The sequence below is a fragment of the Pseudorca crassidens genome, chromosome 16 (assembly GCF_039906515.1).
Source record: "Pseudorca crassidens isolate mPseCra1 chromosome 16, mPseCra1.hap1, whole genome shotgun sequence".
NCBI classification, from domain to species: domain Eukaryota; kingdom Metazoa; phylum Chordata; class Mammalia; order Artiodactyla; family Delphinidae; genus Pseudorca; species Pseudorca crassidens.
The window spans coordinates 19,180,776-19,436,826 of record NC_090311.1 but is presented as its reverse complement, the minus strand read 5'-3'; the positions used below and the strand labels follow the sequence as shown (position 1 = coordinate 19,436,826).

General features: G+C 44.9%; 1 protein-coding gene and 1 long non-coding RNA gene across 7 annotated transcripts; one reads left to right on the top strand and one right to left on the bottom strand.

Moving 5' to 3' along the window:
• Positions 1-22,146: 22,146 nt before the first annotated feature.
• LOC137208775 (uncharacterized) lies at positions 22,147-32,368 on the bottom strand. Of its 3 annotated transcripts, XR_010935759.1 has the most exons (5): positions 32,313-32,368; positions 31,121-31,685; positions 24,964-25,057; positions 24,603-24,759; positions 22,147-22,501 (listed from the first exon to the last, which is right to left on the bottom strand). It is a non-coding gene; the product is annotated as an uncharacterized lncRNA (long non-coding RNA). The 3 variants fall into 3 exon arrangements; XR_010935757.1 differs by lacking the exon at positions 32,313-32,368 and having other exon boundaries at positions 31,121-32,063; XR_010935758.1 differs by lacking the exons at positions 24,603-24,759; positions 32,313-32,368 and having other exon boundaries at positions 31,121-32,063.
• RBM20 (RNA binding motif protein 20) lies at positions 32,273-249,196 on the top strand. 4 transcript variants are annotated; one of them, XM_067709437.1, is made up of 14 exons: positions 32,273-32,706; positions 185,510-186,239; positions 187,995-188,056; positions 189,923-190,014; positions 190,822-190,919; positions 202,589-202,723; positions 207,472-207,603; positions 216,308-216,387; positions 218,445-219,093; positions 225,715-225,819; positions 227,204-227,864; positions 229,406-229,540; positions 242,126-242,247; positions 246,189-249,196. In XM_067709437.1, the coding sequence occupies exons 1-14, from the start codon at positions 32,549-32,551 to the stop codon at positions 246,297-246,299; spliced, it is 3,270 nt and encodes a 1,089-aa protein (XP_067565538.1). In that variant the 5' UTR covers positions 32,273-32,548; the 3' UTR covers positions 246,300-249,196. The 4 variants fall into 4 exon arrangements, with proteins under 4 accessions (XP_067565538.1, XP_067565535.1, XP_067565536.1 ...); XM_067709434.1 differs by having other exon boundaries at positions 185,510-186,596; XM_067709435.1 differs by lacking the exon at positions 32,273-32,706 and adding an exon at positions 106,009-106,212 and having other exon boundaries at positions 185,510-186,596.
• Positions 249,197-256,051: the final 6,855 nt, after the last annotated feature.

The window sequence follows — 256,051 nt, the reverse complement described above, 5'->3', positions numbered from 1 at the left end:
TGGCATGTGGGATCTTCCCAGACCAGGGCACAAACCCGTGTCCCCTGCATTGGCAGGCAGACTCTCAACCACTGTGCCACCAGGGAAGCCCCTAAAAGATTTTTAAAACACAGTTTAATATTCTGTTGAATTACAGCAGTGATTCCCAATCCTGGCTGCATTTTTAAATCCATAAGTGAGCTTTTAAAAATGTAACATTGCTGGGCTTCCCTGGTGGCGCAGTGGTTGAGAATCTGCCTGCCACTGCAGGGGACATGGGTTCGAGCCGTGGTCTGGGAAGATCCCACATGCCACAGAGCAACTAGGCCCATGAGCCACAACTACTGAGCCTGCGCATCTGGAGCGTGTGCTCCACAACAAGAGAGGCCGCAACGGTGAGAGGCCCGCACACTGCGATGAAGGGGCCCCCACTCGCTGCAACTAGAGAAAGCCCTCGCACAGAAACGAAGACCCAACACAGCCAATAATAAATTAATTAATTAAAAAAAAATGTAACATTGCTGAAATCTTTCCCTAGACCACTTGAATCGAAATCTTTAAGGCATAGGGTCTTGTTCATTGTTAATTCTAAAGTTCTGCAAGGTGATTCTGACCCTCAGTGAGGGTTAGAACCCCTGCTTTAACTCAATGTAACAGTCCTTTAAAAAGTATTTTTAATTTAAAACGGCAGTGTGTTTAATAGAAGTTGGGGAGAGTATCCAAGAAATTGAGCTATAAAATTTCCTTGTTTTTCTGGATAAGTAGTTTGGAAAACCTTGTTATTGAAACATTGGTCTTTTCCCAGATTAGAGCTTTGCTGCTTATTGTGTTTTAAAATTGCTTTATTGAGGTAATTCATACCGTAACATTCACCCATTAAAATGGTGCAATTCAGTGCTTTTTAGTTTATTCACAGAATTGTGCAACTACCTCTACAATCTAATTTTAGAACATTTCAGTTACCCCAAAAGTAACACTGTACCCATTAGCAGTCACTCTACATCTCCCTCTCCCCTTATCATTTCTCTGGCGACCACAAATCTACTTTGTCTCATACTATGGATTTGCCTGTTCTGGACATTTCATATAAATGGAATCATACAGTATGGGACCTTTTGTGACTGACTTCCTTTATTTAGCATGTTTTCAAGGTTCATTTATGTTGTAGCACATACCGGGACTTGATTCCTTTTTATTGCTGAATAATATCCCATTGTATGAATATACAATTTGACCCTTGAACAACATGGGTTTGAACTGCTCAGGTTCACTTATACTTGGGTTTTTTTCAGTATAGCACCTGTATTGTCATTTTATTGATCTTTAAGTATGAGGATAAAGATTGTGTTCATAATATGAGGAATCAAAAGATCTAGGGTTTGAGGCCTTATTCTATCCAAACTGTTTTAGCTTCCTGCCCTTGGGTGAGTAATTTATCAATTCCTTTGTTTTTGAGGCAGAGATAACAGTACATGAATTTTCAACCCCAAAGGGGAGTCAGCACCACTAACCTATATGTTGTTCAAGGGTCAACTGTATACCATGGTTTGTTTATCCATTCATTAGTTGGACATTTGGGTTGTTTCTACCTTTTGGCTATTATAAATAATGCTATTTATGAACAAGTTTTTTTTGTGTGAATATGTTTTCATTTTTCTTGGGTATTTACCCTGGATTGGAATTGTTGGGTCATATGGTATGTTTAACATTTTGAGGAACTGCCAGACTTTTCCAAAGGCTGCACCATTTTACATTTCCACCAGTAATATATGAGGGCTATGTTTTTTTCCACATCCTCACCAATACTTATTTTTCTGTCTTTTTAGTATAGCCATTCTTATGTGAAGTAGTACCTCATTGTGGTTTAAATTTGCATTTTCCTAATGACTAATGATGGTAAGCATCTTTTTATGTGCTTACTGGTCATTTATATATTTTCTTCAGCGAGATGTCTGATACATATATGGGCAAAATATATGGGCATATATATGGGCAAAATATATGGGCATATATTTTGCCCATATTTAAATTCTGTTACTCGTGTTTTTATTATAGAATCATAGTTTGCATTATTATAGAATACTAATAACAGAAGTTAGAGTTCTTTATTCTGGATGCAAAAGACCCTTGTCAGGTGTGTGACTTGTAAATACCCCAGCCCTTGGATTGTCTTTTTACTTTCTTAATGGTATCTTTTGAAGCATAACATTTAAAAGAAATAAGCTCGTTTGTCCAGATTTCCTCCTAAGGACACCAGTCAGATTGGATTAGGGCCCACTCTCTCCAGCCTTATTGTAACTTGATCACCTCTTTAAAAGGTCCTGTCTCCAAAACAGCAGTGATATTTGGAGGTAGTGGGTTTGGGACTTAAACATGTACATTTGGAGGGGGGATACAATTCAGCCCATAACAGTTACCGTGGTACATTTTTCCCCAAACCTGGGTACATTTAGTTTTTCAACTATAGATTTTGCCAGTTTTTCCACTAATGCCTTTTTTTCTCAGATCCCACAGAGGATACATTACTTTTACTTGTCATGTCTCCTCTGGTCTGTGACAGTTTCTTAGTCTGTTTTTCATCCTTGACAGTTTTGAGGACTGCTTTTCAGATGTTTTGTAGAATGTCCCTCAATTTGCCCTTGTCTGCTATTTTTCTCATGGTTAAACTGGAGTTAAATATATAATACTATAGAGGTGAAATGTCCTCATCACATCACAGCAGCAGTGCCTGTTATTAACATGCTTTATCACTGGTGATGTTTACCTCGATCACCTGCCCAAGATTGTTTGTCAGGTTTCTTCACTATAGTTACTTTTTTCCCCCTTTGACACTCCTTTGGAAGCAAGTCACCAGTACAGCCTATACTGGGTTAAATACTCTTGTGTCCTTGGAAATCTCCCTTATTCTACTAGGTCTTTTTTGTAGATTCTTTGAGATTTTCTACATAATCATATCATATGCAAATAGAGACAGTTTTATTTCTTCCTTTTTAATATATATACCATTTATTTCTTGCTGACTTTTTTTACCCTCAGTTTATAGTTGTTATCTACAAGAGGTTTGGTTTGTTAGGAGTCTCCATTGGTGGGAGCCAGAAATCCCTAAAGAGGCACTTCTAAAATGAGGAAAAAGTATTGTGACTTTAAAATGTACATTCACTTTGAGTTTTCATTTTGACCAGCTGAATCTCTGTAGAGTTTAAACGTTCAGTATATTGTTTATAGTTTTGCCATAATATAACTGATCTTCCCTAACAGAGAATTTAGTATAAGAAATACTCTAAGACCCCATTCAAAGGGTTATGTAAGCACAGTATCTTTCTGATATTCCTAAAATGTTTCTTAAGCATCTCCCCAAGAATAATCATTATGAGTCACTACCTGTGGAGATTGAAATGGTATATAGTTTATGATCTATAACTTTGCCCTGATATGACCCACCCTCTATAATAAAGAATTTGGCAAGGGATGTTACCTGCATGCCATCATTCTAGAACTTCCTAATAATCTTAAGCATCTCCCCAAGAATATCAGTATAAATGAGACTCCAGTGGATTTGTAACAATAAGCACCTAGATAATGAAACATAGAATATAAATATAAAACCCATATTCCTTGTTATATCTCAGTCATAAATTTATTGTTTTATTTTTATTTTTGAGCCGCACTGCACAGCTTGTGAGATCTTAGCTCCCCGACCAGGGATTGAACCTGGGCCCCCGGCAGTGGATGTGCAGAGTCCTAAGCACTGGACTGCCAGGAAATTCCCTATAAATTATTAATTCTTAATGAAAATGAATAGAAAAATGTGACAATCCTGGACATACTTGGCTAACCCAGAAACTTAGAGGAAGGAAAGAAATTCACCAAAGGAATTAGCCAGTGATTCATAAATCTAAAAAGTGCTTCTCTGTGGCTGGATAGTCCTGTCCTGATTTTTCCACTTTGAGATTTTGTTAATATTGTTACCAAGTATTAGTAGATTTGAAGTGTGTATATAATTTTATATCCTGAATTTTCACTTAGTAATACAATATAAAATATTCCTCTGTTTAACCTCTTCAGAAACAAAATTTTAACGGCCACAAAATTCTGTCAAATAGAAGTAGCCTAATTTACTTAAAATACCTCCTCCTGTTGGGTGCTTAGATTGTTTCCTTTTGGCTACAATGCCAAAAACAAACCCCCTTAAACTGAGCATTTTTACACAGAACTGTGGAAATTTAGGATTATTTTCCCAAGATAGAAAGTTGTTTGTATAATTTTTGCACCTTTTTAAAGAATGTAAAATATGGAATGGTTAGCTCTTTGTTCTCCCTGGTTAACTATGGAAGTAAGAGATATTCTGTACCATAATTGTACAGTGTTGATTGGTCCTCCTCGTTACACCCAGTAACAGATTTTAAGGGCGAGTTACCACCATCTTTAGTTTTCTTTACCTTTTCCCTCCCCACCCTTCTCCCCTTTTCTTTAGCCCTTTACCTATTTAGGTACACTCTGATCACTTGTGTCCCTGAATGTCCTAGGGGGATTGGGTTACTCCCGGTTGCCAGACTTCTGCATGAAAGATGTTAGTGTTGCTCCATAAATCTGCCACCATGTGGCACCGAGTCTCCCCTTCCTAGAGACAGAGAGTCTCCTGGGTGTAAGAGCCCTTGTGGCAGCCAGTAACTGCACAGGGATATGAGGCAGCATAGAGATTAGGTTTTCAAGGAGAATGTGGATATATTTACTCTCTCAAGTCATCACATTGGTTGGTATAAGTCTATTGCAAAGAGGACATTAACATTTGAATGTCACCTTTTATGTATTCTCTGTGCTTCAGACCAGTGCATGGCATGTTGATTATATAATACACAAGCAGTCAGGTGTGCAGTGGTGCCAAGTCCTGCTTTAGCCTCATAAGTTAAGTCTGAAATTTTTCCTTCATTAAAGATGATAGTTATAAAGACTGGTAACATAAAAGTACATATAGGTGAGAGAGAGAGAAAAACAAACAGTAGGAAGTTGAATTTGACGGACATGGATGTGAGACCAAATCATTTGGAACCAAGGTCACAGAGGCAGTTAATGTGTAACATAGTAAAAGGGTCGTGCCACTTCTAAGGCAGAAGCCTTTGCTAGGAGAGGTTTTTCAAACAGGAATCTATCATACGCCCTCAGAATTAGAAACGATGACTGCAAAGGTTTGCTTCAGCTTTGTCTATGCAGCTATTTTTTTCTCCTGATATTCTAAATTTCAAGTTACTTTGTTTATTTCCAGAACCGCTAGAGGGGGACCTTGACGCATGCCAACCCCTCCATTTTTCCAGTCTAGTTTTCAAACTAGTTTCCTCTTTAGTTCCTCATTAGTAGAGTTCCAGGAGCAACGAGAAGGTCAAGGTGTGATATTCTTGAGATTGCCCTGTTGCTGGAGTTTATGAGCTAAGTGCTCATAAAGTGGATGCTTTCAGCCAAGGTACCTAGTGCTCGCAACAGGTTGTATTGCTATTTAGAAAGATACACAGCAGCTGTTTAATAGGATCTCGTTAACAAAATGGCAACACTTTCTTCCAACAGCCCTACTTGTTTCTCAGAGCAGCATTTTTTTCTGCTGGTGCCTTCTGAATCCTTCTGTAGACCCACAAGAGATTGTCTTCGTTTTCCCTGTTTCCTATTTCTGACTCACACCTTGCATCCCTTAATGGAAACACCTTCACCTATTACGTTGCTTTTCAGTTTACCATTTCAGCATCATCTCCCCAACACTACTGAGTCAGAATTAGGATCTCTTACATTCTCTCACAGAGTGATGACAATACTTAATGATTTGTTTTCTTGTTAGAAACTTAGTTAGCACCCCTGTAGCCTTGGAGAAAGCACTATTATCCTCTTTAGGATTTTCCCAGAAGTCCAGTTTCTGTACTGCTGGAGAATAAAGTGTTCATCCTCTCGGTGAGCAGGTGTGAAGGAGCATGTGTGCCTGCCTGTGCACATGCACGGCCCTGCCTCTGTGCCTCAGCTGGCGTCACACAGTGGCCTAAATCTTGTCCTCCCTAACACTCCATCCATCCATGCCCCTGATGCAAATACTGGCACCAAGCGTGGCCTTATGATGCACTGGAGTTTAAGGCACAAGTAGAGAAATAAGCAACATGGTGTTTCACTTCTGAGGTGAGAGTGTCTGTCTTTCATCTCAGTTGTGAGATTAAAGCTCTGGAACCTTCAAGAAAGAGAAATTACTGAAGCTGCATGCCAAAGAGGTCCTTCCAGTGACTCTTTGCTTTCTTTTTCTTGTGGACACGCTCCTGGGGTGTCTGTCTGTCTAACCTCTGCCCTTGGCTGGGTATTAAAACGAAACGTTTGGGGACTTCCCTGGCAGTCCAGTGGTTAGGACTCTGCACTCCCAGTGCCCAGGCACTGGGTTCGATCTCTGGTCAGGGAACTAAGATCCTGCAAGACACGCAGTGCAGCAAAAAAAAGGTGGTCGACTTGTAAGTGGTCCCCGAAAAGGAACTGCAAATCCAAAACCAGGAGCCCCCTTCCCCCCCCCCCCCACTCTGTATCACACAAGCATCTTTGCAGAGGAGGATGCTGGCTGAGTGCTTTTGATTCTGGAATTCTCTAGCAGTTAACCATCAACTCCTCTTAAGTCCCCCAACCCTATTCTCTGCTCCCAATTTGAAAAAGGCAAAGGTTGCACATTGAGCACTGCCACCACTGCCACTCTTCCCTAGCCTCTTAGAGCTCAGTTTTCCCTGAGGAGAGCCTGGGTTCAGTCCTCATCCATCTTATCTTCCAGTTCTGAAGAGCAGGACTGTGATCTGTGCCCCTTCCCATACCATCCCTTTTCTCTTTTGGTTCTCAAATCCATTTAATTAGTCTTCACTTTGTAGTTTGCAGGTATAGGAAGGTTTTAAAGCAGTAACTTGAGACATTTGAGGTAGAGGCAGACTTGGGATAGAACTAAGAATAGTTGCAGGTGACCAAGACTTTAGACACACTAGTGCAGGGGCAGGGCACGGGGGGGGGGGTAAAAATTTTATTTGTTCTTCAAGGCTGAAAAGGTTCTCTGGTCTCAGGAAGTCAGGCCCCCTTTCTGGGACCTCCACAATCTATTCTTGCTCCAACAGATTGAATCTGAAAGCAGGAGCGAGGGCAGAACTCTCATCTGAATCAAACCTGTGCTTTTCCCCAAAGTTCTTTTCCTCTGTCACGTTAAAAACAAAAACCTTTTATTTGCCTTACTTTAGAGCAAAATCCCTTTAAAACCCTGTACCCTGTAAGCACTATGAGGACTGGGACCATGTCTAAGTTTCTGTTTTGCTGTTTGTTTTTGCCGTTTTTATGCAGAGAGTGTTTGTAGAACGAACAATTGATAATAGCAGCTGGGACTTACTGAACGCTTACTATGTGCCAGGCTCTGTGCTCAGTGACTTATGTTCTTTATGGCAGACAAACCTCACAACAGCCCTGAGAGAGGAACTGCTGTCCTCGTTTTCCAAAGAAGAGGCTATTTCCCCACCCCGAACCCCAGTTACGCAGCTCTACGTGGGGGCAGCCGGACCCCAGCCCAGGTCTGTCCTCCTCTGTGGTCCACAGGCACGTGGTGCCTCCCCGTCAGTGAGACTTCCTCCTGCCTGCGGGCCGTGTCCTGGGACACCCCAGGCTGCTTCTCCCCTCCGACTTCTCCCTCAGACTATTTCTATCATCGCCCTGGTTCCCTTTGACAGGGTTCTCCCCATGCGGAAGGGGGCGTGGATGCTCTGCAAAGCTATGCTCTGTGGGGTCCACGCTGCCCCACCCTAGGGGTGAACCTGGTGGCTGGGGAAGAAGCTGGAACAATTTAGTAGATGTTTGACGAGAAGTGTATGAATACCCCATATCCTGGTGGAGTTCTAACAGAAACCTATGTTACCCAGGCCTTGCCTCATCATCAAATTCACCTGGAGTGGTTTTTTTTAATCCCGCCCCCGCCCTTTTTTTCTTTTTCTTTTTCTTTTTCCTTTTTGGCCATGCCGCGCGGCTTGCAGGATCTCAGTTCCCCAACTGAGGATTGAACCTGGGTCACGGCAGTGAAAGCCCCAAATCCTAACCACTAGACGACCAGGGAACTCCCCACCTGGAGTGGTTTTGGAAGATGCAGTTTCTCCCACCTTTTCCCCTGGAGATTCTAAATCAGCAGGTCTGGGGCAGGGCGCAGGAAGCCCTCAGGTCCTGCCTGTTAACTGGGGAAATCTACGGGCCTCAAAGAGTGGGCTCCGGCCTGTTGAAATCCTTGACCTCTGGAACAAAGAATGGCCGGTGACCTGGGAGAAATCCTTTTGAAGACGTCTATGCGAAGGAAAGCAGCAGACTTTTTTGGTTATGCTTTATCCAAAGAGGAAAATGAAACTTTCATCTGAACCGAGGTAAAGAGTGGGTGGAAGCTGGTTGCAGGGGGGCGGGTGGGAGGGAGGCCCCTGCGACTGGCAGACCAGAGCCGCCGCTGTCCCAACCCGCCTCAGGACTGTTCCACCTCCCCCATTGTACTGGGCGCTTTAAACGAATTCCCATCCTGAGGGGAGAGTAGTTTTAAACTTACCAGCTTGACTCACGGGCTTCCTCAATAGAAGGGGCCTGGAGGCTCCCAGCTGAGGGTCCGTGCCTGCTGCCAGCAGTTCTAAGGGTGACACTCGGGGGATAATCACCGCCCTGGTGCTGCAGTGGACGCAGCTAGAGGGCCTGACAGCTGCTCCCTGCTGCCCTGATACCTTCCTTGCACACCTGAGGTTTCTGGGGAGTTCTTGTTGAAAGCCAAGAGCCAGGACCCAAGATGAGTGTGACCAACTCAGGGTGTCCTCTCGCCCAGCCAGGGAGGAAAACCCCCTTTTCTTAATCCCGTTTTTTTTTTTTGGACACATCGCACGGCTTGCAGGATCTCAGTTCCCCAGCCAAGGACTGAACCCGGGTCACAGCAGTGAAAGCCCCAAATCCTAACCACTAGACCACCAGGAAAACCTCCAGTGCCTCTTGCCCAGAGTCCCCACTAGGAGCAGTCCTGACCTCTGATGTGCACCAGGCCCTGCTCTGGTAGAAGCCCCAGGCCTGCCCAGGCTGTCACCGGCCTCACTAGGGCTCCGGTTCCTTCCAGACGGCTTCCCGCCCTCCTGGCTGCCTTCATCCCTGGGCCTGAGGCGAGGTCCTTGCAGCCAGCCATCCTCCATACCTGCCCCACCTCCTCCGAAACCTCTTATATCGCAAAAGCTTCTGGAACCTTCAGCCTCAATCTCAACACCTGAAACCTTCCTTCTACCCCCCCCCCCCCGATGATTTCCTCTGAGGTCTCTCATTGTTGAAGCCCTTTTGATGGAGACCACATTTTCTCACCTGTCTCTTCTCGCAGGCTTAGGGAGAGGGACCCGTGAGCTCCGAGCTCTCTGTTGCCACTATGTTCAGCAGTCGCCCCTCTGTAGTTCCATCTACCCCCCTCCTCCGCACCCCCCTCCACACACACACATCACCACCAGCATCCTAAGCATCACCGCTCTCAGGACACAGGTGCACTTGGCCTTAAGCTTAGCCTTCCTCTCCATCCACAGCCCGTCATCCTCCACAGGGGCTGCATTCTTTCCAATTTCCACCCTGGGGGATCCTCCCACCCCAACCCTGGCCTCTTCCTAGAAACGTGAGATCCGTGTTGAAGCATCATCTTTGAAAAGTTGAAAATACGATTCTCATACACAATATAGTGAGCGTGTGTTAAGAGATTTATCTCATGAATGAGGGAACCAGCAGCATGACAGAAGCTCTATAGGTCAATAAAACTATAATCTTTGGGGTTATTTTTCTAGCCTACAAGGATCATTCCCAACTTCCCAATCCTCTATTTCTTTCTAAGTTAACATCTAACTTTGCAGAGTCTACACCCTAATCAGTGGAAGACAGTGTGTCAAACGAAATGGCCTTCCCTTAGAGAGTCAGAAGGCCCCTAGGGGGCCTGTTGGACACTGCTCTAGTGTGACCTTGAAAGAGCATTCAGTAGGCTTGCGCCTTATTTCCAAGAACTGGGTACCTTTTCTAAACATCCGAAGCCTCTTGGACCCCCCGCTGTAGCCCTCAGAAGTGTGACCCTGAGGAAAGTAGCTCACGGACTTGCAGGGTTGGAAGGGGGAGGCTTAGGAAAGAACACCTCGGCTCAAGCCCAGCTGAGTAGGTGTAGGGATGCTAGGAAGGAAAGAAGTGCAGAAGAGAGAGGGGTCCGGGGCCTGTACCACAGGGAATGGATGGGTCGATGTGGCGGGGAATGGTTTTACTCAACAAGCATTTGGTGAGGACCTGGGATGTAAAAACCTACGAGTTGGGTGCTATGATGAACCCAGTTTACACGTGAGGAAGCAAGCTTAGATTAGGAGCAGGCCCAGAGTCGCCAAATTCATATCTGGTGAAGCCCAGCATTAATTCAGGCCTGGGCCTCCTGTGCGAGGCCACTGGGTGGGAGGTGGAGGGGGCTTCCTCTGTGTGCGCACGTGTCCGCACTCTGGTGCAAGGGAGGAGGCGCCCCTACCACCCGTCTAAACAAAGCCAACTGCAGGATTCCTCACATCCTCACCGCGGGGCCCTCGTTCCTGCCCCTCTTCAGCAGTCGCCGCCTAAGACCCCAGAGAATGAGCTCGGAGGGCGGGGCCCCCAGCGATGACGGCAGCTGGCAGGGCCTCTGATAGCTTCGTCCTCCGCTTGCTTCCGCGTTGTTCGCAGGCAGGATGGGCCTCTGCTTTCCTGTTCACTAGCAGCAGCGGCAGCGGCAGGAAGAGACCAGCGGCTCTGGGGTCTGTAATCGGATCACAGGCTGGGATGGCGACAGCTGTGCCAGGGGCCTGAGGAAGGGGCTTGGGCAGGTGGAGGAAGGCTGGGCCTGGGGTTTGTGCTCGTTCATTATCCTAGAGGCAGCTCTCATGGGGCCCCGGGACCCTCACTCCAGCGTCTGCCCAGAGCTCCTAGTGCCACCAACACAGCCTGTCCAGGTGTGTTGTCTCATACGTGGAAGCACCCGCCATCGAGGGAGGTTCTGGAAAAAAGCAGGGGTTTGAATCCCAGCCCTGGCATTTGCTAGTTGTATGGTCTTAGGCCAGCTTGTTAACCTCTGTTTCCATTTCCTCTCTAGGAAAATGGAGATACCACATGAAACTATCTTAAAAGGTGGTTCCAGAATTAAATGAGAACAGAGTGCTTTGCACGCCTTGGTTGCTCGTAAGAATTAGATTTAATTCTTTTTTATGCCAGTTGGCATCCAAGTTACATTTGTAATATTTGGGGCCAAAATGAGCTCCCCCGGGGAGGGGGCTATCTGTTTAGAAATAAAGTCACAGCAGGAGTCCTTTAGATGGCCAGCTCTCCCCAAGCTCCAGAACAGGAAGGGGATCCCTGAGCCCTCAGAAACGCTGAGGCTAAAGAGCTCCACCTGCTCTGCCAGTTCCTGTGGGGGAGGGACTAAGGATCCACACCCCTGGCTGAGCCACATGTAAGGCGAGAGGCCCAGGCTGTGCATCCCTCCACTCGCTGGTTCCAGATGGATCTCCTTAACCTGGAGAGGTCCCCGGAGCAGGCAAGCAGTGCAGAGTCTCCAAAAAGCCCTGCAGACAACTGGGGTCCCAGCCTCTGCCCCGGACCCCCTCCCTGGACCCTTCAGGACCACTCTGGAGCCCCTGATGCTCTGTGGCTTCCCAGGGCCCTGGGTAGGCATGGACCAGGCCATCTGGGGAGAGAGGAGGGCAGCAGGGCTCTGGCCACCAGCAGAGGAGGTGGGGTAGGGTTGGCAAGTGTTCTGGCCTGGGCCCAGGGCTGTGGGATTTACAGTCATCCTGGGGCCCATACATGCTTGGAGCTGCTTTTTTATTTCGAGGCCATGAGTAATTGAGCCAACTGTGTGCTGCATCCCACAGCCGGCCCTGCCTTTTCTCACGAACACACACGTGTATTTACACCTTTACACACACACACACCGGCACACACATCATTTGGAGAGAGAGAAGTACCTTGTCTAGAGGGTTTGTCCTCTGTGCTAGGCAGGTGCCAGGTGCTTTTCCTACGCTCTCTTACTTACCTCTGAAAACGCTTTAAGCCAGGCCTCATTTATCCCCATTTTGCAGAGAAGTGAACTGGCTGAGCCAAGGTGAGCTAAGGTAGCTTGCCCAAGAATCCACAGCTAAGTGGCAGAGAAAGGATTTGAGCCCCTGTCCCCTCCCCACCAGCTCAGGCCCTTCCCAGGCTCAGTCCAAGGCTGCTATATCCATTTATCTATTGATGGGCACCTAGGTTGCTTCCATATCTTGGCCATTGTAAATAATGCTGCAATGAACACAAGGGTGCATATATCTTTTCTAATTAGTGTTTTTGTTTTCTTTGGAAGAATACTCAAGAGTGGAAGTCTAGATCATATGGTAGCTCTATTTTCAATTGTTTTGAGGAATCCTCGTATTGTCTTCTATAACGGCTGCACCGATTTACATTCCCACCAACCCTACACAAGAGTTCCCTTTTCTTCACATCCCTACCAATACTTGATATTTGTTCTTTTTGATAGCAGCCATTCTGACACGTGTGAGATGATATCTCATTGTGATTTTGATTTGCATTTCCTTTTTTTTTTTGCGGTACGCGGGCCTCTCAATGTTGTGGCCTCTCCCGTTGCGGAGCACAGGCTCCGGACGTGCAGGCCCAGCAGCCATGGCTCACGGGCCCAGCCGCTCCACGGCATGTGGGATCTTCCCAGACTGGGGCACGAACCCGTGTCCCCTGCATCGGCAGGCGGACTCTCAACCACTGCGCCACCAGCGAAGCCCTGCGTTTCCTTTGATTAGTGATTTTGAGCATCTTTTTTTGTGTCTGTTGGTCATCTGTAGGTCTTCTATAGAAAAATGTCTCTTAAGGTCCCCTACCTATTTTTAATCAGGTTGTTTGTTTTTTTGATGTTGAGTTGTATGAGTTCTTTGTATATTTTGGATATTAACCCCTTATCAGATATATCATTAGCAAATATCTTCTCCCATTTAGTAGGTGGCCCTTTCATTTTGCTGATAGTTTCCTTCGTTGTGCAAAAAACTTTTTAGTTTGATACAGTCCCGTTTGTTTATTTTTCCTTTTTATTCTTTTTGATGTGATTGTAAATGGGATTGTTTTCTTATTTTCTCTTTCTGATAGTTCATTGTTAGTGTATAGAAATGTAACAGATTTCTGTACGCTAATTTTGTATCCTGCAACTTTACCAAATTCATTGATGAGTTCTAGTAGTTTTTTTGGTGACATCTTTAGCATTTTCTTTGTATGGTATCGTGTCATCTGCAAACAGTGGTAGTTTTACTTCTTCCTTTCCAACTTGGATTCCTTTTATTTCTTTTTCTTGCCTGACTTCTGTGTCTAGGGCTTCCAAAACTATATTGAATAAAAGTAGCAAGACTGGGCATCCTTATTCCTGATATTAGAGGAAATGCTTTCAGGTTTTCACCATTGAGTATTACATTAGCTGTAGGCTTCTCATATATGGCCTTTGTTATGTTGAGGTATGTTCCCTCTATACCCACTTTGTGGTGAGTTTTTACCATAAATGAATGTTGAATTTAGTCAGATGCTTTTTCTGCATCTATTGAGATGGCTATATAATTTTCATTCTTGTTAAAGATGACTTATCAGATTGTTTGATTTATGGATACTGAACCATCCTTGCATCCCTGGGATAAATTTTATTGATTCTTTCAAAGTAGTAGCTTTTGGTTTAATTGATTTTTATCCATTTGTCCATTTCTTATTTCTTTGGTTTCTGCCCTTGTCTTTATTATTTTCTTCCTTCTATTTATTTACCCTGAATTTAATTTGCTCTTCTTTTGGTAGTTCTTAAGATGGAAGCTTAGATAATTTATTTCAGAGCTTTCCTTTTATTTTTTTCTAATATGAGCATTTAAAGCTATAAATATCCCTCTATGCACCACTTTAACTGCACCCCACAAAATTTGATATGTGGTACTTTTTTATCTCCTCTTTTTTAAAAAATTTATTTATTTATTTATTTTTGGCTGCGTTGAGTCTTCGTTGCTGCGCGTGGGCTTTCTCTAGTTGTGGCGAGTGGGGGCTACTCTTCGTTGTGGTGCGCGGGCTTCTCGTTGCAGTGGCTTCTCTTGTTGCAGAGCACGGGCTCTAGGCATGTGGGCTTCAGTAGTTGTGGCATGCGGGCTTCAGTAGTTGCGGCTCGCAGGCTCTAGAGCGCAGGCTCAGTAGTGTGGCGCACAGGCTTAGTTGCTCCATGGCATGTGGGATCTTCCCTGACCAGGGCTCAAACTCATGTGCCTTGCATTGGCAGGCAGATTCTTAACCACTGTGCCACCAGGGAAGCCCTGATATGTGGTACTTTTATTTTCATTCATTTCCAAATATATTCTAATTTCCCTTTTGATTTCTACTTTGGCCCATGGATTATTTAGTAGTTTGCTGTTTAATTTCCAAATATTCTGTATTCTTTAATATTTTCATATGATATGAATATATTATTCAAAAATTAAATTTGAAATAATTTTAAAATAAGAATAATGACTCACAAGTTAGGAGAATCTACCCACACACTGAACTTTCCATCTTCCCCTGACTACTCTCTCTCTTGTGTGCCATAGTTCATCTCCATCCACCCACCTGCCTAGGCCAGAATACTTTTACACTGTCCTTAGCTTCTTACACTGTCTTAGCTTCAAATAACTACCATGGCTTGTGGCTTTTATTTCCTGAGGTTTATGAAATATGCCCATCTCCTTTGCTGTTATCTCAGTAGAAGACATCATTGACTCTAGTTTGCACATATGCAGCAGCATCCTAATGGCTTCCCCACAAAATTCTTATTAGTTACAAAGGGGAAAAGAGTGACTGTACAGTATAGAAGCCTGGAAGATGTCATCTTAATCAGGTGGTCAAAATGAACATCACTGTTAATGGGACAAATTGAAACCATGCACCTTGTTAAGATGCAATGAGAAAAATGCATCCTAAATCATTTGAAATGTTATTCAGAAAATCCTATTATTTTAATTTAATCTGTATTAAAAATTTCCTTTCTATTATTTGATTTTATTAGCTTTCTTTCTTAGGGTTAGATTTCTTGATGTGCTCAAGATTTTTGGTTTTCAGGTTCATCTTCAGTAGTCCACAGAGGTGTTTATTGTGCTCTGGAGCAAGGATTAATTGTTTTTGATATTATCTATTATTCTTTTGTACTTGAAGCAGCAGTAGTGCCTTAAAATATGAACTTATAGAGCAAATCTTTAAAGTCCAACATTCTGTCTATACTCTGGTGTAGTAGAAAGAGCCAGGCTCTCAGCAGGCCAGAGCCCTACTTTTGAATCCTAGCTCTGCCGTATGATCTTGTTCATGCTTGTGAATTTTGAGACCCAGTTCTCTCATCCAACAAATGGGCATAATAACACCTGCCTTGCAGAGTTTTTTGTGAGGATTAAGTGAAAAGTGCCTGGCCCGGCTTCCCAAATGTTGACTTTGTAGTTGAAACTGTGTTTGACTCTCCCATACAGCATGAATGAAACAGAGCAATCTGATATTCTGCCAACAGAATATTGGCATTGGCCGTGGCATGTGGGATCTTCCTGGACTGGGTCACGAACCCGTGTCCCCTGAATCGGCAGGCGGACTCTCAACCACTGCGCCACCAGGGGAGCCGCCTTTGGCATTTTTAAAATTAAATTCTTGAGTCTTGATAGCATTTTTCTGGAGCACTTCCAAACCCAGGACCCAGCATGGGGGATTTGTCTCCACTTCCCAGATATTCCAAGATTCTTTTTGTGGGCTCCCTCTCCCTTGGAGGTGCCCACCAGATCCCTTCCAGCCTGGCACCTGACTCCTAAAGTCATGGCCAGCCCCACACGGATTTTCACTTGAATTGCTGACTCTCGCTTCTTTTTCAGGGTCTGCCTCATGGCCAGTACATCCTTCGCAAGGACACCAGAGGGGGAAATTAAGGCAAGAGAGAAAGAACTGAAAAAGGTATGTGACTACATTTAAGACACTTTCACATTTGGAAATTCATTTAATTCACTGAAACCTTATAAGGCAAGGAGGACATGATACTTATTTTTACTTTATGAATGAGTTTCAGGGAGCTGGTAATAAACCCTGGTCACTTTTACTTTAATCACAAAATTTTTGAAATTATAGAAAAAATAACCTTATTTTGCTACATTAAAAGAAATGGTTAAAATTTGTTGTTTTATTAGTCAAAATCAGCCTAAAAGAATTATTTTTGTTCTGTTTTTTCTTTCACTTACTACTGAATGTCACTGTAAATGACAACAACAAAATAAATATCATTTATCAAACACATGTTCATAGTAAGTAGGCGCTATGATAAACCTTTTTTGTCTCATTTAATCATCACAACAAACCAGTATAGTAGATGTTAATAGCCCCATTTTCCAGGTGAGGCCAAAAGAAATTTAACTTGTGTATTGCTTAACATTCTCACGTAATTATTTTCCTAAGTTCCCATTTAGTGTTCATGATTGGGGTTGTTAATTGCTACATGCTAGTAATGTTTCCTAACTCACCCACTTCCTTTTCCCTTGTTGGGTATGATGATTAAAAGAGCTGGGGGGGGGAGCATTATTCATTTATTTGTTGCACAAATATTTAGTTAGCTCCTCTGATGCTGTCAGGTGCTGTGTTAGATCCAGGGGATACAACAGCAAGACAAAAACATTCACTTTCACAGAGCAGCCCACAGCTTCCAGGGGATGTAGCCTGCAAGAGGCAAATACAAGGCAGGGTGGGACGAGGGAAGCCCAGGATGCTGTGGGAGCACAGACCAGGGAGCCTAACCCATGCCAGCAAGGGCAGAAGAACAGCTGCCAGTTAAGGGTAAGTCACTCCAGGAAGACCGGAATGGGTTGAATGGTCACAAGTTACCATATGCAAAACCATTACGGCCACCAGACATGAGCCATCCATGACCCTTTGATAGAACTTGGAAATTTAGGGGTCTCAGGGGTTCAGGTACTTTAGGATTTGGAGTCCCAGACTATTTTCATTCCATGGTAATTTCATCAGAGTCTTGTTTGCCATTCCCTAGGCCAAAGGGGCCTAAAACAGCAATGGGCATGCCTCTATTGTCCTTGTGGTGATGACACTGGTGATGACAATGATGGTGGTGCTGGTGCTGGTTCTGACAGCTTTCAATAACTGAGCAGCTACATGCTCACTTTGTGAATGTTATTTCATTGATCTTCACAGCAGTCCTATAGATAGTATTGTTACCCTCATTTCTTTAGGTAAGAAACTAAACCAGAGAGGTTAGGTAACTTGCTCGAGCTCAACTTACTAATAAACAGAAGGAACCAATTCTCGAACCTCAAGAGTTATACCATTCAGACGGTTAAGGGTAGTGAGAGTGTGCTGGTTTTCCCCTAAGGGTACTAGTGGTGGGTTATCGTGTTTAAATTATATATACCCTGCTGCTCTTAATAAAGTGCTTGAGGTAGCTTACGATAAAAGCATTACAATATGGCTTAAAAATAGGTACTACTGAGTGGGAATTAAAGCCAATGTGCTAACTGTTGCTGGGATTGCTCAGATAGGCTCTGAGCTTCGTGGCAGCCATGGTAAAAATGGAGGTATTGTAAGTTGCAAAGCTGTTATTATGGAGAATACAATGCATGTTTTTCCTGGCACTAACTTAGAAAAGCAATTTTTTATGATGGCACTAAATTATGTAAAGCATAATATCCTCAACAATTTTTTTGGAAAAGCAGAAGGTGATTCCCCATGGCTATATTCTTCTATGTAGCGTCTATAGAAACCAAAGGCAGATATTTTCAGTTGGGTTTCCCCAAAAAAAGACTCTAAGACTGATATCTGTGTACAAGAGAAGTGCTCTCAGTAACAAAATCTGTGAGGGATGTGAGAAGCAGGACCGTGCAGAGGGGAAGTTAAACTGCTGTGCAATTGCCACAGAGGTGTCATCCTTCTGAGCCTATAGGAAGCAACTATTTCAGTCCACCCCTCGTATCTCTCAGTTGCACCTGCTTTGTATAACAAACTTATCGCAGCATGGAACAGCTCCTCCAAGACTCTAGTGGTTTCTTTGAGGGGAAAACTTACAAGAGAAATGTTAGTGAGACAAAGTACAGACCCCACTGCTAGAAATGGTCTTAAAGCTGCAACTGACACACTTCATCCATGCTATGCAGAATAACGACCCCACAAAAGATGACTTGCCTGCAAGTTTTTGTTCTCTTTTCAGGGATGGTGCTATATCTGGGACTCAGCTTTGGTCTCAGTTTTGGGCAGATTGGATATTCAGCAATGCATTAGCTAGATCATCCTTAATGATTGGGAGCCCATGCTGTTGAGTTGATAAATGACCTCCATTCCTGGTACTCTAGATATTTCGTTGATGTACTCATTGTGACAGTACCAGGGTGGCTGATGACAGAGGCTGACTGCTATTAACTGGCCAAGTCTTTCTGGGTACTTGGATGTTCCCTGCCTTTTCTATGGTGAATGCTTTCTGGTGAGCACTTAACATATGATACAATGATCTCCACACTTTATGCCCACTTCCATAGCACCACCCATCTGCCTCTACCCTAGACTTCCATGTGCCTAATATTCCAGTCCTTCTCTTTCCAGGACCCTGTCAAATGACCCAGCTCACTCACCACTGCCCATGAGTCTATGCATATTCTTGTCTTGGGCTACTTGTGTGTCCACAGAAAGTGAATGACCAAGTGTACCATTTGAAGCTCTTCCCACTGGGAGGACTTCCTCTCAGTGCTACACCAGAGCGGAGCTACATGGGCAGCAGTTCATTTTTGGCTCCATGTACCAAACAACCCATTTATGAGGACTTTTCCTTCTCTGTCAGCTGGTCATAAAGGACCTTCCCTTGTGAACATAGATGTGAGCTGAGGGAGAGGCACTGGTGCAACAGTGATGGATGACAAGGGGTCTCAGCCACCTGCTGGTGCAGCTTACTTGTGTGCTCAGGTGTTGGTCATGCCCAGACCGGCCATACTACTTCCATCTTTCAATGGATTGCTGGTGGACCTACCTGAGCTTTTGACTTAGTGGGTTTAAGATAATCCAGTTCATGATAGGCAGCTGTGGTAAGGACCATTTCTAAAATGGCCCCCAAATGTCCTATCTTAATCCTCAGAATTTGTGAATATGATGAGCTATGCCTCCTGTAATTCTATTATGCTATCCAGCACATTGAACCTTAAGATAAGATTATCCAGGCGAGGGCTTCCCTGGTGGCGCGGTGGTTGAGAGTCCGCCTGCTGATGCAGGGGACACGGGTTCGTGCCCCGGCCCAGGAGGATCCCACATGCCGCGGAGCGGCTGGGCCCGTGAGCCATGGCTGCTGGGCCTGCACGTCCGGAGCCTGTGCTCTGCAGCGGGAGAGGCCACAGCAGTGAGAGGCCCGCGTACCGCAACAGACAAACAAACAAACAAACAAACAAAAAAGATTATCCAGGTGGGTCTGATCTAATCACATGAGCCTTTCAAAGTGGAGAGCTTTCTTTGGCTGGTAGCAAAAGAGGAAGTCAGAGAGATTTGAAGTGGGAGGGGAATTAGATGTACTCTTGCTGGCTTTAGGATGATGGGGCCACATTAGAAGGAATGTAGAGGCCTTAAGGAGCTGAGAAAAGCCCTCAGTTGGCAGCCAACAAGAACAGTCCTACAACCGCAAGGAACTGAATTTGGCCAACAACCTGGTTGGAAGCAGATTCTTACCTAGAGCCTCCAGATAAGTACTTAGCCTGGTCAACACCTTGATTTTGGCCTTGTGATATGCTAAGCAGAGAACCCATCTGAGCCATTCGGGACTTCTGACCTATACAACTGTAAGCAAATAAATGTGTGTTCCTTTAAGCCATTACATCTGTGGTGATTTGTCACACATCAATAAAAATAGATTACAGCATCTCTGGCCACATAGGCGCTTGTTACTCCATGGTCAGCAAGGTCAGAGATTCTGTCTCTACCAGGGCCCAGCTACTTTTCTTACATAGATAATTCTCTGCTGCACATGTCATGGCTTATTCCAGAACTCAGGTGTATGCATTATGATTGTCCTATTGGGGTTTGTAATGAATTCAACACAGCATCTCCTCCTTACAGAAACCCCTCCAGCACCATAGGGTCTTCTGTGTCATGTGACCCAAGCAGCAGCCTGGACATAACTGCAGAATCCATTCTTAGTCGGTGCCTTGGTCAAAGCTGGCAGCCTTCTGTATCACTTGACAGATGATGGGTCAGAGCAGTATCCCAAGTGTGAAATAAATATGCTGCCTCTAGAACAGAAAGAGGTCAAGCAAGTGTTGTGTTTCCTTTTTGGTGGTGGGTGATGCAAGATGCAGTAATTTGTCTGTTACTTTGGAGGGGATGTCTGGCAGGCCTCAGACCACTGGATCCTTAACAGTTCACTAATGTGGCAGGCCCCTGAATCTTTATAAGGTTCACTATCTCACCATTTGGACTCCAACATATTTCTTGCTCATCTGCTATTATTAATATGATATTATCAAAATAGAGGACTCTTGTGAAATCCTGCAGAATTTCCAGCTTGTCCAAGATCCTTTGGGCTATTGTATGACAGATGACAGGAGAGTTAAAGTTCTGGAGCGAGACCATTGATGTATACTGCTGACTGCCCCACGTGAATGAAAACTACTTTTAATAGTCTACGTAGGCTACAGTGGGCTCAGCCCACCAGGCCAAAAGCGGAACTATTAAAGCAAAAATTAATGAGTTTAAAAAGTAGAAAAACGGCAGAAATAGTAAACATTCCCAAATGCTTGTTCTTTGAAAAATCAACAAAATACTTAAACCTCTAGTTAACCTAATATGAAAAAGGAGCAAGGCAAAATACACAAAAGCAATGACAGGAACATAAATCCCTGTTCCTGGAAACAGGGAACAGGCTATATTTTTCTATGTAGTGTCTATAGAAACCAAAGGCAGATATTTTCCTTGTAGCCACCTATGTAAGTAATTTTGAATCCCTTGTTTATCACAAGTGCAGGTATCAGGAGGGCGGCGTCTAGTCTCAGGAGAGGTGCTATAGCTGCACTTTCTGCCTTGGCTGGTTTTATCCATCTGGCTCCAGGTCTCTTGTGCCTCTGCGCTATGAGACTGGCAGCTGGTGTCAATGTGGTGATTTTCTTGGCTCTGTCCTCTCTTCTGGTATCACTTTTTCTGTAATAAAACTTTTACTTTGATCTGCTGGAGTGTCAAGTGTTTTATTTGCTACCACTAAAATAATCGAAACCTCTCTGAGGAAAACGTTAAAATGCTCCCAAAAGGCATAATAGGAGACTTGAACAAAGCAAGAGACATCCCTTGTTCTCTGACAGGACCATTCAACATCATAAAGCTCTAACTCTCCTGAAGTTAATATATAATTTTAACATGATCCTAATAAAAATACCATATTCTTTTCTAGAGGAGTCAACTCCAGAAATCATGTAGAAAAATAAACATGCAAGAATAGCTATAAAACCCCTCAAAAGGGACTTCCCTGGTGGCACAGTGGTTAAGAATCTGCCTGCCAATGCAGGGGACACGGGTTCAAGCCCTGGTCAGGGAAGAGCCCACATGCCGCGGAGCAACTAAGCCTGTGCGCCACAACTACTGAGCCCGTGTGCCACAACTACTGAAGCCTGTGTGCCCTAGAGCCCATGCGCCACAAGAAGAGAAGCCCCTGCTTGCTGCAACTAGAGAAAGCCCACGTGCAGCAACAAAGACCCAATGCAGCCAAAAACAAAACAAAACAACAACAAAAAAACACCGTCAAAAGAAGAGTTGTGAGAAGAGACTAGGCTTCTCAAATAGTAAATGATATTATAAAAGATCTATGATTAAAACTGGTAAATAAATAGACAGACTATTAGAATAAAATAGCAAGTCCGGGAATAGACCTTAGTGCACATGGGAATTTAGCATATGATAAAGATATTGTCTCTAATCACTGAGGAAAAGCTGGTTCTTTTAATAAGTGGTGTTGGAGCAACTGGATGGCTATTTGGAGACAGATAAGTTGGATCCACGCCTTACACTGTACACCAGAATAAACTCAAAATGAATCAGAGGTCTAAGCATAAAAAATAAAATCATACAGGTACTAGAAGAAAACAGAATCAACTAACAAGCATAGAAGGATTGATTCAATTAGAAAAGGCTTCATTTATAACAGCTTCTGGCAAGGGTCATTAGTGGATGCTAAAACCATTGGGTGAATGACTACTGGTGACCAAGACACTTACATAGTCTCAAAGTGTCAGCGCACAGATGATTTCTTTTTCTTTTTTTTTTTGCGGTACACGGTCCTCTCACTGTTGTGGCCTCTCCCGCTGCGGAGCACAGGCTCCGGACGCGCAGGCTCAGCGGCCATGGCTCACGGGCCCAGCTGCTCCGCGGCATGTGGGATCCTCCCGGACCGGGGCACGAACCCGTGTCCCCTGCGTCGGCAGGCGGACTCTCAACCACTGCACCACCAGGGAAGCCCAGATGATTTCTAATTACAAAGTGAAAGAGATGAGACCTGCTTTAACCAAGCAAAACCACTTAGTATCACTAATAATGGTACAATCTGAAAAAATTGGGCCTTTCATGTGAGGAATGGAAAACATACAACATCACATATGTAGTCTTGCTAAAAAATCTTAACCTGAATCTAGTAATGAGAAAATGATAAGACAAGTTCAGAATATAGAATATGAACTCTACAAATCAATTCACCTGGACTCTTTAAAAATGTCAATGTCATGAATGATGGAAAAAAAATGGTGTGGAGACTGTTCTAGGATAAAGCAGACTAAAGAGAATAACAAATACAATGCAAAAATTTGGTTGAATCTTAGACTGAAACAAAAAAGCAAATATAAAGGACATTATTTAGACGACTGGGAAAATTTGCATATGAAATGAAAATTATATATTATTGTATCAACGTTATATTTCTTGGGTGTCTTAATGATATTGTGGTTGTAGAGGAGAACATCCTTGTTCTTTGGGAATACTTGGTATTTAGGAATGAACTGTCATCGTTTCTACCACTTATTTTTAACTAGTTCAGGAACAACAAAAATATTAGATAATTATCTGAATCCTTGACGCTTAATATGAAACACACATTTAAAAAAATGTTGCTTGGTGTTCCCCGGTGGCCTAGGGGTTAGGATTCCGGGCTTTCCCTGCCATGGCCCAGGTTCAATCCCTGGTCAGGGAACTGAGATCCTGTAAGCCGCGCAGTACAGCCAAGAAAAGAAAAAAACCCAAAAAACCTGTTGCTTTAGTAATGATCTTCATCTTCATGACACACCCTTAGAAATCTGAATTCTAGTTGTTGGAGGTCTGGGGTGAAGGTTGTAGAGACACTCAATTATCATAAAAATCATTCTGGATGAAATAGTTCTTCAGGCAATGAACACCTAGGAATGGAGTGGTTGTAACTTGTCAAAGATTATGGACAGAAAGAAAAGACTAGAATATGAAGAAAGAATGCAGTCTTATTATGTAGCCTTAGACTATGTGAGATTTCTTTTTTTTCTTTTACTTTTTAAGGAACATTTTCACTAAAGTATAACATATGTGTAGAAAGAGACACAAATCATAAATGTATAGCTTGTTGAATTTCCACAAAGTGAATACATCTATGAAACCATCCAGATCCAGACACAGAACATGCAACAGCTCAGAAGCCTCTCTAGGGCTCAGATTGAAAACTCAGCTTGGGGATCACTCAGGGGATGCTTTTTTTCCCCCATTTACTTGGAATATTTATTTAATTTTTTTCAGCAAACATTTTTTAGTACCTTGCTCTGAGTCAGACACCCTGCCATGCATGTTGCATCACACATCATCATGTCCTTCATTCTCAGTACACACCTGCCCTACCAGAGGCTGTTCCTATGCTAACATCCTTTTCGGTTAAAGAATAGATGTTTGTCAGGCTTTCACAGTCCAGCATCCACCTATTCCTGGCACCCTCAGATTTTCCACTAGGGGAATCACAGGCTCTCCAAAGTGCCTGCTTCAGGTGGAGTGGACGTGGCATCTGGCACCAGGGGTGAGCATGAGTCTCTGGCTCAGCCAGTGAGATTATCACATGTTTTGGCTGTAGATTGGTTCACAAATAGGCACAGGACTCAATCAGAGCCAAAGAAGTGCAACAAGGATTTTGTTAGATGACAGGGAGAGGCACACTCACTTGAACCAAGGGGGAGTGTCGATGTGGAAATGCTGAGAGCCATTTGCCTCTTCTGATGGGTCACCCCAGCCTCAGAATTTCCATGGGGTTGGCTGAGGTCTCCCATGAGACTTTCTTATAGCCTGACTTCTCTTTCTGCCCAATCCTGCTTCCTTCTTTTCTCTTCCACATGTATAGATCCCATGAGCAGGCCCTAACAAACCTGCCGTAGCCCATTTCCGTCTCAGAGTCTGCTTCCCAGGGAATTTTGGCAGGCGTGGTGCCAAGCACTTACATATATTGTTCATCCGCAGATGAACTCTGAAGGCATACTATGTGCCAGACACACGGCGCTATGACACTCACAACCTATGAACCTCATTTTAGAGGTGAGGAAACTGAAGCACGCAAAGGTTAGGTAACTTACCGAAGGTCACACAGCTATAAAGTGACAGAGTCAGGATTCAAGCCCAGGTCTGTCTGGTTCTAAAGGCCATGCCCTTAATGATACTGCTACAAACAAGCCAATGGCAGAACTAAAAACCGCTCCAGATTTCCAAGTCTTCATAGCCAACATTCTTGTGCTGAATCAAAGAAACAAATATACATTCTATTGTCGGCAAATCTCCACGTTTGAGGATGAAAGGGCTACTCAGAGAGGCATGCCCAGTCCCTGCAGCCCAGGCATTGCTGATAAAGTCAGGAGAATGAGGCACGACACATGAAAACTTAAACCACAGAACAGTAAAGAAGGATCACATTATCAAATAAAAAATATACACACTTACTGGGAGTACGTGATTAATTGCCAAGTGAGATGTGCAGACAAGCAGTGCGATATGCTCTCCAAGAAGGGAGACATTCCTGGGCTAGAAGGCGCTCCTGGGATGGAAATGGGCTCAGTCAGGCAGGGCACAGAGGGAGAAGGGCACAGAAGAAGAGGTGCAGGGGGGCAAAACGCATAAGGTGTTTTCCAGGGAAAGGATTAGACCAGCCTGGCCAGACTCAAGTGTGAAAGGAGCTGAGCCTGGAGGCTGGACCAGGGGAGGCTGTGAAGGTTTCTGGATGTCAGAGTCCTTCCTTCTTGGACCATGGATCCTTGTTTCCTGGCTCCTCCCCACTTCCTATTCTCACGGGGTGCAAACAACTTGCCTTCCCTGGTGGCCCTGGGATTGGAGTTGAGCTCAAGCCCTCAGGGACTGGGGGATAAGGTGGGGAGCCCCCGAGTCCCCTCTGGTTGTGCGTCCCTTCACCTGGCTTACTGGGCTGTCAGACCAAGGGAACAAAATCCCTCAGCCCCTCCCTCTCCACCAGTCCCTTTCCTCCCTGTGTTACTTTCCTCAGGCTGTTGTAACAGAGCACCACAAACTAGGTGGTTTACCACAAAAGAAATGTATCCTCTCACAGTTCTGGAGGCCAGAAGTCAGAAATCCAGGTGTCAGCAGGGCCATCTGAGCCTCTGGGGAAATCCTTCCTTGCCTCTCCCTAGCTTCTGGTGGTGGCTGCCAGTCTTTGGTGTTCCCAGCCTTGCAGCTGTGTCATGCCAGTCTCTGCCTCTGTCATCACACAGCATTCACCCTGTGTAATCTGTGTCTCAATTGCCCTCTTTTTGTAAGACACCAGTCATATTGGATCAGGGCCCACTTATGATGGGGGCACTATTCTTCCCATTTTTCAGATGGGAACACTGAGGCTCAGAGAGGTAAGGTAGCCTAAAGCCATGCAGCTAACAGGTCATGGGGCTGGGTTTCTCATCCAGCTATTCTGACTCCAGAGTCTATGCTGAGAGGTGGCTGGGCAGGGCATCCTGCTTCGGGTGACCCTGGGATGACCATAGGTGCCACATCGGGGAGTAGCACCAGTCTCCCCACTCCAGGCCAGCTGCATGGGTGCCCACTCAGTGAGGTCAGCATATCACAGGTTCTCACTGTTCCTGGCATCACACTGGCATGCAAAGGCCTCCGGTGTTGCTTTCCATAATGGTCACCTGATCCCCAAGCCAGTAGGCAAACAGCCTGAGATGTTTATTCCCTGCCGACCAACTGGCCTGACAGACAGACAGCCCTGGTGATAAGGGAAGACGGAGGAGGCACCTGGAGGGAGGGGCTGGATAAAGGAATCCCCTGCCTCTGAGAAGTGCTGTTTTGCTTGGCTGGGGCGCGAGTCACACTACCAGCTTCTGAATGACAGTGACATTCCCCAGGGATTAAGCTTGCAGTGTAGAAGCTGGGTCTCCACAGGGGGTGCGGGGCCCCATGGAAGTTAAATCATGCAACTAGCCACCAGCTAACATTTCTGCCACATTCATTTCATACCTCCATCACTTCCCATCCCCCCTCCAAGAAAATTCAGCTGCAACTTGTTTTATAACACCCCTTATTGTACCCTGCTGCTTTGCTTTCTCTTGGTAATAGCAAAAGAGATAAAGCCATTCTCTGGATCCTTCAAAGCACAGCTCAAAATTCTTCTTTTCCTGGAAGCCAGATGCAGGTAACCCTGCCCTACCCGGCTCTGAGCGCCTAGGATTCTAACTCAATCCACTGTTGGTTCATGGCCAGGTACTGAGCAAGCTGTGGAAAGACAGAGGTCAAGCTACCTAGGCTTGGGGCAGTGATGCTTTTAGGGAAGGCAAAGATGTTGATGTCACTCCTGGTTTGGGATGACTGCTTTTCTGTTCAGGAACACTGGATACACCTAGTGGTCCAGAACCCAGATTTTCTGACTCCCAGCCAACTGTTACTTTGATTATAGTACAATACCTGTGCGGCTCATCACAGGGCAAGGGGCCTGGATGATAAATCCACCACCAGAGAGATGGAGGCTAAGCCTGTCCCTACAGCCAATGAGGGATGCTCTCCATGAGTTGTTAGGCAGAAAAGAACCTCTTGGGTCATGTCCTCACTTTTGCTCAGCTAAAGTTCCCTGACTGTCTCCTTCAAATTCAAACGTGCATCCAGATCCATGAGTAACCATATTATTTTTAAACAGCATCCTTCAGCCACTGCCTCTCCTGCGTTTTCAGAGAGGCAATCCTTTATGAAGCTAGCACAGGATTTTATTTTATGATTGTTTTGAGACATCTGCGGGGATTCCATGGAGTTTAAGTAAAAGATTAGGGTGTAGCTCTGAGAGAGAAGCCAGCAAACAGGTAAAGCTCACCTCAGGGGGATAGAAAAGAGAAGCCAGGTCTTGTGGAGAGATAGGAAAATAAAGGATGAGGTACTGGAGACAGCAGAGAGGGTCAAACCAGCCAGCATTTAGCAGAGGAAATGTCTGGTCTCAGAAGCCCCATTATACCAAGAAACATCATGCCACTATGCAGAGCAGTTAAAAGCTCTATCCTAGGGGGAATAGAGACTGGGGTTAGATTTGCACTTCCTCCACTCAGTAGCTGTTGAGTGGCTTAACTTCTTTGAGCCTTAGTTTTCCTATCCTTAAAATGGGCATAAACACAGCCACCTAATAAGGTAATTGTGAGGATTAAATGAGAAATATTATGTGCTCAAGACAGTCTGGCATAGAGTAATACTCAAGAAATGATAACTGTTGTTATTAATACCCAGATAACAGTTAATATGTTATGGCTAATGTTGATAGGTTGCTTAATATTTATCCACAATTATCAAACTAGTAGGTTGTAACTGTATCAAGATGACTGACGGCAACTTAATGAGTTAATTATTCAATTGTCTCTACTTGGGTTGTTAGAATAACAAAAGGCTACTCTGGAAAATACATTGTCCAGTGTGTTTCTCCTTCATTCTTCCAGACGAAGTTTTACCTTAAAAATAAAATCCTATTCATGTGCTAAGTGCTATTAAGAATTATTAGTTGAAGAAAGAAAGGTTTTGTTGTCAGTTAATTAAAAAAACCACATGTTTATAGTAAAAAAATTTCAAACAGTATATATATTGTACTTCGATTAAATTTTATTTCAAATAAAAACGATATAAAAGGTCATAAAAGAAAAAGGTTCCTGCCCCATCCCAATTTCCAGAGGTAATTACTGTTAATAATTAATTACTTGTATAATTTTCCTGGAATGTTTTATACTCTTTGGTTTTATACAAATTTAATCATACTGCAATACTGCTGAGGAACTTGTATTTTCTCCTTAGTAACAGGTCTTGGCAACTTCTTAGCAGTGCATACAGACCTGCCCCCTTCTTTTTGAGAGCTACCTTGTAATCCCTTCCATGTAGGGACCATCCTTTATGTAACCAGTCCCTTTGCTTAGCATTCTGGTTGTCTCTGGTTTGCAATTATGAACAATGCCACAATAAACTTCCTTGAACATGGAACTTTAGTTGTTGCTACAAATAAACCTATAGGATAAATTCCTAAAAGGGTAACTACTGAATCAGTTTCCTTTGTTGTAACTGTAATAGACAGTGCCAACTCACTTCCAAAGAGGTTGCAGCAACTGATAATTTCACCCACAGTATATGAGAATGTTTGTGTCCTGCATTTTCACCAGTTCTGAGTATTATCAAACTTTATAATCTACTAAGTAAATTGTCATTAAAAAATAGTAGTAATATACATATATGGAATAGCAGTACAGATTAAATGATTCCATCCGCAGAGATGAATGCTCACATCACCTTGAACAGAGGGCAGGGAGATGCAGGGAGTCAGACCAGGGTCTGAACTTCAGCTCCACTATTTATTATCCCTGTGACCTCGGACAGGTTCATCAAGCTTCTATGTCTGCAAACTGGTGATATTAAATGAAATAAGGCATAAGAAAGCTCCTAGAACCACTGTCTGGAACCCAGTAAACATTTATTAATATTACAAAACAAACCAGAGCCCCTGGCAAGTTTGAGAGTGACAGAGACCTAGTTTCGATTTCCTGCTCCTTTCTACTACCCACTGCTAGGCTGCTTAATTTCTTTAAATTTCCTTGTTTATAAGGCGTCAATTTGGACCCTGCCTATTAATTTACTGACCCGGATAAATATGAGTGGCAGAGTCGAATCACAATGCAGGGGGCATTTTACATTCACTGGAAGATGTAGGCAGCATCACAGCAAAAGAAGACAGGTGGCATCTTAGGTCTAGGTGTGCCACTGAGGCAGTGGGAGAGGTTTGGGGTCAGACTGACCTAACTGCAGTCCTGCTTCTGCCTCTTAAAAGCCAGGTGACCTGGGGCAAGTTCTTATAGCCCTCTAGCCTCAGCTTCCTCAATTCTAAAACAAGGTAACAACAGTAGCTACGTCATGAGATTATTGGGAGTATGAAGTAAATAATAATCTATGAAAGCACTTAGCAGCTGACTCCTGTGAAATGTTCAATATATTCATAGACAGCAAAAGCCTCACTTCCTGATCACTGTTTACTGGTATGTCAGCAGGGACAGAATGCTTCTGCAGAGTGGAACAGAGATGTTACCAGCCCTCCCCTCCCCATTTGTCAAGTCGGGTGACCACACACACACCCTCCCCAGCCTTTCCCTCACTTCAGTAACTGTAAAGCACATCCTAGTGTGATGGGGGTGGTGATGACACAGGACAGACCCACAAAAGCAAGACTGCTAAAGATTCTTACATGGCTGCAACCCCAGCCAGGGGTCTTTCTCATTTTTCCTGGAAAGGAGTGAAACGACATTAAGTTAATAAATAGTTTTCATTGGAATTGCTTAATACACTTAATGTTTGACTTGCAAAATGGAAAGTCTTGTTCATTATTATCCTGGACAACATTTTGGGGGATCTGAGATAAGACAGGAACTAGCTTTAGGTTTTTGCTGCAGTGTTTCCCTCACCCTTCACATCTGCTTCAATTCAAATTTCAGTTCTTACATAAACTGCAAACATTAAGCTATACTCATGGAAATGGGGCTTCTTAAAAACACCTTGTGAATTATTATTTTTTTCCTTTTTTGTTTTGAAAATTTCAACTTACAGAAAGGATGAAAGAAAAGTCTAATGAATACCCAAGATTTACCCACTGTTATTATTTTGTCACAAAACTAATACATCATTTTTGAGATGTAGAGAGGTGCATTTGTATAATACGAATTTCCTTTCCTCTCTCCCTCCCTTCTTTATTTTCTCCCTCCCTCCCTTCTTTCCTTCCTTTCTTCCTTTGTTTTTTTGTGCCAGTAAAAATGTTATGAGAATGGATTAAGTTATATTAATATTGTGACTTCCAGGCATTCAGCTTCCTGGAGTTTGAGGTCTGTTGTTCTATTTGGCTACAAGTTTGGAATATAAGGAATCATGTTTGTGATACCTGCCAGACTGAATATCTCTTGCACCAAATGTGCAAGATACATTATCGCTAATCCTAACAGTGACTGTGCAAGTCCGGGTCTCATCCCTGCCAGTTTACATATTTGGTAACTGACACTCAGAGACTGAGTCACTCAACCTCTCTGGTAAAAACTGCTGATCTGTCTTTTTTTGACTACAAAGCTTTTTTCACAAAGGTTTTGGGGGATTCTCAGAGTGATATTTTAATGTAAGCATATGGAAAGTTTTAGTTTCTGGGACAGTTGCAATGTTAATTTCAGAAAATTTCCCTCAACCAAGGAGGTAGGGGAGCAGTGGAAGGTGGAGTTTTATGGAAACCATAGTCAGGACTTCAGTGATAGAAACTAAAGATGATGAACTAACCACTCCCAGAGCCCGAGAAGACTCTTTGGGATGGCCTCTTACTAGCCATATATAGTTAGAAAAATCACCCTGACTTGCCTCATTTGTGAAATGAATAAACAATCAGTACCTCTTTACCTGGGTTTTCTGGTGAGATTCAATTTTGCGAATTGTGATTACTTTTATGAATACAAGGAACTGATGTACCATTTTATCTGTAGGTGAAGGAGGGAGAGAGAGAGACAGAAGAAAGGTGAGAGTGGACAGGGCATTTTATGTATAGGAGAGAGAGAGGGAGGGAGCGGGAAAGATATAAGTAGGATGACAGCAATCAAGGGAGGCTTACCTTCCTGAAACTGGCAGGGAAGTTGACAGAAACTCACAGTCTAGGGAGAGAAGAAAGCATCTTTCAGGGAATTCAATTAGTTGCCGGTCCCGGAGAACCCATCTCCAGAATTTTCCTTCACGTGGCTGCGGGAGGAGGATGGGTTGGCTTGAGACCTTCAGCAAACTTCTTTCCAGGCCGTGGGGCACCCTGACGTGCGCTCTGGCTTCCAACGCACCCAAGGGACGCTTTTCGGTGCTGCCCGTGTCAGGATTTAAAAAGCCGTGTGCCCGACGGAGGGTAAGGATCTCCAGAGTAACCACTCTCCGAGGTCTTTGCCCAGCTTCTAGATGTTTCTGCGGCACCAGGTGACTCCCCAGACCTCTACCCGTGCTCCAGGACATCACATTGCACTTTGCGGGGTGACTCCTCCGCGCAGGATGCCTGTGTCCACAACTGTGAACTGGTGTGTGCAGGTGAAGTGGCGCACACTGGCTCCCCAGCAACCAACAGAGCTTCAGAAGCGGTGAACTTGGGGGTGCGATGTCACCGAACTCCTTTTCATCCTTTACATTCCTACTGAGATCTGGGCAATAAATAACAAGAATAAAACATATACGTGGTTTTGTCTTTGCGCTCGCGGGATCGTGGCAGGTCCTTTAGAGAAGTGAGGAAATAAATGAAGAGAAATCACGGCGGCCTCGCCGGCTACTTCTGGGGACCCCTGAAATCAGCAGCTGGAATGGCCAGTTTGGAGAGCCCTCGGGTCCGGTCATCTAAGACCTGGGGTTACCAGTCCCACCGACCTGCGGGAATTCCGGGCTTTTCCCCCGCGGGGTCGGGCCCCTCAGCCACCAGTGGCGCTGGCCCGGCTCCAGTCGCGGGAAGGTGCCAAGCCCCGCGCACTTTGCGCTGGCGAAGAGCGCAGACGCCCGGGGCGCGCTCGGTCCGCCCCGCTTGGCAGGAGCGCGCGAAGCCGCGCGCGCGGTCCCGGGGGATAGCACGGAGGCCGCCCCGCTAGCGGGAGAGGCGAGAACTCGGCGTCCGGCGGCGGACTGGCGTGCGTCTCGCCGCCTCACGCGGTTGCACTGAGCTGCGGGGCGCCGGACCGGGGACCCAGAGGGCGCGCGGCGGCGGGCGGCGGGCAGAGCTCCCCCGACCACCCGGGCGCCCAGGGGCTCCTGCTGGCTGGGAGACGCCCCCTGGCCCCTACCTCTGTTTGGCCCGGCCGGGCGAGCCGGACCGGCGGGAGGAGGAGGAGGAGGTGGGGCCGCCGGGACTGCCTCCTCCCCGCCCCTCGCGTCTCCTCCCCGCGCCACCGGGAAGGACAAGGGGACTGGGCACGGGGACCCCGGCCAGTGAGCGCCCGCGCCCCGGGGTCGCCCCTCGCTCGCGCTCTCCCGCCGCGAGCCCGGGCCGGTCTTGTTTCGCAAGGTGCTGGCCGCAGCCATGAGCCAGGACGCCGAGCCCAGCGGCCCCGAGCAACCGGACAGAGATGCCCGCAGCGTGCCCGGTGCCCCGGCGCCCCCGGCGCCCCCAGGCCCGAGAGGGATGCAGCCGCCGCCACCGCCTCCGCCCCAAGCCGGCCTAACCCAGATCATCCAAAAGTAAGAGGAGGAAAGGGGGAGCGGGGCCCCGGGTGCGCTTGGGGGACAAGCCCCGGGCGCCCCCTTTTGTGGCTTCCTCTCTCCCGTTCCCGCTAAACTTCTCTCGGCCGCCTTGCGTTTGAAGTTTTCTTGCCCGCCCTCTCGGCAGAGTCGGTGTCATTCTGGCCTTTTGTGAGTTTGGGGAGAGGGAAGCCAAGCTATTTGGGGAAAATAATTTTGTTCTTCCTCATCCCCTGTCTCTTCTCTTCGGGGACGTTACCGGGTATTTTGAACTAAATTAACTCAAACTGGGGGGAAATGGCCCAGGGACTATATTTCATCTTTCTAGTCCCAAGAGGCCGCTGGAACGTATGGAGAGCCGTGCGTGTGTGCGCGCGCGTGCTGGAGGGCGTGTAAGTAAAACGCCGCGCCAAGAAACCACCCTTAATGGTGCCCATGAAGTCAAACAGTGATATTGGGTGAAAAGGGTGGTGAGGGTTTGTAGACAACGTATTTTTGCTTTGTCCTGCAAGAAGTGTTTACACTTTCCAAGAAGGCCCTTGCGAAGAGTTTCTAGCCGCGGAACCGTTTTCCATTAAGGTTACCATCTTGTGATTAGGGGGAAACTGTGCGACTTGGGTCGCGAGTTTTCCGGGCCGGCTGTCCCAATGCGTCGAGTAGATTGGGGGTGGTCAGTAGGCTCTGAGAAGCTCTTTCAGCCCATTTGGGAGACATAAAAGTAAAACGGTGAGGCTTCGTTCATTCTTTCGAAATTTTGTTTGACAGTTTAAGGCCTAGAATGTTGGTTTGTTTGAAGGATCTTTATTCTCCGAAAAGTTTCCCTCAGCTTGTAATGAAGTCCTCAAAACTAGTGTAGTTAGTGTTGGAAAGTCTGAATGATGAGCGGGCGAAACTGGAGAAAATTAAAGAAAGACACACAAGCACAGCAAAATCAATCCTATGGAACCGAGCAGGAGTTTTTCGGCACTGCTTTGAGTTACATAAACTTATTAAAATGTAATAAGAGAAATAACCAGTGATGGAGCATAAATGGAAGTAAATATTGTTTTTAAGACTGACTTATGTAATAGAATAGTGAAAATTTAAGTTTGACATCAAAGAACGCTGGTATCGTATTTCAGAACAAAATGGTTCCCTTGTTTTTGACTGGTAGAATATTAAAAGCTCCATTTATGACAACTTTTTGCTTTAGTTTGATTTTATATAACTTTCAACTACTAACAAGTAGCTAACTATTTGAAACTGAAAATATTTTATATTGTTATTCTATTCCCTTTGTTTTGCAAATTTCAGCTAAGATTTACTAAATATGATGGACAGTTTAAGTACATCATTGCTTAAAATTTCTCTTTAGTCCTTAACATAAATATAAACTAACAGAGAAAAAAATGTTTAAAACCTGAGGTTTATTTAGTGAAAGAGAAAAAAAAAATCTAATTGACTGATTATTAACTGGGAAACATCTCATGTGCTTCTTACTGGCCAGTGTCTTGTGGCTTGAAGCTAGGGTGCACATTGAGTTTGCTTTGGTATTGTAGTCACCCTGCATTTTCCTATCATTTACTTTTAATTAGGAAAAAACTAAGAATTTTATGTTCATAGAAAAATCTTTGTAGAGCAGTGACTGATTTTGAAATGTTGCCAGGTTGAAAATAAAGGCCGTTTTTGTGGGAGATGGATCATTTCAAGTGTATTTCAGTTACCTCATGTAATAAGTAATTGACCCTGTAAATTCACCCCCATTTTGAAAATTCCACCCCTGGAATATTTTACTTTAGTTGATAAGCCTGAGCTCTTCAAAGATGGCCCCTTCGGCTAGCAGTCCAGGATAGAGAGACCTCAAAGAGGTGCCTGGCTTGTTTTGCATTGGTGACAGATCAGTGTTCAGGCACCAGGTCCAAGGCTGGTGAATGTGCTCATGGGATTTGATGTTTGTGCACTTATGTTTATTTCTTTTTTTTTATACATCTTTATTGCAGTATAATTGCTTTACATTGTTGTGTTAGTTTCTGCTGTATAACAAAGTGAATCAGCTATACATATACTTGTATCCCCATATCCCCCCCTCTTGTGTCTCCCTCCCACCCTCCCTATCCCACCCTTTTAGGTGGTCACAAAGCACTGTGCTGATCTCCCTGTGCTATGCGGCTGTTTCTTACTAGCTATCTATTTTACATTTGGTAGTATATATATGTCAGTGCCACTCTCTCACTTTGTACCAGTTTACCCTTCCCCCTCCCCATGTCCTTGCACTTATGTTTCAAAGTCTTTATTTATAAGGATGATTTGGGGTTTGCACTCCCCTCAGTATCCACTGAAATTCCATGGGAAGCAGACATAACATGGCAAACGCCTTGCAGGTCCATCTTTAATGGGCTGAAACTTGAGCAGGTTATTTTGAAACTGCATAATTTAGTCAGAGCAACCATTTTTATGTAGTTATGAGGTGCTGTTTGTATCAGCCATCTTTGAGAAAATGTAGCCGGGAGATTGCCCTCAGCTGCAAAATGAGGTGTCCTCCTCTTGATTTGAGAATTGTGTTAGCTAGAGCTTTGGGTGAAATTCTCCTCTAGTGGATGGCATGTTAAATACATTGTATTAGGGAACCTGCACTTTTTCTAGTTATTTGAGTAAGGTTATAATGTAATTCATAAGAGGAGAAGTTTTGTGTTTTTTAAATTAATTAATTTATTTATTATTTTTGACTGCATTGGGTCTTTGTTGCTGCGCATGGCTTTCTCTGGTTGTGGCGACTGGGGGCTACCCTTCGTTACTGGGGGCTTCTCTTGTTGTGGAGCACGGGCTCTAGGCCCACAGGCTTCAGTAGTTGTGGCTCATGGGCTCTAGAGAGCAGGCTCAGTAGTTGTGGTGCACAGACTTAGTTGCTCTGTGGCATGTGGGATCTTCCTGGACCAGTGCTCACACCTGTGTCCCCTGCATTGGCAGCCAGTTCTTTTTTTTTTTTTAATTAATTTATTTATTTTTGGCTGCATTAGGTTTTCATTGCTGCAGGCGGGCTTTCTTTAGTTGCGTCAAGCAGGGGCTACTCTTCGTTGCACTGCATGGGCTTCTTATTGCAGTGGCTTCTCTTATTGAGGAGCAGGGCTCTAGGCACGTGGGCTCAGTAGTTGTGGCCTGCATGCTCTAGAGAACAGGCTCAGTAGTTGTGGCACACGGGCTTAGTTGCTCCATGGCATGTGGGATCTTCCCAGACCAAGGCTCGAGCCCGTGTCCCCTGCATTGGCAGGCGGATTCTTAAACCACTGCGCCACCAGGGAAGCCCTGGCAGGCAATTCTTAACCACTGTGCCACCAGGGAAGCCCAAGCGGAGAAGTTTTGATCGCTTTCAAAATGATGAAGATATCAATATTCTTCATGTTACATAGCATTTAAGGATTACAAGAATTTTTTCACTTTTTTTAAAAATAAATTTATTTATTTATTTATGGCTGCGTTGGGTCTTCATTGCTGCGCGTGGGCTTTCTCTAGTTGTGGCGAGCAGGGGCTACCCTTTCTTATGGTGCGCAGGCTTCTTATTGCAGTGGCTTCTCCTGTTGCAGAGCACAGTCTCTAGGTGGGTGGGCTTCAGTAGTTGTGGCATGTGGGCTTCAGTAGTTGTGGCTTGCGGGCTCTAGAGCGCAGGCTCAATAGTTGTGGCTCACGGGCTCAGTTGCTCCGCGGCATGTGGGATCTTCCCAGACCAGGGCTCGAACCCGTGTCCCCTGCATCGGCAGGAGGATTCTTAACCACTGCGCCACCAGGAAAGTCCCTTTTTCACTTCTTAATGTCTCTATTTACTGATCTTCATTAATCACGGTTTTCATTTTGGGTAAAGTCATGATCATAATAGTCATGATCATAATAAAAACAGAATCCTATTCACCTATGTTATGTTTGGTCTTAAGAGAATGAGGTGTGACAGTGAATAATGTGACTGACTTTGGTGTTTGTCTTATGGAACCCAGTCTCAGTATTGACGAAGATCGTGCCAAAAGTTAACTACTGTGGAGTTCCTTTGGGCTGTTCAGGTATATTTAGTTTTCTCATTGTTGCATTTTTAGCTTCAGTCAAGCATGGTCCATGACCTCTCTGCTCTTGTTAACCTCTGAATCCGGGCCAATATTTGCATTACCTATGAAGATTATCAGCCATGTTAGACACATATAACTAATATCTTGTAAGATATTTGTTTTAAACGTGCATTCTCTAAGATGGCCAATGTGGAGACATTATTGGATAAAATGTGAAGCATTATGTAAGCCATTTGGGCAACAACTAATATAAATAACACCTTAAGAAGAGATTTGGGATGAGTTTAGGAAATCAGAATAACTTGAAAGCTTAAAAAAAATCTTCATATAAGCAGAAGTAAGTGTTGTTGGTGAACATTTTACACGGATTTATCTCCTCAAATATTCACAATATTTTATTTCCAAAAGTATTTTATATTTTAATTTTAATCAAACCTAATTCTTGGTTTATAACAAGTTATTTATTAACTATGATGAACATTAGAAATTACAATTTTAGGTTTTAAGTTCTAAAACTCTCTTCAGAATGAAAACACAGCCATTAGTTCTGTGTGCTGTGTTGAATTCATTTGTCGGATGCAGTTAGAAAGTGTGGTACTAATCATGGTGAAAACCAAACAAGCACACACATCTATGAGGTGAGCACACAGGTGATTTTCCTAAATTATTTGATTTGCCGTGAAATACTCTTGGCTAATGCTTGATATCAGGTTGCATATTTAATTTGCATATAGATGACTTATTTTTTCCTTTACAGATTATTTTGGTATGAAATGAATAAAAATCAATTATGAAAATAGAAAAAGTTTTGGTTTAGCATTTGATAGTTAGCGTCACCTGCATGTGTTTGTGACTTATGAAGATATAAATCCAGCTTTGATTGCTGAAGTTTATAGTCTTCTGCATCGCGTTAGGACACTGGCCAACTGTGTTTTCAGAGCAAAGTGCTCCTTAATTCAGTCTCGAAAATGTTACAAGTAGTCACTCTGATCGCAGATAATTCTACAGACATTTTGCATTTGGAAGGATCTCCATGTAACTCTTAGAGAGTGATACACAGGCAAGTTGTGTGTGATGTCCACCCACTGTGATGGGCATGCTGACAATTACATCCAGAATCGGAGAGGAAATAAGAATTTGCCAAAAAGGGACATTATCTCAACTCATAGTTGGTCCTTTTCTGGAAGAAGGATGGAATTTCTAACATCAGTGCCACTTTCTAACATTAGTTTGAGTCCGTTTTTAGGGGAAACAGGGATACATTTTAGAAGGAATTTTGAAAATTTTAAACACCATCTTAAACTGCACTAAGACAAGCATTCAGCAGGAGAAAACATCTGAGAAGATTAAGCGTTTACCCAAAACAGGGAAGGAGAGAGGGTGGGTTCTTTTCTTAGCATTCTGAAAAGTTTCTTTGCTTCATTAGAAAGCCTATTAAGGGTTTTTGTCTTTTTTTTAAAGAAATTTTGCTTGAGGGTTTGTTGTGATAAGTATTTTTAGATAGTAAGTGTAGCCATCCAGTTATGAGTTTTTCTCAAATTGCCAAAGAGATCAGTATTATGAAATGTAGTACATTATTCCCATTAGTCACAGTAAATGACTATACCTGTGGTGTACGAAGAGCAGTTCTAATGCCATTGCTGCAGGAGAAAAAAATGAAGTCAAATTTTGTTACCCATTTTATTCTTCTATCCACTTATTCTTTTGTTACCGGTTTAGCAGTTTATCAAATTAATAATTTAAAAAGCCCATATCTGTCCGTTGGAATGTGGACTCTGATCTGTTAAGATCTCTTTGCCTATGCATGTAAGTCACCAGGGGGGATAAATAACCCCACCAGGATTGACTCACAGTGAAATGATGCCCCATCATCCAGTTTCTCTCTCTCTGATTTATTTTTCTTGCGGCTGTAGGTTCTTTTTTTTTTTTTTTTTGGCTGCGTTGGGTCTTCGTTGCTGCACACAGGCTTTCTCTAGTTGTGGCGAGCGGGGGCTACCCTTCAATGCGTTGCGCCGGCTTCTCATTGTGGTGGCTTCTCTTTGTTGCAGAGCACGGGCTCTAGGCGCGCGGGCTTCAGTAGTTCTGGCATGCAGGCTCAGTAGTTGTAGCTCGCAGGCTCTAGAGCACAGGCTCAGTAGTTGTGGTGCACGAGCTTAGTTGCTCCGTGGCATGTGGGATCTTCCCGGACCAGGGCTTGAACCCGTGTCCCCTGCATTGGCATTGGCAGGCGGATTCTTTTTTTTTTTTTTTTAGAATTTAGAATTAAGAATTTTAAGATATGTGGATTTTTTAGGAGATGTTGGGGGTAGGAGTTTATTAATTAATTAATTTATTTTTGCTGTGTTGCATCTTCGTTTCTGTGCGAGGGCTTTCTCTAGTTGTGGCAAGCGGGGGCCACTCTTCATCGCGGTGCGCGGGCCTCTCACTATCGCGGCCTCTCTTGTTGCGGAGCACGGGCTCCAGACGCGCAGGCTCAGTAGTTGTGGCTCACGGGCCTAGTTGCTCTGCGGCATGTGGGATCCTCCCAGACCAGGGCTCGAACCCGTGTCCCCTGCATTAGCAGGCAGATTCTCAACCTCTGCGCCACCAGGGAAGTCCCGGCTGTAGGTTCTTGACTCCAACTAAACTAATATTTCTTCCCTGCCCACAACAGCTAGTCCTCAAGTAAACAAACCAATATAGCTCAATTCAAGGCTTTGATAAACAAGAGTCTACAAAATGTTAGGAACTGAGATCTAACCAAGGGATAGAATCAAAACAGACTGAACTAAACTTGGAAAGCAAGAATGGAAGAAGCTTGAGATAGTGGAGTTAAAACCCCAAAGACAAATTCAGAGGTAGGACTCCCCCTCCCTTCATCCTCCTTGGTCCCCCTGTTAGGCAAAAGCTTGAAGGGGTCTCCTGTGCCACAAAAATCCCACTTAATCTGTATTTCCTGCCACAGTAATTATTTTGCTTGGGATGGTCTAGCTGATACAATTTCGTGTATTTTGACAGGGGAGGTTGCTGTAGCTCCACAGCTGCTGTGAGTGACATGGTAGCTGTGTTTAGAATAGCGCGTTGAAAAATTTTGCAGAAAGTAAAGTGGTCCTTATTCCAGAATCGGGGCAAAAGACCGTACTCAGTCGCTTGTAGAAAGGAGCACGTGGCAATTCCCTTTCTGGTTAATGAACCTGGCTGGGTCTTGGTGATGTGTGTGTTGTTATGGAAGCTCATATTTCTTGTTCCCACCAGTGAGAAGACTGGGAAATCCTGACTTTAATTGAGAAGGCACATTTTTCCATCAGGAATGTGAATTTGGTTTCCAGCCGCCACCAAGGGGATATTGGCGGTGGGCTGGTATTTTGCCTGGCTCAACCGTGGTCACTGTTTAAATTCCACCCAACTAAGGTTTCAGTCTTCGACATTTACAAGACAGCAAGTTTGGGGTATTTTGGATTTAATGCGTATGTCCATCTAATAGGATAAAGTCTTTACAGTGGCAGAAGTTACAGCCAAGTTAATTCATCCTCCCCTTTCCTATAATTCCTGCTGGATTTTATAAGATAAATAAGTCCCCTGATGGTTTACAAGGCAACTTTTCCAACTCGCTGACAGCAGCTCCGTCAGGGGGATGGTACATATTGATGTGAATGTACTTTATGAGCAAAAAGGGAGCTGTTAAGCAAGTTGTATGAGGATGTGGTAATAACTTGTAGCTCAGTTTGCCAAATAAATCTTCCCATGTGTTCAGAAACAAAAGGCCTGGGGTCGTGCCTGTGTTTGGGGGTGGTTTTCACCTCATGAAGATAGTTTTCACGCCACTTTTCCCTTCTTTTATGTGGGTATTTGCTTCAGGGATGCACCAGGGCCATTTGCTACTGCCCTTTCTTTGCACCTGCTTTCTCTCCATCACAGTAATGACTCACTAGTTCTCAGTTGCCGCTTCCACTCTGGTCCAAACCTAGAAACCTCCATTCACAGCTGTCTGAACATCTTAAATGCTTTTCAGTTGTGCCGCTTGTCTATAGACGGTCTTCCAGATATGTTTTTGGTTTTTATTGGACCCGCCCTTAAACCTGACCTCCAGTGTCATGATGCTGAAAGAGTAGACTAGGTAATATATATTTTAAAGATGTATTCGTTTCACGAAGTTACTTCTTTTGCTTTATTTTGAATTCATTATTGAATAGCATGGTAGGTAGGATCTTCCCAGTGTTGTCAAGTGTAAAATGAGCGTCTTTGTAAATTAATTATTGGGTTTCTGACAAAGAGGGTCAGAGAGGAAAAGGAAACCCTGGATTGGGAGTAGGTGATCTGGACAAGCCAATTAACCTTCCTAATCCTGCTTCTCCAGGGATTGGAAATGATCGGTGTCAGTTCCTTCCAAGAATAAAATTATGTGAATCCCCAGGAATATCGCTGAGTGATTATCACTGTAGCATGCCTCCCCTTGCCTCCTAGACATCTGATGGAGAATGAGTTATGTTTTAATCAAGGACATAGGTACATGTTTGTGAGACTGATCACTCACAGAAACAACAATAACCACAAAAAGAGAATTAAAAGCTTCCTCCAACACTTGCAAAATATATTTGGATCAGTGACATAATTTTAAGATGGAAAAGTAGCCACTCATGTCAGTGAAAAGGAGGGTGTTTCATACTGTTTTCTAATTATTACAAACTCTAAAAAATAAAAACAATTATTTTGGAATGTTAATTATTCTGGAATCTTAAAGTGAATAGTTGAGTTTGCAAAAAGAGTACTGTTCTCAATTCGGAGACAGATCCAGTAATTTTCACGTGTCTACATCTGATTGTATTAAACACAGGCAGGTGGGAGTCTGTTTGGTGATGTTATTATTTTTAGAGGCATAAAACATAAGCATAGGCTGACAGATGTTTCTAAGAGGCTACCAGCTGCCCCAAGAAGGACTCGGTACACAATGCTGTGTGTTCAGTTACCACAGCGTGGGCTGCACCCAGAGCTCATGGCCAAAAAACACTTTGCAAAGAGATCACGGTTATCCAAAAGCTGGGCCTCAGGTTTCCGTGTGGCCTCCTTGAATTGACGAGACCAAACATTGTTTCCAGAGCCTTCTAAAGACCGGGTCTCCTCGGGACCCTGCGTCCTCCTGGGCTGGCAGGGTTGCTGATAGGCTGGAGTTATGGAGAACCTTTATTTGATACTTGAAAAGAGATTTTTTTACTTTCTATATGAAAAGGGAGAGGGGTTGTGTGATTAAATCTTGATTTAGAGACTTTACATAATGAGGATGAACATAAGATATTTATTGCAGCATTGTCTAGAAGAGCAGAAAATTAGAAACCACCCAGATGTTTCTCACTGAGAAAATAAATCATGTGCATGTATAATATCATGTACCGTTCAGCCATTAGAATGGTGCCATTATTCTATATTTATTAATATGGAATGTAAACCATATAATATTGTTAACTAAAAAAAATTACAAGCAGCATGTGTACAGGGATCTCATGTTTTTTAAAAAACGTGTATGAGCATGTGCCAGTGCCTGCAAGCCTGGAAAAGCATCTGAAGAATAAATATAAAGACAGTAACAGTGGTGCTAACTCTAGGTGGCGTAATTATAGTGGTTTGTCTTTTTTTTCCGTTTTTTTAAAAAAATTAATTAATTAACTTAATTTTTTGGCTGCGTTGGGTCTTTGTTGCTGCACGTGGGCTATTTCTAGTTGGGGTGAGCGGTGGCTACTCTTCGTTGAGGTACGCAGCCTTCTCATTGTGGTAGCTTCTCTTGTTGCAGAGCACGGGCTCTAGGCACGCAGGCTTCAATAGTTGTGGCTTGCGGGCTCAGTAGTTGTGGCTCGTAGGCTCTAGAGCGCAGTCTTAGTAGTCGTGGCTCACAGGCCCAGTTGCTCTGTGGCATGTGGGATCTTCCCAGACCAGGGCTTGAACCTGTGTCCCCCTGCATTGGCAGGCAGATTCTTAACCACTGTGCCACCAGGGAATCCCTTCTTTTTGTACTTTTTTTTTTTTCGTGAGCATGTATTAATTTTCTAATCAGAGAAAAAAAACTACTTGCATTTTTATTTATTTAAAATTTTTTTAATGAACTCTCTATTCTTCTAAAACTGTTTCTTTTTTTATATAAATGTATTTATTTTATTTATTTATTTTTGGCTGCATTGGGTCTTCGTTGCTGCACGCGGGCTTTCTCTATAGTTGCGGTGAGCGGGGGCTACCCTTCGTTGTGGTGTGCGGGCTTCTCATTGCGGTGGCTTCTCTTGTTGCAGAGCACGGGCTTTAGGCACGCGGGCTTCAATAGTCGTGGCTCGTGGGCTCTAGAGCGCAGGCTCAGTAGTTGTGGCGCATGGGCTTAGTTGCTCCGCGGCATGTGGGATCTTCCCAGACCCGGGCTCGAACCCGTGTCCCGTGCATTGGCAGGCGGATTCTTAACCACTGCGCCAACAGGGAAGCCCACTACCTGCATTATTAAAAACAAAAATAGGAATAGACTTTTCACGTTGGCATTGCACATTGTCTTTAAGACTGAATGAGCCATTAGCATCTTAGATTTTAGACCTGGGAGGCATCTGAAAGCTGCTTTAGCCCAGCCCTCCTGTTTTTCTAGGTAAGGCAAGTGAGCATGGGAGAAGTCAAGAGAATTGTTTGAGGTCACACAGCAAGGTAATGGGCAGGCTGGGATAAGCATCCTCATATTTCCGTCTGTTGCGTTTTCTGCTGTTTGCCCTTTTTTCTGCCTGGAAATGGGAGAGAGAGAAATGGAGAACATTCATAAACTGACCTTTTATCTGCCGGCTCTAGTCTGCTCAGCCGCCGAAAGAGAATTTTGAAAAGCATCTTTGGGTATGTTATCTCCTCCCATATCTCCCCCCAAAGGTCTTTCTGCACGTGGGGGTAGACTGGGTCTCTCTGGGGCATCTCATGCTCTGTTCCATCCTTCCAAACAGAAGCAGAGCATCACATATTTTTCTCCTGAGCATTTGAAAGTAAATTGCATCACCATAATTCTGTTATCATATCTAAGAAAATTAGTCTTAGTTAAATGAGTTTTCTAATAAACACTTGATTTTTAACTTTTTCCAGTTGTCAGAAAAATGTCTCATATAGCGATTTTTAAACCCCCCTGGTTCAAGTTCACAGTGCATTTGTTTGTTTATGATGTCTCTTTTTTTTTGTGGTACGCAGGCCTCTGACTGTTGTGGTCTCTCCCGCTGCGGAGCACAGGCTCCAGACACGAAAGCTCAGCGGCTCAGGGGCCCAGCCGCTCCGCGGCATGTGGGATCGTCCCGAACCGGGGCACGAACCCGTGTCCCCTGCATCAGCAGGCGGACTCTCAACCACTGCACCACCAGGGAAGCCCTATGATGTCTCTTTTAATGTAGCAAGTGTACCTGCTCTTTTCTACTCTTCGTGACCAAAGATTCCATGCTAGTTGTCTTGTAGAATGAACCATGATCTGGATGTGTCTGTTGTTTCCTCATGACCAGATTCAGGTGAAGCACTTTGGCAAGGATCCACATACAAAGGGTAATGTGTGTTCCGCTAAGTTTGATCCCTTGGTTAACATGGTCATTGCCAGATCTCTCTGTCACTACGGGACATTTTTCTCTTTGTGATTAGTAAGTTGTCTTTGGGAGTGATACTGTGAGACCTTCTGAATATCCTGTTTCCCAACTAACTTTCAGCTAGTGGTGTTATCTTTTAATTTGACCATATTTAAAAAAAAAACTCCTCAATGAAATATGTGGAACTGGAGCAATAACTACATATCACTTTAGAATGGATTAGTTTGTATATGTAGGTTAAATCAGACAGCCTTGCAAATATGTTTGCCTTGTACCAGCCCGTAGATATGATTTGCATCCTCTGGTTTTTTCTCGTCTTGACTTGATAGGAACTTAATTGATGGGCCTGCCACTTTCCATTTAACCCCTCCAGCAGACATTCTATCCTGGGCTGCAGTACTTTTTAATGTCCATACAAAGTGAATATATAAATCTGTTTTAATGCTGAAGGCAGTGAATGGGCAGTATGTAATTTTTGCTAGCTTGCACAATTTTGGGGGCATCCTCAAAGCTCTGTTGACTCTTTGCAGAAACCTTTTATCCCCCTTTTCAAAATCACTATGGGAAGGCGATTTTAAAAATGACTGATGACTTGCCCTGGAACCTAAACTGGATGAGTCCTTGAGCTGCTCTGTGACTACCAGTTTATTCATGTTTTTCAGATTTAAATTACACAGCTATTTTTGCCTTTTCCAGATTGGTACTCTTATTTTCATGCACAAAATATGTATGGGTGGGGAAAGTAGTATGGAGTAATGAAAAGAATCAGGAGCAGGCATGCTGTATGTTCTACGTTCAGCTTTGCCACCACTAACCCTGAGCCTCAGTGTTCGCATCTGGAAAAGGGAATAGTAATAATAACATGGATAACAACTAACATTCATTGAGTGATTCCTGTGTGTCAGCTACTAGTCTAAGCGCTTTATATATGTATAATCCATTTAATCATTTAATCCAACAATAATCCTGTGAGGCTAGTGCTGTTATTCTCCCCATTTTACAAATGAAGAAATCAAGTCACAAGCTTAAAAGGACTCAACAAAGCTAAGAAAAATAGTATTTATGAAAGAACTGGTGGGGTGGGGCTGGGATGGGAGGATGTTATATAATACAGGTGATCATGTCATCTCTATGTAAATATCTACATCCTCAAAATAATTTATAGAAAACCTATTATTTGCAAAGAAAATATTATGGAAAAAACTGCTGAAATAAATGTGAAACTAGGCCAAATTTAATTTGAGACAAACTAAGCAGTCCAATTAAAAAACGCCTTTTTCCGTTTTTTGTAGCTTTAAGTATTCCTTTTTGGTTTTGAAATCCACATCCCAACTTAACTTCCATGAGCAAATCTGACTCTGGCGTTTGATTCACTGTCTTATTCTGCTTGTTATACATGTCAGGCAAGATCTGAATTTGATGCTTACGGAGAGTATATAAACACTAATCACTCAGCGTGTGCTAAAATGATAACATATGATCGTTTGATTTGCAAAGTGAGCCTCTGCCAGACCATTTTTGAACCAATTCAGAAAACCAGGATTCAGCAATGATTAAAGTGTCCTAGGCTCCTATTAATAGCAAAAAGAATTTCTGACTTGAAACATGGCCACATCAAGCTCGCTTAGTCTCCACCAGACATACTCTTGAATGGTTTTAGCAGACATTGTTACAGGTGTTCTTTTGCTTTAAGAAACTGTTGAATGTAAAAAGCAGACTTAATAGAATCGATAAATCAGGGCAAGACTGTTTGCTTTTGACCTTCAAAAGGGGTTATAGCAAAGATCCTTTAAACAGTGAGTTCCGCAGTATATTTAGAAATTTAATAAGTAAGAATTTAGACGTCCAGTGATAATTTTTAAAACATTTTTTGGTCTTTTTTTTTTCAATTTTACAGAGGTATAATGGAAGTACACTAAGCTGTAAATGTTTAAAGCATCAATCAAACAATAGAGATAGTAAGAGTTTCTTCATGCCTTTTATAATTTATCCTTCTCTCTTTCCCTTAAGCCCCTTCCTCTCAAGCTACTAGTGACCTGCATTTTCTAGAATTTCATACAAATGGAATCACAGTATGTACTCCTTTTGTTGCCTGGCTCTTTCACTCAGCATAATGATTGCTGGGGAAATAGTATTTTTAAAAACTGTGATAAAATACGTGTAACATTAACCATTTTAACTATTTTAAAGTGTAATTTAGTGGTTTTAAGTACATTCACAATGTTGTTTAACAGCTACTACTATTTAGTTCCAGAACATTTGCATCACCCCGAAGGGAAGCCCTGTCTCCATTAAGCAATTATTCCCCATTCCCTCCTCTCCTAGGCCTTTGGTAACCACTAGTCTGCTTTTTACTGTCTCTATGGACTTGCCTATTCTAGACAGTTCATATAAATGGAATCATACAATATGTGGCCTTTTGTATCAGGCTTTCTTTCACTTAGCATAATGTTTTCAAGGTTCATCCATGTTGTAACATGTATCAGTACTTCATTCCTTTTTGTTGCTGAGTAAAATTCCATTTTATGGATAGACAGTGTTTTGTTTTTCCATCCATCAGTTGATGGATTTCAGCTGTTTCCACCTTTTGACTATTGTGAGTAATGCTGCTATGAATTTTGTGTGCAAGTGTTTGCTTGAACATCTGTTTCCAATTCTTTTGGGTATGTATCTTGAAGTGGAGTTGCTGAGTCATATGGTAATTCTGTGTTTAATTTATTGAGGAACTTCCAAACTGTTTTCCAAGTGGCTGCACAATTTTACATTCCCACCAGCAGTGAATGAGGGTTCCAGTTTCTCCACAACCTTGCCAACACTTGTTATTTTCCGTTATTTTTTTTAAATCATGGCCATCCTAGTGGGTATGAAGTAGTATCTCATGGTGGTTTTGATTTGCATTTCCCTAATGACTAATGATGTTGAGCATCTTTTCATGTGCTTGTTGTATTTATATCTTCTTTAGAGAAATGTCGATTCAAGTCCTTTGTCTCTTTTTAAATTGAGATGTTTATCTTTTTGATGTGAAATTGTGTGTCCTTTATAAATTCTGGATACAAGACCCTTATCAGATAGATGATTTGCAAGTACTTTCTCCCATTCTGTGGGTTTTCTTTCTGCATACGATTTTAAGGTTCGTCTGTTCTTTTGCATATATCAAAAGTTTGGTCCTTTTTATTGCTGAGTGGTATTCTATTTTACGGATATGTCATAAATTATTTATCCACTCACCTGTTGATGGACATTTAGGATGTTTCTAATTTTTTGGCTATTACAAATAAAGCGATATGAATATTCCTTTGCAAGTTTTAAAGTGGACATGTCTTTTAGATTTCTTGGGTAAACATCTAGGCCAATGATAATTTAACCTTTTGGGAGCACAGATGTTATACATAAGAATCATTTTTTTTTTGGTTGAAAACACCTTTGAATTTTTATGACTGTGTCTTTGAATGGAACTTATTAATATGAGCCTTCAAGGCTTTTAAAGAACATACACTTTATCATCTAAGTTTTCAGTGTCAGTTACTCATTAGCTTATTTTCCTTCTATTGATGACTCTTCCTTCAATAATTTTTCATTTGACAAATAATTATTACCCTGGAAATTGGGATACAAGATGAATAAGAAAACAAAACTTCAGGCTGAAAGGCACCCTAGAGATCCTCTAATTCAGTGATCTTGTTTTGTAGAAAAGGAAGCCAGGTTCAGAAGGAAGACCAGATTTACCAAAGACCACTCAGCTGCCAGAGAAATTAAGTGAGCAGAGAAAACATACATGCCTGTGAGGGTAACTTTAAGTCTCTCCTAGCGACGAGGGGTCTACAGATGCAACAGTGCAGGGGGTGAGTGGACAGCTCTGCTTTCCTGCCATGCTGTACGGTTCACAAGGCACTGTTAATCCTCCAGCAACCCTGTGAAGTAGGTAGGGATTAAATAAATACTAGTAGCTCAGGGTCTTCAAGCCAGCGACTGGAGAGCCCAGGCTCAGAGCCAGGCCCTCTGACCCATTCCAACTTGCGCTGTCCCCTTCCTTCAGAACACCCTACCCACATTTCGTGCCCACTGCCGCTGCCTCAGGCCTCTCAGTTTCTCCCCTGCCTCCAAGGGAGCCTGTCCTCAGAATGTTCTTTTCTCCATACCAGCGCAGCCTTCGCCTTGTCATCTGCTACTTAAAGCCCTGCGGTGCCTTCTCATTGCCTGTAGCTTGAGATTCGGATGCTGAGAAGCCCCTTCTGGCCCTGCCCCCACTAGCTCTCCAGTCTGGACTTGCTGTTCTGTCTTGGCTGCCCTCCTGCTTCGTCCCTGTCCTCAACTGGAACATGCCTTTGTCTTCATGGATTCTGCTGACTCCCCTCTGCTAGGGAGATTTCCCTGGCCCCAGGCAGGAAGGGGGCGTTGGGTGCCTGTTTCCTATCATGCTCCATGGCCTCCCCGTGCTCACCTCTTGTGGATCTCCTCTAAAGGCCCTGCCACGTCCTTGCAGGCAGGGCCACTGTTGTTCATCTTGGTGTCCTCAGCATCTGGCAGGGTCCCTGACATATAGTTTGTTGAACACCTGAGAGAAGGAGCAAGTTACCTGCAACCTAACTTTTGATCTCACTGACTTTGTGATGAGAAAATCCTCACTCATCACAGGAGGGTCTCATGGCTGAGAATTGATGTGAGACCAAAGCTTGGTTTTCTCCAACTTACGCTTTCTTTGGGTTGCCAGTCTGAAAGGGCTAGAGAGACACAACTAGTCTGCCTTTGTGTTTGGAGAGGTGGGCTAAGTGGTGGTGGTGGTGTGTGTGTGAGCCACAAACTCAGGCAGCAAGAAGCCCAAGCTCTGGTCTGGGCTCCACCTTCAAGGCACACGTGAGCCGAGGTGCAGGGTTTCTGAGAGAGTGTGGGCTTCTTACAGGACACGGGGTTGAGTGTAACAGTCAGCGACATGACACAGGGACAGGAATATAGGAAGGACACGCTGAATACATGTTTGTCATAGCGTAACCTGGCTTTCTGTCTCACTTGGCTATCTCCAGCCAGGGGCGTAATTGTGCCTTTAAAGGTACAGGCAGTTTCCAGGCTGAATTTCTTCTGTGGGATTCAGTTCAAATAGGGGAGATGGTGGACATGACCACCTGGAACACCCCTTAAGCCCCATGGCATCAAAGTTTTCAACAACAGAAATTCTTATGACAAAAAAGGTTTTTAAGCCCTAAGTGAACACTCTACTTATTTCAAGCAATTTCTAGAACAACACAACTCAAGACAACTGCAACATTCGGATACTTTATTATTACCTTGACATTGTGATAACAACTGTTTAATTGTGGCAATGGTAATGACAGTTGACCTGTGGCAGCTGCAAAAAGGAGTTGCCCAGAAAATAAGTTATGTGCCACTGAGATCCACTCTGACCACCCTATTTAAATTGCATCCTGCATCTTCCAGTCCAAACTCCCTTACTTTGTTCTGTTTTTTCCATAGCACTTGTTATCTTCAAACAAACTATCATTTACTTATTTTACTTATTTATTATGTTTTTATTGTCTATTACATTTCCTCCCATCCTGCCTATGCTGGGGAGTTTTATCCAGTGATTTACACCCCCAGCCCCCAAGAACAATACCTGGTTGCTAGAAGCAGTTCACCAAATATTTGTTGAATGACTAGATGAAATGCCAAGCTTAGTCATTGACACATGGTGGCATCTGTTTCCTGTCTGAGCCCACCTAAGATGTGAACTCTGTGGGCTGCAGGATCTGAGTTCTGTGATTCAGGAAACTGAAATGAAGGTGCAAGAAGTTAGAGGATCCTAACCTCCACTCCTGTGTGGTTCTTGGAAGTAAAAGAAGGTGCAGAACGTGGGCTGCTCCCCCTGGACCTGCATCATGACTTGGTGCTCTTATCATGGCTTGGCTCCAGCAGTGGCCAGTCCCATTGGACTCTCTTTGGCAGAGATCAGAGCTGTGCGCTTGGTGGAATCTTGATGTTGGACGAAAAGCAGCAGGACTGGGTCTCACTCAGTCCCTTGAAACAGGGGATGTACTCTATTCCATGTCCAGCAACAGGGGATTAATAAACAAATATGGCTGTATCTTCCCATACTGGGAGGATCATCTCTGTGTGCTGTAACAGAGAAATCCCGAAGATATATCAAGAGAAAAAAGCAGGGTGCAGGAAGTGTGCATAGTTGGCTAGCTTTTGTGTAAGAAAAGGGGAGAATAGGAACATATATAATATTATTACGTAAAATATATGTATATATTATGTATAACATTTATATATTCTTAAATATATAAATATATATTCACATCTTCCTTTGTTGCATAAAAATTACTGGAAGAATAAACAAAAAGAAGACCTGATAAAATGATTACCTCTGAGTGCAGGTGGAGAAGAGGGTTGAGTGGGTAGAGGATGTGAGAGTGAGACTCTGTCGTAGCGGGTGCTGTAGGGGGGGATGGAGGGTGGAGGAGAAGGGTCCAGGAAGGACCAGCCCAGATGTCTGAGGAGGTCATCCTGAGCTGATTCTGAGTCTGTGCCTAAGGGCTTGTCAAGTGGATGGGGGAGGGTGGGGTCTAGATGGAGGTGGGAGAAGAGATGCATTTTTAGAGATAAGAAAAAACGTGGTGAACTGGGAGCCTCAGAGTAATTCCACTTGACTGGAGGTCAGAGTGTGTTTTTAACTAATGGGCACGGATATGGGATGGAGTGGCTGGGAATGGCGAGAGCTGAGGATGTAAAAAAACGGCAGGATGCTGGTGATACAGAACTGTGTTTCTCAAGGTAAGGAGTTTGGATGTTATCTTTTGAGTAGTCATTTGTAAGCAGGGGTCTGATGTAATGCGATTGATGTTCTGGAAAGATTACATGGGTATTGGAGAAGGGAGGATAATTGGCAGAGTTGTGTGCATGTGTGCACGTGTGTGTGTGTGTGTGTGTAGGCGTGCCCCTAGAGATGGGGAATGTCAGTTGGGAGGCCCCTGCACTAGTTGGGCGACAGGTGATGAGGGTCTGAAACATAGAAGCACCGCAGCACAGCCGTTAAAGGTAGGTATTGGAGTTGGAATGCCTGGTGTGCATCCTGGCTCCCTACTTGCTTGCTAGCTGTGTGACCTTGAACAAATTACTTAACCTCTCTGCTCTTTCATTTCTTCAGGTGTGAAATGGGGCTGTTAGGGCATCCACCTCATAGTGTTATTGTGAGGAGTGAATGAGATAAGTGCCTAATCTCAGGTGCTGGGAGGGTACTGTAGGGAAAGGGACGCTCAGGGGAGATGCTCTTCAGCGGTGCGGGTGCGGATAGGAGCCAGCACCTGCCTGTGGTACTGTCGCAATCCTCATCAAATCTGTGATTTGTTAAAAGGAGGAAAGGGGACCAGGAAAGGAAAGAGCACTGAGAAGCCCCCTGCTCGCCACCCCCGAACTTCGAGTTTTCATTTCAGGGAACTACTTGTAGTTCACAAAGACCTAAACTAACCTATGATATTTTCAATCCGAATATTTAATACTGTGCCTAACTTCTCTGACATAGAAAGAATTATGTGTAAACTGCGTATTTAGGTCAGAAAGGCAAGGGGTGAAGGCAGTTCCTTGAGCATGTCATTGCCTTTTCTCAAAAGAAATTTCCTTTGTCCAGAACATGGAGAATTGAATTAGATGGGCTTCATGAAAACCCCTTTCAGGGATTTTTAATTAAGGCCCCTGAGATTTCAGAGATTTTTTAATATTAAAGTCAGCATGTAAAAATTATCAACTCATGGTGGGTATATAAAAATGGTACCACTTCTAAGGAGGGGAATTTGGCAATATTTAGCAAAATTACATGTGCATTTTCTTTTGACCACACAATCCTGTTTATAAGATCTATCCCCAAAATACACAGGCAAAAATAGGAAAAGACATATGCAGAAGCCTTTCTGTGGTGGCATTATTTGTAATAGCAGAAGACTGGAAACAACCCAAATATCCATCAATAGGGAATGGGTTAAGTCAGCTATGGGACATCCATACAGTGGGTTTCTGTAGAGCTATAGAAAGGAAGGAGAATGATCTCTGTATCCAGCTACAGCTGTGGGATGATCTCCTGGGTATATTGTTAAGTGTAAAAAAGCAGGGTGCAGAAATAATAGATAGCCTGTTACCTTTTATCTGAGAAATACATATATATTTGCTTGTAATTAAAAGAAATGAAAGAGTAAACCAATAAAATAGAGGGAGGGAGGAAATGGATGGATGGGTCAGGGATAGAATCTAGACTTTTTAAAATGTATTTTGTTTTATAGATTTGACTTTGGAACCCTATAGATGTTTTCCTTAACTACAAACAAACTTTAATTAAAATAGAAAAAATAACTCCCCCAAATCAAGATTAAAATGAAATAAATTTATGTGTCAAGTTGGTAGCTTAATCACACAAAGAATTATTCCACACAACTTTAAAACGCAGTAATTTGATTATACATCTGGAGTGGAATATATCTTAAAGGCAAAAGAAATTCAAAAGAATCTTAAGCTGTTGTCAGTAGTACTGGTAGTAATAATATTGGTATTACTATTTGGAACCGATCACTTATATGTGTGTGTGTGTGTATGTGTATATATATATATATATATAGTAATTATGTTAAAATCATCAGAAAGCAATATTTTTATCATAATAGAAAAGAGATAGCAATTTTATAATCAAAGATGTTGGGCTCCCCTGGTGGCTCAGTGGTTGAGAGTCTGCCTGCCGATACAGGGGACACGGGTTCGTGCCCCGGTCTGGGAAGATCCCACATACCATGGAGCGGCTGGGCCCGTGAGCCATGGCCGCTGAGCCTGCGAGTCCGGAGCCTGTGCTCCGCAACGGGAGAGGCCACAACAGTGAGAGGCCCACGTACTGAAAAAAAAAAAAAAAAAAGATGTTAAGTAAAAACCCTGTAATCTTAAATTTGAATTGAAAATTTTGGTATGAACTCCTGATGTATTTTTCTCTTTAACAAGTGAAAAAGTATTTCCTAACTTTGTCCAATGAGAAGCCTAGAAATAAGGACCAATTCAGTAACAATGAGCACTTGTGACATCTGGATTGCGGCCTCTAAATACAATTCCCCACTAAAAGGGACTAAGAATCCTGAGAAAAATGGCTGATTCCAGGTCTGGAACAGGAAATGTACAAAATGAGTGGGCATATCTCGCATCAGAAAGCAAAGAAGCAGTCAGAGACCACTTGTGTCATGTCAGAAGGACTTTGGAGATGAGTTGAAGGGCCTCCTGGTGCCCAAATATGGAATAATTTGAGCATTAAAAAGAATAACTATAGTGGATTCACATATATCAAACATGTTCCAAAGTGTAAAATTCATGAGTTAAAAATTCAATGACTTTTCACTGGAGAAGGTTGGGAAACCAACTCATTCTGAACACTGGCCAAGAAAGGGAAAGAATCAGACATTCATTCTGTCCTTTCTTATTGGTTACCTTAGGGTATCCAAACTGCAAATGAGGAAAAGTTTTTTTTGTAGAAGAATTCTATCTAATAAACGCAGAAGGAATTATAGAATTGGAACATCACTATTTTGTAACCCCTAGTGAAATAATGAATTTAGAGAACATGGTTATTAAATGGCTGCTACAACATTAGGTGAAGCTGATGGAAAACTTCGTAATGGATGGATCAGGCTGATGACATTTAAACCTACTGATCAATCTTAATGTCACAAAAAAGAAAGACTTCCAGGCATCATGTGCCTACTGATGCAGCAGGAAGTACACAGCACCATCAAAAATAGAACCTGAATCTACGCCAGGCTTGAGATCTAACTATCTGTTTATAGGAAATACGGAGGACAGAGGAACATGTTAAAACAACACCATGGGGCTTCCCTGGTGGCGCGGTGGTTGGGAGTCCGCCTGCCGATGCAGGGGACACGGGTTCGTGCCCCGGTCTGGGAAGATCCCACATGCCATGGAGCGGCTGGGCCCGTGAGCCATGGCCGCTGAGCCTGCGCGTCCGGAGCCTGTGCTCCGCAACGGGAGAGGCCACAACAGTGAGAGGCCCGTGTACAGCAAGGAAAAAAAAAAACAAAAAACACCATGGAGGTAAAAATCCACCAATTGGAATGTGGACATTCTTTAGGCCAGGAGACCCGTTTTCTTCAACAAATAAATTACAAGAGTAAGAACTGCAGGTGGTTTTATCTATGGGGCCTATAATCTTTGGGTCTTAGCTGTAACAAACCAACTATTAAAAAACAAACTATGCCGCAGGTCTAGAATACCTAACACATAGTAGGTGTTAAATAAATATTTTAAAAATTGCTCTACCAGAGAAACACAAGATCTAAAGGTAAAAATTTTAAAATATCAAAAGCTCCCATGAAAGCTACTGGTTAGGTTTGATTAAATAAAAGCCTTTATTTTTACAGGTTATAGAATTGACTTTGATTTCTACAGTTTTTCATTCTGGCTGGTGCTTGCTGTGGGGTGGAAATTAAGTGTAGTATGCACATATGAATAAAGTAGTATCCAAAGCAGAAATCACTTAGGATGTTTGAACAGACTGGATATTGATGCTAAAGAATTATTGATTTATTTATAGTGGTGATAAATATACTGAAATTATGTTAGAATTGAAATGATATTATATTTTAGAGCTAGATACCAATTTATAGATGAAATGATGTATCTGGAATTGGCTTCAAAATAATAGTGTGGAGGGTGGGAATGGGTAGGGGTACAGAGTAATAAACAAGGCGGACCTAAAGTTAGTAATTGTTGAAGCTGGGTGATGGGTACATGGGACTTCATTATACTGTTTTCTCTACCTTTGTATAGTTAGAAAATTTCCATAATAAAAGTTAAAAAAAAAAAAAAAAGCTACCAGCTCAGTCGTTTGGCCAGTTCTGATTTCAGCTGCTCCTGAATTTAATTTGGGGCTGTGGAGTATATACCCTTGTTGAAGTCACTTGCCTAGCAAGGAGAAGGGCTGGGATGCAAACTCACATCTGTCTGGCCACAAAGCCCAAATCAAGGTCTCTCCATTTTTCCCTGTATGTTATGACTTTCTATGGCTCAGGCTATCGTGGCATTGTTTAGATTGAGGGTTTATAGGATTTTACAAGTGGTCAAAATATAAACGTGGAGAACTGGGGGCGAAAGAAAAATAAGAACAAAAATCAGAACCAAAACATTAGAGCTGTCTTCCTTTGAGGGAGGGAAATTTACCCAAGTGAAAGGCAAGAAGTTGGAAAAAGACGGCATACCTTCCACCTTGACTTTGTTGGGCCTTTCCTGTTGCACTCCCCTGGGTTTTGGATTGAGAGAGACCTGGTTAAAGCATGGCCCATCCCTTATTAACTGTGTGACCTTACTGTTCTGTGCCTCGGTTTCTTCAGCCAATCTCATCTGGTTGTTGGGAGGGTTATGTGAGTTTATGAGCCCTCAAATGTTTACTCAGACAAGAAAGCAGAAGAGCAATTCACTGAGGCCCTAGGAATCCCTAAGCTCGGCTGGGGATTGTGAGTTTGGAAGTGCCTTGTGACCTGGACGCACACACACACCCTAGCCCTAGCACTTTCTCCAGGACCTGGGGCAGCCTTGCCCAAGTTTGGAGTTACCAGTTAGCCTGGGTGAGGAGGCTCAGTGCTCTAGGGGTGGTAATTTTCCCACCTGGCTACATTTTATTTTGTCACGCGACTTGATAGCCAGTGCAGCTGGAGAGGATCCTTCTTCCATGGGTCCATGGAAAGGTCCAGCTGGATAGCCAGAGGCCAGTTTTAACTTCTCCATCTTTGAGATTGGAAGGAAAAGGTGAAATTGCCTGTCCTTTCTGAAGGAAGCCTCACATTTTCTCTGCCTTCTACCCTGTGCACCTCCTACAATCACAACCTGTCCCCCTTGCCTCACTAAATCTCATGACACACCGGGCTCCATCCTGGCAATGAGGATCTTTGCAGGAGCCCTTTAAAAGAGTCCCTGGCGAATGCTCTTGGTTGAGGCACTTGGTCCCCTGTGAAGTGTCCAGGAACCATACCTTGTGGTCTTTGATCGAGTGTGGCCTCTGATCCCTGGGTGTCGGGCTCACTTTCCCCCGCTGCATGTGACCGGCCCCCTTGCTGGGGGCTTGGGTGTGAGGGAGCTGCTGGCCTGGGGAAGCTCAGCCAGAGGGAGCCCTGATTTACGAACTGTCCAGATTTAACTGAGGCTACAGCACTTTTATTAATAGAACATGCTGCATTTCCTTTTTATAAAAACATGAAGATCGCTGCCCTCAGGAAAATGCCTGGTGACTTTCTGTCTTTAGGGCATGTTCATCACCAGGCTAAAATTAAAAGTGAAGTCAGGTCCTCCTTGAGCCTATTTTTAACCAAGTTTAGCATATGAATGTGAACGTGAAGTCTTTCTTTAGATCTCCCTTAACTCAATTACTTACTTATGCCAAGCATCCCGCCTGGAATTTCTGAGCTGTGGCTGGGTCTACCTACAGGGGGAGGCCCAAAGGGAAATTAGGGGCACCTTGCTGATCCCCAGCTATCTGAGTTTGCCTGTCTTTGCCCATCCCAACTCCACAGAAAGTTATTAGGGAAGGTCAAGGTGGAGCTAGTCATTATACTGAAAAAAATAAAACAAAGGGAAAACCCCACCAGCCAACCTATGGTTATTCTGTGATGCTTAGCTATCACGTAGCCCCTAATTGGTACATATTTTTCTACGGGCCCCAATTTAGAAGCAGCCACTTGGGTGGAAGGGGAGACATGGGATTTCAGGGGAGACTTTGTCATTCAAGCAGAAAGTGTGATGGGCCCCAGCATACCAACAGAGACTTGGGACGACAGGTGGAGGGAGGGAGAGGGAAAAAAACTTAACAAGTGTCATTCCTGTCCAGAGAATTCATGATGAGTGATGAGAGTGCTAGGGCAAACTTTCAGAAACCCTCTTAAATTCTCTCTTTGAAATCTTTTTAATGTCTGCTCTTTGAGGACTGTGAAGGGAGGGGAGGGCAGAGGGCAGAGTTGATCCTAACTCTTTTCTTTGGCCTAAAGTTTCACTGGAAGGCAGGGACTGACAAAGGCTCTTTTTTGAACTTCCTGCTAGGGCAGTTCTCTGTGGACATTTTTTGGAAGAGAAGCCTGTTTATCATGATAAATTCTAGACCTTGTTTGGTTTTTTTTTTTTGAAAAGTGATTTTGTTTTCTTTTTTTTGGCCGTGCCGCGAGGTTTGCGGGATCTTAGATCTGGACCAGGGATTGAACCCGTGCCCTCGACAGTGAAAGCGCAGAGTCCTAACCACTGGACCGCCAGGGAATTCACAAAAAGCGATTTTTTAAATGGTGATTTTATGTGAAAAAACATTGACAGTTTGTACAGGTTGTGTCATTTCTCTTTGCACTTTTACACGAATTCAGCTCCTGTTGTCCTGAACCCCTTTTAAGGTGTTGTCATTTTTAAGCAGAAGGAAAACTTTCTTCTATTTTTTTGGTATGGCAGCAAAGCCATCGTTGAGGATAAGCAGAAGATTAATTTAAAATACCAGTTACTTTTGCTAATCCGCTGATGGTGAGGTTGTTTATGGCTAGAGAACTTTGAAAATGTTTCCAGGTGGAGTCTGAGAGGGGAGCATGGGGAAGAGGTGTGTGTGTGGGGGGGGTGTGTGTGTGTGGTCATTTTACTTTGGGGAATAGGAAAGATATTTGACCAATGAGCTCCTTCCATATATTATTTGCATTTTCTGTTAAAAGCAATCAAAATGAAGTATGATGTGTTTATAGACCACTACCATCTGTCAGAAAAAAATCTCTTATGGGTTTTTGCCTGCAGTTCAACAAGCCATTTGCATGCTTTAATGATCTTTGCAATAAAATTTTGGATTAAATTATAACACTTTTAGGCTCAGAAGGCTGTTTTCAATTCTGAAAACTTTGTACCTTCACTTGGTTGCAGTAAATTTTAAGGGACAGGCTCTCCCAGCCGTCCATTTAGTGAAAGAAGGTAGGGGCAGGGGTGGGAAGAGGTACATTGCCTCGGTCTTTAAGTACAGTGACTGAAAGATGCTCTTCTGGTCTGAATAAGGCAGTTGCTTGGGATTTGGTGAACAGACAAACCCCTCATAAACAGACTTCCTGAATTCAAAATAACATCCATTTCTTTTCTTTCTTTCTTTCCTTTTTCTGGCCACACTGTGCAGCTCGTTGTATCTTAGTTCCCAGACCAGGGATTGAACCCGGGTCCTGGCAGAGAAAGCTTGGAGTCCTAACCACTGGACTTCCAGGGAACTCCCTGCCATTTCTTTGAAACCATTCAATTTTACCCTATTCAATTGTTCCAGATATTTCTGTCTTACTTTTGACCTTGTCTTAACATTATTCTTTAGTGAATTTAATGATTCATCCTATGAAACCTTTCAGTGTCACTTTGGTTGTTCTTGTTAAGGAGAGCATTTTTGTCTTGTTTTTTCTTTGCCTCCACTTGACCCCTTAGAGAAGCTAAGGATTTCACATCTTGGAGTTTCAGGGTGGATCCAAGAAATGGTCAGGATCACTCTTATCTCTTTCCCAGGGACTGTTGGGTGGTGCCTGGCAGATAGATCACAGATAGATCAGGAAGTGAAGAATGTGGCACATTCTGAAATTGTCCGAAATTTCTCACTTTAGATCGTGTGCTTGTATGTGAAAAGCCTCTGGCATTAGCCTTTGCTTATTTCACTGTTATCATGATTTGTGGGATTGAGGCTAGGCCTGGAATCCCCACAGTGTTGTCTCAGCTGGAGTTCCCTAGCACAGCTGCTGAGAGCGGTGCTAATTCCAGCTGCCAGCAGGAGCCTCCTCCTTCCCTAGCTAGGGGGAGCCAGGCTCAGGGACCATTTACATACAATAGAACCATCCCTTTGAAGCTTCTGAGGATTCAGTAGTTTCCTTCTGAATGCTCGAGGCTTTTGCAAATCTGGCTTATTCTCATAAATACTTTAAGACATACTTCCCTTTCTCCAGATTTTATTTATAACAGCTCTACTGTAACAATATAAAGGGAAATTTTTGAAAGAAAACAATTACCAGTGACCTCTTTGTCAGTCTCATTTATTTGCCTGTTTTGTCTTCATTCCTTTAATGTTCGGTCATGTGCATATATTTTGAAATAGTACATGCAACTTTAGTTTTTTCTACTTAACAATATATTGTAAAAGTATTTTTTTTTGCAGCTGCATCATCTTCATAATTTAATTTTCCATGACTGCTTGGTATCCCACTGAGCTGATCTACCAAAATTGCATCTAATTATTCACCAACTGATAGAAAATTATGGTTTCACTTTTTCACTCTTAATACTATAGTAATGGATATCTGCATACATGGAGCCTTGGAATATTTCCCAGGAATGGGATTACTAGGTCAGAGGGTATGAGTATCTTCCTTGCTCTTGATATATTTGCCATGTTGCTTTACAATAAAGTTTTACCAGTTTACAAAGTCAGCAGTAACTTATGAGGGTATGAATTGCATAGGAAACTCATGATTTTCATGAGGGGGTAGGAGAACCACTTTGCCTGGGGTTGAATCCCAGCTTTTCTACTTGCCACTTACCAGCTGTGTGTCCTTGGGCAAGTTATTTAACCTCTCTCTGCCTCAGTTACATCTTCTGTATAACCATGTGTGGGGATAACCATAGTACCTACCTCATGGGGCTATTATTAGGAATGAATTAATATTTGTATAGTGCCTAGAAGAGAGTATTCAAAGTATTATGCACTGCTTGTTTGTAAAACACATCTCTCTAGTTCAAGGTTTTAAAAATTAAGAGAAATAATGTTAACACTTTGTTTTTATATTTAAACGTGTTTATTGACAGTATTTCTAAGTAACACCCCCTTTAAAATCCCTTTTTTGGAAAAGGTAGATTTTATAATGTTAATTTACAGAACAGACCCATTCTGGTGGGATTATTCACATTATTTAGGAGTTCTTAATTTTTTTAAAAAATAAATTTATTTATTTATTTATTTTTGGCTGTGTTGGGTCTTCATTGCTGCTGGCGGGCTTTCTCTAGTTGTGGCGAGTGGGGGCTACTCTTTGTTGTGGTGTGCGGGCTTTCTCATTGCGGTGGTTTCTCTTTGTTGCAGAGCACAGGCTCTAAGCGCATGGGCTTCAGTAGTTTTGGCTGGTGGGCTCTAGAGCACAGGCTCAGTAGTTGTGGCACATGGGCTCAGTAGTTGTGGCACGCGGGCTCTAGAGCGCAGGCTCAGTAGTTGCTGAGCATGGGCTTAGTTGCTCCAGGGCATGTGGGATCTTCCTGGACCAGAGCTCAAACCCATATCCCCTGAATTGGCAGGCAGATTCTTAACCTCTGCGTCACCAGGGGAGTCCCAGGAGTCCTTAAACTTTTAAAATAGAGATCCTGTATCCCTTTAGGTTCCGGTCTGAAGGTCAGATGTCAGCTGGGTGGGAAAGGTGCCGAGGCTGAAGGTCAGCCACCCATCTCTGAGGAATTGGAATGCTTAAATGGGACTTCCCCCTCTCCTTCCACCACGCTGGGGGTGGAGTGGGCATTTTTGGGCCTGTATTAGGGAATCTTCTTCCTCTCTTGTTGGATGGATGGCTGTTAATGTAGAATCCAGGTTTGGGTGTCCAAGATTGCTTTTACCTGGGAAAATGCAGGGGACCCTCCTTGCTGCTCCCGCGTTTCTTGGCGCACGTGGAGCGGGTTCTTCCGCGCCAGGTGGCGACGCCCTGGATCCTGCGGGTGCCGGCGGTGGTGGGGTTTCAGCTCGAACTGGGCGGCCAGGGTTGGAGGGTGGGAGAAGTGGCAGCACGTGTCACTTTATGGCTCCATCAGCTTTCCTCTCCTTAATCCTGATTGTTTCTGCTGAGCTCTCCGAATAATTCAATCCTTGTGTGTGTTTAAAAGCTCTAGAAGCCTGAGAAATGTCCGCGAGCCGGTCGAAGGCGAGACTTCCCATGCGCCGTGTGTCATTTGTGCCGGGACTCTGCTTCCTCTCTCCGCCGAGACTGCCTCTACCGGCTGGCGGGCGCCCTCTCTCGGACCCGCGGAGCTTTCGGGGGTCGTCGGTCGAAAGCCCCGGATGGTGGTCTGGGCCCCTGACATGTTCCTGGGAGGGCGCCGGGAGGTGTGCGCGCACGCCCGCACTGTTCGCCATCGCCCCGAAGCTGCTGTATCCGCAGCTTCTGCCCCCTGCTTGGAGACCTTTCCAGGCCTGGACGGGCATAGTGGCCCCAGAGAGATGGTCTTTCCTCCTGGATTGGGAAAACAGCTTCTTGCTTTTGGGGCGCCAATGCCCCCAGCCTGCTGGGACATACCATGGACCTGTACCTTGCCAGTTTTGCAAATAGGGCTTAACAGGTGCTTAATATAGGACAGTAGAAAAGAAGGCAAAAAACCTCTTACCGGTCCACTCTCCAAAATCAGCTGCTGTTTGGGATGGTCCCTTTGCCTGCCTTTTCCATCCGTAGATTAGTTTTTCCTCTTTTCCTGGTTTTAATTGTACTATAATGTTGAATTTTGAAGTCTGCTTTTTTTCACTTAACATTCTCTTACAAACATGCATATTGGCTGTGTAACTGCCATGCCTCTGTTGGATATTTAGATGGTTGGGGTTTTCTTGTTATTTAAAAAAAATAATTCTGTGGTAAACATCTTTTTGCCTAAAGCCTTCTCTGTATTAGGTTGTAGTCTCATTACAGTAATTTTTTGGAGCAAAGTGTGGGGATATTTTTACGCTTTCTGTGTGTGTGTGTGTGTGTGTGTGTGTATTTCAAGTGGCTTTCCAAAAAGTTTGTACCAACTTTCACTTCTGCTAGCTATGCCTGAATGTATGTTCTGTGCCAGCCTCACCAGCCCTGAGTATTATGAGAATCCTCATCAGATACTGAGGCCAAGGCCACAGGCAAAGAGTATTAGGAAGTGCTGACAGTGGAAACCTGCATTCTGTAACCCACTTATTTCCAACTCCCTGCCTTTTGAGGACATCAGCCTATACTGAACCCGAGGAAATGAGGTTTAGTTGTGTGTCAGGGACTGAAGTGGTTCTAGAGGTTTTCTTGGATTGATGTGTCTAAAATAGGGCACCATCTGAAATTGTCATGGCTTGGTAAGGCAGGAGGTTGAGTTACATATAAAGGGAATACCGTTTTCTGTGTGTGACACACCTCTGGGGGCTTGGCTTTCCCTTGGCAGTTTGAGGATGTGTCTTCTTGGGGCAGGGGCTGGATCTGACATTGTTACGTGCGCTCTCCCAACCCTAACCAGCCCCAGAGGTTTATACTGCAGTTGCTTGTTATAACTGTTGCCTGGAGAGAGAGGGTCTCCCTTCAAGGGTGCACGTCAGTCCTTTTGTGTGTCAGGTCGATGGGAAGAAATGCAGAAATCACTTACAGCCATCAGTCTGCAAATATCTTGTAAGTGTTACCAACCAGGGTGCTTAGCCTTCCTTTACCAGTAGAAGTTGATAAGAGGCCAGATGAGAAATTCAGGCAAGGCTTTACTGGGGCTCCTGCTGCAGCAGTGCGGAGCGAAAACAAGTAACAGGTTCCCTTGCTTGTTCTCTGAGTGGGGGGCAAGTTGGTTCTTTATGTGGGGTGAGGGTAGGGGCGGGTCCAGGGGTCCTGCTGGAAGGGTGGCTTAGGTAGTTTGCCCACCCCTCCGGTAGTGGTGTGTGCAGGGGGCATGCGCAGTACCCTGCTTTTGCTCCCAGTACCTCAGAAGTGGCAGTTGGGTTTTTGGGGTTTTTTGTATCTTGTTCATAATTTTCCCCAACTGCCCATGCACGCAGTACTTTTTAGTCCCTTATAGTTTCTTTGTATTTTACTGCTGGAGGAGATGTTTGTCCAGGTGCAAGCCCTGCAGCAAAGGGTCCCAGGTCCCAGGTCCCAGCCTGTCTCAGAAGGGCTGAGTTTAATAACAAGTGAACTGTGTAGGATGGTATTCTTGTTTGAATTGTTCATGGTCAATTCTTATTTTCTGTAAAATCCACTAGAAAACCTGTAACTGTATCAGCAGTTCACATATTCTGTGCCTGGCTCTCACGTTCCTGGGACTTTGCTTGCAACTGTGAGCTCTTCAATCCAAGGCTGCTGTATTTGCCCTACTGCTTTTGAGTTAGAGTTGGGGTTCAATGTTCTGCATTTTAAACAAGTTGCGAGTATCTTCTTAGAGTTATTCTCAATTCCCAGCCCATGTCCAGATGATGGGCAGACTTGAATTATGTAACCTGTAGCTGGATGTCTGTGTCATGACTACACAAGCTCAACAGTGTCTCTCAAGTCTTTGTGGAACACTTAGAAACTCACTGGATTAATGAAGCTTTTTAATCCACATAATTTCAATTGCATAAAGGAAGCTGGCATATTAACAAGGTGATAGTAAGAGCAGGCATTAAGATTGATACTGCTGAAGGCTTCAAGATCAAACATAGTGTCTGGTATTTTTGAGGCTGTCAATGAATGATACTCTTCAGACTCTTTCTTGAGTTCATTCTCTACTCTTGGAAATAATTTAATTATCTCAAATAAGTATGTTAAGTATCTTAAAATAATTTAAGCCAGTAGTTTTAGGATTCCCCCACCAGAGGATATGCCCATTTTATATTGCTGTGTGTGTGTACACTAGCTCTCTGTGTCATTGCTTGTAGAAGATACAGAAGTATCTCACGTACTGTCCTCAAGGAGTTTGCAACCAGGTTGTGGGAATAAGACAAATAAAGCTAAAATATTAAATGAATATTAAAATATTAAATGAATGAGTTTGCAACCAGGTTGTGGGAATAAGACAAATAAAGCTAAAATATTCAAGACAGGATATAATTTTGTATTCATGGGGCATTGCTGATTGATGATGATATCTAAGTGCCAGTGTTAACGGGGTACAAATGGTCTGGAAGGAGAAGACCAGTGGGGCCTCAGTGTTTGGGGAAGACTTCCTGGAGGGGGAGGAATTTTGAGGGGCCTTGAAGGAATGAGCAGGTTTTGGATAGTGGAAGTGAAGTTACTGAAGTTATACCCAGAGGAGACTGTTGTGGAATAAAGGAGATGAGAGCCTGGTTAGGAGAGTAAGGTTTTTGTTAATTTTTGTGGGTGAAAGGTTCGATAGGATGGTAGGTCTAGGTTTGGGAGGAGCCCAAGGTCAGGAAGAGAGGCTGATCCTTGAAACTCCCGTCGCCATCATCATCAACAGCGTAGTGTTAGCAGCTAGCCTTTATTGTGTGCTTACTACATAGTTCTAAGGACTTCACATATGTTATCTTATTTAACCCTCAGACAACCTTATGAAACAATTGCCAATATGTCCACTTTACAGCAGAGGAACGGAGATGTAAAGAAGTTAAGTAACTTCCAGCTGGTATGTGATAGAGTTGGGATTCCAATGGACTGAATCAGGCAGCCTGATTTTAGAGTCTGTGTTTTCACCACAGTGTGTTACTACCTCTTAGTAATAGTTAAGAGCTCTTGATGAGATTAACATGGTCCCTGCTTCTCCTTGGGTTCTGGAGGATCCCAGCCTTTCAAGTCAGACAGACCTGGGCTCATCACATTCTAGCTCTACTACTTAGTAGCTATAACCTTGCAAGTCATTTCCCTGAACCTGGATTTCATCATTTATGAAGGAGGGATAGTAATATTTACTTCAGGGTTGTTGGGAAGATTAAATGAGATAATAAATATATATATCACCTAGCAGAATACCCAGCAGGGAGTAAGCAGGCGGGAAATGATAGATACTATGGGCTTATATTTCTCAGATATACTTGGGCTATAAAGAGGCCTCTGAGAAGGAGGAATGAGGGTAAGACATGATTCAGGTAGAATTTATTTGGTGTCACTTGCAATCATAATTAGCCAACACAGATACCAGGTGCTGGATTCCTTCTGGAGCATTCCAGGAATGGACTATAAATTCCAAAGGTGGAGGGACTTCCGGGAAGATGGCGGAAGAGTAAGACGCGGAGATCACCTTCCTCCCCACAGATACACCAGAAATCATCTACGCGTGGAACAACTCCTACGGAGCACCTACTGAATGCTGGCAGAAGACCTCAGACCTCCCAAAAGGCAAGGAACCCCCCACATACCTGGTTAGGGCAAAAGAAAAAACTAAACAGAGACAAAAGGATAGGGACGGCTCCTGCACCGGCGGGAGAGAGCTGTGAAGGAGGAAAAGTGTCCACACACTAGGAAGCCCCTTCGCGGGCGGAGACTTCGGGTGGCGGAGGGGGGGAGCTTCGGAGGCGGAGACTGCGGGTAGCGGAGTGGGGGAGCTTGCGGAGAGCACAGCAACAGGGGTGCGGAGGGCAAAGCAGAGAGATTCCAGAGCAGAGGATCGGGCCGACCGGCACTCACCAGCCGAGAGGCTTGTCTGCTCGCCCGCGGGGGCGGGCGGGGCTGGGAGCTGAGGCTCCGGCTTCTGTCGGAGCGCCGGGAGAGGACTGGGGTTGGCGGCCTGAACACGGCCTGCGGGGCGTTGGTGCGCCGCGCTAGCCAGGAGGGAGTCCGGGGAGGGGTCTGGACCTGCCGAAGAGGCAGGAGACTTTTTCTTCCCTCTTTGTTTCCTGGTGCGCGAGGAGAGGGGATTGGGAGCGCTGCTTGGGGGAGCTCCAGAGACGGGCGCGGGCCGCGGCTAAGGGTGCGGACCCCAGAGACGGACGTGAGACGCTCGGGCCGCTGCTGCCGCCACCAAGAAGCCTGTGTGCGAACACAGGTCACTATCCACACCCCCTTCCGGGGAGCCTGTGCAGCCCGCCGCTGCCGGGGTCCCGGGATCCAGGGACGGCTCCCCCGGGAGAACGCATGGCACGCCTCAGGCTAGCAGCTTCACGCCGGCCTCTGCCGCCTCAGGCCCGCCCCGCACTCCGCACTCCGTGACCCTCCCTACCCCCGGCCTGAGTGAGCCAGAGCCTCCGAATCGGCGGCCCCTTTAACCCCGTCCTGTCTGAGCAAAGAACAGACGCCCTCCGGCGACCTACACGCACAGGCGGGTCCAAATCCAAAGCTGAGCCCCTGGGAACTGTGAGAACAAAGAAGAGAAAGGGAAATCTCTCCCAGCAGCCTCAGAAGCAGCGGATTAAAGCTCCACAATCAACTTGATGTACCCTGCATCTGTGGAATACATGAATAGACAACGAATCATCCCAAATTAAGGAGCCCTGTGGATGAAAGGCTCTTGGTGCTGCAGCCAGGAGTCAGTGCTGTGCCTCTGAGGTGGGAGAGCCAACTTCAGGACACTGGTCCACAAGAGGCCTCCCAGCTGCACATAATATCAAACAGCGAAAATCTCCCAGAGATCTCCATCTCAGCACCAGCACCCAGCTTCACTCAACGACCAGCAAGCTACAGTGCTGGACATCCTATGTCAAACAACTAGCAAGACAGGAACACAGCCCCACCCATTAGCAGACAGGCTGCCCAAAATCATAATAAGTCTACAGACACCCCAAAACACACCACCAGATGTGGACCTGCCCACCAGAAAGACAAGATCCAGCCTCATCCACCAGAACACAGGCACTAGTACCCTCCACCAGGAAGCCTACACAACCCACTGAACCAACCTTAGCCACTGGGGACAGACACAAAAAACAACAGGAACTACAAACCTGCAGCCTGCAAAAAGGAGACCCCAAACACAGTAAGATAAGCAAAATGAAAAGACAGAAAAACACACAGCAGATGAAGGAGCAAGATAAAAACCCACCAGACCTAACAAATGAAGAGGAAATAGGCAGTCTACCTGAAAAAGAATTCAGAATAATGATAGTAAAGATGATCCAAAATCTTGGAAATAGAATAGACAAAATGCAAGAATCAGTTAACAAGGACCTAGAAGAACTGAAGATGAAACAAACAATGATGAACAACACAATAAATGAAATTAAAAATACTCTAGATGGGATCAATAGCAGAATAACTGAGGCAGAAGAACGGATAAGTGACCTGGAAGATAAAATAGTGGAAATAACTACTGCAGAGCAGAATAAAGAAAAAAGAATGAAAAGAACTGAGGACAGTCTCAGAGACCTCTGGGACAACATTAAACGCACCAACATTCGAATTATAGGGGTTCCAGAAGAAGAAGAGAAAAAGAAAGGGACTGAGAAAATATTTGAAGAGATTATAGTTGAAAACTTCCCTAATATGGGAAAGGAAATAGTTAATCAAGTCCAGGAAGCACAGAGAGTCCCATACAGGATAAATCCAAGGAAAAATACGCCAAGACACATATTAATCAAACTGTCAAAAATTAAATACAAAGAAAAAATATTAAAAGCAGCAAGGGAAAAACAACAAATAACACACAAGGGAATCCCCATAAGGTTAACAGCTGATCTTTCAGCAGAAACTCTGCAAGCCAGAAGGGAGTGGCAGGACATATTGAAAGTGTTGAAGGAGAAAAACCTGCAACCAAGATTACTCTACCCAGCAAGGATCTCATTCAGATTTGATGGAGAAATTAAAACCTTTACAAACAAGCAAAAGCTGAGAGAGTTCAGCACCACCAAACCAGCTCTACAACAACTGCTAAAGGAACTTCTCTAGGCAAGAAACACAAAAGAAGGAAAAGACCTACAATAACGAACCCAAAACAATTAAGAAAATGGGAATGGGAACACACATATCGATAATTACCTTACACGTAAATGGACTAAATGCTCCCACCAAAAGACACAGATTGGCTGAATGGATACAAAAACAAGACGCATATATTTGCTGTCTACAAGAGACCCACTTCAGACCTAGAGACACATACAGATTGAAAGTAAGGGGATGGAAAAAGGTATTTCATGCAAATGGAAACCAAAAGAAAGCTGGAGTAGCAATTCTCATATCAGACAAAATAGACTTTAAAACAAAGACTATTAGAAGAGACAAAGAAGGACACTACATAATGATCAAGGGATCGATCCAAGAAGAAGATATAACAATTGTAAATATTTATGCACCCAACATAGGAGCACCTCAATACATAAGGCAAATACTGACGGCCATAAAAGGGGAAATCGACAGTAACACATTCATAGTAGGGGACTTTAACACCCCACTTTCACCAATGGACAGATCATCCAAAATGAAAATAAATAAGGAAACACAAGCTTTAAATGATACATTAAACGAGATGGAGTTAATTGATATTTATAGGACATTCCATCCAAAAACAACAGAATACACATTTTTCTCAAGTGCTCATGGAACATTCTCCAGGATAGATCATATCCTGGGTCACAAATCAAGCCTTGGTAAATTTAAGAAAATTGAAATTGTATCAAGTATCTTTTCCGACCACAATGCTATGAGACTCGATATCAATTACAGGAAAAGATCTGTAAAAAATACAAACACATGGAGGCTAAACAATACACTACTTAATAACGAAGTGATCACTGAAGAAATCAAAGAGGAAATCAAAAAATACCTAGAAACAAATGACAATGGAGACACGACGACTCAAAATCTATGGGATGCAGCAAAAGCAGTTCTAAGAGGGAAGTTTATAGCAATACAATCCTACCTTAAGAAACAGGAAACATCTCGAATAAACAACCTAACCTTGCACCTAAAGCAATTAGAGAAAGAAGAACAAAAAACCCCCAAAGTTAGCAGAAGGAAAGAAATCATAAAAATCAGATCAGAAATAAATGAAAAAGAAATGAAGGAAACGATAGCAAAGATCAGTAAAACTAAAAACTGGTTCTTTGAAAGGATAAACAAAATTGATAAACCATTAGCCAGACTCATCAAGAAAAAAAGGGAGAAGACGCAAATCAATAGAATTAGAAATGAAAAAGGAGAAGTAACAACTGACACTGCAGAAATATAAAAGATCATGAGAGATTACTAGAAGCAACTCTATGCCAATAAAATGGACAACCTGGAAGAAATGGACAAATTCTTAGAAAGGCACAACCTGCCAAGACTGAATCAGGAAGAAATAGAAAATATGAACAGACCAATCACAAGCACTGAAATTGAAACTGTGATTAAAAATCTTCCAACAAGCAAAAGCCCAGGACCAGATGGCTTCACAGGCGAATTCTATCAAACATTTAGAGAAGAGCTATCACCTATCCTTCTCAAACTCTTCCAAAATATAGCAGAGGGAGGAACACTCCCAAACTCATTCTACGAGGCCACCATCACCCTGATACCAAAACCAGACAAGGATGTCACAAAGAAAGAAAACTACAGGCCAATATCACTGATGAACATAGATGCAAAAATCCTCAACAAAATACTTGCAAACAGAATCCAACAGCACATTAAATGGATCATACACCATGATCAAGTGGGGTTTATTCCAGGAATGCAAGGATTCTTCCATATACGCAAATCAATCAACGTGATACACCATATTAACAAATTGAAGGAGAAAAACCATATGATCATCTCAATAGATGCAGAGAAAGCTTTTGACAAAATTCAACACCCATTTATGATAAAAACCCTGCAGAAAGTAGGCATAGAGGGAACTTTCCTCAACATAATAAAGGCCATGTATGACAAACCCACAGCCAACATCGTCCTCAATGGTGAAAAACTGAAAGCATTTCCACTAAGATCAGGAACAAGACAAGGTTGCCCACTCTCACCACTCTTATTCAACATAGTTTTGGAAGTTTTAGCCACAGCAATCAGAGAAGAAAAGGAAATAAAAGGAATCCAAATCGGAAAAGAAGAAGTAAAGCTGTCACTGTTTGCAGATGACATGATACTATACATAGAGAATCCTAAAGATGCTACCAGAAAACTACTGGAGCTAATCAATGAATTTGGTAAAGTAGCAGGATACAAAATTAATGCACAGAAATCTCTGGCATTCCTATACACTAAGGATGAAAAATCTGAAAGTGAAATCAAGAAAACACTCCCATTTACCATTGCAACAAAAAGAATAAAATATCTAGGAATAAACCTACCTAAGGAGACAAAAGACCTGTATGCAGAAAATTATAAGACACTGATGAAAGAAATTAAAGATGATACAAATAGCTGGAGAGATATACCATGTTCTTGGATTGGAAGAATCAACATTGTGAAAATGACTCTCCTACCCAAAGCAATCTACAGATTCAATGCAATCCCTATCAAACTACCACTGGCATTTTTCACAGAACTAGAACAAAAAATTTCACAATTTGTATGGAAACACAAAAGACCCCGAATAGCCAAAGCAATCCTGAGAACGAAAAACAGAGCTGTAGGAATCAGGCTTCCTGACTTCAGACTATACTACAAAGCTACAGTAATCAAGACAGTATGGTACTGGCACAAAAACAGAAATATAGATCAATGGAACAGGATAGAAAGCCCAGAGATAAACCCACGCACATATGGTCACCTTATCTTTGACAAAGGAGGCAGGAATGTACAGTGGAGAAAGGACAGCCTATTCAATAAGTGGTGCTGGGAAAACTGGACAGCTACATGTAAAAGTATGAGATTAGATCACTCCCTAACACCATACACAAAAATAAACTCAAAATGGATTAAAGACCTAAATGTAAGGCCAGAAACTATCAAACTCTTAGAGGAAAACATAGGCAGGACACTCTATGACATAAATCACAGCAAGGTCCTTTTTGACCCACCTCCTAGAGAAATGGAAATAAAAACAAAAGGAAACAAATGGGACCTAATGAAACTTAAAAGCTTTTGCGCAGCAAAGGAAACCATAAAGAAGACCAAAAGACAACCCTCAGAATGGGAGAAAATATTTGCAAATGAAGCAACTGACAAAGGATTAATCTCCAAAATTTATAAGCAGCTCATGCAGCTTAATAACAAAAAAACAAACAACTCAATCCAAAGATGGGCAGAAGACCTAAATAGACATTTTTCCAAAGAAGATATACAGAGTACCAACAAACACGTGAAAGAATGCTCAACATCACTAATCATTAGAGAAATGCAAATCAAAACTACAATGAGATATCATCTCACACCAGTCAGAATGGCCATCATCAAAAAATCTAGAAACAATAAATGCTGGAGAGGGTGCGGAGAAAAGGGAACCCTCTTACACTGTTGGTGGGAATGTAAATTGATAAAGCCACTGTGGAGAACAGTATGGAGGTTCCTTAAAAAACTACAAATAGAACTACCATATGACCCAGCAATCCCACTACTGGGCATATACCCTGGGAAAACCATAATTCAAAAAGAGTCATGTACCAAAATGTTCATTGCAGCTCTATTTACAATAGCCCAGAGATGGAAAAAACCTAAGTGTCCATCATCGGATGAATGGATAAAGAAGATGTGGCACATATATACAATGGAATATTACTCAGCCATAAAAAGAAATGAAATTGAGCTATTTGTAATGAGGTGGATAGACCTAGAGTCTATCATACAGAGTGAAGTAAGTCACAAAGAGAGAGACAAATACCGTATGCTAACACATATATATGGAATTTAAGAAAAAAAAAATGTCATGAAAAACCTAGGGTTGAAACAGGAATAAAGACACAGACTTACTAGAGAATGGACTTGAGGCTATGGCGAGGGGGAAGGGTAAACGGTGACAAAGCGAGAGAGAGGCATGGACATATATACACTACCAAACGTAAGGTAGATAGCTAGTGGGAAGCAGCCACATAGCACAGGGAGATCAGCTTGGTGCTATGTGACCGCCTGGAGGGGTGGGATAGGGAGGGTGGGAGGGAGGGAGACGCAAGCAGAAAGAGATATGGGAACATAAAAAAAAAAAAAAAAAAATTCCAAAGGTGGTTCTGCATTGCTCCGTGAACAGACTGCATTTCTCTTTGTCCTCCAAAACTTGGAGGGTAAAACCAGGACATTGCCATTGTACTGAAATTTGGCACAGGGAAGGTGCCAGTTGTACATTCCAGGGGCTGACATTGGGATCTGCTGAAATTATGGGAAACCTTGCTCTGCTACTTCCTGCTTCTTGATGGTGCTGACCGCAGATAATTGGGTTGCATCTTAGAAAGAACCATAAATATGTGAAAGTTGCATATTTAATTGTCTATAAAGTTAAATGATGCATGGAATAATTATAACTAAGACACATTTGGACAAAATATTTAAAAGGAACAGTAGAAGAAAAACCGTGCACTAAGATGAAATGCTGTTTAGAAATATGACTCTCAGAACTAATGAAGAAACAGCACTTCGTGCTTCTCATGCTTGAATCCCTGCACATTTCAAACTGTTCACGTGGTAGTTTTTCTCTGTGATATTCTGTGGCTGTAGTTTTTCTTAACATTACTTCTTCGAAGAATTGCAAAAGCCTCAATGCAAGGGGCTACAAAAAAGAACAGTTTCTAGTTTTTTTCTGATTTTCAGTCTCCTTGGTTGTGATAAGTCTGTTTGTTCTTGCCTATATCCTTGGTATAATCCAATTTGGTTTCTTTGGAACTGTCAAATGTTCTTCGTTGCTCTTAATCCACTATTGGTTTTGAAATTTGGGAATGCAAGAAGGTATAAAGGGAAATAAGTGTTAAAAAATATGTAGTGTTTCTGAAAATGTGAAAAGTTATTAAAATTCCAGAGTCGCTGTAGAATTTTTAAGTTTTCGAATACAGCTAGAGTCAGATTGCTACTTGTTATATCTATTTGGTGCTAAGGGGTATTTTGGAAAAACCGGAGTGTTGCCCACTGTTTCATTTTCCAAATTTCCTGATAGGTACATTTTAAAACAGGGGGTCTTAAATAGTTGGTTATTTTGATGGGCATGTATCGCACATTGCTTGTCTTCATGTAATGGATGACTGTCCAAAGGTAATAATGTCAACCTGGTTGGTAAAATAATGGCTTTCTGAATTGCTTTGCGTTAAGAAAAAGGGGGTTCACATCCTCCAGAGCCTGCTGCTTCCCCATCTAACACATGGGACACTTCATTCAACTAAGAGAAATATTTATTGAACACTTACTAGTGCTAGGTGCTGAGTGATGAACAGAACAGGTGTGGTCTTTGTGGGTGGAAACTACAGTCTAATGGAGAAAACCAATATAAACCAAACAAAATAAATACAGATAACTATAAAAGCATTAACTGAGATAAGTAATAGGAAGGAAAAGAAAGGAGTTCTTTCTTCCCAACGTGGGAAAATAGAGCTATGGGAACTAAAACTAAAAAGTTTATTTGTATAAAAGAAATTTCCTATGAAAGTCTAAACAAAGAACAAAGATTAAGAATGATTATGCAAAAAATGTGAGCTTCAAGGTGTTTAAATACATCAAGTTGTCATTAATTGGCCATGAATGTGTCACTAAATGAATTCAAGATGCATTTGAGTCCATGGCTATACTGAGACCACTTAGCAGTGAATCTTCTCATAGTTTGGTTCATTTTAGTTAAAGCAGCATCGTACCTACTGCAGTGTCATTGGAGAATGTCCTCCACTGGAGTCAGGGCCATCATGGAAAACATCGGTTTGGGTGACTACCCCTCATTGTTTATTTCTGGTAAAGTGCAGTTTGGTTCTGGAAAGCACCCTTGAGCATGCAAGGCTGGCGGGTATGGGGGTCTACTCTCCATTCTGCTGCATCTGCTTTATTCAAGGAGCTTGGCTTCCCTGAGACTAGGGGAGTTGGAATATGAAGGGGTTGAACTTGATGTCCTTAAAGGATCTTTCTAGGTCCAAATTTTATTTTAGAAGAAATGGGCAGTAGGAGAATGTTTGAGTAGAATCACTTATTCATACTTAAGACGTTTTCATGGTGCGATGCAGTAGAGGGAGCCCTGGACCAGAAGTGTGAAAGTTCCAGGCTCAACAATACCACGGACTCCTGGAATGACTTCGTTTGTGCTCATTCAGGCCCAGAGCACAGATGAGCTTGTGGCCAGCTGCAGCCCATGTTCCGAGACAAGGGGGCTCTGTAGTGGGTATGCTTGCAGGCTCTGGGTTCAAATCCAGAACACTGCACTAAGTAACCGTGTGGACTTGGGTGGGAAACTTGGCCTTCTTGAGCCTTGGCTTTTGCATCAATGAAATGGAGCCTGCATTTTTCATCTGTAAATCCACTTCTCATCCTCATAATGTTCGTCCCGATAAATGTCCATTACTGCTGTCATTTTTCTTATTAGTAATTATTATGGGTTCAGTTATTGTAGTTCTCCAGTTGGGCATGTCACATAACCCCCTTTGTCTTGGTGTCCTGCCTGTGGTGCCTGTCTCTCGGGATTGTTTGGAAAGTCAGATGTGATTATGTGAACGTGCTTTGTGAACGCTGAGATCCTCTCCGAGGGCCAGTTGGTAGGACTGGGCAGGTAAAAGCAGGAGGCTGGAGGTCTGTGTATCTGCAGGGTGGCTGTTTTCTGAGGGAGGGCTTGGCCGAGACTGGAAAGCAGGTCTGTCTTCCCCCTGCCCTGATGGACTGGGGCACATGCAGACACACTTCCCATCCAGACAGACAGGCCCAGCCCACAGATGGCCACTGAGTCATTCACTTGGTGATTGTCATTCACAGCTCCTGCCGTCTCAGGCCAGAGGCAGTCGGAGGACACCTCCATCTCAATTTCATCTCCAGACTGACCCTGCCCCCTCTAGCCCCTTTGTCTGAAGCTTCCAGAGAAGGACATAGTAGGACAGTGCTGTTTTTAAATGACTTTCAAAACAATTATATAGGCTAGTTAACAACAATAAAATCCAGAAACTGTGAGTGGTGGCCCTGGAGCTGGGCACCTGTTGTCACACAGCCTGGCCCGGGGCAGACAGCAATTAGTTTGTTTGGCAGAACCACTGGAATGTTCCTGGTGGGGGCGGAAGCTGGGGAGTGGGTGGTGGGTTTGCTCGCTGGGTGTGTTGCCTCCTTCAGAGCAGATGGGACTCAAAGAATTTCCAGAGGGAGGAGGGACGGCCCCACCCGGGGAGGGCCCGAAGGGCTGTTTTCCTGTCCAGATGGCCCATTCATAAAACGCCTCCTCTTTCTTTCCGCCTGGCCCTGGCCACGGCCCGGTTTTCCCCACCTCAAGGCTTCATTTCTCTCCGGGGGGGGAGGAGGAATACTGTCAGCTGAAAAGGCGCTTAGAGCCTGGTTCTCCAGGCTCTACCGGGTCGCTCCCAGCAGACTCGTGGTGATAGATGGCCTGGCCTTGTGGGCCGCGGGGTCAGCTGGGAGCCAGCATCTGCCCTGGGTGCCTGGCCAGCTCCAGGACTGACACACACGGTGCCCCAGCCCAGGCTCCGGGACTCTGTCCCGTGGTGCTTATCACAGAGGCAGCTCACATGGGGGCCCGGGGCAGTGGGCCCCTGGGGGAGGCCAGATCCGCCTGGCCCGGTTTGTCTGGACCTTCCCCTCTGCCCAGTTTCGTCCACTTGCTCAGGGGCTGATCCTAAGGCTGGGGGCAGACAGGTGGTCCTTGAGGGTCCGTTTGTCCGTCTGCTTCTTGCAGGGAAGAGCTGCACCCACACTTCTTCCTGCTCCACACGTGTACTCCCCCTGACCTCACACCTGCTCCCCTTTGCTTCTTTTTGCTTCTCTTTCTTGTAATCTCTGTCTCTGATTCTCTCTCTCTGTCGTGGCATAATTTGTGGCAAATCATAAGATGTGATTTGTTAAAATTCGTGGGAAATCCTGACTCTTTGGCTTGTTTCTGTCGGGGGGCAGTTGCTTGATGGGCGAGAAGCAGGGGTCCCTACCCTCAACGCTCCTCGCTGACCCTGCAGGGATAAGCCCTTGAGTAAATGAAGAGGGACATCTTTGCTGGAGGCATTTCCCTCCCTCATCAGGGCTGCATGAGGAGCTGGTGACAGAACTGGCCCTGCATCCTTGGAACACACCATCTCCCCCTGCTGTCAGACCCGTGTCCTCTGCGGTGGGGTCCGCTCCGAACCTTTCCCTGTGACTCTTCCAAGACGATCTTCCTGTCTACCTACCTCTTAGAGTTGCTTTAGCCTTTGACAGACCTCATGGGAGAGATGTAGATGTCTAAGTTCATCCTTTTATTAAGTACTTTGTATTTTAGTACAGGAATATCCAAGCTATAATATACGTTTAAAGGCAGTATTGATAATACTCTGCTAATCCCGTCTGCCTTCAGGTCGCTGGCATGAAGTGTGAGTGACAGTGGAATTATTTTCACAGTTGCCTTTAAGCCCCAAAAGGACAAACTTTGGAAGGTGCTGCTGGCCTCGAGACGGCCGCTGCTGCTCCCTCAGCCTCATACCAAGGCTGAGGAGTTCATCACAATTCTTTAACTTTTTATTTTGAAATGATTTTAGACTTACAGAAAATTTGCAAAAATAGCAAGTAGCTATACAGAGAATTCCTGTATACTTTTCACCCAGCTTCCCCTAGTGTTAATATCTTACATAAGCACAATCCACTTATTAAAACTGAGAAAGGAATATTGGTACAATATTTGAAATCAAGTTATAGAGTTTCCTTCAGATTTTAGCAGCTTTCCCACGCATGTTATTTCTATTCCAGGAGACCATCCAGGGTCTCACATGGCATTTAGTTGTGATGGCTCTGTAGTCTACTGCAGTGTGTGACAAATCCTCACTCTTGCCTTGCCTTTCATGGCCTCGACACTTTTGAAGTGTCAGTTATTTTTTAAAAACAAGGATCAGGGGTTTCTCTGGTGGCACAGTGGTTGAGAGTCCGCCTGCCGATGCAGGGGACACGGGTTCGTGCCCCGGGCCGGGAAGATCCCACATGCCGCGGAGCGGCTGGGCCTGTGAGCCATGGCTGCTGAGCCTGCATGTCCGGAGCCTGTGCTCCGCAACGGGAGAGACCACAACAGTGAGAGGCCCGTGTACCACAAAAAAAAAAAAAAAAAACAAGGATCAGCCAAGGTTTTCTGTCAAGGGTCAGATAGTAAATATTTTTGGCTTTGCAGGCTGTACGGTCTCTGTTGCAAATCTTCAGCTTTACGGTTGTAACCCCAAAGCAGCTTTAGACACTACTAAATGAATGAGCTTGGCTGTGGTCCAATATAACTTCATTTATGAAAACAGGCAGCGTGTTTTCCCCCCACTATGTAATTAAGACTGTCTCAAGCCAGATACTCTAAGATTATGCAGATGTCCTGTTTCTCCTCAAAGTGTCACCTGTTCATTTTAGCTTCCGTTAGTGGATCTTGCCTGTAACAATTATCACTGGTATTCTAATGATGAGTTTCTATTTCACTCATTTCTTTTACCTTTATTAATTGGAATTCTTCTGTAAGGAAGAGCCGTTCCTTTACATCGGTATGGACTCATAGATATTTCTTTTATATTTTGGGTTACGGTGATCATGATTTTTGAGGTGGCTGCACAATCTCCTCTTTTGGACGTCTTTGGTCTCATCTAACTCTCGACCACCCTCTTGATTTCATAGCTGGCTTTATTCTATCTAATTTCCACTTTGTGGGCATCTGGTGTACTCAGACCTAATAGGTTTGCATTTCATTAACTTTTTTTTTTTTTTTTTTTTGCGGTACGCGGACCTCTCACTGTTGTGTCCTCTCCCGTTGCGGAGCACAGGCTCCGGACGCACAGGCCAAGTGGCCATGGCTCACGGGCCCAGCCGCTCCGTGGCATGTGGGATCCTCCCGGACCGGGGCACGAACCCGTGTCCCCTGCATCGGCAGGCGGACTCTCAACCACTGCGCCACCAGGGAAGCCCTCATTAACTTTTTAATGGCAGAGGCAATTTTACTTTTCAGCCCAAAGCACGGGCCAAGTTTACACTCTGAGTCTACCCCGCAGCTGGTTGAGTTGCAGTGGGAGTGTCAGCCTTAGGGCGATTGGAGCTGGTTGGGAGCTGGCAGCTGGTTTTCATTCATCTTGTTGGCTGGAGGAGGAGTTTGTAGTATTTTCTGGTACATTCTAGATCAGGTTTGAATTGTGAGTGTGGTCCAAGTTACTAGCTCCTCCTCCCTTCTTGTTTGCTAAGAGCTTTCTTTTTATTCTACTTGTCGGGAAACTTTAAGGGTGAAAAAGCTGGCTTAGGAACAGAGTTGAAAGTAAACAGAGTTTCATTGCTTTTGCATGCACGTTACTAAAGTAAAATGTCATTTTAAATGATTTTGCCTCAGTTAGAAAGTTAAACAGGCTCCCAAAATGTAAGCAGTCTGATCTGCTTTTAAACGCAAAATGAGTATGTTGAGTCAGCTTTCTAAACTAGGAGAAACTTCGTTTTTCCCTGTAAAACTTATTTCTTTAGCACCACACGAAAGATTAAGTGAACAATGGTGAGTGTGGCTCTTCCATTTTTGTTAGTCCTTTAGATGATTTCAGAAAATGTTCTTAGGGCTCTTCAGTCAATGATGATGGAAAGAAGAGAGAAAAATCAAGGTACGTCCTGTAACAAGGAACGGAGTTGTATTCCTCACTTTGAAAGATTTTTTAACTAACTAATTTTGGGGGAAATAGTTAAGTTAACTCAGATTTTAAAGAAATGCATAGAAAGAATTCTTCTACAGTATTACTTAAAAAAAAACAAAACGGAAAGAAAAGAATTTTCATTTGCCCAAGACATTGTTAGAGTCAAGAAATATGGGAGCTTCTGATCTTGTCCTGGACGGAATTCACTAAGAGACAGAGCCTCAAAAACTGCAGCTAAATTCCTACCTTCTTTAGGGTAGAAACATGTGTGCTCCAAGTCTTGGGGAAGCTTAGGCAGGTTCCCACCAGTACTGAGAAAATGCATCCAAAACGCTGGCGTGCCATTTCTCCATAAGTTGTTCATCTTGCCTGCTTGTAGGATGGAATGGAAAGCCAAGATATTAATACTTTAAAAACTTTACAAAAGGGAATCATAACTTTGTCACCAGCTATCCTTATCAATGTCTGTGAAGCAGCCTAATAACGTCACACATGTGAGTCAGATGTAGATCTTTTGAAACTTAGAGCCCCCCAAACAATTACTCCCAAAAAATACTGTGAAGGAGACAAGTAAAGAGAACTGCTGCTGACATCTGTGGGTGATCGTGGTAGCTCCTACCATCTTGGGAAGTGAGTTGATTCACAAAAGCTCTAGCACGGGTTCCTGGATCTGCTTCTTTGTCTGAAATGAGGTGCAGACTGGGGATGCTGTTTGTAAAATGAGGTGATAGGACCAGCTGTGGATTTGGGGAAGACGTTGTGTGGGCCACTCCTGGCCTTTCTGGGGTTTGTGATCACAGTGGAAGCTCAGTGCTTTTACTTGCAACATTATGGATTCATTGTCCTCTTGTCCTTGGCAGGCCTGTCAAAGAGAAGTTATTTTGAAAGCATATCGCTGATTGTACATTTCATTCCATCAGGCCTCAGCGCATTTCACCTAACTGCTGGAGGCCACTGAGATAAGAGTGGAAAAGTGCCTTGTGCCCTTCTGAGCGGTGGGTGATCTATTTTTGACTTAGAGACTGGTGACAAACCTGTCTTCTGTCAGGTCAAACTCACACGGACTTTCTTGTTTTCTGTTCTTCTGTTGACAGCTGTGTCCGTGTGCAGGATGGTCATAGGGTAGCTGGAAGATAGCTCTGGCATTTAAACACCTAGATAGGAAGGAGCCATGGAATGTATTTTTCTTTTCTATTTTGGTTAGCAAGTCCCTAGTCATCCATAATGAGAGGTAAAGAGGTGAGGGGGAGACCTTGAGGAGGGTGGGCAGGAAAAGACACCCTACTTCTGGTTTGGAAAGCACAGAGAGAGACATTTCTACCTTTGGTGGATTTAGCGCCTGGAAAGGGGATGACTGGAAGGAAAATGGAAAATAAAGGTTGGATTTGAGGTAGCCTTGGGTAGTGGAAAGGGATGGAGAGGGGATAGAGGGGATGAGAAAGCAGGGCTTTTTTTTTTTTTTTTTTTTGCATGCTGTATAAGACAAAATTAAAACTCATGTACTGAAAATTGCATTTCTGTAATTCTTTTACATAATGTAAGATTTTGTTTCAAGAATGGTGGTGCGGGTTGATGTGATGGGAACACTTTTAACTCCTCAGCTGTACTTTAACATAAATGTGCATATAGCTCTGATGGGGATCAGTTTAAATGCTGTATGAATTCCCATCATCTTGCATCCACAATTACTAGCCATGGAGCTAATCAAAGTTCTTTGCTTTCCTCATCTGTGAAACAGAGCCAGGTCTTCCTGCCTGCCTCACAGAGCTGCTAGAGGGTCCATAGTACAGTGCTATACTACGTTGTCAGGGCTCTTTAGATATTTCGTAAAACCTGTAATAGAACCTAGGGGTCTCATGCCCAGACCTCATTTTCTGCTATTTATAGTAGCTAGTGAGTCTTCCCTCACCCCTCCTTTATTTAAGGTCATGGCTCCCTTTGAGATTCTGACGTATGGGCCTCCTTTCCAGAAACACACATACATACACACACACACACACACACACACACACACAATTTAGCATTGATGTCAAGGGTTCATAGTTTGAAGCCCAGTTGAGAACCTCTGATGTGACTGTGCTTTTCTTTTATGGAAATTATAATTCCATCTGAGAGAACTAGGTTTTTACAGATGCCTGGCATTTGGAATTTTCTGCATCTTTCTAGATCGTTTATTTCTCTCGGAGAAGAAATCATTAAATTGTGTCCTTACAAGCTCAGTGCTTTTTCCAGGCCTGCCCCAGTTCAGCTGCATACTATTATAAACTATCAAGAGCAAGATTGTAAATGCAACGAAAGGAAAAGCTGAGTCATATGGTGCTGACCAGGAAAGTAGTATGAAATTAAAAGTACATAAATCAAAGGCCCCCAAATCGTGTTTCCCTCTCCATCCTTAAAATGTCATAGTTGGGCTTCCCTGGTGGCGCAGTGGTTGAGAGTCCGCCTGCCGATGCGGGGGACACGGGTTCGTGCCCCCGTCCGGGAGGATCCCACATGCCGCGGAGCGGCTGGGCCCGTGAGCCATGGCCGCTGAGCCTGCGCATCCGGAGCATGTGCTCCGCGGCGGGAGAGGCCCCAACGGTGAGAGGCCCACGTACCGCAAAAAAAAAAAAAAATGTCATAGTTAACCAGAGGGTTTTTTATTTTTGTTTTTTTTTAGTGACGAGCCCAATCAATGTGATTTAAGTCATCCATGATATATTTATAGCTGAATGATTGAGTTGGATGACGTGACAAAACACTTAAATTGTATTTATGGTCATTGATGGTTTTACACATTATTAGAGAGAAGCATAGTTACACCAAATTAGACAGGGACATCTGATCCAGACATCAGTTCAGTAATTCCAAGGGAAAAAATAAATCTACATGAGCAAAAAGTGTTTTGGTATTAACTCCAATGTGGTGATATTACCAGTTTTCCCAGTTAATTAGTAACAAATATTGTAGAACAAATGTTTGAAACAGAAATCTCATGTTTTTGCAAAATGGAAAGAACCCTGCACTAGGAGTCAAGCTGGGAGTCTTAGCTGTCTCACTGCATTGCTTTGTGACCTTGGGCAGCTCACTTCACCACTCCAGAGCTGCGGAATGCAGGACATGGGACTACATATCTTAAATGAGAGAAGATTTCTTGCGGTGTTAACATTTTGTGACTTTGAATTTAATTCTGTGATTGCTGCTTTTGAAAAAAAAAATGTTGTCAACATTTAATGTACACAGAGAAAAGTGGCCAAATCATATGTGCATAGCTCGTTGAATTTTCACACTTCTAACCAGCCATAGATTATGAGATAAAATGTTGATATTATCAGCATTCTAGAAGCCACCCTGGGGCTTGAGTGCGACTCCTAAATGTAGGAAAAAAGAGAGAGAGAGAGGAGAGAGAGGGAGAAAAAAGAATTGAGGTGGTAATAATTTTTAGAAATTTGCAAGTCTAACATTAAAAGTCAAAACTTTTTTCGTTTGGAATCCTAGTAATGCAATCCATAATCCCCTATCTGCTATTTTGAAATCCAAATAGCTCTGAAAACTGAAAGTTTTTAGCAAAATTTTTTGGCAACAAAATCTTACCTGACGAACGGTGGCTGTTTGTGGTGTTCATTTACCCTGCATGGTGTGACTGTTCATGCATCTTGCTGAAGAACTCTTAATATGTTTGATAGTAAACTGCTGTCTGGACTCTGCTGGGGGTTTCACATACAGCACATGTGTCATGTTCTTTGAAATCAGATAGATTCTAAATTCCAAAACAAATCTGGCCCCAAGGATTTGGGGTGAAGGATTGTGGATTCAAACCACAGCATAATTGTTTATAAGAGTGGACACCTCGACTTTTTTATTGCTTAAATTTACATGATTTTATCTGAAAAGTAAGCAGGTGCATTTCTAGTTAACTACCTGGTGCATTATCAGATGTTTCTCCTCCAACACTACATTTTTTTTAATAACACTACATTTAAAAAAAATAAACTTTTCTTTTGGAATAGTTTTAGATTTAATAAAAAGTTGCAAAGATACTACAGAGAGTTATCATATGGCCTTCACCCAGCTTCCCTAAAGTTACCAGCTTACATTTGTCAAAACTAAGAAGATAACGTTGGTACGATCCTACTGACTAGATTATAGACATTATTCAAATTTCCCCAGTTTTTGCACTAATGTCCTTTTTCTGTTCCAGGATCCAGTCCAGGATCCCACATGACATTTAGTCATCATGTCTCTGGTCTCCTTCAGTGACGGTTTCTCAGTCTTTCCTTATTTTTCATACCCTTGATATCTTTGAAGAATACTGGCCAGGTATTTCGTAGGATGTCATTTAGGCATTTGTGTTATTTGCTTCAATTTTGGTAAGCTTCTTAAAATTAAACTTTTTATTTTGAAATCATTGTAGATTCACATGCAGTTGTATGACATAATACAGAGAGACCCTTTACCCAGTTTTCCTCAATGGCAACACCTTGAAAACCACAGTTTGATATCACAACCAGGATGTGGATACAGTCAAGTTACAGAACATTCCCACCCACACAAGTATCTGTCATCCAGCCCAACTCTTGGAGCCTCTTTGTTCAGTGCATGTTGACTGAGGTCTCCTGTGGGTCAGGCCCTGCTGGAGTCCTGGGGCGACAGGGCTGAAAAGAGAGACAAACCCACCCTCTTGGGGCTTAGCTTCCGGGACACAGACATGAACAAGGAAACACATGCAGAGATAATACGATGGCAGCTAATCCGTGCCATGAAGAAAAATCAAGAGGCTGTGGACTGAGAAAGAGGAGGACATCCAGAATTCCAGCTTCCTGTGAGAATCCAGAGCCCTGGTCACATGGGGCGGGAGCCTCAGAGCAGCTGCTTGCTTTTGACAGGGTAACTGTTTAATCTGTGTTTCTCATTAAAATCATGTATAACTATTTTACACCCCATTTGTTGGAAATCCTTGGTGTTCTGTGGGGGGTAGTGGGTCTTTAAAAATCTTTAAGTGAAACTCCAGGGAGAGCCTTGCTTCCATTGCTTCTCGTCCCACAGTGTAGGGTCTGGCCTCACAGTGACTGCGTTTTGTGTATTTAGTGACAACAGACAAAGTGTAAAAAGCCTGTTACTGTGTTTTTACTTCTTAGTATTCTTGGTACCTAAGGAGGTTGTGGCACGATCAGAGGGAGGGGGAAGGTTTTGGATTGCAAATATTTAGAATGGGCTTTTCATCTGACTGTCAAATTGTGTCACTCTCTAAAAGTGATTTCATCATTTTAAGCGCTTCCACATCATGGGTATTAAAAAATACTGAAAAGGGGTTTTCAGCTCAGTAAACTGAATGATGTCAGTCATTTTACAGCCCTGGAAATGAGTGATGTCAAATGCACTCAAGCCATTTTTTTAATTGTGGTAAGATATACATAACATAAGCATTTTTTTTACATAACCATTTTTAAGTGTACAATTCAGTGGCATTATATACGTTTGTGATGTTGTATAACTATCCACACTATCTATTTCCTGGACTTTTTCATCATCCCTAATAGAAACTTTGAATCCATTAGGCAATAACTCTCCATTCCTTCCTTCCCCCAACCCCTGGTAAGCTCTAGTCTACTTTCTGTCTCTATGAATTTGCCTATTTTAGGTATCTTGTATAAGTGGAATCATACAGTATTTGTCCTTTTGTGTCTGGCTTATTTTACCTAGCATAATGTTTTCAAGGTTCACCCATATTGTAGCATGTGTCAGAATTTCATTCCATTTTTCGGCTGGATAATATTCCATTGTACCTGCATTGTATGTATTTTGTTTATCCATTCATCTGTTGGTGGACACATGGGTTGTTTCCATCTTTTGGTTATTGTGAATAATGCTGCCATGACCATTGGTGTAAAAGCATCTGTTTGGGTTCCTGCTTTCAGTTCTTTTGGGTATATACCTAGGAATGGAATTGCTGGATCATATGACAGTTCTATGGTAAGGTTTTTGAGGAATTGCTGAATTGTTTTCTGCAGTGGCTGTACCATTGTACATTCCCACTAGCAATGAACAAGGGTTCTGACTTCTCCACGTCCTCAAAAAATGCTTGCTGTTTTGCTTGTTTGTTTTTATTATGGCCATCCTAGTGGGTATGAAATGATACCTCATTATGGTTTTGATGTGCATTTCTATAATGACTAATGATGTTGAGCATCTTTTCATATGCTTATTGGCCACACTCACATCTTCTTTGGAGAAATGTCGATTCAAGTCCTTTGTCCTTTGCCCATTTTTGAATTGGGTTGCTTGTTTTTTTGTTGTTGAATTGTAGGATTTCTTTATATATTCTGCATGTTAACCACTTATCAGATATATGATTTGCATATATTTTCTTCCATTCTGTGGGTTTTCTCTTCACTGTCTTGATGATGTCCTTCAGTGCACAAAACAGTTAAATTTTGGAGTCCTGTCCATTTTTCTTCTCTGTTGCTTTGTGCTTTTGGTGTCATATCCACAAAATCATTGACAAATCCAATGTCATGAAGCTTTCCCCTATGTTTTCTTCTAAGAGTTTTATAGTTTTAGCTCTTAAGTTTAGATCTTTGATCCATTTTGAGTTAGTTTTTGTATGTTATATAAGGTAAGGGTCCAACTTCATTCTTTTTCATGTGGATATCCAGTTTTCCCAGCACCATTTGTTGAAAAGATGGCCTTTCCCCCATAGATGTGAGAGTTTTTCCCTGGACTCTATGTTTTGTTCCTTTGGTATGTATGTCTGTCCTTATGCCAGTATTATTTTGATTACTATAGCTTTGTAGTAAGTTTTGCAATCAGGAAGTGTTAGTCTGCCCTGTTTTTGCTATTCAAGGTTCCTTGAGGTTCCATATGAATTTTATGATGGATTTTTCTATTTCTACCAAAAATTTTATTGGGATTTTGATAGAAATTGCATTGAATCTGTAGATCACTTTGGGTAGTATTAACATCTTAATAATTTTATTAAGTTTTCCAATCCATGAGCATGGAATGTTTTTCTATTTATTTCTGTCTTCTTTAATTTCTTTCAGCAATACTTTGTAGTTTTCAGTGTACAAATCTTTTACCTTCTTTGTTAAGTTTATTCCTAAGTATCTTATTCTTTTTGATGCTACTGTAAATTGAATTATTTTAATAATTTCCTTTATGGTTTGTTCATTGCTACTGCAAATGATTTTGTTGGTTTTGTATCATGCAACTTTGCAGACTTGATTAGCATTAACAGTTTTATTCATGGACTATTTAGTATTTTCTACATATAAGATCATGCTTTCTGCAAACAGAAATAATTTTACTTTTTCCTTTCCAATTAGAGTGCTTCTTATTTTTTTTTCTTGCCTAATTGCTTCAACTAGAACTTCCAGTACTGTGTTAAACAGAAATGGTGAAAGCAGGCATCTTTGTCTTGTTCCTGATCTTAGGGAAAAAGCTTTCAGCCTTTCACCATTGAGTATGATGCTAGCTATGGGTTTTTTGGTTTTTTTAAAAATAAATTTATTTATTTATTTATTTTTCGCTGCATCGGGTCTTTGTTGCTGCACGTGGGCTTTCTCTAGTTGTGCTGAGCAGGGGCTACTCTACATTGCGGTGTGCAGACTTCTCATTGCGGTGGTGTGGAACATGGGCTCTAGGTACGCGGGCTTCAGTAGCTGTGGCACACGGGCTCAGTAGTTGTGGCTTGCATGCTCTAGAGTGCAGGCTCAGTAGTTGTGGCGCATGGGCTTAGTTGCTCTGTGGCATGTGGGATCTTCCCGGACCAGGGCCTGAACCTGTGTCCCCTGCGTTGGCAGGCGGATTCCCAACCACTGTGCCACCAGGGAAGTCCCATGCTATGGGTTTTTCATAAATGCCTTTATCATGTTGAGGAAGTTGTCTTTTGTTAGTAGTTTGCTGAATGTTTTTATCATTAAAGAGTGTTGAATTTTGTCAAATGCTTTTCTGCATCAATTGAGGTGATCATGTGGGTTTTTTCTTTCATATTTTTAATGCCGTGTATTACACTGATTGCTATTTTACAGTGCACCATTCTTATATTCTGGGAATAAATCCCATTTGGTCATGGTGCAGAGTTTTTTTATTATGCTGCTGAATTTACTTTGCTGGTATTTTATTGAAGACTTTGCATCAATATTCATAAGGGATATTGTTGGCCTGTAGTTTTCTTTTCTTGTAGTGTCTTTGTCTGGCTATGGTATCAGGGTTATGCTGGCCTCATTGAATGAGTTAGGAAGTGTTCCCTCCTCATCATTTTTCTGGGAAGAATTTGAGAAAGATTGATGTTAATTCTTAAAATGTTTGATAGAATTCACCAATAAAGTTATTTTGTCCTGGGATTTTCTTTGTTGGGAGGTTTTAGATTAATGATTCAATCTCCTACTTTTTATAGGTCTTCTCAGATTTTCTGTTTCTTCATGGGTCAGGTTGGGCAAATTGTATGTTGCTAGGTATTTGTCCACCTCAGTTATGACCATTTAAAAATTGAACTTTTGGCAGATTATTTCTGTCTGTTTGATTTTATTACTTTCTTGCCTGAGTGAAACTCTCATTTTAAATGACATGTTGTTTCTTTACAAAGTAAAGTACCAAAGGAATATGAGAATTTTGGTTGTATATATTATTGTTGATGTGTATTCTATTTTTGTCAGATACTTAATAAAATACTTTACTCTGTGTTTTGTGACTCATTAAAGGTGAAAAAGTATACATAAGATTATCAGGGTATATGAAACTATTTCCAACATACTAATTACTTATAGTTTAGATTACAGGGTTTCTGTGGAGTTTTTGGTACAATATCAGAATAGACTAAAAATTATTCTTACTCTTATAAACTGACTGTTTTCGTGTAGTTTGTTTTAGCCCATTTAATTGGTACAACAGAATGAACCAGTTATATATTTGGCTCAAGTTTCAATTTCTTAAGTTTCTTTTCAGTAACTGGGTCTGACAGAGCCAAGAGAAGCAGCTCCCATCTGTGTGGCATGAGAGCTTGTGACTTTCCCCTGTGCTTCCATCTGGTCCTCAGGCTGGGTGTTTTCTGGTAGAAAGTCATTCGTTCAGAGTTAATTACTGAGCACCTGCTGTGTGCCACACACTTTTGTAACCATAGTTCTCCTGATGATGCAAAACACAGAAGCACACAAAAAGAGCAACTTCCTGTGTCTTGGGAGAACCAAGGGATAAAACCAAAACCAAAAGGCAGGGTTGGTCCTCAAAAAGAAGATGATTCTGCCATGCAAACAGTAAAGTCTAGAACCTTTTCGTCCTGTTCCTGTTAATGAACTGACTCCATCCCCAGGCGCTGTCATCTTGGCTGTCATCTTGGTTGGTGCTGGGTTGGCCCTTGTGTTGGAAGCTTGAGTGGCCCCTTGAAGGGGAAGAAGACTGTGATGAAGTAGTAGGTAAATTTGTGCAGGGCCTTGGAAGCCTTCCAGAATTATATGTGAAAAGTGATATTGTCACCACAGAGCGAAATATGGCAAAATGGGAATCTAACCGTTTCACTGAAACAGAAGATTGGGTTCAAGCTACAAATTCAGGGACAGACCGATGGAGAAGAGTTGAGGTTTGAATTGTGAGTTGCTCTGCTTGAAGTGAAGAACTGGGGATGGTTTGGGTTAAAAAGTAATTTCCAAGCCATAGGCCTTTCAACAACGGCGAATTGGATCTTACCCTAAGAGAACTCATTCTGTTAGAACAGACCTTAGTTTTGCATTTTAATCACAGTCCATGAGAAGCTGACTGGCGTTTAATTTGAGAATTCCTACAATTTTGAAATACCTTCTACCCAAGGCATCAAAGTACGTCTGGCCAGTGGCCTCCTACCACGAGTCAGGAGAGCGTCAGGAAAGACATTTCAGCAAGAGTACCGTGTCCGTGGTTGAAACATTGTGCTTCACCTCCTGAGTCACATTGTCATTGAGAGAACAGAATTGAATTTTTCAGGGTTGTCACTTCAAAGCACTCTTAAAACTCTTCCACACATGATCGAATTTCGTGAGGACATCCTTAGAGAGTGAGATGATATCCCACGGTGCTGAAATTGCTAAGTTTCCTGGCCCCTGACGAGTGGTGACCCAGAGTCCCCCTGCAGTTTAACTGAGGTGCTTTATTCGTCTGCAGACTGGAAGCCCAGGATTGGAAATCTTAACACGAGATAAATAATTAAATCTCGGCTTCCACAAGTGCAGAGGGCATAAATAATCCAACCGCATGCTGCCCGGGCATTCCATACCGTGGGCCATTTCGATTTAATGCCCAGGCACTCACTTGTCACTGAATATGTCAGAATGTGGCTCCTGCCTGAGACAGGGAGAGGTTGCTATTTCAGAGAAGTGTGCTTGCCTGTCTGCTGGAAGAACGCCTCTACCCTCTGACTCTTCCGGAGACCCTTTGCTGGCTTGGTCTCCAGGGAAATTCATCTTCCCTGCCTCTAGCCCTGAGTCCAAAAAACTATAACCATCTCCTCTTCTGATTAAATTAAAGAGGTGATATATTGAAGGGAGACCCAGGAAAATCGCTCATTTAATTGGAGACATTTGGAGAAGCAGATGAGTTCACTGATGGGAGTGGACCTTGAAAACTTTATTCTCAGAGTCAGGAGTTTGAACCTGAGACCATTTGAGCATTGGGGAGTGGCTGGAAAAAAAAAAAAGTTGGTGTCATTTTCTGCTTCAACAGCAAATCTTGTGAAGGGCACAGAGGAGTAGCAATCCATTTTCTGGTGACCAAAGGTGAGAAGACAGCTACTCATTCTAATTATGTCTGCATCTTTTATATGGCTTTGCTCCTGGTAGAGACTTAATGAAAGTTTGTTAAATGTGCAAAGGAAAGAACACAAAGAACACCGATTAATGAAAGTTTGGTAAATGTGCAAAGGAAAGAACACCGATGCATCGTGATGTTTCACACTTCCCAGCTGTGGTCTTGTCTGGTGCCACTCCCAGGGAGGTCCCCGGGCCACAGCACTAGCACATCACCTGGGAGCTAGTTAGGAATCAAAATTCTCAGACCCTGTTCCAGACCTACTGATCCGTATCTCTGGGGTGAGCCCAGTAATCTATTGTTAACAGACCCTCCAGAGATTCTGTTGCCCGCTAAAGTTTGAGCACCCCTGGCCTAGAGGTGCTTCAGCCGGAGAGGTGACTTAATAATCTTACACATACCCACTTCCTCTCTCAGTAGGAAGTCACCACAGCTGGTTGCAAGAGAATCACGTTTAAAATCCTTACATGCATGTGTTTCTTCACCCCCCACAGCTTCCCACCCAGGATGCAGCTAGTCTCCTGGCTTTTCTCTGCAGATCTCATGTTTCCAGATTCTATGTTGTCTCTTTAGGAAAATAGAGATGGGGTGAGCTGGGAGGCATCCTACTATTTGCTGATTGCCAGATGGAGGATGAGCTATAATGTCAGACACTTGTTGAACGCCCATTGTGTGCTAGGCCTGGACCCCAGTGAACAGTACACAGCCTCTGTCGCCACGACCTCGGGAGCTCCCAAGGAGGCAGACAAGGAGGTGACAGGTGCTGGGGGTGGGGTGTGAAGGTGACAGTCACTGGGCTGTGCCTGGGAGTAGCCAGATGAGCCCGGCTCAGACCTGGGCCAGCCTGGGATAGGAGAGCCTTCCTGGAAGAAGTTCTGCCTGGGCCACCTCTTATTGGATAGGCAGGGTGGCAGCAGGGTGCAAAGAGGGAGGGGCAGAAGGGAACTTTGGGTGGAAGGAGCGGCACCGCCGAAATCGCACTCTAGAGAGTGCTTTACTCAGATTCGGGGACTCTATTTAAATCGAGTTTAAAAGTACATATAGTAAAGGGTACGGCTCTTTGATTTGCAGCTTGATGAATTTTTAAATGTGTTCTCACTCTTATAACCCACCACCCAGATCAAAATATGGGACATTTCTAGCCTCCCTGTACTCATTCTAGTGCATAGGCCCCTGATCCCAAAGGAAACCCCATTCTCACCTCTGTCACCACAGGTTAATTTCTGTGGGGGACTTCTTTTGTTTTTTAATTGGGGACTTTTTTAGATTATAAACTTCTTGAACAGAAACTTTATCCTGGATAGTCAGAGGTCACTAACAGGCTGGATATGCCTCCAAATTATGTTTTGTTTGGACTATACAGTTGTTTTAAAAAAAATTTACTGCCAAAAAAATGGGGGATTTCTCATAACAATCAAAAGCTCTGATAACACAGGGCTCACGTACCTTGGCAGTGATGCTGGGCTGCAGTTGGGTGGGGACTGTCCCCCCAGAAGATGGGTGTCCCCTCTTTAGTAACTCCCACTGCCCCCGTTGCTCACTCCTAGCTGGCTACGCTTGTTGCCTGCCTGGTCCTGTGGGCATTTGACTTTGCAGTCCCTGCCATTAGGTATTGTTTGGTTTGGGGCCTCTAGCATGGCTGAGGGTACTTAATAATTTTTATTCGTTGATTCATCAGCACTTATTAAGCACAGACTGTGAGTCAGGCACATGCCAGGTGTTGGGAATACAGAGGCGTTCATGGGAAGAAAGATGATGCGTTGTTCGTTAGCTTGCGGTGAAGCTCACCAGATGTGTGGCATGTCCCATCTTTGTGAGTTCACTTCTCACTACCCCCTTGGGTGCCACCCATGCTGGCTGTGTCCTGGTCCCTGAGCCCAGGGACTTATAACTGTCCCACTTCTGTCATCACCATCCTCCTCTCTCTTTCCTCCCTGTCTGGACCTCACCCATCCTTCAAGCATTTGCTCAAGTCCTGTCTCTTCCAAGAAGTCTTCGCTGACCATCCCTTTCTCCTGGGACATCTTCCTCCTCTGAATTCCTTATCAATGTGTTTCTTATACCACCAAACAATGGACTGTGTCATTGATTCCCTCACATTAAAAAAGAAAGGCCTTTTTTCTTAAACTATAGGTGGCATGGCCTGTGGGCAAAGGCTTTGCCTCATAATTCCTGACATAGCTGCATAATGCCCTGCATGGTTCTGAGCATACAGAAGGTGCCCAGTAAATACAGGAGATGGTCTGGGAAAGTAAGTGGAGCCCCAAAAGAAGAGGCTGCAGATGGCAGCACCTGGGGTGAGGGGGCAGAGGGGAAAACACTAGGAGATGCCCTCACTGGCAGTCGCCTGGTAGGAATCCGGCCTGTGAGGACCGCTTGTCCTTGTGAGAACATTGACACACACATGGAGAGACACACACTCCAGCTGGCCATCAGGCTGCAGGCATTCCGAGCAGTGTCATGTGAGGTGGCCTTTGAGGTTCTCCCCTTACAGCCTGACAGAGTGTCCCTGGGGGTGGCAGGACAAGGTTCACTGAAGACAGCCAGTGGCTAGAAAGGGAAAGTAGCATTTTGATGGCTGTACCCCCAGCTGTGCTCCATCAAGAGCCTGGGTGCCTCACTCTGTCCCACTTTTAGTTCCTAACTTGGTGATACTGATCGCTAACGGCAACCTAATGGCAAATAGGTTACACCTTGTAACATTGTCTCCTTGAAAAGTACCTTAGATGTTGGCAAAGGATGATGACCTTTCTTTAGTGGACTTCTGTGCCCAGCTCAGCCAGCCAGACCACTGCAGTGGAGGTGGGAGAGGTAAGAGGAGCCTTTAATTTAAGGACGCTTGGCAAATAGCCATCTCATTTGCTAGGGTTCTGTTATATGTCGCTTGGTGTGCAAGGTTCCAAGAACTACTTGGTCTCTTGACAGGGAACATGATAGAATGTCAGGACCTAAGCTAATGTAAAATATGCTTTGCCCCGCCAAGTCATGCACAGGCAGTGCAAGAAGCCCATCGGTCATTCACATGTCTGCACCATGTGGCCAAGGGGCTCCGCTGATGGGATCTGGCCTTTCCAGAGCTCTGTGATGATGGAGGTCAGGCACACAGTGGTTTTTGACTTAGAGTGTGCTGATTTTGAAAGTGTGAGGGCATCCCTCAAAAACAGTAATGCACATCCTTAAAGGGCACTTGTTTCCTGTCTCTCTTTCTTCCCTTATACTTGGGCCTTCCTGTTTCTCCCCACTCTCCACTCTCCTTTTCCCCCTCCTTTCCATGTCTTTGTGTTTATTCGTTGCGCCTTTGGCACTAACCCCCGATGTCCAGGTGACAATGCTGACTAGGTTTATAGGTGCTACATTCTGTTACTTGGGAGCTTCAGATTTAGATGCAAGGATCAAGAGATCTACAGGTTGCATCCAAGTTTCAGCCATGGGCCAGTTAGGGAATGTGACATTGGAAGCTATAATACAGTTGTTGAGCAAAGTCATTATGGGAGCTTTATGCCAATTAACAAATGTTTGACTGACAACAGAAAACCCAACAAACGCTGGGTTAAACCAGAGGGACATTTATCATCTCCTTAACAAGAAGCCTGGAGGCAGGTGGCCCAGGGTTGCTTTAGTGGTTCAACAGGGTCTTCAGGGACCCCAGGGTCTGTCCATCCCTCCACCTCTCCGTGTGCAATGGTGTGTTTCTTCTCATGTCCGTGGCCTCCTCTTCCCAGGGTGGCTGACACAGATTCCAAGTATCAGGTACAGTACTTTTATGCCAGCAACCAAAGCAGGAAGTGGGGATGGAGGGTGGGCAACAGAATGATGTCTTTGTTTACCTCTCTCTTAATTGGGAGCAGAAAATTTTGGATCCTTATTGCAAAGGAGATGCTGTTTAAATGTGAAAACTGACATGGATCTGAGTCATTTGGGGCTATCTGTGACAGACTAAGCTGAGACTCCGTTTTCCTGTGCCCCTTTCCAACTCCATTCCCAATTGTTCTTTCTCAAAATCACAGATTGAGGAGAACTTTATTTTCTTCTAGTTTCTTCCAGCCCAGAAATCATAGTTGGGCTTAATTTTCATCAACTGATGAGCCAAGGCTCACCCGAGAATGTCTATGAGCCCTTGCCTTAGAAACCAATAAAGCCTGGCCCCTAAGGTCTGGTACCCATTCCCCCTTTTCTGAATGGTGCATCGTATCAGCCTGGACCACGGGTAACATACTGTTCACATCATTTACCCAGTGGGAACTCTGAGCCAGAGCTCTCACGATTAGTGTTAAGTTACAGTGCCCTCTGGTTGGGAGTCTGTCTTTTGAAAAGTTTGGGTCTAGCCCTCCCTTTGCCCTTTCTAGCATTGAATCTTGGGAAACGATTTCTCTGCTAAAATAACTTTGGTTTGTATGCACGCGTGCATGTCCACACCCACATGCACATTCACATACCCCAGCTCTGAGCCGCTCCAGCGGGAAAGGGAGACTGCGGTTTCATGGTAGCTGTCTTTTTGATGGATGTCCCCATGTCCACCCACAGAGGCCGTGACATTCCTGCTTTCCCCACTTGATAATCTGAAAATCTTCCAAGACAGATTGCCTTGCTATAGACCTGCGACTCTGGAATGCCACATAGGTTCTGGGTTTCAATCGCCAGGGTCCTCATTGGCTTGCATTTGTAAGAGCTGGTGGGCTTGAAGCTGATAAGGTGGGGAGCTCACGGAGGGCCATTCCCAGAGCGCCAGGAAAGACACGGTGCCAGAGATAGGGCAGCAGGGCTGCGAGAGCTGGGGCCAGGGTGTGTGGAGCTTGACTCAGTCCCGTGGTCTTGTTTCAGCTTTCCTCTTTCATCTACTCCCAGGTACATGTTGCTATTGATAGCTCCTCACTCTTTCCCTGAAATGTGCTCCCTAATGTGCCCAACACTTCTCTCCATTTTCCAACCTCTGCTGGCAAAAGTGACGAAGGCAAGAGTAGATTTTACTCTGTGGCAAGTTGTTCTTGTGTTAAAAGTTTTCATCCCCTCACCCGGTGGAAGATTTTTACACTAGGATCTGATCATTTTGTTTACTGCCTTTAAAGTTGACAGCATGTGAAATTTATGATTGGCTTTATGGTCAGAAGGATTTGTCAAACCTTCGGCCTGGATTTGGGGAATCTGCCAGAAGAGCCACTGTCAGCATTCAGAATCTAGTTTGCTTGGTGGTCCCCAGACTTCTAGGGTGAAATGCAAATATCTCTGAGGGGAGAGTTCTGGATCTGGATCTTTTTTTTTTTTTTTAACATTTTATTTTTTATTTATTTTTGGCTGCGTTGGGTCTTCGTTGCTGCGCACAGGCTTTCTCCAGTTGCTGCGAGCGGGGACTACTTTTCGTGCAGTGCGCAGGCTTCTAGTTGCGGTGTCTTCTCTTGTTGCGGAGCTCAGGCCCTAGGCAGGCAGGCTTCAGTAGTTGTGCGCACGTGCTTAGTTGCTCTGCGGTATGTGAGATCTTCCCAGACCAGGAATCAAACTCGTGTCCCCTGCATTGGCAGGCGGATTCTTAACCACTGCGCCACCAGGGAAGTTCCAGAGTTTTGGATCTTAATTGCCTGCCTTGGGATCAATTCAATCAGTTAACCTACTTGCTATGTGTCCTTTGGACAAGTTATTTAACTCCTCTGTACTTTAGTTTTTCTGTCTGTAAAATGGGAATAGTAATAGTCATGACACCCTATGGTGGTTAGGAGGAGTCAAGGAGTTAACATTTAAGCGCTTATAATGTTACCTGGCAATTAGTAAGCTCCTTGTAAGTGTTAAATAAATAAATCTTATTAGTTTGAGATATTTTTGTTGGCTTACAACTTTTCTGAGATGATTGTAAATTCAGATGCAGTTGTAAGAAATAATACAGAGTTCTCATGTTACATGTTCCATTTATCGTGTTTCCCTCAATGGTAACATTTTGCAAAACTGTAATACAATATCACAACCAGAAAATTAATATTGATGCAATCCACTTCTCTTATTCAGATTTCCCCACTGTTATGTGTACTCATTTGTATGTGTGTATGCATTTAGTTCTGTACAGTTTTATCACATGTGTAGGTTCATGTTTGCACCACCACAGTCAAGATACTGAACAGCTCCATCATCAAAAGGATTCTTCATGTTGCCCTTTTGTAACTACACCCACATCCCTCCTCTTCCAGCAACCCCTGGCAAAGACTAATCTGTTCTCCATTTCTAAAATTTTGTCATTTTAAGAATGTTAGAGACTTCCCTTGTGGTCCAGTGGTTAAGACTCCAGGCTTCCACTGAAGGGGGCATGGGTTCGATTCCTGATCGGGGAACTGAGATCCTGTAAGATGTGTGGTGCAGCCTTAAAAAAAAAAAAAAAAAAAGAATGTTATATAAATGGAATCATACAGTTTGCAACCTTTTGGGATTAGCTTTATTCACTCAGCATTAATTTCCTGGAGACTGACCCAAGTTCTTGAGTATATCAATAGTTCATTCCTTTTTCTTGCTGAATAGAATTCCATGGCATAGATGTTTAACCATTCACCCAATGAAAGACATCTAGGCTTTTCTCAATTTTTGGCTATTACAAGTAGAGCTGCTGTGAACATTTGTGTACAGGTTGTTGTGTGAACGTAAGTTTTCATTTCTCTGGGAGGAATGCCCAAGAGTGCAGTTGTTGGATTGTATGGTATAACACTTTGTTATTTAAATTTGCACCTCCAACAGTAAATTTATGTTCAATTCTTTGACTTATAGTAAGCACTGTATTAGTATGTGTTAAATAAGTAAAAATGGGCCACTGACTTTTACAGTGTATCCAAGATGTGTAAGAGACAGGCAAGGGTATGGTGACTGGTTCTTGTCTTTAGGAAATGTTTCATCTTGGGTGTGGGAATTGAGTAGTTGCAAATAAGAGCCCAAATATAAAAATTGTGTACTGCCTGACTATAGACAGTTTGGAAAAGCCCAGTGGACAGTGCAGAGGTGGGAGGTGCAGGATGGGGAGAGAGTGGAGGTTTGGGAAAGGGTTGTCAATGCCACCAGTGCTTGAAATCAGGAATTTCATGGTCTTTTGTATTTGAGAAAAATTTGGAAATATTTGAATTTGAGGAAAAGCATCAATTTTGCGTGAAATATTTGTTTTGGTCAAAGATAGGATCATTATAGAATCGTAACTTCCTTCATAAGGGCATTCTTTACTTACAAGAGAGAATAGAAGCATGGCATTGCTGGAAAACCAGCTGGATTTCACATTTCACTGTTGTGGACAAAGAGGCTGGACTCCTGGCCAGGTCACTCGCTGGTTTTCCCAGGCCCTAGAAGGACGCTGGTTCATCCTGTGGAGGGGGGTCAGTTCGACGGAGTGCAGTGAAAGCTTACCTAGCATGTCTGACATCTGGAGCAGATAATTTTTCACATTTCTATCCTCTGAATGACAAAATTATTTCCAGTAAAAACCATGTAATCAGTAGTCATTATTTTCTTGATCGTTTTCTTTAGTTTGTAAACAATGAAAGATTGAAAAAGAATACATTTAAGGCTTAAAGATACTACTCAAATTTAATAAGATATTTCACATCTGAATTAAAGTTTATGCTTCCAAGCAAAATTATCACGTCTTGCAGTTTGCTGTTTTACTGTTTTGAATTTTAAACATGAACAAAAGCTCCAAGTGGTCCCGTAGTGTGACTGAATTGAAGTAACTCAAGTTCTGTTTCTTCGTTTTTACAAGCACTGCTATTGCTGTTTATTTTAAATCGGCTTAAACACAGGAATATATAGTACTGCAGGGATTGCAGACATGGACTGTGTCTGAATTGGAATCAAAAGATTCTGACCTATTATGAATTTATTTTTGAAATCAATAGGAGTCTGGTTTGCATGGATGGGGGCCAACTGCAAAGCTAGGGATGCTCCAAATTACCTTTCATGTAAATACAATGTTTATCAAAGGATAAATAATACAAATAAGCTCATTGGACGCTTACACATATATTACTCAAACTCAGCAGTAACTGCGGGGGTATTTTAGAACTTAAGCCAGCAAAGTATACTTTCCAGGAGGAGTAGCTTCTCATTGACATTGTTTAGAATTGCTGATGCTTGGTGATATGGAAAAGCAGGTGACTTTTCATGGTTTTTGTTTTAAATTCTCTAGAGACAAAGTCCTGCCTTATGGCCTGCACTGGGCAAGCCCCACATTGGGTTTCAGCACTGATGAAAAGCGGGGGCTTTTCGAGTTCGGTTGAACAGGTCTTGAAGCCCGGCATTGCCTGTTTGTAGCCCTGTGACTTAGAGCAAGTTACTTTACTAGCCATAGTCAGCTTGCTTATCTGCAAAATGGTAAGGTTTTGTGCAGGTGAATATTGATACTGTAATCTGCAGAGAGCACCTGGAGTAGGCTCTGGGGCACAGTACATTCTTAAGAAATGTGAGTTGGCTTCCCTCCTCCATCTGGAATGGGCAACATCTGTGTGTCTCTGGGACTAGCCCTGGACCCTGAGAAGGGAGCTGAGGCCGGCCAGTCACAGACCTGCCTCCCTTCTCGTCCTGTTTCTGACGTTCCCCCAGGAAAAGCCGCTGTTCTGGTTAAGCAGTGTTCGTTGAGCCACTCTATTGAAGCCCAGGAGAAGCCTGAACACACTCCCTGGGATTCCCAGAAGAGTCCATCAGAATGCGGGTTTGGGTGTGGACAGCTATTCTGGTCTCTCCTGGGCTGAAAGGTGGGGAATCTCAGGACAGTGTGTCCAGCTTGTCTGTCTGAAGGGTAACCCTCAGGAACACAAGTGATTCTCCTTTGCTGGGGAGAGAAGAGGTTCTGCAGCTGTCTTAAATGAAGAGGCTTGGGTATAGTCGAGGCCTTTTACAAACTACTTTCCCCCTCCTTCTCTGCCACCTCCTCATACTGATAATTGCCAAGGAATATGGTCCAGGCCTTTGGGTGGCTTTTGTGAGCCTTTTATAGAAGTTTAGAAAGAATTTTTGGTATTCTTATCATGTATTAAAAGATCAAGCTATTTTTATTCAGGACCCAGCTCATGCTAAACATGGAAATACCTTTAAATGACCCAGGGAGGGGCTAGGGTGACTATTTTATGTAGCAATTTTTTTTCGTTGTATAGTGAACCTGTTGCACTTTAAAGGGACTAAAGAGAATTCTTAATTTTATACAGTTTAATCTGCCAAGTGATAAGGTTTTCTTTTCCTTTGCTTTTAGGGGAAATCTGTTTAGTAGATGGCTTATTGGAGTATAGGAAAGGAAGTACATATCTTGTTGTTTTTAAAAAGCTGAAAGCATATTACAAAATTTATCCTAGAAAATTATCTCATGTTGTAAATAATCTCAAATGTAGAATTTTGAATGTGAAATGGAGCTTAAGATTTTATTTTTGCTAACTTGATATTCCAGAATGTTTTGTGTTTCTCCAATGTTAGCTGCATGGCCAGTGCCTTTTGACTGGAAAATACGTCAGAAAACATATAACTTAATCAAGGTCAAGCTAAAAATATACTGTTTTTTTGTTTTGTTTTTTTCAACATTCTTCCTGGCCTTATTCTCATCTTATTCTTATTCATTCTTTAAAGAATGGTAAACATTTTTAGAAAACAGAACGAATGGTCTTAAAGGCAAACGTGATAGATCTGAAGCCTTAAAAATACAAAGAAAAGTAAACATTTGGTAATCATATGGTTAAATTAACGTGCGCATTCAGGGCCGGCCTCACTGGCATGTGACATGTGCAGTGACACAGGGCCCCATGCTTAGAAGGGTCCTATGCTTCTTTATGCTCCTTTGTCACTGTTTGGAAATTCTTAATCATTTTTGAACAAGGGACCCCACGTTTTTATTTTGCACTGAGCTCTGCAAATTAGGTAGCTGGTCCCATGACTCAGCCACCTGGTAACTCACCTTAAACTAGTTTGGGGCTTTCGAATTTCCACCTTAATCCTAACCAGATGTTTACCAGCTCTTTTCCCCTAAATATGAATTTGTGAGGACCAGGACCATAAAGGACTAATGACGTTTCATTTAGATATATTTCTTTTCAACTATTTTCCAAGTTCTAAGTAATGGATAAGGCTGTGTTTTTGAACATTTTAATTTTGTTGCATATGATATAAAACCGAAATCCCATTTCTTGACTAATATCTATTAAAATATGTAGGTTCCATATATTTTTGCTAGATTAAAAAAAGTGAAGTGACACTCTTGTTTCTCGAATTATTAATAGTGGCTGTTTCTGGAGGCTGAGATTTCAGAGGATTTTCACTTTTTCTGTTTTATGGCTCGAATTCGAGTTTCTACGACCAGCAGGAATTATTTTTGTAATGTGGGAAGGGGGGAGGAACGATAAAGCTAAAAAAGCCCAACCGGATTCATTCGTTGTAGCTTTAAAAAGAAGAACAGCTCCTTTTGATTCTGGCAGGCAGCCTGGCAGAGTTGGGGTGCTGGGGTCCCCATTCCTGCAGGGCAGTCCCAGAAGTTACAGAAATGTTAGCAGGGGTCAAGAGGTGGCTTGGATTGAGTGTGGCTGAGAGCGGGTGGTACTGTTTTGGCAGAAATGTTCAGTGTGTGTTAGTAAACTTGGGGATAATCTGGACCTGGTATCCAATTTTACATGAGGCACTGATGGAATCTTATTTCATTTTCAGTCCTTGGCTATCAACTCTTGTGTTTCTTGGTTTTTCTTGTGTGTGTGTGTGTGTGTGTGTGTATCAACTATAGTCTTGTATGTGTTTTTCTTGTTTTAAATGCTCCTCTCACAGTTTACTAGCAGGTCAGAAATGCATTGCTTTTGGCCAGAGCTGCAGCCGGCCTTTGTACCAGGGCAGGGCTGTCCTTCTTCTGATGTGTGGTCAGATTCAGTGTGAGATAAACAGCTTTGGCTTCAAAATTCTTGTTGACATCTCACCCCACTGCTATGCATGGTGACACCCCTAAAGCCCTCCTGCTGTATGTGAAATGGCCAGGAATTAAATGCCGGGTTGAGAGTAAAAGAACAAGGGGGTAACCGGGGGTCGTTCTTCTGCTGGACACCTTCCTGCGAGAGGGCAGCCCTGCAGGCTGGGAACACTGGACCAGACACCAGGCCAGTCTGGGATAACCCCCGCTCCAGCAGCCAGCCTCTGTCCAGTCCCTTTGCTAAAGGGAAGTTCTGCCCCGGCGTCATCTTTTATTTTTTGTCTGTGGGCAGAAATGCTTTGGTCTATGCTGTGATTTTTTTTAAAATACATTTATTTTATTCATTTATTTATTTTTGGCTGCGTTGGGTCTTCATTGCTGCGCGCGGGCTTTCTCTAGTTGCAGTGAGTGGGGGCTACTCTTCGTTGTGGTGCACGGGCTTCTCACTGCTGTGGCTTCTCTTGTTGCAGAGCACGGGCTCTAGGCACGTGGGCTTCAGTAGTTGTGGCACGTGGGCTCAGGAGTTGTGGCTCATGGGCTCTAGAGCGCAGGCTCAGTAGCTGTGGCGCACAGGCTTAGTTGCTCCGCGGCCTGTGGAATCTTCCCGGACCAGGGCTCGAACCCATGTCCCCTGCATTGGCAGGTGGATTCTTAACCACTGCGCCACCAGGGAAGCCCTATGCTGTGCTTTTCTTTTTTTTTTTTTTAATTTCTCTATTTTTGATTTTTTAAAAAATAGATCTTTATTGGAGTATAATTGCTTCACAAGACTGTTAGTTTCTGTTGCACAACAAAGTGAATCAGCCGTATGCATACACATCCCCATATACCCTCCCTCTTGAGCCTCCCTCCCACCCTCCCTATCCCACCCCTCTAGGTCATCGCAAAGCACCAAGCCGATCTCCCTATGCTATGCTGCTGCTTCCCACCAGCCAACTATTTTACATTCGATAGTGTATATATGTCAATGCTACTCTCACTTCGCCCCAGCTTTGCCCTCCCAACCCATGTCTGCAAGTCCATTTTCTATGTCTGTATTCCTGCCCTGCAACTAGGTTCATCAGTACCATTTTTTTTTTTTTAGATTCCATATATATGTGTTCGCATATGGTAATTGTTTTTTTTCTTTCTGGCTCACTTCACTCTGTATGACAGACTCTAGGTCCCTCCACCTCACTACAAATAACTCAATTCCGTTGCTTTTTATGGCTGAGTAATATTCTGTTGTATATATGTGCCACATCTTCTTTACCCATTCAACTGCCAATGGATATTTTGCTGTGCCTTTTAAAGATGAATTATAATTTCAAAAATTACAAGGCTCAAAGTAGAGCAGAATGAAAACCCATCTGAGGTTAAGAGAATGTAATGTTCGATCCATTCAGCTAGTTTGTTTTTTACCTTGTGTCCCCTGGAGCCCCGGGGGCTGCTGCAAAGGGACCGGGTAGGGTAAGGGTCCCCTCTAGGTTCTTGCCCCTCACATTTCCCAGAACACCTTCAATCACATCAGCATTATATTTTAGTCTTCCACCTACTATTTCACGTGAGGAAAGTGTTCATTGCTAAAAAGCAGGACGTGTGAAAACTACAGAATTTGACCCATCTGTTAATGATGCTGTTTGACCCTTAGTAACATCTGCCATCACTCTAGCGCTAACACTTGTGCTGATGAGTGAAAGCAGATACCAACAGTTGGGCTGTGACCGTATTGAACACTGTGCTTTGTGTTTGCGGTGGCTTTTAGCACAGCAGGTTGGTGATCAAGCTGAGCAGGATATTTTCCCCCAATAGTCTGGAAATGTAGCCAAGACTCCAGTGAAGAGGACAATAACGCGAACACTTCTTAGTTGCTCCGCAGCCTGTGGAATCTTCCCGGACCAGTGCTCGAACCCGTGTCCCCTGCATTGGCAGGCAGGTTGAGAGTAAAAGCACTAGGGGGTAACCAGGGTCGTTCTTCTGCTGGACGCCTGCCTGCGAGAGGGCAACCCTGTGGGCGTGCTGGAAACACTGGACCAGACACCAGGCCAGTCTGAGATAACCCCCACTCCAGGCAGCCTCTGTCCAGTCTCTTTGCTAAAGGGAAGTTCTGCCCCGGGGTCATCTTTTATTTTTTGTCTGTGGGCAGAAATGCTTTGGTCCATGCTGTGCTTTTTTACTGTGTGCTCGGCACTGGCCTAAGCACTTGCCATTTCACTCACTTAATCCTCACAACAACCCCACGAGGTAAATAGTGTTTTTATCCCCATTTCACAGCACCTCTGGTTCTGAGTTTAGAGAGTAACTGAATATGGGGGCTCCTGAGAGCTGCTTTCCACTTTCAGTTCTCTGCCTCCCAGCCAAGCCCCCAGCCCCATTGGAGCCTACTTCACCAATAGGAAGAGGGCTGAGGAGGGAGAGAGAAGCTCACATTTGGGGCAGTGCAGGTTTTCTTCAAGAGAGGCTGGCCCCTCCCTCCCTCTCTGGGTTTGGGGGAGAAGGGGCGGGGCTTCCTTTTCCCAAAGTCTCTCATGGAGACCAGGCACCCAAGAGGCTGGCTTCGCAGTTGGATATCTGCTTCCTCAGGAACTGCTACCTGCCCTGGGCTCCTGGCCCAGGGGGAGAAGCAGGGATAGGACAGGTCCCCCACCTCCAGGACAGGTCCCACATGAGCCCCAGACCCTAGAATGTGGAGGCGGGCAGGTGACGTTGGGGCCACAGTCTGTAGGACTGACATTGCTTGAGAAACAAGGAGGCGCCCACATGCTGTCGTGAGATGTCACCCCTGGAAGGGTGCATCCAGATTTCCCAAGTTTCCTCTAGAGGAGTGGCTTGGGAGGGAGGCTTTTGTCAGTGTCCCTGAGGCCAGAGACCACAGATGAGGTCGTTGTGTGTGTGTGTGTGTGTGTGTGTGTGTGTGTGTGTGTGTGTGTAGTCGTAGTAGTAGTAGTTTTAGTAATTGTGAACAGAGCTGAGTCCTTTTAAACTAAAGGCTACTGCAGTTGAGCAGCTACTATAATAGTCCAGTCATGGCATGAGAAGACTTTTTAGAATTTTTCAGCCTTTATTGATTGAGGCTAATAAATTGTTCTGGAGGCCCTAATAAATTGCTCTTCTGTTATGTCATAGGTGTATACTTTATCACCTGGGCTCAAATATATGTTTCTCTTTGGCAGAAACAGTTTTTTGGCTTTTCTGTAATTCCCCAGCACATCTATTAGTACATCTATTATACTCTCTGTAGAGTATCTTAAAATGATTTCCAGTCGTTTTGGTCATCTGCACTTCGGCTTCCCTATTTTGAGTGTTTCTTTCGTCCTCTTTGAGTGCCTCGGTTCCTCTGGGCTACCTCCTGTGATCTTCTTTTGTTCTGCCCACTATCTCAGTTCTTGCTTTCTTCTTCTCTGTTCTTTGGGACTTTCAATATGAGAATCACAAAAGGTAAGTAGTGGACATAGAGGCTGGACTAACAGGGCAGAGGCACAGAAGTGGATTTATAGGTACATAGGAGTAGTCCCGGCCAAGCAGTCTGGACACTTGGGTCCCAGGCTGGGCCTCAGTCCTGCTGCGCCATCCTAAGCAAGTCTCCGACACAGAGTAACATGCAGTGTTAGCATTATAGCTGCTGTTGGTTATTAGTTAACCATTCTGGGCCTCAGTTTCCCTCCCTGTTAAGTGAGGGACATGGCTGGGATGATATCCTGAGTCTTCTCCACTCATATTTTAAATTAGATTATAACCCTGATGAGGATAAGTCACTAAAGAACAAGGACCAGGCCTTCAACCTCTCTGGGTCTCTTGTGATACTTTGCATACTTAAGGGCCGGAATAGTTATTTAATAATTTAGTACCTTAATCTGAGTAATTATGACATTGATAAGGGATTTTAAAAATTAAATATATTTAATATATTGCTAAATATAGTAAATTAAATACATTAAATATATTATTATATTTAAAATATAATATATTTAATATATTGTACAATTTGCAAAAGGGTAAGTAAGTAAGAAGAAGTAAGAAGAATGAAGTATACATTGCTAATTGCCCAGTTTGGAAAAGACTAGTAAGAAGTAGTTTAGGCATCCTCTGTGTGATGGTATCTTTCCTACTAACAGAGAGGAGGGTGGTTAGAGCAGGCCCAGATCCCTTGATCCAAGGCAAGGTTTGACCTCATTTCCTACCATGGAACAAGGGCAGGCACTGCAGCATCACCACACGCCTGGACACCAGAATGCTGGCTTCTCTTGCTCTCCAGGCCTGGGTGATGTCATGCTTATCTTGTCTGGGTATCCCGTGATGGTCACGTGCATCCGTGTGACCATCTTCAGTGCAAGCTTCTGGAGAAAGAGCAGTGATATACCTGCTCCATTCTCTTTACACAGCTACTTCTGCAATGCAAAACGCAGTGTTTAATAAATGATGAAGTTGGTGAGGTGGTCTTGAGGAATGGTCTTTATGTTTAATTCACTACACCCTCATACTTTACTATTCTTTCAAAGAATTTTGGGACCCATCTCATCTTTTTCCCTCATAGCTCATAAATATTCTACTGCCCTCTCTCGCCCTTCACTTCTCTTTTTCCAGCAAAATTCTATTTGTGCAAATTTCATTTTGTTCTAAGGGTAATAATCTTGAGGGAACTTTAAGGAATGTGATGGGTTTACTTGAGTTCTTGGATGACAAGCTCCCAGCATCCCCTTCACACACACAGGGCTTTCTGAGAGTGGCGTCCCTTGGCCATTGACTAGCTGTGCAACATTGGGCAGTAATTTCAGATCTTGTTCATTTCTAGTCTGTCGTGGATCGTGTTGTCTGTTGCTTGGTCTGCCTGTCACACTTTCCCAACCCTCTTCCTCTGGTTGGGGTTCCTTTGGGGACATGCCTCACCCATTCATTCCACATGGTCCTGGGGGCTGTCAATCATGGAATCTGGAAGAGGGGCTTCCTCACTCACTGGAGTGGGCTGGTGACCCAAAGTACTCCATTGTCAAGTTTCCCCTGGGACTTATCGATGGAGAGAAACAGTTCCTTTTGCACTAGGGCTGCTCTGCAGAGAGGATGTGTGTCTGGGGCTTAGGCAGCCCACTTGTTTGTCACGTGGTGTTATCCTCTGAGGATGATGAGGAGCTGAGAGGAGGAGATTGAGAGCTGGGGCAGGAGATAGCGGCTTGGCCACGCTGTCTCAGCCCCTGCACGAAGCGGGCCTGGGGTCGGTGCTACCCCAGCTTCCCAAGTTCCATCACCTCCTCTTTTTGTTTCAGTGACTTTGTGCTGGGTTTCTGTTATGTGCAGTTAAAAGAGTTTGAACAAGTATCATCATCCTCTAGTTTTTAAACAAATGTATAAGCAGTATGAATTCCTAATTAGAAACATTCAAACAACTTAGTGTTTCCTTAGAGGCATTGAGTAATAAGTGGGGGGCTCCGTTCTTCCCCACCCCTGCCGGATATGAGCCCCCTCTCCCAAAGTCTAACTGCTGGCAACAGTTTGGGGTATATACTTCTAGCCTTTTTTCTTTGCATTTACATCCGTATACATGTATGCACACACATATACTTTGTGTTTTATTTTTTAACATGTAGAGTAACACACTATGTATATTGTTCTGTAACTTTTTCCAGCTCTTTTAGGAAGTCTTTAATGCTACTACGCATAGTTCTACTTCATTCTTTTTGAAAGATTTCATTGTATTTGATAGCATGGATAATTTGCTTAAATAATCCCATGTCGATGGACATTTAATTGTTACTGTCATGCCTTTTTCTTTCTGTTACAGCACTGCTGCGGTGAATAATTTGGTGTGTTTTCTTGCATACATACGGAGATATATCTGTAGGTAGAGCCTTCTAGTAAAATGGCTGAGTCATAGGACATACACGTGAAATGTTTGGACAGATTCTGCCAAATCGTGTTACTAAAAGGGAAGACTGATTACTCAGAGTAGAGTGTTTCCCACCCCCTTCCCAACACTGAAGCTGAGAACCCTTCCGTTTTCCTAATCTCCAAAGTGAAAACATGAGGTCCTTGCTCTCGTGAATTCCTCTGAATGCTGGCAAGGTGAGCATCCTTTCACAGAAGTTCTGAATTTCTCCTTTGTGTTAGTTGATATCCATAGTTTTTGCTTGTTCAAAATGTGGTTCTTTGTCTTTTTCTTATTGATTTGAATAAATTCTTTGCATATTATAGATAACCAACCCTATGTTATTGACGTTGTAAATATTTTCTCATAGGTATTGTTTTTAGTTTTGTTTACAAATGGGTTTGAGTTTGTGTTTGTTTTTGTCTATTGGGTATGTGTATGTAGCCTTAAGTTTTGTCTTTTTTTTTTTACCTTTGATCAGGCAGACCTGTTACATTTTTATGAATTCAAATTTGTCAGTCTTTTTCTTTATGGCTTCAGAGTTTTGCATCTTGCTTGGGAAGGCCTTTCCTATCCCGGATTACAAACAGTTTCTCCTATGGGTATTTTTTAAAACTTCAGATATTTCATCCAGCCCTATCATCGTCATCTATAGATTAAGACATATGTACCTCCTGAGGGTTGAATGAGATAATGTGCAAAGGCTCCTGTCTCCCCCTCCGACCTCCTACTTTTCCAAGCACTGCATTGAAGCCTCCTTTCTTCATAATGGTGTTGTCAGAGTTGTTTCTCTGATGCCACGGAGTTTGGGCACAATGTTTGGGAATCCTGTGTCCATCCTGCCACTAGTGGGTGACTAGCTGCTTCCAGGGAGTACCCAAGACCTCACTTGCTATCCTCAGAAAGCAAAACTCTTCTCATGTCCTCTCTCTTAGTGCACAGATTGCACCCTAACTTTGAGACTCAAACATATTCTCAGACCCCAGACCTTAAAGTCATCTGGGACTTTCATCTTTCTCCCCCACATCCAATCCATCAGCGGATCCCATTAGCTTTACCTTAAAACACAGTCAGAACCTACCACTTCTCACCACCTCCTCTGCCACCACCAGGGCCAGGCCACCATGGCCTCTTACCCAGACACGGCGGTGTCCTTCCCATCCTCTCCCCCTGCAGTCTGCTCTCCAGTAGCAGCCAGAGGGACCATTTAAAATGCAAGTCCAGTCACTTCCTTCCTCTGCTGAAAACCCTCCAGCCCCTCCCCAGGTGACTCAGAATAGAATCCAGAGGTCTTGCCTGGAGGCCCTCCATGGTTTTTACCTACGGTCCTCTTCTTTCATTCCTGTCTTCTCTCTGACACTCTCCACTGGGTGTCTTGCTCTTCCTCCGGTGCCCCAGGGCCTTTGTGCCTGCTGTCCGGAGCCCTCTCCTTCCGGATGCCTGCTGCGCTCACTCCCTTGTTTCATGCGGGCATCTGCTCAACTGTCACCTTATCCAGAGGCCCTTTTTCCATTTTCGGTTTTTCTCTTATCGTTTACCAATGCCTGACACCTTATGCATTTATCAGTTTTTCTGTGCTGCAATGTAACTTCCATGAGAAGAGAGATTTTGTTTCCTGTCGAATGAGTCTCCAGCACACAGAGCAATGCCTGGCATATCCAAGTCCCTCACTTATTTGCTGAATGAACATGTCCAACCTGGGCTCTTCCTGATGAGGGCCAAGGCTGCTGTTAGAAGCTTGGCTGCCTTCTCATCGGTCAGCTGGGGGATGCGGGCTATGGGAACGCTTGCTCTTGGTAACGCTGTTTCCCGCGGGCTCTGGGCTCAGGTAGGCTCGGTCGGGACAGAAGGGGTTGGTGTTTGCGTGTGTCTGCCCATGTTTGGGTCTGTGCAGGCAGAGTCCTCCCAGCAGTAAATCATCGCTGCCCAGACCATGCCCGCCCACATGACCAAAGGGCAAATCAGCGAGCTCTTCAGCAGCCTCCCTAATGGGTGTCATCTTCAAAAACACCCTGTGGCATCCGACTCTTGTTTTGCTTGCGAAAGCGTCTCCCTGCTTCTCATGAGACATCTTAATGTAGCCAGGTATTTGGATCTCCCACACCTTCTCAGTTCATGCATCCCAAGACCTCAGATGTCAGAATGAGGCATGTGGCGGGCAGAGTCTCGTCTACCCTCCCATTTGGGGAGGGGAGGGCTTCCCATTGGGCACCTGTTTCTGCCTCTACCTCTGACCGCTTCCTCTTCTCTGCCTTTGGTTAGTTTTGGTGGCTGGGGAGGACTGTTGTCAGTAGTTCGGAGCAATGAATTTAGTTGTATTTCTTTCGGTGGCAGTGTTTCCTCCGTAGAGCCTTCCTGGCTCTTAGTTGCTGTTAGTGCTTAAATGACTGTTAGGACAGACGATTTGAAATGATTAATAGAAAAAGGTATTTTAAGTATAGTAGCGGGCATTTTAAAATTTAATTTTGGGCTTCCCTGGTGGCGCAGTGGTTGAGAGTCCGCCTGACTATGCAGGGGACGCGGGTTCGTGCCCTGGTCCGGGACGATCCCACATGCTGCGGAGTGGCTGGGCCCGTGAGCCATGGCCACTGAGCCTGCGCGTCTGGAGCCTGTGCTCCGCAATGGGAGAGGCCACAACAGTGAGAGGCCCGCGTACCGCAAAAAAAAAAAAAAAAAATTAATTTTAATTACTCAAGTAGTATGTGAATATATTCTGCTTTAAAATATAAAACATTACATATAAAGCTAAGGTGTTGTTTTTTCACCACCACCCACAATCTCAGAACCTGTCCCAGTACCAATCCTCTTACCCCTGTGTATCCTTCGCTTTGCTCCGCAGGGAGCCTGGAGCACAGGGTGATAGTACTAATTCCACCTTGAGTACTGTTGACAGAGGAGCCCCTGGACCCGGGTTCCAGGGGTGATGCAGCAACAGGCTCGGTAATTCTCCCAGCAACCCTGGGAGGTAGGAGGTGGGTACCCTACAGTTGGTAACAGCTCTACTGGAATACATGTCACACGCTATACTATAAAATTCGCCCTTTTAAAGTTTGCCGTTCAGTGTTTTCTTTTTTTTTTTTGTATATTCACCAAGTTCTACATCCATCACTGCTGTCTCATTCCCAAACATTTTCATACCCAGAAGGAAATTGTGGCGTGTAAGTTGTTCCCACGGGTTGCAGGCTGCTCCAGCTGGAACAGCTCAAAGCTGGGCGCTGTAGCACCGAGGTGGCTTTACAGCCTGTCACCACTTCTCTGTTGAAGGGGAGGGAGTGTGAAGGTGTTTCCTTGCTGCTCTGCAGGGGTGCTTTGTCAGGATGTCCTCAGTTCTGTTTCTAGGGCAGAAGACAGATTGTTGGGTCATTCGATCATTGAGATCATTGACTCACTTTACCGTTGTGAGTGGAGAGAGTGGTCAGTATTCAGGCTGCGCAGCATCCTTCCATTGACTCTTGGGCTCTTCCTCCCAAATATTTGCCCTGCAATGAATGCCTGGTGACGTCCCTGCTGCCACTGGTATGCTGGGTCATATTGTCGCCCTGCGGGCAGCAATATGGAGACTGAGAGAGGGTACATTGTTTTTCTGTAGCCAAAGCAGATATTTTTGCTGCGTGTGAGGAGTCAGAGCAGCAGGCAAGGAAGGCAGGATCACCATGGTCACAGAAAAGCATTTATCCGGCACGCTGTGTGCGTGCGCCTGGTTTAGTATGGCTGTGCCCGGCTTCTCCCCACCACCAGGAGCCTGACCTGTCGGCCCTTGATCGCACACCTAGCATGTGCTGGGTGTTTGGTGACTGAGGCCCAGTCTCTGTTTTCAAGAAGTGTTAAGTCTTTGGTATGGAGAAACGTCTGTGGACCACCGCTGTGATAAAGAGGTCCTGAGCTGCTGATAAAGTGACAGACATAACCTTGTGAACTTGGACCCTCACTGCCCTTTCCCTCCTGCCCATTCTTTCCCTGTTTAATTCACAGGGATGTCTTGAGAGCAAATGAGACCAAGGATGTGTCAGCCCTGAATGTGCTAGTAGCGCTTACATTTTGGGGTCAGAGATCCCTTTAAAGAGATGATGAAAACTTTGGACTTTCACCTCAGAAAAATTACTCTGGGGCACACACCCATGTGATTTTGCAGACAATTTCAATTGCATGGCTTTTATGCATATCTTGAAACCCATCCACGGACCCCCATGAGGTTAACACCTGTTTCAGAGCTTATTTCCTGAAGGGTGTTTTTAAGATCCCAGATGATAATTCATATTACTGTTATTTAGAATACTGATGCCCAGTTATTTCTTTGTCAGAAAGCTTTCTTCTTCAAAATACCATTCTCTAAACGTTCCTTATGACGAGATATTACTTATTGTAGATTCTTGAACCCCAAGGATAAAGCAAAAGCAGGGTAATCTGATTGACCAGATTTTTCTTCTGTCCTTGTATACATGTATAAAATAAAGTAGAAGACAATGGCATAGGAGCAGACTTTTAAAAAGAATATATACAAAGCGCATAAATCTGGATTTTAGGTATGACATCCTACTTGGTTGTGTATTTTGGGGGCTGCAGAGCCCACAGAACTGTTTTTGGAGGGGACAGTGTTAAATCTACTGCTCTCGTCAACCTGATTGTATGGCACAGAGCTGGGGTGGCGTGTACGTAGGAGGCCAAGGGCATTGGCCATGCCAGGCTTCCTGAGACGCGGGGGCAGGATTGACAGGCACAGCTTGGTCTCGGTGCTGGGGGGGAATCTGCTGTGTGTGCAGCCTCCTTCCTGCCCCTCCCCATGCTGGCAGGCGTTGGTGCCACCGTTGGCCACCCTGTCTGCCCCCCTCCTGCCGGAGTCCTCCCTCTGCACTCCCTCCTCTCTGCTCCCCTGACACAGCCCCTCGACCGGCCTCTTGGTGGAATGTCCTGTCCTGGGAGGCATTGCATCACTCTGTCCAGGCTCCTGCTTCCCAGGGCTGGTGTGACTCTGACCATGAAAGGGCTGAGGTTTGGGTTTCAGGGCTGCTGTGGTGTCTCTGTCCTAGGTGGCATGTCTCAAGGTTGCAATGGTAAGGTCACAATACCACCCAGCATCTATAAACAGCATAGTATTTTATTTTTCCTACTAAAACACTTTCTAAGTTCTCCCCTTATCCTCCCACGGTGTGGCCTGCTGTTCAAAGAGAGGCCCTGTATTCACTGGTCTGCAGCTCTCGCGGTAGCCTGAGATGTGGTCTGGCAGGTGGTGGCAGGACCACTCGTGCACAGGTGAGAGTTTCACTAATGCTGCAGCTTAGTAATTAATCCCAGGTCCCCCACCTGCTGGATATGGGATTGTGGGCAAGTGATGGCCTCTCTCAGCTACTCAGTTTCCTTGTCTGTGAGGTGGGAATGATAACACCTACTTCTTTGGGTTTATGTGCGAATGAAATGACAATGCAGAGGGACTCGAAAGTTCGGAGGTTGCCAAGACCCTACCCTCACTTCTGACACCAGCTGCAAATTCCGCGGAGCCCAAGACTACCCTCAGGTGCAATAATTCATTAGAAAGACTTACAGAACTTACTGGAAGCTGTGATAATTACAGTTATGTTGAAAGTTTACAGATTAAAATAAGCCAAAGGAAGAGAAACACAGGGCAGAGTCCAGGAAAATTCCATGCGCAGAGCTTCTGATTGTCGTCTCCCGCTGTAGACACAGTCGTCCGCCTGCGAGGCTGACCTCAAGTCTCCAGCCTCTTGAAGGTCAAGCTGATACCATATGGGCCAGAGCCCCCACCATAAGTCACGTTGTTAGACTGGCCGGTGAGGCCCGGGCGCCCAGGTAACAGACACTTTTATTAAGCAGGACAATGCAAGGGCTTAAAGTTTGCCTCTCAGAACCAAGAGCAAGATGAAGGCCAGCCCTCTCTTTGTGTGGCCTCTCCCGTTGTGGAGCACAGTCTCTGGACGCGCAGGCTCAGGGGCCATGGCTCATGGGCCCAGCCGCTCCGCGGCATGTGGGATCTTCCCGGACCGGGGCACGAACCCGTGTCCCCTGCATCGGCAGGCGGACTCTCAACCACTGCGCCACCAGGAAAGCCCAAAGCTTGATTCTTCACTACACAGAGACAGTGCCTGCTATGGGGTAGACTTCAGCGAATTGCTGTTGGCTCTCATTTTTATGCCTCAGGGTCAAGGTGAGGGGGCGTGGCCTCAATTCTCCTTCTTTCTCCCTTCTCTTTGATTGTGTCTGTGGTCTTGCGAGGGTGTCATTCACCTTGCCTATTTGAAGTTAATATGGGGTATGTTTTTGCCAAATAATCAGGCCTCTTGTTCACTTGGTGCTTTGAACCTGTGAGGTTCACCTGTGCTTGTTTGAGCCTCACAATAACCTGACGAGGTGGGTAGATAGGTGTTATTATCCTGATTTTACAGGTGACGCAGTGAGGTCATAGGAGACTTGCTGAGTTTCCAGGACTCAGGACAGACCGTAGGGACAAGGGTAGGAGGCTGGGGTATCTATCAGCTTCTCCTGCCAATCCCCAAAGTAGTGCCTCTCTGGTTCATGTGCACGGCTGCAAACCAGGTGGGCCTGGGTTCAGATCTGGTCCCTGCCACACCCAGGCTGCGTGATCTTGGGCAGATTCCTTCATTGCTCCCCTGCCCAGTAGGATTGTTGTCAGAATCACGTGAGGGCAAGCAGGTAAAGGCTAGACTCATAATACTGGTAGCTGAGGTGGAACATCGGTACTCACAGTAACACTTGGCACTATTATTGCTACTGTCACAATGACAGGAATAACTTAAGTGTTTTGCTAAGTGCGTAAGGAATTCAGTATGAGAAGTTACCTTGAAAACAAAGAAGGCAGCTCATGGCACAGTCATTCCTCCTTTTTAGATAATTACCAGGTAATTAGCTAAATAGTCTATGAAACAATATTTGTTGCTCCCAAACCTCCGTCCTGCTACCAGGTGTGTCTACCTTCAGCTCCAGGCACCTGGCCTCTCCTCTCTCCTGGGAAACTCCACTGCCTCCTCCTCGCCCAACTCTGACCCCAGTGGAGGCTCACACCCCGACATTTTACACTTTCCTTTGAAACATTTATCCAGTCACAGTTTCACATTTCTTTGACAGTTTGATTAATATCTATCTCTTCTGCTAGGCTCTGAGCCCCTCGCGGGAGGAAGCTGGGATGTGATCTCCCAGATCCATCGTGATGTGCTGCAGTCCTAATGGCCGGGGTAGGGGGCATCTCTTCCAGGCTCCAGGGCTTGATTCCCATTTGGGAGACATTGGCCTTGGCGCCCTGGCTGCAGTGCCCACAGCCCTAGGGGGACTGCACCCCATGTAGGAGGTTGGAATGCTCTGCTGACCTCCTCTCTCTGGGGAATGTTATCATCATTTCCTTTCCTTTTCGAGGAGCCCCAAATGCCAGGTGCTCGCCTGTGCTGGCTCTTAGCTCTGCATGCTGCCCGGGAGGAGCAGCTTCCTGGATGGGAGACAGCAGCTAGGTGGTTGCTTGTACCGCATTTGACATGGTTTCCTACCACTGGTGTCCTCCCCGTTGTGCGTTCACATAGCAGCGCCCAGGCAAAGCCTCTACACAAAGATTTAAGAACTTCCAAATTGAAGGCTCCCAATTATAACCTCGTGAATCCTGGCTTGTCCACCCCACTCCCTACCCTGGGTGTCTTAACTCCGTTAACACCTCCACCCCTTCTGCAAGTCCGCTGGCAGAATGAACATAGCTTGGTCCTGAGCGCTCCTTCTCCAGCCTCGGAAGGGGCGGCAGTGCTGTGCCGACTTTGGATTCAGACAAGCTGGGGTTCCCTTCTGGCTGTGCTGGTACATCTGCGCTTTGAATAAGCTCTAAGCTGCTCAGAGCTTCATCTGTAAAATGGACAGAGCGTCCGGCCTGTGGCTGGCCCTCAGGCCATGTCACCATGTCCTCCCCTCCAAAGCTCGTCACAGTGGGATGGAGATGCCCCCCTCCAGTCCTTCTCAGTTTCCTGAGCCAGGACAAAGAGCCCTGGGACCCTGTGCTCAGTGCCTGCTTCCCCTTTCTTCTCTCTTCTTCCTATTTAACAGCAATGCAAGGGCAAAATCATGTGTCAGAGGCCGGCAGGCAGGGAAAACAGGAGGAAAGAAGGGAGGCGTCCTTTTTGGTTTCTTCCTCCCTCCGCACACTTGTACTTGAAGTGCCACCTGCCTTCCCCCTGCACCCCCCTCCTGCTTAGGGTGGGCACGTAGGCTTAGTCACCCCGTACTGTCCTAGTAAACCAGCGTGCTAGATCTGTTCTTCAACGTGTAGCGTACGCGCTTTGTGTTGAGTGGTCTCTAAGTCTCCTAGTATTTCATTCAATGACTAAGGTAAGTTTTAGGCATGCAGTTGTTTTGTTTTATCCTTTCTTGGTATGAAAGGTCATCATCCTCTCAGTTACTCTGAGTGCGGCCAGTTCTCAATATTCGGGAGCTGGTTACTAACCCTGTTGGAAAACAGCCAGGCTCCTTCCTGCTTTCCTCTCGCCTTCCCCATGCCTGTCCTCAAACTCAGACACAACACAGGCAAGCCAGCCAAGGAGCTGCTAGTCTCCCTGCTTTATTCCTTTCCTTGAGAGAATGAAAGAAGGAAGAGGAGGCATCTCATTTGATTTCTCGGCTAACAATGAAAGGATGGGATGGATGATGGATGAGGGGAAAAGTTGAAAGCGTGTTTGGAATTTCAGTTAGAGCAGCGATGTCCCCTCCATATTATCTTACACTTGTTCACGAGGCCACAGATTTCCTTTGTCCTATCCCATATCTTTCTGAAAAATCCAGGAGTCCGGGCTTTTTAGCTGAATTTATAAATCTGCTTTAGTTACAGTTCTTTCATTTTTATATGTGCTACCATCCTGATCCTTAAAATAATATTTCAGCAGCCCTGTATCTTACACATTTGTAGATGATATCTTTTTTTTTTATAGATCTTTTTTTGATGTGGACCATTTTTTTTAAGTCTTTATTGAATTTGTTACAATATTGCTTCTGTTTTATGTTTTGTTTGTTTGGCCTCAAGGCGTGTGGGATCTCAGCTCCCCAACCAGGGACTGAACCCATACCCCCTGCATTGGCAGGCGAAGTCTTAACCACTGGACCGCCAGGGAGGTCCCTGTAGAGAGTACCTTTTTCCCCCTTCGTTTTGTTGTCTAGGCTGACTCAACTTAGACTTTTCGGAGAATGTGCTAATGAAGATAGAAATCTTTATGGTCGAATGGCTTCCAAAGGCAAAAGCTACCTTTCTTTGTCCGCCTCAAATTGCTTTCCTTAGGGTTTGGGCTTCTGCAGGAATTTTCTGTAGTTTCATACTGAGTATAGTGTTCTCTTCAGCTGAATTTGCAAAATGTAAGATTTGAGGTATAAACCTGGTCTTCTTTCATCCAGTGAATGCTCACTCAATGCACTTGGCATTAGATGCCTTTTAATCTCACAGAAGATGGATCTCACCCCATGGGTTTACCTTCATCACCTCGAGAGCCATTTCTTGTCTTAAGCTTCCCACCTAGTTTTTTCTAAAAGGACAATGTATCTCAAATAACGGCCACTTTTGATGAGTTCATAATCACACTTTATTTCTGATTCTGACGGTCTTTTCCTCCCCTTTCTGTCTTTTCTCCAGGGTATTTCTTTTACGCAGCAGGCTCCAGCATTTCTATATTGCAGTTTTGTTTGCTTATCTCTTTAATGGTTGTTATGTCTGCCTTTTCCTATTCTTCCCTGCCTTTGCTTTTTGGGCAGTTAGCGCAGACTCTCTTTCCCTGACCCACCGTTAGTCTGTACTTGCTTCTGCAAGAAGCATTTCTTGTGTTGACAGGCATCTCTGCCCTTAGTCTCCTCTCTCAGATTTCTGTTAAGAATTTGGGGGAAGCTTTCATTTCTTCACCAGGTATAAGCAATGTCATTTGGCCACCGACTTCTGACAAAGGTAACATTGGGTTTTCAAGGGCACATTCAGTCCCCTGTTTGTCCCCAAGAGTTGGGGTTCATTCTTTGGTAGGTTCTGAAATCATTCTCTAAATTTCTTTTATTTCCCAAATGCCAGTTTTCCCATCCTGGGGCCCAGGGGCCTTCTGGGCTGAGTGTGAATCCCTGACACTGAGTCTGTCCTTGCCGGTTGCTGACACCCCATTGTTGGATTCTGGAGCAGAAATTCTGTGGCAGAGGCTTGCTCTTTTTCTTGCCCCAAGAAGACTGAGCTGGTGGTAAGGGTGGGAACCTGGCCTTCTGAGCCTAGGAGACTTGAGGACCTTGCTGGAAATCTCTCACCCTTGGAACCATCAGCAGGCCTTTCCCCCGCAGTACCTAGTTCCCTGTAACAGACCCCAGGAAGCCCTAGTAAACCTTCCCAGGCAGCAGGATCTGGCCTGAAATCAGTGATGACCAATCTCAGTTCCCTGTATTATCAGGTCTATTCATCAGGCTCAGAAGACTTCCTTTAAGTCAGTACTTCCTTTATGGAATCAATTTCTGTGGGTACCAGAATCCCTGCTGGATATCCTACCTCAGTCAAGATTCTTTGCTCCCTTCCTGTCTCTGTCTTAGCATCATCACCACTTAAAAATACAGCAATAGGGAAGCTGGTAAGGCTCTAAAGCGATGCACCCTTGACAAACAATGCCCTTTTGGCAAATGGAGGTTTTTTTTGTTTTTTGAAACAACATAAATAAAGGGCCAGTTTATTATAGTAAGATATTATGTTATTGTCTTCACTGTTTTAAGTCTTTAAAATGTCAATACCCGATAATGTCTCAGTAAAATAATGCAAATTTACTCTTCTCACAAAGCAATTATGAGCATAACGATGATGGTAATGGTTAAGGGATGATGATGTTGATAGAGGAACTGTAGTGTCATCCATACTAGTTTGGGGAATAAACAATGTCACTCTACAATAACAACCCCAGAGTGCATTTCTATCCAAAGTGGCAGGGAAGCCTGAGGGTTCCCTGGGGTTCTCAATCACCTGCAAAATCCAGCAGTATCAGGAGGTACTTACTCATGTGCAGAGATTTGGTTTTTGTGACTTCTAATACGTTATTACTAATAAAGGTTGAATCAGATGTACTTTCTTAAGATCAGAGAATTCCACAACTATTCACCCAAATGTTATTTGCTCCGAAACTTGCCACCACTGCTACTGCTACTACTGCTACCATCAAAGACCGAAGTTTGATCCCCCTTTCTGCTGACTGCCTGTCCATGAGATGTGCCTTGACCAGGCCATTTGCTCGCAGCAAATGGAGTTCTTTTTGAAGCCATTCTTGGGGCCTCTTTCCAGCCTTTTAGCTCCACAGCTGGGTCATGGTGTCTCAATTCTATCCATCCCTGTCCCACCCTGACATTTCTTCTAGGGCCGAATCGGTGACCCCCTCACATCCTTCACTTCTTGCTGGGGATGCTTCTTGTGTAGGGATGAGCAGAACTACGAAATGAAACCACAAAGCACAGAGCCAGGTGTACGGACGAGAGGATTGTCCATGTGGCTTCCAAATGTCTACCCAGGTGGGTGTCTTTTGGAGGAAGGAGCCTCTGGGCAAAACATCTCCAGATACACTGAGGAGGCAAACACTGTGATTTGTGATTACTATGAGTAGAGGTACCCATGCATGGCAAGCTCTTTGGTGTGTGCGCCTTGATTAAGGTCATGGAAAATCAGGGGTGCAGCCCCTTGTATGATCCCTGGGGATCTTGTCTGGGGTTTCTGTTTAGCCATAGAAATATTGGCTTTGCTCTGGCTACGCTTTGCCCACAATTTCGTGACTCAGCACTTTCTGGCCACCTGATGCCCAAGAATGACCAAGAACTGCTCGCTCAGCTACCTTCACTCTCCCGTTAAAGATTATTGCCTCTAAAGCAAGGTAATGGGCATATTTTATTCTCAGTAATTTGGTTTTCCCTTCTGGAATGCTTTCTCAAAAAAGCAGTCTCCCACGTGACTTCAGCTAAGCAGCTTGTGTGGGTGTGATATTTAGCCATACCTGTCTTCCTTGTCTTTTCAGTGTACCTGGAACTGTCTGTTAAACCACATTCACTAGATTCATTCCTTCCCTTTTTTCATAAAACTAAAACCAACCCCTTCGTTCTGTTGGATGAAGTGATCATTTTCATGGTTTACTGAAAGTCTTCATTCTGTCTTGAATTATTGGTCTTTGGGCAAGAACTTGAAAGAAGCATGCTAACTCAAAAATCTCTTCTTGATGGATTTAGGTTTTATAATGTCATAGAGTGTGATAAGAAGGTCTCATCTGTGTCCTTGAAGAAATTGATTTGTGTTTCCTTTGATGCTGACCTACTCGAGATATTGAGCAAAAAGGATGGTGAGATTGTGGGAGAAGAAAGAGGAAGGGAGAAGAGACTGAAACAGGGAAAATTAGGGCCAGAGATACTGCCTTATCTGTTTAGAAATGAACTCAAGACTTGGCTCAAGGAGCTCATACATATTTGTAATTTTTTTTAACATCTTTATTGGAGTATAATTGCTTTACAATGGTGTGTTAGTTTCTGCTTTACAACAAAATGAATCAGTTATATATATACCATATTTGTAATTTTTAAGTAATTTACTTTCAGGTATGGTTTTGAGTATTTTTTGAACTTCAGGTGTCATTGGGAATGATTCCCTCTGTTTAATCTTTCCCCCCATTAAAACTGGATTTGCATCTGCACCAAATTTTACATTTTAACTACCCAGCAATCCCACTACTGGGCATATACCGTGAGAAAACCATAATTCAAAAAGAGTCATGTACCACAATGTTCATTGCAGCTCTATTTACAATAGCCAGGACATGGAAGCAACCTAAGTGTCCATCGACAGATGAATGGATAAAGAAGATGTGGCACATATATACAATGGAATATTACTCAGCCATAAAAAGAAACGAAATTGAGTTATTTGTAATGAGGTGGATGGACCTAGAGCCTGTCATACGATGTGAAGTAAGTCAGAAAAAGAAAAACAAATACCATATGCTAACACATATATATGGAATCTAAGAAAAAAAAAGGTTCTAAAGAACCTAGTGGCAGGACAGGAATAAAGAGGCAGACATAGAGAATGGACTTGAGGACACGGGGAGGGGGAGGGGTAAGCTGGGACGAAGTGAGAGAGTGACATTGACATATATACACTACCAAATGTAAAATAGCTAGTGGGAAGCAGCCGCATAGCACAGGGAGATGAGCTCGGTGCTTTGTGACCACCTAGAGGGGTGGGATAGGGAGGATGGGAGGGAGACGCAAGAGGGAGGAGATATGGGGATATATGTATATGTATAGCTGATTCACTTTGTTATAAAGCAGAAACTAACACACCATTGTAAAGCAATTATACTCCAATAAAGATGTTAAAAAAAACAAAAAATCAAACAAAAAAACGATTAAATACGTAGGAATAAATTTATCCAAGTAAGCAAAAGATCTGTACACTGAAAACTATGAGGCACTGATGAAAACAACTGAGGAAGACACAAATAAATGGGAAAAGATTCTGTGCTCATGGATCAGAATAATTAATATTGTTAAAATAGCCATACTACCCAAAGTGATCTACACATTCAAGGTAATCCCTATCGAAATTCCAATGGCACTTTTCACAATAATAGGAAAACAATCCGAAAATGTGTGTGGCACCACAAAAGACCCCAAAGAGCCAAAGCAATCTGGAGAAAGAAGAACAAAGCTGGAGGCATCATACTTCCTGGTTTCCAACTATGTCACAGAACTGTAGCAATCAGCACAATATAATGCCAGCACAAAAACAGATACGTAGACCAATGGAACAGAATCTAGAGCCCAGAAATAAATCCACACACACAGTCAACTAATATTTGGCAAGGAAGCCAAGGATACTCAATGGGGAAAGAATAGTCTCTTCAATAAATAGCGCTGGGAAAACTGGATACTCGCATGCAAAAAAATGAAATTGGACACCTATCTTACACCTCTCACAAAAAATAACTTGTAATGGATAAAGGACAAATGTAAGACCTTGAACCATAAAACTCCTAGAAGAAAACATAGGGAAAAATCTCCTTGACATTGGTCTTGGCAATGAATTTTGGATATGACACCAAAAGCACAAACAGCAAAAGCAAAAATCAAAATTGGAACATCAAACTAAAACTTCTGCACAGCAAAAGAAACAATCAACAAAATGAAAAGGCAGCCTGTGAAATGGGAGAAAATATTCGCAAATTATGTATCTGGTAAGGTGTTGATATCCAAAATACATAAAGAACTCATACAACTCAATAGCAAAAAAAAATAAAATACAAAACAAAAACAAACAAACAAAACCCAAATAATACGATCTAAAAACGGGCAGAGAACCTGAATAGACATTTTTCCAGACAAAGCATACAGATGGCCAACAGGTACATGAAAAGATGCTGAACATCACTAATCAGTGAAATGCAAATCAAAACCACAATGAGATATCACCTCACACCTGTTAGAATGGCTGCCATCAAAAAGACAAGAGAGGGGCTTCCCTGGTGGCGCAGTGGTTGGGAGTCCACCTGCCGAGGCGGGGGGCGCGGGTTCGTGCCCTGGTCCGGGAGGATCCCGCATGCCGCGGGGCGGCTGGGCCCGTGGGCCATGGCTGCTGGGCCTGCATGTCCGGAGCCTGTGCTCCGCAATGGGAGGGGCCGCGGCGGTGAGAGGCCCGCGTACCAAAAAAGAAAAGGACAAGAGAGTGCTTCCCTGGTGGCGCAGTGGTTGAGAGTCCGCCTGCCGATGCAGGGGACACGGGTTCGTGCCCCGGTCCGGGAAGATTCCACATGCCGCGGAGTGGCTGGGCCCGTGAGCCATGGCCGCTGAGCCTGCGTGTCCTGAGCCTGTGCTCCGCAACGGGAGAGGCTACAACAGTGAGAGGCCCGCATACCACAAAAAAAAAAAAGACAAGAGACAAGTGTTGGCTAGGATGCAGAGAATAGGGAACCCTTGTGCACTGTTGGTGGGAAGACAGTTGTTGGGGCAAAAAGTATGGGAAGAAATTGAAAGCTAAACGGAGAGAAATAAACCCCAAATTGACAACTCCTCAAATAGGAGGGAATGCACCTCAATAGAGGACATTTTCAGCAGATACTACATTCCATTAATTCCCTAAACTTTGTATTAATCTCGATTCTTTAAAATATTTACCAGTGTAATCTTCTTCCTTAAAGCTAGTTTACATACATGTAAGAAAACTGTTTTCTAAAATAAACCAAAGTATGGAGATTAAAAAATTTTTTTTACGTTCTAGCTTACGGTATTCAATCCTGTGGGTGAATTCATTTTATCCTATAGGCCAAGATGTTAAGACTTTGGCATGGATCCTATATAAAAATTCCCTCATATTCCCATTTCAAGCAGGTCCTAAATATACCTAGACCCCAACCCACTGAGATGAGTAGTGCTCTTAATCTTAATGGTGGACATTTTCTCATTTGTAAAAGAGAGTTACTGAGAGGATGGGGTGAGGTTATGCGTGTGCCCGCACACCTCTCAGGTAGCTCTGTCATCATCTTCCCCACAGCGGCCCCTGCTCAGCCCAGCTCAGCCATTATAGCGAGGGAAGTCCAGGCCAGGCTGTCTGCCCTGTGGGCATCGGGCTGGCCTCAGGTGGCCCTTGAGACACATCCATGGCAGGGCACAGTTGTCCCTTTCTGCCTTTCTGAAGCTTGAGTGTCAGAACTGGGTGCCCAACTGCCTCAGGGGCTCCTTGATGGGGTTGGGGCAGTGATGCTCCTTACCTCTTACGAGGCCCCTGGGACAGCGCTCAGACTCCACCTGCCTACCTCACTGGAAAGCCAAATGGAAAAACGTTGGAAGCCAGGCATGCTTCCATTTTAACCGCCACTGTCCTCACGAGTGGCTGGTTCAGTGAGAGGCAAAATGGGGAAAGTGACGGTGATCACTCCCTACCATTTACTAAGCGCTCACTTTGCCCTGGTGATCAGGGCACTGGGCTAACCAAGTTTACCTCCAAGACCTCATTTAACCTTCACAGAGGACCCTACAAGGAAGTGTTACTGTCTGCACTTTACAGATGAGGAAACAGAAAGGGTCATCTGCCTGATGACACATGACGAGTAAGGGGCCAAACCAGGATTTCAACCCGAGCCCATCTGGCTTTAAACGTGTGATCTTAACTAGTTCCTAGAGAAATGTATATTTAATGAATATAATAATAACACCAAGATACCTGAGGCCAGGAGGGAAAGTGGGTTGAGCTCTTTCACAGGCAGACCAAAGGTATAAAACATTTCAGAGATTTATTATATATTTTGGGGAGGGAGGGGCATCTCATTTTGTTGTATCCCTCTGGCCCCTGACTTACTTCTGGAGTCATCCCCAAATACCCCAGATAACTCCACTTGCTTTTATGTCTCCTCACAAGCTGTGTATCTAAGTTATTATTTGGGTCATATTGATTTGGGCAAAAATCAAGTTTCTGTCTTCTGTTATGTATATTTTTCCAGTGAATAAAACTAAACTAAATGTATTATTTGAAAAACTTGCATACGTATGATAAAAATGCAAATGGTGCAAAGGTATAAATAATAATCAGTAAATCTTCCTTCTTTCTGAGACATTGTTCATTTCTCTGTTTCCCCTCTTTGGTTTCTTGGGTCTCTTTCTAGAGATATTCTTCTCTACTTATAAAAACATGTATCTGCATGCATATCTTTTTTATGCAAAAAGTAACATATGCACACTATTTAGCCACCTTATTTCACTTTGCTTTAACAATATGTCTCTGAAGAGTTTGCCTGTGGGCACATTGTGCTTTTGTCTTGATTGAATGTGTTCCACTGTAGGAGTTACCATAATTTATTTGCAGAGTCCCTGTTGATTTAGGTTTCTAATATTTTGCTGTTGACAGGGCTGCAGTGAGCATGCTAGCACATGCATTTTTGTATGAGTCTACTTGGAGGATACATTTCTATAAGTAGGATTGCTGGGTGGAAGGGATATGCTTCTCTAGTTTGATAAAAATAACTATCCAAGGTATGAGAGTGCCTGTCTGCCCCCCAGTCTGCCATTGTCTCTAGATTTTATGCCTTCTAAACACCTGCTACCACATATAGAACCCAGGACACTGACCCACATGCAAAAGGTATATAAGCAAAGTTGCTGATTAACATGCATCTTAGTAGGAGTTTGGCATGATTGCCTAGGATTGCCAATTTCATGGCTTGAGCATTCAGCCCAGGGAGTGAAAGACTTAGGAATTTAACCACAAGCTTAGGCTGTTAAAGGTTCAGCACAATAGGTGTGTGTGCGTGTATGGTTCTCTGGTACCAGCTGGGTGCCTTACAATTTCAACTCAATTCTGACACTTTGTACTTGGAGATAGTGTCAGATCCCACAGGTGAAGGGCTTAGTCCCACAAGACTGTCCCCTCACAATGTCATCCACCTTTAGATGCCATGTTGTCACCTGTGCTTCTAACCAACTGGCTATAGATTGGAGGTTCCAGCGACCCCCTCCTTGGGTTTGATTAATTAGCTCCAGCAGCTCACAGACCTGATGGAAGAGATGCATAGAGCAAGGTACAGGGAAAGATTGCGGAGCTTCCATGCCCTTTCCAGGCCGCCACTTTCACTGAATCTCTGTGTGTTCACCAGCCTGGAAGCTCTCCAAACCCTATCCTTTTTGGATCAAGGCTTCATTACATAGGCTTCTTCATTACAAGGCTTCTTCAGGGAATTCCAAGAGTTTTAGGAGCTCTGTGCCAGAAACTGGGTAAAGACCCAATATATATTTCTTATTATAAATCACAGTATCACAGCTATGAGGAAGCACTATTTCCTCCCCTTTGTCCTAACTGCTGATTAACTGGGCTGTGGGCAAACCTGTCCCTTCCCCATGCCAGCTGGTCTGCGTTAGAGCACAAATGCATTTGCACAAAACATTCACACTTTCAGACCCAGAGAGGATGAAACTCAATCTTTTGGCAGCAAATACTAAATAACATGCATTTAGGATCACAAAGTCACAACTTCTTTGTAGCCGTAGGATTTGGGAAGAAGTTTACCAAGAAGATCATAATGCAGTTTTTACAAAAATTAATGAGATTGAAGTCCACTTGCCCAGATTACAGTCTGTCGCTTGCTTGCTTCTCTACCATGCGGTTTGCACAAAATATACCCAGTTCACACTGAATTCCATTACTTGCTCCTTTCCCAATCACACACCATTTGTGTTTGTCAACACATTTACAGCTGTATAGGAGAAAGTGTTGTGTTTTATTTTTTGCATTAAATTTCATACATTTTTGGATTAGGTCATTCAAGAATAATCCTGTTTCTATTTTTGTCTTTCTTGGGAAAGCAAGTTTAAACATTTTCCCCCCATCTTAAAAAAAAAAAAAAAAGGAAGGGCCAACCTAGATGACAGAAACAGAGAGGAGCATGGTGTCTGCAAGTGCCCACATGTGCTGGGAGCATAGGAACACACCAGCAGCCCTGGAGGCTGTGCTCCGAAACGGCTCAAACACCCTCTTGGCTTGTTGAGATCCAGCCCCAACTAATGAAGGAGTTGTCCTTCCATTTGTTTCGGTAAGCTTTTTACTGCAAGTATAACATACCTACAGAAATAGTAAGTAAATTCGATGGATTTCATGCAATGAACACATCCTGAAAAACCCACACCCAGATCAAGAAACAGAACATTGCCAGCACCCCAGAAGCCCCTTTGCCCCTTTCCCTCCAAAGGTCATTACAATTTTGACCATTCTGACCATAGTTTAGTTTGCCTGATTTTGAATTTCACATAATTGGAATTATATTGTATGTCCTCTTTTGTGTCTGACTTTCTTTTGCTCAGTGTTACGTTTGTGCCATGCATCATGTTGTAAGCAGTTACTTTGTGAATTTTTCACTGTGGTATAGTATCCCATTGAATGAACATACCCGCAATCTATTTATTTATTTTATTGTTCACGGATATTTAGGCTGTCCTAATTTCTGGCTGTTACGAATCACGTGGTCATGAACATTTTTTGTACATGCCTTTTGGAGAACATATGTACACGTTTCTGCCAGGTTGTAGAATTGCTGGGTCTTTGGGTGTCTTACTAGGTGACCAGGTCTTGCCCATCACTAGACTCTCTGTGGTCATTCATTCATTCGTTCGTTCATGTGGCAGGCCCTGTGCAGGACACTGGGATGTGGTAATGAGCAGAAACTGATGCGGCTTCTGCTCTTGTGCAGACATTAATCAAATACACCAAGACGAGGTGGTGTAATCCCAACAGAGATGAGTGTTAAAGGGGAAGGAAGCAGGATTCCAAGAGAACGTACAACATGGGAAATAGATCTGGACTCAGACAAGGAGTGGTATGTAAGGGAAGCCTTCCCTAAAGAATTGACACCAGCTGGGATTTGAAAATTGAAGAGGAGTAAGCTGGGGATGAGAGAAGCTTTCCAAGCATTTGGGAGAGCGTGTGGGCCACATTCCTGAAGCTGAAGGAGTGCCGGGATGGCCAGAGCACAGAGCTGGGATTAGGTGGTGGAGAGAGAGTGAGGCTGAGATTGGGGCGGGCATGGGGGTTGCAGGCCTTTGTGTTTTTCTGAGAGCAACGGGAAGCCATTGAGGTGTTTGAGTAGGCAGTCACGTGATCCTGTAGGAGCCATGAGGACCTCTCCCCTTATTCTTCTGTTTGTTTGTCCTCCTCTGAAACAAGATGAGGCTGGGCTGGCAGCTCTGAGTATAAGAATGGCAGCTCTCAGAAGGGACCATCAGCCAACTGGATGACCTCTCTTGGGCCCGACTTATCTGGACCGGGTGTTGGCTAATGACCCTTTTAGGTCTGTGTGGGTTTTATGTGTCGCCGTGTGGATGTAATCAAGGCATTTTTCGTCTTTCTTCTGTTTCTTACCTCTCCCACTGGATTTTGTTTGTGTGTTTTGTTCTGGCACGTTACCCATAAAAAAGGCAACTGACTCCCATCCTAAAACCTAGCTGCACCTGCGACATGAAAATGTCTTTACAGATCTCACATTGATAAACCCCTTCCACTTTACCTGGTCCCACACCCCATCTGCAGCATTCCTGCCAAAGCGAGGCTCCTTCCTGGCCCCAGCATTCCCAGAGTCCACTTTCTGCCTTCCTTCACAATGTTCCCTTGCATAGAATGTGTCCCTGTTTATTCATTTAACCTGTTCTTCAAGTCCCAGGTGAGGTTACTTCCACCGGAAGCCTTCCCTGATTACTCCCACTCATGCTTATTTGCCCCTTTCCTATTGCTAACAACTACTATTGTAACTGGGGACAGAAGCAGTGTTGGAACATTTCTTTGGATGGGTGATTAGCTGAATTTCCTAAGGGAGGTTTTGAAAACAATCTGTTTGTATTTTAACATAAATTCTGATTAATGAAACAACCCCCCACTTTTATAGTAGAGCCTGTAGGAATTAAAACCAGGCAGATATTCTTGTCTAGTGATTCTCAGTGGGGTGGATGGGTATTAGCTCCTCTGTGTAGGGCATAAGGGGAGCTGGAAAGTATAGAATATGAAAAGGTGCTTATCGGAAAATGCAAATTACAGTCGTATATAAGATATTACTAAACACCCACCAGAATGACTAAAATTTAGAAAGACTGACAATACCAACCGTTAGTGAGGATGTGGAGAAATTGGAACCATCATTCATTGGTGGTGAGATGGTAAAAAATGGTGCAGCCACTTTGGAAAACAGTCTGGCAGTTCCTCACAGATTTACCATATGGCCCAGCAAAGTCCACTCTTAGGTATATCCCAAGCAAAATGAAAACATATGTCCACATAAAGACTTGTACATGATTGTTCATAGCAGCATTATTCATAGTAATAGCAGAAACAACTCAAATAAATATCAATTGATGAATGCATAAACGATGCAATCTGTCCACACAGTGAAATATTATTTGGCCAGAAAAAAGGAATGAAATACTCAACCATGCAGCTGGAACTCTCATACACTGCTGTGGGAAGGTAAAATGATACAACCATTTAGGGACACAGGCAATGTCTACTGAAGTTAAATATATAGCTACCCTATAACCATGTCAGTCTATTGCTAGTTATATATCGAGAGCACTGAGTACATACATCCACAAAAAGCCTTGTGCAAGAATGTTTATGGCAACTTTATTCATAATAGTTCCATTTGGGAAGCAACTTAGTTGTTTCCATCAACTGGCAAATGGATAAAGAAATTGTAGTATATTTATATGATGGAATATCACTCAGAAATGTGAAAGAACAGACTACTGGCACACACTTAATATGAGTGAATCTCACAGATATGTTAAATGAAAGAAGCCAGACTCAATAAGCCTAGTGATATGAAGTTCACAATCAGGCAAAACTAATACCTGACATTAGAAAATGGTTACCTTGTTGGGGAGGTTTAAAGCAGGAGGGAGATATATGAGAGAATCTTTTGAGGTACTGGAACTATTTTATATATCCTGATCTGCATGGTGGTTAGATGTATATACATGTATGTTAACAAAATTAGTGCCTTTTATGTAGTTTATTGTACATTTATTATTTCACAATAAAAAATTAAACATTTTATTTTATTAAAAATTTAACATTATTTTAAAATATATTTTTTAAAGTTTTCATTAAATTTAAAACATTTGTAAACCAATTTAACAATTGTCTTGGTCTTCACACTAGTTGCAAGCTGCCTGAGACCAGGACCTTGGTTTAGTCCTATCTGGGGGCCGTTCCCAAGCTGACGGGTGGCCCAGCCCCTTAGGTGTGGTTTTCCTGCAGGTCAGCAGAAATAATGTGGGGGCCAGGGCAGCTTGCTCAGTTTCAGGGGGTTCAGAGCAATCAGGCTGCTCTTCTGCTAAAGGAAATAAGTGGTGTTGCAGTGTCTTCAACCACAGCAGCCCTACAGGGAATCTGGCTCAGGGACATTGTGAGATGTGAGGGGCCCATCTATCTGTCATTTCCCCAGGGGACTCAGGAGACCTGTGTTGGGAGCCCAGCACTGACTGGGTGGGCAGAGCCCATTTGCTGCAGAATTAGTGGGAAGTGTTTGAAGTTTTCCACAACTGCTCAGAATTGTTCAGGAGCTGACACATAACTGAAAGGGGGTGGGGCTTGTCAGTTTCCTCCCAGGATCGCACTGTTGCGGGGGGCATTTCTGGCTGGACAAGGGAAGTCAGATAGACGTCTTTCTGTTTGTTGAGTGTAGGCTGGCCTCATGAGGACTGGTGTCTGCACACGTCTGAGTTAGGCTGGCGTGTGGCTGCTTTAGCCCAGCTGAGGGTGCTTGAAACCTTGCCTTGTTTTCAGGAAGGGGATTGACCGGGAACCATGATATCTTTGCAAGAATCTGCAATCTAGGAGGGTGTTTGTTCAGCAAACGTTGATTGGGTGCCTTTTTGCCTTCTCCATGTCGGTATGTGCTGGGCGCTGTCTTGGACACCAGACATTCCGAAGTGGAGAAAACACAAAATTCCCATCCTTGTGATGCTGCATTCATCCACAGTCTTCTCTCAGAATAGGGGTGTTTTGTTGAACTGCCTGATTTCTTAACATCTCAGACAACTTTACATTAGGAAACAGTGCTTATGTATATGCATAAGGAAGAAAGAAAGTAGGGAAGAAATTAGAAAGCCTTCCAGATAGAACTCAGAGGACCCATCTGTGTGGGAAGGCAGAGTAGAGGAAAGAACATTGGCGTCCGTTTAAACTTCAGGGGGTGACTTCCTGGAGGTATGGTTTAGGCCACCTTTGGTCTGTAAAAGGCAAAGTAATCCCCACTGGCAGGATTGTTACGAAGATGAACCGAGATTGCAGAGGTAGGTCAAGACTCTGGCCTGAGGACTGGTGGGCGGCTCTCTTGGCCGTCAGGTTACGGGGCTTTGCAAATGCACCCCTCATAGCAACAAGGAAACCTCACCCAGTGGCCCCACCTGTTCTTGCTGTTCTCAGCCCAGGCTGGGCTGTCCTCCACTGCTCCCTGCTCCAGTGCCCAGGCCTGCTCCAGCCTCCCCTGATCCTCAGCAATGCAGGCTTGTCTGGGAACTTGGGCGCTAAAGCAGCTTGGCATTTCCGGCCAAATGCTGGGCTGAGACAAGGTTTGCAGTCAATGCTGGGGCCAAGGAAGGAAGTCTGGTCGGCGGCCCCAGGGCTGCTCGCCTCAGAGTTCTGGAAAGATTGCTGTTCAGGATTTTGTAAAAATCTGTTGCTTGGGTGTGTGTTTGATGGTCTTGGCGTGGAATAGTGTTGACCTTGGAAGGTGAGGATGCTTTTGTCTCTGATGGAATTGCCCAGTGTAGGTCACCAGGCTTGTGTGCTGGAGAGAACACGAATGTTTTTTCTGAGCTTGGGTGTTTTTGAGCCAGCCAAACCCGAATGGGCCGGGCAGACCCGGGCCCCTGACTTGGTACCAGCCGGTGTGAGTGTTTCATGGGTGAGGGTGGGGTCTGGGGAGAGGAGGTCGGCCAAGGTCCAGCTGGAGAGGAAGGCTGCAGGGGGGCTGGTGGGAACCCAGGGTGGAGGCTGCCTTCTGCAGAGCCAGGATAAGCATCTGCCAGAGAGATGGAGCCCACCCTCCCTCCTCTCCCCTCCACAGCTTCCCCTCCCATGGGACTCGGTGGGGAGTGTTGGAGGGCAATTTGTGGCCAACCTGACCTCCACTGGGAATGGACGGGGGAGCTCCTTCCTGGGCTAAGATGACTTGGTTTCCTCACCTTACTCAGGAGAACAGCAGCAGGTATGATATCCTTATTCGTGTGAAAACCTGTAACACAGTGAACCCAGCAGATGGTGCTCAGCAGATGCACAGGACATGCACTTTAGCTCTTGTGAGTTCAGAGAGAGGACTCAGAAGCCAGCTGGATCCTCTGTGGTCCCCGTGTTGGGAGCTTCTGTCTTGGGTAACGTGGCTCTCATATCTGAAGTCCAGGTCCTTCTCTCCCTTACTGTCGGCACCTGTCTTTTCCTTTGATTCTGTGGTATTCAGCGGGGCGTTCCTTAACTTCCTCCTCTGGGTAGGCTGTGCTTCCCTCAGCAGCTCCCCGGCCCGTCCTCCGGCTCGTCTTGCTTCTCCAGTGTCTCCCATCCCCCTCAGTGCATTCTTTGTCTTTGCCTTCCACACCATTTTTCATCTGGGGCCTCTTCCACCCCTCCCCATGCCAGAGGCTCCTGTGAATAAGCTGAAAAGCACACACATTAAAATAATTTTTTAATTGAAATATATTGGACATATAACATTGTGTAAATCTAAGGTGTACAACTTGTTAATTTGTTGCATTTATGTATTGTAATATGATGACCATTGTAGTGATAATTAGCACCTCTATCAAGTTACATAATTATCCTTTCTTTTTAGTGATTAGAATCATCAAGCTCTAGTCTCTTAGCACGTTTGATGCTTATAATACAGTATCGTTGTCCGTATTCACCGTTCTGCTTATTAGATCTCTAGAGCGTATTTACTATTCATTGTAAGTTTGTACCTTTAAACAGCATCTGTCCTAGCCCTCAACCCCGACCACCATTTTACTCTCTGTTCTTATGTTGGGCTTCTTTAGATTCACATCTAAGTGATATCACACCGTACTCGCTTTTCTCTGACTTAACATAATGTGCTCATTAACATAGTGTGCTCAAGGTCCATCCATGTTGTCACAAAGGGCATATCATTTTTCTTATTATGGCTGAATAATATTTCATTATATATATATATATACACACACACATATATATAATATATGTATATATATACACACACCGCACCTTTAACCATTCATCCGTTGATAGGTACTTAGGTTGTTTCCTTATCTTGGCTATTTATGAATAATGGTGCAGTCAGCATTGGAGTGCAGCTATCTCTTCACTGTCCTGTTTTCATTTCCTTTGGGTATATACCCGGAAGTGGATTTGCTAGATCGTATAGCACAGGTATTTAAGTTACCTTAGAGTGGATACAAATGAGAAGAAACTGTACACTGTCAGGTACCACGGAAAGCACAAATATTAAGGAAACATGAGCTCTGTGATCTTCCTGAGCTTGTGATTTGGGCATCCAGGGGCCTACAGCCATTTCCATCTTATGTCCCCTGGCACCAAAAACTTCACGTGTCTGAACTTGAGCTCATCATGCTCTTGGCCCCTGTCCTCCTATTCCACACGATACCACCACCAACTCAGAAGGCCAGAGCTCTACAAGTCATCCTGGACTCCTTCCTTTATCTCTTTATCTCTTTCCCTCTACCCCACTCCTCCACGTCCAAGTTCTGCCAGCTTTTTGTCCTAAATATTTCATGAATCCATCTCTTCAGCAGGACTGCCCACCCTCCCCACCCCACCCTCTGGCATTAGCGGACTCACAGCTCTGCAGCAGGCTGAAATTGTTTTCAATTCCCTGCAGCTGTGCAGGTGCTGCATCCCATGCCTGCACTGTCCACCTACTCCCACCTTACTTCCCTTCCTTTCCCCAGATGCCCAAACCCTGCTTCTTGCCTGTCTTTGTCCTACTCTTTCACCAAGCCTCAGCTCAGACCTTACCTCCTCTAGGGAGCCCTCCTGGACTAAAAGCCCATGTTCCCTGCTCTCTCCCCAGGAGCATCCAGTGGGGACCCTCTTCCAGGCTCCTGCTCCTCTAGATGCCCACTGCTGTGGGAGTGGTCAGTTTACAGACCTGCCTCCCCCCAGATCAGCCACTCCTCCAGGGCAGAGCCCAGAAGTGGCTAAAGTTGTCTTTACCTGATTCAAGGGAGGCAGGGGAATGTAGAGGAAAAACCAGTGGATGGAAAGTTGGGACACCAGGTGCTGCCTGGACCCTGGAGCCACCCAGAGAACGCCTGTCCATTTTGGTTGACTATATAGACCAAGGAGCAGCTCCAAAGTCCCTTCCTGTCCTCATGTTCTGAGATTCTGCCAGTGGGTGTCCACTGCTGCCAGTTGGACTCTTCCATCTGCTCTTCCTCATCAGAGAAGCCTTCTGCACCACCCTTGCCCAGATCAGGGGCTGGGGAGAGGGGAGACCTTGGCATTTCATTAGCTTCCTGAGCCGTTCCTTCCTTAGCTCCCAGCCTGGAGACCCTTCCCCAGGTACCCCATATACAAGCCTCCAAGACAGAGGACATGGATAGCGTTGCTGCTTGAGCAACTGAAGTCTGGAACCTTAGCAAGGTGAACCCCTGGACCTTTGTCTAGAGGGTATGGCCTGGGCCAGTTCCTTTGCAGTACGCTCATCTGGACTTTTTCTGGATCTGTTAAGGCAAAAAAAAAAGAAAAGAAAAAAGCTGAACTAGCGTTTTTCCTTCATCCACAAACTTCCTTGTATAAAAGTTCTAGTTTCTCATAACACTATTTCTTTCTTTTACAAAGGACATATTGAAAGAAAATGAACCCCAACTTTAGACCGAAATCCAAGTACTGTAGTCTTCCACTGCTCAGGCACAGCTGGTCCAGTAACTATATTTTAGTAACTCTTCTTAGCATTTTCTGTTTTAAAAGCACCTGGTGGTAGCTGGGAGGCTCTGTTAATGTGTTACCACCCCTGCCCCAAGCTGCATGTGCAGAAAGCAGAGACTCCTCTGATTATTGAGCGCAGGGCTGATACCAGAAACACAAAAACATTCATTTCCATCTTCTTCAACCACATTCTTTGCCTCCATCTCTCCCCATGGAAGATCTGCTTTCTGGGGGGCTTGGATCCCCCAGATCCAAGGAAAGACCTGTTAGCTGGGAACAGGCCTGGGCTGTCACATGAGGTTCTGGACACTTCCTTGCTGACACAAGCCATCCCTCTCAGAGCAGCTCAGGCCTGCGAGAGGTTCTGAGAACCTCATGATTTAATCACTGCTCTGTTTGGGGAGCTAAGACAAACTGAATTTTAAAGACTATTTTTGAAAGGTTTATGATAACGTGGTAAATTTTATGTTATGTGTATTTTACCAGAAAAAGATTTTTAATGACTTATGAGCTAAATAGAAACTTTCACATACATTATCTCACTTCATTCTCTTAACCTCCAATGGGGAAAAAGAATCCCATTTTATAGATCATTATACCAAGGCACAGAGAGGTTAAGTGGCTTGCCCAAGGGTGTGAGAGTATTCATGTACTAACTGGGTTTCGAACTCTGGTCAGCTTTCTTACAGCCTGCTGACCCAGAGTTTACACACACGCGCACAGACACACACAGACACACACACACACAGACACACTCAGTGCCTGCATTGTCCCTTTGTAATATTTTTCTTAGGTGTTCCTTGCTGGAAGAAATCAACTTCTCGTCCCCAGAGAGATTTGTCAGTCATCCAAATCTCTGCCACTGGGGGCTCCAGACCCCCCTTTTTCTATACACACATATTTATTTATGCATATATGTAGATATACAAGTTTGGAGGTTGATATCTACATAAAGATGTTACAAGGTTATTGTGGCTCTAATCTCGGATTTCTTTTTTTTTAACATCTTTGTTGAAGTATAATTGCTTTACATTGTTGTGTTAGTTTCTGCTGTACAACAAAGTGAATCAGCTACACGTATACGTGTATCCTCCTATCCCCTGCCTCTTGCATCTCCCTCCCACCCTCCCTATCCCACCCCACTAGGTGGTTACAAAGCACTGAGCTATACATAGCTATCCCACTAGCTATCTATTTTACATTTGGTAGTATATATAATTCCATGCCACTCTCTCACTTCAACCCAGCTTACCCTTCCCCCTCCCCGTGTCCTCAAGTCCACTCTCTACGTCTGCTTCTTTATTCCTGTCCTGCCCCTAGGTTCTTCAGAACCTTTTTATTTTTTAAGATTCCCTATATATATGTTAGCATACGGTATTTGTTTCTCTCTTTCTGACTTACTTCACTCTGTATGATAGACTCTAGGTCCACCCACCTCACTACAAATAACTCAATTTCATTTCCTTTTTTTTTTTTGCGGTACACGTGCGTCTCACTGTTGTGGCCTCTCCCGTTGTGGAGCACAGGCTCTGGACGCGCAGGCTCAGCGGCCACGGCTCACGGGCCTAGCCGCTCCGCGGCATGTGGGATCTTCCCGGACCGGGGCACGAACCCACGTCCCCTGCATCGGCAGGCGGACTCTCAACCACTGCGCCACCAGGGAAGCCCCAATTTCATTTCTTTTTATGGCGGAGTAATATTCCATTGTATATATGTGCCACATCTTCTTTATCCATTCATCTGTCGATGGACACTTAGGTTGCTCCCATGTCCTGGCTATTGTAAATAGAGCTGCAATGAACACTGTGGTACATGACTCTTTTTGAGTTATGGTTTTCTCAGGGTATATGCCCAATAGTGGGATTGCTGGGTCATATGGTAGTTCTATTTTTAGTTTTTTAAGGAACCTCCGTACTGTTTTCCATAGTGGCTGTATCAATTTACATTCCCACCAACAGTGCAAGAGGGTTCCCTTTTGTCAACACCCTCTCCAGCATTTATTGTTTGTAGATTTTTTTGGTGATGGCCATTCTGACGAGTGTGAGGTGATAACTCATTGTAGTTTTGATTTGCATTTCCCTAATGATTGGTGATGTTGAGCATCTTTTCATTTGTTTGTTGGCAATCTGTATATCTTCTTTGGAGAAATGTCTGTTTAGGTCATCTGCCCATTTTTGGATTGGGTTGTTTGTTTTTTTGATATCAAACTGCATGAGCTGCTTGTATATTTTGGAGATTAATCCTTTGTCAGTTGCTTCATTTGCAAATATTTACTCCCATTCTGAGGGTTGTCTTTTTGTCTTGTTTATGGTTTCCTTTGCTATGCAAAATCTTTAAGTTTAATTAGGTCCCATTTGTTTATTTTTGTTTTTATTTCCATTTCTCTAGGAGGTGGGTCAAAAAGGATCTTGCTGTGATTTATGTCATAGAGTGTTCTGCCTATGGTTTCCTCTAAGAGTTTTGTACTGTCTGGCCTTACATTTAGGTCTTCAATCCATTTTGAGTTTATTTTTGTGTATGGTGTTAGGGAGTGTTCTAATTTCATTCTTTTATATGTAGCTGTCCAGTTTTCCCAGCACCACTTATTGAAGAGGCTGTCTTTTCTCCATTGTATATTCTTGCCTGCTTTATCAAAAATAAGGTGACCATAGGTGCGTGGGTTTATCTCTGGGCTTTCTGTCCTGTTCCATTGATCTATATTTCCGTTTTTGTGCCAGTCCCATACTGTCTTGATTACTGTAGCTTTGTAGTATAGTCTGAAGTCAGGAAGCCTGATTCCTCCAGCTCCGTTTTTCTTGCTCAAGATTGCTTTGGCTATTCGGGATCTTTTGTGTTTCCATACAAATTGTGCAATTTTTTGTTCTAGTTCTGTGAAAAATGCCATTGGTAGTTTGATAGGGATTGCATTGAATTTGTAGATTGCTTTGGGTAGTATAGTCATTTTCACAATGTTGATTCTTCCAATCCAAGAACATGGTATATCTCTCCATCTGTTTGTATCATCTTTAATTTCTTTCATCAGTGTCTTATAGTTTTCTGCATACACGTCTTTTGTCTCCTTAGGTAGGTTTATTCCTAGGTATTTTATTCTTTTTGTTGCAGTGGTAAATGCGAGTGTTTCCTTAATTTGTCTTTCAAATTTTTCATCATTAGTGTATAGGAATGCAAGAGACTTCTGTGCATTGATTTTGTGTTCTGCTACTTTACCAAATTCACTGATTAGCTCTAGAACTTTTCTGGTAGCATCTTTAGGATTCTCTATGTATAGTATCATGTCATCTGCCAACAGTGACAGTTTTACTTCTTCTTTTCTGATTCGGATTCTTTTTATTTCCTTTTCTTCTCTGATTGCTGTGGCTAAAACTTCCAGAACTATGTTGAATAAGAGTGGTGAGAGTGGGCAACCTTGTCTTGTTCCTGATCTTAGTGGAAATGCTTTCAGGTTTTCACCATTGAGGATGATGTTGGCTGTGGGTTTGTCATATATGGCCTTTATTATGTTGAGGTAAGTTGCCTCTATGCCTACTTTCTGTAGAGTTTTTATCATAAATGGGTGTTGAATTTTGCCCAAAGCTTTTTCTGCATCTATTGAAATTATCATATGGTTTTTTTCCTTCAATTTGTTAATATGGTGTATCACATTGATTGGTTTGCGTATATTGAAGAATCCTTGCATTCATGAGATAAACTGCACTTGATCATGGTGTATGATCCATTTAATGTGCTGTCAGATTCTGTTTGCTAGTATTTTGTTGAGGTTTTGCATCTATGTGCATCAGTGATATTGGCCTGTAGTTTTATTTTTTTGTGACATATTTGTCTGGTTTTGGTATCAGGGTGATGGTGGCCTCGTAGAATGAGTTTTGGAAAGTTCCTCCCTCTGCTATATTTTGGAAGAGTTTGAGAAGGATAGGTGTTAGCTCTTCTCTAAATGTTTGATAGAATCCGCCTGTGAAGCTACCTGGTCCTGGGCTTTTGTTTGTTGGAAGATTTTTAATCACAGTTTCAATTTCAGTGCTTATTATTGGTCTGTTTATATTTTCTATTTCTTCCTGGTTCAGTTTCGGGAGGTTGTGCTTTTCTAAGAATTTGTCCATTTCTTCCAGGTTGTCCATTTTATTGGCATATAGTTGCTTGTAGTAATCTCTCATGAGCCTTTGTATTTCTGCAGCATCAGTTGTTACTTCTCCTTTTTTCATTTCTAATTCTGTTGATTTGAGTCTTCTCCCTTTTTTTTCTTGCTGAGTCTGGCTAATGGTTTATCAATTTTGTTTATCTTCTCAAAGAACCAGCTTTTAGGGGGCTTCCCTGGTAGCACAGTGGTTAAGAATCCGCCTGCCAATTCAGGGAACACGGGTTCGAGCCCGGCTCCGGGAAGATCCTACATGCCGTGGAGCAACTAAGCCCGTGGACCACAACTACTGAGCCTACAGTGTAGAGCCTGCGAGCCACAACTACTGAGCCCACGTGTCACAACTACTGAAGCCCGCGCGCCTAGACCCCATGCTCCGCAACAAGAGAAGCCACCGCAATGAGAAGCCTGCGCACTGCAACGAAGAGTAGCCCCCACTCGCCGCAACTAGAGAAAGCCCGCGCACAGCAATGAAGACCCAACGCAGCCAAAAATAAATAAATAAATAAATAGATATATAAATAAAATTAAAAAAAAAAAGAACCAGCTTTTAGTTTTATGGATCTTTGTGATTTCTTTCCCTCTGCTAACTTTGGGTTTTGTTTGTTCTTGTTTCTCTATTTCCTTTAGGTGTAAGGTTAGATTGCAATAGAAACAAAGATTGTTTATTTGAGATGTTTGTTGTTTCTTGAGGTAGGATTGTATTGCTATAAACTTCCTCTTAGACCTGCTTTTGCTGCATCCCATAGGTTTTGGATCATCGTGTTTTCTTTGTCATTTGTCTCTAGGTATTTTTTGATTTCCTCTTTGATTTCTTCACTGATCTCTTGGTTATTTAGTAAAGTATTGTTTAGCCTCCATGTGTTTGTGTTTTTTACGTTTTTTTCCCTGTAATTGATTTCTAATCTCATAGCATTGTGTTCAGAAAAGATGCTTGATATGATTTCAATTTTCTTAAATTTACTGAGGCTTGATTTGTGACCCAAGATGTGATCTATCCTGGAGGATGTTCCATGCACACTTAAGAAGAAAGTGTAATCTGCTGTTTTTGGATGGAATGTCCTATAAATATCAATTAAATCTGTCTGGTCTGTTGTGTCATTTAAAGCTTGTGTTTCCTTATTAATTTTCTGTTTGGATGATCTGTCCATTGGTATTAGTGAGGTGTTAAAGTCCCCCACTATTACTGTGTTACTGTCGATTTCCTCTTCTTTAGCTGTTACCAGTTGCCTTATGTATTGATGTGCTCCTATGTTGGGTGCATATATATTTATAATTGTTATATCTTCTTTTTGTTTGTTTTTTTGTTTTTTGTTTTGCGGTACGTGGGCCTCTCACTGTTGTGGCCTCTCCCATTGCGGAGCAACAGGCTCTGGACGCGCAGGCTCAGCGGCCATGGCCCACGGGCGCAGCCGCTCCATGACATGTGGGATCCTCCCGGACCGGGGCACAAACCTGTGTCCCCTGCATCGGCAGGTGGACTCTCAACCACTGCGCCACCAGGGAAGCCCTTGTTATATCTTCTTCTTGGATTGATCCCTTGATCATTATATAGTGTCCTTCCTTGTCTCTTGTAACATTCTTTAATTTAATCTATTTTATCTGACATGAGTATTGCTACTCCAGCTTTCTTTTGATTTCCATTTGCATGGAATATCTTTTTCCATCCCCTCACTTTCAGTCTGTATGTGTCCCTAGGTCTGAAATGGGTCTCTTGTAGACAGCATATATATGGGTCTTGTTTTTGTATCTATTCAGCAAGCCTGTGTCTTTTGGTTGGAGCTTTAATCCATTCATGTTTAAGGTAATTATCAATATGTATGTTCCTATTACCATTTTCTTAATTGTTTTGTTTTTGTTTTTGTAGGTCCTTTTCTTCTCTTATGTTTCCCACTTAGAGAAGTTCCTTTAGCATTTGTTGTAGAGCTGGTTTGGTGGTGCTGAATTCTCTTAGCTTTTGCTTGTCTGTAAAGCTTTTGATTTCTCCATCAAATCTGAATGAGATCCTTGCAGGGTAGAGTAATCTTGGTTGTGGGTTCTTCCCTTTCATCACTTTTAATATGTCATTCCAGTCCCTTCTGGCTTGTAGAGTTTCTGCCAAGAAATCAGCTGTTAACCTCATGGGAGTTCCCTTGTATGTTATTTGTCATTTTTCCCTTGCTGCTTTCAATAATTTTTCTTTGTCTTTAATTTTTTCCAATTTGATTACTATTTGTCTCAGCATGTTTCTACTTGGATTTATCCTGTATGGGACTCGCTGTGCTTCCTGGACTTGGGTGGCTATTTCCTTTCCCATGTTAGGGAAGTTTTCGACTATAATCTCTTCAAGTATTTTCTCGGGTCTTTCTCTCTTCTTCTTCTGGGATCCCTATGATGTGAATGTTGTTGCATTTAATGTTTTCCCAGAGGTCTCTTAGGCTTTCTTCATTTCTTTTCATTCTTTTTTCTTTATTCTGTTCTGCAGCAGTGAATTCCACCATTCTGTCTTCCAGGTCACTTATCCATTCGTTCTGCCTCAGTTATTCTGCTATTGATTCCTTCTAGAGAATTTTAAATTTCATTTATTGTGCTGTTCATCTTTGTTTGTTTGTTCTTTAGTTCTTCTAGGTCCTTGTTAAATGTTTCTTGTATTTTCTCCATTCTATTCCCAAGATTTTGGATCATCTTTACTATCATTACTCTGAATTCTTTTTCAGGTAGACTGCCTATTTCCTCTTCATTTGTTTGCTCTGGTGGGTTTTTACCTTCCTCCTTTATGTGCTGCATATTTCTCTGTCTTCTCATTTTGCTTAACTTACTGTGTTTGGGGTCTCCTTTTCACAGGCTGCATGTTCGTAGTTCCCATTGTTTTTGGTGTCTGCCCCAAGTGGGTAAGGTTGGTTCAGTGGGTTGTGTAGGTTGCCTGGTAGAGGGGACTGGTGCCTGTGTTCTGGTGGATGAGGCTGGATCTTTTCTTTCTGGTGGGCAGGAGTGCGTCTGGTGGTGTGTTTTGGGGTGTCTGTGAACTTATTATGATTATAGGCAGCCTCTCTGCAATGGGTGGCGTTGTGTTCCTGTCTTGCTAGTTGTTTGGCATGGGGCATCCAGCACTGGAGCTTGCTGGTTGTTGAGTGGAGCTGGGTCTTAGTGTTGAGACAGAGATCTCTGGGAGATCTCTCGCTGATTGATATTACGTGGCGCTGGGAGGTCTCTGGTGGTCCAACGTCCTGAACTTGGCTCTCCCACCTCAGAGGCTCAGGCCTGACACCTGGCTGGAGCACCAAGACCCTGTCAGACACACGGCCAGGTACGTGGGGGGTTTCTTGCCTTTTGGGAAGTCAGAGGTCTTCTGCCAGCATTCAGTTGGTGTTCTGTAGGAGTTGTTCCACATGTAGTTGTAGTTTTGCTGTATTTGTGGGGAGGAAGGTGATCTCCATGTCTTACTCTCCCGCCATCTTGAAGAGCCTCCTCTAATCTGGGATTTTCATAAAAAGGAATGAACTGCTGAAGCATGCAACAACATGCATGAACCTAGCAGACACTGTGACGCCTTCTCTCTCAACTTCAAAAATGTGAAGTCAGCTGGAAGAAGACAAGGTGGCTCCGAGCAGGAGGAGAGCCAGACCCCTTTTAATGTGGAGGAAAGAGAACAGAATTATCAAGATCTTGGGACTTTGGTGCCGTGGTGCCACATATCCTGAGTTTGAACCCCAGCTTCTCTACTTGCCAGCTGTGTGACTTTGGGCAAGTTACTTCACCTCTGTGAGTCTCAGATACCTCATCCATTAAGAGGAAATGCAAGTAGGGGTCCGAGGAGGATTAAATGAAGTAGCGCCTGTCAGCCCCTTAGCAAATGCCTGGCACACGGCAGGCTTGCAGGACGCCCGTGGTCCTGATGCGGCTAACCAGGAGCCCATGAGGAGGGCATTCCAGACTCTCACGTCCTGTTGTGGGGAGAAAGTGGCAGGAGAGTGTAGTTTCACAGGCAGCTGGCTGATGCTTATTTATTATCTGGATGACAGGGGTGGCTACCAATGGGATGAGAATATGAAGGTGACTTGATATATAAAGTAAAAGAACTTGGAGGGAAGCTATTACCTTAGAACATTCTTTTTCAAAGTGTGGTCCTGGGGCAGCAGCATCGTCACCTGGGAACTTGATAGAATTCAAATTCTTGGACCTTATTCCAGTCTTACTGACTCACAAACCCTTGGGGTGGATGCTAGCAATACTGTGCTTTAACGCACCCTCCAGGTGATTCTGATGCCTGCTGAAATTTGTCAGCCATGCATTAGAATTGAGCCAATCCTTTATTTCATTTCAAATAAGTTTAAATGTACATGTAGCAGTTGAAGAAGAAATCTAAAGATACGTTCACTTGTACCAAGACGAGAAAAGAAAGGAATCTGTGCATAGGGGGCTCAGCTCTGTTTCTAGCAAAGGCAGTGAGTCCATCCTTTGCTTGTCTTGTGGTGAAGCACAGTGGCCGGCGTGTGGACCAGAGAAGCCGCAGTTGGGACACTGAACGGTGGCCTCAAACTCGCCTGTTCCCAGCGCCAATGAGAGCCCGGGGTAAGAGGTTCTTTCTGCTTCTTTGGTGTGCCAGCATCTTCCTTCTGCACCTTCTCTCTCACTGTTGTTCTTGGGGTCAGTGTTGTAAGCAGTTGCTCAATTACAGACCTTCTGCCTTGTCATCTTTGTTCTTCCTGGGCAAGTCCAAATGGTGACTGCAGAACATCTCAAAATAGTTACCTTTATCTCAGCGTCTCCCACCTAGTTCAGCAAAATACCCCCATCTAGTGGCAGTGGAGTTGTCTGAGCACCCATGAGTGTAGATTGCACCATAATTGGTGGAATCAGGCTGTACCTGTGACAGAACAAATATCACAATGCTCTCCACAGAAGATAAGACCCTCCTAATACAAGATCTGCAAGGAAGGGGCAATTAAGGAATGGAACATTATTTTCTTTAACTCCTTGTATGTTGTCTCTGTTGCTTCCTGCTCCTCTGAAGCCATCACATCACCCTCTTATACTTTCTTTGGGTGTCATGAATCTTTTAGGCTACTTGTTCCCTTTTTCTTCTTCCTCTTCTATCAACGTTCTTACCCCCCAAATCTCTGGGTTGAGATCTTTCTCTGCTCAGATTTTCTTCTACTTTATTAAGGCTGAATATTTCTTTTTTTTTCTTTCATATCTTCTCCCTCCCTCAGAAAGCCTCTCTGTCCCTTTCCCCCTCCCTGATTTGAGATATTCCCAGACTCCTCCGGGATGTGAAAGAACATCTCATCTTGAGCAGGTAGGATCAGTAACAGCCCTGGGCAGGCCTGTTACAGCTGGGACCTGGGAAGGGTGGCTCTGAGGTTATCTGGGCAGTGGGGCCTGTCTGTGGGGGTGGCAGGGGGATTCCCCATCCCACTCACAGTTGATGTTGGAGCTTAAAGGTTTGGGTGTCCTCATGTTCCAGCTCCTCCCAGATGACTCCAGCAGTTGCTGATACATCCGGATGTTCCTTTTCCAAAATCATCCCTTAAAGCTGTAACAGTACAGCTACCATTTATTGAGGGTCCATTATGTTCCAGCTAGATCATTTGTTCTCAAACTTTAGCAGGCATCAGAATCCCTAGAGGGTAGAATCAGACACAGGTCGCTGGGCTCACCCCAGAGTTTCTGATTCATTATGTCTGGGCTGGAGCCCCAGAAGTTTCAGTTCTAACAAGTTCCCAGGTGATGCTGATGCTTTTGGTCCAGGAACCCCACTCTGAAAGCCACAGACCTAGATCATCTGACAGGTGCTCAGGGGATTAACTTCATCCTCACAACACCCTGTAAGTCAGGAATTATTGCCCCATTTTACAGACAAGAAAACAAAGGCTATGGGAGAGAACAGATTGCTGCAGGACATGGATAGTGTGCACCAGAGCTAGGATTTGAACCCACAGCCCCGGTAGCCGCTGTCCACCATCAAGCCACAGTGTCTCCCAGATCTCACGAGTTGCACAGGCTGTGGAGGTGCTCGGGGTCCTCTTCCAGGTTTGTCTAAGAACGTGAGACCCAAAAGAGCCCTTAACCCTTCTTAGCCCAGACTGCCATCGTTCAGGGAGCTGCCCATGTTTCCCCAAGGTTTCTCTTCTGGCTGAGATCTTGACTCAGCCAAGTACTCTGTCCTTTATCCCACATAGTTTAATGCTTCTTATTCAAGTGTTCACTGAGATTCTCCTTTGAAAAGGGCCCGTGTAGACACAAAAGGAATCATGTCATCTCTACCGTGGTGGCCTTTGACCATCTTTCCTGGCAGAGCTAGAATTGCACCAGGATGAAAGATCATCAGAGACCCTGGTGCTGCTCCGAGGGTGAGGGAGAGGCCGGTAGAGAAATGGATGGATGGCATGAAATAATCTGATCATCTCCTCAGGTGCAAAGCCTTTCTAGCCCACAGCACCTCGTGTGGCAAATCCTAAGCCTGTTTGCTGGCATTCTTTCCTTGTTCTTCCAGTGCTGCGTTCCACATCCCAGGACGCTGATCCCTGCAGGTAGCATCTCCTTGGCTCCTGCTGGGTTTGACCAGTGACAGGCACTGGTGGGAGATTGGAGGGTGGAGAAAGGGAGATACCCAGGCATTTCTGCCTTTTCTTCACTATGGCTGGTGGCATCTTTGGCAGTAACTGACTATCTTCCAGGGCTCTACCCACCTCTTCCCGTCCCACCATCTTTTGTTTGCCTTCTCACCTGTATAGCAGACTTCCTGGATTAAATCCTCTTTGTTCTAAATACTTGGAGTGGTTTCTCTTTTCCTAATTGGGTTTTGACTAATATATCCATCCAACCACCCCTCTCCCTACCCTGTTCGGGTAGTTGCTCCTCTGTTCTAACCTAACACATACCACACTGTTATGATGCATTCGTGTATGTGTATTCTCCAATAGCCGTGACCTTAAGGGTAGGCGTCATATCTAATTCAATGCCAAGTCTTTCATGCCTCCCCTGTAGCTATTACTTGTGACATGCTCAGTTAATATTTGATGAATGAATGAATGATAACACATGGCAGGGTCCGAAAAATGCATAAGACAATCAAAGTATATACAACATTCAGAATTTGTGTGAGTCAAGATTCATCATGTGAAAATATTGATGTATGCTCCCCCCACCCAGTTTAAAATAGTAATAAGAAACCTTAAGCTTACAGTTCAGAATACATATTTTTACAACATAAATTTGAGAGTGTGTGTTAGTCATCTGCTGCTCTCTTACAAGCCACGCTGGAATTTAGTGGCTTAGAACAATTTACTATTTCTCACGATTGCGTTGGCTTCAGCGGGTCTTGCCTGCACTTATTCATCACTACACTTGGTAGTGGTTCGGCTGGAACTGCCTGGTCTTGGATGGCCTCATTCACATGTCTGGGACCTTAGAAGAAATGACTGAGATAGCCATTCCTCTCTCTCTCTCCCCCCGCGTGGAGTCCCATACTTAAGGAAGCTAACCTGGGCTTGTTCAAAAAGTGGCAGTGTTCCAAGAGGAGGAGGTGGGAAGCTCTGAAGCCTCTTGAAGCAGCGGCTTGGAAGTCAAGCAGCATCACTTCCTGTGCATCGTCACCAGCCCAGCCCAGAGTCAAGAGACGGATGCCACCTCTTCATGGAAAGGGCTTCAAAGAATTTGTGGCCATATTTAATCTACAGCAGAGTAATTTCTCATTACAAAACATTCCTTATTAGAATATTCAGTGCCTTAAGTAGAGCCTCCTGGAGTAGATTTAAAAAGTGAGTAGGTAACTCAAGGTCTACAAAGAGCTACCCATTATCACCGATTTTCTTAGTTCTTTGACCACCAGATGGCGGCATTGCTAAATCAACCTGGAGTTTTCAAGGTCAGCACCAAATTCCACCTGGACATGCCCTTAAAGCTGAGGACTCCTGTAATTGGGCTGGGTGGTGCTGATCGCAGAGGGGGCCTGGAATGAGGACCTAGGTGGGTGTTGGCTACCCCTTTGGAAAAGGAAACACCACCTCTTCCTTATTCTTACAGAACTGTTGTGGGAACAAAGATCAGTGAAGCCTCTTTACCTCCTAGGATGGGAGATTCTGTAAATATAAGCAAATAAGATGCTTCATATATCATCCCATCACAATGGGCACAACACGAAGAAATACTGTTTGTAATATTGTTTGTAATTGTGTATTCATGAGCTACCTATCAAAATTACATTGTATTGATTTCATTACAGTGTTGCAAATTATTCTATAGCAGTGTTTTCTCTATCCTCTACCATTATAGCTGTACAAATTACATTGTATTGATTTCATTACAGTGTTGCAAATTATTCTATAGCAGTGTTTTCTCTATCCTCTACCATTATAAACTTATTTGTAGTGAGGTGGATGGACCTAGATAGAGTCTGTCGTACAGAGTGAAGTAAGTCAGAAAGAGAAAAACAAATACCGTATGCGAACACATATATATGGAATCTAAAAAAAAAAAAAATGGTACTGATGAACCTAGTTGCAGGGCAGGAATAAATGAGGTAGACATAAAGAATGGATTTGAGGACTTGGGGTGGGAAGGCAAAGCTGGGGCGAAGTAAGGGTAGCATCAACATATATACACTACCGAATGTAAAATAGTTGGCTGGTGGGAAGCAGCAGCATAGCACAGGGAGATCAGCTCGGTGCTTTGCGATGACCTAGAGGGGTGGGATAGGGAGGGTGGGAGGGAGGCTCAAGAGGGAAGGGATATGGGGACGTGTGTATGCACATGGCTGATTTGCTTTGTTGTGCAACAGAAACTAACACAGTATTGTGAAGCAATTATACTCCAATAAAGATCTATTAAAAAAAAAAGGGACAGTGTGAGCAAAAACTGATGACATCTGATTGAGATCTGTAGTCTAGTTCATCGTATTGAGCCAAGGTCATGTCCTGGTTTTGATAATGTAATTCAGTTACATAAGATGTTACCACTGGGGGAAGCTGAGTAATGGGGACAGAGACCTCTCTGTGCTATTTTTGCAACTTCTTGTAAGCCTATAATTATTTCAGAATAGAAAGTGAGAAAAAAATCCTCTCTATAAATAACCCCCACCTGCTTGTGTTTTACTCGTATTTGCATTATTGTTTGAGAGAAAAGAGTTGAGCCTCGATTTAAAAAAATTCTTTTTGCTTGTTCTGCCAGAGTAGCATCCTCTCCTCCCCCCTCAAATCCACTGGCCATTTCCGCAGAGCACCTGCTAGACCAGCTGACCAACTGTGCACAGGCACTAGAGCCAAGGACGTGGAGGTGCTTTCACCTTCCTTATTCCCCTCTGGACTGAGGTCCTGTTCCGGGTGCCTCCTACATTCAGGGCTCTGCCTTTTATTAAGCACTTTTCCATTTGGAGTATTAATAGTGTCTTAGAACACTCCTCGAAGGCTCATAGGAAGGCACTTTTAGTCCCATTTTGTGGATAGGAAAACTAACTCTGATGGGTGAGGGACTTGCCCTAGGTCATAAGAGACGGATCCAAGGCTAACATGTGAGCCTTAACCTTTAACCTAGGTTTTCCTTGCCAATTCCTAAATAGAGTAAAACAAGAAAAAACTTTTTCAAGTGAAGTAATAAAACTTGTTTTGAAGTTTCCGTGTTTAAACTCTAAGCCATTATTTCACATGTTTTTATTTATTGGCTTGCTCTACAAAAATGCAGCCTATGATGTTCACCCAGTGTTTGAAGTAGAGAAATGAAACTTTCTTTTATGAATAAGTGGAGAAAGTGGTGTTAACTTTTGTTTTTCCCACCAATGAGAAAACAATAGGTAGCAATTGGCTTAGTAGATCTGTGGCAAAAAGGTATTTCCTGAGATTGACTCACTGGCAAAAGGAGACTGTGAGGTTTTGCTGACCAAAGAGCATGGGAACTTTTCCGTTAAAATGCAAGTCAAAACCTTGAAAACATATAACAGTGCCCAGCATGCTTGTCAGTATCCGCCACACCAGTGAGGTCAGTAAGCTGGGTGGGAAGGCTGTGCCACGGGTCCTGCCCTCAAAGACCTCAGGGTTTAGCTGTGGAGACCCAGACCAGTGTGCATGAAGCCGCCAGAGAGTAACACAGAGCAGTGATGCCTTTGTGCTGAGCTGTGTACCATGGGCGATTCTGGAAACAGAGGCTCCTGAGGCCTGGATCACTCAGAGGGGGCGTCAGAGAGAATGCCCTGGACTTGGGCAGGATGTGGAGATGTAGGAGGATAGCTGTCTGTCGACTCTTAAAATTGCAGTGAAAAACTAGACTCTTAAAAATCACCTCTTACAGTCATATTTACTGGCCCTGTGCCCTCAGAATAATTTATATCTTTTCAGCCTCAGTTTTTAAAAATTGAAGTATAGTCGAATTACAATATTGTGTTAGTTTCAGTTGTATAGCAAAGTGATTCAGTTATGTGTGTATATATATATTTTTTTTCCGATTCTATTCCATCGTAGGTTATTACAAGATACTGAATATTGTTCCTTGTGTTATACCATAAATCCTTGTTGTTTATCTGTTTTATATATTATAGTGTGTATCTGTTAATTCCATACTCCTAATTTACTATCCCTCTCCACTGGCTTCTCCCTTTGGTAACCATAAGTTTGTTTTCTTTATCTGTGAGTCTGTTTCTATTTTGTAAATCATTAGTATTATTTCTTAGATTCCACATATAAGTGATATCATATAATATTTGTCTTTCTCTGACTTACTTCACTTAGTATGATAATCTCTAGGTCCATCCATGTTGCTGCAAATGGCAAAATTTCACTCTTTTTTATGGCTGAGTAATATTCCATTGTGTGTATATACCACATCTTCCTTATCCATTCATCTGTTCATTGGCACTTAGGTTGCTTCCATATCTTGGCTATTGTCAATAGTGTTGCTATGAACATCGGGGTGCATGTATCTTTAGAGTTTTAATCTGTCAGACTCAGTTTTGTGGGTGTGGTATACATTTACTATTTTAAGGTATACATTTCAGTGTTATACTGTTGTGTAACATCACCACTGTCTAGTTCCAGAACCTTTTCATCACCCACAAAGGCGACCCTGCACCCATTTAACAATCACTCCCTCCTGCCTCAGCTCCTAGTAACGACTGATCTGATTTCGGTCCCTGTGGATTTGCCTACTGTGGCTGTTTCCTATATGGAATCGTACTTTTTGTGTCTGGCTTCTTTCACTCTGCATAGTGTGTTCAAAGGCCATCCATGTTGTTTAACCTTAGTTTTACTTCCTGAAAGATCACCACGTAAAGGGCACTGTGGGGTATGACTAGAAAAATGAAACATAGTTCCTGCCCTTAAGGGTGCTTGTCTGCTGGAGAAGAGAGGCGTGTGTCTGGTTCATTCTGTCACAAAGGGGTGACACTGGTGATACAGGAAAGAGCACTCAAGTTCAGGGGTGAAAGGTGTGTTTGGGTAACTGCCGACAGCCTGGGTGGCTGACGCATGAGGCCTATAGGGAAACAAGGTGGGAGATGAACCCAGCTCAGAGCTGAATGCCTTTCTGGAATGTCTGGATTCATTCAGTGTCAAGTAGGAGCCATTGAAGGTTTTGAGCAGAGGAGTGACGTGCTCCACCCTGCTCTTCAGGAGGACAGCGTGGTGGCATTGTGGAGCTCCATCTGGGAGTGGCAGTGATGGGAAGGGGTATTAGAATCATTCAGGCAAGAATACCGAGTGGTGAATTGGCAGTGGGAACAGCGAGGAGCAGATGACTTTGCCGTTCGTAGTGGAGGTGGACTCAAAAGGATTTGGCCTCTGCGTGGCTCTGGGGTCTGAGGGAGGTAAGGAAGTGAAGGTGGGCCCGAGGGGATCCTGAAGGAGGCCCTGCCCAGCCATGCTGTTCAGCTTCTCTCATTTCTGCTTTGTTCCACATTGAGCTGGACGTATCCTGAGACAGGTTGCTAAGTAATAAAGGAGTTTTCATGACAGTGTGAGGGAAGGCTTTATGGGTCTTTCTGGCGGAGCCCAGCTAATAACCTATCCCCGGTCTTCTCAGCTTGCCCTGGTCCTTCAAGCCAACCATTAAGGGATTTTCAATCTCTAGCCTCAGTGCAAACTTCCTTCAGGGGCTTCAGACGTTTCAGGGACTAAGCAGACTGTCCTTTGACCCTGGCCCATGCTGCAGTTGAACTTGGGACCATAGTGCCTGTCCCCGTTTTACAGATGAGGTACTTAGAGACTGAAAGTTTGCTTATGGTGATATGACAAGTAAGTGGTCAGGTCAAGACCTGAACCCAGGCTCCCTGCCTGCGGAGGAGCACGAGCCTCTGTTCACCACCTGTGCCTGCTCCTGCCTTTGCACCCTGCTGCCAAGGAGCGGGTCACTGCCTTCAGTCTTTCTTATCTTACCCCAGATGTGCAGCATCACTCCCGTTTTCCCTTTCCAGCTGTTTGCTTGGACAAGGCTAAGGAGAGTTTGGGGTGGCGGTGAAAGTCATCCCATCTCCCGACATTCACGTTCCTCCATGTATGTCAGGCAAGTGAGCTTATCGCTGGGGAAATGACTTGGGGTTGCAGCCAATGGCTCAGCCAGGGGCAAAGGGAGCAGGAACTTGAGCGTGAGAAGGAAGCACAGACTGCAGTTCTGTTTCTCTCTTCCTCACCATAGGCATTTTCTCATCAGGACTGAATGGAGTTCCTGGTGGTTTTGTGGACATAGCCTCAGGGGGACTATGCTGGCCACATTCCCAGGAATTGCATTTTTGCTGAGAAGCCAGAGGTGTGTGGCATCACTCCAACTGAACTGTGAGGGCAGCTCCCTCCTGCCTGTGGAGTTGCTGCTCTACACAAAGGAATAGGTCCCTGTGTATCCGAAAAAGTCAGTGACCCGTTCAGGGGACAGTTAGTCTTTTCAATTAATCCTCTCTCATATAGATGAACAAGGAACGAGCAGATAAACAGTTTCCAGCGGGTAATCAAATCCCAAATCCTTGAAAGAATTCACTTTTTAAAAACCAGAATCCTTTGTTTTCTTCATGAACCCTCAGAGCCTCACTACTAAAGCTATCATCTTCATAAAGTTAAGTACACACCCCCCCACACACACACACCCACCCACACACCCACCCACACACACACACGAAGAACACTCATCTTAAAACCATCTAGCCAAATGTTGCTGCAGTGTCTACCACATTCACTAGGGTTAGAGAAGCAGGAAGTGTCAAAATAAACACCAATTAGTAGAGTTTAAATGTATATAGACAACAGCAAACACTTACTGTGCACTTACTCTGTGACAAGCACTGTGCTATAATGGGTGGAAAGTATGCCATTTAGGCCTTGCTCTGAAGGAGCTTACTAGTTGAGAAGATGCCATCTGAGAACATAAAACAGGCAACTGCCATCCTGTGGCCAACATCATGCTTACTAGGGTAACCTTAGTTACCTTCCCAACTAAAGTCAAAGATAAGGATACTAGCTATCACCACTGTTCAGCATTGTGCTGGAGGACCTAGCCAATGCAACAAGACAAGAAAGGTAAGTGCAGCATAAGGATGGAAAATAAGAGACAAAGTTTTTGTTATGTGAAGATTATATGATTTCTTACCTTCAAAATTCAAGAATTTTGAAAGCATTATATATAACAAAAGAGGTAAACATAGTTTCAAAGTACAGTATCAACATACAAACAGCAATAGCATTTCAGTATAGCAATAACCTATAGGAAGTGCTGTAGGAAAAAAGATATTATTCATAATAACAACTAAACTGTATGGTGCCTAGGAATCAATTAAATAAGACATATATAAGGCTTTAGTGGAGAAATTGTAAAACATTATTAGAGTATAAAATAAATGAACAATGATATGTTCATAGATAGGACAACTTATTAGCATAAAAGCATCTCATTTAAGACAATTCTAATAAAAATCCCAACAGAATTTCTCTTAGAACTACAAAAACTGATTCTAAAATTCTTTTGGAAAAGTAAGGTACATAAATAGGTCTGATTTTTTTGGGAAAAAAAGGAACAAGGAGATCAATAAAACAGATTAGAGAGCAAAAAACCAGACCTAAGGATCCCTGTAACTTGGCGTGGGGTAGCAGTGCATTATAAATCAGTGGGAAAGTCTGCGTCCTTCAGTGACTCATGCTGAGATAACTGGCTTTCTATAGAAAAATATTAGATCCTTATCACACAACATATACAAAGATAAATTTTGGCCACGCCTAAATGTGAAAATCAAAACTTTAAAAGTCATTGTTAGAAGATAACCCCAGGGGAATTTCTTTATGACCTCAGGGGTTAAAAAGAATTTCTTAGAAAAGACCCAAACCACACAACTCAGAAATAAAAAGGTTGATAAATTTGACTATGTTAAAGTATTATTATTTACTGATGTGTAGTATAAGGATATGGCTTAGAAGTATACACATAGATGTTGTCTCTGGTCAGTGAGGGAGGGGGGAAGATGAGACAGGGAACTCAACTTTATCCATAATGTTAAAAGCAAGGGGCTTCCCTGGTGGTGCAGTGGTTGAGAATCTACCTGCCAATGCAGGGGACACGGGTTCGAGCCCTGGTCTGGGAGGATCCCACATGCCGCGGAGCAACTGGGCCCGTGAGCCCCAACTACTGAGCCTGCGCGTCTGGAGCCTGTGCTCCGCAACAAGACAGGCCGCGACAGTGAGAGGCCCGCGCACCGCGATGAAGAGTGGCCCCCACTCGCCGCAACTAGAGAAAGCCCTTGCACAGAAATGAAGACCCAACACAGCCAAAAATAAATAAATAAATAAATTTATTTTAAGAAAGCGAGGAAATGTTAACATTGGTTAATTTTGGATGGTGGGAACATAAAACTTATTATATTTATAAATATTTTTTATAAAGTTTTAAAATTTTATTTTTTCTTCCAGTTTTATTGAGATAAATTGACATACCGCACTGTATAAGTTTAAGGTGTACAGCCTAATGATTTGACTTACATACGTGATGAAATGATTGTCACAGTAAGTTTAGTAAACATCTATCGTCTCAAATAGGTGCAAAATAAAAGAAATAGAAAAAAAGCTTCTGCTTGTGATTTACTCTAACAACTTTCATATATAACATACAACAGAGTTGTACGTTACATCCCTAGTACTTATTTACCATATAACTGGAAGTTTGTACCTTTTGACTGCCGCCTTCCAGTTTACCCTCCCTATCCACCTATTTATAAGTATTTTTGTATTTAAAATTGTTTTCAAGAAAACACATAGCAACTCCCAACCCAAATCGGCAAGCAACGTGGAAGGTACAGTTGTATTACGGAAGTTGCCTGGACCCAAAAGTCTGACTCTGATCCTGGCACTGCCATCAGCAAGCTGTGTCCATGGGTAAGACCTTCTGTCTCCAGGGCTTTTCACTCTGGAAAACAAAAGTCTGCTAATGTCCTCTGCCTTACCAGCTCTTACATTTTTTCTTCTTTTCTTGGGAGAGGTTACAGCTGCTGGAGGAGCAGGAAAGGAAGATGCACAGGGAAGAGCATTTTCACAAGCAGAAGTTCTGTATGAGCTCAGGGAGGTGACTATCACTGCATTCAGTTCCTGTTTGCCTGACCTCTTAATTCACGGGCCCTGCCTGATTTCTGTTAAACCCTTGACCTTGCTGTTTTCCTCCACAGGGTGGATCTGGGTGCCCTGTAATGATAAGTGTGTTCCCTATCAAGTGGCAGAGATTCTTAATTAGCTGGGACTGAATAGGAGCGGCATGTTGCTGATATGGATGTCTCAGCTTAATTGGTCTCCATTATTGCTCTGGAGTCAGAGCCTGAAAAAGAGACAAGAAATTCACCCGGGTATGGTGGGGTGGAGCAAGGAAGAATGTCAGGGGTCTCCAAGGAGGTACCAGTGCTTTGATCAAGGTGGTTGTCTATGGGCTGGTCATTTAGAAACAGGAGTCTTGGAATCCTACCTCTCACCTATGGATCTGCTGGCCTGTCAGCCTCAGTTTTCTCACCTGTGAAATGGAGCTGACCAAATGAGACCAGAGTGATGTAGGGGATCCTTTCCTTTTTACCTGCAAAGAGAGAGAGGGCTTTGCAAACAAGAAGGTGGGGGGCGGGGGAGAGGATGGGGAACAGTTTTCCACTGGCTGAGTATTTATAATTACAGTTATCACTGCTCTCAATCCCAGTAGGGAGTGTAACCAAGATCTCAGTCATCTTAAATAATTTCTGTGTGTGGACACATGCTTCAGACTTTACATGATGTCCTTGTAAAACCCGTCTGGGTGCGTAATGACAAGAAAATCAGAATGCAAAGGCAGGGCATCCTCTAATGGCCCCTCTTTGCCACAGGAATGAATTTTAAGAGACTCAGTTGATCTAAATGGAGAGCTGGTTGTAGCAGGATCAGATTGGGAGTGTAGGCACACAGTCTCCCTACATTCATCTTGATCTTTCCGCTGCAAGTACTAAAGAAATTCATTTTCTACCACAGACTAACTCCTATCTTTTCCTCTCTCCTCTGTTTCTTACACTCTTTACTTCATTTAGCCATCTCCTCTTTGCATCTCCTGGGTTCTTTCCTTGCGAGGTGGTTTGAGAAATCCTTCAGAGGCTTCATTCTGTCGTCACAACAGTGTTTTGTAGGGTAGGCTCTAGAGATGCCCTAAAACAAATCCACTGTGTCTTTCTGTGACCTGAATGATTGGAGCGAAAACGGCCACGCGTTTTGAAACCCGTGGTTCCCAAAGTACTGGCTGTGATTTGGCTTTGTAGCTTTTAAGCTTCATCACTAGCTTGTTGACATCAATGAGGAGAGCGTCCTTATTTGAGCGAGTTCAGGGATAGCACTTGCATAGCAGAGGCTGAGAGTGAGAGGGACCTGGGGAAAGTGGACATTGCCCAGAGGCAAATGTGAAGTTCCTGTTTTCAGTGACCCGTGTTGAAAATCTTGTGTTTTATGGCAGTTGTTTTGATCTGTTAGGAGATTATAATTAAAAATTAGCAATTGGGCTTCCCTGGTGGCGCAGTGGTTGAGAGTCCGCCTGCCGATGCAGGGGACACAGGTTCGTGCCCCAGTCCGGGAGGATCCCACATGCCGCGGAGCGGCTGGGCCTGTGAGCCATGGCCGCTGAGCCTGCGTGTCCGGAGCCTGTGCTCCGCAACGGGAGAGGCCACAACAGTGAGGGGCCCGTGTACCCCACACACACACACACACACACACACACACACACACACACACACACACACACACAAATTAGCAATAATGAAGTTGCTCCCTAAGTATTAGTATTAAGATGAAATTGATTTCTTTAAAAGAGTACGGATTTCTTTCTTTTTTTAAAAAAATTTATTTATTTATTTATTTATTTAGGCTGTGTTGGGTCTTCTTAGTTGCTGCGTGTGGGCTTTCTCTAGTTGCGGCGAGCGGGGGCTACTCTTTGTTGTGGTGCGCAGGCTTCTCATGGCGGTGGCTTCTCTTGTTGCAGAGCACGGGCTCTAGGCGCGCGGGATTCAGTAGTTGTGGCACACGGGCTCAGTAGTTGTGGCTCATGGTTTAGTTGCTCTGCGGCACGTGGGATCTTCCTGGACCAGGGCTCGAACCCATGTCCCCTGCATTGGCAGGCGGAGTCCTAACCACTGCGCCACCAGGGCAATCCCCGGATTTATTTCTTAAGCCACTGCTACTATTTGTGCTTCTCCTTCTCCACCACCCTCCCTGCCCACCTCTCCCCACCCCCCTCCCAGGGCTGTGTGATACTTCCTCCCTGAGCGAATGCCTTGGTCTGGGGCAGTGGCAGCTTCCACCTACTATGGTGCTGTTTTCCTTCGGTTTGATGCATGACTTGCGGTTTTAGCAGTGCTGTTTTTGGTGAGCATCTCACTGGGAATCCACCTCAAGTCCAGGCTTGATTATGTGTCCTGTTTTTTTAATCCCTGGTCTTGCACTGTTGCATCAATATTAAGGGAGAGTCTTGCAAAAGCACTGTTAATTACAGGCGCTCTCACGTTTTTGGCCACTAGCATGTCTCTCTTAAATATGCAGAATAGTTAGAGGCAAGAGGATTCAGACTCTGTTCTGGGGCTCTTTCAGTGCAACAGATACAACCCTGGGAAATTTTCAGATGTGTTTGTGACAAATGGAGTATGTGTCTGGGGGGAGGCAAGTGAAAAATAGAACCTGCTTGCTTTTTGTTTGTTTGTTTGTTTGTTTGCAGTACGCGGGCCTCTCACTGTTGTGGCCTCTTCCGTTGTGGAGCACAGGCTCCGGACGCGCAGGCTCAGCGGCCATGGCTCACGGGCCCAGCTGCTCCGCGGCATGTGGGATCCTCCCGGACCGGGGCATGAACCCGTGTCCCCTGCATCGGCAGGCGGACTCTCAACCACTGCGCCACTAGGAAAGCCCCTAGAATCTGCTTGTTTTTGAAAAGCAGAAGTAAAAGTTATTCTCAGTTAACTGTCTGGTTAAAATCACTATGGTCTTGGACAAATCGTTCAACTTCATTAGACTTCAGTTGCTCACCTGTAACCTACGTAGAATAAGAATATACTTGTCTGTAGACAGGAGGGTGGATGAGATGGTCCCTGGAGAACTCACCTATGGAGTTTTGATTTGCTGAACACTGAGCTGGGATAGAAGAGTCTGGACATAGAGTATAGTTGAAAGGGATACATCTGTGATTGTTGTTTGCAGTTATTTTCCATTGTAAAATATTGTGTATATACCAAAAAAATAATTAAAACATATATGCAGAGGTTGACAAATAAACACCTGTGTAACTATCACCGAGTCGATGAATGGGATGCTACTGACTCCCAGGGTCTCTGAGGGGCCCTGACCCATCCCAGCCTCCTCCCTCACTTACACTTTTATGGTAAATGCCTACTTTTCTCTATAGTTTTACCACCCGTGTTTCCCTCTACTGCTTTGAAAGTTATATGCTCTTTGTATTCTAAAAATTACAATATTTGTACTTGGAGTTTAAAGTTGAGCAAAACTTTCATTTCCCATTGGGTAATACCAGGTCCTTGGAACAATCTAAAACATTTACCCCCTTCTCACTTATTTTCTCTCATTGCTGTGTGTTTTAATTCTGTACATTTTTAAGAACATTGCAAAACATATTGTTCTACACAGTCAGCGTTCAATTAGATTTATTCATGCATTTGTTACTGTCTTTGCTTTTCATTCTTTTTTGTGTTTCCAGTCTTCCATCTGCCTGATGTACAACCTTTAGAATTTCCTTTGCTGGTAATGAACTCTCTCAGGTCTTACATGCCTGAAAACTCCTGAATTTCACCTTCATTGTGGAAGGGTAGGCTTGGTAGTTATATTAGTTTCCTGTGGCTGCTGTACAAACGTGGTGACTTAAAACAATAAGAATTTATTCTTGTATAGTTCTGTAGGCCAGACACCCGAACCCCATGTCACTGGGCTAAAGTCTAGGTGTTAGCAGAGCTGTACTCCTTCCAGAGGCTCTAGGGGAGAATCTGTTTCCTTGCCTTTTCCAGCTTCTAGAGCTGCATTCCTTGTAATACTTCGGTTCATGACTCCTTCCCGAATCTTCAGGGCCAGCATTGTAGCATCTTCAAATCTCCACCTTCTTTCACATCACCTTCTCCTCTGTGTTGAGTCTCCCTCTGCCTCTCTCTTGTAGTGACACCTGTGATTGCATTGAGGGCCTACCCAGATAATCCAGGATAATCCACCCATCTGGGGATGCTTAATTTAATCATATCTGCAAAGTCTTTTTTGCCATATAAGGCAACAGGTTCCAGGGACTACGTAGGACCTCACCATCTTTGGAGGCCATTATTCATCTTTGCACAGGACTGTATAAAACTATAGGTTGATAATTATTTTCTACATTAAAGATATGATTCAACTGTCTTCTGGCTTCCACTTTTTTTAACCATTAAAAAAAAATTGAAGGATAGTTAGTTTACAATGTTGTGTTAGTTTCAGGTGTACAGCAAAGTGATTCAGTTCTTTCTCAGGTTCTTTTCCATTATAGGTTATTACAAGAGATTGAATATAGTCCCCTGTGCTATACACTAGGCCCTTGTTGTTTACCTGTTTTTTATATAGTAATGTATATATGTTAATCCCAAACTCCTAATTTACCTCCCCCTTTCCCCTTTGGTAACCATAAGTTTGTTTTCTATGTCTGTGAGTCTATTTCTATTTTGCAAATAAGTTCATTTATGTCATTTTTTAAGATTCCACATATAAGTGATATCATATGATTTTTGTCTTTCTCTGGCTGACTTACTTCACTTAATATGATAATTTCTAGGTCCATCCATATTTCTGCATATGGCATTATTTCATTCTTTTTTTATGACTGAGTAGTATTCCATTGCATATATGTACCACATCTTTATCCATGCATCTGTTGATGGACACTTAGGTTGCTTCCATGTCTTGGCTACTTTAAATAGTGATGATATGAACATTGGGGTGCATATATCTTTTCAAATTAGAGTTTTCTCCAAATATATGCACAGGAGTGGGATTGCAGGATCATATGGTAGCTCTATTTTTAGTTTTTTAAGGAACCTCCATACTGTTTTCCATAGTGACTACACCAATTTACATTCCCACCATAGTGTAGGAGGGTTCCTTTTTTTCCATACCCTCTCCAGCATTTATTATTTGTAGACTTTTTGATGATGGCCATTCTGACCAGTGTGAGGTGATACCTCATTGTACTTTTGATTTGCATATCTCTAAAAGTTAGTGATGTTGAGCATCTTTTCTAGTGTCCATTGGCCATGTGTTTGTCTTCTTTGGAGAAATGTCTATTTAGGTCTTTTGCCCGTTTTTTGATTGGGTTTATTTTTTATATTAAGCTGTATGAGCTGTGTGTATATTTTGGAAATTAAGTCCTTGTTGGTAGCATCATTTGAAAATATTTTCTCCCATTCTGTAAGTTGTCTTTTCGTTTCACTTATCATTTCCTTTGCTGCGCAAAAGCTTTTAAGTTTAATTAGGTTCCATTTGTTTATTTTTGTTTTTATTTCCATTATTCTAGGAGACAGATCCAAAAAAATATTGCTTCAATTTATGTTAAAGACTCTTCTGCCTAAGTTTTCCTCTAGGAGTTTTATAGTATCCATCTTACATTTAGGCTTTTAATCCATCTTGAGTTTATTTTTGTATATGGTGTTAGAGAATGTTCTGATTTCATTCTTGTACATGTAGCTGTCCTGTTTTCCTAGCACCACTTATTGAAGAGACTGTCTTTTCTCCATTGTATATTCTTGCTGGCTTCCATTTTTGATGTTGAGACATCATTTCAGTCTAACCATCATTTGTTTTAAGGTAATCTATATTTTAATCTTGGTTTTGATAGCTGTGACTACTGGTCACTATGATGCGTCTAGGTGTGCATTTCTTTATATTTATTCTGTTTGGGAGTCTGTGGGTCTTCTGAATCTGTGGTGTCCTTCGATAGCTCAGGAAAATCCTTAGCTATTATCTCCTCAGAATTATCTCAGCCCGACCTCACTCTCTTCTGGGACTCCAGTGAAATGTATGTTGGACCTTTTTACTGTATCCTTCACGTTGTAAACACTCTTCTCTGTTTTCCATACTTTTACTCTTCTCTGCTATATTCTGGACATTTTCCTCTGATCTAACCTCTGGTTTATAATTCTCTCTTCTGTTGTTTTCAGTTTGCTGCCAAACACTTCTATAGAAATTTTAATTTGTTATTGTATTTTTCCTTTCCAGAAGTTTTGTTTGATCCTCTTCCAGATCTGCTAAGTCACGTTCTACTGCTTTTTTCCCTGCAGATATTTGCAAACTTGTAGTTTCCTTTTTTTCATGTGGTAAGCATGTTTAAACTTAATAAGTCTATATCTGAAGCCTGTCCAAGTGTGTTTCTGTTCTCAGCTGTTTATACTGGTTCTCACTAATGTTGCCTTATTTCCCTATGCATCCAATTATCATTAACTGTTTTGCTAGTCATTGCCCTTAAAACATTATTTGTGGGGATTTTCTGAGGCTTGGAATAAGTGTACTTTCCTCCTTATGGCTGACTTTTAGGGGCGCTACAAGTTGGGGACCACATCAAACCAAATTCATTGCCCATCTGTGCTGTACATGCCTGGGGTGAAATGTGTGTGAGGACAGGTCTATGGCCACATCTTCTCAAGATTGTTTTATCCCCCTTCCTTTTCCTTCTCCTGCTCTACTTAAGTACAGAGCAACCTTCTCTTGGCCTGTGGGGTTGGGGAGGAATAGGAAGTAGCAGATTAGTTCAGGTTTACCCTAATTCTGAGTGTACTCTGGGACCCTGCTTCATGCAGGAAAAAGTGTCCTATAAGTCTTTACACTGAATGTACTCCTTGCCTGGTTGCCTGTCACCCTTACCCCTCCAGTGTCTTCAAGGTGAAAGCAACTTGGGCACTCAAATAATTCTCTAGTTTCTTTGAGTTCAAGCTTCCCCCGCAAATTGGCCTGGCAGGGCTGCACTATCTTTTCCACTCCTGAGTGCTTAAAGGTGATTATCCAGAGTGTTTTTCAGCCAGAGGATTTAGCTGAATAATCCCCTACCTAGTCTTCCCTGTGGGAAACAGCTGTTCCATGTTTATATGTTTATTGTGTACAATTATGCACTGTATTTACCTTTAGGAGATTTATAGTGCCAAAAGATCAAGGGAAGGTGGGCCCACAAGTTTTGTGTGTGTGTGTGCGTGTGTTAAGAGATTAGTAGTCATCCTGTGGAAGACTGGTCTGGTGTAGATTTGGGGGAAAAAAGGTGTGAGACTTTGATGGACTGTTCCAGTGACACTATGAAATTGAAGAGCTCATCTTGCTTGACACCACTTGTTCTTTCCTCAAGGGGTAACTTCAGTTGGTTGGCTAATAAGTTTCATCCTTGCCTTGAAAAAATAACCACCAAAGGAAAACCACTCTTAGCTGGTTTCCCTGACACCTCAGCCTGGTCCTGAGCTGCCCTGTGATGGCCAAGGTCCAGCTTTTTCAAATCCGGGGCAGCTGTGAGGGCAGCTGGCTTTGATTCAGATGGTAGAGACAGCATTAGTCAGCAGCCTCCTCTCTCATGGCCTGATGCCTTAGCACTGCAACGTGTGTCTGTGACAGTGAAGGTGGACTCCTGACTCTGGCCGTGGATAAGTAGATATGCCCGGGCCAGGTTTGCGAGTCCAGTCTTTGGCCAACGCTCAGCATCACGCTTTGGCCAGTTGGTCTTGGATCAAGCTTTCAAAACTTTAAATCCCAAATGTCAGGAATGAATTTTTGACCCCTTGGTCCTCCAATCCCAGATTTGGATGGAAGCCTCTGAAATGACAGTCAACATGAGGAAAAGCTTGTAAATCATTTGTTGATTCATAAAACATTTAATGGACTTCTACTGTCTGGAAAGCAGCATGCTGGGTATTGTGGTATCCTTGCCCCCAGGATGCTTAAAATCTTGCAAAGAATTAAGTAAGAATGGTCACCTAAGAAAGAAACTGAGATTTAGGGGGGGCCCCTGAAGCTGACTGTGAGAGCCACCTGTGATGCTTGTCATCCCATTGCTCATGAGGTTTGATTTGGCTGGCCGGGCTGGCTGGGGTTCTTTTCCTTCCCCACACTTCAGTGAGCATCCCTCCCCAATCTGGGTTCATATCTGTGAGTGTGACCTTTCCACCTGGAGGAGGCCCGTCCTTTGGTCAAGTATAAAGGTGGCTGTGCTTCTCTTTTTAAGACTTAGTAAAAGACAAAGTGGAGAAAGGTGGAAACCAATCTTGCTCCCTATCACCAAGCTTCACGCAAAGAAACAAAAATTGATTCATGATTTATGCATCACAATAGACTCAATCTCCTGGAAATCATCTTAGAATGGATATTGGAATTTGATTAATAAAACATGGCTGGAGTGAAAGATGTGTTCTCTTCACCAGCTCGCTCAAAAGTCACTGTTCTGCATTGTTCTACACAGATGAGTTTGATGCACTTTTTAATTAATGCCACTAAGAGAGCAGGTAGAACTTCACTAGACAAATGCCACATGTGCCTTTAAGCAGAAACCAGCTTAAAATCAGATTTGTTTCTTCAGCAAGAATTAGAGGATACACTCAAAAGCTTCACCAAGCTGCCCCTCTCTTTCTTGGCAAGCACTCATCAGGCTGTTAGTTTCCAGCCGCCAACTTCCTTGACAATGGGAATTCCTTCCTAGTTTGATTCTGAGCACAGATTCCGCTTGCTTTTATTTTTGTTTTCTGTTTGCTCGTTACTCTTCTTTCATTGCACATGCTATTTTCCATGTCCTGCTCCTCTGATTGTCCTGCTGAGTCTTTTGATCCCAAACAAGGGCGACTTCTGTACTCAGCTTGTTGTGGAAGTTCAGTAACATGTGACATGTGGTATGTTGTCCAACTTTTATATCTTTATACTCCTCTGGCGTTTGGCCATGGGGATCATGTTTTGCTGAATGTAATACTCTTGCCATTTAAATTTTAATTGATGTAAATAGCAAAACACACTTGTAGTAGACTGGACCCTCTACCTCCCCCTCCTCCTCTCCCTACCTCCTCTCTCTCCCTCCCCCTCCTCCTCTCCCCCTCCTCCCTCTCCCTCCTCCTCCTCCTCTCTCCCTCTCCTCCCTCTACCTCCCCCTCCTCCTCTCCCCACCTACTCCCTCTACCTCCCCCTCCTCCTCTCCCCCCCTCTACCTCCCCCTCCTCCTCTCCCCCCTCCCTCTACCTCCCTCTCCCTCCCCCTCCTCCTCCTCCCTTTCCTTCTTCTCTTCTCCCAGAGGAGGCATCAGAAAGCACTCATAGAGTATGCAGAGTCTTAAAATATCAACTCCTTAAACTTAGGATAAATCTCATTGCTTTTGTATGTACATGTGGAGGAAAAGTGATCACCTGTTGGAGAGTATCTAATACTATGTTAGAGGTTATTTTGATCTTTTACAAAAGCAGAGAAGGAAGACAGTGCAAGTGTGTTGGGCACAGCGCTGTTGACGGGTTGATAGCAGTGACACAAGGTAACCAGTGTTCTTGGAGGAGAATCAGGACAAGGTTGGGTTTGGGCTTCTCTGCTACTACCTGGGCACCCCTGCAACACTCAGTCTCCCCAGGTGCTCTTATGGGCCCATGCTTGGACGTCATCTTGGCCCATTGGAAGATAAGCTGCAGCTCTGTTGGGTGGCTGGTGTTCTCTGATCCCTGAGTGTTGGGGTAAACCCTACTGTGAGTCATTTATACAACAGTATTTACTGAGCTTCTGCTTGTGCCAGGTACGGGCGTTGGGCAGGCAGCAACAGAAGAGGCAGATAAGCTCCCTGTTCTCATGGAGCTTATATTCCAGGGGAAGGATAGGCAATAAAGCACAAAACAAACAAGATAATTTCAGATATTGACAAAGGTAGGATAAGGGGACAGAGTGACCATATGTCCTTTAGGTTCCCAGGTCTGAGGTGGCCTTTTTGGGAAGGGGACGGTAGCACAGGAGCCTGAGGTTGAGAAGGGACCAGTCACATGAAGATCTGAAGCAGTGCTGTCCTGTAGAACCTTCTGAGTGCTGGCGATGTTACGTACCATCCAGTGTGGTAGCTGCTCGTCCCATGTGGCTGTTGAATGCTTGAAATGTGGCTAGTACAACTGAGGAACTGAGTTTTAAGTTGTATTTAATATTAATAACTTAAACAGCTTCGTGTGTTAATAGCTGTCCTCTTGAACAGTGCAGATCTAGAGGAAGGACTTTCAAGGACCGGGAACAGATTGTGCAAAGGTCCTGAGGACATGGTCCCCCTGAGAACCCAGCATGGGATCTATGTCTGGAAACTGGGCTCAGTCTTCAAAGAGCAAATCTGGAAAACTTAAAATTGCTTCCTGGGCTTCCCTGGTGGCGCAGTGGTTGAGAGCCCGCCTGCCGATGCAGGGGACACGGGTTCGTGCCCCGGTCTGGGAAGATCCCACATGCCGCGGAGCGGCTGGGCCCGTGAGCCATGGCCGCTGAGCCTGCGCGTCCGGAGCCTGTGCTCTGCAATGGGAGAGGCCACAACAGTGAGAGGCCCGCGTACCGCAAAAAAAAAAAAAAAAAATTGCTTCCTGCCTGTGTTTTGTGGGTCACTGGAGAACCCACAGAGGAACAACAGTTAACCAGATGGGAATTAAAAACCCCGGCCCAACAAAGAACCTGTTTCCTTTAAGAAGGGCTCATTCCCACATTGTCTGACTCACAACTCTTAACTGGTTTCCTCGACTCAGGGGCTGGGGCTGGCCTTTGTCTGTGCAGGATGTAGCTGTTACTTAGGCCTTGCTTGTTCACTCTGGGAATGAATCCTGTCTTTGTTCTTTCCTTGCATCTTTTTGTAACCAGAGGCTGGAACCTCTTGCTCTTTTAAGGGGTCCCTCTGCATTCTTCTTACTGCCTTCCATTCATCCCAGGGGCCTGAGGCCCCATCTTTTCTGGCTTAGCTCCCCCTCCCCCAACCCTGTTGCTAAAGATGGCACAGTCAGCCCTGCTTATAAAGAGAAACTGGTCTTTCGAGAGAGTTTCACTGTGATTTTCCACTTCTGTTGAAAGGGTTAAGAAAGAGGAGAGGAGAGGAGAGGAGTGACAAAGAAAGGCTCCGGGAACGTTTGCAGTGGTTTTCTCACATGCCGCACATGCACTGGGATCTCCTAGGCCATGGAAGCCTCTGTACCGATTGCAAGCATCGGGCTATTCCAAGCAGCTCTTGGCTTATCCCGGGGCTGGGGCGGGGGAGGGGGGTGGGGAGTGGCAGGGACCAGCTCTGCCCCTCCAGTGCAGGTGGAGATTCGTCTCCAGCAAGATTCTCAGCTGAAAACAGAGATGAGGTGGCCGCTCCAGGGTCAACGTGCTGAAGATTAGAGGAGGCCCAGCTATAGTCTCTAGTCCAGGTCCAGCCTGGACTAGTCATTGGTGACCACTCTCTCTGCACTTGCACACCCCAAAGGAGGTACAGTTACTTAGTACCACCCTGACAGGTACGTAGGACTGAGGCCATGGGTCCAAGCCAGCTTCCGGGGGTTGAGCTGTGACCCTGCCTTTTCCCCTCGGTTCTGCCTGGCCGTCTGCAGTGAACTCAGAGCTCCCCTCCCCACCCCCAAGCCAGCAGTGGGAAAGGGCAGGAGGCTGCGGACTTTGAACTGCGGCATGTGCCACGAAGCTGTCTTGATGCTGGCGACCTTGATCTCTCTAGTGAGGAGTCTGAGGTCATAAAATGCGCCGTTGTTGACCCCTGAGCAACGTGCTGACCCCTGAGCAACGTGCTGCTTGCTCTGCCTGCTTTGTACAAGTGCCTTCCCGGTACAAGTGTGAAAACGCACCTGGATTGTGCGCTTGGCCTTCATGAGAGGACAAACGCGGATGCCTTGCTTCTCCAGGTGTCTTGCCCTTACCTTCTGGCATATGGTTCTCCAGGAGAGAGGTGTGTGCTCTGGCAAAGAGGCCGTGATAGACAACTTAATATACAGGAACTCATTAGAAGGTCCTTATAAGCTAGATGGGGCAGTATCTGCCCAACTGAATTCATTTGTCTCTAAAAAATTACTTTTATGCCCTGAAAAATAAACATGTTTATTAGAGAAAAATTGGAACATTTACAAAAGGAGAAAGGAGGAAACAGTTACCTGAGATTCTACCATCTAAACACAGCCACTCCTGTTAAAATTTTGGTGTGTTCTTTAATATTTTTTCTTCCTACCTAAGGGTTATTTTGCCTTTTACATGTCCGGAACCATAGCATATATGCAATTTTGTGCACTGGCTTTTAATTTTTTTAATTAAAAAAAATTTTTATTTATTTTTATTGAAGTACGTTTGATTTATAATGTGTTCATTTCTGATGTACAACGGAGTGATTCAGTTATACATATACATAAATATTCTTTTTCATATTCTTTTCCATTATAGGTTGTTACAAGATATTTAATATAGTTCCCTGTGCTATACAGTAGGACCTTGCTGTTTATCTATTTTACATATAGTAGTTTGTACTACTAATCCCAAACTGCTAATTTATCTAGATCTCTCCTCTGCCCTTTCCGCTTTGGTAACCATAAGTTTGTTTTCTATGTCTGTGAGTCTGTTTGTTTTGTAAATAAGTTCATTTGTATCACATTTTAGATTCCACATATAAGTGATGTCATATGATTCTTGTCTTTCTCTGGCTGACTTCACTTAATATGATAATTCCTAGGTCCATCCATATTCCTGCAAATGGCATTATTTCATTCTTTTTTATGACTGAGTAATATTCCATTGCATATATGTACCACATCTTTATCCATGCATCTGTTGATGGACACTTAGGTTGCTTCCATGTCTTGACTTTTGTAAATAGTGCTACTGTGAACCTTGGGGTGCGTGTATCTTTTCGAATAGAGTTTTCTCCGGATATGCCCAGGAGTGGGACTGCAGGATCATATGGTAGCTCTATTTTTAGTTTTTTAAGGAACCTCCATACTGTTTTCCATAGTGGTTACACCGATTTACATTCCCACCAACAGTGTAGGAGGGTTCCTTTTTTCCCATACTCTCTCCAGCACTTACTATTTGTAGACTTTCTGATGATGGCCATTCTGATTGGTGTCAGGTGATACCTCATTGTAGTTTTTATTTGTATTTCTCTGATAATTAGCGATGTTGAGCGTCTTTTCATGTGCCTGTTGGCCATTTGTATGTCTTCTTTGGAGAAATGTCTATTTAGGTCTTCTGCCCATTTTTGATTGGGTTGTTTGGTTTTTTTTGTTATTGAGTTGTATGAGCTGCTTGTTATTTTGGAAATTAAGCCCTCATTAGTGGCATCATTTGCAAATATTTTCTCCCAGTCCATAGGTCATCATTTCATTGTGTATATGGTTTCCTTTACTGTGCAAAACCTTATAAGTTTGATTAGGTCCCATTTGTTTATTTTTGCTTTTATTTTTATATCTTTGGGAGACTGACCTACAGAAACATTGCTGTGATTTATGTCAGAGAATGTTTTGCCTAGGTTCTCTTCTAGGAGTTTTATGGTGTCCTGTCTTATATTTAAGTCTTTCAGCCATTTTGAGTTTATTTTTGTGTATGGTGTGAGGGAGTGTTCTAACTTCATTGAGTTACATGCATCTGTCTAGCTTTCCCAACAGCACTGGTTTTTAATTTTACATTACATAGCAAGTGGACCGCAGACTTCACGTTTCATGGCCACATGGTATGCCCTTAAGTTCCTGTGTGCTTGGCACTTTGGGTGTTTTGAGCCACAAGGACTCTGTAATGGGCTGGAGGTCACACACTGAAGCCAGGTGCAGACCCCACGTTTCCCTCCTGCCAGGTGAGAGTTCCTTACACTCAGTTCTCAACCTTCCACGGCCTTCATCCCTCACCCATGGGTTGTATACCCCTGTCAGGTGTGTCTCTTGTTATGTTACTGTGTGTAACCCCTCGCCCACCTTCCACTGAGGGTCACTACACCACCCCCTTTGGCACGTCGCCCCAGGAGTGGGGGCCAAATCATCCCCTTCCATCATGTCACCTCAAGGAACTCATAGTCTCATAATAAGTAGCAGCATTCATCTCGGCCAGATTTGCCTTCTGCTTCTCCCAGCCCAAGGTCCACCACTGAACCCTTCCCATCCGCTGTGTTCATGCTGGCTCTGTAGCAGGAGAAAGGATTAGCCGAGAAAACAAGGACAGGCTTGGATGTCCAGCCAACGGCCTTGGGCTGTGGTGCTCTGGGAATCGCTGCCGTCAAGGTGGGTGGATGGTGAGTCTCCTACCCCTCCTCTTCCCTCTCTGAGCTCTTTCCTCCTTTTCAGGACAGGCTTCGTGGGTATGGGTTCACACAGGGCCCTTTGCTTAGAAGGTTTAACGCTCCTCTGCTGCCATCTTGAAATTCTTAACAATTTTTGAACAGTGATCCTATATTTTCATTTTTCACTGGGCCCCGCAAATTATGAGCCCGTCCTGCTCTTATGACACTTGGAACACACCTTACCTGCAGCATTCATCTTATTTTACTCTATTATTCACACTTACAACTCACCTTGCACACCGGAAGGTGTTTTAGTGGAAGGACAAGGCCTTTGGAATCAAGCAGACCTTTTTCAAAACACCACATACTGACTTTGGGACTTCGGGTAAGTTACCCAGTCGTTGGCGCCTCAGTGTTCTCACCTATAAAGTGGGGATAGTGATCTTATTTTTTTAAGACTTGTGAAGATCAAGAGAATGTGTGGGTAGTGTAATGCCTTGCATATCCACCCTCAGTATTACCTCTTGTTCCTCCTTCCCTCCTTGCCTGGCCCAGTGCTGGTATACAGTAGGTGCTCAACATATGCTCACTACATTTCAGTTTGTGATGGTCAGTTTGTGCCTCTTCATTTCCAAGTGGGGCCAGGGTTTGCGTCCTAATCTCTGGGTAAGAGCTAGGACTGCACCATCACAGGGGCTCATTCTAAGGACTGACTTTCCTTCTCCTGGGAATTGCATTCCAGGCCATGTATAGGGCACTTTTTTCCTTAATAATTAAGTTCACCATCAGTGTATCATGCTGTGGAGCTCACAATTGCACATCCTCAGCCGGCGCTGATTGCCCCAGGCCCTGGGCTGTTGGACACACACCTTCCTCCATAACCCTGGAGGTAGGCACAGTCCTCGTCCCATTTCCTGTGGCCGCCTGCGCTGTCTGGCTCCAGGGCCTGCGTTCTTAACCACACACCACTGCTTCTCCTTCGGGACAAGCGAGGGCAGAGGCTTAGATACGGGTTTCGGGAGATGTGTGTGGTGGAGTGCCTTTTAGTAAACTCTTATTCTAAGAAAGTCCCAAGTATAATGAAATGAGACAGAGACAGAGGTAGGGCAAAATGTTCAATGGTTGGTTGGAGCCTAGCCTTGTGCCTTGGGGAGACCTAGTAGATCATGGGAGGGGCCCAAGGCCTGAGCAGAAGTGCGGCTGTGGCCAGGTTGGCTGGATCCCGTGGGTCAGGATCTGGGACTGGCGCTTTTAGGTGTCTGTGACTGAGTGAGCGGCAGAGAGCCAGGGTGCCTGGGGCAGCCTGTGGGCTGTGACTAAATTAGGAAGAAAGAGCCCTCAGGCTCTCCAGGAGCTCAGTGGGCAAGTGGGCGGTGGACTGGCTTTTGGTGGGCAGTTGGGAGCCGTCTGTTCAGACAGGCTTCTCAGTGGCTGCAGGAACGTCACACACTGAGTCCTAACAGGAGGGCAGCCTCCCTGATGCTGGTGACCATCCCCCACCCCCCCGCAAGGAGTCTCAGTCAAATAGGAGAATGTTGTGAGCTTTAATCTCTAGTCCTTTCTAAGCTCTTTCGGGGAGGTTTTGCCCTGTAAAAGGTGTGCCCTCCTGAATAGTTTTGAGAGGGTGTTATACTGGATTGTGGCCATCACAGATGAACATCAGATGGTCCGGACAGGGCACAAAGGGGCGATGGCTGCTCTATGTAACCTGGCAATTAGGTACCTGCAGACAGCAGCTTTTGACTTAGAAAATCACGTGAAGGTTTAGTTGGTTTGATTAAGTATGACAGTGTGAGATTTGGAAAGAGAAGGGGAAGAAAAGTGGCAGGAGAACGATGGCTCCGGAAGAGAAAAGTGAGCAAGTTCCTAAGTAATTAAACTGTAAGTCAGGCCAAGCCCATCACGGGACCCATGAACTTCAGTCAGTGCCTCACAGAGAGGGGCTTCTTGGCTTTGTTTTCTTCTCTTCCTTTCTTTCCTTCTTCCTTTTTTTTTTTTTTTTTTTTTCTTGGTGTCATATTTTTGGCAAGACTTTCAGAAGTACTTAGCTGTAGGATATTTTCTCAGCTGCAGCACTGTTGACATCTTGGGCTGGTAATCCTTGCTTATGGGTCTGTCCTGAGCGTTTAGGATTTTAGCAGCACCACTGGCCTCTGCCCAGTAGACACCAGTAGCGCCCCCAATTCTGAAACAAAATGTCTGCAGCATACCCTGGGGGAAATTCTCCCCCAGTTAAGGGCCCCTGCTTAGAGCAGAAGGCAGCCGGTTTTTCCTGCTGCAAAGTGTTGCAGTTACTACTTGGGAAGGTGAAACGGTGGGTCACCTCACCCCATCTCTTCCTGCTCCAGAAAAATATAAAAAAGAGGGGCCAGCTGTTCGGGAGTTTTGCGGGTTAGGAGTCAGTGTGACCGTGCTGTCTGAGGTGGCTACATCGCTAAGGGTCCTTATGGGGTCCTTTGGGGGACCTTCAGGACTAAATCGTCACACGTGAAAACCCACAGTCAAAGACAAGCAAGTAAACAAACAAACAGACAAACCACCATCACCACCACCACCCACCAAAAATAGGAAAGTAAACCAGGACTGAAGGCTTTGGAGTTTTATTAAAGATGGACTCATGGTTAGCACCAGACTCCCTCCTTCCGAAGCGGTCTCAGGAGTCCTGTCTGCATAGAGCTGGCCTGGGTGTTGATATGTGAAGAGGCTGAGAACATGTGGCATAAACATCGACTGATATTGTTTGCCATTTACACTCAGCATGTGTAATGCAGCAGGAATGGCTCCTGGCGGCATGTGACTGCCCTTCCAGCCGGGTGCGCGGTGCCTGGGACCTCTCTTTCTCTTTTGCCAGCTCCCTCGTTCATATTCCCCCTCCTCTGCCCCTTCCCAGACTCGGGAGGGAGAGTCTAAGTGGACGCTTGTCATGACTGGCATGCGGAAAGCTGGTAGAATGTTATTGGAATTTTCTAGGGAGGCACATGCGCGACACCCAAAATGATTCCCGGCTTCAGTGGCCTCAGGTGAGCGCTCCATGCCAGGAGCCCTGCTCTTTTTTCCAAAAGGTAAGGTTGCATGACGTCATCCTACCTTTCCCCAGCCCAAGCAGGAAATCAAGGGTTTGGTGGGGTTTTTTGTTTTTTGTTTTGTTTTGTTTTGTTTAATTCTTTACTCCGGGCAGCACTTCTGACCATGTTCTTGGCGCTAAGCATTTGTGCATGAGTATGCTATTTGCCTGTATCCCCACCCCTTCCTGTTTAAAAAAGTTGTAATAAATGATTCACAACAGCAGGGTAAATGTGACCTACAACAGCTCCTCATGACCCCAGTGAAATCAGCGATCCCAGTATGAAGGAAGTGTAGATGCTTTTTTTATGCTGGTTACTAAACTCTTTATAAAGAAAAGTCGTACGGCTACGGGAAAAGAGATTGCATTAACACCAGATCGCATTATCACCAGATCGGAGGGAATGTAAGGGGACATTTTCGAAATCCTGAAATCTTATGAATAATGGGGGTTTCCTAAGGTTGAGGTGTTTTGTGTTAATTGCTGGAATTTGTCTATGATGGAAAATGAACCTTAAGGCATTTGAAATGTCTCATATCTGTTGAGTATAGAGGCAGACTCATGAACCGGAGGGGAGTGCTGTGTTAGGATTCATGAGCAGGAATATTTTGCCGGAAAAGAATGCATGAAAGTTGCTTCTGAGCACCTCTGAAGGAGCCGTGATATGCATTTCAGCAACTTTAGGGATCTTTAAGTAAATTACATGTCAAAATACAACTATTTGAATAGTCCCCAAGCAAGCAAACAAGCAAGTATATAAGCTTCTGTCATGAGGTTCAGGGGACGTATTTGGACATGGATGTGATGATCTGTTAGCAGGCTCAAGCACAACCAAACGTGACTCACCTCGTTTCTTTATCTGATGCAATTAAAAGTCGCTTTGACATATTCGGGAGAGGAATGCTGGTTCTCTGCTTGCAAGCGTGTCAAAGTAAATCCACACTCTCGTAAAATGGTGTGTATGATGTATCTTACATCATGGGAATGTTTTTAACCTTAAAAAAATCCATGTGTAGCTTTGCCATTGGTTTCTGCCTTCCATGTGTTGGAATCTTTTTTTTTTCCTTTCTTTTTTGCACGTTTTTGCCAAGATGTCAGAAAACTGAAGGGGAGAGGTTAATACTTTCACACAGTCACCCCTCCCCCACATGCATACACTAACAGCTGCCACGTATGATTTTGTGGAATTTGATATTTTGAACGAAATGACTTCCTTATTTTCCATAGTAATATAATAATCAATTTTACTATAGAGAACTGTGTACATGTCAAGCCTCGGCTGCCCCTAATTAGCAATGGGGGTAGCAGAGGAAAGGGCTGGAGAGCAGTTTTGAGTGAAAAGCCAGCCATCAGGTTTTAACCATTCTTTTTTTGCCTCAGCCAAGGCAGTTCTCAATCTGCTTGGATCCGAACCACAGGTTTAATTTGTGGCGATTTGAGAAAATATCTACAAGGGCATGTGCACGTGAAACCGAGATGGGCCTGTCCCTCTGTGGCTGCTTTCAGTTTCCTCTCCACAGTAACTTTCATACGACCACCGCTTTGCAAAACAGAGGCAAAAGCCAGAAGTCACCTATATAGAATATTCTCTGCCTTGGGTGGCACCTGTGTTTAGTTGGCTGTAGTCATAAAGGTATGTTTCTTAAGGCACCAGAAACTTCCATCTACTTTCTCGAATAAATAGTTACATGGTGTTTTAAAAAGTCCCAACCATAAGATTCTCATTTACTCTAAGGAATTTACTCTAAGGAATTAAAAAGGGCACATTCCCAGCACATGCACTGAAACATATACCTCATATTCCACGATGAATCACTTAGCATATTCTGCTAAGGTCTCTGTTCCCATAGGCCTAGAGACAGTCGTAAATTCAAGTGAGTTGAATAGGTGTTTGTTCAGTGCCTCTAATTTGCCCGGCCCTGAGCCAGACAGACACTCAGGAATTTGAAAGATTTTAGGATGTGGATGTCTTCAAGGAGCTTATAATTTAGAAGGCAACAGTCATCCCCCAGCAAACCTCACCCGGCTTCCTACAGCAGGAACTGTATATGTACTCTGGGGCAGTCTTGCCACAAAAAATATTTTTTGAACTGTGTGAAAGACACTTCAGTATAGCTAAGAAATATCGACGGATCACCCACCGTGTTTGTGACCCTTTGTGGGCATATAAAAAATTCAGTGTTTATTCTTAAGTATAATTTAAGACAAATGGTCATGCTGTTTGTAGTGACAAAAACGGCTTGTGGGGATCAGAGTAATGAAGAACAGATTGATTCTATTCCTTTAGAAATTGGTGAATCTCAAACTTTGTTTCACAATGTCTCCCGGGTAGCTATTAAAAATTCCAATGCCTAGGGTGAAAAGGAGTCTCCGGAAATGGGACCCAGTACATTAAATGGGCATCAGTACATTAAAAAACACCTCAAGTAATTGCAGTGCCATTGAAATCTAGTGATATAGATGATTTTATCAAAGACTTTTTTTTTTTTAAGCCTAGGGTGAGTTGGAAGGTGGACTTTCTCATGATGATGTTGCTTTTGACTAAAGAACTTTTGACATTCTGCAGTCTGATTCTTCTGTTCTCTGTGTTAGTGAACTCAGTGTAAATGGAGGCATGTTTTCTTCCTGTTCAACAAAGATAACATGACACTGAGCCAGTCAATCTACCAACTAAATTACCTGAGGTTTGTGAACCTTGAGTGTTTTGATTCCAGGAGGCCAAATGTTGTTGAACATGTGGGCTGAGTCTCTTAAAGGAAGATAGGTATAAGAATAATCACATTTTTCCTTTGCATGGAAAAGGAAGCTCCTTCCTGGGGTACTGCACAACTAGTAGATAGAGGCGGCTCCTAAAAAATACAGCTGTTACTAAATTCCTTATAACTCACCATAGATTCTTAGAGTTGGAAGACTGGTTCAAGATCATCTAGTTCAGTGGTTCTCAAAGTGCAGCATCAGAAGCACCTGGACTTGTTAGAAATGCAAATTCTCAGGTCCCAACCCAGACCTCCTAAGATAGAGACTGGGGTGAGCTCAGCATCTGTGTTTTGAAACTTTCCTGATGCCCCTGATTTTCCTGATGTTCTGATTTTCAACACTCGAAAATCACTGTTCTGGTTTCGCCTTGTTATTTCACAGACAGATCGAAGTGGAGATTAAGTGCCTCTGAAGTCATCCAGGACTAGAGGAGCAACAGAGGCTAGAAACTCAGCTCTCTCGGGCTGAAACCTGTCTCTACACTGTGGCCAGATCATCCTTGCTTTTCCATGTGTCCATAAATAACAGCTTTAGAAAAACACGCACCATCCTGAAATCACAAGGCATAAAGGAACGTTAAATGTTATCTCATCTGACCCTCCCATTTCACAGATGAGAAAACTAAGGTCTGCAGGGTAAACTGACTGCAATAAGATGTACGATTATTGGTGACAGAGCCTGTCTAAGAAGGGGGTCTACTTAACAACCAAAGTAGTGTCTCTCCTGGCCTCCTCCCCAAATACCCCACACTGCCTCTTCAGTTTCATGTGGACTCCTAGTATTTGGCTTAAATCACATTGATTAATATGTCCAGGTAATAATCAGGCAACTCTAGGAAAAGACCAGCTTTACTGAGCGAGAACTTAAATTCTTTAAAATTAATCTAAATTTTTATTTTGATTTAAAATTGGCTTGAGTTTTATAATCATCCTTGTACATTTACCAGAAAAATCTCAGTGGTATAAACTACTGAAAATAAAGTTTAGAAAACATAGGGACCATTCCTGGAACATGTGTTTCATTTCAGAATCATGTAGATTAGGCACATATCTCCTCAGATCACACACTGAAATTGCATTTTCTTCAGACTTAGTTAAAAGGAAAAATGTGGCAACAAGTCTGTTTGTTGAATATTTTAGAATTTTATCCTTGATGTGGTGGTGGTATTTACATAATTTTGACAGTGTTCAAAGACAGAGTCTAATCTACATTCTCCACGGAGCTTCATCTTCAAAGCCTTTTAGCCGCGTACACATGGCACATTTAGCTAGGAAAACAAATTGAGAATGTGATACACAGCTATTATCTCCGCACACACACACACACACGGAGCAGGTGTGTACATGTATAGATGTGTTTATTGGCTCCACACACGTACTGTGTACCAGGCACTGTGACGTGAAATGGCCATGTAGTTTCTGGCTTCAAAATGACCGTTGGGTGTGAGGACATCAGATGCGTGATGGAGTAGACAATTAGTAGCGAGGGTGGTAGGGGTTAGAGTGTAACTGAGGCTTAGCAGAACGGCGGGGCATTGTGGGGGCTCACTGAAGGGGCACGAGCACACACTGGATGGGGGCAGGAGTCAGAGGAGGCTGCCTGGAGGAGGTGCCATCTAAGCTGCATGTTGAAGGATGGTAGTTACCCAGGTGAGGGAGAGTGGTGGGGAGGTTGTCCAGCTGCAGGGAGCAGTATATTGCAAAGGTGCTCGTGTGCCCATTGTTCTTCCCTGGGGCTGGAGTGGCCTATAAACCCCGAATTATTTCATTTGCTTGTATAAACAGTAACATTTGGCTTCACAGAGAACTTATATAGCAGTTTTAAAATATACATTTCAACTTTTTCTTTTGGCCACGCCCACGGCTTGCAGGGTCTTAGTTCCCAATCAGGGATTGCACTTGAACCACAGCAGTGAAAGTGCTGCAGTGAAAGCACCAAGTCCTATACGCTGGACCGCCAGGGAATTCCCTTAAATATACATTTCAAACAGCTTCTTAAAGAAAACAGCTTCTTTTTCCATCCCAAAAGACCCTGATGTTCCCTGGAAAAGTTTGTGCGTTGAGAGGTCACCATATCTTATGTCACTGAGAAAACAGATCTCTCCTAACCCCTGGAAGTGAAATCACCCACCTTGATTTCAGCCTGCACAAAATGAGTGAAATTCTGCGTGAATTTCCTGAAGAATTGTGTCTCAGGCAAACCAACTCCAGTCCCGAATGGCTCTGAGCTGCATTTTACTGTGAAAGCTGGTTCTGTCTGTGGCATGCTTCGTAGAGGAGAGCGTCTTATGGCGAGGCGCTTTTAGTATTTCATTCACTTAGTCTTCACGGACAGAGTTGAGAGCCTCTCCTTGTGTAGAACTGCCTGCCCAAGAAAGGAGGGTTAGAAGAAATTAAATTATTTCATGCTGGCTGGACTGCAGCACATCTATCTGAACCAAGATATATATAACAATTATAGTATAACAATAGTTTCTTTAAAAGCATTCCCAGGAGCTTAAAATTAGTTCAATTTGTAAGTAATGATAATAATAATAATTCAGTATTATTCAACTGCTATTATTATCATCACTGTGCTTTGCAGAACACCTGTACATCATGTTTGATCTTTGTAACAGCTAGCAGGGTGGACATTATTATCTCCGTTTGACAGACGAGGAAGTTAAACTTTAGAGTCATCAGATTTCAAAGGTGGAAGAGGCCTTGGAGATCCTTTCATCCAGCTTTCTCATGTTACACAAAAAGGGAAGTTGACTGACATGTAATCCCACTGGGAGTAAATGGCGGCTGTGGGAACTGGCCTGGGTCTTCTGAGTTCTAGCTCGCCAATTTCTTCACTCCACCACACTGCTTTCAATCTTCAGTGTGTGAAAAGAAACTTGGAAGAATATGCATTTGTTTCTTTAAGGGAAATGCTGAAACCAGTCTTACATGCTGTTTTATGAGCTCATGCAGGTACAGAAAAAGTCTCTTACTTTTATAATTTTTCTATATATAGATGGGTAAACTGACAGATATATAGATAAATAGATATACACACATATGTAGATGTTATTGGTGAGATGAAGGTGGAATTAGGCAGTGTCTCAAAGTAGGATATCAGCTTTATCTGTATAATTTTATTTTTTTGATAAAAAACATCTGGGCCCAAAATGCCCATAATGGTAGCATTTGTTAATTTGGAGTGATGAGCAATTAATTAGTAAGTATTGGTTATATTGTTTAGATTTTTGTAGTTTTATAATTCAAAACAAAACAAATATGAATATGAAAAATAAATTACCACCTACAATACCATCGTTTTATAAAATAAAGGATATTTTAAAGAAAGAAAATTGGTACAGAAGGAAGGAAAAGAAAAAACAAAGCTAATATCTGGCTCTTGGTGGTTAAGTTGACGTTAATTCTCTCTGCTTTAAGTCTTTTCCTGTTATGACACTAGCAGGATGTGTATTCTTTTCTCTGCAGTTGCTGCATTATCAGGTCTCTTTTGCACATTTTGAGCACTTCTAATAACTCCGGCAGGAAAGGCAGGCCCTCTCTTGTCAGTTATAAAATCACTAGCTGCCCCTTTGTGACTGCACGTCCCACAGGTTCCTAGAATCTTATTCTGACTGATTGAAGTGGTACAGAGTGCAATGGACCAAAAGGCTGGTGATCTGGTATCAAATGTGTTATTTAACGTCACATCCTAGATGTGTTAACTAAACTTACTGTGGTGATCATTTTGCAGTATATACATGTATCAAATCATTACATGTGTACCTTAAACTTGTACAATGTTATATGTTAATTATATACTCATAAAGCTGGAAAATGATAAATTGGGAGAAAAAAACACAAAATAAAGGAAATAGCTTTATATTTAGTACCTTTAAACAAACAACTCCCCCCCAAGCAAAAAAACTGCACCCAAGGAAGTAGGTACAGGAATGTGGTTTTAGAAGCTCCCTTTCATGAATGTGGAAACCGAGGATAGGAAACTGGCCTTACGGTAAAGAGACCCTCATTCAAGTCCCAGCCTAGTCCCTGGATGCCCTTTGGTGATTCTTCTGACCTTTCTTGGTCTCACTCAGTCTTCTTAATATAAACTGGAAATGGTCATATTTGATTTACCTACCCATATGGTTGTCCTAGAGGTCAGATAGCCAATGAGGTGAAAACACTAAGACTCCAACTAAAAAATATGAAACAAAAGAGAGATGATAGGATTATCATTGCTGTTATGAATCCTTCCAAGAGGTGTCATGGTGATATGAATCATCATATGATAATGTCAGGCTAAAACCCAAACATGGGATAATGCCAGCATGAACCCAGTCATCTCAAAATTAGTCACAGAGGCCTCTCAAGTGATAATCCAGGAGCTCTCTTGTTACCAGGAAGACAGCACTGTCAAAAACGTGTGTGATCTCACTCTTCTCCCAGAAAGAAGACTCACCTGTTGCATGCTGATGGGGACGGTACACCCTAGTGCCTGCATGAGCCCCGAGGAACGAGGATGAGCGCTGGCTTCCAGTCCCAGCTCTCCTCTATCTCGCTGTGTGATTCACATGTTATGGCAAGTCCTTTGGTTGATTCACATGTTATGGCAAGTCCTTTGGGCTTCCCTTTTTTCCTCTGTAGAATGAGTGTGTTAAACTAGTCTCTGAGATCTCTTCTTGCTCTTAACACTTGTGATAATTAGCTACAGGGTAAACTTCAGCCCCAATATTACTGTGGTATCATCATCGTCATCTTTGTAACCTGACACTTAGGACTGTTCCCTGTGGTTCATATCCTGACCTAGCTTCTGAGAGTGTTACAGCGAGTTGAGAATTTATGATTTGAGGTTCAGCTCCCAGGAGGCAATGGAAGGGCAGGACCCAGCAAAGGCCTGACCCTGAGCCTGAGCCTGACCCTGACCCTGACCAGTGCACTTGATTTGATTTGGTTGCTCCGTAAAGTGTGAACAAACCTGGAAAACCTTCTCTTGCCTGGTCATGAGCTCTCTCACCCGGATGGTATTTTGTATCTTACCATGTGAGAAGAAATGGCATATTCATTGGGACTGTGTGGAAGTAAATTTAAATTCCTGATTGTGTATCTTGGACATTATGGTGCTTACTGAAAATGTGACCGGTCCTGTTGGGGTAGGTGCCACCATGCTCTGAGCTGCGGTTCTTGGCTTCTGCTTCTGGATGGCCAAACGTTATCAGGCCAGAGCTTGCTGTGAGTCCACACACATTCATACCACTGAACTTCAGCTGCGTCCTTGCGTTATTGCATGGCCTTCAGATCTACTGTTGACTCCTTATCCAGTTCACCAAGCAGCTGTGGTAACGCTCTGTGTCCCCCCAAGTGCCAGTCCGCACTCCTGCTCTCTCCTCTCCCAGCACATGTCCACTCTATTTTTTTTTTACTTCCTTTCTCTCTGTGTTTACATCTCTTTGTATTCTCTGTCATCCATCTCTGTCTGTCTTTGAGGAAGATTTGTCACTCTGCCTTGGCAGAGCTCACCTGCCCTTTGCCCTGATGATGACTACAATGACGGTGATGGTAGTAATAGTAATGGTAATGACAGTGGTAAGAAGTCTAGTAGTTGTGCCGCTCGCTGCTGCATTGGTTTAGCGACTGATTACTGTGTGTAGGAGCTGTGTGGAACAGTTTATGCCTACCCTGTCATTTAACTCTCAGAACAAACCTATAGCTTAGGTTACAGCTCAGATATAACCATCTTTGCTTTAATAATGAGGACTGAGGCTGAGAGAGAATAAGTATTTGCCCACAGTCACCAGCTGATACGTGGCAAACTAGAATTCATACCCAGGTTGATACAAACTCTGAAACCTGTGCCCTTAGCCTCTGGGCGATGCCCCTTCCCATCCCCGCCCCCCATGTGTGATGCAGAGCTCAATCACATCGGTATGCTTGGTATTCCATTAATATGGCTGAATCGATTTTACCTCTTTCTACTCTGAATCCTAGTGGCAATGAGATTATCTCCGAGGACGTGAGTGACAAATATCACTTCCTCTGTAGAGGAATGTTTTCTGAAAGGGAAGAGTGTGCTGTGATCACACAGAAGATGTTCTCTTTCCAGTAATCTTCGGCCAATGCCACATCCTTACGTCTGTACGGCACAGTTTCCAGAGCGTTCTGACAACTCCTTAGTGAATCCCGCATCAACCCTCATAATGTAAATGAGGAAAGACTGTGACTTCTCTTTTCATAGTTGAGGACGCTGAGGCTCAGGGAGGTAAGGTCTGTTGTCCACTGTGACTCAGTTGACAAGCGCTGAGTTACGACTGGAACCCAGGATGCCTGATTTCCCACCCTGGTTCGTACAGGGCAGCCCACAGCCCAATATGTACACTTACCTCTCCTCCAAGTGAAAGAAGACCAGAGAACCATCATATCTGTAATAAAGAACTTTTCCTCCTGGGGGATAAATGAATGCCTTGCATAATAAAGCCAGTTCTTAGTACAACAAAAAATGGCTTGTTAGGTGCTGAGGAATGAAAGGCATGGCTTAGAAACTGCTCCCAGGTGAGGGCCGAGGCATTATGTCCCCTCTCACGGGAGCACCTGTGTGGCCAGAGCCGGCTCTCCAAACCTGTAGAAAGTCCTGCAGCCCACACCCTTGCGGGGCCTCTCCCCTGGCACCCTATTCATACGTGGCCTCGTGACCACGGTGCGGGGCCCTTAGTCCACGGAGGATGGAGGAGCGTTCTGTTTCCCGAACCTCCAGGAAGCAGGTCTCTCTGGTCAGCAGATACACCAAAGTACCTGCCCGAGCGTCCCCTGAGTAACCCCTCGCCTCCAGCCACTGGGTCCGTATGGTCATTCTGCTCTGCAGAAGGAGCTGGGGCGTGACAGGGAGCTCTTGAGTCAACGTGAGGCCATGGAGGGAACCGTCTGAATTCCATGCAGGTGGTTCAAGGAGGTTGGCTTTCTTTTTACATTGTTATTTTTATTAAGCACATAAAGGAAATGCATTGGCTTATGGAAAGAAAAGTCCAAGCAGATCCAGGGGAAGCCGGCATGAGGCATCCCTATGCAGACATTTAGGAGTGGCCTGTGCCCCTGTCTCCAGGCCAGTGTCTTTGGGTGGGCTTTATTCTCAGGCATCCTTAAGTGGTGGCTTAAATTCTGCCAGTTGAGCAACCTGGCCGTGGCCTGACAAGAAGACAAGTGTCCCTCTCTTGACAGCTCCAGCAGTATCCAGGAGTGTCCATTCCTGAGCCAGTCACTGTGGCCAGGGGCTCTGACTGTCCAGGACTGGGTCACATTGGGTGGGCATTACTATTCTTCTTGCATAGATGAGAAAATTCTGAGGGTTGGAAAAATTAAGCGACTTTCCCTCATCATACAACCAGTAACAGGCAGACGGAAGCCGGGTCTCTGACCACAACTCACCCTATTGCTGCCTTTCACCAACAGCTGATGCATCTTTGCATCTGTACGTTGATTAATAAACCCAGAATGTTTGCAAGTTTTTGTTCAGAGTTCAGGGAAGGCCCTTGAGTTGGCCTTTTCTTTCACTTGTTACATTTCTGTGAAATGTCTGAGGCTTGAACCACTTCCTGGTGTACCTTACTGTTTTGTGCTTACCTCGGAACATTCATCCTCTCTGTGTTGACCTGTCTCCCCTGTGGTTTCGGGAAGATTTCTCTTTTTCCATCTCTAGCACCTTTGCCTGGCACAGAATAGATGCTCAGTCCCTGTGGGCTGAATCAAACTCGTGAAGCCCCGTTGGCCCCTTTGCTGGAGTCTGTTTCAGAGCAGAGGCCCTGCGGCCCGTCTGTGTCATGGGTACCCTCCCTTCCTTTCAGAACAGGATGGATTATGTCACAAAACTCTTGCTGAATTTCCAGCACCCCGACTCAAACTGAAGAAGGACAGTGCCTCACTTCTTGTGCCCAAATACTAATCCATCATGACATCCTGCTGGGGACTCAGAATAAAATGTGAAAGAGCTTTGGGACAAAGAGTGAGGGTTAGAGACAGATGTTGGCTGTCCCAGGGGGTGCAATATGTCACACATCCATTTGACACTATGGGATTAAACCATTAGAAACAGTGTTCATCTGGAGCTCCTAAATCTCCCAGTATTATAAAGGCAACTCGTTCTCCTTTATGTTGTATTTTATTTCTAAAACTCTTGAGAGAAATTCTGCTTTAACTGAAAAACAAAACCAAAAAACAAACAAAAAAACCAACTTTCTAAGTGAGCAGGGAACCAAAGTTTTTAATGTAATTACTCGCTGTGAATTCCTTTTTTTTTTGCACTGTGAATTCTTTGTTACAATTAACGGCTCAGGAAAGGAAAAGAAACCTCAGCCCTGGGGGAAGTGAGCCTCATGGAGGCCTGGATGGATCAGAGCGGCTGTGCTGTTTCTTTTGCAAATGTGGACCAGCCCTCTGTGGGGTTGTGTGGTAGGTATTCTAGCTCTGTGCCGGATGCCCAGGTCATGTGCCTGACTGGGCTGCACTCCCTCCTGCCGAGAGATGAGGTTTGACCATATGACTGCAAACAGAGCTGCTGCACAAGACCTAGAAGAAGAGAGGATGTGGCAGGTGCATAGAACCCTGCCCCCCACCTGTTCCCCAGACAAGGGGGCATCCCTGCTCTCACTTCTGGAGCTGACAGGGGTTCCAGAAAGGGCCTGTATCTCTGCACCTCCCCAGGGCTCAGCAAGTGCCTTGCATATGGAAGGTAGTCAGCATCTCACTGAACAGAGGGGAGGACCACAGGGAAATATGGGTGGAGATGATAATTCGGTGATGAAATAGATAGTTCTGGAACTTAAGGCTTTTGGAGGCAAGGCTATTCTGTCAGGCACTAGAAGCTGGTTTGAAAGCTCTGGGTTTTCATTGAGGTTTTACTGCCACCCAACTGTGTGCCTTTGGGCAAGTCACTTTCTTTGTTAATGAGAGGGGTGGATGACTTGATCGCTAAGGGTCTGTAATTCTCCCAGGGTGCCATTGCTCCAGCTGCTTAGAGAAATGTGAGTCGGAAAAGGAAGAGACTTCTGGGTTTTTCTGGCTCTTGGCTAAGTTCCCAGAGGGTGTTCAGATCCTGGGTCAGATGGTCTGTGCTCCCCAGGATCTCTGGGGGCAAGAGTTCATACCAGAAAGATCCAGCCAATGTCCCCACACCCACTGCTGCCTCTCTGAGTGGAAGCCTCTTTTGCATCTAATTTTCTTGGTGGATTTTATAAATTTCCTATTGCTTCTGTAACATGTTACCACAAATTTAGTAATTTACAGTTAAATTTAAATTTCTTACAGTTCTGGGGATCAGAAGTCTGAAATCAGTCTCACGGGGCCAAAGTCAGGGTGTCAGCAAGGCTGGTTCCTTCTGGAGGCTCGAGGGGAAATTTTGTTTCCTTGTCTTTTCCAGTTTCTAGAGACCACTTGCATTTCCGTGGCTCACGGCCCCTCCCCCTATCTTCCAAGCCAGCAGCATAGCATCTTTTCTCCTCTCTGACTCTGCTTCCATCCTTACATCTTCTCTCTCTGACTCTGATCCCCCTGCCTCTATTTTATAAGGACTCTTGTGATTACATTGGGTCAACTCAGATAATCCAGGATAATCTCTCCATCTCAAGATCCTTAATTTAATCACATCTGTACAGTCCCCTTTACGATTTTAGGTAAGATTCACAGGTTCTGGGGATTAGGATGTAGAGATATTTTTTTTGTGGGGGGGTGTTCATTATTCAGCCTACCACAGGGATTATCCATTTGATTTCAAAACCTAGATTTGGACAGGGAGTGAAAGTGTTGGAACTCTTGCTTTGGAATGGGGAATTGTAGACAGCTCCCTAGGCCGGTGGCTCTGTACCTGAGTGAAGTGTAAGCTGTATACAACAGCAAAATCCATTTGTTTTCTGCATATATTTAGATTCTCCTTCCTATAATGCATCCATTATCTTCCTTCTTCATTCTGTTCGTGGCGGTTACCAAGTACCCACCAAGTGCGAGGCAGTGTGCCCGGAAAATGCGAGAATCTCCGAGACGTGCTCCCTGCCCTGGTGGAGCTTACGTTTAGTGGAGGGAGAGAGGCACATAAGCAGTTATTTTCAATATAAGGCAGTGATGTGACAGTGAAAAACCAAGGAAGACAGAAGGGTGACCTCTGTTCTACCCTTTAGGGTAGACATGCCCCAATTTTTGGCTCAGAAGTATGATTGTTATATGCACCTGAATTTTAAGTTATTAATGCTGATAGGCTAAGAATTTTAAGGCTTTTTATAAGTAGGATAAAGTGCCTTTTCTTTTTTATCGAAGGGTCTTTGGTTCATAAAGTTATCTAGCTCTGATGATTCATGTGCAATCACTTCCATTCAAGGTTGATTCAAGTTAAGGACAATAGGAATTTGCTAGGCAAAGCAGAAGTTGGGAAGAAAATCTAGCCAGTCTTCTTAATTCATGCTGCATGTGAAAGAGTAAACTTCTGTAACCTGGACTGTCCTCAGAAAAGCACTCGTTTCCCGTGGCTGACCTACAAATACCCAGCGAGGTTGGCTCTCCTAGTTGGAAAGACGGCTCTTCCTTGCGTGTCCTTTCAGAGGCAAAGGGGAAACTCCAGCAAGAGCTCCCTCCAGCCCAGAACACAGTTTTAGAAAACACAGTTGACTTCTCTGGGAAAAACGGAACCAACCTTGTCCTACTCTCTCATGGAAACCAAGTTGGCACCTCATCATTGCCTTGTTAGCAAGGACAGGCTGCGTTGCAGGACAGCCCTGGTAGGTAAGGGTTGGCACTGTGTGGGCAGGGTTTTGAGTTAAGCTTAATTGCTCCTCCAAAGCTCAGCTACTTAATACTACACAAGTAGGAATCTATCACCAGACTCTAGAGCACCCTCCTTTTCCTTTCATATTCTTGCCTACGTGGACAGTTAGCACTTCCGCAACTCTGCTGCTGCCATGGTTTGTGCCCGGGCCACACTGGGGCCACCAAGGCTTGGCTGCAACCAGCACAACTACCCAGAGGAGAAAAGGTCTGTCACGACCTTTAACCAGCCCCCCAGTATCTTAAAACGCAGCCAGCCTGTGTTGTCCTTGGAGCACAGCAGGGCTGCCGGCTGGGTGAAGGTCCTGTCTCTTTAATGACTTACAGCAAATTCTTGATCTCTCATAGAATGAGAAAGAGTAAGACAAAGTCGTTTTTGTCTGGCTGCGAAGTGTGTTTTATACTTGAATTTGAATGTGGGTGTGCCTAATGTTCTGAGAACTCACTTCAGGCAAAACAGTGAAGCAGGCCATGAAGAAGTCCTCGGGGAGGGCTGAGGAGCTGTGTACTTAACCACTTGCGCCCCTTCTCTTCTTTGCAAAGCCTGGCTGGGGTTTGACTCCCTGGTCTGTACTCACCAACAATGGGTATTCGTTAAGTAGATCACCTAATCTCTCTGAGCTTTAGGTTCTTGCCCTGCAAAACTGGGGTGAGGTTACCCATAGCCCATAGGACTAATGGCGAGATCCCATGAGATAACATAGGCAAAGCACTGGCCACACAGTGTCGCAGTAAATGTGAGAATCTCTCACACTCACCTGCCTCCCCCACCTGCCTCCCCTCATTCTCTCGGACCAATGTAACGCGCCAACCCAAAGTGGGAGAGGAGTGACATGCCACATACCTCCCTTTTTTCCCTCGCCTGTCCCTACCTCTGGCCCTTCTCCTTTGTTTCATTGTCATCAGACTTGTATGGGACAGAGCATGTGACAGTGGACACCTTGTCTAAAGTGTCCCAGCTTTGCAGTTTCTATCCCACACTGCCGTAGACATGCTGAACGTGCAGCCTGGCCTGTCCATGGCAATCCCAATCTCAATTGCACGGTCCCGTTCTTCCCATTAAAATGTCCTGAGAATTCCAGTTTATCAACATCCCGAACACATTTCCTGATTGCACCCACTCCTCGGAAGGGGACTTTAAGACCAGGAAATATAGGGTCTTACAAAAGAGCCATGACAATGGTAACCACGTGTCCCAGATTTTCTGGGAAAGTCTGTTCCCTTTCCAGTCCACGGGTCCTGATTTTTGGTCTAGAAAACACCGTAACCAACCAACAGGGGTCACGTGAAAGGCACGTGTCAGACAGAACACCCCCGAAATAAGATTCTGTGAGAGCCCACCACTGCCTGTGATCTCAAATTCAGATTCTTCACTTGTAATTTTTTGATTGTTTCCTGTGCTAGTTGGGTTTGAGAGTGAACTGAAGGGCACATGATTCTTGTTGCTTTTGGATGTGAAATGAGGACAAGGATGAAAATGTGTTCGGCAGAAATATACACACACAATTCACTCTGTGTGCAATTTTGAAGACTACTTTTTTCATTTAACATTAGAGTCTATGGATTTTTCTCGTGTCACTAATTTTTTTTTCCTTTGTAAACGATGACCTTACCAAATTCAAAATGGAGCCTATGACCGGCAAGGATGAGTGTGGGATGAGGATGGGAGAGCAGATACCCAAGGAGGACTTAGTGTGGTGGCATGTTTTCTGTCTTAAGCTTGGTGATGGGAACACTTTTTTGTTTGTTTTGGTTTTTTTTGCGTTACGCGGGCCTCTCACTGCCGTGGCCCCTCCCGTCGCAGAGCACAGGCTCTGGACGCTCAGGCCCAGCGGCCATGGCTCACGGGCCCAGCCGCTCCACGGCATGTGGGATCTTCCCGGACCAGGGCATGAACCCGTGTCCCCCGCATCAGCAGGCGGACTCCCAACCACTGCGCCACCAGGGAAGCCCGGGAACACTTTTTTGAATGTCTTAAATATTACATAATACAATAGAAATGTACGCACCAGTAGTGAATGGTTACTGAACATTTCATTCTATAAATATGTTATAATTTACTCACTTTAAAACTCCCCTCCCTACTATTATCAGTTATTTGTAACTTTCAACGTTGGACTCTTAAATAATGTAGTATCATTAAACATCTTTGGGTATCAAGTTTTGTCTGCATTTTAGCTCATTTTCTTAGGCTAGATTTATAGAATTGAATTATTGGGTCAAAGAGTATGGCTGTAATGAATACATGTCGCCAGACTACCTTTGGACAAAGTCGCACAAGTTTAGACTATCATTGATGTCGTATCCATTCTGCTTTATCTCACCAGCACTGAGTGCTGTGAGATATATATATGGCTATATAGTTATATATACGTGTATATATATATATATATATATATATATATATATATTTGCTACTTTGCTAGGCAAATATTTGTTTCTAATGGTTTTACTTGTATCTCTTTGATTACCAATGAGATTGAACATTATACCCTATGAGAATTTTTCTGTTGGAGTTTTAAAATAATTGTTTAATTGATGTGTATGAGCATAGGTTTTTGCAGACTCGATTACATGTGGGGCCTGTGTGGGAGGGTCTTGTTTGTATGGGAGGGGCGACCACAGATGAGCAGACAAACAGCCTGTTGTCCCCCTGGGTGGAAAACAGCTGTGCATCTAGGCCTTTGTCTCCCTGCAGTGCCGCCAAACTCCTGGACAAGACCCCGTTCTCGGTCAGTAACCCAAACCCGCTGCTTCCTTCGCCCGCGAGCCTCCAGCTGGCTCAGCTGCAAGCTCAGCTCACCCTCCACCGGCTAAAGCTGGCACAGACGGCCGTCACCAACAACGCTGCGGCCGCCACCGTCCTGAACCAAGTCCTCTCCAAAGTGGCCATGTCCCAGCCTCTCTTCAACCAGTTGAGGCATCCGTCCATGATCAGCTCCCCCCATGGCCACACCGGGGTGCCCCAACACGCAGCAACCATGCCCAGTGCCCGGTTTCCCTCTAATGCAATTGCCTTCTCGCCCCAGGGCCAGACACGAGGCCCAGGGCCCTCTGTGAGTCTCCCCAGCCAGCCCCCCAATGCCATTGTGATGCACCCTTTCAGCGGGGTCCTGCCTCAGACCCCTGCCCAGCCAGCAGTCATCTTGGACATCGGCAAGACTGGGCCCGCCCCTGCTGCAGCGGGATTCTACGAGTATGGTAAAGCCAACTCGGGCCAGGCATATGGCTCTGAAACTGATGGTCAGCCCAGTTTCCTGCCAGCCTCGGCCTCTACCTCGGGCGGCGTGACCTATGAAGGGCACTACAGCCACTCAGGGCAAGATGGCCAAGCCGCCTTTCCCACGGACTTCTACGGACCCAACGCCCAAGGGTCACAGGTGGCAGGTGGATTTGCGGCTGAGCCGGCCGGGGGCTTGAAAGGCGAGGTAGGTCCGCTGCTGCAGGGTCCGAACAGCCAGTGGGAGAGCCCCCATGGATTCTCTGGCCAAAGCAAGCCCGATCTTAGAGCAGTCCCCAACCTGTGGCCTCCAGCCCCCAGCCAGCCCTATGAGCTGTATGACCCCGAGGAGCCCACCCCAGACAGGACCCCTCCTTCCTTTGGGGGTCGGCTCAACAACAGCAAACAGGGTTTCAGCGGAGCCTGGCGGCGGGCCACGGAGGAGCAGGCGATGCTGTCTGTGCAGCCCTTGCAGGCGCACGAGCTGAATGACTTTCACGGTGTGACCCCCCTCCACCTGCCCCACGTCTGTAGCATCTGCGACAAGAAGGTGTTTGATTTGAAGGTGAGTCATCCAGGACCGGCTGGGAGCCACAGCTGGAGCCTTGTGGGCTCTCCACCACAGCCCAACTCCTGCTGCTCACGGGCAAGGAACTGTGACATTTGGGGACTGGGTAACAGAATTTTGCCATCGGTACCCTTGACGAAAAGCCTAGGTATTAGAACCAGAAGGAATTTCAGAAATGTATCAGGGCCAGTCCCTTGCTTTAAGGCAAATGAGAGATTCTTACCCATGGTTATAGGTGAGAGATGAGGGTGAGTGGAGGACCAAGTGACCCCACTTGGGTTATGGAGAAGGGACTCAGGAATTAGCCTCTAACTCCTTGCCTACATTCCTTGAGAACGTATACTGTACTGAGTACAAAAGGGGGAAAGTGTTAGCAGAATTTTGAGTTGGGCAAGGGAGTAATTCTCAGGTGGGACCTAGACGAATTGTTATAGAGAGGCCTCAGCTTCTGCATCTGCAAAATGGAGGTAGAGCCTTATTACACCTTTTCAGTGGTTATGAAGTGCTTTGGGCCCCTGCAAACAAAAGTCCATGGTAGTATAAATTTTCCCCCAAGATGTATTGATGATGCAGTAAAATATTCCAAAGCAAGAATAATTGCAGTTAGCATATATTAAACCCTTCCTCTGTGTCAGCGGTAACTCTCCAAGGTAGATACTATTATTATACTCATTTTACAGATGCAAAAACTGAGGCCCAGAGAGATGAAATGACTTGTCCAGGGCCCCATAGCCAGAAAGTGGTGGAGTGGAGATTCAAACGTGGGTCTGACCCTCCCAGAGCCTGTGCCTCTTATCACTGAGCTGTACGGCCTCTTGTCTCTCATCTTGTCTGCAGAGCACAGTAATCCTTGTTTAGCGGGTAACACACCACAGTGTGTCATTCACCCCTGCTTGGGTTATGTCATGCAAACGCATCCCTGTCACTTGGGTGGACCACACCCTCTCACCTCCTGTCTCAGGAGGGGGCCGGCTAACGTGGGAGGTGATGGAGGATTTTGTCTCTCATAAGTCTTTTCTAAGGCTTTGCAACTCCCTGGGAGTCCACCTGCCAGATTCTCATATGGAAGTACATCGGAGGTGTGGTGGGACCAGGGGCCCCCTGAGAGGGGAAGAGGAAATCGGACTTGTGAATCTGGGCTCCTGTCCAAGATAGGCATGGGATGTGCAGGTGGAGGCCAATGATGATGATGATGACAGTGACGGCTGGTTAGGGAGGCAGGAACGGGGGAGGAGCCTGGATGGGAGGGGAGCAGGGGAGGGAGAGGCATCAGCAGGGCTGGTCCAGCATCTGGGCACTCTGCCCTCCCTGCCCTTAGGAGGAAATCTGTACTCATCCACTGCCTTCCTGGGGGCTCAGTTCTCCTTCGGTCATTTTTCTCTCCTTCTGGCCTAGGACTGGGAGCTGCATGTAAAAGGGAAACTCCATGCTCAGAAATGCCTGCTCTTCTCTGAAAAGTAAGTGCTGTCCGGGAGGACAGGTTCATGCATGCACTCAGCGCACGTTCACTGAGCACTTACTGTGCGCCTTGCTTTGTTCTTGCTGGGGAAAGAGCAGAGGACAAAACAAGCAAATCCCTGTTGTCAAGGAGCTTTACACTTAATGGCAGGGGGGTGGGGCAGTGTCAGATGATAAACTAGTGAACTCTATAGCATCTCTGGTGGTAAACGCTAAGCAGAAAACGGCATCAGGGCAGAGGCAGGAAGTGTGTGTGTGTGTGTGTGTGTGCACACTCAGAGGGGCTGGTGGTGGGAAGGCCTCACTGAGGACATCCCAGGAGGGCATGGAATGAACCGTGGTGGTCTGGGGGACATGCACTCCCAGCAGAAGGAACAGCGAGTTTGAGGGCCCTGGCGTGGTCCAAGGATGCTCAGGCAGCATCAGTGTGAGCAGTGCGGAGTACCTGGGAGGAGGAGCCAGGGAAGCAGTGGGGCTGCATCCTGAGCACTGGGGCTTGTGGAGAGGACTTTCACTTTTGATTTGAATGGGACTGGAGCCCCGGAGGGCTGAGCAGAGAAGGGATGTGCTCTGGCTTCACTGACTGGGACCCTGGCTGCCATGCTGAGAATAGGTGGTGGGGGCAAAGGCAGACTCGGGGAGACCAGTGAGGAAGGGGTTCCAGATACCCACACAGAAGAGAGGAGCCTGGGCCCAGGGATGTAGAACAGAGGATGGGGTTAAGTGTTTTGAAATGAGCTCATCCAAAAGGCCTCCCTTCCTTATTTACAGTAACCAACAGGTAGAAGCAACCCAAATGTCCAGGCCAGGTAAATAGATAAACACATGTGGTCTGTGTTTACAGTGGGATATTATTCAGCCTTCAAAAGGAAGGAATTTCTGACACAGGCAACAACATGGGTGAACCTTGAGGACGTTACTCTAAGTGAGATAAGCCAGTCACAAAAGGACAAATGCTGTGTGATTCCACTTCCAGGAAGTACTGAGAGTCGTCAGATTCATAGAGACAGAAAGTAGAAGGGTGGCTGCCAGGGGCGGGGAGCAGGGGCTGGGGAGGTAGTACAGAGTTTCCGTTTTACAAGATGGGAAAGAGTTCTTCGGAAGATGGAGGGTAGCGATGGTTGCCAAACAGTGTGAATGTACTCAATGCCACCGAACCGTACACTTAAAAATGGTTAAGATGGTAAGTTTTATGTTATGTGTATTTTACCACAATTTAAAAAAGTGATTTTAAAAAGGCATTTCTTTTCTGGCTCCCCATTTTTTTATTGTGATAAGACTCACCATTTTAACCATTTTAAGGTGTACAATTCAATGGTGTTTAGCACATTGACGAGGTTTTGCAAATACTACCAGTCTCTAGTTCCAGAACATTTTCATCACCCCCAGAGGAAACTTATATCCATTAGGCAGTCACTCCCCATTCCCCCTCCCTACCCCCAGCCCCTGGCAACCACTACTCTGCTTTCTGTCGTCATGGATTTGCTTCTTCTGAACATTGAATATGAATAGAATCATATAACATGTGACCTTTTGTGACTGGCTTTTTCACTTAGCATAATATTTTCAAGGTTCACCCACATTGTAGCGTATGTAGCCTTTTTATGGCTGAATAATATTATATATATATATATATATATATATATATATATATAAACATTGTGTTTATCCATTCATCTTTTGATCTGTATTTGGGGTGTTTCTACCTTTTGGTTATTATGAATAGGGCTGCTGTGAACATCTCTGTTTGAACATTTATTTTCTGCTATTTGGGGTCTAAGCCTTGGAGTGGAATTTCTGGGTCACATGGGAATTCTTTGTTTAACTTATTGAGTAACTGGTTTCCCTTTTTCACCCCTCTCCAGCGCCGCTGTCCGGTGTGTACTCGGTTCTGCAGAGGGAACACTGTGTGCCTCTCCCAACAGCACAGCCGTTTATAACCCTGCTGGGAATGAAGGTGAGAAAGGGCCCCACAGATCAGCAGCTTGAAGCAGAAATCAGTTTTCCAAAGGCTTCTTACTCCCCACCTTTATTTATTTATTTTTTTAACATCTTTATTGGAGTGTAACTGCTTTACAATGTTGTGTTAGTTTCTGCTTTATAACAAAGTGAATCAGCTCTACATATACATATATCCCCATATCTCCTGCCTCTTGCGTCTCCCTCCCACCCTCCCTATCCCACCCCTCTAGGTGGACACACAGCACCGAGCTGATCTCCCTCTGCTATGCGGCTGCTTCCCACTAGCTATCTGTTTGACATTTACTCCCCATCTTTAATAACCAAATGTCCCCGATGTGCCTTTGTGGACACATCTATAAAGCAAACAGATCCCAAGATGCTAAAATGCATTGGGTCTGCTCTCTGGCCTCCTCAGTGTTTTCTACGTGTTTTAGACGTAAAGCTTTGCTGGTTATCAACATGCCCAGAAGTATAATCATGCCAATCACTAATCACTGTGTTAAAATGGAATTTTCACTTTTCTCTTCCCACTTCTGTCCTAATAATGACTTTATTTTGGGGGGCTTAAACCAGTTATTTTATTATGTTTGCCTTACGACTTTTAAACATTTATGAGAAAGAATGATTTATTTCAAGAAAGAAAAGCTAAATTTAATATTTTTTTAAAAGAACATTTAGTAAAATGTCATTTTTAGTTTTAAATAGGAGGAACATTACTCTTGCACATATCCATAAATAATGACTTCTGAAGGTCAAGGAAATGACTAGGTTTTCACCCAGTTTTGTGTAATTTACCGTTTAGATTACTCCTCAAATCTTGGAACATCATATGCGGCCATTCCTGCGAGGTCATTTACTCAGTCAAATCCCGCATTCCCTTCAGCTTCCCCAGGGACAAATGTGAGTACAGAAGCATTTTCTCCGCTGTCATTGGTCATCATCAACGCATCTGTATCACCTGCTCTGCCTGCGTGTAGAGGTACAGAAGGGGCTGGGGTGAAGCTGGCACAGATGGGGCTTAGTGCAGAGCAGGAAAGCAGAGGTCAAGAGTTGTTTAATTCAGGGTTTTCCCTGGTGGTCCACAGGCTGGGGCTCCACGCTCCCAGTGCAGGGGGCCTGGGTTCAGTCCCTGGTCAGGGAACTGGATCCTGTGTGCCACAGCTGGGAGTTTGCATGCCGCGACTGGAGATCCCACATGCCACAACTGGGACCCGGCACAGCCAAATAAATAAATAAATGGATGAATATTTTTTTAAAAAAAGAGTTGTTTAATTCAGTCCAGCTGGTGTTGAAACACATAGATTAAAAAGCTGACATAATTTCTTAAAATTGAAAGCACTCAAAGATTTTCTAGCATTCAGCACTGGTTTAGAAAAAAATAAGTATGAGGGTTTTGTGTGTGTGTGTGTATATGTGTGTGTGTGTGTGTGTGTGTGTGTGTGTGTGTGTGCTGTGTGTTTTCTAAGACTTGGACATTTTATTGAAGTGGACCATTTCCTGTGAGTGGGTAATTCTGAAACTTGAACAGAAAGAGAAAATGTGTTTGAAAAGTACGGACCGTGCACTAGTGGTATTTTTGACCCCTTGGGGAAATGGTGACGTCTGCATAATATCAATACTTCGTTTTTAGTTGTGTTTGTGTTCCTTCCTCTCTACAACGGGCACTTTCGTCCCCCAAAGCTCTAAAGATTCATTCCTCCTTTTTCCAGCAATTGTGACAACTCGCTCTCCCCACCTCAGTTTTCCCCCTGCGTGTAGCCTGGTCCCCCAGGAGCTGCCCAGCTTCTCTTCCTCCCTGGCAAATGTGGGGAAGGGGGTGGGAGCCGCAGAGCCACCTGTAAAGCAAACTGTGTTTGGCCGAACCCTGCTCGAGGGCGCATGTCTGTGTGGTTTTGCCTGTGCCTGTATTTTTCCAATTCGTGATGTGAGCAGCTGCAGGCTCTTTCTTCTTGCGCTCAGCAGAGCGGGCCTCCACGTGCCGTCCCTTCCACGTGTCTGTCGGGGCATTTGAGCAAAACTCAGGAAGAGCAAGCAGAGAAGTGTAGGTTTTAGACCCTGGGGGCTGAGTGAGTGGGGAGGCGAAGAGGTTCATGATGAGAAGTGAGGCCTGTCTGGGCCGAGATTTCCATTTGTTTGTGTGTGTTTATTTGTGTTTCGGGGAGACGTGCTTCAAGAGGGAGCCCCTGTCTGCAAGCCCGTGTGTGAAGGAATGTTGTGGTTTCCCTCTTCAGTCTTCAGGCTGAGAGCCACGGCCCGTCAGTGACAGCTTGGGGTCAGTCCTAGGAGAGCAGAATGGCCGGGTTCAGTGAACCTGGCATTTGTCTTGGAGTCAGACGCCCGATGACTTGACCTTGTGTCCCATGGGGGCGCTGTCCGCTCCAGCACCACCTACCCCAGGGCCTGTTTCCCACACTGTGGACCACGGAGCCAGTTCTGAGACCCCAGCACTGAGCGGAAAGGGGCTGTGACCCAGACAGGGGAGGCAGGGCTGGGTGCCAGATGGGCCAGGGGTCTGGGCACGGGAAAGAGAGCCCGTGTCAACTGAGTCCCTTTATGAAGGGGCAGGGGCTGAGGGAGCGAGGAGAGGCAAGGGCAGGGTGACTCTGTGTCTGTCTGTGCCTCAACTGCGTCCTCCGGCACTGACCAGTGAACCAGAGGCCCTTTGCTGTGGATAGGGAGGCAAGAGGCCCTAAGTTCATGTCCCAGTTCCGGATCCTGCAGCTGAGAGGCCTTGGGCAAATGACTTTACTTCTCTGAGGCTCTATTTCCTTAAATGGGGAAAATACTCTCCTAATAATGACTTTTGAAGTTAGGTTTTCACTTGGCTTTGATCCTTCTGATTATGCCTCTAATCTCGGAACATCTTATGTGGCCATTTGAGCACAGTCTCCTGATTCGATGGTCTGAGGGTAGACCAGCATTGTCCTGCCCTCGTGAGGGTCAAATGAGACCATGTAGGTGACAATGCTTTGTGAACCGTGCAGTGTGTAAGAAGTAATAATGGCTATTTTTGTGTAACGAGTCTGTTTAGCCTGCTGTGGGGAACCTATGCTAAGGCTAGCTCTGTCCGCTGGTCATGTGATTTGGGGCCAGTCTCAGTGTCAGCGTTCCTCCTGTGCGAATCTGTCTGGGAATCCCTGTAGTCATATCTGCCTTCCCCAGCCCGAGAGATGCTGAGAGGCTCCCACGGAAGGGCTTTACTTAGGTGAGGGGCAGGCACGAGCGATCTGCTGACACGTGACCTTTCATGAGTACAGTTTCCTCCAGACGCCTAGAGATGGGCATTCATCTGGCTTGAGCCTGAGAAGCAACACAAGGAACATTTTGCTTTCAGCACTGGCAGCAGCAGGAAGATGATGGAGAGCCCAGAAATTGTCGGATATGATCATAATAGCACATTTACATAGTGCCCAACACATTCTTAGCATTTTTTTGTATGTATTAGCTCATTTAATCCTCCAGACAACTCTGTGAGGGGAGGAAACTGAGGCACAGAGACACTAAGTAACCTGCCTAAGGTCACACAGCTGGTAAATGGCAGCACTGGGATTTGAACCCAGGGAACCCGGCTCTATCTAGAAGCCTCATTTTTAACCGCTAAGTGCTGCTACCCAGCTCTGAGGGTCTCTGACTTCTCTCCCTCGTGATGATTCTCTCATTAGTAAGTTCCCTCCTCCCCTACTCCCACTCCACAAGCTGCTTAGCAGGCTCTGAGGCTGCCTGGGGCGATGAGGACTTCTCAGGCTTTGGCCAGCAGCCGTGGAGCAAAAGGTGAAAAGGCCATCAGACCCAGCAGCCGAATTCTCCTGTACCGTGACAGTGTCTCCCAAGATGAACCCGACATTTGGAGGCATTTCTATATACCCATTGGAGGTGAAGAGCTCTCATCTGACTGGTTTTATCGTTACAAGTGCTGCGAAGCCTTGCTGGTCACGTGAGCTTCCCAAGGATAATCTGGGGGATGAGGACACAGTTTGCCCCAGCCACTCCCTGCATCATCAGTGCCTAGATGTTCACATCCTTCTGTCGGCTTCTGGTCCTCTTGTTGCCATTTCTGGCAAATGCTATCGAATGTGGGTATGTCACTTTGGAAAAACCTGAAATCCAAAAATATTGACCTCTGGAGAAGAGCCGAGAAATGAAGAGCTGATGAATCTGCTACGATGCTCTGCGAGGCTCCTTTAAGTAGCAGGAGAGTTCCTCAGAAAAATTATTGGGTTTTTTTCTGCCTACAAATGCTGACCTACCAAGATAAGTAGATACATCAAGGGGTGGTTACTGTGTTACCAGAGGATGCTTTTCTGGGCTCCACGAGTGGCCAGCGAGCTCCTTTTGCATTCTGTTGGTTTTTTCTGTTTACATATTTATGCTTTTTGTGAAAATTCAAACAGAAAAGAAATATTTAAGGAGGACAGTGAAATTCCTCCCACTTCCCCCCTTCCAGCTACTATAGAGAACCCATAAAGGCTTTGATGCCTTTTCCTCCAGGAGTGTGTTCCAGTCCAGTGCCAGGGCTTTTTCTGCCTGATTCCGTTTACATGAGTCTTTTCAGAAACACATTTCGTTGAGTAAAAGCTGGAACAGCCAGGACTCAGCCATTGTCATATCACTATTGTTTATGGAGCAAAGAGCAGTCTTTCCTTCTAAAGCCCTCTGTTTTTAAGCAGGGGAACACAGTGACAGGGTGCTCCGTGTCATGACTGAGGCTTCAGAGGGTATCTGAACTGCCACGACATCTATAATGACCACATGACGCATCTACGGCCTCCCCCAAGCCCAGGCTTGGCTGAATTCACATTTGTCTCAGCTCGGTGGGAATGCAAGCCCTTTGTTTCCATGTTTATTTCTGACAGAGATGGGGGCACTGAAGTGACAGTCGTGTGCTGCATTTGCCGAGGGTGGGTGCTTTGTGTCTGTCCCCTCCAACCCCAGGGTCCTCCAGCCCCAGGGTCCTGGGAGAGGAGCATTCACTTTCACTTAAGCTTCTGCCATTTGACAGAGCAGACGCACTTTATCCTTTGCTGCCTGAGTTGTCATAAACAGAGTAATCAGGTTTCTAGAAGGGGCCATAGGGGCCTTCTCAGGCTGTAAATCGTTTTCTTGCGCCTGCCTGAGATGCACTTTGCCTGCTGGCTGTCCCCGGAAAACCGCCTTGTAGTTTTCACAGCCACCTTGGAGTTTATTTAGTGCTGGTGCCTCAGATGGGGCCTCCCTGGCCTGGGATGATACACATTGTTTTTATGGTTTCTTTCTCTCCAGGACCCTGCACACCAGAAAACGTGTATAAATAAGGAAACTGAGGCACAGGAAAATAGAAATGTTTTTGAAAGACCAGAGGTTTAAGTCATACGTTGTCCCTCAGATTGCTGGCTGTTTCTTGAACATCTGTCTGTCCAGCTTGGCCTTCTGGGTCCGTGGCTCAGAGCACTCTGGTCTCCTGACCGCCAAAGAGCATGGAGAGTTCTTAACTGATGTGGCACCCTCCCTCACCATTCCAGCTCTGTCCTCGCTCTTGTCCCCTGGGCAGGGGTCACCTTGTACATTTTCGAAAAGAGCAACGAGTGGGGAAAGAGGAGACCTGGGTAGGTTTTGTTTTCTGGGTTTTTTCCTTTTCTTTTTACAAATCTGAATTATTTTTTCTTGTTGCAAAGCCAGTAAAATGATGTAAAAAATTTTAAACGGTAACAGAGATATAAAAAATAGAAACTCTAACCCTGCAGAGAAAGCCAAAGGTAAATGTCTTTGCCTATAGCTATCTATCTCTAGCTAGTGTACATGTGCATGTTCATTTACTAAAAGTATATATTTTGGGGAAAGTCAGATTACCCCATATCATCTGTTGTGCAACTTGGTTTTTTTTCACTAAACATAAACTCTCAAGACATATTTTAATTGATTTATAGACATCTTTTCACATCTGAACATAAAACACTCTCAGATGTTGTAACACCGTCTATTGTGTACGTTTACCGTAATTTATCAAGTCTGTGATTGATTGGTTTTTCAGTGAGAGTTGTTATCACACATCTACCCCTACTTCATTGCCCACAGATTAAGTTCCTTACCTTCTCCCAGGCATCAGTGTCTGCATACACATTGATGAGTGTGGACCATATGACCTCCTGGTTTTAAGGTTCCATGACTCTAAAGTTTACAGTAATGTTGAAGTTGCTCATCACATGAGCCACCCAAGACCCGTAGGCAATCCGGCACCAATAAAAGTAGATTTTCTCTAAGTCAAAGGTAATATACTTTATAAAATATTTGAAAGTATCAATAAAGACATCTTTCTATCCTCCAAGTTACACCAAGGTCCATAGCTTTGGAACTCATGCCCATTCAATCTCTGCATAGTATGTTCGAAATCAACATCATGAGAAATAAACATTTGCCCTGTGTCTGTCCTCAGGTTTGTTTAGCACAAACCCAGCAGAGGCCCACAGACTGTGTGCCAGAGGAAATTAGGTCACATCTAAAGGAGATCAGGCTGGAGCAGAGAAAATTGTTTATTGTTTACTGAAGATCGAATCTACATTTCGTAGAAGCACTTAGAAGCTCTAAGAAGCACTTTGAGAGACTTCTCTCACCCCGCAGGCCTCTTGCCCTGAGCCACATTTTTATTGCAGCTCTGTGAGTTATTTGAACTGGTGCTGTTCTTTGAACTCATCTGCGGAGCCCGTTCCCACCTGCGTCGGAGGGCATTGAAAGGTCTCAGAATCTTCCTACACAAGTCTGCTCTTTTCACATTTCCACGCATCTATAGAAGATTTGTGGGTGACTTGAGAGGTCTTGGACTCGGCTGCATGAACCATTGGAAGCAGCATCTGGTTTTAAATGAGTGACCCCAGCCTGTGAAAATGTACAGCCCAGGCGCCTGATTGCACGTAGGGCATTCGGGTCGTGCTGGTCTACGAGCGGACTGAAGTGTCCTCCGGGCTGGTGAAGGACGATTGTCCCCTTAGGTTAGTAATGAGGGCTTCAGTTACAGCCCAGACGCCTTAGCTCTCTTAGAGATTTGACCTTGGACTGGGACGTTCCAAATGCACTGTCGCATGTGTGCCTCCTGGGAGCTCAGCAGGCAGACCGTCAGGTGGGATGTTAGCGGAGCTCATCAACACCAGGTCTCACAATTCTCTCTAAACCCAGCTGCTCTTCTGCCCCAGAGCACATCTTTTAAAATTTATTTTAGTAACTTTTAATTTTAATATAATTCAGACTTACAGAAAAGTTGCAAGAAAGGTATAAGGAACACTCCCCCCACATATACCTTTTGCCTAGATTTACTACTGTTTTTACATTTTGGCCCATTTACTTCATCATTCTCTCTCTGTGTCTCTTCTGTCTCTGTCTCTTTATCATCTGTCTCTCCAACCATCTCTGTCTTTATCTGTTCATCCATCCATCCATTCATCCATCCATCTAATGATCTATGCGTATTTCTCCTGAACCATTGGAGACATGGTACCTCTTCACTCCTAACTACCTCAGCATGAATTTCCTAAGAACACAGACTTTCTCTTACATAATCACAGTACAGTTACTTTTTTTCCCAGTCCAGGAGCATCATAGCACATCCTTTAACCATTGGAGGAAAGAAGGAGACAAGTATTTATTTATGGAAGCCTGCTGATGCCAGGCCTTGCACAAAGGCACTTTACATACATTGTGGCATTTTTGTCTTCTAAACGGTCCTGTGGAATCAATGTTTATTTTCCCTGGTTTATAGACAAACAAACTCAGGCTTGGAGAAATTCAGTAACTTGCCCACGGTAGTCACTGGGGAGCAGGGACACAGACCCAGGTCTGTCTGATATTCCCACTGGCCTGGCACTGGTGCCTGAAGACCGTGAGGCGGCACACACCTGATGTGTGTCTGTCCTCAGAGAGGCAGCGTTCCCACGTGTCTTTAGTTTATCTCGGTATATGATCTCAACTCCCCTCGTTCATTCAGGGAGCAGAGTCTTTCTCAGGGCAGAGCACATTGGCAAGGTGCTCACTGCTTGGAGCTTATCTTCAGCCCTGTAAAGATGAAACCAGCACCAGCACATACAGGCCTGTCTGAACAGTGGCCGTGCTTGTGCACATATGCATGCATGCTGAAACGGCTGAGCACACAGAGTGGGAGGACAAACATTACATTCATTGGGACAGGGAGTGGGAAAAACACAGACTTCCTGTTTTTGCCCAACACAGTTGGGGAAACTTATCATTAACCTGGATCTTAGGGTTTAGCTTGGCAAGGCTTCTGAGAGGAGTGGAATTTTAGAACTTTGAGCCACATAAGCATGGATATTTTACATCTGGAGAGGACTTAAGACGTATAGACTAACTTCCTCATTCCAGACACTGGGGAACTAAGGCCCAGAAAGGAAAACTGGTTTGTCCTTGTCGTGTACCTAATCGGTCGCTGAGCTGGGACTGAAACCCAGCCCTCTGTCTTCCAAGATCAGGTTCTTTCACTACATCAGGAAGTCTTGTGCTTTTTACAGCCCAAACCATTTTCGGTTATTACTCCTACCTCGAGCAGCACCTGTCCTGCATTTCATGTTTGGCAAAAGTACTGTATCTGCCAAAGTACTTACATTAGTGAGTAATTAACTAGCTCCCCATTTTTATGAATCGAAAAACACAGACACACCAAACAGACTTTCTCATCAGGGTAAGGATCTAACCAAGATTAGCATCTCAGTAAAGAAACTCAAAGTATGATCTCGACTCAGGTTCTTTTGTTTGTTTTTAAAGTTTTTAAAGTCTTTATTGAATTTGTTACAATATTGCTTCTGTTTTATGCTTTGGTGTTTTGGCCGCCGGGCCTGTGGGATCTTAGCTCCCTGACCAGGGATGAAACCCACACCCCCTGCATTGGAAGGCAAAGTCTGAACCACTGGACCGCCAGGGAAGTCCCTCAACTCCGGTTTTTTAAATGTCAAAAATAACAATTCTTCCTTGATATATTACCTTCAAAGACCCTTCAGGACTTGGACTTCTTAGAGAACCCAGGTTGGGAATTAGCATAAGGCATCATGCTGTCTGCTCCAAGGCATGCAGGATCGTCTGTGACCCCAGTGGATAGATTTTACTCTAGAAGAGTACCACCTAGACTGTATTCTGCGTCCTCTCACCCCTTCTCCCCCATCGTCCAGAGTTCCCATAGGATGTAAGGCAAATAATAGCCATGTTTATATGAACTGTTCAAGGATAGAGTGATTATACATATAACCCCACACCCTTTATGAATCAAATATGATTTTGAACCTAGTTGAGTTTAACAAAAAGATACTTTAGTTCAGTGACAGAAAGGAAAGTAGACTGAACTACCCTACCTCAAATATTTGCAAAAGAATACCACACATAAAAAATGTTTCTAACTGGTTAAGATTTCTCACATGCCCTGACACCAGACACAGCACAGATTTTTGATGGGCAAGATTTTCATTTCATGGGTCCCTTAGAAAATGATACACTGAAGGGAACTGGTTAAAGTGAAGAAGCTGCTTGTGGCCACTGGAGGTGCTTTGCCCCAAGGGGCCAGTATCTTGGCATACCTGTAACCCATCTGCAGTTCACCAGTGGAGAAACTCCAGATTAATATGATTAATTGGAAGATTACTAAAAATCTCATGAGTATTTTAAGTGACGACAAGGGTGTCAATAAAATCCAATTTCTATTGCTGATTAAAATCTTGGGAGGAAAAAGAGCCAATGAAATGTACTTTTTTTTCTATGTAAATAGATACTTTTTTTTTAGTTTTTCAAAACAAACAACTTTCTATTGAAGTAGAGTTGATTTACATGTTGTATTAGTTTCAGGTGTACAGCAAAATGATTCAGTTATACATATATATGTCTATTCTTTTTCAGATTCTTTTCCATTATAGTTTATTACAAGATATTGAATATAGTTCCCTCTGCCATATAGTAGGTCCTTGTTGTTTATTTGTTTTATATATAGTAGTGTGTATCTGCTAATCCCAAACTCCTAATTTATCCCTACCCCCTTTCCCCTTTGGTCACCGTAAATTTGTTTTCTATGTCTGAGTCTATTTCTGTTTTGTAAATAAGTTCATTTGTATCATTTTTTTTAGATTGCACATATAAGTGATATCATATGATATTTGTCTTTCTCTGACTTACTTCACTTAGTGTCACAATCCTCTAGGTCCATCCATGTTGCTGCAATGTACTTTTAAAATTTAAATGAAAATCTTAATTTAGACTCACTCATTTTAGCACCTTTCTAACTTGTCTGCAGTGTGACTTCATATCGTTCTTTGGTGACCAGCAGCGGTGAGGGTGTTTATTCCTCGGGAGGCATGCTCTGCTCTCAGCAGTACTTGCTACACTTACACTTGGATAAAAGCCTCTTGAGTTGCTCTTTCAGTCTGGAGGACACAATGAGAGAGGCGCTGGCCCTCGTGCCCAGTCACTAGGCAACGGGACAGGCAAGGAGCAGGGTCGGTCCAGAACTACCCTGCGTGTCTGCTCTGTTGTCCAAGCACGCGTGAGCCCGGGCCGGCCACAGCAGAGTCACATGGGCAGAAACGTGCCTGGCTCAGAGGAGCCAGCAGAGCACCCAGCCTCAGCCCTCCTGTTGATGAACTCAGAGGACTGGCCACTTTGCCCAGCCCGAGAGCTCAGTGGGGTCTGCGTTTTTGTGTGACCCCTCACCCTAATGAGAGGCAAAGATCCTGCCTCTTAGCCCTCCTCCTGTCTTCCCTGGAGAAGGGCTCGGTCCTCCTTAGCCAGGTTCGTACTCAAAGTCTCCCAGCTGATGGAGAGCACCGTTTGCACTTTAGGGAGGTGTGGGCATGCTCTGGGAGCGGCCTGGGCCACACACTGGAGACTGTTTCCTTTTGGGAAAGTGCTTGACGTCTGGACACAGTAGAGAGGGAGGTCTGCAGGGGGCACTTGGGTTTCTCCAATTCAGGGCTGAACCATCCAAGGAAATTCTTATTGACTCTTACTGTCCTCAGCCCAGATGAGACAAACGAGGGCTTTTCATGGTAGAATTACCCAATTATTAGCCCTTGTTAGGGATGAGACCTCAGACTTTCCCACTGTATTACTATAGCAGAGTAGGACCCACATCAAATGTAATTAGATGTTGAAGTTCACTTTATCATAGAAAGAAGATAGTGATTATGCAAATGTGGGCTATGCTATTAGTATGGGTTTAGAAAATTGCATCCTTCTTTTCCACATTGGGTTGGCTTATGGCTACTAACTCTTGAACCTCCTGGAGACTCCAGTCTGATTAAGGTTTGCACAGACCAAACAGACACACTTCCTCCCTCCAGGAGCTTTGATTAGGCCCGGGTCTTCATTTCTAAACTGTGTTCCTTAGAGATGCCTTTGGGACTGCTGGATGGGGGGTGGTGGCAGGGTGTTGGATCGCAAGGTTTGTCTAGAGCAGCACCTCTTTATTTGTTGAATATGTTGGGCTGGTGGGCAAGCTTTTGTTTGAAGAAAGGATTTCAAGGCTAACAAAAGTTTTGGAAACCACTGCCCTAGACCAAAGGTTGTCGCTGTGAATGTCTATGTATATGTATTAAGTTCACAAATCCTTTCTATGTTCATTTTCTTTATTGGGTTTTTAAAAAATTATAAGTCAAACAATATGAGACATACAAGAAATAGGTTAAACATCTCCCCTTACTCCCTTCCAGTTCTACCCTTTGAAGATAACCAGTACTGATAGGTTGATATGTATTGTCCCATACCTTTCTGTGTCTGTGCTGATATCCCTTAAAATGTTTCCATTGTGAAAAATTTCAAACATACAGAACAGTAGAGACAAGTGTAATTAACCCCTGTGTACTCATCCCCCAATTCCAATAATTATCAAAATTTTACATTTGCTTCATCTTTTTCTTATATTTTTTTGGATTTTTGCTTTGTTTTACAAGAATAGCATCATATTACACCTGTACTTGGCAACCTGCTTTTTACTTTATCTTAAAAATGTTTTCCTGATCAGCTCATTTACCACCTTCTTTCAATGGCTACATCGTTTTCCTTTGTAGGTGTGAACCATCAATTACTCAATCATTATCCTATGCTTGGACATTCAGGCTGTTTCCAAAACTTTTTGCAATAAATTATAAATTTATTATAATAAATTAACTGCAATAAATGTCCTTGTACATAAGTATTTACATATTGGTGTATTTATTTCTGTAGGCTAGATTTCCAAAAATGGGATGGCAGGATCCTGTGCTATGTATATTTTGAGTTTTATTCAATATGCTAAAGTACCTTCTCAGAAGATTGTAGATACACAACCTCCCACCAGCAACACATGTTATGCCCATTTCCTTATCTCTTCGACAGCCCTGGATGTGATTTCTCGTTAAAATTGTTACGAATCTTTTGTGTAAGGAGATGGCATAAAATCAATGTTTTATATGTCTCTGCAAATGGATTATTTTTCTGCATTCATTTTGTAAATTATAGTTTTTTGATCATTATTTGGGGGACGATAGCCAATAGGAGCATCTAGAATAGATAGAGGGCAAGGAGGAAATGTCTTTTGAAGACCAAACCACTGCTCTTTGTTCCCGTTTGCGCAGCGGAAAACGGGTGCTGGCCGCGTGGTACACATCTGCAATCTGCCGGAGGGAAGCTGCACGGAGAATGACGTCATTAACCTGGGGCTGCCCTTTGGAAAGGTCACTAATTACATCCTCATGAAGTCTACTAATCAGGTAGGTCTGGGCACTTTCACACTGGTATGTACCAGATAGACCACACATTGGTGGAGGGAAACTACATAATTTTTTTAAAAAGCAGCTGTTCATAACATAAAGGGGTAATACACAGCTGGCCTCCTGCTGGTACAGCACAGAGGTTTTCATTGATGATGGTGTTTTGTTTCCTCTTGTTTCACCTGACCCTTCTTGTGATGGATCCAGGCCTTTGTGAGTTACCTAGAAGTGAGGATGTGCTTTGGAATGAGGTGCTCATTATCACAGAAAAGCTAGCAGGTCCCTAAAACAGAAATCCATGCACTTGAGTCTTTTCACTGTGTTACCCACCCCCTGAGCTAATGCCACTGTCTTTCTTACCTTCTGAGTTTCTCATCTCTGAGGGTATGGATTTTTGAGCCAGCCAACAACTGACGGGGAACAGGTTATTTTCACTGATCCTTGGTGTTAGCAACTGAGGTTCTTGGTTCTCAGAGCAGAAGAGTAGGTGGGAATTAATGGATGCCTGGTGAATCTACAGAACTAAGAACCCTTAACCTATGAGGATTGACTGAACCTTTGGGGGTTAATATGTTTGTCTTCATTTCTAAAGTCAAAGGGGGTAGTTTATACAGTGACTGGTCAGAAGTAACAATATTTAGCCTTTATTTTTAATAAATATTTTAACTTCAGGAATCAGGAACAGGCATAGGAGAAATTCTTTTCTTAATTAAGGCCTGAACTTTGGAGACTCAAAGCCACCTTGGATCATCAGTGGTCTTCCTCTGTCAACCTGGGCTTAGAATACCCATTTAGTCTCTTCATTCCTCCTTCTCAGAATTCTATTTTGGGCAAATTTCCAAAATTCAGCGTGCAACATGAATGCAGTGAGATTCACTGAATTTGTTTCATTCCCATGTGACCAGTGAGAGCTTGAGGTGCTAAAATGTTTGCATGAAGAAACAGGCACTTAGAGTCAGACAGAGAAAGATAAATACTGTATGATATCACTTATACTGTGGAATCTAAAATATACAAGAAACTAATGAATATAACATAAAAGAAGCAGACTCACAGATATAGAGAAAAAACTAGTGGTTACAAGTGGGGCAGGGGAAGGGGCAATATAGAGGTGGGCAAGTGGGAGGTACAAACTATTGGGTGTACAATAGGCTCAAGGATGTATTGTACAACACGGGAAATACAGCCAATATTTTGTAATAACTAAATGGAAAGTAACCTTTAAAAATTGTATAAAAATAAAAAATTTAAGAATTTTTAAAAAAGAAAGAGGCACCTAGAAAGCTGAGTGGCGGAATTTGAAAGAACCCTGACTTTTTATTTTTTAAACATCTTTATTGGAGTATAATTGCTTTACAATGTTGTGTTAGTTTCTGCTGTATAACAAAGTGAATCAGCCATACATATACATATATCCCCATATCCCCTCCTTCTTGAGTCTCCCTCCCACCCTCCCTATCCCACCTCTCTAGGTGGTCACAAAGCACCAAGCTGATCTCCCTGTGCGATGCGGCTGCTTCCCACTAGCTATCTTTTTTACATTTGGTATATATGTCAATGCTACTCTCTCACTTCGTCCCAGCTTACCCTTCCCCCTCCCCATGTCCTCAAGTCCATTCTCTACCTCTGCGTCTTTATTCCTGTCTGGCCCCTAGGTTCATCAGAACCATTTTTTTTTTCTTAGATTCCATATATATGTGTTAGCATATGGTATTTGTTTTTCTCTTTTTGACTTACTTCTCTCTGTATGACAGACTCTAGGTCCATCCAGCTCACTACAAATAACTCAATTTCGTTTCTTTTTATGGCTGAGTAAAATTCCATTGTATATATGTGCCACATCTTTATCCATTCATCTGTCGATGGACACTTAGGTTGCTTCCATGTCCTGGCTAGTGTAAATAGTGCTGCAGTGAACACTGTGGTACATGACTCTTTTTGAATTATGGTTTTCTCAGGGTATATGCCCAGTAGTGGGATTGCTGGGTCCTATGGTAGTTCTATTTTTAGTTTTTTAAGGAACCTCCATACTGTTCTCCATAGTGGCTATACCAATTTACATTCCCACCAACAGTGCAGGAGGGTTCCCTTTTCTCCACACCCTCTCCAGCATTTATTGTTTGTAAACTTTTTGACGATGGCCATTCTGACAGGTGTGAGGTGATACCTCATTGTAGTTTTGATTTGCATTTCTCTAATGACTAGTGGTGTTGAGCATCCTTTCATGTGTTTGTTGGCAATCTGTATATCTTCTTTGGAGAAATGTCTATTTAGGTCTTCTGCCTATTTTTGGATTGGGTTGTTTGTTTTTTTGATATTGAGCTGCCTGAGCTGCTTGTATACTTGGGAGATTAATCCTTTGTCAGTTGCTTCATTTGCAAATATTTTCTCCCATTCTGAGGGTTATCTTTTCGTCTTGTTTATGGTTTCCTTTGCTGTGCAAAAGCTTTTAAGTTTCATTAGGTCCCATTTGTTTATTTTTGTTTTTATTTCCATTTCTCTAGGAGGTGAGTCAAAAAGGATCTTGCTGTGATTTATGTCATAGAGTGTTCTGCCTATGTTTGCCTCTAAGAGTTTGATAGTGTCTGGCCTTACATTTTGGTCTTTAATCCATTTTGAGTTTATTTTTGTGGATGGTGTTAGGGAGTGTTCTAATTTCATTCTTTTACATGTAGCTGTCCAGTTTTCCTAGCACCACTCATTGAAGAGACTGTCTTTTCTCCATTGTATATTCTTGCCTCCTTTATCAAAGATAAGGTGACCATATGCGTGTGGGTTTATCTCTGGGCTTTCTATCCTGTTCCATTGATCTATATTTCTATTTTTGTGCCAGTACCATACTATCTTGATTACTGTAGCTTTGTAGTATAGTTGAAGTCCAGGAGCCTGATTTCTCCCACTCCGTTTTTCTTTCTCTTTCTCTTTCTTTCTCTTTTCTTTTTCTTTGGCTATTCAGGGTCTTTTGTGTTTCCATACAAATTGTGAAATTTTTTGTTCTAGTTCTGTGAAAAATGCCATTGGTAGTTTGATGGGGATTGCATTGAGTCTGTAGATTGCTTTGGGTAGTATAGTCATTTTCACAATGTTGATTCTTTCAATCCAAGAACATGGTACATCTCTCCATCTGTTTGTATGGTCTTTAATTGCTTTCATTTGTGTCTTATAGTTTTCTGCATACAGGTCTTTTTTCTCCTTAGGTAGGTTTATTCCTAGGTATTTTATTCTTTTTGTTGCAATGGTAAATGGGAGTATTTCCTTAATTTGTCTTTCAGATTTTTCATCATTAGTGTATAGGAATGCAAGAGACTTCTGTGCATTAATTTTGTATCCTGCTACTTTACCAAATTCATTGATTAGCTCTAGTAGTTTTCTGGTAGCATCTTTAGGATTCTCTATGTATAGTATCATGTTATCTGCAAACAATGACAGTTTTACTTCTTCTTTTCTGATTTGGATTCCTTTTATTTCTTTTTCTTCTCTGATTGCTGTGGCTAAAACTTCCAAAACTATGTTGAATAATAGCAGTGAGGGTGGGCAACCTTGTCTTGTTCCTGATCTTAGAGTAAAAGAACCCTCACTTCTTGGTTTCCCGGGCTTCTGGCATAGACTGTGACAGCACGGAGAAAGGCATGTCTGAAATTCAAAAGCACATGTGAGGGAAGGAGGGAGGATGAGCTTGTTAAGCCCATGCAGTTCAAGGAAATGGGAGATGAGGGCCCACAGCAAGGGCTCCCTTACCACAAACCATGTTTCCTTTTCAACACTGAGGGACCAGATCATTGCAGCATCAGTATAGTACAAATCCAACAAATCTAAGACAATAACAGTGACGAATCTGCCACAGCGGCTCCTGGGGTCAACTGACAGGTCAGTCAAAACAGGCTATTTAGAAACTCCCTGTAGGCACTGACTGAGTGGAAAACCCGTTTCTTTGTAAGGGTTTTTATTAGAAAAGTTAAAGAGGAGAGATGCTGTGGAAACGTAACTGAGGGTCTCCTCTCTCTCCATCTTACAAAGACATGGCCTTCCTTCAAGCCTAGGGAGCCCCCTAGTTTTTTAGTGTATTTCTTTCTTTGCAAAGAAATTGAGAGCTCAGGTACCCAGGGCTTGTGTCTGTCTCCTGTCATCACCACCACCGAATAGCAAGTTTTTCAGGGATGAGCCCAAGGTCACTTGTGCAGCAGACTCACTCCCCCACACCCCCTTCCCTCGGGGGAACTGTGCCTTAATGGACCCTCCCATCCAGAGGGACTCCTGTGGCATGATGTAGCCCAGGATGGACATATGTAATTAAGAATAATGTTTGGTAACCAGGGGGATCAGGAGAGGGGCCATCTTATAATGAGCTCTTTTGCTGAAGTTAATAAATAAGTCTCTTTGAACAGATGGGATCAAAGAAAGTTCTTCCTTGTACTGAATTTTTTCCTTTTTATGGAGGTATAAAACACATACTCTAAAATGCACTCGTCTTAAATGTACTCCATTAATTTTTTACATGTGTACACCTATGTATTTGCTATGCAGGTCAAGATATAGAACATTTCCAGAACCCCAGAAGGTTTGCTCTTTTCCCTTCCCAGTCAGTATCTCACCCCCAAGCCCGAGGGAAGCTCAGCTCTAACTTTTACCACCATCAGTTTGTTTTGCCTAATTCTTGAACTTCATATACATGGAGTCATACCTTGAACAGAATTTTCTTTAAGACCATTCAAGTCAAGTCCAATGTCTGTCCTTCCTTTCTTTCCTAGGCCTTTTTAGAGATGGCTTACACAGAGGCTGCCCAGGCCATGGTCCAGTATTACCAAGAAAAATCTGCCATGATCAATGGTGAGAAGTTGCTCATTCGGATGTCCAAGAGATACAAGGAATTGCAGCTGAAGGTAAAGCATTCTCTCCTTCATTCAGTCATTCAACAAGCAACAGCTAAGTGTCTCCTCCTTGTCAGCCACTTGCCTAAGTGCTGGTGGGAAGGAGAGCACAGGAAAAGATCCAAAAATTACCCACTGCCTTTGAGGATATCACATGGAAAGGCAAACCCATTATAACATGGCAAGAAAAGTGCTCATTGAGGTAAGTACAAGATGCAAAGGGGTGCTTGGGGCAAGGTGACTACCTACCTGGGACCCAAGGAGGATTTTAAGAGAAGTCTTGAAAGATGAAGAAAGAAGGGAAAGGTGGTTGCTTTTCAGAGGTGAGAGTTCCAAGCATAAACCCCTGAATGAAACCCAGACAGATCTTCAGTAACTTTTTCTTCATCTGTCGCCCCCTTGATCTTTTATTCTCTCCTCCATCCTCTCTATGTTTATTGTCTTAAGCCCCATAGAAAGCCTTCTATGCAGCACATGACTGAGTTGGCCATTGTCCGAAATAAGGATTGAATTGAGGTAATTCCAAACAGGGCTTTTGTTTTCGTTTTAGCTTGCTCTACCATTCTCTTCTTTTTTGTTTTATCGTGAAGTATAACATACAGACAGAAAAGTGACTAATTTTGTATTGCACAGTTGAAAAAGTAATAATGGGTGAACTCCCATAAGTCCCACAAAACCACCACCAAAGTCAAGAAATAGGACACGGACAGCACCAAGAAGATTTGTAAGTCCCTTCTTGTGCTCAACCCCTCCCTCTCTACTCTCCTGACCCTGAGATAACCATTTCCTTGCTTTTCCTTATTATTCTACCCCCTCTCTATGCCTTTTTTTAACATTATAGTTTAGTTTTACCTATTTTTGAACTTTATGTGAATGGAATCATACTGTGTTCTTTCATTCAACGTTATGCCATCTATGTTGGGTGCATCTTTATTTTCATTGTTATATAAATTTCCATTGTGTGACTATAAATTTGTTTAGCCATTCCACTGTTGATGGACATTTGGGTTGTTCCAGTTTTAGGGTATTAGAGACACGGCTACTATGAACATTTTCAAACATGTTATCCCAGTACCCATGTACATGTGTGTATAACCAGGGAATGTACATAACTAGAAGTAGAATTGCTGGATCACAAGGCATGCTTACCCTCAACTGTACTAGATGATAGCATTCCTACTAGTAGTGTCTGAGAGTTTTCAATAGCTCACCTTCTTGCTAGCACTTTGTCTTGTCCAACTTTAAAATTTTTGCCTCTCTGGAGAGAGTGTAATGGTTTATCATGATTTTATTTTTTATTTTCTATATTAATTGAGGTTGAGCAGTTTTTCATGTGTTTGTTGGTTATTCCATCTAGGTCTTCTCCAGTGGGAAATTCCTTTTTAAGCCATTTGCCCATGCTTTTCTTTTGGATTGTATCTTCCTGTTGGTTTGCAGGAGTTCTCTTGGCTGGAGCCATGAGTCCGTTTGGATTTATTGTATTTAGTGCCACATTTGTGGTTAAATCTAACTTCTTATTTTGTGCTTTCTACTGTCCTAGTTAATGGGATTTTCCAGTTGACTTCAGCTCATTCCATATTTAGTTAGGGTCCATTTTGTTCAAGGCTCACAGCTCTTAATCTGCCTTCAAGGTTCAAGTCAGAAGACAAAGCCTCAGTGGTTGTTTCTAGCTAGGACTAGCATTCTGACAAGTCTACAGATGTAGATCGGTAATATGTCAACCAGTTGTCAAAGTCCTGATTCTGCTTTGCTTGCATCATTGCTTCTGAAGTTCGTTTGTCAACAGTTCTGCTTCAGGCAGAACCTGGCACTTTTTTTTTCCAGCTCATGAAAGCCTGTTGCTTTTCTCAGACAAGTCAACGATCCCACCCCATTCTGTACCCAAAGTTCTTGTTCTCCTGGATTCTGCCCTGGGGCTTAGAATTGAATTACTGTACTGAATTCCCAGGGGAGCTTTGGTCTCCAAATGAGATGTTGTCATAAGGTTCTAATTAGGATTAACTGCAGTACTCTCCTTCTTAAAGTACCAAGGTGTTTGTAGTCCCTTATCAAGAGAGGTCCTTTGGGGTGGTGCCAAAACTGTGGGTTAAAGAGGTCAGATGGTCAAAGTTTACATTCAGCAAATGTTCAGTGAGTGCTCACTGTGGGTGGGAACTGGGCCAGGCCCCACGGATTTGGAGGTAGCAAGTCTGGGGAGGTAGAACACATAACATAGAACCATCAACAGCTATGTGACCTACGCTAGATTGTAGAGTGCTAGCACCAGCCTAGCCTCTATGCCTTCCCTCTTTGATGACCTTGGGCAAATTGCTTGACCTCTGTGAACCTCAGTTTCCAGATCAGTAAAGGACTATAACTTGTGTTCTTTGATTTTAAGCATTTTTTTTCATACATGGTCTCTCTGAGGCTCACAATCACTCTCCCCTATGAGGTGTGTAGGGTGGATAATAACAGTAATTAAAATAGTACAACAATAATAACAAGAATATATACCTTTAATTGAGTCCTGGGTCAAGTAATGTGCCAAGCACTTCAATACATTATCTACTGCGATCCTGGCGTCAGTACTGTCAGACAGGTATTATTATCTCAGTTTTACAGATGAGGAAACTGAGCCTCACAGAAGTTCAGTAACTTGCCCAAGATCATAGTTACTGGAAGAGCCATGATTAAAACCTAGGACTGCTTTGGTTTTGCACTGTATTTGCATCTCTATATTGTGTTTTTATAATCTCTATTGTCCATGTGAAAAACAGAGAAATCAGGTAATTTGCTTACAGTCATCCAGTCAGTAAGCAGCAGAGATGGTATTCTAATAGAGCTTATCAAACTTCAGTGTGCGTACAAATCACTTATGGATCTCATTAAAATTTCTGAATCAGTAGGTCTGAGGCAGGGTGGTGATTCTGCGTTTCTCACAAGCTCCCAGGAGATGCTGTTGTTTCTGGTCCTCAGAGCACACTTTGAGTGGCTAGAAAACATTTTTCCTGACCTTTAGTAAGGATTTTCTGCTTCCCAAGCAGTCACACTGCCTCTATGTGCAGGCATCTCAAGGCATGTTTCCACTGCATAGAAATATGTGCCTTGTGGTCCCTATGTTGACCTGAATCAGCTAGAACTTTAGCATAATGGCTAAAGTAAAAAAAGGAATGTTTTCACTGATGTAACTAAAAAGACCAGGAGTAGCCCTGGCTGCAGGCAGGGCTGCTTTCAGGGCCCAAATGCTCTCATGAGGACTTGGTTTCTCTCCACTCTGCTTTCGGTTCGCTTGGCTTTGTCATTGGGGTCTCCCTGCGGTGGCCCCTGACAGCCCCCGGCTCTCTCCTCTAGGCGGCGCGATGGCTTCAGTGATTCCAGCAGCTCTGGCGCCTCAGCCTCCCATTTCCTTCACCAAGAGAAAGCTGGAGTTTTTCCTAGTAGCTCCCACAGAAGTCCTGAAAGTCATTCCAATCAGGCTAGCTTTGGACACGTGCTCTTCCCTGAGCCAGTCTCTGTGGCCATGCTGTGACTGGCCAGGCCTGTGTCACCTGCTATGTCCTGGGAGCAGGCTGCAGAAGAGAGGATGGTTCCTGGGGAGGCAGACAGCGAAGCGCTGTATCCACATGTGTCACTGTATCCTCATGTGTCTCTGGGCCAAAGGGCTACCACATGGGGTCCCGCCAGGGCTTGCAGAGGTGGGGGACATTTTGATGGGTCTGTGTCCTGGAACTTTACCTTTTGCTCACCAGGCAAAGTGGAGGGAGAAGAAGGAGAGATTTTAAGGCATTTTCTCCTCTCCTCTCTTGAATATTTCCTCATGCCAGTAATCTTGTCTCACTCTTTGTGGCAGAGATTTTATTCCTCAGGGCGTTTGGGGCAGAAACTTTCACGTAATAGGTGTCCAACAAATGTGTGAAATGAATGAGAAAGAGAAAATCTGAAGGAACAGTAAAAAAGTGAGTGTTTTCCTGCCTGCAAACCTGCGTGACAAGGTTGGTTATTCTATAGAGACTTCCCCAGAGTCACAGTGTCTTACCGGCAGAAGGGAACTTGGAATAGTTTAAATCTGTGTGTTCCAGTCACTCCATCAGAAAACTGTCAGGGGAGTTTTCAAGTCCTCTTGCCCAGATGTTCTCATTTAGTGGATTGGGGTGGACTGGGGTGGTTTGGGGACAGCGGGCCTGGTTTCAGTGTCACTGGTAAGTTGCCAGCCCTCCTGGCCACAGAGATGGTCCCTGGCCCTGGGAAGCAGTCTTGTGAGTGGTCCATGATGCTCTTGGTTAGGAAGAATAAATCAGCAAATGATGATTGAGGGTCTTTTCCATATAACATGTGGTGCCGAGAGCTACAATGAATATGAGAATAGTCCTCACTTGGGGAAAGTTTGCTGTCTCACTTGTGATTATTTTCCCAATCACAGAACAGCCTCCTGGGGCCCCTGTCAGCCCAGCGCCCCCCGAAGTTCCTTCTGTTCAGGTCGCACGGCCCCGGTGAGTCAAGGAATGGGGTTATGGATCGCAGCCGTTAGTGGCACAGGGCCCTGCATGGAATGAGCACTCCACGATGACTGGCTGGAGAGATGGAGGGATGGGCTGACGAGAAAGATCATGACAGTCTACAAATACTATACGCTGGGGTTGGCGGAGATAAACTGGGGAGATAAACAATTCTCGTGATTTCAACCTGAGTGCATTCGTACGGAGCTCCTAGAAGTTCAGTGGCAAAAGGCAGTGTGACTTGCTTGTGTAAAGAAGGGAGAGATTCCTGAGTAGGGCCTTGAAGGGTGAGGCAACTTAATGAAACAGAGAGGGGGTTTCTGGGCAGCAGTCGGGTGAGAAGAGATGTAGAGCCTGGAAAGCACACTCATGTCAGAAACAGTCAGGGCTGCTGGGACAGGATCTGGCTCTGACAAGTTCAGGGCTCATCTGGAAGGTTTCAGCATCTTCCTGGGACTCTGGAGACATGTAGAACAGCCGCGGAGGGGTCCGGAGGCACAAAACTCTCTGGCAGCTTCCTTTATGCTGGCCCAGCATCTGCCTCCCTCTGAGGGCACACTTCCCTGGGACTGTATGGGGCTTGGAAGCTCACCCTTGTCCTAAAGTAGCAAGGTGTGTTGACCAAGAGCACTGTGGATGGTCCCCTGGGGGCTTGTTGACAGTGGAAATGGATTCACCGTGGGTGGGGGTGGGTTCAATATACACTTCTGTCTACTTTTGTGTGTGTTTGAAATGTTCTGCAATAAAAAGGTTCCCCCAAACATCATCGCAGGCCTACTCCGTTCTCTTCCGTTTCTACTCCCCTGCAGCGAGTACAGCTTTATTGTACCTGCCTCCTTTATACCTTTAACCACAGGATAACGAGGCCAGGCCTGAAGAGGAAGATGGGGAGGATTTTCTTAGAGTGAAAAGTTGATTCTGTTATTTGAAAATCTTTGGCCACTTCTGACTCCTTCTCAGATGGCAGCTGGCAGGGTGTTTGGGCCAGAGAGTGCCAACAATTTGGAATTATCACTTAAAAGAGAGAAACTGACCTCTGGTCCTCAGAGGGGGGTCACAGTGCCTGTGACCGCCAGCCCCAGCGTATAGCATTTGCAGATCGTCATGTCCTTTCTCGTCAGCCCATCCCTCCATCTCTCCAGCCAGTCATCGTGGAGCGCTCATTCCATGCGCGGCCCTGTGCCACTAACGGCTGCGATCCATAACCCCATTCCCTGCCTCACTGGGGCCGTGTGACCTGAACAGAAGGAACTTCAGGGGGTGCTGGGCTGACAATGGCCCCAGGAGGCTGTTCTGTGATTGGGAAAATAAGGGGCAAGGAAATAGTTAAGCCCAGAAGAGGCTCTTCTAGCCCCCAAAGAACTCTGGATGCATCTCTTTGACCCCCAGGGGACCACATTGGGCCACTAGAGGGTGTTTCCATCTGTGGTGCTTGACTGGCTGCTCTGCCCTCATCAGGCGGCACCCGGAGGGGAAGGGTCCGAGGGGCTGCTGTCTGTGGTGGTGGAGATGCAGAAGGCACCATGAGCTCCTAGAACACCTCTGGCTCTGACCCTGGCCTGACCTGCCCGTCCCTGCAGGTCTTAACCCCACCACCCATGCTACCCCTGGGTAACCGGCAGAACCTCAGCTGCTCCCTGACCAGGCCCCCTCCTCTCACCCCAGGCTCTCCTGGATCTGGACTGGAAGGAACAGTCACGAGGATATGAGATTCCAGAGAGCAGAAGAAAAGTGTTGGGGACTCTGGGGACTCTTTTTTGCCACAGAAAGTCCCTGATCCAACCCCCTCAGGGAATTTGTGTGCTCTGAAAAGTCGCCATGGTACATTGTACCCAGCTTGGGGGCACATTCTTTAGCCTTCGCCTGTTCCAGCTTGGCAGGATGAGGACAGATTTGGGACTTGGGATGTGGCCTCCCCGGTGCCAGGAGATCTTATCACACGTCCCTGCACTGGATCCTGATGGCTCCCTCTGGCTTTCCCAAGCTGGCCCGCATGGAGGCAGTGCTGCAGTGGGTCTCCTGCGGACCAGCCATCCCAGGCGGGCCTCTCCCATGATGGTGCAGTAGGCAACTTCCACCTTGTGGCCCAAGGTGGGGAGGCAGAAGGAAGACCCACTCAGTGGAATCACCTCCACGTGAACCTTCTTGTTCTACCCACAGGTGGTGACCAACAACGCTGGTGGGAGGACAGATGGTCTCGGGTGGGGTGGAAGGAAGCATCCTGGGCAGTAGCCTTCTTCTCTGCCCAGGCCCACAGCCCCAGCTCTTTTGTTGCTTGGCCTTCGGTCTCTGCTTCTGGTCCAGTTTAAGCAGCTCAGGTGCTAGTTGACAGTGCAGGGCTTGGGTGATCTTGTTACTTGTAGGTGACACTTCCATGTGCTTACAGAGGGTCAACCTTTATAGCTACAGTCAGATGAAAGGGACCATTTGCCAAAAGTGTGAGGCTCCTTTCGGGTGGGTATCCTGACCAGTGCTCAGTTCCTGGGCCTTTTCTTGAACGGGGATTGACTACCTTCTTGACCTCCTCCTTCTTCACAACCACAGGGCTAGCGGTCACTTCCTTCTCTTTGACGTTCTCTCCTCTTGCATTTCGAGTTGACAAGAGATCCCTCCCTGGCTTGAACATTTTACATCCTTTCCCTAAGTCCGAGCTCTGACTTCTCCCCTGAATCCACAGGCAGCTCCTCCTTTATTCTCTCCTGAACTGTTTTCCCAGCCCGAGCTTCAATCTTAACAATAACACAGATAAGCAGCTGTGCACTCAGAGGACTACAGAATTCTAGTCCCAGCTAATCACAGAGCTCAATTCATATCTCTTGTCCTGGGTTTCACACCTATAAAATGAGATATTTGATGGTACCTAACATTTGTGTAGCTCTAAGATTTCATGATCCTTTGTTAAGTACGTAGGAAAAAAAATTGAGGATAAAAAGAGCAGTTGATTAAGTTTCTTAATAAAATTCTTTGTCAAAAGTTGACATCACCAGGCTTCCCTGGTGGCGCAGTGGTCGAGGGTCCGCCTGCCGATGCAGGGGACGCGGGTTCGTGCCCCGGTCCGGGAGGATCCCGCATGCCGCAGAGCGGCTGGGCCCGTGAGCCATGGCCGCTGAGCCTGCGCGTCCGGAGCCTGTGCTCCACAACGGGAGAGGCCGCAACAGTGAGGGACCCGCATACCGCAAAAAAAAAAAAAAAAAGTTGACATCATAGACTGAGGGTTTTTAGGTCTTTTTTTAACCTCAGTATTACTGAGATATAATTCACATACCATAAATTCAGCCTGTTCCATACACTTTAATTGGATGAATTTTGTGTAGTCTTTTGGAAAATGCTTCCATCCTTCTGTGCTCATGAATTTCTTTTTTTAATCATTTATTTTTTATTGTTTTGTTAATGTTTGGCCAGTGTGGGTTTAGGAAAGGGCTTGGGTTGGGATTTGGGAGCTGGCGTGGTCCTGTCCTGGCACAGTCATCCCATAGTAACTTCTGGGAAGGGCAGAGCCTTTGGGTGCCTGGCCTCCTCAGCTGGGAAGCCTGGCTCACAGCCTGCGCTGCCCACCTTGCAGATTTACGTTGAGCACCAAATGACCCCTGTGGATCCCCGCACTGAAGTCAGGAGTTGCAGGAAGCATGGGGCATAGAAAGGACCTTGGAGTTAAAATGCCTGTTGTCAGGTCCTGATTTTCTAATGATCTCTGTGACCTTGAATGTGTTCCTTAACACAGCACAACCCCAGGAGTCACCGTAGAACACAATGTGGCTGGCGGCTGGAACTGTGCCAGGCAGAACTCTGCCTCAATGACCTCTCTGGGTCTCAGTTTCCTCAGGTGTAAAATGTGGAGGCTGCATGTTAGTGATCTTCAAGTCTCTTTCCAAGTTATAATGCCTTCCTCCCTCCCGCCCTCTTTCCCTTCCTTCCTTTCACATTTTAGATATTTGCTTTTATTTGGAAGGAGGTGGGAGGTGGGTATTAACAAATGCTGCTTTTTCCCAGCATGTGGGTGGTGAGCCTCAGGCTCCTTCCTTCCCAGCTCAAGGGATGCCACGTGCCCTGGACCACGCAGCCCCACCACCATTCGGCATTATGGTCATACTCTTCATCCTCTGGATTAAACTTTTTCTTCCCCTAAAAAGGCACTTTTCCCCCTTTGGTGGACAGGGCAATGAACCCAAGTCCTAGCTGCTTCCTTCTGGTGTTTGCAAGACCATCTCTGGTCTGATGGTGACCCCTCTGACTTTGCCTAGAAACCTGGGAAAGCCGTGGCTGCCATCATCCAGGACATCCATTCCCAGAGGGAGAGGGACATGTTCCGGGAAGCAGACAGGTGAGGCCCAGTCTCAGGTCTCAGGGCAGATTCTGCGTCATTGGAACATTCTCCCCTTTCTCTTTCTCAGGGGTATTTGAGTCACTCTGTGCTCTGCCCTTGCCTCTGCCCTGTCCATCAGCCTCTCTGGGCCCTATATTTCCATGTGCCTGATGGAACGCATCAGTCCAGTCCAGTGCTCAGGTTAAACCTCAGAAAAGTTCAAGATGCTAAGCTTCCCCTCAGCTGCGCCTCCTTTGTTGTCAAGGAGTATAGGAGGGGATCTGCTGATATACAGCTCTCAAGGGCAAATGTACACTCTGCTAAAACAGCCTGAAAGTGTGTCTGTGTGTTGTGTGTGTTGTGCATGTGTGTTTGGTGTGTGTTGTGGTTGTACTGTGTGGTGTGTTGTGTATGTGTGTGTTTGGTGTGTGGTGTGTGGTTGTACTGTGTGTGTGTTGTGTTTGGTGTGTGTGTGTGTTTGTATTGTGTGTTGTGTGGTTGTATTGTGTATGTGGTGTGTTTGTGTGTGGTGTGTTCTGTGTGTGTTTAGTGTGTGTAGTGTGGCTGTATTGTGTGTGTGTTGTGTTTGGGGTGTGTGTGTTTGGTGTGTGTTGTGTGGTTGTATTGTGCGTGTGGTGTGTGTAGTGTGTTTGGTGTGTGTGGTGTGTGGTTGTATTGTGTGGTGTGTGTGTTTGGTGTGTGTTGTGTTGTAGTGTGTGTGGTGTGTGTATGTGGTACATATGTGGGTGTATGTGTGTGGTGTGTATGTGTGGTGTGGGTGTATGTGTGGTGTGTGTGTCTTCTGTTTAAAGCCAGCCCTTGATTTTTCTTGAGCTGAATGTAGGTGTAGAAACATCCATGACCTGACCAGTCATTTACTCTGAACATCGAGTACAGTCACATTTCCAACTCATTTCTCCCAGCTGAAGTTGTGACCCTGCCAAGCCCGGGCTACAAGTTCACCACTGTCACTGCCCTATGGAGACAGTCCCTGCAGAGGCCACTGTGGAAAAAGCAGGAGCGGCACCTGGCCGGCACATTCTGTGGCTCTTACCCAGGGCTTCCGCAGATGGCACCCTAACCTCGCTGCAGAGGGCCCGGCCCAGGCTGCTTCCCCACTGGAGGTCAAGGCTGGTCCCAGTGAGCCACGTCTCTTGTCCCCTGGTCAGTGAGGACTGCGTGGTTTTCCTGTATTTGGGAACCAAATGAAAGTTGCCTGTCCTTTTAGAATGTCAGGTGGATGACTCAGTTGACCTGCTTAATAACAACCTGTGTGTGTGTGTGTGTGTGTGTGTGTGTGTGTGTGTGTGTGTATCTTTGTATGTAGCTGTTTCAAGTTTGGGATTTTTGTTCGTCTGTTTGTTTTTAATATTATAGTTGTTTGGGTTTTTAAAAGACTGTGAAGCCACACCGTGACCCTGCAGTTCTGTGGTAGAGTCGGGGTGCAGGTGACCAAGAGGTCTTGCTCTGAACCCTATACAGGCTGGGGTCTTTTTCTGTGTTTCTGTTTCTTCATCTGATACATGAGCAGGTCAGGGCTCTAAGGATTCTTCCAACCCCAAAATGCCTTCCTAGAAAAATGGAACCCAATAGGTGGCCTTTATTTCGGTAGAGGCCAGGTGGAGGGGCGGCTTCAGTCTCATAGTCAAGAGGTCGGCTGATTGAACCCCGGGGTTAGGCAGTCTTGCCTACCAGGCTGGACCAGGGCAACTCGGCGCACCCCGCCCCCGCCCACCAGGAGAGTCTCCTCCTCCCTGAGCGTAGCTCATTTCCAAGAGGAAGAGAGCTGGGGTGAGCCAGAACAGGCCAATTTTTCATCCCAGTTCCCAGGAGCAGAATGAGTAAAGGGGCAGAAAGCCCCCAGGACTGTGCTCAGGGAAAATCCCTCCCAGAAGCCTGGAGGGAGGAAAAGCTTGTTCCTGGACCTTTCTGTGCGCTCTGCGCAGTTGTGGTGAAGCGTGTTATGGCCAGGTGGGGTCACGCGCACAGTATGTCTGTTGCAGAGACGGGGTGTATCTGGGGATGGAGGCTGAGGAAGGTGCAGATTCTAAAACGGCTCCTTTGCTCCCTCACAGATACGGCCCAGAAAGGCCGAGATCTCGAAGTCCGGTGAGCCGGTCATTGTCCCCGAGGTCCCACACTCCGAGCTTCACCTCTTGCAGCTCTTCTCACAGCCCCCCAGGCCCCTCTCGGGCTGACTGGGGCAGCGGCCGAGACTCGTGGGAGCACTCGCCCTACGCCAGGAGGGAGGAAGAGCGAGGCCCGGTCCCCTGGAGGGAGAACGGGGAGGACAAGAGGGACAGGATGGACACGTGGGCGCATGACCGCAAACAGTACCCCCGGCAACTGGACAAGGCCGAGTTAGATGAACGGCTGGAAGGAGGGAGGGGCTACCGAGAAAGGCACCCGAGGTCTGGGTCCCCCAACCTGCTCCACTCCGCGTCGGGATACAAAAGCCGAGAAGACGGCTACTACCGCAAAGAGTCCAAGGGCAAATCGGACAAGTATCTGAAGCAGCAGCAGGATGTCCCTGGGAGGTCCAGGAGGAAAGATGAGGCCAGGCTGCGGGAAGGCAGACATGCCCCCCCTGACGGCTCGGGCAGGGAAGACGGGCTGGAACCGAAGGGCACCAAGTCGAAGCAGAGTGAGAAAACCAGAACCAAGAGACCTGATAGAGACCAAGACGGAGCTGATAGTAAAGAAAGCAAAATGACAGAGAATGAGGTAATAATGTAATCCCTTCCGCCAGGTAAGGAGAGGCAGGTCCCACGGGAGAATACTATTAATAGAATGGTGATGAACGTTTATTGAGTGAATGAAAGATTTACTGAATGTTTACTCTGTACCAGGCACTGTGCTAAACACTTTATCTCAATTTAATCCTCACGGCAAGCCTATGAGGTAATACTAGTAATGATACTATCATTGCTATAGATGAGGAAACCGAGGCACAGAGAGTTTAAGTTAGTTGCCCAAGGACATACAGTCAGGAAATGGTGGAGCTGGAATGGTGATCTGGCTCCACAGCACCCTGCTGCCTTTACTAGAAATTAGGCAGCGACGTGATGCAAAGTCCTTCTATTTTGTCTGTTTGTCTAGAGTGGAACGGCCCTGAGGTGTTTGTACCCACAGACCGTGCCGGGGGAGATTAGACCTTTGGTTCGCTCCATCCTCTCTCCTGCCGAAAACGTCTACCAGTGTTGGAGCTTCGATGAGAGGTGGTAAAGGAGAAGCAGCCACCACCCATTCAGTGATACTGGGCACCCAGGGCTTGATGTGTTTCTCTAGACCCAGTCCACAGTGTTTTCCTTCCACTGGAATAAAAATGCTCAGTAGCTGGCTGGCACCTTTCATCCAAGTGCTTCAGCCAGGGCTCACAACGTGCTGCACGACTTCAGTTCACACAGGGGGTCACAAGGAGGACTCTGGGTACCAGGTTTATACTCTAGTTTGGCTTGCGCTTCTTTCTTGCCAGAGCCGCCTGCATTTAAGTAGGAGTGGGATGGTGGAGGTTGGCGAGGAGGTGGGGGTGGCCTGCATAAAGAATCCACTTAAAAAATCCTACATGCGGGCTTCCCTGGTGGCGCAGTGGTTGAGAGTCTGCCTGCCGATGCAGGGGACACGGGTTCGTGCCCCGGTCCGGGAAGATCCCACATGCCGTGGAGCAGCTGGGCCCGTGAGCTGTGCGTCTGGAGCCTGTGCTCCGTAACGGGAGAGGCCACAACAGTGAGAGGCCCGCGTACCGCAAAAAGAAAAAAAAAAAATCCTACGTGCATATCTTCTAGTCTGACCCAGGAGCTGTTGACAATGACTAAGTCCAAATAAGAATCCCAGGCCTCAACTCCATGAACACTGAAGGGCCGTGCTTTGGCCACGACTTTATTCCTACATGCATTGCCGGGGGGTGTGCTAGGCACAGGGGTTCAAAGATGAGTAGGAAGTAGTCATGTTATGGCAGAGATTAAGTTCTAGTGGTGGAAGCTAACCTACAAAAATAATTTACATACAGTGGGGCCCCTGCTGGAGTCAAGTGGACAGTCAGCTCTGCACAGGAGAGAAGGAGAGCTGCACAGAGGAGGTGGCATTTGAGCTGGACATCGAAAGTGGGGAAAAAGGCAGTATGGGAAGCAGCAAGGGCAAAAGTGAGAAAGGAAGACTTTTTTTATTGCTGATTTATAATATATGAGTTTCAGGTTTACAACGTAGTGATTTGCTATTTTATAGATTACACTTCATTTAAAGTTATTATAAAATATTGGCTGTATTCCCTGTGCTTTACAATATATCCTTGTTGCTTACTTATTTTATACATAGCAGTTTATACCCCTTAATCCCCTACCCCTATCTTGACCCTCCCACCTTCCCAGTCCCTACTGGTAACTACTCTTTTGTTCTCTGTATCTGTGAGTTCTTTTCTGTTTTGTTATATTCATTCATTTTATTTTTTAGATTCCACATATAAGTGATAACATACAGTACTTGTCTTTCTCTGTCTGACTTATTTCACTAAACATAATTCTCCCCGGGTCTATCTATGTTGTTGCAAATGGCGTTTTATTTCATTCTTTTTTACGGCCGAGTAATACTCCAGGTTCTTCATAACAGGGAAGACTGTTTTGAAGAACCTGGAGATACTCAACGTGGCTGTACCTTTAGGGCATATTGAAGGGTAATGTTTTTAAGAAGTAAAATCATGGCTCTCATACAAACATAAAATGAATACATGTCAAAGGTATTGTTTAACTCATTAATTAATGAGGGAACCAGTAAGATGTGAAAGGCTGTTCAGAGGAGAATCCAAAGAGCAGGCATATAGAGGCACTCAGTAATGCTGAGGTGAATTTGCTAATAGATGTGAAACTGGCCTCTTCTGTGGGAATCAGTGGCATCTCCAGCAGATAAAGTTCCTTCGCATCTCTATGAACAAGAATCATTTGTACTATTATCACATTTCTGCAGTTTACAAAGTTGTGAAATAGCTCAGTTCAAGCTAATGAAAGGTGCAGACTCCGATAGAATCAAGTACCCTGGAAGGGTGCTAGACAAATGCCCAGCCTTCCATTGGAAGGACTCCCAGCAATCTTTTTTGCCCATCTCAAAGTCTGCCACAACTTCCCCTGGCAGAGCAGGGGAAGCACAGGAGATGAGATTAGGGAAGTGGGTGGGGTGGGCCCATGAAGGACCTCTTGTTTGTACTTGAACTGGATCCAGAGAAGCTGTGAACTAGTGGATGTTTTTAAGAAGAGTGTCTATGCTCGGAGGTGTCCAAGGGGCTGGTGATGGGTCAGTACCTTGAGAAAAGAAGGAAAGAGAGTGAGAGTTAGCAGGGCCTCAAGGCCTCATACACATACCACCAGTCTGGAACCCTCTGTCCCCCATGGCAAAGGGGCGGAGCTGCCCCTTTGCCCTCCTACCCACACTTCTGAGACTCTTTGGTAACTTCTCCTGTTGTACCCACCCTACTTTCACTGGTTTGCACAACATTGCTCATTCATGGTGACGCATGCTGTGGACCATCCCAAGAGCCCCTGATGCAAAAAAAGCTTCCCAGAAAGGCCCCGTGGGTTTCCCCACAATTCTGTCCTTCTAGTAGGTTCCGCCTCTAATAGCCCTAGAGTGGGGTCAGTAGGGACTTGTTGGGGTCCCCAGCAGATTGTTTCTGTGGGTTTGGAGCCAGGCAGCCAATACCATTTGATGGAATAACAGCAGAACAAAGAGTTTTCCTCACTGATCTCAAACTTCTCATCACAATCTTGAAAACAACCTAGAACCCACAGGGTTGCTCCAGGAGTCCGAGAACAGGCAGTGACTAAACTTGGGGAATGAAGGCAGCAGGGCTGCGGACAGGGTCCCTGCCTTTCTTATGATATACCAGGCACCTCCCACCACAGGGCCTTTGCACATGTTCCCCTGCCTGGGAGCTCCTCCCCCACCAAAGTCCATGTGGCTCCCTACTCACTGTCGCAGTCTCCAACGTTTATTCTTGGCCACCACATAAAATCACAACATCCCAACCCACTTCTTTTCCTTCCCTGCTTTCTTTTTCTCGGTGGCATCTGTCTCCTTCTGACCTATCCCCTAATGTCTTTATTTATTTTATTTAGAGTCTGCTCTCCCTCCCAACCCTCCCCTACCCCCATCCCCCATGTAACCTCCATGAGGGCAGGAATTTTTGTCTGCTGTGCTCACTGCCCTGCCCCCAGCTCCTAGATTAGGGTTTGGCCCAGAGTGGGCATTCAATAAGTATTTGTTGAAGGAATGAATGACTGAACCCAGACTCTGGAGGTAGAGGCCTGGCATCTGAGAACCAAGTCACACCCTGTTCTTCTCAGCCTCAGTTTTCTTGTTTGTGAAATGGGTGTGATCACAAGGCTGCTGTAGGACTTTAACAAGCTTGTGCTCACGGGAAACCCTGGGAGATTCTGGAGAGAGTGCCCAGTGCTGGGGAAGCCAGTGTGTGCGCTGCTCAGTGTTTCTGGGTGGCCACAGCCAGACATGAGGCCCAGCCCTGACCATGAGACCAGAGGTAAAAGAAAGAAGTCAAGTCACTGAATAGGGAGACTTGGAAAGAAGCGCTCCCCCACTTTCCTGGAAGGGGCATCAGGGTTTACAGAACCAGGTGCCTAGAGAAGGGAAGCCAGGCAGCATGATTGAAGCCAAGGTGGAGAGCTGGGACCGTGGTGGACCAAGCAGGAGGTACCTGTCTGCTGGGGCAGCCACTGATCAGCTCCATTCTGTGGCTGCCATTCAGGCACAGCTGCCCTGTGTTGTCAGATTTCCCATTTCTTAGAGCAAGACCAAAGTCCAGATGCAGGTATCTGTATGAAATTTCCCACGTTTTAGAAACTGTATAGAACAAAACATGTCTGTGGGCCAGATGGAGCCCCAGGTGTCCCCAGAATGCAGCCCCCAGTATAAACAATCCCTAGGAGACAGAAATAGCAAACCCACTTATGTTCAGTTCAAAGCCCAGACAGAGACCCAAGCATGCTGGGAGGCAGGTGTGTACTTGTTATTCACTCCACCCTCTCCTACCTGTCTCCATTCTTGTACTGACCAGTGTTCGTGGAGCACCTAGCACTGGGGCTGCAGTTGTGAGCCAAAGCTAAAATGACTCTTGATTTCATGGAGCTCATGGTCTAATGAAAAGCATGCTAATCAAATAATTCCTTAAATGAGTACACGAGTGTGAGTGTGAAGTGCTAAGGAGATGGAGGATACAGTGCTCTTAGTGCCGGTAAGCAGGGGTCCCCTAACCTCTGGTTAGGAACCCGGCTGCACAGCAGGAGGTGAGTGGCGGGCAGGCGAGCAAAGCTTCACCTGCGGCTCCCGTCACTGGTGTTACCGCCTGAGCCATCCCCCGCCCCCCCATCCCTCCCCGTCCATGGAAAAACTGTCTTCCACGAAACCAGTCCCTGGTGCCGAAAAGGTTGGGGACCACTGCCTGTAACGAATCAGAGGCTCTCCTTGGTTAGGATGTGCGGCTGCTGGGATTGAAAGGAAAGGTGGGTATTTACTGGGTGAAGCAAAGGGGAAGAGAACGAAATGTTCAAGCAAGAAGGTGCAGTGAGGATATGATAGATTTTGCATTTTGGAGTCATCATTCCTCATCGCCTCGGGGAGAATACACTTGGGAGGGGGCTACAGAGCAGAAGTGGAAGACCACCTAGGAGGTGGTTTAGCAGTAACCCCAGCCCTGTGGTGGCAGCCCTGCTTGCAGCAGTTGGGACCTAACACATTGCTCCCTGAGCTGCTTGGTGGCGGGATGGGATGAGTGCCTTGGTTGCATTTGTCTGTTCCCTGTAAGCTGCTGTCACCTGGAAATGCTCCCAGGGCCAGGGGTGCGCTGAAAGGCACTGCTCTATCTCCTTTGCCTGCAGGGAGGGAGAGCAGGTCCGCCTGGCGGGGGGCTTTTGGCGGCCAGGCTGTCCCTGCCTCTCCCAGCTTGAACTGGAGGGAGTCTCTTTACTGTGTTGACCTGGGCGTGTGCTGCCGGAAGTGCCTGGGAAGGGTAAGGGCTATTTATTTTGACAAGGGAGGGCCATGGATAATTTATTCAGGAAGACAAAAATAAAGAAGAGGGGTCCCCTGTTGGTAGAAGCTCTGGATTCTGAGGGCTAAAAAGGCATTTGGAGCTGCTTTGAGCTCAGGTCGGCTCAGAAGGCTGGAGCAGAGCTTCCGCTCTGAACACCGGAAAGAGCAAAGACTCGAGGATTTAAACCGTCTTCTCCTGTCCCATAACAACTGGTTAAACCCGTCAGCCCTGAGCTCCTGCCCCGGCTGCCTCCTTGTCGGCAAAGACGGGTGTGTCTTCTCTTAAGAAATCAGAGCGAGAGTGGTTTACTTTGAGCCAACCTCGGCCAAAATTGTCGAGCAAATGCAACTTCCTCCCAAGAATGCCAAGGAACAGTGACTGATTTGGTGGCCAGAGTTTGTCGTGGGAGAACGTCCTCCTCAACCTTCTGAAATGGGAATTGGCAAACTTTTTCTACAAAACACCAGAGAGTAACTATTTTAGGCATATGGGCCACGAGGCAAAATTGAGGATATTATGTAGCTAATATGATACAAGCATTTAACATACAGCCATTTAGACACATGAGAAGCATTGTTAATTCGCAGACTGTACTAAAAAGAGGAACTGAATCAGATTTGGCTTGAGGACTATAGTTGGCTGACCCCTGTTTTCAAGGCTGGTCAGAGACCCTAATTCTCAAAGCAAACATCTGCTTTCAGTTGTTCAATTTCCCAGACATGAGTACTAGTGTGAGGGACTTAATCTGAGGGAGGGAATAGGAGGAAGGAAGACGGGGCGGGATTGCTAGTTGGGGCTATAGCTCTACGACAGAGATAAGGCAAAAGAGAGGTGAGAGGGGCCCTGATTGGGTGACAACACCCTTCCTACCCATAAGTGGCCTGGAGGTGATTTTTTTTATGGCTAAGACTGATCTGTTGGTGAGGTGTCACCATGATGGTTGTGAACCCCAGGGTCGGTTCCCCCTTGGCCCCTTTACTCACCCTCACTGTCTACAGATTATACAGCTGCAAAAAGTACCCAGTTTGCCAGGGACGTCTGCCTCCCTAAAGCTGTGAAGACATTTCTGTGCCTCCGTTTGTGTGACCTTGAACAAGTTACTTAACCTCTCTGAGCCTCAGTTTCCCCATCTATATAATGAAGATGATAATAGCACCTGCCTCTGAGGGGTTCTGTGAGGATAAAGGAAGTGATGTGTGTGAAACACATCCGACAGCATTAGCTGTGCTCAGTAGTGTTGTTTTCCTCTTGGCGTGCCCTCTGCCACTTCTCACTGTTGACTTGATTTGTTCTGCTCTTCCTTTGGTAAGGCTGAAAAAGAGGAACAGGACAGCATGGAAGAGAGCCCCCTGCATCTGGGCAGGCAGGAGAAAGAAACAGAGTCCTCTGATGCAGCGAACACAAAGGCAAGGAAGGTAAAGTTTGTCCCAGATGCTGGCAGTGTAGCCGCATCAACACAGCAGCCACTGGGCTCCAAGTCACAGGCATCCCCATCCTGCCGGGTGATGACCTGCTTGCTGCATGGGATGTGCCTGAGACCCCACCAGCGGGTCTGTGAATGAAGCCAGCACTTCTTGGAGGAATGGCTTTGCCTGGGATCCTTGCACAGTCTTTATTGAGGAAATCTTTACCACATGCCTGGGCTCTGCCTCAGTCTTCAGTAACTTGGCTGCGCTTATAAGAGAAAACATGTGCCCAAAAAAGACTCAGGCTTCAGAGCCAGGCTCCCAAAACAGGCAGCTGCCTTGGGAGGGGCTGGAGGAGGAAGGGGGCTTTGGGTACTCAAGCTGGGGTCCTGAACCTCAGCAGGCCCTGACCTTGGGATTAACAAAACATCTACCGTGCTTGTAAAGATTATTTTACTTAATTAAAATGAAAAACCCAGTTACAGGGCTGGGGCTGCCACAGCAAAAAGAAGTGTCCTTGGAACGTGGCCAGCTTCGTGCCTTTCCGGCCAGGAGAGGCAGAGAGATGAGTATCGCTGGCAGGGAAACTGATCTCCTAAAGCTAGCTGCTGGGTCCATGGGCTGCTGGGGAAGCAAGGGGAAAGTTTCAGGAGGGGCCAAGTTTGAGCCATGGCTACGGAGGGTTGCACCCTTGCTGGGAGAGGTTGTTTGGGAGAATTTTGTAGGGACTTTGCTGCACTTAACATTTAGTGATGCCCTACTTGCAAGGAAATAGCTCCAGAAAGTTGATGCGTGTAGCGCTTACAACTCAATCATTCATTTGTTCAAAAACTATTTATTTTTCAGAATTAAAAAAAATAAAATTTCCAGAAATTGATCAGAAAAAGATGAGCAGAGATTGATATCTATTAATAGGAAGCAGGCTACGTAACTTTCATTGGAATCCTACATGGGCATTAACAGTTAAGGTGTAGATGTAGGTCCGATGATATAGAAACACCTCTAAGCCACATTACTGAATAAAAATGTGTTGCCCACTAAAACAACAACAAAACAAAACAAAAGAAAAAAACTATTTATTGAGCACCTACTATATACCAGGAGTTGAAATTCTTTGTCCACTTGGTGGGTTAAACATTAAGGGCTTATTCCAACTCCTGTGCTGTTCGGAGCCTCATCCTAGGGATAAATCAATGATGAGAGACTTCTCATCACGCATCACAGTGACTTACAGCTCCTAATTACCCAGTAAATGATCCCAGGTAGGAGTAAGATTGCTCAGCATCTTTCTGGTTTGAGGGGTCCTGTGGTCAAGGTTTGCACCCTCTTCTGGTTAAATACCAAGACCCATTCCTCAGCCACCCTCTGACCTCCATTCCTCATTTGTATTCAGGAGCAAGATTCGGAAAGTGGAAGTGAGGCAGAGGGGGAGAGCTGGTGCCCCACGAACATGGAGGAGCTGGTTACAGTGGATGAGGTGGGGGAGGAAGAAGATTTTATCATGGAACCGGACATCCCAGAACTGGAGGAAACTGTGCCCATCGAACAGAAGGACACAATCTGTCCAGAGATATGTCCCTGTGTGACAACCACCTTAGACCTGGACTTAACCAAAGAGTTCACCAAGGAGGGAGTCAAGACCGTAGGTAAGGAGGCTGCGGAAATCAGCCTCGAGTCGCCCAAAGAACTGCCGTCTGCTTCCGTGAGCTGCCCGAGTGACGTGGACGTGGAAACGCCTGGCCTAAATCTGGATGTTGAGCGGAAGCCAGCTGAATGCGAGACGGGCCTCACACTGGAGGGCTCAGATTGCTACGAGATGCAGGCAAAGGGAGCAGAGAGCTCAGATGTTCGTCTGGCCCCAACACTCCAGCAAATGTCTTCCCCCAGGCCAGCAGAGGAGAGGGCCTGGCAGCCTGGCCCCTTTCTTGATGACTGTAAGGCCAGGGGGACCCTGGAAGATGGGGCTGGTGAAGGCAGCCCCTTGGAGGAGAAAGCCAGCCCCCTCACCGAAACAGACCTCCAAAGCCAGGCTTGCCACGGAGTGTCGACCCAGGGTAACTACCTCCTTTTTCTCCTGTGCGGTTGGGTTGATCGGACCACTGCTTCCCTAGAGCAGCGTGTGGGCGTGTGCAGGCTGGAACGAACAGAAGTAAGGCTTCAGCCAGCCTGAAAGCTGGTGCAGAAGGCAAGCTTAACAGCCTGGCTAAATTGTTAGAGCTTTTAGGCAATTGGTGTAAAGGAAGTCGGATAGGTGGCCACACGTTTCTGAGAAGCGAGCTCAGATAGGACGGACTTCTCTGAATATACGGGATCCCAGATGGACTGTGCCAACTAAATTAGCAAATGTTTGGAGTTATCAAAGGAGCTTTGGTTCCTAAGGATCGGCAAGCAGCTTCTCTTGCCTGCACCACCGAGGACCACCCAGGCCGTTGTTTCTGTGAGGCCTGAGTGAGGGGGCGGGAGCGTGGGAGGCCGAGGAAGGAACGGGCAGAGGGAAGAATGAGGGGCTCACGAAGGGGCATGGCCGGTTCCCATTCTCACCACCTCAGACCCACTTTTCTCCAGCGTCTGACAGTGAAGCAAGACTTGTCCCGGGAGCTCCTCCACCTCCAGTGGAGGTGATGTGTGTCTGTGCCTGGCACTGTGACATCATGAAAGACAGAGTTTAAAATAGGCTAAGCCCTGTCTTCTGTGCCAAGTGGAAACTAAACATCCATCAAGGACTGTGGGGGAGGGGAGAGTAGTCCTCAATTTTCTCTCAATGAAAATAGCTAGAAATGCATTTTGCAGAAAGCCTGCAGCATTCCAGAGTTTGAAGTCAGGGGGATAAGAGTCGAGGGCAGAAAATATAGAGGAAAGGCTTAAAAATAAACATGTCAACCCAGTGCTCTGTGGTTGGCACGAGCTGGTAGGCGGGCTTGGACTTCCCTCCATGTCAAGCTGACCTGAGCTATTTTTCACCTGTGTGGATCTGAGTCTCCATGGAAACGCTGCTGTGAGCCGCCTTGTTGCTAGAGAAACACTGAGGCCTGGGCTGTGTCTACAGAAGGCAAGAATAAAGGAGCGAAGTGTTCACCTTGCTCTGATCGAACCCCTTGTATTTTGCGGTATAGGTCTCGACATGCACTGGTGTTAATGGCTTATTAGCTTAGCCAGTGTTTGGAGTTCATATTTAATAACACTGCTCGACAGGCTTGGGGTGAGAATGGCATTGCCTTTTCTGCCCGCCTCAGTGCTTCTGTGGACATCAGCACAATTTTTGCACTTCAATAATTCTTCTGCCTGCAGAGATGGAGTTGTTACTGAACCGGGGACACGGGGATAGATCATCCCAACCGAAGGCAGCAGCAGCCCATCCCCCCACAGACCTGATGCTGCTGCTTGCCAAGTTTTCTTGCGTGTGGCATTCTTTTGGCAGCGGAAAAAGCTCTTTGTTATAGCACTTTGGTTCTAATTAGCAGCCCTGGCCTAGTCTCACGTTATTAAGCAGCACAAGGGACTGTTTCCCATCACACAGCGCGAGGAGTACAATTGCAGGGATTCTTTGAGGCATGTTGTGTTTCATTACCGCTTTGCCCTGGCTCATGTTTTGCAGATAACTCCAGGTACATGGAAATGAAATCTCTGGACGTGAGGTCACTGGAATACGCTGAAGTGGAGCTGAAACAGCCCCTTTCTTTGCCTTCCTGGGAACCTGAGGATGTGTTCAGTGAACTTAGCATTCCTCTAGGTGGGTGAAATACACAGTCCTTCCTGAGAATTTGGCTCCAGGAAAGGATAGTCCTGTAATAACATCTAAGAGCTCGAGAGGGCTTTTTGTCATTTTGTTGTCTTTCGTGTCTGATGCAATTACCTAGATGTGCGTGCTGCCTTAAAGTTTCTTGAAATGTCAGTCTCCCACGGTAGACCAGATACCTCATGGGGCCAGACAGCACTGCCCTGGGAGCCAGAGCAGAGACTTGTTTTCCCTGTCAGGAAATGCTTTATTCCTGACCATACAGCCCTTATTCAGCCAGGGAAGCAGAGGCCAGCAGCTGCCGTAAAGCCAATAGCTGACTCACTTTGTTATACAGCAGAAACCAACACAACATTGTAAAGCAATTATACTCCAATAAGGATGTTAAAAAAAAAGAAACTCACCTCTTCTGCTAAGGTCTTCCCTGCCCTCCTGGCCCCAGCCCTTCTCAAAACAACGCTGCATTGTTTTCTCTTTGAGAGACCGGCTTCTCTGAGCCATAGATGCTGAATAGACTGCGTCTTGGGCAGACCCAATATAGTTGATAGAAGAGCACTGAACAGAGACGTGGGCCCCTGTCCTTCCCATGCTGGGTAACTCAAACAAGTCATACCCAGGAATGTTTTGGGGTTTTTTTTTTCCAGTCACTGCAAGTCCTTTATTAACAAGTCAATTAGCCCCCGAGGGGCTAGTCAACATGGAGGCTCACCCTTTCCATCAAGTTTCCTTTTCATCTGCTTTAAAACATTTCATTCTGTTTCCAGTCCTCCAAGTGCGCCATTTAGTCAGATTCGAAGAGCAAACTTTCTTTTTTTTTAAAGGATGAGTTTGCTGCATAGCGTCCAGTATGCTCCAGGACAAAAACTAAAAAAAGCAAATACACACTGACCTTAGAATGAACTAAGATGATTGCCAGAAGGCCCTGGGTTTTTTTAATGTTGGAAAATAGTTGCAAAGGCTGCCTTTCAGGAAAAAGGTGCCAGACAGTTCATTTATGCACTGACTTAGTCAGCAGCCCCTCCTGAATAACGTGGCACTCCGTGAGACACTCAGGGGGAACTGAAAAATGGAACACAAGTCTTTTGGCATCTAGGAACTTAGAAATCTGTATGACACACACAGGCAAAAATTAAGAATAAATTCTGCTACCTTATAATTCATGTTTTATTTTATTTTTTATTATAAAAAGTGTGAAAGATTATTATAACCAATTTTAAAAACCATATGAAGTAAATATTAAATGTTGTATCTCTTCCCTCCAGTCTCTCCCCCTCACCAGAGGTAGCCACTGTCATACCCACAGATAGTTCTTCTCCCACAAAAATAGGATCAAACTATACACATGATGTTGTGCAATTTGCTTTTATAACGTGACAGTGGGTCTTAGAGCTCTCTTCACATCAGTACATAGAGAATGCATTCTTCTTAACCACTGCAAATATTCCATCTTAAAAGCTGTACCATACATTCTCGATCCATTCGTCTACTGATGAACATTATGTTTTCTTTTTTTTTTCCATTATTAAAATGCTATAATAGTTAGGCCTTTACCATTTACCATGTAGGCGCCACTTCTAGTATTCTTCTCATTGAACTCTCAAAACACCTGTGAGGTAAGTAATATTTTTATCCCTAGATCACAGATAAGAAATGAGATGCAGGGTTGCAAAGCTAACGAACAGCCCAGACTGGAGTCAGGATTCAAACCCCAGCACGTAGAGTCCCTGTGCCAGCTGCCTCTGAGCTTGGTTGCCTTCCAAACGCACTGTCACCTTTGTGTGTGAACCAGGATTCCTGGAGGATAACGTCCTGGCCCGGGGGAGGGGGGATGTCCATATATATTTGTATTTCATATTTTCATAATTGCCACTAAATTGCTCCGCAGAAAGATTATACCAGTTTTCAGTGCTACCTCAAGTGAGAGTACTCATTCCCCACATCCTCGCCAACTTTGGATCTTATCAGTTTTTAATCTTTACCAACATGTTAGGAGGAAACTGGTAGCTCATTTTAGTTTTTAAAACACAGCTCTATTGAGGTATAATTGATGTTAATGAAGTGCACATAAGGTGCACAATTTGATGAATTTTGACACATGTATACACCTGTGAGACCATCACCACAACCAACGTAGTGAACATATTCCTCACCCCCCATATTTCCTGATACTCCTTTGTAATCCCTCGCTCCCACCCGCAGTCCCCAAGGAACCACTGCCCTCCTTCCTGTCACTAAATATTAGTTTGCATTCTGGAATTTTATGTAAAGGGAATTATACTGTATGTACTCTTGATGCTGGGCTTTTTTCGCTCAATAATTATTCTGAGATTCATCCAAATTGTTGGGTGTATGGATAGTTGCCTTCTATTTGTTGTTGAGGAGTATTGCATTGTGGTTATGGGTAGATCACATTTTGTTTATTCATTCAGCTGTTGATGGGCATTTGGGTTGTTTCTGGCTTGGGGCTATTACATATTGTAGTTTTATTCTTGATTATAGTCTCCGATTAGATTTTTTTTTAACATCTTTATCGGAGTGTAATTGCTTTACAATGTCGTGGTAGTTTCTGCTGTATAACAAAGTGAATCAGCTATATGTATACATATATCCCCATAACCCCTCCCTTTTACGTCTCCCTCCCACCCTCCTTATCCCACCTCTCTAGGTGGTCACAGAGCACCAAGCTGATCTCCCTGTGCTATGCAGCTGCTTCCCACTAGCTATCTATTTTACATTTGGGAGTGTATATATGTCAATGCTACTGTTACTTCATCCCAGCTTCCCCTTCCCCTTCCCCAAGTCCTCTAGTCCATTCTCTACATCTGCGTCTTTATTCCTGTCCTACCCCTAGGTTCATCAGAACCATTTTTTTTTTAGATTCCATATATATGTGTTAGCATATGGTATTTGATTTTCTCTTTCTGACTTACTTCTCTCTGTATGACAGACTCTAGGTCCATCCACCTCACTACAAATAACTCAATTTCATTTCTTTTTATGGCTAATATTCCATTGTATATATGTGCCACATCTTCTTTATCCATTCATCTGTCAGTGGACACTTAGGTTGCTTCCATGTCCTGGCTAGTATAAATAGTGCTGCAGTGAACACTGTGGTACATGACTCTTTTTGAATTATGGTTTTCTCAGGTTATATGCCCAGTAGTGGGATTGCTGGGTCCTATGGTAGTTCTATTTTTAGTTTTTTAAGGAACCTCCATACTGTTCTCCATAGTGGCTGTATCAATTTACATTCCCACCAACAGTGCAAGAGGGTTCCCTTTTCTCCACACCCTCTCCAGCATTTATTGTTTGTAGATTTTTTGGTGATGGCCATTCTGACTGGTGTGAGGTGATACCTCATTGTAGTTTTGATTTGCATTTCTCTAATGATGGGTGATGTTGAGCATCCTTTCATGTGTTTGTTGGCAATCTGTATATCTTCTTTGGAGAAATGTCTGTTTAGGTCTTCTGCCCATTTTTGGATTGGGTTGTTTGTTTTTTTTGATATTGAGCTGTATGAGCTGCTTGTATATTTGGGAGATTAATCCTTTGTCAGTTGCTTCGTTTGCAAATATTTTCGCCCATTCTGAGGGTTGTCTTTTTGTCTCGTTTATGGTTTCCTTTGCTATGCAAAAGCTTTTAAGTGTCATTAGGTCCTATTCATTAATTTTTGCTTTTATTTCCATTTCTCTAGGAGGTGGGTCGAAAGGGTCTTGCTGTGATTTATGTCATAGAGTGTTCTGCCTATGTTATCCTCTAAGAGTTTTATGCTGTCTGGCATTACATTTAGATCTTTAATCCATTTTGAGTTTATTTTTGTGGATGGTGTTAGGGAGTGTTCTAATTTCATTCTTTTACGTGTAGCTGTCCAGTTTCCCAGCACCACTTATTGAAGAGGCTGTCTTTTCTCCATTGTATATTCTTGCCTCCTTTATCAAAGATAAGGTGACCGTATGTGCATGGCTTTATCTCTGGGCTTTCTATCCTGTTCCATTATCTATATTTCTGTTTTTGTGCCAGTACCATACTGTCTTGATTACTGTAGCTTTGTAGTATAGTCTGAAGTCAGGGAGTCTGATTCCTCCAGCTCCGTTTTTCTTTCTCAGGATTGCTTTGGCTATTCAGGGTCTTTTGTGTTTCCATACAAATTGTAAAGTGTTTTGTTCTAGTTCTGTGAAAAATGCCATTGGTAGTTTGATAGGGATTGCATTGAGTCTGTAGATTGCTTTGGGTAGTATAGTCATTTTCTCAATGTGGATTCTTCCAATCCAAGAACATGGTATATCTCTCCGTCTGTTTGTATCGTCTTTAATTTCTTTCATCAGTGTCTTATAGTTTTCTGCATACAGGACTTTTGTCTCCTTAGGTAGGTTTATTCCTAGGTATTTTATTCCTTTTGTTGCAGTGGTAAATGGGAGTGTTCCCTTAATTTCTCTTTCAGATATTTCATCCATTAGTGTATACGAATGTAAGAGATTTCTTTGCATTAATTTTGTATCTTGTTACTTTACCAAATTCATTGATTAGCTCTAGTAATTTTCTGGTAGCAGCTTTAGAATCCTCTATGTATAGTATCATGTCATCTGCAAACAGTGACAGTTTTACTTCTTTTCCGATTTGTATTCCTTTTATTTCTTTTTCTTCTCTTATTGCCATGGCTAAAGCTTCCAAAACTATGTTGAATAATAGCAATGAGAGTGGGCAACGTTGTCTTGTGCCTGATCTTAGTGGAAATGGTTTCAATTTTTCACCATTGAGAATGATGTTGGCTGTGGGTTTATCATATATGGCCTTTATTATGTTGAGGTAGGTTCCCTCTATGCCTACTTTCTGTAGACTTTTTATCATAAATGTGTGTTGAATTTTTTCCAAAGCTTTTTCTGCATCTATTGATTTATCATATGGTTTTTATCCTTCAATTTGTTAATATGGTGTATCACATTGACTGAATTGCGTATATTGAAGAATCCTTGCATTCCTGGAATAAACCCCACTTGATCATGGTATATGATCCTTTTAATGTGCTGTTGGATTCTGTTTGCTAGTATTTTGTTGAGGATTTTTGCATCTATGTTCATCAGTGATATTGGCCTGTAGTTTTCTTTTTTTGTGACATATTTGTCTGGTTTTGGTATCAGGGTGATGGTGACCCCGTAGAATGAGTTTCAGAATGTTCCTCCCTCTGCTATATTTTGGAAGAGTTTGAGAAGGATAGGTGTTAGCTTTTCTCTAAATGTTTGATAAAATTCACCTGTGAAGCCATCTCTTCCTGGGCTTTTGTTTGTTGGAAGATTTTTAATCACAGTTTCAATTTCAGTGCTTATGATTGGTCTGTTCATATTTTCTATTTCTTCATGGTCCAGCCTTGGAAGGTTGTACTTTTCTAAGAATTTGTCCATTTCTTCCAGGTTGTCCATTTTATTGGCATATAGTTGCTTGTAGTAATCTCTCATGATCCTTTGTATTTTTGCAGTGTCAGTTATTTCTTTTTCATTTCTAATTCTGTTGATTTGAGTCTTCTCCCTTTTTTTCTTGATGAGTCTGGCTAGTGGTTTATCAATTTTGTTTTTCTTCTCAAAGAACCAGCTTTTAGTTTTATTGATCTTTGCTATCATTTCCTTCATTTCTTTTTCATTTATTTCAGATCTTATCTTTATGATTTCTTTCCTTCTGCTAACTGTGGCGTGTTTTTTGTTCTTCTTTCTCTAATTGCTTTAGGTGTGAGTTTAGGTTGTTTATTTGAGATTTTTCTTGTTTCTTGAGGTCGGGTTTTATTGCTATAAACTTCCCTCTTAGAACTGCTTTTGCTGTATCCCATAGATTTTGGGTCGTTGTGTTTTCATTGTCATTTGTTTCTAGGTATTTTTGATTTCCTCTTTGATTTCTTCAGTGATCTCTTGGTTATTTAGTAGCGTATTGTTCAGCCTCCATATGTTTGTATTTTTTACAGTTTTTTTCCTGTAATTGATATCTAGTGTCATAGTGTAGTAGTCAGAAAAGATACTTGATACAATTTCAGTTTTCTTAAGTTTACCAAGGCTTGATTTGTAACCCAAGATATGATCTATCCTGGAGAATGTTCCATGTGCACTTGAGAGGAAAGTGTATTCTGTTGTTTTTGTATGGAATGTCCTATAAATATCAATTAAGTCCATCTGGTCTAATGTGCCATTTAAAGCTGTGTTTCCTTATTTATTTTCATTCTGTATCATCTGTCCATCGGTGAAAGTGAAGTGTTAAAGTCCCCTACTCTTACTGTGTTACTGTCGATTTCTCTTTTTACGGCTGTTAGCATTTGCCTTATGTATTGAGGTGCTCCTATGTTGGGTGCATAAATATTTGCAATTGTTATATCTTCTTCTTGGATTGATCCCTTGATCATTACGTAGTGTCCTTCTTTGTCTCTTCTAATAGTCTTTTTTTTTTCTTTCTTTCTTTTCAAAATTATTATTACTTTTATTAAAGTACAGTTGATGTATAATATTATATAAATTACAGGTGTACAGTATAGTGATTCACCATTTTTAAAGGTTATACTCCATTTATTGTTATAAAATATTTGCTATATTCTCTGTGTTGTACAACATATCCTTATAGCTTATTTTATACCTAATAGTTTGTACCTCCTAATAATAGTCTTTATTTTAAAGTTTGTTTTGTCTGATATGAGTATTGCTACTCCAGCTTTCTTTTGATTTCCATTTGCATGGAATGTCTTTTTCCATCCCCTCACTTTCAGTCTGTACACGTCCCTAGGTCTGAAGTGGGTCTCTTGTAGACAGCATATATATGGGTCTTGTTTTTGTATCCATTCAGCCAGTCTATGTCTTTTGGTTGGAGCATTTAATCCATTTACATTTAAGGTAATTATCGATATGTATATTCTTATTAACATTTTCTTAATTGTTTTGGGTTTGTTTTTGTAGGTCTTTTCCTTCTCTTGTGTTTCCTGCCTGGAGACGTTCCTTTAGCATTTGTTGTAAATCAGGTTTGGTGGTGCTGAATTCTCTTAACTTTTGCTTGTCTGTAAAGGCTTTAATTTCTTTGTTGAATCTGAATGAGATGCTTGCTGAGTGGAGTAATCTTGGTTGTAGGTTTTTCCCTTTCATCACTGTAAATGTGTCCTGCCACTCCCTTTTGGCTTGCAGAGTTTCTGCTGAAAGATCAGCTGTTAATCTTATGGGGATTCCCTTGTATGTTATTTGTTGCTTTTCTCTTGCTGCTTTTAATATTTTTCTTTGTATGTAATTTTTGATAGATTGATTAATATGTGTCTTGGCGTGTTTCTCCTTGGATTTATCCTGCATGGGACTCTGTGCTTCCTGGACCTGACTATTTCCTTTCCCACGTTAGGGAAGCTTTCAGCTATAATCTCTTTCAATATTTTCTCAGACCCTTTCTCTTCTCTTCTTCTTCTGGGACCCCTATTATTCGAACATTGGTACATTTAGTGTTGTCCCAGAGTCTCGAGACTGTCCTCAATTCTTTTCATTCTTTTTTCTTTATTTTGCTCTGTGGCAGTTATTTCCACTACTTTGTCTTCCAGGTCACTTATCCATCCTTCTGCCTCAGTTATTCTGCTATTAATTCCCTCTAGAGAATTTTTAATTTCATTTATTGTGTTGTTCATCATTGTTTGTTTGCTCTTTAGTTCTTCTAGGTTCTTGTTAAATGTTTCTTGTTTTTTCTCCATTCTATTCCCAAGATTTTGGATCATCTTTACTATCATTACTCTGAATTCTTTTTCACGTAGACTGCCTATTTCCTCCTCATTTGTTTGGTCTGGTGGGTTTTTACATTGCTCCTTCATGTGCTGCATATTCCTCTGTCTTCTGTTTTTGTTTAACTTACTGTGTTTGGGGTCTTCTTTTTGCAGGCTGCAGGTTCATAGTTCCCATTGTTTTTGGTGTTTGCCCCCAGTGGATAAGGTTGGTTCAGTGGCTTGTGTAGGCTTCCTGCTGGAGGGGACGGGTGCCTGTTTTCTGGTGGGTGGGGCTGGATCTTGTCCTTCTGGTGGGCAGGGCCACATCCAGTGGCATGTTTTGGGGTGTCTGTGAACTTAGTATGACTTCAGGCAGCCTCTCTGCTAATGGATGGGGTTGTGTTCCTGTCTTGCTAGTTGTTTGGCATGGGGCATCCAGCACTGGAGCTTGCTGGCCATTGGGTGGAGCTGGGTCTTAGTGTTGAGACAGAGATCTCTGGGAGAGCTCTCGCTGATTGATATTACATGGGGCTGGGAGGTCTCTGGTGGTCCAGTCTTCTGGGCTCAGCTCTCCCACCTCTGAGGCTCAGGCCTGACACCCAGCTGGAGCACCAAGACCCTGCCAGCCACACAGCTCGGAATAAAAGGAAGAAAAAATAGGAGAAAAAAAAATGAACAGATAGAACCTCAAACAAAATGGTAAAAGCAAAACTAAACAGACAAAATCACACAAAGAATCGTATACACACACACTCATAAAAAGAAAACAAACAAACAACAACAACAAAAAAAACCCAAACAGTTAGAACCCTAGGACAAATGGTAAGAGCAAATCTAAACAGATAAAACAACACAAAGAAACATATACATACACACTCACAAAAAGAGAAAAAATGGAAAAAATAATAGTAATTTTTAAAAAAAGAAGAAGAGAGCAACCAAACCAATAAACAAATCCACCAATGATGACAAGCACTAAAAACTAAACTAAGAGGAACATAAAAACCAGAAACAAATCAGACACAGAAAGCAAACCCCAAGTCTACAGTTGCTCCCAAAGTCCACCGCCTCAATTCTGGGAACATTTGTTGTCCATTCAGGTATTCCGCAGATGCGGGTTTCATCAAGTTGATTGTGGAGATTTAATCCGCTGCTCCTGAGGCTGCACCAAAAAATTTCCCTTTCTCTTCTTTGTTCGCACAGCACCTGGGGTTCAGCTTTGGTTTGGCCCCGCCTCTGCATGTAGGCCGCCCTCAGGTGTCTGTTCCCTTTTGGGAAGTCTGAGGTCTTCTGCCAGCGTTCAGTAGGTGTTCTATAGGAGTTGTTCCACATGTAGATGTATTTGTGGGGAGGAAGGTGATCTCCAGGTCTTACTCCTCCCGCATCTTGAAGGTCTCCCCTCTGATTAGCTTTGAGACCTATTGTCTCATCCCTCTCAGTAGCGGGCATACGGTACTATTTTCTGCATTTGACAGGTGAGGAAACTGAAGCCCAGAGACTTTCTTACCTAAGATCACACAGCAAGCTCATGTCAGAACTGAGGATTCCTAATTGGAGACCCTCTTGTTCCTCCAGTTCAGGCAGCACAGTGGAGGAAAGGCAATTGGGTGCAGTGGTTAAGAGCACAGACTGTGGAATCTGACTCCCTGGGTTCAAATCCCAGCTGGCTGCGGGACAAAAAGCTGCTTATTTAACCTCTCTCCTTGGCTTTCTTCATCTCTAAATAAGGGCTGGTAATAGATGCCTACCATGTAGGGTTATTTTGAGGATTAGCTGAATGAGTACTGGTAAGGTCTCAGTGTCTTCCAGTAGAAGGTACTTAATACACATTGTCTATTGTTACTCATTTATGAAATAGTTATTGAGACCTCTATGCTTCCTCTCACTGGGGCTACATAACTCTTCACCCTCCATGATCTGTTCCTAGCAGAGAGACTTCTGGGCGTGGGGGAACAACTCAGGCTTGGTCCCTGTGGAGAGCAGAGGGGAAGAATGAGGAGGAGAGGGGGGCAGAGTCCTGCTGCTTAGGGGCTGGCCTGGGCATGGGGGTGGGGAAGGGCACCCTATGTGTTTCAGGCCAGCTCTGGGTGACCCCAGCCAGTGTGAGCCTGCCAAGGCCTGCTCTTCCCAGAACCAAAGGGCATTGCCTGCAAAATGCAAGCTCCCCCGCCACCCATCCCAGGCTTTGCTGGGATGACAGAGTTGTAATTACCAGTGCCAGGAGCTATTACTAGAAGGCAGACGTAGCTTTAGTTATTGTACTTAGTAGAAGCTGAAAAATGGGAGGACCAGGTCGCTCCAGAACTCACTGGGACCGTGGCAGTTTTTTCTTGACGCTGCTGCTTCCCCTGGCCCTCACATTCCAGAGGCATCCCAAGGCAGTGTTGGTATCCTAGTGGCCGTGCAACCGCCGGTTACTCAAGGGTGAGTTCCCAGGTGTTTGGGGATCCTGTCCCAGCTTCTCCTTCCTCAGAGCTGTCTCTGACCACCTGCCCAACGAGCCCCAGAGGCCAGTGGAGGCAGGGAGGAGAGTTGCTGGAAGCCGTGGAGTCTGGGTTCTCCAGGCAGCTCTGGTGAAAGGCTGGAGGGCCTTTTGGCCCCTGTGCAGAAAGGTTTAACATGTGTCTGGAAACTAATATTCTTTTAATGCTTTTTTAAAAACTTTATTTAAAAAAAAAAAAACAACTTTATTTTTATTTATTTATTTTTGGCTGCATTGGGTCTTCATTACTGCACGTGGGCTTTCTCTAGTGGCGACGAGCGGGGGCTACCCTTTGTTGCGGCACACGGACTTCTCACTACAGTGGCTTCTCTTGTTGCAGAGCATGGGCTCTAGGCACGTGGACTTTAGCAGTTGCAGCACGTGGGCTCAGTAGTTGTGGCTTACAGGCTCTAGAGCGCAGGCTCAGTAGTTGTGGCTCACGGGCCTAGTTGCTCCGCAGCATGTGGGATCTTCCCAGACCAGGGCTCGAACCCATATCCCCTGCATTGGCAAGCAGATTCTCAACCACTACACCACCAGGGAAGGCCCTGATAAATGGCTCTTTTGCAATGGAAAAAAAAAGTTATTACAAGTCTCAGCTGCTCCTCTATGACAGGGTCTCCTGTGCACTTAGCTCTGTCTGTCAGGAGGCAGGAGAAGGAAAGTGAAGCAAGGCCCAGGCTTGTGGTCACACGCAGTGCCTTGGCTTGTTCCCCTCTCTGCAAGAAGCTGCTCTGCCCCTGGTGTGCCGCTCACAGCCCCGCTCTCCCTGCCACCCCTTGAGGCCAGATCTCCAACCTTCCCCCACCCCCAGCAGAACCAACCAGATGGGCAGCAGCAAAGCCCAGCTGAAGTGTGTCAGCACACAGGGAGCAGCCCCAGTCTGAAGGTGGGATCTGGGTGTCCTGAGTGGCCACAGCCCCTTTCCTTTAGTGCCGCAGTGGGTCCTGCTCATCATGGCCCTCACACCCTGTTCTTTAGCTGGTGCTTTACGATCAGGTGCCTGAGGAAACTGAGACCCAGGAGGGGTTCAGCCAGCTCTCCCCAGGCTACACAGATTCTTAGCCTCTGGTCTGTGCCTTCTCAGACCTGGGCTCTTTCCAGTCTGCTGTCTGTGTCTTCAAGAGGAGAACTGTGACGCTCAAACACCTTGGTGGAGGCTGGAACGGCCACCGTCCCACTTCAAAGACGAATCCTCTGGGCTGTGACACTGTCACTTGTCTGGCTGTTGGGCCATTTCCCTTCCTCAGAATCAAAACGCCTCCCAGAATCCTGGGACTTTTATTTAACGCATCATAAATAAAATGCTACCAATTAATGGTTCAGATGTAAAGACTGGAGAAAGATGGAAAAATGTTTATGATAGATCATCACATGAAAAAAGGAGGAGATAGCATTACACTTAGGGTGTGATTAAAAATGTCCCCCTCCCCCCAAAAAAGGCTCGCTATGTAGATAGTGTGGAAGAAAGTATTTTGATTGGAATGACTCTGGGTGATTTTTCCTCAATTTTATCTTTAAAATTTTTCTTTAATGAACATAATTCTAAAATAAGCAAACAAAAATGAGAGCATTTTTGGACTTCCCTGGTGGCACCGTGGTTAAGAATCCGCCTGCCAATGCAGGGGACATGGGTTCAAGCCCTGGTCCGGAAAGATCCCACATGCCACAGAGCAGCTAAGCTCGTGCGCCACAACTACTGAGCCCGCGCTCTAGAGCCCACGAGCCACAGCTACTGAGCCCACGTGCCACAACTACTGAAGCCCACGCGCCTAGAGCCCGTGCTCCGCAACAAGAGAAGCCACCGCAATGAGAAGCCTGTGCACCACAACGAAGAGTAGCCACCGCTCGCTGCAACCAGAGAAAGCCCGGGTGCAGCAACGAAGACACAACACAACCAAAAATAAATTAATTAAATAAATTTAAAAAAAACACCATTCACTTTATTAAAAAAAAAGAGAGCATTCTTCCAGAGTCCTGGCCACAACAGCTGCAGAGAGGGGTACAGTGTGGAGAAACAAAATCCACCCAGGGAAATGTAAGAAACCTCCTTCCTTCTCCTTTCCCTGGAAATAGGCTGATTGTAGTAGAGCCTGGACCTACTTCCCAAAGGCAGGTGCAGAGCATATAATTGCTAAGCCCTCCATCACACTTCAGGGAGTACATCCCTCACATTCACAGCAGCCTGTGAATGAAGTTGATGCTATTTTCTTCCTGCCTGTTTTGCAAATGAGGCAACTGAGGCCTGAAGAAACTGGGTAACCAGCCAAAGTCCACAGTAATCAAGGGCTGGAGTGCACTGCTCCTGTTACCACCTGACTGCTGTCTGGACGCCGGGGGCCTCCCTCCACCTTCCTAATTGCCTACCTGTCCACCTCCAATCCTTCTGCAGGGGTGGAGTTCGTGGTGCCCAGGACCGGCTTTTATTGCAAACTGTGTGGGCTGTTCTACACGAGCGAGGAGATGGCAAAGATGAGCCACTGTCGCAGTGCTGTCCACTACCGGAACTTACAGGTAACCGTCGGCCTTCCTTGCCTAGCGCCCGGGGAGGGTGTGGGGAGTACTCCCTGGTCTCAGTTTCTGTGCGTTGCTGTCTCCTTCCGTTTCATGGAAAACTCCTCCTGTTGTCTCTGTCCTGACTCCACCAGGTGGCTCCGTATGGTAGCTGCTTCCCACGTGCTCTCAGAGCATCTGTCTCCACCTTGGTACAAAGCATTCTGTTTGGCTTGGGTTTTTTTGTAACTGCCTCTCCCTCTAGACCGAATGACGTGTTAGTGTTCACCTGGCCCCTGGTTGGGTCTGGTCCCTTTTCACCTGGATGTTCCAGATGCAGATGTTTCTCTATGTTTCTCTTCCCCTGTGCACTATCCTTGTTTGCTAGAATAAAACCCACTATTATGTTCTATTGAAATGTCCGTCCATACTGCAGCTATTATCACAGGCATACCATGGACCAGACACTATTCTAGGCACTGGGTAGACAACAACGAAAAAAGCGGACAGCAATCCCTGCCCTCATGGACCTTCCATCTAGCGTAGGAGATAAGCAAAAAATAAAATAAGTACGTTTCATAGTATATTAACCGTGGCATGTAAAAAATACCCTATATACCATATTTTATCTTATCTAACGTGCCATCAGTGGTAAGACACATCACTATTTTTTGATATCAACAAGCAAAAACATGTTACAAATTAAACGGTGAGGCTCCATCAACTGTAAAACGCATCTCAATTTCAGAACTGTTAATGTGTGGAAAAAACACTTCTTAAAATCACAAGATATAGCAATATATCCTATAATATTTACCTATACAATATATAGCATATTAGAATGTGATTTTCATATAACTTCTGGTATAAGCTGGGGATTAGTAATGTAATACAAATCATGGAAGATCAGACACTCAGGGGTAAGTATATCAAGGCACCTCCTGTTTTTACTACAAGGAATCAAACTACATTTTTGAGGCACAAGGCCTTGACATTAGAACACCCTTGTGGTAGCAGCATGCTGTAATTCCAGAGCAGGCATTACTATCAGTTTAATTGTTAAAGAATGGCTGCTCTGGTGGTTCTTGGGATGTGAACCAAAATCCCTAGACAGTGTTTCAAAAGTATTTATACTACTTAGGCCAGGTGTTCAGTAGAATTTGAGAACTTTCTCAAATATGTAATTTGAGAAATTTCTCCAAATGATTTGAATGTGTACCCCAGTTAAGAAAACTCGGATATGGGCCAGTTCTCTTGTTTTATAATTGAGGAAACTGGGGCCCAGAGAAGCCAAGGATTCGTCCAAGCCTTGGATTTGTCCAAGGCTATGTAGATGGTGAGTTACTAGGCCTGGGGCCAGATTGCCTAATTCTTAACCCCTTTCCTCTTCTCACTCTACTAAGCTGGTCTTGCAAACTGAGACCCATGTCATGGCCTGGGTCACCGTCTGCAAGGGACTGTCCTTGGCTATGCCCAAACTCAGGTCATTTAAGCCTCTTGATTTCCCCCTGGAAAGCAGCTGTTCTATGACCAAGGAAGCCACGAGGTCTGGGGCCCAGGTCCCAGCCTCTCCTGGGGGCAGGCAGTGACTTGGCCAGGCCAAGGGTTCAGAATGGGCTACCCGGCGCCAGCCGAGGGCAGCTGTCTACCCTGAAGACATCATCATCCCTCACCCCCAAGAAGATTAAACCTCTAGAACGGCACGGCTGGATGGGGTCTTGAAGATCATCAGGTCCTGATTTTCCCAAACCTTGGTCTTCACACCAGCTGGAACCTTTTTAAAATGTAGCTTCTTGGACCTACCCTATACTTGCTTATTCATTCTCTCTCTAGCGTGGGGCCTGAGAATCTGCATTTTAAAAAGTCTTTCCAGCAGATTATGATACTTCAGCATGAGAACCTGTGATCTCATCCGGCATTCTCGGCTGGATTGTGTAGCCCCCAAGGAGACACACAGCTCAAGGTCAACCAGGAAGGTAGGAAGAGTGAGTGCAGACTTGCCAGGGCCTTGAATTCTAAACCCTGTGTTTTTTGCAGGGCAGCCGACTGCACTATGTTCAGGGCCTCCGGGCCAAACCCCCAGGCAGACTCGCCTCCCCACAGCAGACGATTCCTGTGGTCCCAGGCATGTCAGGTCCAGATGCTGGCTAAGCCCCTTACGCCCGCCAACTGCAGTTCAGGTTGCCCTGGCGCACCTGTCCTGAAGATGGGAGCCTCCATTGCAGGCTACCCAGATAGGGTTTCTTCCTATCTGGGAAGTGGCCTTGACAGAATGTCTCTGTCCACACAGTCACACCTACTGCACCGCACTCCGTGTTACACGTGTGAAAAGGGAGGAATTCAGCCCGAAGTAGCAGGTGCTGGCTGACACCTAAGTCAGGCAACTTGTAAACCTGGCATCCCCAGGAGGCCTTGAGGTAGGAGTTGGGTTGTTCTTTGAGGCAGGGTAGAAGGATCCTTCGTTTTCTCTCTGCAATCCCGGCTGTGCCCACTGCTGGTCAGTGCTCTGAGAGAACCCACCAGAGTGATCGGAATAGCAGGTGGAGTCAGTGCTAGATGGGAAAACTAGACGCCTGCTCGGTCCATTGGTGGTACACCCACCCGCATGCCCTTCCTGAGACGAGGTGGAGGAGAAACCCGGCCCTCCATCAGCAGCCTGGCCCAGAGAGATCCACGGTCTGCCCTTCTCCCCGTCAGTCTCACCCACCACTCAAAGCCAACCACAGTCTCTCCTAAAGAGAGCAGGTCGACCCCGTCACCTCAAGCACATCATCTTGTCTGACCCTCAAAAGCAACCCTGGAGGAGGAAGGAGGAAGATATCATTTCTCCCATTTAACGGTTTCGGGTCTGAAGCTGGGAAAAGATGAGTGACTTTCCCCAAATCAGACAGCTGGTGCCACTCATGATAAAGGGCAACATTGCTGAGTGTTTATTCCATGCCAGGCAGTGTGCTCAATCCTTTATGGTACCTCTCTTGGACTTCACAGCAACCTTATGCAGTAGTTACTATATTACTCACACTTTACAGTCGAAGATATTGGAGAACTTGCCTGCTGAGAGGTAGCATTTGAACTGGGGTCATCTGATGGCAAAGCCCACACACCTGACCACTGCAGGGGACTTAACCCTGCTGACTCTTAACCCAGTGCTCTTTGCACCGCCCTTGGCTGTCCCAGCCATCAGAGGATATGCAGCTGGGGCGCCAGGCATTTTCCGGTTCCACCTCACTGCGTTGAATCCAGACTCCTAGGAGCAGCCCGACAGGCTCGCCGAGTTGGGCTGGGGGCCAGCGGGAGCAGTGAGTGCTCTGGGGCGGGGCGGAGGTAGGCCCCCACCATGGAACCTCCGAGACACTGAGCCTGCCAGCCTGTCTGCTGGAGTCTCCAACGTCAGGCTGCGGTTTTGTCTTTCACAGTCGCTATAGGACAGAGCTGCTGCCGTCCCCACACTTCCAGCCTCCCTCTCGTCACTCTGCCTTTTACACGTGATGTGCTGCCTGGAACCCAAACCTTGGTCTTCACACCAGCTGGAATCTTTTAAAAATGTAGCTTCTTGGGCCTACCCTATACTTGCTTATTCATTCTCTCTCTAGCGTGGGGCCTGAGAATCTGGAACTAGAACTAGAACTCTTTCTGGAAAACAAGTAGAGTTGTTGTGGGCATTAAATGAGTTTATAGAAGAAAAGCAGTTAGAACAGCACTTGGTCTGGGATAAGGCCTATGGGTGTGTTTGCTATGGTTAGGATCTGTACTTTCTACCTTCTCTATGGGTCATTTGTAAACTAACATAAAGGGGGCGGAGCTCACCACTCAGCATGGGTCCTGGAGCCCTGGAAGGATCTGGGGAGGAAGAAGAGGGGTCCCACCCACTGGGCAAGGTGATAGGAGAGGGGGCCGAGGCACACCCCCCTTCCTCTCCCACCAGCTCACCACTCTCTCTGCCCCCCGTCTTTGTCCCACAGAAGTACTTGTCCCAGCTGGCCCAGGAGGGCCTGATGGAGACCGAGGGGGCAGGCAGCCCTCGGCCCGAGGACAGCGGAATCGTGCCGCACTTTGAAAGGAAAAAGCTCTGACATCCCTGCCACTGCTGCAAGCGGGGAGAGGAGGGTCTGAGAGGTGGGGCCTTCCCACCCTCCGGGACAGGAACTAAGGCCAGAGAGGAAGGAAGACCAGGCAGGCCACGTGGCCTGGGTCCGTCCTCAGAGACTCACGAGATGCCCCTGCAGTGCCTGCCGGAGGCCTCACCGCGGTGTGTCCAGTCTGCTGAGGGGCACCCACTCGCTCCCTGTCGACTCCTGTTTCCTTCAGTCTTTCAGTTTGCTTCTCTCTTCCTCCCCATCCCACCTCCTCCTTCTGTGCCCAGTGTCATTTCCTTTTCATAAAATCCAACTTCTCAGGGATTTTTACAGTGTTCCGATTCTTGACGGGATAGGACAGGTCAAGCCAGGCTGAGTCTTCCAAAAAAAAAAAGATTTCACGGAGACTCCTGGGTTGAGAACCACGCCAGTGAACCTGGAGCCGTTTCTCTGCCTGGCGTCCTGTGTGTGTGGGGAGCTGAGTCGGGTCCTGCAGTCCTGGAGGGGGGAACCCTAGACAGTCAGTGGGGCAGAAGCTGGGAGTTCCTCCAGCTGGACCACCTTTCTGAAAAGCCCTGATTTTCATAACTCTTTCATCCTCTCTGTCGTTCTAGAAGCCCACCAGATTCATGCCTTAGAATAAAATTTGAGGAGGAAAAGAGCCCTTCATTTTGGAAGCTCTGATAAGTTCCCCCCAAATGTATTTCCTTCCTCTTGATTTCAGGAGATGCCAGGGTTTGTTCTACTCTGGACATTGAATTTGGTCTAGACTCACTTTAAGTAAAAATGAAAACAGAAGCGTCTTTCCCCTCCGGTTAAAACAGCAGAAGGTCAGGCCTTCCGTTGAAGGTTGGCCTCCCAGCCGTAAATGGTTGGCTTGGGAGACACCAAAACGAGGAAGTGGCATCTGCCCTTGACTCGCCCTTTGGAGCCTACACTCTGGGCTCCAGCAGCCTCATAGCGGGATGGTTTTTAAATGGTCTCTTGGAGGCAGGGGACACAAATGAGAGAGAAGACTGCAGGACTGCGGAGCATTTGAGGGTTGCCAGGTGTTTGTAGGTGGACCCTTTCCAACTGGGCAGAAGGTTAAGGGCATCTGAGAGTTGATCCCGTGTGCAGACTTTTATATCAAATGTTAACACAGCACAGGGCTCCTTCCCACCAGGCTCTGCGATTCTGAAAGGTCAGTGGCTTCAGGCCCCAGACAGAAAAAGCTGCAGGGTCTGCCATCCATTGGAAGGGTCTGGGGAAAGGTGCTGGGGGAAATGAGGCTCAGCTGCAGCCCTGGAGAAACCCTTGAGAAGGTCAGAGGGGAGCCTGGTGCTATTGCCTCAAGCTGAGACACTCGCCCGGAGGCGGCCGCCCCAGCTCTGCCCCGGAAGACCGTTCCTGTTCTATTCCTGACCACAGGCAGGTAGACTGGGTCGAGATTGTGTGTTTTATTTTAATTTTTTGCTTTTTTCTTTCAATGGTAGATAAGACTATACTGCACATTCTGTCCTCCGCACTAAAGGCAGAAGGGTAGAGAGATTATCTGAGTTGGACACTGATGTTTTATCAGTGAGGGAACTGAGGCGCAGAAAGTAAGGAAAAACAGAACATAAGAGGATCACGTGTAAAGCTTGGGGCAAGTGGTCGCTGGCAAGGAGACAACTGTTGGGGACCTGTGAGAGGGAAGAGTTCAGGCGAGCACCAGAGGCAAACAGACCAGCTTGGACAGGTATAGGGAGAGGCTGGAGGCAGCAGGGAACCTGAACTTGGCATCAAGCAGCTGGGGGCCTCAGCAAGGTGAGTGTCTCAAAGAGAGTAGAGTTTGAAAGTGGTGACTCAGCCCAGACCTGGTCCCCGGGCTGACTCCTCTGTTTTTTTTTTACCTGGTGCTCTGGAAACCCACCTCCTCCAGTTTTCGGAAACCTCTGACCCTGTGTGTCTTCCTTCCCACTGGTGGGAAGTCAGGAGACAGCTCTCTGGCCTCCTTTACTGAACCTTGCTGGGAAAAACCTAAAGGCTAAAACTGCATTTTCAGAGATGCTGGCAGTCTTTTCTCCCAGCAAAGTGGAAGCTGACCCTGCCAGCTCATCCCCCCAAGCAGCGTTTCCTTGGAAATCTGGATGGCTGTTCCAACAGCTGAATTCCCTAGTAATGTAACGTCTCCCTTGCTGATAGGCTGACCTTCCCCATATTTTACAGCTGGAGAATGGCCCTGTGAAGGAGAGAGAAGAGGCTCTTTGCGGTCAATCAGAACCTTTAGTTTAAAAAATCATCTAAGATCCTTTTTTTGTGTGTATATATATATATTTATTTTTATTTATTTTTATACAATTCCATTGGCATAGTTTCACCCACTCTATAATTTGCACTTTTTATTCCGTGTGTCATACACAGCGCAGTATTAAAAGCAACCAGGAAAATACTGATTTTTTTTTTTTTAAAGCTTTTCTTCAGTGTTTGTTAACCATTTCAAAATGTCTCCCTGAAAAGGTCCTTCAAGAGCAACTGCTGCAACAAATGTATTTGTACCCCGGGGTTAACATAACAAAAGGCCTGTATACTGTCTCTTACCGTAAACACCTGAAATAAAGTATATCCACGGAGTATTCCCAAAGAATTTGGTAAATTTGATGTTGTTGTGAGCAGCAGCTGTTAGTATCAGGGTTTCCTTTGACACTGAGGCTGTGATCTGTTAGATTATACTTGAACTGGACCAGAGTTTGACTTTTGAGCTTATGAAAAAAAGAAAAACATTAGTTCACTTAAGTTTGAATTTGTAAAGTATTGGAATTTGCTGAGTGTCCCATAAATCGTCACCACTTTTCCCAATCTATATAACTGACAGCAAGTGTTCGTTTTTACAAAAGGAAAAAAAGATTTTTAATAAAGGGAATTTGAAAGCTCTTGAGTGAGTAGCCCTCTGTCACACAGGGATCCCTCAACCTTTGGCTGGGGGATGCTCAGCGAGCACGGAAGTTCGGATTTGGTCCCTCTCTGAATCTAGAATGTTTCTGAAGAGTGGAAAAAAGAGGACACAAGAGGTTCCACTCAGGCCTCGGGGAATCAGAGCTTCTCAGGGGTGAACCTCCAGGAGGGTTGAGTGCAGGAAAGTGGGGAGCTGCTGTTCCCCACCCCAGAAGGGTCAGATAGAAAAACCTCTTGGCCTCTTATACCCCCCGGCCCTTCTACCCAGCACTCTCGGATCTTCTAGTGGCCAAACTTCGTTGTCCTACACCAGGGTCAGGCTGTTTCTGGAGGTTCCATCATTGTGAAGTGGTCAGCGCCTAGCTTGGGCACTTGTTAGCTCTGTGGCTTCCGAATTCCCGCTTGCTTGGGTGTAAGGGCAGGTAATGGTATTAATCACCTCTCTGGTTGTTTCAGGGTTAAGATGATTGCTAGTGAAAGCACTTGCTCTGCTGCACAGCCCTGAATCTTTTTTGTTTCGGGAGTCTGTGCTCAGGACAACAACTCTCCAATTTTCAGTGGTTCTTAAGTTCTTTCTCAACCATTTCTTCTAGCAAAACAATGCCAATCTCCTGGGACCAGTTAGCAAGTCCTTTGAATGGCCTGGAACCTTCTCTGGGCCTTCCCCTCCTGTTGGCAGTGCTCCTGAGTCAACGGGGAGGGGCTGGGCAGTCTGGCCCCAGAGGGCAGAGTGACTGGGGCTGCCTGTAATTAGTGGGAGCAGATTGGTCCATCTGAGGTAAGTTCCCGTCAAGCCTGCTGCTGCCACCCCTCCCCCGCCCCACCCACCTATTGTGGCCATGGGAGGGCTGAGCTCAGGCCTCCAGTTCCCAACCAGGAGGGGTGGAGAAACATCCTTCCCCGCAAGTGCTGGCTGCGCCCTAGCAGGCCAAGGCAGTGGGTGGGCCTGGAGCTCGTCCTGCTGCCCTAAGTTCAGGATCCAGAATGGCTGGCAGTACCCTGGTGCCTGGTCCCAGCGCGTCCCTCCACGTGGCCCAACTCTTGGGGGCACGACGCACGTTGTATTCTGTGAGATGACCCGCCCCCCGGAGCTGTGCAATGGAGCATCCTGCCAGGGGCCTCCCTGAATTGCAGTTCCTTGCCATGCCTGGGGGTTCCCGTTTGCTCTCTCGGGTTCCTAAGGGCCTGAGAGCCAGGTTCTGATCCAGTCTACCAGGCCGGAGCCCTGACATTCAGACCCATTCTCCAGGCTCCCTCCTTCCCCCAAGGATCGGCACCAGACCGCCCCAGCCTGACTCTGCCACGGCCCTCGCAGGCCAGGCCACTTAGGGACTGACCTTGGCCCTCATCTGGCCTGAGATCTCTGTGCCCCTCTGAACATCAACAGCAACTGCTGACTGTCCCCCAAGCCAGTCATGGGACATCTGGGCTCACCCTCAACAGCTCCCCATTCTTCTTTCCCACCACACTGACCCTACAAAGCAGCCTAACCCAAGTGGATTTCCAAACATGTTAGAGCAGGATGGCCCCAGAGACCCCCAAGTCCTGGCCCTTCCTTTTACAGATGAGAAAACAGGCCCAGAGAGGGGAAGTGACTTGTTTAAGGTAACACCACTTATTGGTATAAGGTAAGAATGGAATCCAGATGTCCTGGGAGGTCCTACTGGGAACACATGGGGAGCCTGGATTTTTTCAGCCAAATTCTTTCATGAATTTTCTAGGTCTAGCCCTAGCTGGACTCCAGCGATCAGCAAGGACTCAAAACAAACCCTTGATTTTTGTGCTTTGCGTGGATCTGAATCACCTGGGGAACCTCGTTAGAACTACAGATTCCCTGCCTCCTGCGTGGAGGTTCTGCCTCACGCTAGGTCATGGGGGCTGGGGGCGAGGCATTTGCATCTCAGCAAGCCTCCTGGGTGATTCAGTGCAGGTGGAGTCCGCTGCTGGCGCTTTTAAAAAACGCTGCCCTAGATGTCAACCGGGGACTTCCCCAGCAGCTCCTGGAATAGAAGGGACATTTATTTTGCTGGGGGGAAGGGCAGAACAGAAGTGAATGGAAAGCATTCAAGGTAGGGAAGACTCCAGTGTGGAAAAGGCTTCAAGATGGGAGACAGAGTGGGGAGGAGCTATGGTCTCGCCATGGCAGATGGAGATGGTGGGAGCTGGTGGTGGGAGGGGGCTGGGTTTGGAGCATGTGCCAGGATTTTTTTCAGTTGAATTCATACTTACTGTGGTTAGGCAAAAGTCTTCCAAAGGTCTCTTTACCCTCGTTAATGGCTGAACGCACTGTGATTATTAAGAAGACTCCTGGTGATAGGCTGGCCCCCTCAGGGCAGAGCGTTGTGCAGTCAGCAGGCCTTTTGAGGAGACAGGAGGCACAGGCAGCAGGGGAGTTCCCCAGGGCCTTGTCACTGCCGGCGGGGAACCCTGGGGTCACACACTGTCCCACGCTCCATGAGCCACCACGAATACCAGTATTAGCCCTGCAGATTATTAAGCCTGTCTGCACGCCACACGCAGTGTGCACTCTGTAGGGACACTGTCTCTCAGCTTCTCTACAACGTTGAGAGACAGGCACCGTTATTCTCCCATCTCACAGGTGGGGAAAATGAGGCTCAGAGACACAAAGTGGTTTGCCCAGGGACAGACAGCCAGTAAGTGGCAGAGTTGGGATTCAAACCCAGGTCCACGTGACTCTCAAACAATGCTTTTAACCAGTATTCTCTACCGCCCTTCTCAGGGCTGGGGTCTTCTCTTGTTCCTGCTTCTTGCTGAAACCTCTAGACCCTGGGTGGGCCAGGAATAGCCGGCTTGGGAGGATTACAGAGCCAAATTTAGCTAGACTCAGGTGCTTATGACTGACCTCCTGATGGTTAAATTCCTGAAACTGATCTCCTCAACACTTCCCCTCCTTAGAATGTAGCTAAAGAAAGGCCTCCACCCACGCACTGCAGGAAAACAGGCAGGAAGGCTGAAGGTGCCAGAGAAACACTGCTTCTTCCTTCTCCCGACTCAGGAGCTTCCACCCGGGGAGCTGGATCCAGGGGGTGAGGGATGGGGGAGGGCCGGGTGCTGGGGGTGCTGCTTTTGCTTCAGGGCAGGGAGGAAAGTGCCTTGTTTTGTGTTCCTGGGGAATTTCGGGGTATAAGGGCTGTGATCAGAAGGGGATTTCCCACTGCCCCAAAATGCAGGCAGGCTTTGCACTTTTAACCCTTCTTTCCTGAGGGGAACCTCTTAACAGCAAGGAGCTGAGTTAATATACAACACAGGCCATGTGTGACCACATTAAGCAGAGAGAAGATATTTTAAGTGAGGATTGAGGAAACCTGGAGGCAGCAAGTGTGTGAGCAGTAAGGGCTGATGTGGTGGTGGTGAAGAAGCATGAAATGTGACTGGGAGCCTCCTGGGAGCCAAGGCAAGAAGAGCAGGCATGCTCCCTTACTTGGCTCTCCTTAGAATAGAGAGAGCATGCCAGTTAATCTGGGGAAATTGTTCTACTCGATTCCATACTCCAGAAGAATTCTCCTTTGAGACTGTACATGGTATGGGCAGAGGCACTAAGAGGCTTGGAGATTATCCTTAGGTAGCTGGCAGCCTGAAGTTGGAAAAGAACACAGTGGCGGCCCCTCTGGAGGGGACATCAGGATGGTCCCTGGTCTGTGTGAAGTGGTTCCTGATGTGGCAGTTAGGCCTCCCAAGCGCCCAAATGCCCGACCTTTGCTCATGCCTGCCTCGCCCACGTAAGCCAGTGTGCTGGTTTGAGTTGGTGTGTTTCAGCTTTTTTTCCAAACTTTTTCAAATTTCCCTTGTTATTTGGCTGAGCTCCACAGGACAAGGAGGCCACTGTCATCACTACCATCTGACTGCTCAGCACACCCACCTGAGAACAGAACACTCTGGGTGGGGACCCTGCCAGTCTGGGTTCTGGGAAAATCTCGAGGGCATTTACTCTTTGCGGCTCCCCCATGGGCTGACCTCAGCCAGGAGGGAACCCAGCCATACTGGGAAGCACTGATTCCCTCAGTGCTGAGCCTGGAAGCCACCTCAAACCTGCCTGACAAGGACCAGCCCTGGGGAGGAGGGGCGCAGAGAACCCGCCTGTGAGAGCTCTCATGCTGCCTGTCTGCAAGGCCGGGAGGGAGGGAGGGAACTTTCTGGTTCAGGAGCCGCTCCCTGTGCCAGGCCTCAGGGCCTTGAGCCCCTGTGTCAGATCCACAGTGAACTCACTCAAGCTTGGGCGAATGCGGACGTCCCGCCACCTCAGTCTTCCCGTCTGCGCTTGATGGCTGTCTTGAGCTTGCCCGAGGTTGTTGAAGGGAAAGTGGGACTTGAGCGGGACTCAAGGCCAGTCACAAGGGGCGGTGGTCGCCTCTGTCCCTGCACTTCCCCCAGCCCCAGTGCTGCGTGCCACAGGCCTGCCGGGAGATCTGGTCCTGTTACCGTCTTCCCATCCCCGCTGGGGCGGTCCACCGTCTGCGGGGGACAGGTCCCTCTCAGGAGCAAACACGGGTGCGTCTGCGGAGCAGGCTGACTCCTGTGCCATCCTGGCCTCTGGGCTCTGGATCCTCATGTGCCTCCGCTGGCATCGCTGAAGCTACTCACTGCCTGCCTCGTCTCCACCCGCTTTCTCACCGCCACAGCCTCTACTTGTGGTCCGGCCATGCTCAGTGCTGCATCGGTCCCCAAATAGGCCCCTTCTCAGCTCCTCGGTTTTGCGCCTGGTCCACTGCGTGGATGCCCTTCTCCCTTCTATTTGGAAACTATGACCTTCTTTAGCATTCATTCTAAGTAAGCGTTACCTTCTTTATGAAGCCGCCTTTGACCCTCTTTTTTCTCCCCACAGGTGTTACTTTTCCTGCACTGTGTCCCAGGACACAGTCCCGCATCTCACACACACACACACACACACACACACACACACACACACGCCTCGCTTTTATAGCCCTTATCAGGTTGCCCTGTGATCTGTTTATAGGTTTGTCTCTGCATGAGCCATTGAGTCTGCAAGGGCAGGGAGTGTGTCCTGCTGCCCTGTGCCCGCCACAGAACAGGCACCAGTGACTGTTAGTTGAAGGGCTAAGCAGCTCCCTTGCCCATCCCTGGGACTGGCTGCAGCAACAGATGCCTGAGCCCCGGATCTCTGCCCAGCCACCAGCTGCACTGTAGGAACATGGTGTGTCCTTGGAGTGGTGCCAGGGAGCACCCACCTCCCACTTCCCCACCCTGGCCCTGTCCATCTTTTCCTTCCGGGTTCCCACTTACCGAGGACTTGGGGCTCTGACAGTTGGTGACACAAACCCTGCTTGTGTTGCCCAAAGCTTGTCCTTTTAACAGATTCTTCTACAGCCACAGGGCTGGGCTTCCTGTGCCAGCTTCATTTCTCTGTGTCCCCAGGGGCATCCCCTCTCCAAACCCATCTGTCCTCACTCTGCATCCGCACCTAGTCAGGCCCACCCAGTTCTCAGGGACCTTCCCGGGTAGAGCTGGGAACAAAGCACGGTTTATGACAGTTGTGTCAACACTGGGTAGATGGCCTCAGTTCATCCTGCATCTTGGAAACCACGCCTGCCAGCTGCTTGGTGCCCACACCTAATCAATGCCTCCTAACGACCCAGGGGCTGCAGGGAGGCGCCTCACACCCTCCTCTCCTAGCATCTGGAAAGCTAGGAGAGCTGGTGAGTGGGGATGTCACAGCTCAGGAAGAGAGAGACCTTGGTCTAGGCTGAATAGGCTGGTCAGATGATTAATAACAGGTCATCTGACCTGTTCCCAGCTAACACATCCGAGCCAGGAATCAGCAGAGATGAGGGGTAGAGAAGGAGGCCTGGAAGCTCAGCATGGGCCCAGCTCCAACCACCCGGGGGTTTGGGAGAGTCTTAGGGCTTCTCCTCACCTACCTAAGGTCCTACAAGTCCACCTCCCAAATAAATATTTCCTGACTTTTCCCACAGGCTCTGAGCTCCGGGCAGGCCTTGGGCAATTCCTAGACTGCAGCCAGCCTGGGTGGCCCTCTCCGGAGGGAGGGGTGGTGGTGGTGGAATTTGCAGATCAGATTGGACTGCGCTCCACCTTTGTTGACACTTGATTTCCTCAACTCCATCTTGACTTCTGCAGCCTCTCCCCTCTCTTATTTATACTCCCGCTGCCCAGAGCTCTACAAAGGGCAGGGTACACTGGGCACCTTGTCTGATCCTGGCACGGGAAAAGCATTCAGCCCAGGGAGGTGGGAGCCAGTCAGCCGGGTTGCACTCTGCCCTCGTCACTGGGGGCCTCCTAAGTTCTCCCAACAGTCCTTTTCTGGCCACAAGAACCCCGAGACTCTGGGTGCCTGCTGGGCAACTTGGAAGCTGAGGACCCACATACCAGGGCTCAGCTAGGTGGCCAAAGCGGGGCCCACTCATTCCCTCCCCTGTTGCAGATCATCCTTATAGTTTGTCCCCTATTTTTTCCAAGGTCCTAAGGAAGCATGATCTCCTCCCCAGAGGCCACCTTCCCCCCGCCATCCTTCCTCCTTCCTGCTCTGCATCTCTCCAGAGCTAAGAGGCCTTTCCCGCCCAGTGGAGGCCACTCTTTTAGTACATTGTCCAGCCTTTTGTGGTTAGTTTCTATTTGGACTAGGTGGGGAGAAGTGGGCTTTCCAGCTGCCGTGGTGCTCTGGCCTTAAGCCAGACAGCCTAACCTCTGTCCCTGGGCCTCCTCAACCCCGGGAGGGCAGGCAGTCATCCTCACCCCACCTTCCTCCCTCCTGGTGCTTTGTGAGGTGGGACAGAAAGGCCTCAGTCTGTTATTTAAGCACACGTGCGCATGTGTCTGTGCTTCCCTGCACGCATGTG

What these genes read in the sequence shown, in the direction of transcription:
- RBM20 (XM_067709434.1), top strand. Translation starts at nt 32,549, where the DNA reads ATGAGCCAGGACGCCGAGCCCAGCGGCCCCGAGCAACCGGACAGAGAT. An exon ending in CAGCTTCCCCAGGGACAAAT is followed by an intron (nt 190,920 to 202,588) that starts GTGAGTACAGAA and finishes CCGTTTGCGCAG; the next exon opens with CGGAAAACGGGTGCTGGCCG. An exon ending in CCACGGAGTGTCGACCCAGG is followed by an intron (nt 227,865 to 229,405) that starts GTAACTACCTCC and finishes CATGTTTTGCAG; the next exon opens with ATAACTCCAGGTACATGGAA.